Source organism: Schistosoma haematobium, chromosome 3 (genome assembly GCF_000699445.3).
Source record: "Schistosoma haematobium chromosome 3, whole genome shotgun sequence".
Taxonomy (NCBI): Eukaryota; Metazoa; Platyhelminthes; class Trematoda; order Strigeidida; family Schistosomatidae; genus Schistosoma; species Schistosoma haematobium.
The window spans coordinates 43,403,794-43,679,704 of NC_067198.1; the positions used below are offsets into that span (position 1 = coordinate 43,403,794).

The 275,911-nt window shown below is 35.0% G+C and overlaps 2 protein-coding genes across 4 annotated transcripts; both read left to right on the forward strand.

The window, feature by feature from the left end:
- Positions 1-42,288: 42,288 nt before the first annotated feature.
- MS3_00005834 (uncharacterized protein) lies at positions 42,289-181,188 on the forward strand. Of its 3 annotated transcripts, XM_051213927.1 has the most exons (38): positions 42,289-42,406; positions 42,453-42,584; positions 42,646-42,731; positions 42,779-42,862; positions 42,912-42,961; positions 43,015-43,084; positions 43,126-43,266; positions 43,310-43,367; positions 44,733-44,802; positions 47,770-47,981; positions 50,703-50,837; positions 52,922-52,983; positions 55,952-56,013; positions 56,073-56,136; positions 56,558-56,649; positions 58,316-59,220; positions 65,122-65,523; positions 69,335-69,432; positions 71,208-71,374; positions 72,775-72,824; positions 82,029-82,556; positions 90,909-90,938; positions 93,438-93,597; positions 99,683-99,770; positions 103,921-104,625; positions 137,665-137,750; positions 139,077-139,254; positions 145,704-145,786; positions 148,616-148,772; positions 152,697-153,145; positions 157,091-157,229; positions 161,735-161,951; positions 163,495-164,487; positions 168,712-168,881; positions 173,723-173,978; positions 177,505-177,565; positions 178,960-179,188; positions 180,762-181,188. In XM_051213927.1, exons 1-38 carry the CDS (start codon positions 42,340-42,342, stop codon positions 181,071-181,073), a joined length of 7,848 nt encoding a protein of 2,615 aa, XP_051069944.1. In that variant the 5' UTR covers positions 42,289-42,339; the 3' UTR covers positions 181,074-181,188. The 3 variants fall into 3 exon arrangements, with proteins under 3 accessions (XP_051069944.1, XP_051069945.1, XP_051069946.1); XM_051213928.1 differs by lacking the exons at positions 55,952-56,013; positions 56,073-56,136; positions 56,558-56,649 and having other exon boundaries at positions 52,922-52,945; positions 58,380-59,220; XM_051213929.1 differs by lacking the exons at positions 42,289-42,406; positions 42,453-42,584; positions 42,646-42,731; ... (21 more) ...; positions 103,921-104,625; positions 137,665-137,750 and having other exon boundaries at positions 138,399-139,254; positions 148,609-148,772; positions 178,960-181,188.
- MS3_00005835 (uncharacterized protein) lies at positions 123,300-126,438 on the forward strand. Its single transcript, XM_051213930.1, has one exon. It carries the CDS (start codon positions 123,454-123,456, stop codon positions 126,070-126,072), a length of 2,619 nt encoding a protein of 872 aa, XP_051069947.1. The 5' UTR covers positions 123,300-123,453; the 3' UTR covers positions 126,073-126,438.
- Positions 181,189-275,911: the final 94,723 nt, after the last annotated feature.

Sequence of the window (275,911 nt, forward strand, 5' to 3'; positions counted from 1 at the left end):
TAAGACCTATGTAACTTTGTGTGGGTTTGTGAGGGAATATTGTGCCATCTTTAACCGTTCTGTTTAAATCTTTCAACAATCTCATTCTGTTCTCTAGGTCAGTTCATTTCGTCACATCATACGATAACTTCATACTCAGTGTTGTCCATTCTGACCTTGGAATTTAGGTTTCCCATCAAGATGGTTGGGTCCTTTCATGAACACTTCGTTATGACCGATTACAGCCTCGATTAGAGCTGATGTTCATCGTCGTCATTGCTATCATTGGTAGGTACATGACATTGGATGACATTCATTATGATTCCCTCCTTCCTTGTTTTGAATGATGTTTTAATGATTCTCGATCCATGAGGTTCCCATTCTATATGTGTTTTACGCGGTTCTTTGGACAGCATCACAGCAACTCCCTGAATGTGAGGAGCATTTTCTTCTCCGTGATCAGAGTACAGCATCATCTCTCCCGATTCTAATGTTTTCTTTTCGGCTTGGTTCCAATGGGTTTTGCCGATTCTGAGTACTGACAATTTGTACCTACTCATTTTTGTAGCTGTTCGACCGAACCTTCCGGTCTTCCTCATTGTCCGGACATTCCATGTACCTGCAATAATGGTTGATGTGGTTGTTAGAAGGGGCATTGGCCTTGTGACTTCCAAAGAATCTGGGCTTTCACCATGAGGCACCATAATTCTTCTGGAAGAAGATCCTTCAACTCAGAGTACAGAGTTTAAATGATTTAATATGTTTAATTTAATTATCGTATTTTTGGCGAGGTTATATTCTCTAGGATGAAGTTGCCGACCCTATACCCAACCCTCATCCATTACCCAGTCATGGTACCGGCAGTAACTCTTAAGGAGCTACAGGTGGAGTTAAAATTGTTTATTACCAAAAATATATTAACAAGACAATACGTAAGTGCTTAAACTATTTTAGTCAACGAAGACTCAAGTAAGTTACAACAAATTATTTATCTGTGCAATATCACACAGTGCCTTTTTAAATTACGAATGTACACCATTTGCACACCTTCCTTGAGTTGTCCTATACATATTTCATCATTCTCTGAATTCTGTCTTTATACCAATTGCGCTTTGTTTTACTTCCGATTCTATTCATTTCAATCTTCTTCGGGTGAGCATTCCACTTCCTATTCCTAGTCTGCATACCACTGCTATCTGCCCACGTGAGAAGCGCAAACCATACTACTACTCAAGACTACGCAATTCAGTTTTTCAATTAAATAAAACCATCTTATTGATTTAGTAATTTAAAAGGATATATTCGCCGCTTCAACACCTATTTCGATAATGAATATACACCAGTTTATCATTTATGTCTCTTGTTTCGTAAACGAAAAGCCTCATTTGTTTCTTTATTTACAAATTAAATGGATAAATTATTTTCAATAGTGATATCATCTGCCATTATTTTGATAATCAATATGATGCTGGTAATCGATAATCGATAAACGAAGGACCGATAAGTAAACGACCATTTGAATGATTTTTAGTTTCTCCCAATCTTGTCATTTATTAATTCATCTCTACCAATCAAACTTATACATACATTTCGGAAATCATCAAACAGCATTACCAGGTCAACCTTAATGTGGAATCTTCAAGATAAACAGTAAAGGAGAAAACCAAGGAAAACATTGTGTCGGGAACTGAAAGTAGACATTTAAAAAAATGGATAGTAGTTGGAAATCATTGGAAAAGAGAGTTCATGACAGGGTATATTGGAGAATGCTGTTGTGCTGCCGAATACAAACTTACTTACTCACTTACTTACGCCTGTTATTCCCAATGGAGTATAGGCCACAGATCAGCATTCTACAACCCGATCTGTCCTCAGCCTTCCTCTCTAATTCTAACCAATTGTTGTTCATTCTTCACATGTTTGTCTCCATTTCTCGACGTAATGTGTTCTTTCGTCTTCCTCTTCTCACTTTGTTTAGCCTTGAAGATTCCAAGTGAGTGCTTGCATTGTGAAGTAGTTTGGTGCTTTCCTCAATATGTGTCCCATCCACTTCCATCACTTCTTCATGATTTCTTCCTCCACTAAAATCTGGTTTGTTCTCTCCCATAGTAGGTTGTTGCTGATAATGTCTGACCAACAGATCCGGAGTATTTTGTGTAGACAACTGTTAATAAACACTTGTATCTTCTGGATGATGGCTTTCGTATTTCTCCGAGTTTCCACCACGTACAGTAGAACTGTGTTGACATTTGTATTGAAAATGCTGAATTTGGTGTTCGCTGACATACAGTTGTTTTGAGTTCCAGATGTTCTTCAGTCGTAAATATGCTGCTCTTGCTTTGCCGATCCGCGCCTTCACATCTGCATCAATAATAACAGTATTATTAGAATAGCTTGAGAATCCATTAATTTCAAGGCATCTCTTTAGCTGCTTATAACTTAGAAAGAGCAGTGTTAATCGTTTAGAAAACAACAATTATTATGCATGTTTTGCAGTGAAAAGAGATGGATTAAAGTTGAGTTCGACTTACCTACGCTTAATATCTCTTGTGTCGGTGTAAAGGCCACATATGCACATATGCCAATAAGAGACTGATCAATTGCAGTCTTAAACAACAATGGCAAGATACAAACAAACAACATCAAATGAATTTAATATTGTTCTATGAAAATAATTTGAAATGTAAACAAACGATCAATATGTTCAATGAAACACACATTCACTGTTTCACCAACGTAAAATGTTACCAGCAACTCTTATTATTATTATGATGTCACCCCATGATGGTATAATGAAACGAAACAAAACGTTGTATTCAAACTGAATTATTTCTTCAACAACAGTCATTATGTTTGTTTTCCGTTATTCGACTTAATTGTTATTATATGGTTTATGTCAAATGTTTAACAGAATAGTAAACAAATGAAAATTGTTTTTCTTGTTCTGTTTGTTATATTTTAATGGATATGAATGCATGTGATCGAATGGATCATGAAGATGTCAATGTCTGGGAAGAGGTATGGGATACAGTGGATAGGTAGGATGCAGCTAGACGGTCTAGACTTCGCAGATGATCTGACTCTTCTATCACACACACAACAACAAATGCAGGAGATGACGATCAGTGTGGCCGCAGTTTCAACATACACAAAGGGAAAGGTGGGATTCTCCGATACAACACAACATGCAACAATCGATTCTCACTTGATGGAGACGATTTGGAAGATGTAAAAAACTTTACATATCTGGGAAGCATCAGTGATGAACACGATGGATTTGATGCATATGTGAAGGCGCAGATCGGAAAAGCAAGAGCACCATATTCACAACGGAAAAAACATCTACAACTCATAACAACTGTCCACAAGCTAACACCAAAGTCAGCATTTTCAATACAAATGTCAACACAGTTCTACTGCATGAGGTGGAAACTTGGAGAACTAAGAAAGCCATCTTCCAGAAGATACAAGTGTTTATTAACAGTTGTCTACACAAAATACTCCGGATCTGTTGGCCAGACATTATCAGCAACAACCTACTATGGGAGAGAACAAACCAGATTTTAGTGGAGGAAGAAATCATGAAGAAGTGATGGAAGTGGATGGGACACATATTGAGGAAAGCACCAAACTACTTCACAATGCAAGCACTCACTTGGAATCTTCAAGGCTAAACAAAGTGAGAAGAGGAAGACGAAAGAACACATTACGTCGAGAAATGGAGACAAACATGTGAAGAATGAACAACAATTGGTTAGAATTAGAGAGGAAGGCTGAGGACAGATCGGGTTGTAGAATGCTGATCTGTGGCCTATACTCCATTGGGAATAACAAGCATAGGTAAGTAAGTAAATGCTATCAATAATTTATTCCCATTTATAAATGAGAAAATTCATATGAAATTTCTTAATTCCATTGAATAGTACGTTTTGTGTAAGAAGACTATTAATATCTAAATACAAAAATGGCATTTATTCTTGCTTATTTTGAATTGAATATTTTTTCCACCTCTACAATTCGTATCAGTAAATTTTAAGTAATACCGGATCAGACACTGTTTCTTAATTGTAAATCAACCACTTTAATGCAAATAAAACATAGAAGTACAACTTCTTCGAATATTGATTATCTCGAAAGATTACAAAATACTAGCATCATAACGATTAACAGAGAAATGGCCGGTCATAGTACTGTTGAAAATATGTTTTTATTTGTTCGAGATTTTCTGGAATGTAGCCAGAAATATGAGCATTGACTCTTCATTCGGTTCTACCAATGCATATGATTTAACACTTAACAAGCTATTTATACTCAATAGTTCAAGAAATATTCCTTTGGGTGTTTAAAATTAATGGTATTAGGTTCCAGTCTCACTCTCAATATGAAAAACAACACTAAGATGAATGAATATCTCCATGATGAATGACAGACAGAACGAAAGTGGTAGGACCCGAGAAACATAATGAATGGTAACTTTGGGATCCTTTTATGGACTAATACTAAACGTATATTTCCATTGTATAATTATTAAGCAACTAAGCTATGCATATTCATGTTCCTCTTATTATAAGCTTTATTTTGACCCCATAAACTATTATTATACGTTTTACCATTCTTGAGTTATACCCAGTATATTAATTACTACCTCCCTGATCCACAGCCACATCTGACTAATTCTTGTACAAATGTTTTTTCATATTTTATTGGTACGTTGTGGTCTGTTTGATTGATATATAAACTCAATATGTTTGAAATACAGTGATTCATATCGTAGAGGCTGAGATTAGTGTTCTGAACTTAACTGGCTGGGTTAGACGGAAAGCAGGACTCTAGGCTGCTTGCACGTGTTTTACGCGTCTTTGGTCCGATCGATAAGTCACTGCTCTCTAATCGGCGGTCATAAGTTATAGCAGAAACATTCAGTGTATAGTTCGATTTTTGCCGTAATCTACATATTTTAAATCACATATGATGATATATTTATATAGCAACGATCTCTACAGAATACACATAACTCAACAAAGGTTGATTGAAATTCAATGAAGAAAATGAGCAACAAGATAATCGAAATCCTTTCTAATAATGATATTTCATATTTTTGACTGTAACAAATCAACATAATCATTATTTAATGTAGTTTATTCAAATGAAATAATCTAACCCTATATTTATTACGTCTAATGATCATGTCCAGTAGTAATATGTTTAACCTCATCATTTATCTTAGCTACCTTCTGAACTAATTACATAATGATCATTTTAATGAGGTGAGAACATAATTTGACGATTATATATACAAACTTTAGCATAGTAAGTTCATTATCTAATTCAGGTATATTATTATTATTATTATTATTATTATTATTGAGAGCGTTTTTAGAAGTGTATTCAGCACCCATCCCGATTTATCGATTGTGACCTTTTAGTTGCCCGGGATCTGACTTTAATAAGATCGTTTCTGATCACTATTAACATATACATATTTTCATTCCTCGTATATAATTATTGAATAATTAATTACAAGGTCAACACTTGACTCAAAAAGAATGGATGGATAAATTGGCCTGTCCAGAAGCTAGAATAAGTTATATGGGCTTAACATAATAACCGACACTACAACTTTATTTATGCTATCGATTTAATCTAGACCACTGTCGAAAACCTGGAAGCATTGAACCAACTTTTCGTAAGGCCAAAGATCCTGGGTTCGAGTCATAAGTGTAGGACCGTGGATGCTCAATGCTGAGAAGTTCCACACTAGGACGAAACAGCCGTCCAGCACTTTCAGGTTTTCAACGATGGTCTAACTTAAATCAACTTATGAATTCAACTGTTAAATTACGACAATCTACATAGATCACCATTCTGATAATATCCTATCATATTACGTTGATTCATGACCAAATATTTATTTTGATTTACATTTACATTATTATTTCTCTTACATTATTTGACCTATATTTACAATAGTCATTAATCGCACATATAACACATCAATTCAGTAATAAGAGTTTGATACTATTTTACAAAACTCCGTCTGTAGATTTTCCAGACTTACTACCGGTCCCAAGTCCAGATAAAGGAGGACGGTTGGCTATGCAGTTGGTGACCCCATCCCGTAGAAAACTAACTCGCTAAACGAACACTTATCAGAAAAATATAATTCAAACCATTTAAACTCTGCCCTGAAAGTTAGAATATCTTCATTTAGAAGAATTATAACGCCTCATGGTGAAAAAACCGAGTTCCTTCAGAAGTCACGAGTCCGATGCCGCTTCGAACAATTAGAACAACAATTTTTATAGGTAAATGGAACGTCCGAACAATGTGGGAGACCGGGAAGATCAGTCAAATAGCGAGAGAAATGAGGAGATACAGCTTGGTAGTACTAGGAAACAGCGAAACCTATTACATCCAAGCTGGACAGCAACAAGCGTAAGTAACCGTTTTACAAACAATTTTGAATGAATAATATAGAATTTTAAACGACATATTTACCTAAACCTGGCCATATTTTTGGATTACGTAGATAAATTAATAGTAGAACCTGAAGTAAAGTGAATGAAAAACAATATTCTTTGTTCATATGTCTATGTTTTCAATCCTTAATGAATTTTTTATGAAATAAATACTGTTCATGATGACAATTACATCACAATATAACCATTAACCTTTATCTATCTATCCATCTATCTGTCTATCACCATAGAAACGAATTTTACGCTACATAATTTAGTCTTGATCAAAAAGAAAATAATTCATGTTACTATAGTAATGTAGCCTATTTATGTTGATGTGTAAGTCAATTAAAATTCAACCAGAAGTAGTATTTATTCACCTCTATTCAATAGATATTAATATAGATTATGAAATAGTGTAATATTCATGTGTTAACTTAATAACAATGGATTATTCTTTCATCATAACTAGTAATTACAATGGTAACAATAGGGGAAGTAATAGCTGATAAATGTCAAATTAGTCCGAAAAAAGAAAATACAATTACATACAATTAATTTGCTTTATGAATAGGAATAAAGCCAAAACAACAATTGAGGCAATCAGTTAGGTATAATATAAGAATCTGTACGTGTGTACATCAGTTCAAGTTCCTATACCCTATATCAGGCAATTAAGACAGAATAATGTAAATTCATTTTGCTTCATTCATTTTTTGTTCATCTATGTACGATTGTATTCATAATGATGACAGAAAAAAATTGAGCTGATAATGATGATCAATATATATATATATATATATATATATATATATATATATATATCTTCAGAGAATGTAAGACCATTTGAAGATGGAGCTTAATTTCATAGAATATATGAAATAATAATTGTATGGAGCTGAGAAATTGACAGGATGAATTTAGTTAAAGATTTGAAGAGTTTGCATAAGTTTAAGATCAGTTGAAAGTAGATATGGAAACCATAACACTGGATAACATTCATTGTAATTCCCTCCTTCTTTGTTTTGAATGATGCTTTGATGATTCTGAATCCATGAGATTTTCATCCTACAAGTGCATTTTGTGCTACCTTGGACAGCATTAAAACAACTCCCTGAGTGTGTGGAGCATTCTCCTCTTCGTGACCGGAATGTAGCAGCATCTCTCTCGTATCTAGCCTATGTTATTCAGCTTGGGTCCAATAGGTTTCGCTGGTTCCTAGTACTACCAAGTTGTATCTCCTCATTTCTCTCGCTATTTGACTGATCTTCCCGGTCTCCCACATTGTTCGGACGTTCCATTTACCTATAAAAATTGTTGTTCTAATTGTTCGAAGCGGCATCGGACTCGTGACTTCTGAAGGAACTCGGTTTTTCACCATGAGGCGTTATAATTCTTCTAAATGAAGATATTCTAACTTTCAGGGCAGAGTTTAAATGGTTTGAATTATATTTTTCTGATAAGTGTTCGTTTAGCGAGTTAGTTTTCTACGGGATGGGGTCACCAACTGCATAGCCAACCGTCCTCCTTTATCTGGACTTGGGACCGGTAGTAAGTCTGGAAGACCTACAGATCCAGTTTAATATGATTCAGATGTATAGAAAATTTTTTTAGACTACCATCGTAATTTTAATAAGAAGTCACTGATGGTTTGTATTCACTTAAATTTTGATTGGTAATTAATAGGATGGAAATCTTACTTAAGTAATAGATACAAACCCCCTTCGCTACCGGTGTAGTAGCTTTGTTACTCGACTGATGTTGAGAAGATGACCTAATTTTACTATTTAAAGGAAGTAAAAGTTGTAGCAAGTTTAGCGTAGATGAACTTAAGGAAGGATCATTATCATGACCTAGTAAGTTACTATCTCACAACAGACTCGGTTGAACTCCACTGTTCACATCTTCTAACTAGAACTCCAGGAAACACCTCTTGGAACCAATCACTAGTGAGCACATGATAAGTATTATAGTAATTCCGATAGTTGAGTTCATGAGTCGAATAAAGCTATACAACCATGGAAAACCTGGTCAGTAATCATTATCACTTTGTCATTGAAATAACTCGGCATTATTAATAGAACCTATGAGTTATAACTAATTAGTTAAAATGTATTCCTCTTAATTAAACATATTTAACTATTTATTCCTAATTCCAATATAATTATATTGATGCCGATTTTTCTAAGATCTAAAACGGTAGATTTATTCACAATTGATTGGTCACTGGGTGGTGACCAATGTCATGTGTGTCAAGTCTTTCTTAGTGAAGATCGAATGCTATCGACCAAGTTCCGATGGGGTCACTAGTCTAGGTAACTCGGCATTGCGTGCACTATGTTGAGATAAGATGGTGGTTGTAGGTAGTCAACATGAAACCCTGGGTTTCGTGCTATTTGGTACGCGTCGGCAAGGTGTACCTGTGTATTACGATAGGACGAGTCAGCATAGACAATGACGTGACTTCCACGTAGGATCTTATAGATTAGATAGTTCAGTGGTAACGTCTGTGACTGTGAAGCTGGATGACATGGGGTCAAATCCGTCGGGGAGCATCAGTTCCCTCAAGATTACAGGTACACCTTTCTGACAAGTGCCGAATAGAACGAAACCCGAGTCCAGGGTTTCCTGTTGACTTCCTCCAACCGCCATCGTAAATTTATTCAGTAAATAGTATGATAACATCACTGTTTGGATCATAAGCGTTTATAAGGAAAAAAATTAACGTTCTGTACGCAAACCATAATATTCAGAACTGAATTGATTAGTCACTATTGCTGATACGGGTTCCTTTAACGAATATCTTAATATTCTTTACATTGAGATGTTTATCATCACAGATCCTAATAAGGATCTGTTCAGTCTTAATTAATAATTAAAGAACATCGAATTTATTACGTTTATTGCTAAAGCGGTTATCATAAAAAAACATCGAATTCATGTATCCCAAAAGCTTATCTTATCAATGATAACTTCATTCATAGATGTTTGCTACTCAGTTTATTTTTGTTTCTTTTTTTCTACCATCATCAATTTTCATATCTTATCTGATCTCTACTCAATTAGATCTATTTTATTTGATGTTTTATTGATTACATAACTACAACATGAAAATTTCATTTCTAAATGATCTTGTTTCTATGCTCTTAGTTTTTATTCTAGAATATTCTTATATTCAACTTATAAATATTCCCATTATTTAGGATCTAAATATTTACTTATATTGTGATGTGAGCTACTTATATCCAAATAAGTAGTATATAATGATAGTCAGGAATAGAATGTATTTCAGTTGAAGATAGAGAAGGAAAGAATGGGAAAGGAAAGCAATTGGTATGAAAATGCAGGAATAATGAAATCTGAGACAATGGACTGATATTTGCAAAAGGAACAGTCAAGTTTGAGGCAATGGATTGATATTTTGCAAATTAACTAATTACTGTATTGTTCTCAGATTTTAGTGAGACGTACAGTAACTTTGTGCTCGAATATGTTTGATTGTCCCCACTCATGTTCTTGTTCACTACAATAGTTGTTTTATACATATTGTCTTTTTCATTAATTTCCATCGAAGAGAACTTTTCGAATATTATGGCATAAAGTATATAAACTGGTTTCTTGAGGATTAGTACTATAATAATAATAATAATAATAATAATAATAATAATAATAATAATAATAATAATAATAATAATAATAAGGAATAGACACGCATGACATTGATCACCAACCGGTGATCAATCAATTGCGGCTCGGATGGCTCAGTGGTAACGTCTGTAATCGTGACACGAGGTCGAATCCACCAGGGAGCACCAGTTCACTCAAGATTACAAGCACACCTTGCTGACGAGTACCAAGTAGCACGAAACCCGAGTCCAGGGTTTCCTGTCGACTACCTCCGACCACCATTTAGTAGTGTTATGTTTAGGTTGTAAGTAGGTGATGAGAAATATGTAGTGGGTTCATGTTATTCTGGTAGGTGGATTGTTCTGGCTTTAATCAATGATTTCGTTGTAGTCTTCTACTTTTCATCAAAAGAACTTCATGCGGCACTGATCGCATAATCTTCATGTTTTCAGTCTATTATTATTATTGGCTCTATTCAATATCATTTTTTGATACAACATAGAATTCTCACGCAAAGTATTCCATCAAGTTTCCTTATTTCTTGATCGACCATTGCGATAAATATTGAGTGGTTGGCAGTTAGATGTTAGCAGTTCAGGAATCGAAATCTGATTAATATATATTCTTTCCGATACATATTACCAGCAACCACAATATCTCTGATTGGTCTCTTTTGTAACTTGGACAGCGAAATGTGGTGAACTCTTCACAAACGCACCTCAATAGGTTATGCAACTAATTGCCATAATAATGTGCTAAAACAAACAAGAAAACATATAACTTGTTGAAATATCCGGATGGCAGGAACAGGTAGCCCAGATTTTCAAACAGGCCGCCTTTAATTAGTATAGAAATACTTCTTTGAACTATCATGTCAAAGTTCAATAGTCCATATTTCTAGCTTCAGACACTATAATATGAATCCCGAAGTCTATCTGAAAGCTAATTCACAGCTGAATACTTTATAGAGCCTAGTTCACTTTAAAGAATGTTTCTATTAAAAAATTTATATCAACTGAAAATGAAAATGATAATGTGCTTGATATTTGATCATCATAAAGCCGTTGCCACCTGACCAGTTGGTGACTACAAGCTTATAGTTGAACTATTACTGAGGACAAAATTTGTTGTAGCCCTATCCCTTCATGCAATCAGAGAGGACTGACGATATTATCTTATCCTTCAGTCTCCCTTTATTCCTTTCCTATCTACTATGCACACTTTGTAGATCCAAACATTGATGATTCGTATACTGTCCTTTTATTATTGTTTATTTATTATTCATTATGAATAATTCTGTCATCTACATCATTATTGTCGATAACGAACAAAAAAACGTTTTTAAGTTTATTGTCATTTTATATATTCGAATGTAGACACAAATTTTTTAATGGTTGAGATCATGAGTCAATTGAAGCTAGACTAACATGAAAAATCTGGAAGCAATGGACGGCCGTTTCGTCCTGTTGTGGGACTCTTTAGAGTTTAAGCGTTCACGTACGAGACCGATAGGTCCGGGGTTCGAATCTCGCGAGGTGGGATCGTGGATGCACACTAGTGAGGAATCCCACAACAGGACCGTACAGTGCTTCCAGGTTTCCCATGGTGGTCTAGCTTGAATTGACTCATGATCTCAACTATTAAAATTACCAAAATATTCATGAAAACCTCTTTCTGATAGATACAATTTTATTACTAAGGTAAAATTTAAGTATGATCTAATTTACCCAATAGCGTTTTTCACTATCCTATATAAATAAGCATTTCTAATTACTTTCAGTAAGATATTTTGGATGATCAATGTAAAGCACTTACCCTCACACTACCATTTAAATGGATTATACAATATATCCTGTCATATGTATAAATTTATACAAGAACCGGTGGTTCATAACAACAAAAAAAGAAAAGTATTTAGGAATAGAATAGAAGAAATGTCTAACTGAGGAATCCAGGACGTGCATTTAGCGTTACTTGAGACTCGTTAGTCGGATAGTGATGAATGCCAGAATTGATGTTCAATCAAGGATTCGAACTCAGTAACTTTTGTTTTAATCTCCAACGTATTAGTCACTTAGGTATTAAGTCTAGATAGTCAATCACTTGTGGAACAGTTATAAAATTTTGATATAACTTCCAGTGATTCAAATTATTCCATTGTTGATATTTTCATATGCTTTAGTGACTCGGGATCTGACTCCAATTAGATCGCATGAATGATTGTTATAGAAATACACATCGTGGCTATCCTTGTATATAATCATCAAATTAATCTACATTGGTGAATAACGGAATTAAATAAATCAAATACGAGAATGGATATTTGAATACATATATTTCATACAATCGTTGATCCAGGCAAACGATGGGAGAAATGTAGCGAAAACAAGAGAGAGAAGCGAAGTGATGCTTAGCAGAGAATGCATATGAGCCAACTCCATTTAATCAAGCGGTAATCAATACACTTACAGCCAAATGAAAATAAGTTACAGATATGTGAATAATAGGATAGAAAGTGTACACACATATACATTCATATAAAGACAGTTGAGGTTGATAAGTGAATAATTAATTACAAGGTCAAAACTTGACTCAAGAAGAACGGACGGATGAATTGACTTGTGAAGAATCTAGAATATATGGTATATGGGCATACCATAGCAACCGACACCACAATTCTAATACTTTTCATTATTTCTTTCTAAAGCTATTCGAGGTTATCATATGTATTACTTACTTACTTACGCCTGTTACTCCCAATGGAGCATAGGCCGCTGACCAGCATTCTCCAACCCACTCTGTCCTGGGCCTTCTTTTCTAGTTCCATCCAATTCTTGTTCATTTTTCTCATGTCTATCTCCAATTCTCGGCGTAATGTGTTCTTTGGTCTTCCTCTTCTCCTTTGGCCTTGAGGATTCCATGTGAGGGCTTGTCTTGTGACGCAGTTGGGTGCTTTCCTCAATGTGTGTCCTATCCACTTCCAGCGCTTCTTCCTGATTTCTTCCTCCACTGGGATCTGGTTTGTTCTCTCCCACAGTACGTTGTTGCTAATAGTGTCCGGCCAATGGATCTGAAGTATTTTGCGTAGACAACTGTTAATAAACACCTGTATCTTCTGGATGATGGCTTTTGTAGTTCTCCAGGTTTCTGCCCCATACAGTAGAACTGTCTTGACATTTGTATTGAAAATCCTGACCTTGGTGTTGGTTGCCAGTTGCTTTGAGTTCCAGATGCTCCTCAGTTGTAAATATGCTGCTCTTGCTTTGCCGATCCGCGCCTTCACATCTGCATCAGATCCACCCTGTTCATCAATGATGCTGCCCAAATATGTAAAGGTTTTAACATCTTCCAAATCTTCTCCGTCAATTGTGATTGGATTGATGCATGCTGTGTTGTATCGGAGAATCCTGCTTTTCCCTTTGTGTGTGTTGAGACCTATTGCTGCTGAGGCTGCTGCCACACTGTTCGTCTTCTCCTGCATCTGTTGTTGCGTTTGGGATAGAAGGGCCAGATCGTCTGCGAAGTCTAGATCATCCAACTGCATCTTAGATGTCCATTGTATCCCGAGCTTTCCTTCGGACGTTGACGTTTTCATGATCCAGTCGATCACCAGGAGAAAGAGAAAGGGTGAGAGTAAGCAACCTTGCCTAACACCGGTCTTCACTTTGAACGACTTTGTCAACTGTCCTCCATGCACGATTTTGCAGTGTAATCCATCATATGAGTTCTGTATGATATTGACTATCTTCTGAGGCACGCCGTAGTGTCGAAGAAGTTTCCATAGTGTTGTTCTGTCCACGCTATCAAATGCCTTTTTGTAGTCAATGAAGTTGATGTAGAGTGATGAATTCCATTCAATTGATTGTTCCACAATGATCCGTAGAGTTGCGATTTGGTCTGTACACGATCTATCCTTACGGAATCCTGCCTGTTGGTCACGAAGTTGGGCGTCTACGCAGTCCTTCATCCTGTTTAACAATACCCTGTTGAAGACTTTTCCCGGTATTGAGAGAAGAGTGATGCCCCTGTAGTTATCACACTTGCTGAGATCGCCTTTCTTCGGTATTTTGATCAGAGTCCTTCTTTCCAGTCTGTTGGTACTTGTTCCTCATCCCAAATCTTATTGAAGAGAATGTGGAGTATCCTTGCAGTTGCCGCTACGTCTGCTTTTAGTGCCTCTGCTGGGATGTTGTCCGGTCCTGCTGCTTTGCCACTCTTGATTTGTCTGATGGCCATGCTGATTTCTTCAATTGTTGGTGGGCCAACATTGATTGGGAGGTCCGTGGGTGCTGCTTCAATGTTGGGTGGGTTCAGTGGCGCTGGTCGACTCAAGAGTTCTTTGAAGTGTTCTACCCACCTGTTTTGTTGCTCTTCAATGTTGGTGATTACCTTGCCTTCCTTGCTTTTCACTGATCGTTCTGGTTTGTGGCGATTTCCAGAGAGTTTCTTTGTCGTGTCATACAATTGTCTCATGTTTCCTTCTATTGAAGCCTTTTCCGCCGTCGTTGCTAAATCTTCCACATATTTACGTTTGTCGGTTCTGATGCTCCTCTTCACTTGTTTGTTTATTTCCGTGTATTCAGCTTGTGCCTTGGCTTTTTCTGCTCTTGTTCGGCTGGTATTGATCGCTGCCTTCTTGTTTCTTCTTTCTTGAATCTTATCCAGTGTATCAACAGTGATCCATTCCTTGTGGTGGTGCTTCTTGTGACCCAGGACCTCATGACATGTTGAAGTGATTGCCTCTTTGATCCCCTTCCAGTTGCTCTCCACAGTAGTTCCTTCTCCATTGAGTAGATCATGAAAGGCCTGGAACTTGTTGCTGAGGACTATCTTGAATTTGTTGAGTTTGTTAGTATCCTGGAGAAAGGCCGTATTGAACTTTTGTGATACTGTCTGCCCCGTTGTCCAGTGCTTCTTGAGTTTCAATTTCATCTTGACGACCAGTAAGTGATGATCTGATGCTATATCAGCTCCTCTCTTGGTTCTCACGTCCTCTATAGTCCTCCTGAACGTTTTGTTGATGCAAATATGGTCGATTTGGTTTTGTGTAGAGTGATCCGGTGAAGTCCATGTGATTTTGTGTATGCGTTTATGTGGGAATACGGTGCCGCCTATGACCAGCTTATTGAAGGCACATAGATTTGCAAATCTCTCACCATTTTCGTTTCTTTCTCCCAGTCCGTGTCGTCCCATGATGTCTTCATATCCAGTGTTGTCCGTTCCAACCTTGGCGTTGAAATCTCCCATCAGAATGGTCAGGTCCTTTGTTGAGCACTTCTCGACGATTGACTGCAGCCTATTGTAGAATTGATCTTTAGCGTCTTCATTGTAGTCGTTGGTAGGCGCATAGCATTGGATGATGTTCATTGAAATGCCCTCTTTCTTTATTTTAAACGAGGCTTTGATGATCCTTGGTCCATGAGATTCCCATCCTATAAGTGCATTTTGCGCTTGTTTGGACAGCATCAATGCAACTCCTTGTGTATGTGGTGCATTTTCTTCTTCATGGCCGGAGTATAACAGGAGCTCTCCTGTAGTTAGTCGTTGTTGTCCAACTTGTGTCCAATGTGTTTCACTGATCCCAAGTACCTCTAGGTTGTATCTTCTCATTTCTGCAGCAATCTGGAAGGCTCTTCCGGTGTCCCACATTGTACGACCATTCCATGTACCTAAATAAATGGTCGCTCTGGTTGTCAGAAGGGGCATCGGCCTCGTAACTTCCGAAGGGATTCGGCTTTCATCATGAGGCGTCATAATTCTTCTAAATGAAGACCTTCTGACTCCCAGGGCAGAGTTTAAAAGGTTTGAATAATTTTTTTCTGGTTAGCGTTTTTTTAGCGAGTTAGTTTTCTACGGGATGGGGACGCTAACCCCATGCCCAACCCTCCTCCTTTATCCGGGCTTGGGACCGGCTGTAGCCCTCGGAGGGACTCCAGGCGGAGTTTATCATATGTATAAAAATACTTATAATTGTTAAGTAATTTTGATGAGAATATAATTTATGGACGACCTTTGAGTGACGCCAAAGTGACCTTGAGAGTGTCTACCTACTTACTGAGGCTAAATGAAGGTTATAAAGCAGTTTGAAGAATAAGGATTTACAGTTGATAGTTAAGGTTAGGAATTAGATTTAAGGTTTTCACATCACTAACTGACATCATCTTTAATGCCAAAACTCTATTTAGCCAAATGTATTAATGAATTTCATGCCAAAATCCCAAAGACCTGTTATCTTATACGTGGTTGGTTCGTCCATAAACTATAGTCTCACCCTAATTTTTCTTTAGTTAACTGTTGTGTGAATTTTTTCTGATAATCCCATTTGTAAATCAGACAAGTCTTTTAACTAATCTATAATGGTAATAATATGTTATTCGGAAAAAAATGTATACGAATCTCCATGACATTTCTGTTATATTCGAGCGAAGATTAAATCACGAGTAACGTCTAAGACTTATTAATGGACTATTATCATTTATATATTCTCATGGTATAAATATTCGGTAACTAGATTATATATATCTATGTTCCCCTTGTTATAAGCTTCATTTTGACCTATAACTTATTATAGTACGGTTTACGGTTCTTAAGCTATGTTCAGTTTACTGACTACTACCTCCCACGTTCACAGCCACTTTTTGGCTTTATTGTGTACAAATGTTATTTCCTATTTTATGGTGTGTTGCGGTCTGTTTGGTTGATATATAAACCCATTATGTCTGAAATAAATGATTCGATTTGGTTCGCATTTTGAGACCTGGTATTGATGTTCTGAACTCAAGTGGACGGGCTAGGCGGATATAGGACCAATAAGGACGCTAGGCTACCCATACCGGTCGAAAGTCATTGGTTTGGCACAGTGCTAAGATTGTGTAAGTTGTATTTTGATTGGTCGATAAATCACATGATAAAAAGCCGGACATAAAGTCATAACAATTTCGACTAAGGTGTTTTAAGCAAACTTCCCAAGTTTATATTTATGTATACATATTCCCAGTAGATTGGTAGATTCTTTTCTTGACATAGATTTATGGATACATCATAAAAGAAGACCTTGTGTTCAAAATAATGACACTAACTTTTAATAGTAGCAAGTAAATTATACATTAAAATAAATTCGCATAGTAGTCTGAAAGAAAATATGAACTAGATTCAATTAAAATAAAGATTATAATAAGTATTAGATTTTATTAGTTGAGATCATGAGTCAATTGAAGTTAGACCATCATGGAAAACCGGAAAGTACTGGACGCCCGTTTTGTCCTAATATGGTAATCCACGGCAGTGTGCATCCACGATCCTACCCGGCGAGATTTGAAGCCAGGACTTTCGGTCTCATGCCCGAACGCTTAATCTCAAAACCACTGGGCTGGCCGCAATCCAGCGGTGTTAATGTCTAACTTCGACTAATCCATGAAATTGAGCCACCGTTCACCATTGTCTTCAGTGAGTGATTATCTCACAACAGATCTGGTTGAACTCCAGTGGTCAGTGCCTCTCACTAGTACTCCAGGAAATACCTCTTGAAAACAGTGTTTAGTATCAGAAGGGGGTTTTGTACGTATTATATCAATTTAAATAGTTGTGATTGTTAAATTAATCCATTGAATTACTCGAAATTCATTTCTTCGAAGTTGAACGTTTAAAACACCACAAAAGATCATACTCAAAACTTTCATTATTCTCGATTTCATGATGTTTTTACCGATCATTATTCTAAACCATCAGTTCCTATTTCAAGCTTCAGTCAATTTGTAAAGATGCGATATGTAACTTTAGCTCTTCTGACATAGCTGATTTATTTGACTTTGATTGAGTTCGACTGAATCTTAAATCGTCAGAGTATGTCACAAGCATACTATGTCTTTGAGAGAAAACTTGTGTTAATTCGCCCTTAGTTTTCCAATTGTTTCTTGATGCGATCAATTGAAATAGAACTTTTACGCTCGCTGAATGATAGACAAATAAGTAGTAGAAAAATACGATACTCGTCTAGAGTTACTTCATTTTAATAACTGACTAAGTTTGTTTAAACTTAGACTGAATAAAAGAAACCATGAATAATCATATTGTGGTGAACAAGAACATAGGTGGGGATAACCGAATGTAATTGAACGTAAAATTACAAAATCGCTTAGTAAAATCTGAAGTCTATACAATAAATACTTCAATGGTTAAGATCATGAGTCAGTTGAAGCTAGACCACCATGGAAAACCTGGAAACACTGGACGGCCGTTTCGTCCTATTGTGGGACTCCTCAGCAGTGTGCATTCACGATCTTAACCATTGAAATTACTAAAATCTCCACAAAAAAACCCATCTGATATTAATAAATACTTCATTTGCAAAATGTCAATCAATCATCTCAGATTTGATTGTTCCTTCGTTTTCACACCAATCATTCTCTGTTCTGGTTCTCTTTTCTTTGATCTTCTTAACATTTTGCCTACAGACATTTCACTTTTTTATTGATGATACATACTACTTATATCTGTCGACATCAGTAGCACACACCACGATATGACTATTTGTATAAGTTCTATTTAACTTACTGATAGAGACAATTTACAACATAGATGCATCCTCTTAATGACATCAAATTTTTGCACTAATCGATTTAGTTACGAAGACTTTATTGTCTTTCTGAACAAATCATTAGACCCTACTCTAAGGAGAGTTGGGTTTTTCAGAAACATTAATTTACAAGTTGTGAATCCTTCCATTCTGATGAGTTAATCATGAATCCTCGTCTTTGTAGATTTTTTTTAGATTTAGTTTATCTTCATATTTTCGTTAACTATTTAGCTTAGTCGAAGAATCATGATGTGACTAAATGATTTTGTCGTCTGATTCTATAAATGAGATCTCTGTCGATAAAGTAACACATAAACAAACAACTCTGTTTTCAGTAAGATCTTCATCAGGTTTACTCCAGAATACAGTAAAATTTATATTCATGTATAAGACTGATAAAACCAATCGCGACTACTTATGAGTTCATGTGAATAATCAATTCAATTACCTAATTAAACATAATAAGTAAAGAGTACTGATTGGTAGTGTGATGACAGGGGTACTAGTGTTAATAAGAATGATAAAGGCTTGACTAAACATTTCATAATAGGAGGTAGGTCAAAAAGAACTTGGAAAACTAGACATTGGAATAACATTCAGTAAAGATTATTAAAATTAACTGATTTGATAGATTCAACTAACTAGACAGTGAAGAATACGAAAAACGAAGCCAGGAAAAATAAAGGAAAAAGTGTATAGAAAATGATAATAAGTAAAATCATAGTTTGGAAAAATTTGACAAAAATAATATGTACTCCCATCCTGTCACACTTATTCGGTAGCGATCATACAGTAGACAAAAATAGGTTATTTAATGTAATTGATTGTAAGCCTACTATCTTTCCTAATATGATTCGATTTAGTCTCTTACATATAGTAAAAGCTGTAAGGATTCGAACAGTGGCTAGCAGTGGAATACAGGACGTGCGTCTCGTCCTACTTAGGACTTGAACCCAGTATCATTCGCTTCAAACGCCATCGTGTTATCCGCTTAGCGACTGAGTCCTGATACTTACTTGCTTATACAATGGGATGCATACTGTGCCTAGATATTGCCTTAATTCACAAGCATTATAATTAAAGATGCAGTATGTATATATGCCATTAAGAAACTGATCATTTGCAATGCTAAACATCAATGGGAGGATTCAAGTAAACAATACCAACTGATGGATACTGACTAGCAATTGAATCCAGTTTGACGAGCGTTTCGTCCTATTTGGGACTCGTCAGCCAGATGTACCTGCATCTCAGAGTTCATGTTTACTCTAGAACTCAAACCTAGTACCGTTTACTTCAAACGCTATCGCATTCACCACTTAACTACTGAGTCCTGATAACCACTTGGTTAATCAATTAATGTCCTAAACATTAAATGGGAAGATTCAATTAAGATTACATGGTCGCTGGAGGTAGTCAACAGGAAACCCTGGACTCGGGTTTCGTGCTACTTGGCACTCGTCAGTAAGGTGTGCCTGTAATCTTGAAGGAACTGGTGCTCCCTGACGGATTCTATCCCATGTGGCGCAGCTTCACAATTGGAGACGTTACCACTGAGCTATCCGAGCCTCAACCGACCTCCTGTAGGACTGAGATGTAATCACAATTGATTGATCAGGGTTTCCTGTTGACTACCTCCAACCACCATCTTATCTCAACATAGTGCACGCAATGTCGAGTTACCTAGACTAGTGACCCCATCGCGACTCGGTCGATGGCATTCGATTTTCACTATGAAAGACATGACACACATGACATTGGTCACCACCGAGTGATCAATCAATTTAAGATTTAATTAAAGAATACCAAATGAATTTTACTCTTATCTCTTATATGGCCTAAATAAACTTAACAACTAATTTTACATATCATTATCATTTTCTATAGACTCTTATTTTTCAATTAATAAAATCTATAATATAGATCCCAAGTAAATTATAACTAACTATTTCTATTAAGTATTAGCAGTAGACGCCCAACTTCAAGATCAACAGGCTGGATTCCGTAAGGATCGATCGTGCACAGACCAAATTGAAACACTACGGATCATCGTCGAACAATCAGTTGAGTGGAATTCATCACTCTACATCAATTTCATTGACTACGAAAAGGCATTTGATAGCGTGGACAGAACAACACTATGGAAAGTTCTTCGACACTACGGAGTTCCTGAGAAGATTGTCAATATTATCCAGAACTCATACGACGGACTACAGTGCAAGGTCGTGCATGGGAGACAGTTGACAGATGCATTCCAAGTAAGGATCGGAGTCAGACAAGGCTGTCTACTCTCCCCCTTCCTCTCTCTTCTGGTGGTCGGCCAGATTATGAAGACCTCGACATCTGAGGAAAACACGAAATACAATGGACAGCTCAGAATCAATTAGACGATTTGGACTTCGCAGATGACCTAGCCCTCCTATCGCATACACACGAACAGATGCAGATAAAGACAGCCAGTGTAGCAGCAGTCTCTGCATCAGTAGGCCTCAGCATACACAAAGGGAAAACCAAGGTCCTCAAACTCAAGGTGGAGAACAGCAATCCAATCACTCTTGATGGCGAAACTCTGGAAGATGTAGAATCCTTCACATACCTGGGAAGCATCATCGACGAACAAGGAGGTTCAGATGCAGAAGTAAAGGCGAGGATTGGCAAAGCTAGGACAGCATTCCTACAGTTGAAGAACATATGGAACTCAAAACAACTTCTAACCAATATCAAAGAAAGAATCTTCAATACGAACGTCGAGGCAGTTCTACTGTATGGAGCTGAAACTTGGAGAACTACAACAACCACCATCAAGAAGGTACAAGTATTTATAAATAGTTGTCTACGCAAGATACTCAACATCCATTGGCCGGATACCATCAGCAAGAGCCTTTTGTGGGAGAGAACAAACCAGCTTCCCGCTGAAGAAAAAATTAGGAAAAGACGATAGAAATGGATAGGACATACATTACGGAAATCATCAAACTACATCACGAGGTAAGCCCTAACTTGGAATCTTGAAGGTAAGTGGAAAAGAGAAAGGCTAAATAACACATTACGTCGGGAAATAGAAGGAGATATATAAAGGATGAATAACAACTGGAATGAGCTGGAAAGGATTGGCCAGGACAGGGTTGGATAGAGAGCGCTGGTGGACGGCCTATGGTCCTTCATAAGGAGTGACAGGCGCAAGTAAGTAAGTAAGTATTTCTACTAAGATTAATGTATAACTTTATATTGAAACATTAATAAAGTGTCAATCCATAGTATAATTCAATTTAATGTTTTCATGTTCTTGCATTGATACTAGTCATAGTAATGATAATAATGGTAGTAATAATAGTAATCGTAATAGTAATAATTATAATAATAGTAGTAGTAATGGTAGCAATCGTATTGATAATAACAATGGTAATGGTAACAGTAGTAACAATAGCAGTAATAATAGTAGTATTGGTAAATGTAATAATAACAGTAAGATAAACAACAACAATGGTAATAGTAATAATAATAATAATAACAATAATAATAGTAGTAATAGTAGTAATAATAATAGTAATAATAGTAGTAAAAGTATTAGTAATAATAATAATAACAATAATAATATATTGAAATACTAATATAACTAAAAGAAAATAATAAGATAGGAGAAGATATTGGGGCCCTTTTATTCACCATCATTCAGATCGGACGATGTTCGTTGAAGGGCTCACCATTTTAGTAGCCCGTGGATCTGACTCCATTTAGATCGTATAAATGAGTGTTATCGCCTTTTCTCGTATATCATCGTCGACTTAAATCACGTTAGTCAATAACGGAATAAAATAAGTCGAATAACGAGAATTGACTTGTGAATACATATATTACGTATATGAAGCGAATGAAACAGAGCAGAGCAAAATGACACGCAGGGAAGATGGCTGGGAAGCCAACTCCATTTTAATCAAGCGTTACTCAATATTTATAGTCAGACAAAATAAAGCTACAGACATCTGATAAGAAGTGTACACACACCTACGTGGTCATATAAAAACAGTCAAGATTGATGAGTGAATAATTGACAAGGTCAAAATATGACTCAAGTAGAATGAATAGAATTGAATGTCCGAAAACTAGAATAAGATATATTATGGGCTTAAAATAATGACTGACACCACAAATACTTTTAAGAAATAAATCCAGAACAAAAAAAAAAGAAAAACAAAACAAAAAGAAAAACTTTTTTGAGATAAATTTTTTTATCTCAAAATGAAGTTGATCAGGTCAAAATATTCGGATGGTTATTTGTTTTTTAAAGAAAATTAAAGAATAAAATCAATTTTTAATTGTTTCTTATTAGTTTTTTTTCAGATAATAAACAGTTGTTATGGTTACAGAAAAAAAACAGGGTGATGTTAGAAAAAATAAATCAATAAACATGATCTATAAAAGTAGAAGATATACATGTTGGTTATAGATTTGATCAATGAACAATTTTTCGATGATTCCGGAACAATATTGAGGTTAATGTTGTGATGCGTGCTACTTATATTGATATAAGTAGTATATGACGCGAGTTAGGAATGTAATGTCTGGTACCAAAAGATTGGGAAGATCAAGAAATGAAGAGCGGGAATAGAAAGCAATTAGTATGAAAATGCAAAAACAACTAAGTTCGAGACAATTATTGCAAATATTTCGCAAATTAAGTATTATAGTATGGTTTTTTCTATTTTGCCAAGTAACTCTCTAATGTTGTGCTAAATAGAATTCGGTTGTCCTCACCTGTGCCCTCCTTCACTACAGTGATAAGTCAAATAAATCAAATAGTGGAACAATAGAAATCATGAATTGATATTAATTAAACAACCATTGAAAAATTCGGAATCATTGAAAGACAATTGTTTTCTTAATATAAAACTCCTCAGAAGTGTATATCCTTGTTCTTGAATGAGAGAATCGAACCTAAGACCTTTGGTATCACATGTAAACGTTTAACCTTTAAATCAATGAGCCTATATCTAAGATTAGTTTGTGATTTCATTAGTGGGAATACTACAATCTCCACAAATCCCATATTCAAATAGTTGAACATCATTGAATAAGAAAAAGAGTCTGTTTACAGAGTCAAAGGAACTGGATCGAAGGGGGTTCGAATCAATATTTATGCACCGCAGAGGCATTGGCAATCCACAAACTAAAGCCTGAACTCTGCGTGCAGAAACGATTTGTCCAACCTCTCATCCTACCCTGGCCCTAATTCCCTTAATGGGTATGTTTCTAGGTGTGTTTTTTTTTTGTTTAATGCACTTTTATTATTACTATTTTGCACTTTGAACTCTAATCATTTATTATTATTACCTTTTACAAGTTTTCTTGATTATTATTCAGTCTATTATTATGACCTTTGTTGTTTTGTTGTTTTTCTTCGTATCTGTCAATTGGACTATTATCTGACCCATAAATTTTGTTCTTCCTTACCCCTTGATTAGTACGTTAACCTCATTTGTTATTCATTGTCGAATCCATTTTTGTGATACAATTGTTTCTATCCTTCTATAGACATATATTTTCCATATATAACTATATATACGAATGTACAGCTTAAGTAAATGATTTCGTCGATAAGAAAATTTTCTTCGCTGAATTCTCTTTTTCTTATTCAATGACACTATGGGTTATTTTAATTAGTTGAACATCAGTTATTTAAGTCTCCAGTTTTCATCGATTAGAACGTGTTACGTCCATCTAACTATTACTTACCACGACGGATAAAATTCACCGATATATCAGTTGGTTGATAGATTTTTAAGAGCTCCCAAACTAAAACGTGCTAACAATTCATGAAATGTATTAACTGATGGTCTAAGCCATGTGGTAGATGCACACAAGTTGTTAAGGTTCATGTGATAACCACAATTAGTGGTTACAAACTTTCAGTAACATGGATTAGAATCGTTCATAATGGCTCAAATGCATTCACTTTTTATCATACACCAGATCCTTAATTTCAATATTTCATCATATATACCTACATAATATCATTGCTATAAAAATATAACAATCTCCTCTGTTATTCATCTATTTAATTGTATTTTGTCGTACTAATATGGTGTAGAAACATGATCCAACTTACGTCATTGACAGGCTCTAGATTGATGATCACTGATTAACTTTGTACATAAATACTACTAAACTATAATAGCAAATCACTAAACTCATTTAAAACCTCACTAATATCTAGATTATTTATAAATTTACGTAAGTAGTACATTTAATAATAATAAATCAATCTTATTTCTAATGTACTGAACAATAAATAATTATATTCTATTTTCTTTCTAGTTAGTAATATATTGTCCAAGACAGAGTTGGATAGAGTGTTGGTTGGTGGTCTATGCTCTTCCACGAGGAATAATAAGCGTAAGTAATGTCAGTCAGTAAATATTGTAGGTGAAATCATTAAATTGAACAAATGAATTGTGAATTGATAAATTCGTCAGCAAAATCAAATTTAAATCCTAATCAGATACATTCTAAGACACAATACTATTGAGTAACTAAGGGAATATATATTAAAATAATCAATTGTATTTTTACTGTTATCACTTGTAGTCTTTGTGCTCTGTTAATATATACGTAACGATACCATCAATCAGAGAACAATCAGTTATCGATCCGACCAATGACGCATAAATTCCGTACGAGCAATCTAGAATCCTTATTGATCCTGCTTCCTGACTAGTCCAGCCAGTTAAGTCCAGAACACCAATCACAGCCTCTGTGATATGAATCATGTATTTCAAACAAACTAGGTATATATACAGACCATATCAAACCATAAACTGGAAAATACACATTTGTACTAGATTTAACCAAATGTGGCTGTGAATAAGGAAGATAGTAACTGATAGACAGGGTATAACTCAAGAATGGTAAATTGTATAAAAATAGTTCATAGGTCAAAATAAAGCTCATAATAAGAGGAACATGAATATGAATAGTTTAATTACTTAACAATTACACGGTTCGTGGATGCGCACTGCTGAGGAGTCCCATACTAGGACGAAACGGCCGTCCAGTGCTTCCAGGTTTTCCATGGTGGTCTAGCTTCAATTGATTCATGATCTCAATCAAAATAAAATAATGACATGTTTGTAATGTCTTAATGAATAGAAATTAGAATTTCTATCGTTTTGAGCTTTATCTAAAGTCACTATTCCATAATAAATAAATAGTTGGAATTTAAAGTATCCAGTCTCTTGGATAAATTTCGATAATGTAATAAGAAGACAAAGATTATCAAGACTATGCGATACTTTCGTCAGATTGATGGGGTTTGCTATGGTTAGTCCGTTAGGACCATTATTAACAGATGTGTTCATGGTATATGTTGAAAATCTGACTGATGACCTAATCGAAAATATGTTACTTTGTAAGAGATATGTGGACGATATCTTAGTTGTTTTTTGAAAGAAATGAGCATATGTACTGTTAATTGAATAAACTTAACACTCCCTAAAACCATGTCAGTCTCTCATGTGAAGAGGAGAAGAGCGATCAGCTTCCCTTCCTAGATATACTTCTGAGTAGACGGAAGATGGCTCAGTCAAGCAATGCATTTTTAGAAAACCAACGTGGACAGGTCAATACCTTAGTTATTATAGTTGATGCAATACAAACGGGGTTCGATAAGGTGCCTATTCAATAGGCTTGATCGTATTTGTACAAATGACGTGATTGATGATAATGTTAGGTTGCTAAATAAAATATTACTGAAAAATGGCTATCCTCTGAAATTCATAAATAAATGGAAAGATCATGGTACAATGAGACCTACTGTAACCTTGATAGAAAAAAAGCCTGTCTACATCACCTTACCATTTAAAGGTGATTCTAATAGACCTTTTGTTGAAACAAAGGCTTAAATCAGTCATCAACAAAACATATTGCATGCTTCATACAAAACCTAAAAGACATGAAAACGATTATGTCACATCCCACTGTATTTACCAATTTAAATGTGTGTGTGTTCACACATACATAGAAAGGAACAATCAAGATCTCAAAATTAGGGTGTGTGAACATGTACCAAAATGGTTGCAGAAACAAATAGAATCAAGTGACCCAATAAGAATAGAGGATAAACATCCATCATCCTCTATTGTTAAATATGTAATCGAAACAGGTCATAAGATTGATCTTAACTCGACTTTTGTGGTGTTGTACAAAATTGTATGTTGAATCCGTAGCCATACGAATATTTAAACCCCTCGTTGAGTATTCAAAAAGTTTGTTCTCACCTTAAACCTACCCTGGTAATATTGGCTTACTGTCCAGAGTGATTAGGTTTCAAATTGTGTTCACATTATTATTATTATTTTCCTTGTCTCCTCTTACCCCCATTCCCAGTCTAGTTGACCTTTTATTTTTATTGAGATGGTGGAGAACATTTGTAGCTCAAGTGGATGATTTTGGTGGAGTTTTCTCCTAACACGTTTATGTGTGATCAGATTGTTCGAAATGTATTGCGCTAATACATTATCACATAGTTCTGATAATCTTCGTCTTCTTATTATATTATCAAAATAACTGAAATTAAATCTCAAGTTATGTTTCATCATTCATTGCAAAATCATTGTAATTTGACAAAAAAAGAACTGGTTAGACATTCGGTTTCATTAATCACTCTTCACTTTACTCATAAATAAGTCTCAGACTTTAATATTCTATACACTTTTCAACTTTACTATGATTATTGTTTCTAAGTGTTTTTCGGCTTATTTTACTTTATTATGAAATTATTTATTTATTTATTTATTTCAACACATAAATATTGGTACAAGAGGGCACCAAATATATATGCGCCACACCATATTTGTTTGTGTGTGGGCTGTGATACTGCCCGGATGCCCAAATCAAAGCAGGTAGTTTTCTTAGGGGGCCACACCCCGAGCCTTTGAGCTAAAGGTCTGATCCACAAGGCAGTGGAGCATCGTGAGGAGATGCATTCCCATGGTAGCCGGTGACCAACGGTTGGTTCGTAGGCCATTTGTTCCTTCAGGATACTGGAGCCCATGTACACCATTGGTTTGAGATCCGGTTAAAGCGTCGGACATTCTCTTTTCGTCCTCTCATTTTCGTAAACAACACCCCCGCTACGAGAAGGTAGTGAATAGGACTTCCCTGGCAGAGGCTGTATACGCGTGACCGTGTGAGAGCATTTCGAGAGGGAGGGCGGGCCCACCCGTCTCTCGACCATACCAGGGCATTTGGGGCTCTAAGTTTAGTGTCAGGGGTGGGATTCGAACCCACGCTCACAGAGTGAACAACTATACCAAACAAATGAAAGAAACTAATTGTGAATAGATTAAATCATGACACATAAATAATGAAAAAGATTTGTAATGAATAGAACCGAGAGTCATTGAGTTGTGTATAAGAGAATGAAGCAATATATAAATGAGTGAATTTTTTCTCTGTGAGAAAAACATGAAATGCTAATGTTTTCATGTTCACATAAATTCTAACCCCCTTTATCCCTCCATTGTCAGATTGAGTAATTGAACAATGTGGTTGAAATAATACCTCATTTAAATTTCATGATTTAAAGTATTGAAGATACCACAGGTATTCAGAGTTTGACAACGCTTTAACCAGTAACATCTTCAAATATGAATCGTACTCACCAAGTGATATAATTGATAGGCTATCAATATATCGAGGATCGTCTGATCTAATCTGGCTAGCGACTACAGGGGTTGTTGAGCATGGCGTTCCTACTCGTGATCTGGTGCGGATGCATGACCGAGCGCCTTCAGCTGGCTGAGTCCATTAAAACTAATGTGGTCAGCATTAAATGTCGAAAACTTACAGAGCTATTTATTTTGGGGATTTATTTACCGCTACAGTATCATTTGTTTCAAATTTTCTTGACCTAAAATAGGTTTTAGATGCAAATTGTTTGCAAAGTTTTATACATTCTATTTCTTTATCTATTGTTTAAATGAATATTGGCTACATTTCTATTTTGTACGATGTTTCAGTCTTGTTGAGGTTGCTGAAGCTTTATACAGTGAAACACATTGGTTTTTCTGTTTATGTTACATGTATATTCAGTGATTTTTGTAACGACAAAACAAAAATCATACGTTTCTCTAATTTGTCACATTTTATATGTAACCATATTTATATTCAATATTTATTGTTTCTCTGTATCAATGGTTAAAAAATGGATAATTGTTTGTTTATTGACATACATATATACTACCGCGGTTGTTGAAATATAAACGCTATCTCTGCCATCTGTTCTTCGGCTTTATTGGCCACAGCCTTTGATTGAAGATTAAGATAGTGTTATAACATCGTTTTAGGCCTTCCCACACTATGTTGGAATTTTGGTCCGGATCATTATTAAATAATACTATTGGATTTATTCTTTATCATTACGCTGTTGGTGCCATCACGTGCAGGGGAATCTTTCTTGATCAAGTGAACTCATTTGTGGTTGCTATCTCAGAGAGCAGCTTGCTAGTGACATTCATTTCATAACAACTGTTAGCATTTTGTTCTTTAATATACTATTTGTTACCTTTTGCTTTGCTCACAGAGAGACACCTAGGGTTGTAGTCTTAACTTTTTTTGGTATATTATTGGTAACTTTGCGTATTGTTATATTTTGAATAAGCTCTTTTGCTGGGATCCACCATAGTGTAAATGGTTTCCGTTTAACAAAACTGAAAAACCTAGCCCGTGGATGTGATTTTGTGAGAAAATCATTCCACCGAGGTTTCGGTGCGCGGGTGTTGCATCAGGGATTATATATACGTACCAGTAACATATAGAACTCCACCTGGAGCCCGACTGGGGCTGCTACATGTCCCAAGCCCGAATAAATGAGGTGAGGTGAGCATGGGGTTAGCGACCCCATCCCGTAGAAAACCAACTCGCTAGAAAAACGCTTACCAGAAAAAATCATCCAAACCACTTAAACTTTGCCCTGGGAATCAGAAGGTCTTCATTTAGAAGAACTATGACGCCTCATGATGAAAGCCGAGTTCCTTCAGAAGCCATGAGGTCGATGCTCCTTCTGACAACCAGAGCAACCATTTATTTAGGTACATGGAGTGCTCGTACAATATGGGAGACCGGGAGACTCTTCCAAATTGCTGCAGAAATGAGGAGATACAACCCAAAGTTGCTTGAGATCAGTGAAACACGTTGGACGCAAGTTCGACAACAACGACCAGCTTCAGGGGAGCTTCTGCTATACTCCGGCCATGATGAGGAAAATGCTCCACATACACAAGGAGTTGCATTGATGCTGTCCAAACAAGAACAGAAGGCACTTATAGGATGGGAATCTCATGGACCAAGGATCATCAAAGCCTCCTTTAAAACAAAGAAAGAGGGCATTACAGTGAACCTCATCCAATGCTATGCGCCTACCAACGACCACAATGAAGACGCTAAAGATCACTTCTACAATAGGCTGCAGTCAGTCATCGAGAAGTGTCCAACACAGGGCTTGACTATTCTGATGGGAGACCTAAATGCCAAGGTTGGAATGGACAACACCGGATATGAAAACATCATGGGACGACAAGGACTGGGAGAAAAGAACGAAAATGGTGAGAGATTTGCAAACCTATATGCCTTCAATAAACCTGTTTTCTGCCATCTAATTATTTAAACAAGTTATCTGTTTTTTCATTTCTTTCAACTTATAATTATGTCCATTAATCGCATAACATCGAATATTATTGTGAGCAAATTGCGGGAGTCAAACGACCCTGATCCAAAAATTAGACACGCGCATGACTTAGAAAAGCTAGGAGAATACATTCGTAGTATTTTACTAGATAACTCCAAAGAAGTTCGGGTCCGAAAATTGGTAAGAATAAGCAAGAGGACCGAGGACAATGTTGAACCCCGTTCATGCAGACTCCTTAAGGTAGTCCTAGGATCGGAGAAGCAACGGGATCTCTTGTTAAGTAGCGCTCGTTGTTACGACAATTCTGACATCCGAGTTAGACCTGACATTTCTCTCGAAGATAGAGTAAAAAGGAAGAAAGCACTAGCTGAACTTGAAACCCGTCGGCAAAACGGCGAGGAAAATCTCCGGCTAGTGGGTTTTCGGATAGTCAGGTCTTGAAAGCGAATGCTACCAAGGCCTGTGTGGATAGCTTGTTCTACTTAGGAGTTTTATACGCCAACGCTCGTAGTTTACGAAATAAGTTCTATGAACTAGAAGCACTGGTGGACAGGTTAAAGCCACTCATAGTAGCAGTGACAGAAACTTGGTTAGTCCATGACTTAGACATTATTCCAGAATTATCCGGATACCATTGCATCAGGAGTGATAGACATAGATGTAGAAAAGAAGGCGGCGTCCTGTTATATATAGCCAATAGCATAAATATCCGCTCCTCTACTAGCGAATCCCATGATAGCGGCACTTGTGAAGTCATTAGCTGTAAGTTGGCTATAGGATGTAGTACATTTATGCTAGGTGTCATCTATCGTAGCCCGATCTGCTTAGTTGATGACTTTGTTTTAGAGCACATTCATCTTTGGAGTGAAAATACCAGATGCTTGAGAATAGGAGACTTTAACGCACCTGATATTAGTTGGACTGATATGACCACAGAAGGATCTATAAACTCCTTTGGTAGTAGGTTCCTGATAACAATAATGGAGCATGCACTAGTGCAGCATGTATCCCAACCCACACGTTTTGGTGTTAACCAGGGTTCTTCTCCGCTGCATTTGGTAATTACTCATGAGACTGAGGATATTGTCGACTTAAATATTCTCCCACCGTTAGTGAACAGCGATCACGCTGTTTTGTCATTCGCGTTTCGAAATAGGGACATGTTATATGATCAGGTTACACCGCGCCCAAATGTATGGATAGCTAACATATCAGCCATTCAGGAATGTGCTGCTAAGATAGATTGGTTAGTAGATACTAGCATATCAGTTGAAGAAGCATGGTCTGTATTTAAAGGTAAATTTAGACTAGTTACGTCCCCGTTCATACCATACCTGGTACCGCGAAGACCGAATAATAGTCCACCATGGATAACTCCTTAGAAAAAGGAAGAATCACTGGAATATGTTCATCTCTACTGGCTTAGAACAATATAGATCCAGTTATTGTAAGATTAGGAATGCCTGTAAAGCGTTAATAAGCAAGACTAGACTAACATACGAAAAACAATTGGTTAGGGATTCTAGATATAGTCCGAAACGGTTATTCTCGTATATAAAAAGGCGAATTAAGAGAAGCGATGGAATTCCACCACTTTTGATACGAGATAATCCGTTAATCTTAGCAGAGAATGATGCCGAAAAAGCTGAAGCTTTATCGGAATATTTTAGCAAAGTGTTTTCTATCGGTAATGAGGAACGACCAGTGATTCATCGCGACCGTGACGGCTCGCTGATGGATCCTGTAGTCAATGAGAAAGATACTGTTTTAAGGCTACTTCAGCATCTCAAACCTGATAATTCCAGTGGTCCTGATGATATTCATCCTAGGATTATGAAAGCCATATCAGATGAAATTGCTGAACCATTAGCGATACTATTCTACATGTCTCTGAGACAGTCCAGACATCCTAGAGACTGGAAAGATGCCATAATAAGTCCAGTGTATAAGGCTGGGAGTAGGGATTTAGTTAGTAACTATAGACCCGTTAGCTTAACTAGTGCAGTTGTAAAACTGATGGAGAAAATCATTCGGATAGCTGTTATAAACTACGCTGAAGGGCAAAATCTTTTCTCCAGGGCACAACATGGTTTTCAGAAGGGCCTATCTTGACTGACAAATCTTCTAGTTGCACGAGAAGATTGGGCTGCGGCAAAGGATCGGAATGCTCCTATGGATGTGACTTTCATAGATCTAAGTAAAGCTTTTGATAAGGTTTCCCACTCTGGTCTTAAATTCAAACTGAAACGTTTTGGAATCCATTATACAGTCGTCGATTGGATAAGTAACTTTCTCCATGACAGGAGACAAAGGGTATGGGTTAATGGGGCTCTCTCCTCGTGGGTACCTGTAAAAAGTGGGGTTCCCCAAGGTACAATCCTGGGTCCTCTTCTCTTTTTACTTTATGTAAATGAATTGCCAACTGTAGTAAAATCATCCGTTCTACTCTTTGCTGATGACATAAAGATTTGGAGACCCATACATAGTATGCCGGATAGAATAGTACTACAGGACCATCTTAGCTCATTGGTGGCATGATTAGACAGGTGGTCACTAGAAGTAAATCCTAATAAGAGTGTAGTGATGCAGTTAAACAACCCTGATGAATCGTATGACTATACACTACGTGGATTCGTGCTACCCAAAGCAAGAAACTATAAAGATTTAGGAGTCATATTAAGCAGTGATCTCAAAACCACTAGTCACTGTAAGGCTGCTGCTGCAAAAAGCTATAGGGTATTATGGTCAATTCGTGGGTATTTCCAGTATTTAGATGATGAAATGTTTAGATTACTATATCCGATTTATGTGCGGTCACATTTAGAATACGGGATTCAAGCAGCGTGTCCTTGTTTCAAATATGAAACAGGTGTGCTAGAAAGAGTCCAACGACGAGCTACTAAGACGGTACAAGGTCTATCTGGCCTGTCTTATGAAGACAGACTGAGACACCTTAACTTAATTCGGTTATCTTACCGTAGAATACGGAGTGATCTAATATCGGCCTATCGTATACTGAACGATGACCTTGGTATTAACATGTCTTATCTTTTGCTTCAGTCTAGAACCGATCATTTGAGAGGACATTCGAAGAAAGTTCAAGAACCGAGATCAAACCGCTTACGTCTGGAGTTCCGTTTCTCGCACCGAGTAGTGAATTACTGGAATTCTCTACCGGAATACGCAATATCAGCACCGTCTGTTAATATATTCAAAACGAGATTGGACCTCCACAGTATTACAAACTGCAAGGATTAATATAGGTCGACAGACCTTCTATCCTTATTACTGAAGACTGAAGACTGAACCTATTCAGGCGCTTTTATGAAAAGCCTACGACCTTTCCGTGCACAAGTTATAAAAAAGTACTATAAAAGACATCGTGGTGGTTGGCAATATGCGTTAAAGAGAATGAACATTAATCATATGTCGATTCCTGAGCTGCTAAATTCTAACTGCCGATCGCTAATCAACAAAGTGGACTATCTGCAATTCCTACTAAGTCAAAATACGTATCGTAATTGTGGTGTCATCACAATTCAAGAATCTTGGGTAAATGAGTTACAGGATGACTGCCTAGTATCACTACGTGATTTCAAAATTTATCGTCAGGGTCGATCAAACAATAAAAAGAGGTGTGGTGGCGGTATAGCTACGTTTGTAAACATAAACTGGTGTCGATCATCGTTTGTGTGTTTTAAGTTTTCAAATGACTTTATCGACTGTCTAACTCTAAGATGTCGTCCAAAACACCTGAGCCAATACAAATATGTTTATATTACCAATATCTACATTACTCCAGACTGCACATCATCTACGCTATCTGTTTTCGCTGATGAATTCACTGAGTTCGCTGTTACTGCCTTCAGTGATTCAATTTCAGTTGTATGTGGTGATTTCAATTCATGTGACTGTAGCTTCCTTATGTCGCTAGGTCACCAAAATGTAGTAGATTTTCCTACTCGTTTGAATGCTCATTTAGACTTCGTTTTCATTAATGATGTGTGTATATATGTGACTCGTAAACGTGCTCCATTGTCTAGCTCGGATCACTGTGTAATTCGTGTTCTACCTAAAGTATATGGAAAGCATGGGAAGAGTACACTCTTACATCAAACCAAGAAAGTCAAATATAGGAATTACTCAGACGAAAGCATCCAAAATCTGAAAAATATGTTTCACACGACTAACTGGGAATTACTTACAGATGACTCACTGGAAATCACTACTGATGTTATCACCTGTTACCTTAAATTCTGTTTTGATATTTGTTGTCTCACTGGAACAATTTTTGTGAGTTTTGATCGACTTACATCTTCACAACTAAAACGACTACGGAGGGTGAAAGAAAGAATGTACAAGGAGAAAAACTCTAGTGAAGTTCGTAAGCTAAATGGTCTGATAAACCTAGAGATTAGACGTCCAAACTCTATGTTTACTCAAAAACTCTTGTCTTGCGAAAACTCTCCAAGTATGTGGAAACTCTATAAAGAACTTACAGGTGACAGAGAGTTTAGGAGCGATAACCAGCTAAATGTTTGTGACTTAAATAAGTCTTTTGTACGTCAGTCATCAGATGTGATGCTTCCTTTATCCACAGGTTTAAAGAACAGCTGTATTCCTAGTTTTACTGAAACTGATGTCCGAAGATGTCCCCAGTCGCTTAATTCATCTCGATGTTTGGGACCTGATATTATCCCACACCTCCTTTTCAGAAAATGTGCTGACGTCCGATGTTATACATTCACAACTATCTTTAACAGATCCTTCGCATCTAACCTCATGCCAAAAATGTGGAGAAAGATGATGATTATTCCTGTACCCAAGAAAGTGTCTGGTGATAGGAATGTGAGATATAGACCTATTGCAATAACTTCACCCTTCCTCAAAACAATGGAAAAATTATTAACACTTCCACTTCAGCCTGCGATAGGAGAGCATATGGATCCGTACCAGTTCGCTTACAGATGCAAGAGAAGCACCTTAGATGCTGTTGCTGTTCTGCATCACAATATAGTGTTCAACTTAGAAAAGGGTAAGAAGTATGTTCGATGCGCTTTTCTGGGCTATATTTCAGCTTTTGATTCTATACCAAGACAACGTTTGCTTAACAAGTAAATCAACATCAACACTAACAGCTGGATAACCAACTGGCTATGTTCCTACCTCTGAAAGGGAACAGTACACTGTATTTGGAGGAAAGTGTTCAGAGTCTCTGCTGTCTCATGAAGGTGTACCACAAGGAGCTGTTCTTTCACCCCTTCTTTTCTCTTTTTTCTAAATGATCTGCCATCTCCCACATAAAACACTTTTGTGAAATATGCGGATGATCTCACTGTATGTATGCCTATCTCTTCCTCTTTACTTCCCATAGAAGTGAATGGATTTTTGTCTCATATTGATTGTTGGTCTGTTGGTAATGATCTTATACTTAATCTGTCCGAATGTCAAGCTGTGAACTTTAGCATGAGACATGAACGGCATCTTAACATTATTTTGAGATCCCATAATGCTTGTGCCATCGGAGACTCTTTGATAAACACAGTGTCGAATGTTAATTATCTTGGTGTTGCCTTTTCCTCTGATCTCTCTTGGTCTTCTCACGTTTTATTGTCATCAAAGAAGGTTTTCCGTCTGACTTACTACATAAAGAGACTGCATGCTCTTGAGATTACTCGTCACTTACTCTTACAATTTGACAATTCTTTCATATTACTTATTAGTCTCCACTGTTCTCCATTATTCTTTCCCAGGCTTTTGAGGAAAAACTTTGCTGTATTGCGGAGAGTGCTGGAGGCAGTTAGCAAGATGTGTGGTGAATCTTTCGAGGTCATAATTAATATGGTTGTGGATAGACATCTAAAGTCATGCAAACTCCTGGCAGGTGTTATTTTATCAGATGCTAACCATCCCCTTCACTCTTATCTTTCTTCTGGTAGAACGAGACGTAATTACATTAAAATCCATGTACGCAAGCAAAAGTATAAAAGTTCTATAATACCTTACCTAGCAAATATACTCTGTGACGAACAGGTTGTTAGAGTTAACCTAGTCAATAACCTGCATTCTTAACATGTCTTTAATCTTAAAAGTTGTACAGTTTTTCGGGGTTTTTTTAAAAACCTTTTTTATTTTTTTGTATTTGTTACTGCTTTTTTGTTGTTGCGTAAGTAACTTGTTGAAATACCCTGTGCTGAGAATTCTATATTGTATCAAAATATAATATTGAATAAAGCCATTATTAATAATAATAGTAGTAATATGCGGCACCATATTCCCACATAAACGGGTACACAAAACCATATGGACTTCACCGGATCACACTACGCAAAACCAAGTCGACCATATCTGCATCAACAAAAGGTTCATGAGGACAATAGAGGATGTGAGGAACAAGAGAGGCGATGATATAGCATCAGATCATCACTTTCTGGTCGCCAAGGTGAAATTGAAACTCAAGAAACACCGAACAACGGAGCGGACAATATCACAAAAGTTTAATACGACTTTCCGTCGAGATACTGACAAACTCAACGAATTCGAGACCAATAGGGAGGATTCCGTAGGGATAGATCGTGTGCAGACCAAATCGCAACACTACGGATCATATCAAAAATACAAAACACCTCAAACGGTGCAGCCTGTGCTATACAGTCAGAAGTTTCTCTAACGCAAAGTAGCACACTAAACAATACGAGACACAGTTAATACCAGAGGGTTTGATACCTGCGAATCAATAAAAATGTTCCCAACAAGATGGGATCAAATATCTATCCGTGGGGATTCCAGCAGTCCTCCTAAGCAGACAGACAAAAGGTTAACAGCCATAGACTGAACCAAGCCGTGACCTTGAGCCCAGTCAAACACGACCTTATTATCAATAGCCCAGCAACATGCAACATAAAAATAGGTAACAAAAGATAAGCCTTTAGTCAAAATCGCATAATAAAGACTCAGATGAGGAGGACTGAATAACGAATGGTGTGGTTAAACGAGATATTAACAAAGGTTAAAATAGACAAGAGTGAGAAGAAACCAATAAATGACAGTACTGTCCAACAAAAAAGCTGCGGTGGGATTTTCATCGTTCTCTTTCCGTCACAGAATTCATTGTTTTATGTCAAATTCATTGACTACGAGAAAGCAATTGATAGCGTGGACAGAACAACACTATGGAAGCATCTTCGACACTACGGCGTACCTCAGAAGATAGTCAATACCATACAGAGTTCATATGATGGATTACACTGCAAAATCGCGCATGGAGGACAGTTGACAAAGTCGTTCGAAGTGAAGACCGGTGTTAGGCAAGGTTGCTTACTCTCACCCTTTCTCTTTCTCCTGGTGATCGAATGGATCATGAAGACGTCAACATCTGGGGGTAAGCACGGGATACAATGGACATCTAGGATGCAGCTAGACGATCTAGACTTTGCAGATGATCTGGTTCTTCTATCCCAAACGCAACAACTGATGCAGGAGAAGACGAACAGTGTAGCAGCAGTTTCAGCAGCAGTAGGTTTCAATATAGCCAGAAATCGATGGACAGAGGCTCTAGATAATTGAGTATCAGTAAATGCTGTCTACAAAGACGTCAGGGAAGGATTTAATAAGGTGCCAACTAGCAACTATTCTTGAGGCTGGAAAATCTAGGCACTGCCGAACCGCTCCTAAAATGTATCAAGAATTTCTTCATGGACCATAGACAAAAAGTAAGAATATATTTCAATTGCTCCTCCTGGAAATCACTACTTAGTGAAATTCCTCAAGGCGCATCTACATGCACTTTGGGGATACAAAGGTAAATAGGCGCAGCATAAGAGAACTACCTGTATCCGTAGTTCTGTCCTACAAGAATTTTGGGATGACAGTGTGCTATAATCTTAAGACCACGACGAACTACTAGAGGGTTGAAGCTAATAAGTTGGGAAACATTTTGTGAACCGACAAATGTTGTAATTTATAGACCATGCCTGTAAAAACAGTGTGTACCTGCACATGCAGAAATATATTATTATTATTATTAAAGGGCTTGGAACCCTATGGGTTTTAAGACGGATATTCACCAAGTCAGATTCTACTGTAGCGTGGCGTCCAGTCGTGGTTGACTATGATCACCACTACAGTAAGGTTACGTACCAAAATATAAGAAGGCAATTGAGGGTTGTAGCTGAGTATGTTTGTTGGTGATCTCGTGGTATCGAAAGAATACCGAGATCGTACCAAAGGAGTACAAGCGGATTTACTGAGCAAACGTAGGTTCATACAAGGTCACAACCAACGGAAAAAAGAGTGGAAGAATAATGGATGTTTTTAGTACAGTTAAACAAACAAGTACAGTAAAACAATCACTGGTGCAATTGGTCATAATAATAATAATTGTGTAGCGGTAAATAAATCCCCAAAATAAATAGCACTAAGTTCTCGACATTTTATATTATTTTAAAAAAAAAACAATTTTAATATGCTTATATATTTTTATTTCTATTTAAAAAGACAAAACAAAAAAAACAATTTTTTTAATGCTATTACGTGTTCATGAGTTTATTTTCCATTTTTTTCCGCCGAGATTGTGTTTTTACGCACATACGAGTGTATTTCGACATGCACTTACATTTTCTTTTTTCTTTTCCAGGACGGCTGGAAAAGAACGATGACGTTTATGAGGATCCGAAATTTTCATTGTACATTTTCTTTTTTTACTATGTTGTACCTCCGTCCCATATAGTAAGGAAAGACGACCAGACGCTGCTAAATTTAGTAAGCTATCAGAAGAGTGTTTACCAACGACAAACTCGTTGGGTTTAAACTTCTGGCTGGCCACGTCTTAGGGTCGTCACTGCCCCACTAGGGGGGGAGTGATCTGTAGCGGTAAATAAATCCCCAAAATAAATAGCTCTGTAAGTTTTCGACATTGGATGCTGACCATATGTTTTAGTGGACTCACCTAGCTGAAGGCGCTCGGTCATGCATCCGCACCAGATCACGTGTGGTAACGCCGTGCTCAACATCAACCGCAATCGCTAGCCAGATTAGATCAGAGGATTCCGATATATTGGTCATCGCCAAATATACTCTTCCGGTCTCCTCGGCTCTGTCTTTTGATTTCTCTTGGTGGGAACGAAATATATTAGGAGGTGTTACTGGTAGAAGCGTTGTCAAACACTGAATACCTGTGACATCATCAATTGTTTCTCTTGATAAAAGTAGGTCACTACACTACTATGTTCACTACAGTATACACAATCTTATTGAGATGCAAACTTGAAAACTGCGTTCAAGCTGCAAGCTTCTGTTTAAAAAGTGACTCGGACATCCCAAAAATGTACAGGTGGCAGCCACTTGTGCAATTTTTTGTAACGCTGGTGTTTGTCATACAAAGAGCGGCTCAAAAACCTGGATCTCTTTACTCTGTCCTACCTCAGATTAAGAAGTGATCATATTTTGATGTATAGAGTATCAAGGAATGATTCTGGATGTGATATATCCCCTCCATTTCCTATTGCGCATAGGCATGGAACAAACAAAATACTCGTGGCATACAGGTTTTCACACCGAGTCATCATTTCGTGAAACTTTTTACCCGAAGCAGTGGTGTCTGCACCATTGATTGATTCACTAAAGAGAAGACTAGACACTCACAGAAGGTTAATAGAAACGCTCTAACATAGGCTGTAGGCCCTCTGTCATTACTATACAAGTCTGTATCTAAATCTCAAATCTGAATGCGATTCGCTCATTGACCTCCAATTATATTTGCTATTTGGAATCATAGAACTCAAAGCAGCTCAATGATAGGAATAATCTTATCTGATGTTACCAAATATCTGGCGGAGTACTCTGGCATCAATACGAGAGGACAAATAAATCTGCTGGCATGTTGCCCTGTCACAATTACATTAGATATTGGATACTAACCTTGAAAAAGGCAGTGTAACAAACGTGTACGTTACTTGAGTGTGTAGTTGATCTTCGTTTCCTAGTAGATATTGTCACCAATGTCATTAAATTGGGGTGATAAGTTGTATTCCCTTTGAATATATATAACTTCTTTCTCGACCAGGGTCTCGTTCACTCTTAAAAGCGATTTTACTAGATTTTAACTACGCAATATACATATAATGTTATGTATAATCGATAAATTGACATTTGTTTTGACATTTAGAACAGTTTCAAACACATCTATTTGATTGATGGCCTGAAGGAGTTGTAGACTTTGCTCCTAGTCGAGTCACTTGGTGTATATTATGTATGTACATAATATACACAAACATATTCATAATGTATATTATGTATATGTAGTATTTTGACTCTGAAAATGTTAGTTTAACGCAAAGAACCCTGTTATTTAACTTACTAGAACGCATTTAATTTATTTACAACTATATAGTTTTTCCGAATAGATATAAAGTGGCTCACTGGTGTCGTTCGCCCAAACTATGTAAGATCCTCACACGATAAGTCTTAGTTATGTAATGAATTGTGTTCCACATGTTTCGTGGTATACTAAACCTTTTTATTTGGTTAAAGCAGATAAGTTCTTTGGACTTAGTAGCACCAGGATATGCGTTGAAATGTTCCGAGGTTAGACGTAGGGTTCTACAGGCTCAATTTGGTTATAGGCTGTGAATGTTCACCTACTGAGATAGTCGAGACGTAGGTTTCTCATATTTAACCACCATCTACTTCACCAAACAGTGTTGGCTAGAGTAGATGTTGGTTAGTATAGTTGGTGAGACTATAATTTATGGACGGCCTTTGAGCGATGCTAGACTGACCTTGAGGGTATCCATTTAATAACTAGGACCAAATGTAAAGAAATTATAATTATGATTTGCAGTTGATAGCCGAGGCCAAGAATTAGATCTTGAGTTTTCGCGAACTGACAGCTATAATGGCAAAACTGTTTGAGCAAATGGACAGGTGAATTTCGCACCAAAATCCAAGACCTGTTACCTTATACGTGATTGGTTCGTCCATGGATTATAGTCTCGTCCACAGATTACGTAGTTGGTGTCCGCGTGATGACCGTGATCAGTGGTTGGTGTTGGACGATATAAATTAGGGTCAATCACAGTTGTACAACTCTAATCACTGCTTATCTTTCTTAAATCTCTTTTCAGACCATATTCGTCAGTGTTTAGTCGTTCTCTATAATTACTACTGTTATTTCAACCCCTCACTATTTACAGTGTTGGTGATTCGATATGCATAGGATGCATATGCTTGATGACATGTGATTTGGTAGTTTCTTCCATATAGTAAAACCGAAGTTAGAAATGTTTACATGTTACTTCTAACCCCATTGTAAATTCCAAATGACATTGAAGTGGGTTGTAAAAACAGCTAGATTAGGGCGCGCCAATAGTCATTGATTGTTGTTATGAGCCATATCAGTAAGTGCAAACGTTTTGTTCGGGGTCCTTTTAGCAGTTGTAAGTTGTGACTGAAAATGTTCCTTGATATAGCGCATTATCGATCTTATACCTGTTCTGTTCCTCTAAATCACATATTTTCTTTCGAGGCACACTTCTCATATTTAGGTCTCTATAAAAATTGGTACTATTTCGCATCCTTTACCCCTCCTATTATTGATTTTCTATCTTTATGAAGTAATGTGAGATTTAGCAACGCAATATATATAATCATCGATGTGACATACTGATATCCTAGGTTGGTACCTGTTTATTGATAGTTCCATGCTTTAAAATGTAGTTTACTAGTTTATGTACTCTACTTGTAATCTTTATTCTAACAGTACTCTGTCTGCTACTTTTTCTACAAACATCTGGATGGTGTTATGAGCACCCCATACAATAAATAAGCGTAACTTACAGTTAATAACACAACGTTGTATATTCCTACTTGTTTTTTTTTAATTTCATATTTTCTAACTTTAGTCCAGTATATATTTATCGAAGTGAAGTCATAAGTATGCAGATGTAATCGGCTATCTTATTTTTTTTCCACTTCGTATCTTATGCCAAAAAATGTTATTCTTATTTTAGACTTTATGTATGGTGGTAAAGCAGAAGTTCAAATTACATTATCATTCTCGTAATGATTCACGAGGTTTCGTTACTGGTCAGTGTATTAATTCTTTTTATTAAGTATGGTGTTTTTTGTCCAGAAGATGTAATAATTAGCTCAAGAGGAGGCCATAATATTAATGTTGGAGATGTTATTGAAGTTTACCATCCTGAAGATGCACATCATGCTCTTTTCTTGGTTACAACTTTCAGTGATGATTTGCAAAATCGTGGTAATGCTAATTGCTACTTTTTTTTTACAATCAATCGTTTATATTTATTATTTATTCTTAGATGTCATTAGTGTAGAACAAAGTCTTGCACATACATTTAAATTGCAACAACATAAAAATGTGATTGTAAATGTGATAAATAAAGAAGTTAGTTTCTCCGATTTTCATAGTTCCCATTTATTTTTTCGTAATAGACTATTTCACTGGATTTAGTTGAATTATACTTTCGAGATCAATACTTCAGTCGAAGAGATTTCTGCAATATTACACAGAAATTAGTAATTATTTAGTCTTTCTTTTTTGAAATCCATTTCCTTTTCTACATAGATTGGTACTGTTGTACATGTGAATAAAAAGCTCACTTGTAATGAAACAAGGTATTTACTTGTATTCATATTATATATGTATGAATAATCCTACTATCATATAGAACACAGGTTGGTGATTTATGGCGCCTTGGTGAAAGATATTCTTGTGGATATATAGATTCAAAAACTAAAGTTTGTCAATAATTATTTACAAATATGAATAAAATTAAAAGATTATTTTTCGTTCTTCCACAGCAGTTATACACATTTTCATACAAATGAGTCAAGAAATGTGGTGGTTCGATAATAATGGTGATCTTTACCTAGAGAAAGCTTTCAAATTTTTATCAAAATTGTTTTTAAAATTTTGGCCTGTTAGTTTTCTTTTTTAAAACATATTATTCAACTTTTTTTTAGGAAAATAATTGTAATCATGATACAACTGTTGTATTCTTTACTCGTATCTATATTGACGGTAAGTTGAGTGTAATTTGGTCTCCACTTTTTAAAAAAAAAGATTTCCGTTAGTATTAACTTATATGGCTCAAAATCGTTTGCAATGGCGCAGGTGCATCCACTCTTTGTGTTCTCCCAAATTCTAATCTTCTGAATTCTTCATGTCCCTTATTTTCTTTCCAAATTTATTTCATTGGATTATACTCCTTGAGTAATATCTTCAAACCCTAATGTTTCCGATTACTGCTTATACTCTTACTACCTCTACCACTACGGAATTTGAGTCGACAACTGCATCTCCGTGCTAATGTGTAGCAACTCGAACTGATGTACGTACGTACGAAGTTCTACGTTGTTACTGACTGACTGAGTATTAACTGAAATTCTACTATTTTCTTTTAATTTGTTGTTTTTAGCGTATTATAATTAGTTGCATTTATAGTTGGTAATGAGGTTCTTGTACGTATGCATATATTGTTTAATAGTTGTATGTGGTGTTCATAACGCCATCTAGATGTTTGTGGAAAAAGTACCAGACAGAGTACTGTTAGAATAAAGATTAAAAGTAGAGTACATAAACTAGTAAGCTACATTTTCAAGCATGGAACTATCAATAAACAGGTACCAATTTAGGATATCAGTATGTACGTTCGTCTCTATTTAGGGACCTTAATGCACCTTTTTCAGACGTCACGAACTAAGACACCATTTGTCAATGTGTTTACTAGTTTTCAGTTTCTCTACAACTGATCTCTGCTCGTGGCAAAAATTTAGACAAATATTTTTATTGAATATACGTAAAGTCTTGCTAAGTCAGGTACCAAAAATAGAACGTACCACGCAAATACGGAGGTAAGATTTTGGAGAAATGATGGAGGAAAAGTACCAATCAAACAATTGAGCAAGGATAATTTACATTAACACATGCAATTTATTTAAAATACAATCAAGAAAGACTTTCAGTTGAAGAATTTCATCTCATTTATATAAAAGAATATGGGAAAAACTACATCAGAATTGCTACTGGCTTCTGTTTTGAGGCATTTCTGTTAACGTCTCAAGCCATTGAGTTGCACCATCTCCATAATCCCAACCAAACAGTCGTGATGTATTTACAGCTACCAGTCTTACATAACTTTAATACTACGGTGCCATGTAATAAAGTGACCACTTCTTCACACTTTTCTCCCCCAGTTCCATCGTTGATGCTTACTACATGATATGAAAGCTTGTGGGCTAACATTCGTAAAATATATCCAAGCCATTAAACTCGGTATTTCAAAATGATGATATTAATTGTTTTATACATATATTACATTGTTCTAAGTATGTAGTGCATTCCACTAGTTATCCATAATTCTTAAGTATTTTATTTTTTTTCTAGATGTACCTTCTGAATACTCTCAGTCGTTTAAACAAGATGCCTTAAGTAGATATTATGAAGATTTTTACAGGTAATGCATTAATTTGATTTTGATGTGTTCTTTTCTATTCCTATCGGTGTTTGTTATGACTATTGTTAAATAATTTGTAAATTTTTATTCTTATATCTATTGTGCATCATTACTTTTTTAATGACATATGAGGAACCAGTTTATCTGTTTTAATCGTGGTAATAGATAAATAATGAGGTATGGCAACTTGGACCGATGCATATATGTGCCTGGTCCTACGTTGTAGCTGACTGAATATATAAATAAATCGTTCACAAAGGCAATATGATAATTAGTAGAGTTTAAAAAATATTGATTTCAAACAAATGGTCATTTTTTATAACGTTTTCTTTCCCATGAATTGTTGTTCACTATTCAACTTTATTAATGATTGATAGTTCCGTTAAGTTTTAACACCTAGTTTTGAATTTCACTGCTGTTACTTCGATTTTGGCTGGAAACTGTTTACAGTAGAGTAGAATTGCATTCATTTTTTTCTATTTTTAAAACCTGAGTTGTGAAGTCACTTTCTATCATTTTCTTTTCTTTTTCTACCCGTGATTCTTTCTACCACTATTACCAATGATACCATTCATACTATTCATCACTTTTACTACTCTGGGATTTGTCTTGACGACTTTATCTCACTTTGCTAATGTAGTATGGCAAATTAAACCAATCCACATGTGTCGAATTCTACATTACGTATAACTGACTGATAAAGTTCCATTTAGCCAATCGAATAGTACCATTAGGCCTCACACAAACAGTTCACCTCAAATGTGTAATTGGCAAGTAAGTTATATAGTAACATCAGCAGTATACATCATTCATAGACAGATAACTTTTAAAACAAAGAAAATTACGAAATATGTGTAAGCTAGTTCTGCTAAGCTAATATTATGTAACACAGACCTGATTTATTGACTTGGTTTTGTAGTGTAACAACTCAACAGAAACATGCCATAAATCCTATCAATATAGAAATTATGCACTGATTTAATTGATTCAACTTAAAATAATATGAGAGTTGCATCGCCTGAGTTGATCATAGTCTACGATAACACATGGTACATGTATGAACTGGAAAATTTGATTATATAATCTTTCACTAAAAATTGAAATGAAATTATTTTAACTCTATAGTTTTGAATTAAATATCACAATAGTATTTCTGAAATGATTATGTCACATTAAAAATTTTCACTATGGTTATGAACAACAGAAATTATACTCTGTTATGCATCTTTAACGAACTACATTAAAAATGATAAAAGTATTGTGGATATATGGTGTCAGCCCCCAAATGCCCTGGTACGGCCGAGAATGGGGAGAGTCCGCTCTCCCTCTCGAAATGCTCTCACATCGCCACGCATATATAGCCTCTGCCAGGGAAGTCCTACTCACTACCTTCTCGTGACGGGGGTGTTGTTTACGAAATTGAGAGGACGAAAAGCGAACGTCCGGCGCTTTAACCGGGTTGGTGGACACGAAGAGTCCACTTAGGGGAGTTGGAAAACCCTGATTCCAAACCAATGGTGCACATGGGCTCCAGTATCCTAAGGGAACAAATGGCGTATGGACCAGTCGTTGGTCACCGGCTTCCATGGGACTGCATCTCCTCACGATGCTCCAATGCCTTGTGGATCAGACCTTTAGGTCAAAGGCTCCGGGTGTGGCCCCCTAAGATAACCACCTGCTTCGGTCTGGGCACCCGGGCAGTATTACAGCCCACACACACACAAATATGGTGTGGCGCTTATATATTTGGTGCCCTCTTGTACCAATATTTGTGTTGAAATAAAATAAAATAAATATATGGAAATTAAAATGTCAACTATACAGGTTAAAGGTAAGCCATAACAAAGAAAAAAATATAATATTAAAGTACACAAAAACAAATATGGTTACCACTCTCGATAATAAATCAGTACTACTAGGGTGCGTTTCGGCTCGAGCTACCGCATTGTATCAACACAACGAGGTAAATTTATCAGGGCGAATGCTAACCGCAGAAATAGATGTATTAACATAATCAGTGGTAGTGTAGTGAACGAAAACAAGTGGAAGCAATAGAATGTATTTGAATACAAAATTACAGAACATCTTAGTAAAATCTGACAACCATACAGTAAATACTTCATTTGCAAAATATCAATCAATTGTCTCAAACTTGACTGTTCCTTCTGCAAATATCAATCAATCGTCTCAGACTTCATTGTCATTTCGTTTTCACACCAATCATTCTCTGTTCTTGTTCTCTTTTCTTTGATCTTCTTAACCTTCTGCCTCCAGGCGTTTGACTTTCGATTAGTGATACATACTACTTATATCTGTCGTCATTAAAAGCACACATCACAGTAGTATTAAACATTAGGAATAAACAAGAAAGAATAAAGTTCGTGGGATAAACGTACTAGATAGTTTTAAAACTCTATATATAAACAAACAAAACGTGAGTGTATTCTCACCGGTATGATCGTTTCTGAGCTATGCCACTCAACCTCCCGAACCATTGGTTACGATAATCGCGTGAACACTACAAAGTAGTGTGTATCTACGTACACGGCGTAGTACCACAGTCAATAAATTCATGGACTAATGCCGAGTCTTCGTTTAACCACTCCTATCTTTCTTCAGACCTATTCCTACATCAACAGACATCGCACCTCGACATAGACTGTTAAACATACATATTATATATATATATATATATATATATATATATATATATATATATATATATATATATATATATATATATATATATCCTAACCGCCACATTTAATGAAAATTCACTATCCCATCAATCGATATGCAAATTTAAAGTACTTTTCTATCCTTGAATATCAAGTTACTTGATGAAAAGCATAAGTTGATTTGGCAGTTTGACGATTTCTGTTTTCTATATTTCATTGATTGTATATCATTTATTTGTGTTAAAACATGTCACTATCTATATTTTATGATTATTGTTTTACTATCAAGAGTGATTATACAAAATGAACGTTTTACAACAGATGATTGGAAACGAGAACTTGGTCGAATGCAATATGAAATACTTCAATTTGAAAATAATATTTATTCTTATTTACGCAATACTTATCCATTAATTAATAAGAACTCAAATAAAACAAAGTTAAATATATGTACAGCTATGGATGCTAATCTCTTGGAAGTATTGAATATGGCTATCAATCGTAAGTTTCCTATTGGTAATATTATAGATATCTGTCTTTAGTGGGAATTGTTATTCTCTTATTTATTATGTGTATACTCATATATTTTCATGTATAAGGGCTAATGGTACTATCTAGAGCTGGTTACTAACACTAAACCATATAATGCTGATTATCGTAAGTGGTGTATTAGCCCATAAACAAGCACTGCTTAATTATAAAACAATTAACAATGAAAAACAATAACATCACAGTGGAATTTTTATTTATTTATTTCAACACATAAATATTGGTACAAGAGGGCACCAAATATATAAGCGCCACACCATATTTGTGTGTGTGTGGGCTGTAATACTGCCCGGGTGCCCAGACCGAAGCAGGTGGTTATCTTAGGGGGCCACACCCGGAGCCTTTGACCTAAAGGTCTGATCCACAAGGCATTGGAGCATCGTGAGGAGATGCAGTCCCATGGAAGCCGGTGACCAACGACTGGTCCATACGCCATTTGTTCCCTTAGGATACTGGAGCCCATGTGCACCATTGGTTTGGAATCAGGGTTTTCCAACTCCCTAAGTGGACTCTTCGTGTCCACCAACCCGGTTAAAGCGCCGGACGTTCGCTTTTCGTCCTCTCAATTTCGTAAACAACACCCCCGTCACGAGAAGGTAGTGAGTAGGACTTCCCTGGCAGAGGCTGTATACGCGTGGCCGTGTGAGGGAGAGTTGACTCTCCCCACTCTCAGCCATACCAGTGCATTTGATATAATTAATTTACCCGTACATGTTGAATTATTCGTTATAGTAAAAAAATGATCATGTTGTGTTATCAGTTAATGTTATCACATCATAGAGTTTTCATCACGAACGGACATCAACTTTAGTAACAATGAATCATTGATAGCTTTGTGTGTATGTGCTTAAGAAAGTTAAGGATGAGATTAAGAGTTAGGAATCAGTGTAGGATAATTTTATCCAACCATACAAACACCATTAACATTCCATCTAATCACAACAAATACTCTAACATACAATCTGTATCAGAAGGTATTTCTTGTAATGTGGATTAAATATCATGTTATATTCATCGTTTGGTTGCATACTAAACATCAAACATTTTCAGAACCAAATATTGCCAAATTTCACTTAGTTTCTAATAACATACAAGCTATCCTTCGATATGCTTTCAATACCGCGCAAAAGTATGTTAGATGTCATCTTAATTTTGATTGGTTGGCTTAAAGGTGTCAGTATAGTCTAATTTTACCGTAGATACAATCGGGGTGTGAACTTATAGGATTAATAACTGACCATAGAGTTCTCTATGATCATTACACCCTATCACTCTTCTTTTCCTTCATAGCCCAGTCAATGAATTTCTCTTAATGAGTTCATTTTCAAAGCTGTACAGTCATTGTTACATATCTTTCTTAAACTATAAGTCTAAAATCAATTTTTATGTTTGTCAGCATATGAATATAGTGAAGTGTGGTCGTTGAAATTGAGTACATAGTTACCGCAGGGGAAATTTATGAAACTTAAGAAACAATAATAACTCATTATGATTTGGAGTGATCAAGATAATTGCACGTTCGTGTGCGATTGACTTTGTGTTTATATATAGTTAGCACAACTAATAAAGTTCAACAAAGCTACATTTGGTTGTTTGAGCGAAATCCGAAACGTAATGACTGCTAGCTTTTCTACCTTCTGTAAAGCTTGGCGGAATTTTCCATTATTCATTTCTTAAGATGCTTAAACATGTATTTTATTCAACCGAACATTGGATAAAACGCGTTGTGAAACGTTGGTTACAAGAAATACTAACTACTTCTGATGTGGTTCTATCTGAAGGTAATATAAAAGCTCTCGTAGAAAAATGCTCTATAGCCTGGAAAGTGAGTTTTTACATTGGAGATCTTTTAATCCCACAGAGAATAAACCAGTTCCTAACCTGTAAAACTTCATAAGCTCTATTATAAGTGAATACTGTTTTATAATTAGATGGAAAGTCATTTGAAGTATACTTAGGCCAAAAAACCGTATCAAACAAATACTTTGCCCCATTCTGTTTATACCATATATACTTCATTTGTCTAGTTATTTCAAGTAACTTTTCGATCTACTAATAAGTAGTCTAACGTAATTTATTAAAACAAAATAGACATTTCTGTGGTGTAATTATAAATCCTTGCCATATGAAATTGACGTTGTTAATTTTTACACTGATACCTTGAAACGTATGTTACATTAAAGTAAAGAAAACTGTCTTTATGACATTTGATGGGACAGATAAAGAGCCGAATCTTAGAAAGCTAGGTAAATCTCACATCTTGTTGAATAATGTAGTGTTTTAACGTATCTATACTACTGACAAACAATATTGTGACTAACGTCCTGGTATAAGACTCCTCAGCAGTGCACGTTCATGATCCCGCACACGGAGTTCGAACCCAGGGCCGTCAATCTTCCACGCGGACGCCCAACCTCTAGACCGCTAAACCGTCATTTAACGGTATTAATGTTTAAATTCAACCAATCCACGAAATAGCACGACCATCTTCCATTGTTTTAGGTAGATACCTTTCTCTACTTGACACGAATCTACTCCACTGGTCATGGCTTCATTCATTTATTGAATAGAACAATATTCGATCAAGTTTTTCGTTCTTTTTGTCAACAAAAATTTACCTCTTTTTTTTTACAATACAAATCATTTAATTAAAATATTATTTATTATATATAGTTTATTCGGGATATAATATTGATCGAAATTTTGATCGTACTGGTAAACTTCTATTTGTAATTACACCAGGTTCTGGTGTCTATCATGTCAATGAAAATCTTTTATTGTTAACAAAAAAACGAGTTCTTGATTTAGGTGAGTAGAAAATATTTTTATGTATCTACATTTTTCCCCGTCACCCCCTCCTCCCGTAGTTCTCTTGCCTACCAGAATTTTGACTTGATTAACTCCTAGGTTGAACTAGTGTTATTTGATTTTCCAACTGTTTTGATTGTCAAGTTTCTCTCTAAAAGTGAATTCGTTATCATTGTCTAGGTTTACATCAATTTAATATGTGTTAGTGTACGTCTTATACATACCTCTCAATCGTTGTTACTTACTTATGTACACGTGCTAGCCCTCGTGGAGCATAGGCCGTCTACCAGTGTTCTCAATGTTTAATTCTGTTTCAGCATATAAGTAGGCTAAAAAAAACTAAGAGTAGCTAAATCAAGACGTGGAATTAATCCATGATGTTATTGATTACTGATGTGAGCCATGTTGATTGACATACAATAATCGGTACGCGATAATCATAATTAATGGTGGAAGTGTTGTAACGTGTGAGACTGCAGGTTTTGATATGCAGCGTTTTATCGATCAGAATCAGTGACACAGAAAACACGTAGTAGACGACCTAGTGCCCTGATTGGTCCCGCTTCTCTGTCTAGCCCAGCCAGTTGAGTCTAGAACGCAAGTCACAGCCTCTGAGTTATGAATCATTATATTTCAGCCATACTCTATTTATATACCAAACAAACAAACCACATCGTACCATAAAATAGAAAGCAACATTTACACAATATTTAACAAGTGAAACAAATATCGACCAATAGGGAGTGTATATTTAACGTCCAAGGACACCATTCGACTTAACACGATAATTATTGGTATATTCCTCTGCATACCTAACAGGAAGACACTGAGTAACATAACTCCTATCAAATGTTATCATTTTTCTATCCACTTACTTATTCGGAGCCTTTACGTTATCTTATACTTTCTGTTCCTTTGTTTCATTTCTGTTTTAACCACTTACTTAATATTTAGTTACTTTCTGTTATTAACCCGAACCATCTGTTTTTAGTGGCCCTTATATCTAATTCCAATTAGATCGTATGATGTTTGTTATCGAACTTTACATACCATCAACCCTCGTATATAATTATCGACTTAAATCACGCTAGTGAATAACGGAATTAAATAAATCAAATAGGAGAATGAATTTTGAATACGTATATTTCATACAATCGTTGATCTAGACAGACAGTTAGGGAAACGGACTGAAGGAAGTGAAGAGGAGAGAGCGAAACGACACGACGTTTATTTATTTGTTTTGTTTTAACACATAAATATTGGTATAAAAGGGTCACCGAATACATATGTGCCATATAAGTCACTTGATTTGTGTGAGGGTTGTGATACTGCCCGGGTGCCCAAACCAAACCAGACGGTTTTCTTAGGGGGCCACACCCGGAGCCTTCGATCTGAAGGTCTGATCCACAAGGCAGTGGAGCAACGTCAGAAAATGCATTCCCATGGTGGCCGGTGACCAATGATTGGTTCATAGGCCATTTGTTCATTCAGAATACTGGAGCCCATGTGCACCATTGGTTTGGAATCAGAGTTTTCGAACTCCCCTAGGTGGAATCTCCATATCTATCAACCTAGTTAAAGCACCGGACATTCTCTTTTCTTCCTCTCAATTTCGTAAACAACACCTCCGCCACGAGAAGACAGTGAGTAGGACTTCTCTGGCAGAGGCTATATACGCGTGGCCATGTGAGAACATTTCTAGAGGGAGAGCGGATTCTGCCCATTCTCGGCCATACTAGGTCATTTGGGGAAGCGACACGACATTAGGCTCAATGGAGCAGGTAATTGAGCCAACTCATTTTGATTAATTATGAATCGATATTTATATTTAGACAAAAATAAATTACAAACACATAATGATGAAAATAGGGTAATTAATTAGTTAATGAACTTCTTCAACTAATTCTATATGAATGAAAATTTACTTTGTCATTAAGTAATCAAATTTCGTATTATGAAATAATTAATTTTTCACTATTTCATTATTACTTTCACGTAAATAATTTAAATAAATTAACATTCCATATCTTGTTTATCATGAATCTCCATGTATATTATTATTATTCTTCATTTCTGGAGTGTAGGTGTTGGAGTAGATTTAATCTGTTTGGCAGAACAACCTCTTCATGCAGTTCCATTGTTTAAAGTATGTTTATCATAAATTTATATTCAATAAAATATGTATATAAATTAATAAATGTTTATAGTTTCCATTTGTTCCTATTAAGAGTTGTCATTGATCAGTCTCTATTTTCACGTATATGCATCATGTGCAGATTGCTTCGCTAGAACATGCATCTTGATTTTCATCATTATTTGTAATGTTCAATATTCTAAATGCATGAATATTTTGACAGAATGTTTTTCTTCATGGACTGATATCGGATGTAAAAAGGATTCTTCAATTAGAGAGCATCATATAATTTCTTTGTTTCAATTTCAAAACTCCTCATCAGTATAAACACATAACCTCACATGAATATTGAACCAGGGATTTTTAAATTTTAGTGGTTAGCAAAATAGCATTACCGTCAAGTCAGAATATTCATTCACAATATAGTGCGAAATAATGTTCTCTCAAGATTGTAGGTATTCCTAGTTCACAGTTGGCAGGTAGGACGAAACTGAGATCCAGTGTCTTTTGTTAACTTCCTCCGATCACCACTTAGCATTAAGATGTAGTATGTTCATACTATGTCGAATCACCTAATGTTTACGGTTTTATTTGGTAGATAGAATCCAAAATGTACCAAAGTAATATGATATTTTATGATGTTTTTTCATCATCTTAGGTGATGTAAGTTGGCAAAAGCCAAGCGAGCTCTTCGAATCCGTGCTGAGATTTCGTCAGACACCAACCTTTTAGGGCTGATCAGACTTCCAAGATAAGTGAAGTTGTCAACGAGTTCGACTACTTCACTCCTTATCCTTAGTCCAAGTGTTGACGCAGACCAGTCCTGAAGCAACAACTTGCATTTAGAATGAGAGAAGCGCATTCCGAACATTCTGGCATTGTTGCTCAGTGTTACCAAATGACTGCATTTTATCAGCGTCTTGACCAAACAGGACTATGTCATCTGCGTATTGTAAGTCGATAAGTGGACCTCCTGGAAGGAGATCAATGCCCGATAATTCAGTCGACGAGAACGTTATTTCCATCAGTGTGTCTATAATAAAGTTGAACAAAAGTGGTGAAAGTGGACTGAGATGGTTGGGCCACGTGTTGCGTATACCTGAACATCGATTACCACGACGCGTAATGCTGATTAGTGTTGGGGATGGTTGGAAGAAAGTTAGGGGCGGCCGAACCAAAACGTGGCATCTGCTTGAAGTCACCTACTTCTAGTCTGAGCCATATTGGGAGATGCAGACTACTTGGTTGGGGTCGGCGTGACTATCGTAACCAATAGTTGGAGACTCTTGGTGACATGGCTCAGAGTCGATCACAATGGCGTCGGTGTATACACTCTCTGTCTTCCCTTAAACGAAGAGATTAAAATCGCCTCATATCTTTCTTTCTACGAACTAATTCTTTCTTCCTGTACTGTATCCTTATATACAATCTTTCCTTTATATATAAAACCACTGAATTAACTGCGTCTATGAATTCGGTGTTCATCCTGCTATGCTAATGATGTGTGGCAACTGGGACCGATGCATATATGTGCCTGGCACTACGTTGTAGCTGACTGACTGACTTTTCATCATCATTTAGTAGTTAATCAATGTAAAGTTGTTCTCACTATGTGGCTAGTAGACTGATGTTTGAAAAATATAGATCACTCTTAGACCTAGAGATGGTTAGTACGATTTCTTACAGGTTCATATCTGTACACTCTTATGGCGTTCCGAATTGAAACGTACGGAAGTAACTTATTCACTTAGTGTTGATCCATGTACTCACTTTTAACCACGCTCTCTGTCTGAGGGCTAGTAATATTAGCAGGTTGCTCAAACTAAAGTAGGTGGAACGGTACTAAAGCCTTAAAACCTAGTGGTTGAAAGCCAAACACCTTAACCACTAATTCATTAAAGCGTAGTAACTATGCATTGTTTTTTGGCTTTTAATGGCTTCACAATATCAATGCATGACAAAGGTAATTTTCTAATTGAATCATCGCTACAGATCACTGAAATAAGTAAATGGGTTATTGTATTATTTGGTACTATGCACTACATAGCATTCAGAAAGTTAATTTGGTTTATTAGATTAATAAAAACACATCATCTATTAAGCTACAGTGTGTATTCCCCTCTCTGATTTTTATTACAAAGGCTGATTGACGATATTCAAGTCATAGCTTTTGTGACATGCGAAAATAATAAGCTGAAGATATAGCTACTTGGTTTGCAGTTACTTTCATCTCAAATACCATCGAGTTGTGTGCAGTGATTTATCCCTGGACAAAATCGCGATCGTAAACGAAATCATTTAGCATTATGAAAGTTTGTGGAGATATTTGAATATTACTGAGATCACGAATCCGCCTGTTGGTTTATTAAAAACCTTGAAGTTTAACATGCACACAACTTGATTTCGGTTCAATAGTCTAAAGGTTCGACGATAGCTTGAGACACTGAAGATCCTGAACCCTGAATTAACACAATTCTAAAGTCGTACATTAGGATAAACAGCTGTTCAGTGTTTTCAAATTTTCATGGTTGTCAAGTTTTTTCGTGATCCCAGAAAAGCATTCAGATTTATCTGTAAACAGATTATGCAAAAGATTTTCGAAGTCTATTTTTATGACCATTCATTTGATTCATAAGGCAACATTTAAGTTAGACTGCAATCAGTCTTTTATTTATTGATTTATTTGAACATATAAACATTGGTACAAGGGGGTACTAAATACATATGTGCCACACAGTAACAATGAAACTAGTATCAGTCATCATTGATTTGTATGAGGTTTATAATACTGTCCGGGTGCCCAAACCGAAGCACGAGTTGTACCATTTTATAAACAAATGCTCTGTTTTGAGTTTGAATATTTACCTTGACTCTGGACCCTTGAATTTATTTCAAAAGTTAGTTTATCTTTATCTGGATTATTATATTATGATACCTAGTTTTAACAATGATTTTTTCTCTTCCTCGTTTTTCTCTTTAGATTTTATCTGAATCTTTTATAAATCCAGAAGAATATGTTGCACCTCATTGGATTAATTGCAGGTAAGGTTACTTTTCACTGAAAGAAATCAATAATCTTTTGTTTTATTAATCTACAATAGCTATTTTAAATCAGCACAAGAATTGAAATATATTGAAATGGGCAAACCATTTCCACGGGTTAAAGTAAGTAGTCTTTTTGTGTATACCTATTTTGTCTATTATCAGTAGTATATCTTTTAATGTTAAATAATTCATGTTAACTTGACCACGATATACATTCTAATCCATTTAGAATTTATATTTCTTGTTATATAAATTTAGTGGGCTTCAGATAACTTAAGCAGTTACTTACTTGTTTTCTGAAAATTATTCTTGATGAATAGATGCCAGCATTTCCTTACCGGTGGGATTTTAACTAAGTTTCACTTTTTTTTCTTGTTTAAGGCTTACTGACACTATATAACCGTCGAGTTCGAATCTCTAATCTCTTCCAGTTTAACTTTGAAAATTTATTACTCTACATAGTGAATAGGTGTTTGAACTTTTATTTTTAACTCACTGACTTCAATATCATGTTTCTTAATGTATGCTTAACTTTTTATAGGTTGTTTCTTTTAAACATTCAAATGAGGTACCCATTTCGGCATTTATCAATAATCTACCAAGAGATGATCATGAACCTGGTAATCAGCAAAAGTATGTCATATTAAAATCTTTTTTTTCAAAAATTTATTCTAAAAGTAATTTATGATCGCTAAACTGCTTACTTGGTAAATTTATGTATGTCATGTAAAGGATATATTTTTATTTATAATGTATTTAACACAGTTTATTGAAAATAGGTCAGTCAGTCAGTCAGTAACAACGTAGAACTTCGTACGTACGTACATCAGTTCAAGTTGCCATACCATATTAGCACATAGATACAATTGTCGATTCAAATCCCATAGTCATACAGGTAGTAAAAAGTATAGGCAGTAATCGAAAACATTAGGGTTTGAAGATGTTATTTAAGGAGTATAATCCAATGAAATAAATTTGGAAAGAGAAAAAAGGGACATGAAGAATTCAGAAGATTAGAATTTGGGAGAACACAAAGAGTGGATGCACTTAAACCATTGTAAACGATTTCGAGCCATGTCATTCAAGGTCTCTAACCATCGGTTGCTATCGTCTCACTGATCTCAACCAGGTAGTCTACACCTATCAACATTGAAAATAGGTGATATGATTCATTTTATAGGTATAGATAGAATGGTATCTCAATAAAAATGATCCCATTACTCGATTAAGATTTTTTATACATAAATCTTGTTTGAAAGTATACATATTATCAAGTTAACGGTTTATAATGATGAACATATCTTGGATGATTATTTAAGTATTTAAGAGAATGCAGATAGATAAATAGGTAGATAGATGGTGCATGGTAATACGATACATGATAAGTCTTGCTTGACCCGATTTCTTAGCTGTTTCTAATAAATTCAGTCTAAATCTACACGGCAACTTGAATACAAAAGACTAGGCGTGAAGTGCAAAAAGAACGTTCAATTCTAGATTTATTTAAATGCAGAAAGACTAGAGTGTTAATAGAATTACTTTAGGTTTTGGAAGTCTCTAAAACCATAATAAATATAGTAGCAGTGTAGGTAAATGCCCAGTCGATAACATGACATATGACTCCCCACCTTCCAGATGTTTCTGTGAAGCATTTACTCAACATTGATTGAACAAAATGTTTCCTAACATTTTTGGACCTCTATAGACTTTTCCGAGCAATAGTTTGGAACATCGCAATATTTGAATCGGCTGATCACCGCTCAAAACATTGATTTATTGATGCAAGCCTTCTGAATCGTCTAACTGTTAGTGCTTACTCTTGTTCTTTATATCATTTACTCGGTCAATTAGATCTTAGGACAGCTATGTATGGTTCTAAGTTGCTACATTTTACGTCAGTACATTAAATGAGGAAATGAACAAGGCAACAAAACTAAGTGCTCTAAATAATATTAATTATAGGAGAAGTTAATCATGGAGCATGTAGTTTTAAAAAACGAATGTATGAACAACGGACTTATTCTATTGTCGCTTATTCACAAACAACTTTCTATTGTATTCAATAACGATTCAAATGTGGTACTTCTTTGAAAGCTCACTTACCATAGTTTATATCAAAATGTTTTGTCTATTATAATATCTAAGCTTTTTCAGCCTAAACTATCATTCACATGTCTCCATTCTTGGTTCTTTTGCCATTCTAATTTGTGTCCTTGTGGTTCCGTTGAATCAATACACTCCAGTTATATTCTAATTTTTTTCAGTCAAGTTATAGCTATTATTTTCTCATATCATATAGGAACGTCTCAAAGGAAAATTTTGATGATACTATTCCTACGACTACATTTATTACTATCACTAAGTCATCTCTTCCTATCTACCGTATCGCCTATCCACCATATCAATCACCATCTAACCAAAACAAACGTAAAAAATCACATCAACTACCGAATGAAGTAATCAGTGGGAATATAACAAAATCTCACGATTCCATAACAAGTGATTATTGTTCACCATCAACTGTTCGACATCAGCTGGATGATAATCCTTCACATATGATATCATCTATAACAGATCAGTCATCTTCCGTAGAATCAAATCTTATACCTATTTGTTGCTTGAATTATACAACACAAATTTCAAAGAATGCAATAACAGCTATTTGCAAATCTAAACAAATTGTTTCAACATCATCATCATCATATAGGAATTTATCACGAAGTTATGATTCGTATATCACGTCTAATGGTTCTATAACTCCTCTAGTTAGTTCAACTAATGTTAGCGGTATCGGCTTTGGTATTACCAGTCATAGTCAGATTGTTAATATAGATAAATACCAACCAACTAATCACATACATACGTCATTGTCACGTGTCTCATCTATTGGTGGTAGTAATAACAGTGGTAGCGGTAGTATTAGTGGTTATACAACAATTACCTCGCTCCCATCGGTTCGTGAACGCTGTATAGAAAATAGTCAATTAATAACTGATAAAAATCAGATTTTATCAATTCCAGTGACATTACGGAATGCAAGAAATCGAACACAAAGTTTTAATGGAGAACAAAGAACAAAATTATCATATATCGATAATCATGCCAATTTCAGAGAGATTCCTAGTTCTGTGAATGAGGCTAATTATAATGTAAATAGTGCTGAAGTTGCATATCTACATGAAAATGCTATTTCTCGTTGTCGAAGTAAGTAGTTTCTATGAATGTATGCATGTTTGTTTAGCTGGTCCATTTTATCTGAACTGTTATCCTACCATCATTATTCATTTCTTGCATATTAGTTATATGGAAGTACATAAACCTTGTAAAGGCCCTTCACTTGAACACTACCAGTCGGGTCAGAGCTTATGGGGAATTGTCATCTGATTTCGCGGCCTCAAGTGGTGTTCTGCAAGGCTGTCCACTATCTCCATTTTTGTTCAACTTTATCGTAGACACACTGATGGAAATAACGTTCGCGTCGACTGAATTTTCAGGAATCGATTTCCTTCCAGGAGGTCCACTTATCAACTTAGAATACATAGATGACATAGTCCTGTTTGGTGAAAATGGTGATAAAATGCAGTTATTTGGTAACACTGAGCAACAATGCCAGAATGTTTGGAATGCGCTTCTCTCCCTCTAAATGGAAGTTGTTGCTTCAAAACTGACCTGCATCAACACCTGAACTAAGGGAATGAAGGTAAATCAGTTGATGAAGTTGTGAATCTTCATCGACTAAAATGGTTGGGCCACGGGTTACATATGCCTGAACACCAATTGCCACGACACGTAACGCTGACTAGTGTTGGGGATGGTTGCACGAAAGTTAGAGGCGGCCAAACGAAAACGTGTCATCAATGCTCGAAGTCACTAACTTCTAGTTTGAGTCATGTTGGTAGATGCAGACTACTTGGTTGGGGTAGCGTGACTTTCGTGACCAATGGTTGGAGACTTTGGGTGACATGACGATACATTGCTCATATATGTTAGAACCATGGAGTTAACAATTCTGAGGTTCGACACAGGGTAGTAGATAAGGATGGCAAATCGGTTGGTGAGGTTTCGAATATTTATCAAATGAAGTAGTAGCGATTTATAGTACGTATGCTCATCCACTAACTACCTTGATCGGGAATAATGGTTGATGTAGGAGTAGGTTGGAGTAAAACTTGGGGTGGCTAACCTAAGACGTGATCTGACCATGAATGCACTGACTGTTGGACTGAGTCATCTAAGTAGGTGCAGACTACCTAGTTTGGGCCCACGTGATGATCATATTCAGCGGTTGTCGGTGTTGGATGACAATGTTCAGAACAGGTAGCAATGGCGTAGCTGCATTTACTCTCTATGTTCCCTTAGAACCTCTGGTTCTAGGTGTCATAAATTTTTTTATTCCATTAATCCACACTTTATAATGGGGTGTGACCAGGTGAACCGATGTGCATATGTGCCAGGTTCTATCTTGCATACTACTGACTAACCCACCCCGGATTAACCCCCCTCTTTTGACCTCTGACCTGTTTCTAGCATATATATATAGTTATTATTGTAATCAAGTTATTTACACTCATTTATGTCAATTGTTTCACACTATCTCCATGTAAAAATTCTATCACAATTTCGGTTTGTAAACAGCTGACGAGAAACCTCGAAATAATATGAATTCATACTATTCTGCATCAATGTTTGTTCTTGCTCTATTTAAATGATTTTTTCTAGCTTTCTCAAAGTGATAAAGTCTGTTACTAAATTTTGATTGATTGGCTAAGAATATAATTAGTATTAAAGCGTTGACTTAGTATTTAGGACAATCATCCAGATACTAACCAGGTCTAATGTTGTTTAACTTGGGTGATTAGATGATAATCGTTATTTTTGATGTACTATGGTTGCTGACAGACATACTAGAAATAGGAGAGCTAATGATACTATGAGATTGCCCAGATCGAAGTAAGTGAAGTCGGGTTTAAATCTATAACTCAGCGACTGAATGCCTAAGTCACTGAGTTATTGCTCCACTTCGAATGTAATTTTTAGTTATTTACGTGGATTCCTACCTGGTAATGAGTTATGGATTCACTTCTTCTTTTCTTCTTCTTCTTTCGCCTGTTACTCCCAATGGAGCATAGGCCGCTGACCAGCATTCTCCAACCCACTCTGTCCTGGACCTTCTTTTCTAGTTCCATCCAATTCTTGTTCATTTTTCTCATGTCTATCTCCAATTCTCGGCGTAATGTGTTCTTTGGTCTTCCTCTTCTCCTTTGGCCTTGAGGATTCCATGTGAGGGCTTGTCTTGTGACGCAGTTGGGTGCTTTCCTCAATGTGTGTCCTATCCACTTCCAGCGCTTCTTCCTGATTTCTTCCTCCACTGGGATCTGGTTTGTTCTCTCCCACAGTACGTTGTTGCTAATAGTGTCCGGCCAATGGATCTGAAGTATTTTGCGTAGACAACTGTTAATAAACACCTGTATTTTCTGGGTGATGGCTTTTGTAGTTCTCCAGGTTTCTGCCCCATACAGTAGAACTGTCTTGACATTTGTATTAAAAATCCTGACCTTGGTGTTGGTTGCCAGTTGCTTTGAGTTCCAGATGCTCCTCAGTTGTAAATATGCTGCTCTTGCTTTGCCGATCCGCGCCTTCACATCTGCATCAGATCCACCCTGTTCATCAATGATGCTGCCCAAATATGTAAAGGTTTTAACATCTTCCAAATCTTCTCCGTCAATTGTGATTGGATTGATGCATGCTGTGTTGTATCGGAGAATCCTGCTTTTCCCTTTGTGTGTGTTGAGACCTATTGCTGCTGAGGCTGCTGCCACACTGTTCGTCTTCTCCTGCATCTGTTGTTGCGTTTGGGATAGAAGGGCCAGATCGTCTGCGAAGTCTAGATCATCCAACTGCATCTTAGATGTCCATTGTATCCCGAGCTTTCCTTCGGACGTTGACGTTTTCATGATCCAGTCGATCACCAGGAGAAAGAGAAAGGGTGAGAGTAAGCAACCTTGCCTAACACCGGTCTTCACTTTGAACGACTTTGTCAACTGTCCTCCATGCACGATTTTGCAGTGTAATCCATCATATGAGTTCTGTATGATATTGACTATCTTCTGAGGCACGCCGTAGTATCGAAGAAGTTTCCATAGTGTTGTTCTGTCCACGCTATCAAATGCCTTTTTGTAGTCAATGAAGTTGATGTAGAGTGATGAATTCCATTCAATTGATTGTTCCACAATGATCCGTAGAGTTGCGATTTGGTCTGTACACGATCTATCCTTACGGAATCCTGCCTGTTGGTCACGAAGTTGGGCGTCTACGCAGTCCTTCATCCTGTTTAACAATACCCTGTTGAAGACTTTTCCCGGTATTGAGAGAAGAGTGATGCCCCTGTAGTTATCACACTTGCTGAGATCGCCTTTCTTCGGTATTTTGATTAGAGGTCCTTCTTTCCAGTCTGTTGGTACTTGTTCCTCATCCCAAATCTTATTGAAGAGAATGTGGAGTATCCTTGCAGTTGCCGCTACGTCTGCTTTTAGTGCCTCTGCTGGGATGTTGTCCGGTCCTGCTGCTTTGCCACTCTTGATTTGTCTGATGGCCATGCTGATTTCTTCAATTGTTGGTGGGCCAACATTGATTGGGAGGTCCGTGGGTGCTGCTTCAATGTTGGGTGGGTTCAGTGGCGCTGGTCGATTCAACAGTTCTTTGAAGTGTTCTACCCACCTGTTTTGTTGCTCTTCAATGTTGGTGATTACCTTGCCTTCCTTGCTTTTCACTGGTCGTTCTGGTTTGTGGCGATTTCCAGAGAGTTTCTTTGTCGTGTCATACAATTGTCTCATGTTTCCTTCTCTTGCAGCCTTTTCCGCCGTCGTTGCTAAATCTTCCACATATTTACGTTTGTCGGTTCTGATGCTCCTCTTCACTTGTTTGTTTATTTCCGTGTATTCAGCTTGTGCCTTGGCTTTTTCTGCTCTTGTTCGGCTGGTATTGATCGCTGCCTTCTTGTTTCTTCTTTCTTGAATCTTATCCAGTGTATCAACAGTGATCCATTCCTTGTGGTGGTGCTTCTTGTGACCCAGGACCTCATGACATGTTGAAGTGATTGCCTCTTTGATCCCCTTCCAGTTGCTCTCCACAGTAGTTCCTTCTCCATTGAGTAGATCATGAAAGGCCTGGAACTTGTTGCTGAGGACTATCTTGAATTTGTTGAGTTTGTTAGTATCCTGGAGAAAGGCCGTATTGAACTTTTGTGATACTGTCTGCCCCGTTGTCCAGTGCTTCTTGAGTTTCAATTTCATCTTGACGACCAGTAAGTGATGATCTGATGCTATATCAGCTCCTCTCTTGGTTCTCACGTCCTCTATAGTCCTCCTGAACGTTTTGTTGATGCAAATATGGTCGATTTGGTTTTGTGTAGAGTGATCCGGTGAAGTCCATGTGATTTTGTGTATGCGTTTATGTGGGAATACGGTGCCGCCTATGACCAGCTTATTGAAGGCACATAGATTTGCAAATCTCTCACCATTTTCGTTTCTTTCTCCCAGTCCGTGTCGTCCCATGATGTCTTCATATCCAGTGTTGTCCGTTCCAACCTTGGCGTTGAAATCTCCCATCAGAATGGTCAGGTCCTTTGTTGAGCACTTCTCGACGATTGACTGCAGCCTATTGTAGAATTGATCTTTAGCGTCTTCATTGTAGTCGTTGGTAGGCGCATAGCATTGGATGATGTTCATTGAAATGCCCTCTTTCTTTATTTTAAACGAGGCTTTGATGATCCTTGGTCCATGAGATTCCCATCCTATAAGTGCCTTCTGTTCTTGTTTGGACAGCATCAATGCAACTCCTTGTGTATGTGGTGCATTTTCTTCTTCATGGCCGGAGTATAACAGGAGCTCTCCTGTAGTTAGTCGTTGTTGTCCAACTTGCGTACAATGTGTTTCACTGATCCCAAGTACCTCTAGGTTGTATCTTCTCATTTCTGCAGCAATCTGGAAGGCTCTTCCGGTGTCCCACATTGTACGACCATTCCATGTACCTAAATAAATGGTCGCTCTGGTTGTCAGAAGGAGCATCGGCCTCGTAACTTCCGAAGGGATTCGGCTTTCATCATGAGGCGTCATAATTCTTTTAGATGAAGATCTTCTGACTCCCAGGGCAGAGTTTAAAAGGTTTGAATAATTTTTTCTGGTTAGCGTTTTTTTAGCGAGTTAGTTTTCTACGGGATGGGGACGCTAACCCCATGCCCAACCCTCCTCCTTTATCCGGGCTTGGGACCGGCAGTAGCCCCCGGAGGGACTCCAGGCGGATTCACACTCTCATATAATTGAGTAATTTTATCGCTAATCTTGAAGCAAAATGCACAGATCATCGAAAGTTGTACTGTTTTTGCATATAAAGTTATTTGTTCATTAACTTTTAGTATCGGTTATTATGTTAAGCCCATATACCTTGCTCTAGCTTTCGGGCAGGCCAATCTATTCATTGTGCTTGTTAATTATTCGCTTATCAATCTTCACTGTTTTTATATGAGCGCATATGTGTGTGTACATTTCTTATCCCATTCATCACATGTCTGTAACTTATTTTTGTGTGCCTATAAATATTGATTAAAGCTTGGCTATAGGAGTTGGCTTACCCGCCATCTCTACCGCGCGTCATTTATGCTTCGCTCTCTTCTCTTAGCGTCGTTTCCTCGTTCGTTTGTCTGGATCAACGATTATACAAAACATATGTATTCAAAAGTCAATTCTCTTTATTTGACTTATTTAATTCCGTTATTCACGCAACACGGATTAAGTCGATAAAGACATACGAGGATAGGCGACATAAACGATTCAATAACAGTCATTCATACGATCTACTTGGAGTCAGAACTCGGGTCACTAAAGTGGAGAGCCCGTCAACAAACATCGTCCGATCTAAATGACGACAAAATAAAGGGCCCCACAAACTTAAGCTTTTGATGTGGTTGCAGCGTAACCGTTGCAGTATTGTATTCCTCTAAGTAATATATATAGAATATTAGTATATTGTCAACATTTTTTTCTCCAAAATTTTACTCCATTTATTCAATAACATATAATTCTTACTTTTATAAATTTTTCTTTTCAGCAATGGATGTTATTTTATCAGATGGACAACCATCTCCAAGTTCATGGAATAGCATCACTCCTCAACATTTTACACTACGTAGTTGTAATTCAATAGATCGTCGTACTAATGGTACCCTATCATTATCTGGATTAAATTCTCATACTTTACCATTTATTCGTAGAAAATCAACGATTACATTATATTCAGCAATAACAACCACTACTACTAATAATACTACTAATACTAATACTCCAATACATTGTGGAAAATTTAATTCAACTACATATTCACGTAATTTAACAAATTATGCAACTAGTTCACTTATATCAGGAGCATATTTTCCATTTGGTTTAAGTAAAAATCCATATAGAATGCCAATATCTGCTGGTCAACGTAGATGGGCACTTGTTCGTCCTTCAGGTTTGTTATAGTAATAATAATAATAATACTATTATTTTGATGTAATTAAATGCAAAAATTTAAGGGGAATAATGTGAATTTATTTTATTTCGTTGTGTTCTCATCAGGTAAACAGATATCTTCAACATGGTATCTGGTCCAAACTGCCATATCTGATTAGCATGATGAGATTAAAATAATGTAGGAGCAATGATAAAAAGACCACATGTTAGAAGTATGCTTTGAAAGGACGGAATGGAAAGATATTTGTGAAGGAATATTGAAGTTCAAAATCGATAGAAAGATAAAGAGTGAATATATTTGTTCTTCTGTGAATGATTCTGAGTCATTTTATCAAAAATCTAACCACTGATTATGGCTGTCGAGTTTACCCCCAACCAAGTAGTCTGCATCTATCAACAAACCAAGCATTACTCTTCGAAGTAGTCAGTAGGTGAGCTTACATAATATATGTCCTAACCACCTCCGTCGATGAAGATCCATCACCTCATCAACCGACTTGTCACATCTGTCTAACTTCAAACTTACTCTTTTGGTCGTTCTTTAAAACACGAGCAATGCTTCGAAGACAGCGGTTATCAAAGACCTTCCAGCTTAAGCCTATCTTCTACTTTCATAGTCTATGTTTCGCATACAGAAAGTCGAACAGATTCATGCAACCTATTTTTAAATCAAAATTATACATAGAATTTAACATACTCCTTGAATAACATCTTCAAACCCTAATGTTTCCGATTACTGCTTATACTCTTACTACCTCTATCACTACGGAATTTGAATAGACAAATGCATTTCTGTGCTAGTGTGATATGGCAAATCGAACTGATGTACGTACGTACGAAGTTCTACGTTGTTACTGACTCACATACTTATATAAGAAAAGTTGGCTAGCACTGAAGTTATATCACCCGAATGTCACAAAGATTTCAATGAAACTTAATAAGATTATCAGAACAATATGTTGTAAGTAAAATTTACAATACGTACGAATAAATTCCAGATCATCAAAAATAATAACTGAAGCTCATAATGCTATAAAAAAACTTGAAATGTATTTCAATATATCTTCAGAATTGAATATACTTTTGATGGAGTTTTGTTATCTGAGCTAGATGGATTGGTCGTAGAGCTTTCATTGTTCTTCTGAACGACATCATCAGCACAAACTTTAAAAAGGAAGTAAAGTGTTCGAATTTCTCCACATATGATTTAGAGCTTGTCCTGTACACCTCGATCTAGATTGGTTTTTGTTGACCTTAAACCTGTCATTGTTTACTTCCTTGCTTTGATTTTATCTCCCATAAAAAAGTAAACAATCATACATTATCAGAAGGGGTTTTGTGGGGATTTTAGAAATTTCACTGATTGAAATCATGAGTCAATCGAAGCTAGAGCACCATGGAAAACCTGGAGGCACTTGACCGCCGTTTCGTCATAGTATGGGACTCCTCAGCAGTGCGCGTACACGATTCCTCACGCCACGATATTCGACCCAGATGCTCTTGGAATTCTAGTGAGAAGCCGTTACAAGTGGAGTTCAACCAGGTCTGTTGTGAGATATCAACTCACCAAAGACAATGGAGTACGGTGGCGCAACTTCGTGGATTGGTTGAAGTTAGACATTAACACCGATAGACGCCGGCTTACTGGTCTAGTTGGTTAAGCGCCTAGCGCGAAACTGTTAGGTCCTGGGTTCGAATCTCGCTGGGGTGCGGGATCGTGGATGCGCACTGCTGAAGAGTCCCATACTTTGATGAAACGGCCGTCCAGTGCCTCCAGGTTTTCCATGGTGGTCTAGCTTCAATCGACTCATCATTTCAATCAGTGAAATGATACATTAGAAGTCAACAATAACCAATCAACATCGAGGTCTACAGGACAAGCTGTGAACCACATATGGTGGGATTCGAACACTTCATTTATACCTAAATTTTGTGTTGATGATGTCGTTCAGAAGAATAATGAAAGCTCTACAACCAAACCATCCAGCTCAGAGAACAAATCTCCATCAAAATCATCCACCTGAGCTACAAATCTTCTCCGCCATCTTGAAATGTATAAATTCTGTGTTGAAATATAAGAATCGAGCAGGACAAAACTACAATCTATGATTTACAAGAACATGACAAATAAGAATGATACAAAAAGTTAACTGAAAAAGAAAATTAGTCATAAATGTATGATTCTTTCTAAAATTGTATTCTTCTATCCCTTTAATCAGAAACAAAAAAAAGGGAAGAAACATACAACATTAACAGAAACAGGAATTACAAAAAGAAAAAAGTCATTAATTATTACTAAGCTTTAACAATAATTAAATAATAACATAGAAAGTAAACAAGTATTCATTATACAAACTATTCTACAATTAGATTGTATCATTACGTAAATATCATTTATAATATATAAACATTATTGAAACAACTCCTTGTACTTTATATATATATAATTATTTAATAAGACAAAATACATTTGTATTAATGGTACCGTTTTACCATAGCTAACAACTGCTATTTAAATCCAATGTTCATGTTGTTGTGCTAATGAAATATGCCAACTTGAAAACGATGCGTATATGTGCCTAGTCCTACGTTTTAGCTGACTGACTACTATTTAAAGTGTATTTTTTTGTTGAAAAATACAATATGAGAAAAACAAATGAATGAATAATAAAATCCTTTTTTTTTGTTTTAAAATTTTACATCTATTTATTAAATACTCTCATAATGAATAAGAGTTTATTCTCTTTTTTTTAAATGCTTGTTATTATTTTACAATATTCAATGTTATATTTTAATATTTTAAACAATTCGAGAGATAAGAAGAAGAAGAAGAAGTAAAGATGGATAGTGGCTAACATTGGAATCCAGGATGCGCGTTTCTTCCTATTTGAGACTCGTCAGCTGGATGTACCTGCATCCCGAAGTGAACATCAACTCTGTGATGCAGGTACATCCATTTGATGTGTGTCAAATAGGACGAAACGCGCATCCTGTACCCTACTGCTAGCGTTGGTGATTATCTAAAAGTATCCTGCTCTTTCTGAGACCAAGAAAGTTACTAATTCAATTTTATTTGGATTTGTAAGTATTGTTGGGGACGTTAAATCCCCAGAACTCACTTGGAAAAAGACCTGATTTTATTTAGAAAATTTGAATTTCTTTGTTTCCGCGCCAAAAGCGCTCTTTTCACCTTCATGTATTTCCCACTTGGGAGAATCTTAAGTGCCATTGGTCCATCGTATATTTTAGTATGCTATTTTGTAACTTTCCCCAAGGACGGTTTTGTGCTGTATATATATGTTTTGATTTGTGTCGGTTGTTATCGCTCGTTTTCTAGCTTTTGTGGAATATATTTCCCCATTTCAAGCTTTGGCTTCTTCCTCTAATTAGCGAGGCTGGGAAGTATCGGGTCTTTGTTCCGTTCGCAGATTAAGTGAACTCGTGACCGCTTCAAACCTAACAAGTATATGCCTAACAAAGCTCTTCAAAGTAAAACAAAAAGTCTGTATACAGCGTTCCTTGTTTTCCAATGGTTCTACATGTGATATTAATTGATAGAGTTGTGGCCCAATAGTTAAGGCGTTCTATTTGCAACTTCGAATCCGTTTCTTTCTACTTAAACTAGGTTGTATCACTTTCTCGCACCCTCGAAGTGTATCTTGAAGCATAATAAAATGGGTTAATAATAATTATTATAAAGTTCATAATCAAGTTATCTTTTAAGAAAATTAAATAGTTACAAGTAACAATCACCTATCTAAATATAAAGATCTGCTTTTTTTCTCTGAAAAATATTGTTGTATTTACAGATGAACATGGAGGTACAATAACACCACATTGTATCATTACATCTAAAGACGATATCGATTTTATGTATCCTGCACCGTTACCTTATAATCTTTGTCAAGTGAGTGCACAATAAAAAATTTTTCATTGGTTATCTGAACTATAATGTTTATTTATTCTGTTTATATCAATGTAGTGGATGTTTGTTTTTGGTTTTTTACAAAATAATATGGCTTATACTCACCTTATGTAGAATAAAAGTTAGTTATTTAGAAATATATCAGTATTATTATAGGATAAGAAGGATCTCTCGACTGATGATATATATTCATTGCAGTAAACGTTTGTGCTTAGTAGTAGCTGCTTGTGCTACGTGACAGTCAGTCAGTTAGCTACAACGTAAGACCAGGCACATATATGCATCGGTCCAAGTTGAAATACCTCATTAGCACAACAAGATGAACACAAAATTCATAGAAGTAGTTACTTTAATAGTAGTAAAAAGACATTTCATTTAAGGATATAATACAGGGAGAAAGTGTTAGTTCGTAGAAAGAATAGTATAATGTAATTTTAATCTCAAGATTTAAGAGAAGACAAAGAGTGTATACACTAATGTCGTTGTGATCGATTTTGGGCCATGTCACCCACAGTCTCCAAACATTGGTTACGATAGTCACGCGGACTCCAACCAAGTAGTCTTCATCTACGTGAAAATGTCATTTCAATCTTAATATTCCACAGTGTAGAAATAAGAGAGAAGAAAAGTTAGACCTTGTTGAGAAACTTATTGCTGTATCTCAAACTTAGAAAAGGTGCCACAATAAATATGTTTATATGATAACGATTTTGATTTTAAGGGTGGTTGTGTTAGTCAATTTTCAGCCACTATCTACCACAACACCGATAGTTCAGTAGAATAGGTGAGGTTGAACGAAAAACAATAGAATTGACAACAGGAATATACCATATGTTTTCATAAAGTCACTGAATACTGTTTTCCTCTACGTTGTTATCCAAGTTTGGAAGTCATTAAAAAGTATGGTTTTATGTATTTAAAGTGAATTGATATTCATACCGTTGATAAGGACTTCTAGCTCCTTATTACTTCTCCAGAATTCTTCTACCGTAGAACATTGAACAAAGGAGAAAATGTAGGAGGTATGATAAGGAGCTTTATTTCCATAGTTATTTTGGATAAAGAAAACTATTTAATGCTTGTTAAATTACTTTGATATTCTGCAAGCTTATGTGAACATGTTAAATATACCAACAAAACCTATAATTCTCCAATCCAAGACATTAAGAACAACTAATTCATTGTTGAAAGTATTTTCAATCTTCCAGCTTCCAAAGATCTTTCCTAGGAATTTTTGAGGTCCCTCAAAAAGTGTTGTAAGTTAGATCTGAATTATGTATTTCATGTAAGGGTATCGTTTTTTTGTTTTGTTTTTGGTTTACAGAAAAATTATGACTATTGTGTTAAATATAGTTTTCTTCTGTTATGATATCTAGCTGTTAGTTGTAGTGTAATGAACAGAACACAGGTGGAGACAATCGAATTGTATTTTTACCTCAAAATTACAGAGTTACTTGGTAAAATAGAAAAAACCATACTATAATACTTAATTTGCGAAATATTTGCAATAATTGTCTCGAACTTCGTTGTTCTTGCATTTCCATACTAATTGCTTTCTATTCCCGCTCTTTCTTTCTTGATCTTTCCAATCTTCTGCTGCCAAACATTACATTCCTAACTCGCGTCATATACTACTTATGTCAATATAAGTAGCACGCACCACAGTAGTACTTCTGTGATATTCAAGTTATTTATTTATTCACTGCCAATATTTATCGATTTCACTTCTATTGTTCTCATTTGTTAAAAATATATAGATTTGGACAGCATATTTTGACTTTTTACGTGCACGTTTTTTGGATAAAAGAGAATCAAATCAGAATAGCGTTAAAGATAACAATAATAATAATGATAATATCAACTGTGTTAATCGTCCAATTGCTGATATTCAACATTCCAGTTTCAATAAAGCCAATGCTTACATGTAAGTATCCTTACAAAGGATTAACTTGATAATTTCAAATAAATTGAACATTTGGGTATATTATTATAAATAGAAACAATATATTTGTAATATTTCAATGAGTCGATTTTCTGATGTTTCGTGACTTAGTGTAAACCACTTCATCAGAGAATAAATGATATCTTTATTGATTAGAAAACAATAAGTTAGTTATTAAAGAAGTCAGTCTTTCATATCATGAATGGTTAAAATTACTTACTTAAATAATTGAGTATCCTATTTTCGAATTATGTAACTAGTACATATAGTTTTTTTTGTATTATATAATCATTTGAACTAAACAATTATAAATGTACTCGTGGTCTGTTTTTAAAAGAAATTTGCAAATTGTTACTAGGTTAAATACTAGAAAACAGAAACGGATACATGGCAACTAGATGACATATTTTCCTTTTTTTTTAATGTTGAGTTGAGGAAAGATAAATATAATGGAATATATATCTGATACATGATAAATGGGAGAAAAAAAAGTAGTTTTGACAACTGATGTATGAGTACAGAAGTTTCGTGATTGAAGATATAGATAGTAGAAACTGACTATTAGAAGTATATATGAAACATAATTTTTAATATAATATAATATATAGTGAAACTTACTATAGATTTGTCAAAAGAATCCTTCCTTCTTCAACTTACCATTCAGTAATGTGTCAAATAACCTTTTATGGAAAGAGGTTTAAATCACTTATTAACAAAACGTAGTACATAGCAAAGATCATTATCAAAGAAAGAACAAAATCTGTGCTTCAGTATAAACTTAAAAGGCATGGAAACAATTGCATCACATCCCACTGTGTTTACCACTTTAGATGTGTGTGTGTGTGTGGTCACACATACATAGGGAGAAGTGATCGTGATTGCCAAATTAGAGTGTTTGCATATCTACCTGAATGTTTATCAAAACAAATACACTTTTACAAGTATTTATGTGATCAAATCGTTCGAAATGTATTGCACCGAAGGGACCCAGCTAATCAGAGTATGATGGAACGTTCTGGAATTCCAACGTGGCGTGCTACTATTGGTCGGTAGCATAATATGTCGTTAACGGATTGGCTGAAATATGTTGATTTAACAGACGCCAACATCTATAAATACCTATGATTTTCTGTACAAAAGTGAACCTTGGGATAAAGTATTTTCTTTCATACTTATGTCTTCTCTCTGGTGTTCAAGTCGCTGTGTAGTTCTAGACTGCGGGTTACCGGAATAGCTTAGGAAACTAATATTGCGTTTAATCCACACGACGTATCAATTTTTAACAGTAATATTGCATTTACTATTATTATCATTATCGTACTATGACTGCTATTCTAAATAGCATTTGTTAATCCTTTCTTTTTTATATTATGCTTGTTCAGATCTTCAAAACATTTATCAGCCTATGATGAACGTGCCACTGAAAAGGAGAGTAAGTTGTGTTTTGTTTCACTTCCTGTTTTTTTTAGTATGACGGCTTTGTGTAGATTATCAAATTATCCCAGTTTAAATCATGAACTTATCTTAACAAGACTATCATTGGAAATCTGCAAATACTGGACGGGCGTTTTATCCTTGTATATGACTTCTCAGTAGTAGATATTCATAACCTTACCGGCTGTGTTGTTTGTAGGTTAAGGGTTCGCATACAAAACCGACGATTCTGGGTTTGACTAAGTTATGTTTAAAAAATTGTTCACATCTGTTTCAACTGCCTTCAACTAAATATTAGGAAGTGGAGTTCTTAATATTAGTGGATCTACATATTAAGTTTTTTTTATGATCGTTCTTCTTTCATTTGATACAATCAATTTATTTAACGAACATGTGAACAGTGTATTTAATTACTTACTTACTTACTGCTGTTACTCGCGATGGAGCATAGGCCACCGACCAGTATTCTCCAACCTACTCTGTCATGGGCCTTCCTTTCCAGTTCTATCAAATTTTTTTTCATTTTTCTCATGTCTATCTCTACTTCCCGGTGTAATGTGTTCTTTGGTCTTCCTTTTTTCCTTTGGCCTTGAGGATTTCATGTGAATGATTGCCTTGTGATGCATTTGGGTGCTTTCCTCAATGTGTTTCCCATCCACTTCCAGCGCTTCATCCTGATGCGAAGGATTCAATTACAAATCCCTATTTCTTATCCAGTTATTCTAATTGTAAACTGGGTTAATAAAATATGTAGATCAATATCTAAGTATATATTGTTGGGAGTCCTCGATAATTTCTCGAAATATTCTTTTCAGAATTCAAGAACATTCCATAATTTCATTTCTCTAGTCACATATACTCTTATAAATAAGTAATATCACTGATGCTTACACCATGAACACTGTAGCTCTAAAGTGAAAGCGTCAATTTATTTTGACTCAGTAAATGTGTTCCATTCTACATTGCATAATTAGTTTTCATGATTTGTGTACACTAAAATGAACGGGGTTTTCTTTTTACTTACATTTGAATATAAAAATCTAAACTGTCTCTTTCATCATGTACTCGGATATGAACATTAATAATACTATTCGGTTTTTCAAACTAAATAAATTGAAAGCAATTAGTCTCTTTGATAAATTTCGGTAATATAATAAGAAGACAAAGATTATCAGAACTATGTGATAATGTATTAGCACAATACATTTCGAACAATCTGATCATACATACTTGTTAGGAGAAAATGGCCGGTCGGACAATATTATTCAAAATCATCCACTTGAGCTACAAATGTTCTCCACCATCTCAATAAAAATAAAAGGTCAACTAGACTGGGAATGGGGGTAAGAGGAGACAAGGATAATAATAATAATGTGAACACAATTTGAAAGCTAATCACTCTGGATAGTAAGCCAATATTACCAGGGTAGGTTTAAGGTGAGAACAAACTTTTTGAATGCTCAACGAGGGGTTTGAATATTCGTATGGTTACGGATTCAACAAACCTTAGTATACAATTTTGTAAGACACCACAAAAGTCGAGTTAAGATCAAGCTTATGGCGTGTTTCGATTACATATTTGACAATAGAGGATGATGGGTGTCTATCCTCTATTCTTATTGGGTCACTTGATTCTATTTGTTTCTGCAACCATTTTGGTATATGTTCACACACCCTAATTTTGAGATCTTGATTGTTCCTCTCTATGTATGTGTGAACACACACACATTTAAATTGGTAAATACAGTGGGATGTGACATAATCGTTTTCATGTCTTTTAGGTTTTGGATGAAGCATGCAATATGTTTTGTTGATGACTGATTTAAGCCTTTGTTTCAATAAAAGTCTTTTAGAATCACCTCTAAATGGTAAGGTGATGTAGACAGGCTTTTTTTCTATCAAGGTTACAGTAGGTCTCATTGTACCATGAACTTTCCATCTATTTATGAATTTCAGAGGATAGCCATTTTCTATCAATATTTTATTTAGCCCCTAAATGCCCTGGTACGGCCGAGAGTGAGGAGAGTCAGCTCTCCCTCTAAAAATGCTCTCACATGACCACGTGCATACAACCACTCACAGGGGGAGTCCTACTCACTGCCTTCTCGTGGCAGGGGTGTTGTTTACGAAATTGAGAGGACGCAAAGCGAATGTCCAGCAATTTAACCTGGCTGGTTGACATGGAGAGTCCACTTAGGGGGCTTGGAAAACCCTGATTCCAAACCAGTGGTGCATATGGGCTCCAGTATCCTAAAGGAACAAATGGCTTATGAACCAATTGTTGGTCACTGGCTACCATGTGACTGCATCTCCTTACGTTGCTCCACTGCTTTGTGGATCAGACCTTTAATCGAAAGCTCCGGGTGTGACCCCCTAAGAATACCATCTGCTTCGATTTGGGCACCCGGGCAGTATCACAACCCTCACACATATCGAATGAGATTTGTGTGGCGCATATGTATTTGGTGCCTTCACGTACCAATATCTATGTGTTAAAATAAATAATTATGTAGCAACCTACTATTATCGTCAATGACGTCATTTGTACAAATACAATCAAGCTTGTTGAATTCATTAAGGTGGGTTTCAAACCCAAGACTTAATGACTGAAAGTTAAATTCTTTAACCAATAATTCATTACTTTAACATTTCAATTCATTATCTTGTTGATTCCGTAAGAATTCATTTCATATTGAGATTAAAATGAAAAATTCATTATTATTATTATTTCCAAGTTTAATTAACTTTTCATAAATCAACTTCATTTTTTAAGTGGTTAATAAACATGTATTAATGATTTATAAGTAGTCTTATTACTACAGTTCATATGTGTAGTGTAGTGTATGAGTGCCGTTGTGTATTTGGTTTAGTTTACATGTAAATCTGTCCTAGTTTTTGAAATTCCAATTGTGTTTTTGTTTTCTTTTTGAAAATAATTCACTCTATATTTTCTTTTCTTTATTCTTAAACACAAATTCATATTTGTTACTTAGTGTTTATATATGTAAATCTCTAGAATAAGGAGAATTAGTATTTCCTCTCTCTCTTTTTTCTCCTCTACGTTGTTTTCTCTTTCTTTTTTTCTTTCCTTTTCCCCTCTCTCTCTCTCTCCTTCTCAATCTATTACCGAAATGTATACAAAAGTGCATAAATTTAATTACATTTAACATCTCTTTTTATATATTTTCCATCATTCAATATGTACTGTTTGTACATGGGTTTCTTTTTTTTTTCTTCAATTTGTTTTATTCACGTTTATATTACAATAAATATGCTTTTCTACATTATACTATTTGATGTTAGACAGATTTATTTTCTTCTTTTTTTTCAAGAAAAAACAAGACATTACCCACGGTGTATACGATAAAGCGCTTCATTCATTTTCTACTTGAAGTACTTTGTTGTGATCTCTTCTCCCTCTCTCTCTCTCTTTTCTTTCTGTTTCGTTTTAATGAATTTATCAATGCTTCACTTTCTCTATGTTGTTGACTTTATTTTATGAAAATATGGTAAATGGCCTAATGTCCTAGGTTATCAGTATACAAATTGCTAAAGAATTTTCAACAGTTGAGATGATGAACCAATTGAAGCTAGACCACCATGAAAAACTTGGAAGCATTGGATGGCTATTTCGTCCTATTGTGGGACTCCTCAGCAGTGCGCATCCACGACCCCGCCTCGCGGGGTTCAAACCCAGGACCTATCAGTCTCGTGCCAGGCGCTTAACCAACTAGAAAATAAGAAAGATGCTCAATGTTTTGTTTAGTTTTCAGTAGTTCATTAGTTAAAAAATTAGTCCATGATGTGTAAAATATCCTAAACATTATGTGAAACGAGGATACACAAAAAGAAACATAAATCAATCTATACAAAATCACTTCAACTAAACATTAGTTGTTAGTTAACTAGAGACTTATTTTAAAGTACTCCCGAAGTTGTAATGGTAAATGATGATTGATGGGGACTGCATAATGAAATCGTTATCAACAGTGACATTGTATGATAGTCACGCTGTATCGCAAATTGATCGAAGTTGGGATTTTACCATTAGGTGCCAACTTATTAGTAATCTTAATATTTATAAGTTCTCTATGAATCTTGAAGTTTTTTGGTTCAATGCATATGGTGTGGCTGTGCGTGTGCATTTCTGAGGAGTTCAACATGAAGAGAAAGTAGCTGTCCAGCGCTCTCTAGTTTTTAACGGTACCCTAACTGAGATCACTTTGTGATGAATAGGACTTGCAAACTTGAGTTTTTTAGTAGCGCTTGAAATCTACCGTTGCGATAACTCAGTAAAATTATGGTTTTCGTGATATTTAAAAATTTTGAATTCTATTGTTTGTGTAGTAATAAATCTAGAGTCTTTTGAGGAGTTTCAACTTGAGACAAAAAATCATTCAATTCTTTATGTTATGAATTTCATACTACATATGTGTTATAATTAAGTGATTTTATGAGAGTTTTAATTTCATTGTGCAATAAATTACTAATCCAGTCAATTTGTATAATATCACATTACGTTTCACACAAATCACTCGAGTTCTTGAAATTACTGGTCATGTGAATAAAATACTTGTCTGCTTTTATTACATTCTACCACTTAGTCTCTTGTTTGTCTCATATTTCAGCCAATATTCCAAATTGAATATGAAAACTTCTACTTTCCACTATATAGCTGTCTGTAGATTCTTATCCAAATCGCATTACTTATCATTGCTTTTCTGAATAAATCATCTGTGGGTGGTAGTTATACTACTTGTAATTATTTTCAAGGTATATGAATGATCATAGTTTAAATCCTATGTTGATCTTAGTTAGAATACCATTAAAAACTTGGAAACTCTGAACAATCATTTTGTTTTTAGATGTGCTCATCCACGACTTCGCATTTGGAAACTGAACCCGAAACCTTCAATCTCGTTCACGAATGCTTAATTTTTAGAGCACTGACCCGGCATCCAACGGCCTTAACGTTTAAATTTAATCAATCCGCGATATTGTGCAACCCTCATTCATTTCCTGCAGTCTTATTTCTAACATGGTTGAACTGTATTAGTCACGGTTTCTCACTAGAACTCCAGGAGTTGCATCTTGAAGGCAGTCATTAGTGAGCACATGATTATTATGTATGAATGAGTTATGAAGTTTGGTGAATATTTTTCCTGTTAGTAAAATGAATGAATAGAATGAGATTGATAAATATATACGCCATGATATGGTGTAACTGAGTGCTGGTTGCTTACCAGACGAAATAATCATCAAGTGTGATTGGGTTGGTGTTCTCCATGTTGTATTTGAGGACCTTGGTTTTCCCCTTGTGTATGTTGAGGCCTACTGATGCATAGGTTGCTGCTACACTAGCTGACTTCCTCTGCGATTGTTCGTGCGTATAGGATGGGAGGACTAGGTCATCTGCAAAGTACAAATTGTTTCTGAGCTGTCCATTGTATTCCGTGCTTCTTCTCAGATGTCGAGGTCTTCATAATCCAGTCGACCATCAGAAGAAAGAGGAAGATATGTTCTATTCGGGAACCATTAAAACAATTTATATCACGGACTGATTTTAGTATGACAAGCATCTGAAACCAGGAAACTCTTTCGTCCCAGTACGAATTAGTTGCTCACCGCAAAGCCTGGGTCTAACCCCCAGTGTGATTGTGGATACACACTATTGGTGAGCCACACACTAGAATGAAACAGCTGTTTAATGTTTCTTGATTATCGATGATTGCCTCTCTAAAATCAATCCTTGATTTATACTATGAAAACTCAACATTTCCCACAAACTTCCCTATTAAGATTAATCAGTTATTTAGAAAATTTCGATTAGAATGTTTGGACATCTCTACGCTTGTGAAATTAACTGTCCATTACTTCACTAAACAGTCACAGAAAAGGTGTTTACTTGTGATTAGTGATCAAATATGCTTTGGTAGAAGCTGTCGTACCACATTAGCACGACATGAAAAATATTAAAGTAATATGGTAGCAACAGTGATACCGAAGGCTAAGAAACTGAGAATATGATTCAAAAAGGCAGAATAAAATGTTTGTTTAAAAGAACACTGGAACCCAGGTTGTTAAACATGGTAGAGAACAAATATAACTGCCGAATTGTGACTAATTCAAAGCCATATCTTCAAACGTCTACACTTTACTAGTGAATAATAATCAATTAAAAATTCATTTTGTCAGTCAGCTCCAAAAATATTCATTCTCTTTTTCTCTCTTCCATATTACCATAATTATTTGGACTTTTTCTCACAAAAGCTTAGGTACAATTGATATAAAATAAATGGAATATAGCTAGCAGTAGGATCCAAGATGCTCATTTTGTCCTGTTTTAGGGCTCGTCCCCTGGATGTGCCTACATCCCATACTTGATGCTCACCCCATAGCAACTACCGTTTGCTTTGAACGCCATCGCGTCATACACCTAGCTGTTGAGTTCGGATAGCCATTCAAGATGTTTTTATGCCAACCTAGACTGATCAAATTTCTGTCAAAAATATCAACAACGGGATTATCCAAACCATTCCAAATTAAATCAAAATATTATCCTTTCGTTTGATTCTATCATTATTATTCATATAAGCTAAACATCAGATTTAGATCTATATCTTTCTAGTCAAGTGGGTGAAACTAATTTAATTTATCAGATCGACTCTAGAATATGATTCCTCTCTCTCTCTCTCTGTACATATATATACTTAGTTTCTCTTTTACTCTTCTAAACAAAGTTTACTTAAAAATTGGGCTTGCTAAACTTCTTTTTTTAAGCAAAACAATGATATGACTACAAACATTTTCAGTCAATGATTTATCTTCGTACAAATCTTCAAATTAATTGCTCCACACCCCCTCATTATTTATCTCGGTTTTCGCCACGATTGCTATGGTTAGTGGTAGTAGTACTAGTGGTAATCTCAATAATGATCATAATAAATGTCTGATTTAAATGTGTAGATTAGCATAAATGATCTTAATACTCTACTTTTTATTTTCTATTCTCTTCTTTCTCAGCTCCTTATCCCCCTCATAGACACTTATTGTGATTGTATTTTTGTTCTCATCTAATCCATCATTGTTTATTTTCATTCTGATTTTTCAATGTGATCATATAACTTGTAATAGATGATGATAGACAAGTAGATATCAGAAGGGGTTTTATGGAGATTGTAGTAATTTCAACAGTTGAGATCATAAGTCAATTGAAGCTAGACCACAATTAGATATATTTGCTGTTTAACTTTAAACTAAGTGTTTTGGTTGTAATCACTGCTTGGGGACATTAGATGACATGGATCAAAATTAGTACCAAAGATGTAGATGGATTCATTCTGTCTTCGAAATTATTCCATGTTTTTTTATTTATTCTGGTAATTTATTCTTTTCGATCAATTCATACTAACTCTATTTGATCTTTTTGACTGTTACTGCTTTTATTACTCTGACAATTTTCTTGATAATTTCATCTCGCTTTTCTAATGTGGTGCAGCATATACTGGGTTCTACATTATACATGACTGACTAATTGAGTTAAACATTTATTTGTATCCAATACTTATAAGGGTGGTTAACATATTGTAGACCAATATTTTCAGCAAGTAGCACTAATCCCAATAAATAATGGTGGTCACTGACTGAAGTTCGTTCCAACTACGTATTCTAAGTATAACACATTAGACCTGGAAGTTCTGTTGTGCGTATTGACAAAAAGTCAAAAATTATAAAACATTCACTAATTTAGATAGAATAGGTGAAATATGAGTAGCGATGGGATCTAGAACGCATGTTTCATCCTGCTTTTGACTCGTCAGCTGGATTGACCTGTATTCCAGAGTTGATATTCGATCCGGAACTCAAACTAATTACCTTTTGTTTTAAACATCAAAGCGTTATTCAATGAGTTACTGAATTCAGTTAACACCAGCTCTAGGAAGCAGGTAAATCTGACTGATGTATTCCAAGCAGATGGTGAAACCCTTATCTTGAATTTCACTACTGACCATATTTAATCTATTTTATATAAACTTATGTAATAATACTCATCGAAGCAATATACTCGGACTACAAATCAATGATAACTACTAATGGCCTCATTGTAATTGTATGGGGCATATGTATTTGATGCCCTCTTGTACCGATGTTTATGTGTTCAAACAAATAAAAGTATGAAATAAGAAATAAATATACGTTCAGTACTCTGACCAATTTCATGAACTGTTACTTAGCGTTGATTTTCTTATTATACTCTTCATTCACCCTTCACCTGTACTAGTCAGTTAAGCATAATTTAATAGACAAAGGCTGAATATACATCATACATATCTCATTCGTCTAAATGTATTAAAGTTTGTAGATATTTAAATCTATTAATTACCTTTCATCATATCTAAACAGTATATTATAATACTACCCCTAACTCGGTCTGAAAAGTCGGAAAAATGAAAATTTCGCAAATGCGATAAAAATGATCTTGGTGGTCTAGTTATAGTATTTCGGCATCAGACAGTGGGTTTTAGGCGTTATTTAAGCCCTGACGCTCCAGGCTTGGCTATTTCGCTTACTACCCTACATATGTGTTGTATGCAGTATAAGTTATATGGCTATGTAGAGCTGGTCTCATATGAGGCTGGAGGTTCGCCATTGTTATTATGGATGGTTCGGCATTGCTTTGGCAAGTTTTGCTGGCTGTTCATGCAAAAAATTGGTTTGCTGGTTAACCGATTTCATTCATTTGACTGTCGTGTAAGCGAAATAGATCAACTTTGGCCTGTTCGTGCTGTGCATAATTGATTCACGCGATCATTGATCGGAATAACTATACATGTGATGTAAATGTGTATATGAATGGTGCGAATGGTCCACCAGGGTGCTTGGTATCTGTGTGGTTGCGCTACAGGATTGAGCTGTACTATTCAGATTGTAGCGTTAAAGCCTATACGGTATCTGGTTCCCCTGTTAAACGGGGTTGAGCTGTACTGTTTTGGTTTTTACGTGAAAGTCCGGATGATGTCTGGTTCTTCTGAAAACCAATGTGAAATTACCCTGGCCCACAAGGGTATATTATATAACTATAACATTCCTCGTACTTTACAATCAGATGATTATGTATCCATCATTGTAGAAATTTCTATTTGGTCATGCAAAAACTTTTTTTATATTATATGTATATATATTTCTTTCTATTAAATTTCAGGTATTTCAAGCGATCGTTTACCAATGACACTTCCTTCAACATCTATTAGCACTAATCATATTTCCCAACTTCAATTCAATGATAAAACTACATCAGAATATAATCCATCCAGCAGTAATAATCACCCATCAACTTTATCAAATTCAGTAACATTAGAAACAGAACAACATAATCAGCCTAGAAATAATGACAATAATAATACTAATAGTTTAATACAAACATCTGAGAATTCAAGGAAAGCTTTAGAAAATTTATTAGAAGCTGCTAGACATGCAATGTTCTCTTACTCCATTCAATCATCGTCATTGTCAGCTCCCTATTTGTCATCAATGCCATCATTGTCATCAACATTTTGGCATCAAAATCAACATATTACTACTACTACAACTACTACTACCACCACTACTAGTAATAATATTAATAATAATCCTATTAATAACAGTAGTGATGATCAAAAGTTGTTCAGTGTACAAATGAATAATTTCAATATATTAACTAATTATAAGCAGATGATACCAAAACGTGTCGGTAAGATTTTATCTAATCTATTTTGATATGTAAGCATTTCTTGACAAAGGATTATGGTAGTAGTAGTAATAATAATAGTAATATTTTATTTATTTAAAAATACAGACATAGGTACAAGAAGGTACCAAATATATATATGCCACACAAATCGAATGATTTGTGTAAGGGTTGGGATACTACGCGAGTGCCCAAATCGAAGCACGCGATGTTATTAGGGGGCCAGACCTGCAACCTTTGACCTGAAGGTCTAATCCACATGGCAGTGGAGCGACGTTAGGAGATACAGTCCTATGGTAGCTGATGACCAACAATAGGTTCATACACTATTTGTCCCCTCAGGATTTTAAAGCCCATGTGCACCATTGGTTTAGAACCAGGGTTTTTCAACTCCTGTTGATAGATCATCCATATCCATCAACCCGGTTGAAGCACCAGACATTCGTTTTTCGTCCTCTCAATTTCATAAACAACACCCCCATCATGGGAAGACAGTGAGTATGACTTCCTTTCAGTGGCTGTATACGCGTGGCCATGTGAGAGCATTTGAAGAGGGAGAACGGACTCTCCCCCTGCTTACATATTCAGTTATTGTTAGCGTCGTTAGTGTTTGTCTATTCTTTCCTTTTGTATATTCTAGTAAGATTTCCCACTCCATTTCCCTTCAACGCTTTTTTTTCTGGTGGATAATTAACTGATCTCTATCTCTCTTCCTCTCTTGTTTTTCTCACTAAGAAATCTGTTATTCATATTTGTTTTTTTTTAATTATTTAAAATGTCAAACTGTAATATTTGATGAGACCATATCACATGTAATACATTGTACTATCTACTTATCTTTTTATATCGATCTATGTTTTTTTACTTAACATCAATAAGCAATAGGCGTTAGGACCTTGTATAAATGTGTATTAGTTCAGTTTTCTAAACTTTACACATTAGAATATCTACAACCATGGTTAACAAGATGATAAGAATTAATTTCAACTATTATACAAGCATAAATAGGTGAAATATAGTTCAATAGGAAAAACTGAACAATGGATATCTCTCCTTATTATTTAACTTATCAGCAGTATGCATCCACCGCTTCATCTGGGATTCAATACAATTGCGTAACCTTTAGACTACTAAGTTGGTATCCAATAGTTTATATTCCTTACTTTGGTCAATGTTATTCAACCCAAGATTTATGAGAAGATGGAGAATGAATGCAACTATATCATTGTTCTCGATTTTGTGCTATGTTATCAAACCTTTCCAACTGTTGGACAACAATACAAAGATTTTACGGATGCCAACCAAGATATCTGCACTTGCGGACGCATGATTCAAACTTACAATCACTGACTTTATGCACTGAAGACAACTCGTAATCTTTTCTCCTGGGATTCTTTTTTCAAATCTACTGCTTTTTCAAGCTTCAGTCAATGTCAAGTTAGGCGATCATTAGTAGTAATTCAGGTTAGATTTCAAAATTACGTTAATTTCTGCAAATAAGATAGTGAGTGCTGGATTGTCAGTCGGTTGGTCCATTTTATTACAACAAATAAAGTTCAAATTGGCTGCTTGCATATAAATCAACACCATTTTTATTCTGTATTATGGATCTAAAATGTTTTCCTTGACATGGGAAAAAAATACATTTATATCAATGAGCTATTCTTATTCTATGTTGAAAATTGATTCAGACACAACTACTGTATGAGGTCGTGTTTTCCTCGAAAGAGATACCGGAAGTAAACTGTCTCATGTATCTGAAACATATATTATTTAAAATTATAAGTACTGATGTTAGATGTTCAGCACTAGTAGGCAGGAATTCATCCTTAGGCGAGATTTTATACTAGTTGGTGCCCATCAACAAAATATACCTACAGTTTTCAAAAAAAAAAACTAATACTCACTTAATTTAATCAAATTTGAAGTCATTGAATATTCATCTGATTCATATTGATAGATGTAGACAATTTAGTTTGCTTCCATGTCATAACTGAAGACTTCACATGATATGTCGGCTATAATGACAAAGATAAGTTTACTCTTTATCTTATTTCTAGAACCTCAATTCCAATATTCTTTTATACATACTTTTACATTCCATCTTTGTTTTTTGGAACCATATACTCAATGTTTAATCTTTCTCATCATTATTAATCCCTATATTATTATTATTATTATTTCGAATTCTTTGATTATAACTGACTGAAATCATATTTCCACTAGACATAGTTATTCATTGTATCCTGTTCTAGTAAACGTTTAAATAGAATCAAACAAACAAACACAATTACCAACTGTTATCATTCGACGGTTGTTTTTTTTCTCCCCTCCCCCCTCTCTCCCTCTGCCACATACACCTTCCCTACCTGTTGTATTGTATGTCGTAAATTTGCGGCATTTTTATCTTACTTAATAATAAAAAAAATTTTCTACAGTCACTGTTGTTCTCGTTTTATTATTATTCTTATTTGTTGTTGTCGTTGTTATTATTTTCTCTCTGTGTTCACTCCACTGTCTTTGTTAATCAAATGTCCAGACAATTTCCTCTTTTTTCTTCTTTTTTTTTCTTCTAATGAGAACAAATTCACTTTACTCCTAGTTGTAATTTGTTTGAAGTTTTATTTAATTTTAGAGATTCCATTTTGAAACTGCAGAAAAGCAAACCATCTCTTATTCATTATTTATCTATTGCTTTTTGTCATCATTTTTTTCTTGTTTTGTTTTTCTTTTCTTTCTTTTTTCATTGAACTGAATCACAATGTTTTCTCTTTAAATTTCTTTATGTTGATGGTTTTATTATTTATTTGTATGAATTTGAATCTATCTGTTGTTAATGTTATTGACAGAATGGAGAAGATTTGTAACTTAGGTGGATGGTTTTGATGAAGTTTTGTTCTCTGAGTTGAACGATTTGATTATGAAGGTTTCATCGTTTTTCTAAACAACATCATCAGCACAAACTTCAAAGTGAAGTGAAGTGTTCGAATTTCTTCAAATATGGTTCATAGCTTGTTAAACTAATGGGTGATATAACCAAAAACAAACAAGTAAACAATGGCAAGTTTCAAGTCAATAATAACCAATCAACATTGAGGTCTACAGGACAAGCTGTAAGTCATATGTGGAGAAATTCGAACACTCGACTTCTACCTGAAATTTGTGCTGATGATATCGTTCAGAAGAACGATGAAAGCTCTACGACCAAACCATCTAGCTCAGAGAACAAAACTCCATCAAAAGTTCTTAATGTTAAAATATCAAATTTTAATCAGTCTCTTTTGGCATATATTCATTCTGTTTGTATGTGTATCTAAGGTATATACAAGTGACGATTCTCAAATAGGACAGAACGCATTTTCTGGATTCGATTACTAGTTATTATTCAACTTTACTTCAAAACTTTTGACTTAATGATTATGTTAAATGAATCCTCCTAGGATGCACATATGTGAATAGAAATTGATCGAAATTCACTCCTTAATGTAAACAGCAGAAAGTTTCCGCACTGCACAAATTGGTGGCTACCGGAACTTTATATTTCAATAAACAACGAATTAGGTGTTTAAAGAGAAAGTTACTGGGTTCTAATCGTGAGATGGACATCAACACTAGAAAACAGATACATCCAACTGATAAATCGCAAAGAAGAACGTTCTGTGTCAATCTGTCATTTATAGACAATGTAGAAGTTCGAGTGGAAGTTCATCTATCCAGATTTTCATAACTCAAAACAGCAAATCCCGAGAGGAAATCTATAATATGACAATCCAAAGGTGGAAGAATATTAACTCTAATGGGATGCTAAAGATCTTTAATTGAGTTTGAAATTAACAATTGAGATAGAAATATGAATTTCAATAGTTGAGATCATGATTCAGTTGAAGCTAGACCACCATGGAAAACCTGGAATCACCGGACTGACCTTTTCGTCTTATTGTTGTACTCCTCAGCAGTGCGCTTCCACGACCCTGCCTCGCAGGATTCGAATTATTAGATATACTGTTAAATTGAAGAGGAAAACAGCAAATATGTTTGTGAAAATAGAGTATCGAAATAACATATTAAAACACTACTAAGCTATTCAAAACATATAACCAGTAAAAACGAAGAGTATAGAATACAAACAAATCAATCTGAAAAAAACTTCAATGATGATAGAATATTCGAAGAAAATCACTCACAGAACAATTCATCAGAACATATTGATTTAATTCTTTTTTGTTGTTGGATAACTTATCAGCTGATTTTGACACCAAATAAACATTGATGATGTTGTCCAGAATATCAATGAAGATTTTTTACTTAACCTATCGAATTCAATTAATTCAATTCTTCATGGATTTCACTTCGTTAAATCATTCAATATTAACTTCTAATCAACATTTATATTACAATCAATAATCATCATATGGTTAACTAACTACTTTTCATTTACATTTAATTACACTGTAATAACAATAACATCTATATGATTGAATGGTTTTATTAATGTTACAGTGATAATGAACAATAATGCCAAATTTACATTTAGGTTTTCTAGACCAGATTCAGTTCTTATTGGAGACAGTGATTATTTTTAACAAATACTCACTAAATGTTACTACTTATATAATTATATATATTATTGAATAGTAACAAATGTAATACTGTTCTATGTCTATTAATCAGTAAATCTTATCATCAGTTACATTTATGTTATAAAACAAGACAATAGGCAGGAGGTATGTATATTTGTTACGAGAAGTTACAAAGAATTTACATTATATATATATACAACTTTTAATCGTCCATTTACATGTTCCGATGTGTTCTGCAATCTGGATTATCTTCCCGATTGGTTAACGATGTGCTTTAAGTGCACTGGAACTAACTCTTCACTCTGTTTGACAATTGTTGCAAGTTTGACACTACGTTCCTATACACACTGCTTGTGTGAGTAGCATCCACTACAATATTATATCACAGATATGTAAAAGTGAACGATGAAAGGTGAACTAAATTTCTACAAAAACGATATAAGTTTTTGTATGCAAAGATGGACAGTGGAATCCAGGATGCGGTACTCGTCAGCTGGATGTACCTGCAACCCAGAGTTGATGTTCACTCCTAGATTACACTGCTAGACACTATCTTTGCTTTAAAAAAAGCTTGTGACTTAAGGCTATATCGAGGCAATCTGTACAGGATGTACAAATGTCAACATAAAACTGATCCATTGCAGTCCTAAATAACAATAGGAAGATACAAGTAAAACAACACCAAGTGAATATAAGTTTTCATTATGATAATCACAATTTGATTTTCATCGTCACAGATTTATTTCATTTAGAGTAAAATTAAAAATCCGACAATGCATTATAGATAGATATTTCCTTGAAGTTAATAGTCTTCTTAGTACATCCACTACAAAGTCCACTTGAACATTATTAGTATTATTCATATTGTTAAGTTTGAAGAGACTACATTATCACCCGAAACCGGCGAATGGAACAAAGGTCAGCAACACAATAACAAGACAAACTAAGCTATTCCACCACACTCCTGTCCTGCTAACTAGAGGAAGAAGAATATACATATTCAAAAATATATATTCCACAAGCAATATAAAAAATGATCGAACGAGCATACAAATCATGTTTATATATACAGTACAAACATGTCCTTAGAAAACGTCACAAAATGGCTCACTAAAAGGGGAAACAAAGCACCAAACGCTGGAAGGGCAGTTTGCGTATCAGTAGTTCAGTCGACTTTTGGTAACGACGAATCTCACATAGGGCAACTGTACCAGGACGATAACGATGAGGTTTCTTAACACCACCTGTAGCTGGCGCACTTTTACGTGCTGCTTTGGTAGCTAATTGCTTTCTTGGAGCCTTCCCTCCTGTACTCTTACGGGCAGTTTGTTTCGTACGTGCCATGACTGTTGGAAATACAAACTAAGGGTAAACGTTAGGGAAAAATTGAGAAATTCGAATTTTCATAATGAAATTACAAAAAATAGGACGTTTACCAAATGATTTCTAGTGATCTAGCATCCCCAACACATAAGGATCCATGTTCTCGAAGTACTAAACACCTTTCCTCTCATTCCACCTATGCTGTGTGTTTTTTAATCCTCAAATTATTAATTTATTATTGTTTCTTATTTATATAACACCAAATGGTTTCAGTAACGTTATTTCTCGTATCAACGTTAAAAATTGGAAATTACCATTATCCTACACACATTGTAACAAAAAAAACTTTGATAAACTGATGTATTTTCTATTCTGTAATCAGTCTTCACTTTATTATTATTATTATTAACTTTATTCAATACTTTTGGTACAATATAGAATTCTCAGCACAAAGTATTTCAACAAGTTTCCGTTTCTTTCTTCTTGGTCGGTCCTAGCGATCGCCAGTTAGATGTTAGCCGTTCAGTAAATCGACATCTAAATAATATTCATTCTTTTCGATGAATAGTGTCAGCTATCACAATATCTCTGATTGTATTTGTTCCTAACTTTTACAGTGAAAGGTCATAAATGTGCTTGAATAAGTTATGCGATTAATAGTCATAATGATGTGTTATAACAAACAGACAAACAAGAAAATAGATAACTTGTTGAAATATCTAAATGGTAACAACAGGTAGATCAGATATTCAAACAAACCACCAATAATAGTTTACTTATTTTTGAAGCTTAAATTTTTAATTGATACTTTCTTTGCTTAATTCTTTTCAAAATTCAATTTGTATTTTTCAACTATGAAACTATTTGAATTCATTTGGTGTTGTTTTACTTGTATCTTCTCATTGTTATTTAGGACTGCAATTGATCGGTCTTATGTTGGCATATGTACACCCTGTACAGATTGCCTTGATATAGCCTTAAGTCACAAGCTTTTTTTAAAGCAAAGATAGATAGTGTCTAGCAATGTAATCTAGGAGTGGACATCAACTCTGGGTTGCAGGTACATTCGGCTGACGAGTACAAAACAGGACGAAATGTGTGTCAAACTGAATTCCATTGATAGTTACTATCCATCTTTGCTTATGAAACTTTTTATTACCTCTGCCTAATAATATAGGAAGTCGCTCGTGTGTGTGTGTGTGTATGCATGTGTCGGTTCATGAAATATTCTAAACTTGTACAAATCTTGATTAATTTTAGTTTTTAATTTCAATTTCTTCATGGAAACTTTTACATTTTAATTAAAGGTATTAATGATTATTGATTCATAGGATTCTAATTGATTGAAAAACATTATTTGAGAGAAAAAAACACTGTTATAATCAAAAAGAAACCTGCCATTTTTTGGAATTTAATTGCTTATTTTATTTCAGTATAATTATTTGTATATTTCCCTATTTGTAAGCTTATATATTTAGCATTCTTGAATGCTTCTATCTTTCTTAAATTATTGTTTAGTAATTATGGATTGATTACCTAGTTTCCTTTCATTTATATTCGGTTTATATAATCTATGATCAGTAAATTACTTTATATTATTATATAAATCGTTTGACTGAACAAATTCAACAATAAGCCTTATATTGTCTGTCAATTCTGACCACTATATCATTCAGTGAGTCAACAACGTAGAACTTCGTGCGTATGCGCATCAGTTCAAGTTGCCATACCATATTAGCACACAGATACAATTGGCGATTCAAATCCCATAGTCGTACAGGTAGTAAAAAGTATAAGCAGTAATCGAAAACATTAGGGTTTGAAAATGTTATTTAAGGAGTATAATCCAGTGTAATAAATTTGGAAGGAGAAAAGAAGGGATATGAAGAATTGAGAAGATTAGAATTTGGGAGATTACAAAGAGTAAATGCACCTGCGCGATGGTAAACGATTCTGAGCCATGTCATTCAAGGTCTCTAACCATCGGTTGCTATCATCTCACGGATCACAACCACATAGTCTACACCTACGAACATGGCTCACTACACTTCTCTGTCAATTCATCGATTTGTGCCATATCTCCGTCTGGCCACCCCCTCCCTAGCTTTCTTCCAACCTTACACTATCTTACACCATAAAACATCGCACTTCGGGGTAGTCGGTGGTTGGGCATAAGTAACACATGTCCCAGTATCATTAATAAATTAGAAAGTTATCGATCCTACAAACGAAATATGTAGTAAGTAGTCATACTTCTATAGTTATTAACCTGACCACATGAGGACAAAATAAAAAAGATTTCATCTTTTTGAAAGATATAACAAATACTTTGGATAATAAAATATATTGTTTTCGGTAAGTTATGTCAAATTGTCTCTGTATATATATATACTCTTAATTGCACTATAACTCTTAGTTTCATGTATGCATTATATCGCTGATTTATTTTCAGATGCCCTGCGGAAAATGTTACGACTTATCGGTAATTACCTTATATCTCCCTACTTTCCCCCATCTCATTTCACCCCAGAGGTTTCCCCTTGTTTTGTTTTGTTTTTATTGTTATCTCTGTAGCTGTGTATTAGATGTGATTATTTTCTTGTCCTATTGTATATTTCTTGTTCAGTTTATTTATTTATTTATTTCATAAATGTTCATTTTTGTTTTATATCTAACTCACCAGTATTGTATACAGTAATGTTATTAGTTTAATGGTGATTAGTTTACATATATTCGTACATATATATGTATATGTATGTGTCAATGTTTGTCTATGAATGCAATTCATTGAATTGATTATGTAATCATTTCAAATTATTATCAACTTATTTTCTATGTCTATGTATGTCTACATGATTTTCGTGTTGATATACTAGTGTAATTGTTTCGTCCTCTTCCTCCTCATCTTGTGAGTGTTTTATTTTAACTTCTTTCTGTATATTTTCTCGGTTAATTTATTTAAGTTTATTTGTGTTAGAGAATGTCTATTGTTTGTGTTGAATAATAATAATAATAGTTATGATTATTATTGAAGTGTAAATGTCAGTCAAATTCTCTTTGACAGACAACATACTGGTAATATTGTCAGGATCAAAATGCTTTTAGTTATAACAGATTTAGAATTATAAACGAAATTATTTCTGACATGTTAGATGCCACCATTATTATTATTATTATTATTATTATTATTATTATTATTATTATTATTATTATTATTATTATTATTATTGTCACTATAGGTTCCTGATATTTATTTACGATTCGTCACATGTTCATCGAGCAATGTGAATATCTTTTATTTTAAGCAAAGATGGATAGTGGTTAGCAGTGGAATCCGGGACGCACGTTTCGTCCTATTTGGGACTCGTTTTTCGGGATGAATATCATATCATATCTAGTAGTTAACGTTTTATGACTTCAATGAATTAATTAGTTGTAGAATTCCTTCTCTCAACTGGTTTCACAACTTCTCACTAATACTACATGAAGGTTATCTAGAAGTAATTTCGTGTTGAACACACAACTTTATAGCTTTTTCTTAACATTATTTGATCTCGAAAAAGTACCTTGTTATTCTTATTGTTGTATGATTAAAGCGTCCGGATTCAGTGGCTTTAGTGGATTGATGCCATTATCTTGTCCTGATCGCTCGTAGCCTTTTTATTTACTCGCGAGTATAGAATGTAAGTGAAGGTAACGGATGATCATGAATAAAGAAATCGATCATAATGAGACGATTGAATTTCGAAACCTGACTATTAGACGTTCCTGAATCATTCAGTCATTGAAATTTTTACCTTCCATCGATCACTAATTCAAGATGTCATATATTTTCAAGTTATACTATAGTTTCCTATTTAAGATTGTATTCACTAGTTACTACTTAATAACTAATGGTCGTAATTATTTCAGCCCTACGAAAGACCAATCACAGCCTGAATAGCTCTGTATTTTCATCGCTAACTGCAACACTGAGTGATTAAACTTCCTATAGGAGATTCATTTCCCTCAAGATTGCAAACTTGCTTTATTGATGTATACCAGCTAACATGAAATCTAGTTCAAACTAGGTTTCTTGACAGTTGCCTTCCATTCATTTAAACATATCGGATCTCACATATAATAACTGATTTCATATTACATTCACCTCCAATAGATAGTACTGCAAATTGATCGATAGGGCTTCATCAACACTAATGAACTAGATACATATGCATTCGGCCACTACTCAATAATCAGTCAGTCGTAAATATCACAATTCTGTAATTAGTCAGTGGAGGTTTGAGTAGTTCGTTAGTAACATTTCAGACTTCGAAACTGGATGATACATGATCAAATTCATCAAAGAGCATTAATTCCTTGAAAATTGCATGTACGCGTTGATAATAAGTGCTGACTACCATGAAACATAGACTCTTACTAGTTACATCTATCCATCTAAAATCTTAGCATAGAGCACACAATATCAAGTCCCTTAAATTGGTAACTATGTAAGTTATTCTTGTTAATAAAATTGCTGTTACACCTAGGATTAGTATTCAATTGTAATTATTATCTAGTTTAAATTTAATCCATTTTTGAAGGAAAATATACAATGACTATTATTCAGACGTTGCAGCTTTAATACGTTCTTAATGTTCAATAAGACGTGTTCTTTTTTTTTACATTGTTACGTTCCTCATTCTTATCTCCCCTCTACCACCAGAAATCCACGTTTTCTTTTCCTTCCTTGGATATTTCAGTGTACTACATGTGCATAAATTGGATGTAGTAATTTAGTTACTGAATGTATGTGAATGTTTTCTGTTCTTTTATTTAATCTCATGAAGTCGTGAAGTATTTTATTTGGTATTTCTTTTTACCAAAGATAAATGGTGTATACTTATTTTTCTATTTGGGTTAGCAAAACAAACTTTAGCGTATGCTTGTGTGTGTATGCGTGTTTAGACGTTGATTTTTCGTTTATTTTTATACATTTTAGGTGTTGACTGGAAGTCATTGATAGTTCCGGCATGTTTACCAGTGGATACAGATTATTTTCCAGATACTTGTCGTCTTCGTAGTGAATGGTACACACTACATGATTATCGTGTTGTACCAAGTGGTATGTCACCAGATGAATGGGATTCTATGAATAACACGTAAGTTTGTGTATATCTCATTTTAATGTATTAAAAAACTGTTAATGTATTGTGGAATTATGATTAATACTGAAGTTGAGGATTTTCATTTCGTCTTATTTTTAACTTGTCAGTGCTCAAATCTCAGTATTGATGCTTACACTGAGATCTGAATTCAGTACTTATCTTTCTAAACTTCATCTTGTTATCCACGGATTTCTTAAGTATATATATCCACTAGCGTATTTTACTGATACAACGCTTATTATTAGTATTCATGAGTTGCAGTCACATCTGGCTGATAAATTTAAAATTGCATGAAACTCCTCTCCTGTATTCCATTGCTAATCATAATTCAAATAGAGAATATTTTTAATATTATTTCAGATTATTTTATTTTTATCTCTTTCAATTCCATTACCTCCGTTTCTGTGTTGATACTGAACTATAATAAGTAAGTGAACACAATCAGTTCCATGAAACCAATGTGTTATGATTGTGCGAATTAATTTTCATATAATGAAGATTAATGCAATTTGAAGATGAATTTTCGTCACCGACTGATCTTAGTTACGGCATTATTAAACAGTAAGGTAGCTATTTCATCTCAGGTTGGGATTTCCTAGCTATAATCACTAATTTTTCTATTAAAAAAATGGACCAGGGATCTCGATGCCTTATGGTACATACAATAATTTTGACCACTGATTCAAGTATTCTAGTATCTATGAGATTTGTAGATTCTTTATTTATTACTTGGCGGAATCGTAGCTCCTCGTTACTAAATAATCTCTAATCAGAATGGAATTATTGTTAGTTTCTTGTCGAGTTTCCTTTTTAATTGAATTCAGTTCATCAATAGTAATTGTCATTAAGAGTTTTATAAACTAACTATATTATGAAATCAATTTTGATAAATATTAAGCGATAGAACATGGTTAAATTTATGTCTTTTTTGCATCAAGAACTGATCTTATTTGAACAGCTATTGAAAGAGAGGACAGCTGTTCCATCCAAGTAAGGGACTTCTCAAGGATGTTCATCTCTGAACTCATGTGGGATCGAACTCAAAACCACCGACTCTCTAGGTAAACCTTTAGATCACTCAGTTGGTATCTACCAGACTACATGTCTAATTTCAACTATCTTCCGATATCATTAATGGGTAACTGATTCACACTGACATAAATGAACACTATTAATTTCAGCTTTTCATTATAACTTCAGGAATCGCCTCTTGAAATAAGTCATTAATGAACACAGAACAACTCAGTCAGTCAGCTACGACGTAGGACCAGGCACATATATGTATCGGTCCAAGTTGCTACAAGTTGCCTCATTAGCACAACAAGATGAACACCAAATTCATAGAAGTAGTCACTTCAATCATAATAATATATAAAAGAAATGTTGCATATAAGGATATAGTACAGGAAGAAAGAATTAGTTTGTAGAAAGAAAGATATGAAGTGATTTCAATCTAATAGTTTAAGGGAAGACAAAGAGTGTATACATCTATGCCATTGTGATCGAGTCAGAGCCATGTCACCCACAGTCTCCAACCATTGGTTACGATGGTCACGCGGACCCCAACCAAGTAGTCTGCATCTACTAACTAGTCTAAGACTAGAAGTTACTGACTTCGAGAACTGAGGCAACGTTTTGGTTTGGCTGCCCCTAATATTTTTTTGACCATCCCCAAGACAAGCCAACATTGCGCCGCGTTTTGCAACCCATTGGTCATGATAATCACAATGCTCCCAACCAAATAAGTGAAAAGTCAACAAAAAGACATAGACAAATAATCATTGACTTCATGAAATGATACCGAATCTTGATTTAACCACCCATAGCTTTCTTTTAACATACATTAAAGACAACCAATATATTATCATAATATTAATATTATTAGCTTTATTCAATATTATACTTCAGGTAGAATATAGAATTCTCAGCACAAAGTATTGCAACAAGTTTCCTTTACTTATTTCTTGATTGATCCTGACGATGAATATTGAGTGATCGTCGATTAAATGTTAATAGTTCAATAAATCGACATCTAAATGATGTTCATTCTTTTCGATGAATAGTGTCAGCTATCACAATATCTCTGATTGTACTTGTTTGTAACTTTTACGGTGAAAGGTCATAAATGTGCCTGAATAGGTTATGTGAATAACAGCCATAATGATGTATTAAAACAAACAAAATTAGATAAGTTTTTAGAATATCTAGATGGCAGGAATAGGTAGCCCAAATGTTCAAGCATGCCACCATTACTGCCATTACACACCTTGTTACATATCCTTTGAGCATACGTTGTAATGCATGTTTCAACTATCTGAATGAACCAAGATTCATTACCTCAACAATCGATTTGTCATTTTTTTTTACCTACTAATCTGAGTTTAACTTCACGATTGTTCACTTAACAGTTTCTTATCATATATAGCTGATATTTCGAAGACGTCTAAAGTCAAATACTAGTAAATTATGAATATATTCTCTACTTTTCAACTTCATGCTTCGAAGCCATAAAGTAAAGTAGAATTTCGGTCAAAAGTTCATTATCATTATAAGGTTGTGGAGATCTTGGATGAGCACTGCTGAGGAGTCTCACAATAGGAAGAAACGGGCATCCAGTGCTTCCACGTTTTCAATAGTGGTCTAACACCAATCGGTTCATGATCTCAATCAATAAAAGTTCATTAAACTGAATATCAAAAATATATATATATATATATATATATATATATATATATATATATATATATATATCTTATATAATATGCGTGATCAAAACAATTCCATTGATTACAATATATCTCCCGGTCAAATTATTAAATAAACACAAGATGACTATTTAAAATATCGGGTTCATTAAGTAAATTATTGTTATCAATAATTAATTAATTTTTTCAACTAACCTAACAACAACAACAACAAAAAGCAAACATATTTTAAGCATAGAAATTAAATAAGCAGTTTATAAGTACAAATGATTTCTAATTAAACGAAAAATTCAGGAGATCAATGTTCAATGTATGTGGAAATAAGCAAAACCAATCTATCACGGAACGGTAAATACGTCATATATATGTTTATATATGAAAGACCATATTGAATAACCATTAATACAGATGTGTGTAAAAGTTTTTCTGAAGTTATTTCATTCTATAATTTGCACCGTAATCTAATCTTATTTAGATAAGCATTAAAAAGCAGAAAATAACAATCAATAAAATTTAACAAGTGATAATCCTACCCACCAATATTAATAGTTGTTTTGTGCTTGCAGTCACTAATTTCTAGTCTTAGCCAAGTTAGTAGATGCAGACTACTTGGTTGGGGTCCGCGTGACCATCGTAACCAATGGTTGGAGACTGTGGGTGACATGGCTCTGACTCGATCACAATGGCATAGATGTATACACTCTTTGTCTTCCCTTAAACTATTAGATTGAAATCACTTCATATCTTTCTTTCTACAAACTAATTCTTTCTTCCTGTACTATATCCTTATATGCAATATTTCTTTTATATATTATTATGATTGAAGTGACTACTTCTATGAATTTGGTGTTCATCTTGTTGTACTAATGAGGCAACTTGGACCGATACATATATGTGCCTGGTCCTACGTTGTAGCTAACTGACTGAATGTATTGAAGGAATTAAGTGATACAATTCAAAATTAAGATACAATCTTTGTTCACTTTTTATCCTGTTAATTTTAAATCAACATATTAATTCAATGTAGCAACTTATTCTCCACACATTTATGTTATGGTCCTATATTGTTTACATTAGTTCGAAATGTCCTAAAGTATCATCATTTGATTTAATTACTAAATAGGTTACTGTTATATCCCGATAAGGATAATTAATGGTAACTGTTGGAATCTATTTCTGGACTAACACTATATATATATATATATATATATATATATATATATATATATATATATATATATATATATATATATATATATATATATATATATATATATTATATTTTAACTAACTAAAATATCCATATTCATGTTCTTCTTATCATAAGCTTTATTTTGACGTAGGAACTTATATTATACGATTTACCATTCTTGAGTTATGCCCAGTCTATTAATTACTATCTCCCTTACTCACAGACACATTTGACTGAATCTTGTGCAAATGTTATTTCCCATTTTATGGTGTGATGTGGTCTGTTTGGTTTGTATATAAACCCAGTATGTTCGAAATACATGATTCATATCACAGAGTCTGAGATTGGTGTTCTAAATTCAACGAGCTGATCTAGGCAAAAAGTAGAACTGATGAGGACTCTAAACTGCTCGTACTTGTTTTATGCGTTATTGATCCAATCGATAAATCATTGTTCTCTAATTGGTGTTATCATCACGTTCTACATTAACAGGGTACAAGTTAATAACAATTGCTTACTTTTCATTTTATCGACTTCATAACTCATAACAATCAATTATCATTTGTTAACTCATTTAATCAGAACAAAATGTATGTTGTTTTTCTTTCTTTTTTTTTTCATTTTTTCAACAACAACAACGAACAATAAAAAAGAGGTTTATCTCTCCATGTAAATTTTTACAAACTAACATGCATATAGAGATCAGTTTTTTTTGAAAAAATTTTTTACTAGTTTAGTTCAAAGTATCATTTTCAATTGGATCATGATTGTTTGTATTATGAACAACAACAACAACAACAACAACAGCAACAACAAAAAACGTATTTTGTCATGAGTTACATTTTTTTGGTTATTAAATGGTAAAGTACATACATCACCACCAACAACAACACCAACCATAGCAACAAGAAAAAAGAGAGAAATAATCAGGAATGATTTATATAATTAATTGAAATTTTACTAAATAAATAATCGTGTTACATTTCAAAATAGCGAATATTTTTAAGACAATTATTTATTTGTATTTATGCTCATTTGAGTTAGGTATTTTTGTTTAGTTGTTTGTTGCATGGTTACACATTAAATCTATGCTAGTTTTAATTGTGTAAAATGTATGTAAGTTTTTTTTGTTGTTGTTGTTTTGTTTTAATGATTCTCTAAACTACGAAATTCTGTGGGAAACAAACTTGAAAAATATTTTATTAGATATAAATATCAGAAGGGGAGTTTTTTGTTTTGTTTGGATTTTATAATCATTTGAATAGTTGAGATCATGAATCAATTGAAGGTAGACTATCATGAAAAATCTAGAAGCACCGGATGACTGTTTTGTTCTATTTTGGGAGTCTTGTTGTGAGAGAGTAATTCATTGATAACAGTGGTGGATGTATCGCTCAATTTTGTGGATTAGTCGAAGTTAGTACATTAATACCATTGTATGCCGGCTCAGTGGTCTTAGTGGTTAAGCGCTTGCGCGCGACACTGATATGTCCTAGGTTTGGATCTCGCGACACGGGATCGTGGATACTCACTGTTAAGAAGTTTCACAATAGGACGAAACGGTCGTTCAGTGCTTCCAAGTTTTCCATGGTGGTCTATCTTCAATTGACTCATGATCTCAACCATTAAGATATAAATATGTTTATAATATAATCCTGGTGTTTAGAGAGGTCTAGAAAAGGCTACTTTTGAAAAATTACATCCTTCATCTTTCACTAAGGATCTCGTTTGCCGACTGTAAACCTTTCTAATTGTAAAACGAACACATTAAAAAAAAGATTTTTGTGTACCTGCTCTCAAGTAGTTTTTCCCCCTTGAGCTCTATGATCATGTTCTGATGGCACTGAAATCACTATTAATTCAGTTTTTGTTTAACATGCCTTAAAATGAATTATCATTTCACGGTTAGTGCAACTAGGAACTGATTCATACAAAACTCTTTGTTGTCTCTTCATATTTCTTCCATCTACATTGACGTTACTACTTATGAGTAGTATTATATCAGCTAATGAATTTCGGGCTACTGATCCGTCCAGTTGGCACATCTTTTCATCTAAATATTGAAATAGATTGTTGTAATTTCATAATTTTCCTTCTCCAATTCCAAATCTTGTGTTAAATGCTAGTTCATTACTTCTGTTTATATATTAATTATTATTATTATTTTGGTCTTATATTCCAGTTTTTCGGAACCCGGCGCTTTATACAACCGTCGCCAATTGACAGCTCGTGAAGTATTTCAAGAGATGGTACTTCAACGAATAAGTCAGGTATGTTGTTTATTGTAAATTTCAAAGTATTTTTCTCTGTGCTATCGAAAAGGTAAAGTACTACGTTAATAGAGCTGTATAACTTTTAGACTTATCACAACGCGTAGTTTGAGTATAAATTATGCTCGGGTATACAACTGAGTGAAACCGGAACGAACTGTCAGGGATCGTCAGTTCCCTTAAGATTACAGGTACACCTTGATGACAGGTATCAAACAGCATAAAACCTAGGTCCAGGGTTTCATGTCGTCTACCTTCAGTCACTATCTCATCTCAACATAGTGAACGCGATATTGAATCACCTAGACTAGTTGACCACATTGCAACTTGGTCGATAGAATTCTATCTGCACTAAGAAGGATCTGACATATATGGCATTGGTCACTGATCAGTTATCAACTAATTTTACATAGGTGTACAAAGATGTGGTATGGCAAGACATCCAATTAAATATATTTTAGTCGCAATGCCTTTATCATCAATATTTAAGATTAAATCATTGCTATTTTCTCAGTGAACACTTAGGTTGGTTTACTCACAGTCGATACTTAATTTAAATCTTAGACTACTATTATAGTTCATTCGCTTGTTATATGTGATGAGATTTTTTTAAGACTCTGTTCCCTGTTCTCCTGTTTTATTTATGTAATATTTTAAAGTGTACCTTTGGTCTTTATTACGCAAATGTTAAATGTTTATAAACAAATGTTAGTGTTGTATAAACATAATTAATATTGATTATATAAAGCCTCAGTGTTTTAGATAAATGTCGGTTAACGACTATCAAAATCTAGGGATATAGACAAACGCTTAGGTAAAACATCTGTTTACTTATCAAGCGGTGAGTATACTGACCAACAATTCCCTCTGTATTATTTAAGTTTTAGGACAGTAGTTTTTTTGAAAGCAGAAGGATTATGTAATCTATAAGTCTTCGAAATATTATTCGTGAATAGTGGAACGAATGTGTGATACATTTTGTGGTTAAATGTATGAAGGATACTTGACAAAATACTAAGTTTTATCGTGATGCTATAAACTTTCATTAATGGACGTGGTTAGGATACATACTATGTTGGACTGGCCACAATCGTTTATCCCAACACACAGTGCTAACTGATATAGACCTGTGTTGGGAGAATGTTAATGGTGAAGATTAGCAAGACACGGCACCAATCCCTGAAGTGTTCGGGTTTTAAACTGGCTTATGTCAGGAGGTAGATTTCCTGGTTGTTGTATGAAAAATACCAATAACTGGTTTGCATACATCTACTCGTTATTCTTTCAGTTGAACCGTCATTTTCGAACTATATTTGTCATATTAACCTTAATTACTTACGTCTGTTACCCCTCATCGAGGAACAGGCTACCCACCAGCATTCTCTATCCAACTATATCTGGAGCAATCCTTTCCAGTTGTCTCCAATTGCTATTCGTGTCTGCTTCTAATTCTCGAAGCAGAGTCGAATAACTGTCCATAATGTTCTCCTATGTACACTGTCAAGTGCTCATAGTCAATGAAGTTGATGTATAGTGACGAACTTCATTCAACTGATTGTTCAACGATGATCCGTAGTGTCATGATTCGGTCTGTGCACGACTGATCCTTACGAAATCCGGTCTGTTGATCTGGAAGCTGGACGTTTAGTGAGTCTATCAGCCGGTTCAGCAACACTTTGTTAAAAAAAACATTCCTGCTACTGACAGTAATGTGATGACTCTGTAGTTTTCGCATTTGTTTAGATCTCCTTTCTTTGGTATCTTGATGAGTTATCCTTCATTTCATTCTGTCGGCACTTGTTCTTCTTCCCAAATCTTCCTGAATAAAACGTGGAGTATGTTTGTAGTTGCTTCTATTTCTGACTTCATTGCTTCAGCTGGTATGTTATCAGATACTGTTGCTTTCCCACACTTGATTTGTCTGATGGCCATCCTGATTTCTTCGACCGTTGGTAGTGTCATCTATAGGAAGGTCTGTGTGTGCAGCTTCGATGTCCGGTACATTCAATGGGGCTGGTCTATTTAATAGTTCCTCGAAGTACTCTACCCATCTGTTCCTCTGTGATTGTTTTTCCTTCTTTGTCCTTGACTGGTCTCTCTGGTTCATTATATTTTCCTGTCAGTTTCTTCGTCGTGTCATATAGTTGTTTGGAACAACACATATAAGCGAACAATTGTTTTCAATTAGATCGTCATCAGGCTTTACTCTAATATACATGAATATTTCCTTCTCTTGCAGCTTTTTCCACGTATTTCTGTTGGTCAGCCCTAATGTTATTCTTCACTTGCTTGTTTGCTTCTGTGTATTCAGTTTGTGCTTTGACTTTCTCTGCTCTTGTTCGGCTGTTGTTAATTTCTGTCTTCTTGTTCTTCCTTTCTTTGATCTTTTCTAGTGTTTCCATGGAGATCCATTTCTTATGATGACGCTTCTTACTGCTTAGTATCTACTGACACGTTGAAGCTAATACTTCATTGATCCCTTTCCAGTTGTCCTCCATATTAATTTCATCTTCTTTAATCAGATCCTGTAAGGCTTGGAACCTATTGTTGAGAGCTATCTTGAATTGATTGAGTTTGTTAGTATCTTGTAGGAAGGCTGTATTGAACCTTTGTAGTGCTGTTTGTCCAGTTGTCCAGTGTTTCCTTGGCTTCAGTTTCATCTTGGCAACCTTCGGATGGTGATGATCTGAAGCTGTGTCATCTCCTCTTCTGGTTCCCATATCTTCCATTTTCCTTCTAAGTTTTTTATCGATACAAATATAATTGATCTGGTTTTGTGTAGTGTGATCCGGTGAGACCCATGTAGCTTTGTGTGTACATTTGTGTGGGAATATTGTGCCACCTATAACCATTTCATTGAGTACACATATATTTGGACATCTCTCGTCATTTTCATTCCTTTCTTCCAGTCCAGTGGGTTTCACTGATTCGGGGAACCATCAAGTCGTTTCTCCTCATTTCCGTAGCTATTTTACTAGTCCTTCCGGTCTTCCACCTTGTCCGGACGTTCCATGTACCTATAAAAAATTTTGTTGTGGTTGTTAAAAGGGATATCGGCCTCGTGACTTTGAAAAATCTTGGATTTCATCACGAGACGTCATAATTCTTCCTTGAACTAGGAGGATAGAGTTCATTGAATAAGAAAAAGAGAATTCAGAGAGAAAAATTTTCTTTTCGACGAAATCATTTACTTAAGCTTTACATTCGTATATATCGTTATATGGAAAATGTACGTCTATAGAAGGATAGAATGGATTGTATCACAAAAATGGATTCGACAATGAATAACAAATGAGGTTAACGTACTAATCAAGGGGTAAGGAAGAACAAAATTTAAGGGTCAGATAATAGTCCAATTGACAGATACGAAGAAAAACGACAAAACAACAAAGGTCATAATAATAGACTGAATAATAATCAAGAAAACTTGTAAAAGGTAATAATAATAAATGATTAGAGTTTAAAGTGCAAAATAGTAATAATAAAGGTGCATTTTAAAAAAACACCTGGAAACATAGAGTTCAATTTGTTTATTCTGGTTAGCGTTTTTTTAAGCGAGGTTTTTTTCCACGGGATGGGGTTGCCGACACCATGCCTAACCCTCCTCTTTTAACCGGTTTTTGGACCGGCAGTAGGCCTGTGGTTCTCTAACTAGCATCAGTTTTTGTGAAAAATAGTTGTTCAAGTAAACTATTTAATTGTTCCTGAAAGCTACAATGCTTCATTCTGACAACAGTGTAAGGTTAAATGTTATTAGACTAACTCATTTTGAAAAATCTTCAGAATAATGATGTATAATCTGCTCAACAAATACATGTAAACGAGGGCTGAAAGGTTCTGAACACTGCAGGAGTAGAGAAAACCCCACTCATGATTCCAGTTTCGTTAAAAAGTATCAATGATCATAAATTATTTTTTATTAAGTATAACTTCAAGAGTAAACTCTAAGAGATGTTATCATTAATAGTAATGGGTTGGGGAGAATCGTGTTCTCATGAAGAGAGAACTGTTGAAAGTTTAACCACATGTGCCCTAAACTTTGTAGGATAAACTTTCATAACCCCAGTTTGTGTATTTATTGGGCACATTACATATGGTCTATATTTATCTTCCAATTCCTTATCAGAATTTTTCTAATCTTTAATTTCAGGGCTTTCAATTATGTCATGAAGTTGTAGCACATAATCCGACTAATTCTAACAATGTCGAACATCATTCTGTTACCAGTATTAATACATCTCCTACCACCATTATACAAAATGACAATCTTCCAAATTGTTCAAACAATAAACCTAAAACTTTGTCTGTAATAAAACAAAACAATGATCGACATACTGCATCGAATTCTCCACATACAACATATCATTCACGAAGAATCTCAAATATTTCTACTACTGTTATAGATGCTACTATTAATAACAATATTAACAGTAGTTCTAGTTATTTTCCAACTAGTAGAAATACTACTAATACTACTCAATTTGCAAAATCAACAAATCGATGTTTACCCACTCGTTTATCATCAAAATTTCCTACAATCAATAATACTGCTCAACCATCGAGGGGATCGAATGTATCATCATCCATATATAATGGACGTGTTCTAGGTGTTGGTCTAACTATAAATCCATCGAATAGAAGTGGAAATCAATCGAATTGTCACAATGGTAGTCGTACTAGTAATAATAATAGTAATAATAATAATAATCATAATAATGGTAATAATAGAAATGTTACCACAACCATTAAATCTATAAATCGTTATACAATGAAAAAATCTGATAATAATACTACTACAAATACAATGTTTAACTCATCATTATCAAAATTCGGTGATACTGATCAATTATTGAAGGTAATTCTTTTTTTTAAACTTTTTAATGTGTTAGATGTTCAGTTTCTTTCATTTAATACACATAAATTCTGTTACAATACCAACTCTAGTCACAAAACCCCTTCTGCTACTAATCAACATATGCTCATTAGTGACTGGCTTCAAGATGTATATTCTGGAGTTCTAGTGAGAAGCAGTGATCAGTGGAGTTCAATCGAGTCTGTTGTGAGATAGTAACTCACTGATGACAATGGTAGATGTGTCGCTCAATTTCGTGGATTAGTTGAAGTTAGACATTAACACCGTTGGATGCTGGCTCAGTGGTTTAGAGGTTAAGTGTTTGCGCGCGAGACTGATAGTTCCTGGGTCCGAATCTCGCGGGGTGCGGAATCGTGGATGCGCACTGCTGAGGAATCCCACAATAGGGCGAAACGGCCGTCCAATGCTTTCAGGTTTTCCCTGGTTGTCTATCTTCAATTGACTCATGTTCTCAACTATTGAGATAAAATATCACCATGGAAAAAAAGAGAAACGGGGAAGTATAATCAATCTTTAACTGGCTGCTATTCTGAGTTATATGCGATAATGTCTCAAACTTTTAAATTCCATCATGTCTATGATTCCAACTTGAAAGTTATGGTAAATGTTATATCTAGAACTTATATTTTTCTTGCTATGCCATGTCCAACACTCAAACACGAGAATCCTACAAGTCACAAGTTAAAAGACAGAAGATGAGAAGGAAGGATTGTTATTCTAAAAACACAGTGTCAATTATGGTACGAAACACTTAGGTATTTATAGTTTTTAGTAAAAACTAAATCATCATTACAGTCGTTCAATCCCCGTGCAGTAGTTTATAATATATTTTCCAATCGGGAAGCTATATGTCAATATTCGGGAATGTCTTTTCAAAAGATGATTTGATGGAATGTTTTCAACTCTTTCAGAGATTCATTGAGTTCGCCGAAGACCGTCCCTACAATAGACTAAGAGATTCTAGTCCTAAACAGCTTTCTTATTATTAAACTGACTAAGTTTATATTGAATGACTTTTATAATTCATATAATTTTCTTTATTCCTCTTCATAAATACTACTTACTAGAACGAAATAACTACATTTCAATGTAATGAGATAGTTTCTTAGTGTTTTAAACAATGAATTTTTCAGTCTTTTTTTTTACAGTCATTTTGTACTATGCTCTAAGTACTTCATTTTAAGTATAATTATGTAGTTGTATATTACTTAATGAATACAGAGGTGAAGAGGAAACGAACGGATGTTAATACACGATGATACTATTAATAATAATGGTAGTAATAATAATGGAGGGTAGTTAAGATCATGATATGTTATGGGGTAGAACAGGTCATTTTGAAACATAGTGATTAGACCTCAATTGATAAACCCACTAATGTGCACAAGTTTAGGCTAGTTTATTTAAATTTGTAGATGGTTTTGAAGGATACTTTTGGCGAGGAGACTTTGCCATAGTTAACGAAGTGTTTAAGTATATAGTATCATACATTCATGTTTTAGCAACCATTCAGTTTAATACTCGTAAATACGTTTACAAAAAAAAGTGATTTGTACGGTCAATATAATCTGCTCTATATCAAGTAAACTGATGGATGAAGTGACCTTAGAGTGGTATATCATCTTTTGTACGTACCCGACTCTGTTGTCGACTAGAAAAGACTATTCAAGGCTCAGTCAAATTAATTAATTTTCTCTAATCTATATTTCAACCAATCATAGTATTATGGGGTGAATTGTTTCAACTTCCTCACCATGATTTATAATCGTTATATGTAAATTTACTGGGCTTTTTGAATTCCATACTCGATTTTACCAGAAACCATTCCTCTAGGGTTAACAAGACTTCCAAGAGAAGTGAAATAGTCAACTTATCCAACTACTTCACTCCTTATTGTTAGTTCAGGCATTGAAGCAAATCGGTTCTAAATACACCATTTTGCATTGAAAAGGTGAGAAACATCCCTAATATGCTTGTGCTGTCATTCAAAACAATCAGAATGCTTCCATTTTGTCAACGTTTATACCAAACAAAACTATATCATCTGCTTATTCTAACTGGAATGTCTTTGGTAGTTAGATCAACCTTTAGAAAAGAATGATTTGTAGGCGAACATCTGTAACGTATTCGATTATATTTTGACTACATTTCATATTTTATTTAATAACAACATTACTCACTACTTAATAAGTTAATTTTCAAAAGGAAACATCAATTTCATATAGCGTAAAAACTATGAAATGGTTAAATTCACTTGGTATTATTTGGCTTGTATCTTCCCATTGAGGTTTAAGACTGCAATTGGATCAGTCTGTTATCGGCATATGTGCATACTGTGCGTATGCAGTTTATTTAAAAATTGCCTTAGTATATTCATCATCTCTTTTGTTTGTTTTTCCTCTTGAAATATTACATACACCAATCCTACTTTTTAAGACCTCAATTCAGTAGTCTAGACATATTTGATAAATTTTAAGATTTTCTCTTTTATAAAAAATAGTAATCAATCATAATGTATATTTTTCATGTTGGTGAAAAAGTTGACAAAGATACTAATGAAAAAAGAAAACTTTCAAGTTTTGTTTTCCCTCTTCTTTTTTTTATCACAATTTTTAGCAAACATGTTTGTGTCTTGAATAATAATGATGCATCATTACTTACTTACTTCCGCCTGTTACTCCCAATGGAGCATAGGCCGCCGACCAGCATTCTCCTTCCCACTCTGTCCTGAGCATTCCTTTCTAGTTTTGTCCATTTTTTGTTCATTTTTCTTATGTCTGTCTCCATTTCTCGACGTAATGCGTTCTTTGATCGTCCTCTTTTCATTTGGCTTTGAGGATTCCGAGTAAGGGCTTGTCTCGTGACGTATTCGGGTGCTTTCCTCAATGTGTGTCCTATCCACTTCCAGCACTTCTTCCTGATTTCTTCCTCTGCTGAGATCTGGTTTGTTCTCTCCCATAGTAGTTTGTTGCTGATAATGTCTGGCCAACGGACCCGAAGTATTTTGCGTAGACAACCGTTAATAAACACTTATATTTTCTGGATGATAGCTTTCGTAGTTCTCCAAGTTTCCACCTCATTCAGTAGAACTGTGTTGACATTTGTATTGAAAATGTTGACTTTGGTGTTGGCTTGTGGACAGTTGTTTTGAGTTGTAGATGTTTTTTCCGTTGTGAATATGGTGCTCATGCTTTCCGATCTGCGCCTTCACATATGCATCAATAATAACAATATCAGTAGGATAACGTGAGAATCCATTAATTTCAAGGCATCTCTTAAGCTGCTTATAACTTAGAAAAAGCAGTGTTAATCTTTTAGAATATAACAATAATTGTGAATGTTTTGTAGTGAAAAACGATGGATTAAAGTTGAGTTCGACTTACCTACGCCTAATACCTCTTGTGGAAGAGTATAGGCCACATATGCACATATGTGAATAAGAGACTGATCAATTACAGTCTTAAACAACAATAGCAAGATACAAACAAACAACATCAAGTGAATTTAATATTGTTTTATATGAATAATTTGAAATGTAAACAAAAGATCAATATGTTCAATGAAACACATATTTATTGTTCAACTAACGTAAAATGTTACCAGGATCATTGAACAGCTATTACGTTTTAGTAGCCCTAATTTGGAATCTTGAAGGCATAAGGAAAAGAGGAAGACACAAGAACACATTGCGTAAGGAATTAAAGGTGGACATCAAAAGAATGAATAGCAATTAGAAATAATTAGAAAGGAGAGCTCAGGATAAAGTTGGTTGGAAGACTCCTAGGGGTGGTCTATGCTCCTCCACGAAGGGTAACAGATGTAAGTAAGTGAGCAAATATGGAATTCCTCATTGCTGCGTACTAACGAACCCACTGGGTATGAAACCTAAGACTGTCAAGCTTCACGGTGGGCGCCTAACTTTCAGGCTAATCAATTGTTGTTCAACAGTTCACGTTCCTAAATTTGGTTAGTTGTCGACACTGTGTGAATATCATTTATTCTCATTGGTGATATATATCCCACGCCCGATATGATTGTACACCAATAATCACATATCATGAGAATTTAGGTAATTAACTCTGTCATTTGAATCCTCCAGGTAGATTGACTAAAATTCACATCTATGATAGTCAAGTTCTCAAGTAATTCTGAGCCCTAAAGTTGGCAATTTTTTTCCATTACGAGAATCTACCGATTAAAAAATGTCTGAAAAAAGGTAGTCATATATAATGTAAAACCTGGCACATATATACATCGGTTCAAGTTGCTATGCCATATTAGCACAGAAAGATGAAATTATTTCAAGATAAATCCTAGTGTAGTAAAGTTGTAATAGTATTATTAGTAGTAGAAAGAAATCATAAAGAAATTTCGGGATTTAGGAACTATCACACGAACCTTAACCAAGTGGTGTACATCTATAACATGACAGTCTAGTTGTCAGTAGCATCATGGACTAATGCCACTTACTGGTTTGGTTGCTCGTATCTGTCTTTCAACCTACTCCTACACCAACCATTATTGCCCGTTGAAATAATCGTTTATTGGGCATATATAAGTTATGAAACAATGTTATATGATGACCATTTTTCAATATTTCTAGAAATATAAAGTAATCGTGTTTAGTAGGAACAGTGATTATCAACTAACCAGTGGAGTTCAACCAGGTCTGTTGTGGGATAGTAACTCACTGAAGACAATGGTGGATGTGTCGCTCAATTTCGTGGATTAGTTGAAGTTAGACATTAACACCGTTGGATGCTGGCTCAGTGGTCTAGTGGTTAAGTGCTCGGGCACGAAACCAGTAGGTGCTGGGTTCGAATCTCACAGGGGGCGGGATCGTGGATGCGCACTGCTGAGGAGTCCCACAATAGGACGAAACGGCCGTCCAATGCTTCCAGGTTTTCCATAATGGTCTAGCTCCAACTGACTCATGATCTTAACCATTGAAGCTAATTATATGTTCAAACATTGCTCTATTCATTCTGGTTGTTGGAATAACCGGATAATAATATTCAATCTCATCATAAAGAATGGTACGAATCAGGATTGACTACTTAATGTTAATAAGGGTGTAACTATTTTCATTATCATTTTTATCGTGATCCTAGCTTGAATTTCCCTTTCACTTATCTTTTCTTTCAACGTATTCAATGTTCATTGTGAAAGATTTAATTTTTTTCTTTCTTAATTCGTTAAGTAGGCATACTTGTTGTAGCCACTTATCTCCTCTATTTACTTCATCTCAATTATTTGTTGTTATCGTAATCAGCTTGTTTACTCATTTATGTTTTAAATCGGTAACTTGATTGTAACTAAACGTTTTAACAGAATTTTCTTTGTGTTTATCATCAATATATTATTTTTCTTCTCTGCAAATAGTTCCTTTCATTTGATATGGAGTATTTTCTTTTAGTATAGAATATGATCAATGAGTTTGTAATTGTATCTTAATTAACTTCAATGTAAGCTTATTATTTATGAATTTTATAATAGTTTCCATGTTCAATTCATTTTGTATCATTCGTTTGAATCTGAAATTGATCAGTCTCTTATTGGCATACGTGTATCCTGTATAGATTGCCTCGATATTGACTTAAGTCACACGTATTATAAGCAAAGATGGACGGTGGTTTAGCAGTGGAATCCAGTTTGACGCGCGTTTTGTTTTATTTGGGACTCGTCAGTTTGATGTACCTGCATCCCAGAGTTCATGTTCACTGATGAACTCAAACCCAATATCGTTCACTTCAAACCTCACCGCGTTATCCATTTAGGACGAAACATGCGTACTGGATTCCACTGTTAACCATTATCCATCTTTGCTTATAGTTTCCGTATTATTTTAATTAATGGGATTTAATGGAGATTTATTTACATTTGTAAATTGTATTCGTTACATGTTGATCTCATATGAAGTACTATTGTAAACTAGGTTTACACTGGACAGCTGTACCATCTTATCATGCAACTTCTCCAGCAGTAAGCACCTATGACTGTGTTATGGTTCAAACCTCGAGATCTTCAAAACTCATTATACCTGAATAGTCGAAATAAAGAAAATTAATTTTGTAAATACTGTATTGATTCCAAACCATAAATATCTTTTATTAACAGTTTACTTAGGTTGGAATTTACTCTGTACTCTACATCGCAATTAGATTAAAGTTGAAATTTTACCATTAGACCCCGACTCAGTTATAATGGTTAAGCGTTCACCACATGGTCTGAAAACTCTGGTTTTGGTTTCTGGAGGGGACGCGGGTGCGCACAACTGAGGAGTTTGGTACTCGGACGAAGCAGATGTCTAATACTGCCTCATTTCCAATGCTACCTCAACTGAGATCAACTTGAGACGAATACAAAACCCAAAGTTATGTAATAAATTCTTATTTTAGTTCATTTGCAAGTTACTGTATGCTAAATTCTCATTTAAATTTAATATTTCAAATAAATCCTGTTCTTATAAGACATTGTAATCTTTTTGTGAAACAATGGCTTATTGATTAATACATCTGACTTTCCGCCACTAAGTCACAGGTTCAAACCCTACCTTACCTACTTCGATCTGAGTAACTAAATGATACTATTCAGCGTCACACTTAGAGTATGATTCATATCCAATTACCTAATGCTTAAGTTTATTTATTGATTATTTACTGATGATGTTGGTTGATCATCTCATTACATAATGAATTAATTTCATTTAGAATTTCATTGAATTTTGCACAAATTGTGGATATGGAAATAATGAAGTTGAATTTGGTTAATTGTAAACATTTTTATTTTTTTACTATTTATCAAATAAAAGCAAGTAAATGGCATTTATTTATTTAAACACATAGATATTGGTACAAGGAGGCACCAAATATAGATGCGCCACATAAATCATTCGATTTGTGTGAGGGCTGGGATACTGTCCGGGTACCCAAACTGAAGCAAGTGGTTTTCTTAGGGGGCCACACCTAGAGTCTTTGACCTAAAGGTCTAATTCACAAGGCAATGGAGCAACGTCAGGAGATTCAGTCCCATGTTATCATCTTAAACAGATTATTTTGATGATATAGCGTTATAGCAAACTCTGTAGTACGTAATGTGTTCAACAATGTAACTCAATATATTTATAATTCATCATTTAAGTGTACTTAAGTCTCAGTGTTGATGTTTACAATGAAATATTTATCTTCAAACCGCTAATCCATTATCCACTGATCTACTGGGTTTAAATTGCTTAAATTGGTAAGGATAAGTTCCTATCATTGATATTAAGAATTCCAATCAAGATTGCTGAATTAAACAGTAATTCAAGTTTACATTAATTTACTCACTTTCCTATAATTGACTATTTGTTTGTTTGTTTTTTTGTAATTGTACTTGTCATTTCTTGTATAGAACTCCCATTTCTGTTAATTAACTTTTTCATTTATAAACTATACTGTCTCGTTAGAATATGTGATAGGTAAATTATGTTCATTAATTTGTTCTATTTAGTGTGTAGAGGTATATGTGTCTCCCTCTGTTTGTATTTACATGTCGTCAATTAATCTGACATATGTCAGTAAAAACAACTCAGAATAATACTAGTAATGACTATTATTATTATTATTATTATTATTATTATTATTATTGTTTATGTAAATCAGTCAGTCAGTAATAACGTAGAACTTCGTACGTACGTACATCAGTTCGAGTTGCCACACCACCTTAGCACAGAGATGCAGTTGTCGATTCAAATCCCGTAGTGGTAGAGGTAGCAAGATTATAAGCAGTAATCGGGAAGATTAGGGTTTGGAGATGTTATTTAAAGAGTATAATCCAGTGAAATAAATTTGGAAAGAGGAAAAGAAAGGGACATGAAGAATTCAGAAAATTAGAATTTGGGAGAACACAGGGAGTGGATGCACCTGCGCCATTGCAAACGATTTTGAGCCATGTCATTCAGGGTCTCTAACCATCGGTTGCTATCATCTCGCGGTCCCCAACCAGGTAGTCTACACCTACCAACATGACTCAGTCCACTTGTCAGTGACTTTATGGACTTGTGCCATGTTTTGGTTTGGCCGCCCCTAACTTTCTTCCAACCTACTCCTATACCACTGAACATAGCACGTCGAGGTAGTCGGTCGTTGGGCATACGTGTTTATGTAAATAAGTAGTGTTGGTCTCTTCATTCGATATTTTTTCCATAGAAACTATATATCTATCCATGAATCAAATATGACGTCAGTTTATGTTTGTTGTATTTATTAAATAAACAAAATGTAACATATATTTGTGCAAATGTTTTTCTCCAATATATTACTTATACAAACATACCTTTGATATCTTGCAAACAAAATAATTATTTTAAAGTATAAGTGAATTTGTAGAGATTGTAGAATTTTCATAGTTTAAATCATGAACTGATTTTAATAAGTTCACTATTGAAAAGTTGAAAGTTAAACATGAACTCTATTGAGTACTGGATCACTGCTCTAGAGATAGAGTATTGATGTGTAATCTGAAAGTCCCAGATGACATTCTTAGATGCAGTGCCGTGGATGTGTACTGTTAAGGGGATTATTATTAGGTAGAAACGACAGTCAAATGCTTCTCGGTGTTCAGTGACTCTAAGTAAGATCAGTTCGTGATTTAAACCATGGAAATTATGTTAAAATCAAGCGGTATGGTCTTTTGTACAGACATTTTTAACATTAATTTTTATTCATGAATATTTACGTTAGATGGAAAATTCACCGACTATTATTGTCTGTATGTTTTATGCTAGTTTCAGAGTTTTTTTAGCAACCCATGGATCCATGTGGATTCAAACCCTAGTACCCTCACACCTCTGAAGAAGTGATGAGTCTATGAATTCGTTGACTGTTGAACTGAATGTATTGATTAGTACGAACTACTTGGTTGGAGTCATTTAGATAACAGCGATCAGTGGGTGAATATATTGGTTCACATGGTTGAGTATCAAACTCAATGGTACATATGAATTTACTCTTTAACGTTTTTCCGATCTCTTCACATGGCATTAACCTATTAATGGGTAGCCCAACCATATTGAAAAAATGTTCATATTATCTTTGTGTATGTTTACTATTTGTTCCCACTTTCATTTTGGTTATTAGTATTATCAGTCTCAACTTTAAAATTATTCACATCTTAATTTATCCATTTCATCGTCCACCGCCTGTCGGTACTACCGATTGAATGGTTTAGTGAAGTCTTTGGATTGATTTCGTTGTAGTGGCTTTGCCGCTCGACTGATGCTGAGAAGATGACCTAATTTAACTATTTAGAGGAAGTAAAAGTTGTAACAAGGTTTCCATGGGTGAACTTGCAGAAGAATCATTATCATAACCCAAAAATATATAATGAAGCATGCATCTGGCTTCGTGCTGGACTGCATGTACCCTGGCTTAGTTGTATTTTCCCATAGGCTTCAGCGGTTGAATGAATGAATTTCATTGTCCTTACAACAGGAACCATTCCTTCCATCCCTCATTCTACACATTGACAAAATATCCAACCACTTAAAAGATCCATATAAATACTTGCATTATTTGAATATAACTAATATCACAATCGTTTAGCTTCCCATAAGTTACATACGTTTAACTACTCTCATTTTACTATGCACATAGTAGTTCAAATGTTCTAAATAAATATTTTTATCAGTTATTTTAAGGTCTGATTTGAAATTACCAGGAAGACAAAAACGTTTATTTGCCTTATATCTTTCTTTTAAGTAACTCTTATTATTATATAATCGATTGGTTTAGGGTTATCAATGAAGTTGTATTTGGCAGTTATTAGCTAAATGTATTAATATTGATACCTGGTATTTGAACCCCAAGTACTAGTCATTTTAAACGCTTAATGAGCTATTCACTGATAAGTGAGTTAGTTAATAATTTGTTCAATACGCATGATATATATAAGTTGTATTTGTTACATATTGATCTCGATTGATTAACCATCAAGAACTATGAACACTTGACAGCTATTTCGTCTTAGTTTGAGACGGCTTAGCATCACTCATTCAATACCCTATCAAGGTCAAACCCATGACCTTCAAATCTCACGACGGATGTTAAACTATTAGAACTAATCACTTGATGTCAACTGATACAATTTCAACGACAGTCAATTTACCCCATAGGAAAACGGTTATTTTTTTAAGATTGGAGATAACCATTTCACTCCCTACATGTCTGAACTCAAGTCGTAACTCCTCACTAAGTTACACGAAAATCATAAAGTTAGTCAACTAGTGCTCTGATTATTATGGTTCATTAATATTGAACGACCATTGAAAACCTGGAAGCACTGAATGGTTGTTTCGTCCTATTATGAGACTCCTCACCAGTGTGTATCTACGATCCTACACACGAGAATCGAACTTATGGTCTTTGATCTTACCTGTGAACACTTAATCTCTAAGCCACTGACCCGTATCCAACAGTATTAATGCTAAACTTCAATCAATCTACGATATTGCGCGACTATCTTCCTCACACCCGCCACGATTTATTATCATTTATTTAATGTTTTGTGACGAATCCTACATAAAACTTAAATTAATCGCAAACAAAACAAAAAACTTTTTACCTGTATAGCTTGTTCACATTTTCATTTTAAAAGTACATAATCATTATGAATAGTACAATTTATAATCATTTAAAAGATTTCATTTGTCACGTATTCTTTGATAAGTAAAACATTCTAACTCTGATTAAATTCATGCTTTAAAAAGTGATCACACACACACACACAGAGAGAGAAACAGAAAGAGAGAGATTTTTCAAAGGTTAACTGATGTATTTCTCATATCGTTTTTTATCGTTATGGTGTCGGTGGTGAGCGAAGTTCTTATTAAATAGGTTCATTTTTCGATGATAAATCAAGTAAACATTATTCATAATATACTCGTTATAGATACATATTAAGATTAATTGGGCTTTATTGTTATACCAATATTTATATAGGCTTAACCTTCTTTTTTATAAAAAAAAAATAGACTATTAATACTGAATTCATTTGTGTTATAGTGAATGACCTTTGTACAAGTACAGTTTTACAATATATACTCTTAATCAGTTTAGGGGTTGTGGAAATTGTTAGGTTTTTGATTGAGATCATAAACCGATTGATGTTAGACCACCATTGAAAACCTGGAAACACTGGACAGCCGTTTCGTCCTGTTGTGGGACACCTCAGCAATGCACACCCACGATCCCGTTTCGCGAGATTCGAACCCATGACCTATCAGCCTCTCACTCGTGAGCTTAACCTCTAGACCACTGAGCTGGTCGGCATCCAACAGTGTCTAATTTCAACTGATCCACGAAATTGGATACCGGTTCAGTGGTCTAGAGGTTAAGCGCTCGTGCGCTGGACTGATAGGTCCTGGGTTCGAATCATGGATGCACACTGCTGAGGTGTCCCACAATAGGACGAAACAGCCATCCAACGCTTCTAGGTTATCCATAGTGATCTAGCTTCGACTGACTCATGATCTCAACTATTACAATTGCTATAATATCCGCAAAAACCCTTCTAATATTAATTAAATTTCATATCAATGAAATTGTACATTTTATTTGGTTGTGAAATTTATAGATTGATTCCAAATAAGGAATTATTGATTTTATCCTAATACGAGATCATGAACTATGCTTGGGATAGAATCTAAACACTTCAAGTCTTTTGAATAGTCCTTTATCTTTAGACTAAATAATTGAGATACAACAACTATCCACTAACATTGGTGGGTAACTGCCTCATTATTCCTGACATACAGGTTAAACTCTGCTAGTCATGCTTTCTTACTTACTAGCTTATTGTTTTCCATATTAAGGCAACAGTTTACCAACGGATGTATTTCAGTAATTAAACTGTCTTGGATAGCTTATTTTCTGTAAATGTGTGCTTGTTTGTGCTTTTAAGTATATGCGAGCGAAACTATGTTTATACATTACACGTTACTCCATAAGTTCATCTTATTCTAAGTTGGAGATACTTGAACATTTTAAATGAGGAATGTAGTTATTAGAATCATATACATTCCAATTTATGATTATTAATTATTTAATCAAATTATTAGCTAATTAATTAAAAGAATCAATTATTCATTCATTATTATCCACATTGAAATAATGATCATTCTATAGTACACACAATTAGTTAAAAGTAATTTTACTAAAATTAACAGTTTTAAAAATGATTATATGCTTCATTGAATTGACTAAAACAAAAATACTCAGTGTTGAAATACATCGAGAATTGATTTCTTAAAAATTTTTTTATTTTAATGTTATGCTTATGATTATATGAATACAGTGGTCTTGAGTGCTGTTAAGAGTATGAGGGTGGTTATCCCTTCCCGGTTGCTCACATCGTGGAAGGGTTCTTCTAGAGGTACCTGATAAGGAAATTGAATTAAAGGTGTTCTTAGTGACATGTGAGCGTGACCAAAGTGCCCAAGGGACAACTGTATGAGGTCGGTCAGGCACGACCTTTTTGTGTTAGCTCCGTATTTGTTGAGACCTTACCGCCGGAGACGGATATCTGTGGGGTAAGGCGAGGTGTGTATTTTCAAGGTCGACCTTTTCTAATTCCATCCCTTCTTGTGGGAAGACAGTATCGCTGTTATGCTGGTTGTCTGAAGGAAACACCTTACTGCCGTCAAACCTCCGTACAATCAGCAATACGACTTTGCCTTCGGACCTTGGGTTTGTTGCTTTTAGTCTTATCGCTCTTCGACTGACCTGTCTGGCATGGTAGGACCTTGAGGAACGGTTGTTCTAGCCAGTATAGCTCGATTGATTCATCACGATAGGCAAGCCCGACCACCACGTCAAAGTAGCAACAACGGTTGGGTTAATGTTAGGTAATGAATGTTCTTTTTCGTTAATTTGTATCGCTTAGTAAATAATTTTGTATATAGTACCGTTTAAAGACAATCTTCTTCACAAATCGAAGTTCAATGAAGTTAGCCGTCATGTTCTCACTAGTGACTAGCTTCGGGAGGAAATTTTCAGAGTTCTAGTGCGAAGTCGTGATCAGTGAAACTAAACCATATTGGATGTGAAGCCCTTATACAACGAGGACTATGGAAAATGGTCGCACACTATTAAGGATTGATTAATGTTAGAAATCAATCTTTAATTGCATTGTTCATATATATGTTACGGGATCTCAAGATGTGAATTTACTCCCACGATATTTTTTTAAATGAAGAAAGAGTTAAGGATAACATTTCTTTGACCTTTTTCTGCAATCATTTTATAAGAATAACAGCGGTACTACAGTTTGAACATGTAATAACTTATCATCGCAATCATAACACATGTTTGCGAACAGTAATCTTCAATCCACTGAGTAATTTTGTACATCTCAGTTGTAACGTCGCAGATCATGAAGTTAAATAATACGGGATTCAGTCCATCAGAGAGCATCAATTCCCTCCAGATTCCGGATATGTTTTGGTAAACAGTACCGACTAGCACGAACTTTAAGTCAGATAAGGTTTCCATACAACTAACTCTAATCTCCCTAACGTCAAACATAATACTCACTATGTCTAATCATGTAGATCATTAAATACATTGCAACTTGATTAGTAAAATTCAATTAGCACTAAACAACCAAACAACACATGATATTAGCCAGTGGTTAGTTCTTGATTTTATGGTTTGGTTTTCTTGGAATTATTACAGTCGAGTTTGAGCCCTACTCCATCTAATTCAATTAGAACAAATGAATGGTAACAGTATTACTAACTTTTATGCATATAAATTGTAGTTCAAAGTCGACTCAATCAATGTGACGACCGAAATGCCAATATTTGGATTGAACTCAGAACTAACGAACCAAAATTTATTCGATTAGTTCAGACTTCGTTCTTCTGTATAGCGTACGAAGCGTTTTTGACTTACTCGTATAAAATTATATCAAAACACAAACTATGTACTCAGTTTAAACGGTTCTAACTTAAGGACAAATATCAAAAATACAAAATACCTCAAACGGTACAGCCTGTGCTATACAGTCAAGAGTTTCTCTAACACAAATTAGCGTACTAAACAACAAAAGAATTCAATACCTGAGAATCAGTAAAAATATTCCTAACAAGATGGGATCAGATATCTATCTGCAGAGATTCCAGAAATCATACCAAACAGATAGTCAAATGTTAATAGTCACACACTGAGCCACGTCGTGAACGTGGGCTTAGTCAAACATGACCTTATTGTCAATAGTCCGGACACATACAACAAAAATTAAGTAACAAAACATAAGTTTTTAATCAAAATCACATAATAAAAGTTCAGGCCTGGAAGACTGAAGAACATAAAGTGTGGTTAAAAGATATCTGAATAAAGGTTAAGATAAACAGCAGGGTGAAGAAACAAATAAACGATAATACTGTCCAACAAAATTACTGTGGAAAGATTTTCAGCGATTTCTTTCTATTACAACCAATTTCAAATTGGAACCTGTGTGTATATACATCGGTTCAAGTTATCATATCCCATTATCACAGAGCGATGAAGTTTCTTAGACCAAAGCAAATTCGACTACATAAAGTTTATATTTTTGGCAAATAAAAGATCAATTCTATACTGGATGTGGCTGCATAGACCAGATATTCACACTACGTCAGGTCCTAGAACATAGACACATATTCAAACACCCCACAATAGTAGTAATTCTAGACCTTAAGACGATATTTGTGTCTGTTGGTCGTGATGTCCTATGGCAGCATTTGTCACTGAAAAGAGTACTTTAAACAGGCTCCCTACTAGAACACAATTGGCCGAGTGAGAGCTCATGACGAACTTTTATCAAAATTGATTACCTCAAGAGGTGTTTGTCATGTTTACTGCTCAGCAATTCGTTCCGTCCTAGTTTATGGCAGTAAAATATAGTCGGTAAGAGTAGAGGATATTCGTAGGTTACTAATATTTGATCATAGGTATCTTCGAAGCATTGCTCATATATCGTGGGACAACCGAGTAAGTAATGCAGTTGTTAGGAAAGGGGTACTAACTAGTTAAGGATTTCAAATCAATTGATGAAGTAGTGGAACTTGATCAGTTGAGATGGCTGGGACACGTGTAACTTATGCCCAACCACCGACTACCTCGACGTGCAATATTTTATGGTATAGAATAGTGTAGGATGGAAAGAAGCTAGGGAAGGGATGTGGTCAGAGCGAAAGATGGCACAAATCCATGAACTGACTGAGAAGTGTAGTGAGCGATGTAGACTATGTGGTTGGTATCCGTGAGATGATAGCAACCGATGGTTAGAGACTTTGAATGATATGGCTCAAAATCGTTTGCAGTGGCTTAAGTGTATCCACTCTTTGTGTTCTCCCAAATTCTAATATTGTGAATTCTTCATATGTTTTTTTTCTCTTTCTAAATTTATTTCACTGGATTATACTTCTTGAATAACATCTCCAAACTTTAATCTTTCCGATTAGTGCTTCTACTTTTATTACCTGTACGACTATGTGATTTGAATCGATAATTGTATGTATGTGCTAATGTGGTATAATAATTTGAACTGATGTACGTACGTACGAATTCCTACGTAGTCGCTGACTGACTATACTGGATTATCTTTTTAAACAATAGTAACAAGTTAGGTTCAATGAAAATGTAATTATAATTTTGAATAGAATATTTTATTTTAAAATGACAAGCTACGTTAATATATATGACATATATACAATATAATCTTGATGGAGTTTTGTTCTATGAGCTAGATGATTTGGTCGACCAAAATCATCCACCTAAACTACAAATCTTCACCATATAATACAATCAAATATGTCTCACTCTTTTTTTATTTATTCATGGTTGATTAAGTTAAAATGGGTGAATAAAATGAACTGTGTTTTTTAACATACAAAATATAATTTACTTTTTATGTTGTCACTTATTTTTATTAAAATAATAATATTTCCCTCAATTCCTTTGAAAATCACATGAAACTATATTTGTATAAATTTACTGTACTATGAATTTTTATTAAATGTATGGTTACAATAGGGAATGTCGAAGAGGAAATGGAGTGGGTATTCCTGGAGTTTTATTGAGAAGCTATGACTATAGGAGTTCAATCATGTTAGATATGAAATAGTTATTCACTGATGGTGTTAGTTAGTATAGATCATTAGATGGTGACTCAGTTATTTAAAGGTTAAGGACTCTTTACAATACTTGAATGTCCTGGTTTCGACTACCTGGTCGTGGATGCCAACTCTTGATGAGTCCAAAAGTACCAAAACGTGGCATCAATACTTGTGAAGTCAGTAATTTCTAATCTGAGCCACATTGGTAAATGCAGATTACATGATTGGGGTCCGCGTGACCATCGTAACCAATGGTTGGACACTGTAGGTGACATGGCTCAGAATCGATCACAATGGCATAAGTGTATGCACTCTTTGTCTTCCCTTAAAGAGTGAGATTAAAATAGCGTCATATCTTTCTTTCTACTAACTAAATCTTTCTTTTATATATATTATTATCCTTGAAGTGACTACTCCTATGAATTTGGTGCTCATCTTGTTGTGCTAGTGAGGTGTGTTAACTTGGACCGATGTATATATGTGCCTGGTCCTACGTTGTAGCTGACTGACCCACAGCACGATGAAATAAGGTTACCTTTAAGTCTGAACAATGCTTTGGAGACAACACTAATCAGGTGAATGTAGTACCCTAACATTGTCTGGTCTGAGACACAATGTTTCATGAGTGTAAAACAGAACTACTCTCATTGGAAACTTGTTCATTATACATTTTACGTTCTCACTAACATTTTTAATCCGGGTTAACTGGTACTTTTAAGCATTAGTTAAAGTGAAATTAGTCAAAAAGAGTTGAAATCTCAATTCAAATATATATATATATATATATATATATATATATATATATATATATATATATATAAGTTAATGAGATTATATACAGGGTCCCAATAGTTCAGTGATAACATCGCTAACCGTGAAATTAAGAGATGTGAAATTTAATCCTTAATGAAATATCAAGATTGTTGACGAATTTGTTATAGTGTAAAACCTAGGTACAATAATTTCCATTGATTGTCTCTAACGTAACTGTAATGTCAACTTCATCTTCAGACCAGATCGATTTCTAATTATATTTAAATCCTAGTTGAATATCTTCTTGTGTGATGAAGAACTATTATACCTGAAAAAAGGTAGAGTTTTCAGTGTTATGATTTTCTATTTGCTTACACTGGCTTTTTCTAATAAAGCTCTATTGAATTGACTCTTTTTCACTCACGAATCCCATAAGCATACATATAGGTATATTCACCCACCTGGGAGAGTAGAATGTATTTGATACTGACTGTTTCTCATGCATTATGTAATTACCACTCGTATAAATGTCACCCTGGCACTTGGCATACCCACAAATATAAGCACTCTTTCAGGGAAGCTTGATGACTATCTCTCCTTAGTATTCCTTACCATCATTTTTTTGTCATACCTGGGACCTGTTGTTTTAGGCTACCGATTTTATTAGACATAGGATAGATATTCAGCTTACTTTCCTTGTGCTAACCCACGTGTTTACCCTTTGCATATACCTATCTAAACAAATTACACAAACCAAAACTCATGCAATTGACATATATAAGCATACACAGCTCGGAGCCTGCAGGATTTAGTGATACCGAGGTTTAGAACGTAGTTAATCCGGTTTTACAACCGAGTAACGGGTTAGTTCAATCTCTGCCGACCTCCCTAATTAACTAGGTTTCCCCTCACTACCTAGCAGCGCGACATAGAGGCTTTGAGTCAGATATTTCTTCACAACAGTCAATTGTAAGCCTCTTAATTCTACAAGAGATTACCCGCTTACTCAACAGCTTTGGGTAACATCTCAGGTTGTAGAGTTAAGTGTGACACGACCTCGAACCATAGACGAAGTATGGATTCTTTAAAGATTGCAGGCACATCAAATAACACGACGTCGAGACTTAGTATATTCCGTCGACTACTTCCACCTAACACCATTAGTCTTGTTTACATGTTCCTATTCATATAACCTGTTATGATGTCATGATCTATGTCGAGATGATCTATTATTACTATTATTATTCATGTAAACATCATCACATGTTATAAACATGTATTTATTTTATCCCTAATAATTTAAGGGTCATGACCTAAAGCACATATATTATCTTCTCTATTTATTGGTGTTAATCCGAATTTTATTTTTCCTTCTCAATTTGACCTGTCCTGTAACAAAACAAAGGGCCTATAATGTTGACGGTAGTATTTGATGAAAACTTCTACCCATATATATGTTTTACATTGATAACAATGGCACATAGAATAGAATAATAACTAATTGACTGGTTATTTAGATTTTCATCGTTAAAATTAAAATGTTTATGTATATATGTATGTGTGTGTGGGTGGGTGGAGTTTCTTACCTCTCATATGATTGGTTGATTTTTGTGAAGTGTTGTTATAAGTGTTCCTTTTTGTTTTTTCTCTCTCTCTCTCTTCTTTTTATGTTTTTGGTTGTTACAATCAAACGTGTCTCACTTACGATCTAATTTAAAACACACGGTGATTAATGAATAAATATGTTGTTGTCGTTGTCGTTGTCGTAGGATAACAGTTGTCTCAAACATTTTTGATATAAGACTATTTTATTGTTAATTGACAAAAGTTACTTCTATCCATTCATCCATCCATCAATCAATCAATCAATCAATGGTGATTAATCAGTTATGTAATCATATTATTCCTTTATTACTATTATGTGGTCATTTTTTATACAGTTAATAAAAATTCTTCCATTTAATGGATCTATTTTATGTTTAATATTTATTCCATGGATAATTGCTCAATCTTCAAATTGTTTATCAGGATGTAAATGTTCCATTAATACTAATAGTGAGAATACTAATGATAGTAATGAATTGAATACAGTAGCAGTAATTTGTTGTCTTATAAATCAAACTAGATTGTCACAATTCATCACAAATGATTATCCATCTGATATTAAACATTGTGGATTTGATATAATAAATGATTATACTACTACTAATAATAATGATGGAATTGTATGGCCTAATCATATATTATGCTTACCATTATGGCGTCAATTAAAAATTCAACTTACTGAAAATTCATGGCCAAATTTATTATTATTATCATCAAATCATATTAAACAACGTATTCAATCAAAATGTATATTAGAATTAGAAAGATTGGCTATTGTTGGTCAATCTAATGTATATGATGGTTTAATTCAATTGGATTCTAATGAATTTCGTCATCATTTTTTCACCATTCCCACTACTACTTCTACCACTAGTACTATATCTAATCATTATACTTTAAAATTACTACGTTTCACTATTGAACAAACTAGTTTACGTATAATAAGTCAAGGATTTTTTGATGAAATTCATGCTAACAATTTAATACATTTAGAAATACGTCGTAATTATAATCTTACTGATTATGGTTTACATATTGGTTGGTTAGCTAATTTAAATCAATTACAATCCTTAGATCTTAGTTTAAATCAATTCTATCAAATTAATTTAGCTAGTTGGGGTATACCGAAACACTATAAAACATTATCAAATTTAGATTTAAGCGGGAATCATTTAATTCATTTAAATGATTATACATTTATACGTTTAACAAATTTAATTTATTTAAATTTAGCTAATAATTATTTAATTTCATTATCATCTAATGTATTCTATGGTTTATCTTATTTAAAAGTATTAAATTTACAAGGGAATCAATTAAGAATGCATAGTTTAATATTAACTGTACCAAATTTTAATACAATATTACCTAGTTTAAAACAATTAATTTTATCAAGAAATCCATTAGCTATACCTTTATCATTAAATAATACTAGTCAGTCGTCGTCGTCGTCGTCATCGGTGTCATCTTCGCCGCCGTCGTCGTCGTCTATATGGTGGTTTACAAATTCTTGTCCTAAATTATTAACGACTATTTATTTAGAAAATATTGACTCTATATCATATCATAGAAATCAATCAACATTATTAAAATTACCTCTATTTGATTGGAATTATTGTGTTAGTTTAACCGATATTTATTTAAATCATAATGAGAATTGGTTAAAATGTATAGATCATAATTGGTTAAATAATAATCGATTTCGTATTCATCCATCAACATTACAATTATGTCCGATACCAATTGATAATAATAATAATAATAATTCTCAATCGAAATTGATTACAAATCATGATGTTGTTACTAAGTCTAATCGATTAACGGATACGATCAACAGTACTACTAGTACTAGTACCAGTGGTGGTGGTGGTAGTAGTGATCCATCATTACTTGGTACAACACATGTACGAACTACATCAATATCAATTAATTCGGTTTATTGGCCTGTTTCCAATCAAGATAGTATACATGCTATGAATATACATAATCATAATCAAAAGAATAATATGATTAGTAGTAGTAATAGTATAATAAACCCTTCAATTAATTCATGGATTATTCTTTGCATAATAGTCTTTCTTGTATGTGTAGTATTTTTTACAATTGTATTTGCTATTATCTATTGTATACGTTATTTAAATAATCGTCTAAATAAACAAATATCTTACACATCTGATATGATGACTAATGAATTCCATCATCATCATAATCATGGTGAACAAATACAACAACAATTTCAAAAAGCTCACCTAACACCAGATTTTAATACTTATAAACCTGCTATGAATATAGATGGTTCTTCACGAATACTTTCTCCTTATTCATTTAATTGTATGGATTTAAATAAAGGTAATCAATTATTTCAATATGCCGATTTTCATCCAATGTGTAATTCATGTTTCAGTTTAAAACGTCATGCTGTTACTCAACCTGTTAGTCCTGCAGACAGTGGTCTTGAAGATAGTACACCATTAACATTACAACAAACAAGACATATTTTCCCATCACTTGATCGACGATCAGTACGTTCATCACGACGTTCTCGTCATCAGTATAATCATAATCATCGTACATTTCTTGATACAAAATTTACAAGATGTCCATCGACATCTGTATCATCATCATTATTATTATTGCAACATTCACCAAATCATCATATACCAGAAATATCATATGGTTGGCCAGTACCAATTAATTTATCATCAAATCGTGTAAATGCTGCTACTTCAACGGATGATGTTTCTATTGGACCAGCATCAACATCTGTTGATACCGGAGAGGATGCACGTAGCAGTACACCTAGCGATAAAGCGATAATTACGAATTTATGTCAAGAATCGATGCAGCTAAATACTACTACTACTACTACTACTACTACTACTACTAATAATAATAATAATAATAATAATAATAATAATAATAATAACGAATAATGAACACTGAATTTAATCAAATTCACCTTCATATTTATGCATGTGTGTGTGTGTGTGTATGTGCTGACTGTAAATACTATTTTTAAGGGATTCAACTACAAGCCATGTATTTATCCCTTTATTTCCAAAGGTCATTATGTCAATCATTTTTTTGGTCGGCTAAAAACCAAAGTTTTTAACGGATATATATATATATATGACAGATATGTTCCATATACTTATACTACTAATATTTAAACAAGATGAAAATTACACTGCTGTTAGTACTACTCCTACTCATACTAGTACTCCTCTTCTTTTGTTTTTTTTCTAGAATATAAAGATGATTCTTTTTTTTTCTACAAATAAACATGATTTCATTTGTTATTTCTGATATTACGGAGATAAGTTTGGGAAAGCGTCAAACTGTTGTAAATCAGCTAAGTTTCGATATTATTAATGATAATAATTATCACTAAGTCACTTAGTAAGCGAAGTGATTTCAGATGCATAACATTCAGTCAGTAGATTAAGCAAACTTGAACGTCACTCCTCCTACACGTAAGTTTGTATAACCAAGTTGCTACACTATTGTAGATTATTTAAAAGTATGTAGAAATTGTGTTACTAAGTCCACTGATAGTACCATTCTATGTAACATGTATACATTTTCAAAACTTTGGTATTAATTAAGTGACGAACGTTACCCATTGTACCTACTTTGTATTAGCTAAGATGTTCTGCATTGTTCACATTTTTACAGTAACCTGTAACTATTTATTCCCAATTTTTTAACTTTTTTTTAAAGAAAATAAAAAAAAAGACTCTGTCTATTAAGAATCATGGATCATCACTGAAAACTTGGAAGCACTGGATGTCTCTTTCGTCTGTGTATGGGACTCCTCATCAGTGCTAATCCACGATCCCCATGGGGGACTCAGACCCAATAGCTTCAGTCTCGAGCGAACGCTTAGCTTCTAGACTACTGGGCTGACTTCCATTCTATTTAAATGTGTGTATGTGGTGTTTTTCTGATGTACTGTACTGAACGTACGTTTATATTCAGATTATCTACTAAGATGCATTAGGAATTTATTCGAATGTACATCTTTAATAAATAATAATATGATTGGAATTAGAACTTAACTGGAAATGGCTTTAAATCTTTTTTTCTCTACGAGATGGTGTTCAAATGGAAAGTATTAACCGCTATTCTCATTCTTTCTTAACTATTAATAATATTCTACACAGATGTTCTGAATATACTGCATTTGTCTAGTTGTATATTAGGCGTCATTTGAAATGTAAAGTGGTAGTTGTATTGTTTATACCCTAAATCACTATGTGTGATAGTATTTATTCAACTTATTTAATGTGACTTATTCACAAATATTGACTGATAATCACGTAGTCCATGGTAGAATACTTAAATCTATTATTGTGTGGCTCATTATTAGTGATATATATATCATGTTAACCATATATGTGTACCTATTAAAACCCTTATGCTTTTATATTGAGTGCTCTATTTACATTTTGTATCTGTAGTGTTCATAAATACTTTTAAGTCGTCTGAATTGAAATAACAGACATAATCTAATGCAGAAAGGTGGTTTGGTGATGATGATAGGTTAGCTTTTTTTATTTAAAATATAGAGATCATAGTTATCACATCAAACTGAATCTAAGGAAAGTTGTACATTATATTGGTTGAGATTATTCGCAACTTTTCCAATTTTTATTATGTGTGTTGTTGTTGTTGTCATTCCTGCATTATCTTATCGTTCCAGTTATTACAACTTATGATGTTATTTTCAGCAAGCATTTCATTTCTAACTCCAACCTCTATTATAATTCGTTTTTCTTTCAATATGTCAACCTATGCTTCGCTAACATGTCAATATCAGTTAGTAACGGTTAGTTCTTTTACTCGTGAATTTTGTTCTATATTATTTAGGTTTTTAATTCAATATGATGATTGCTCTATGTAATATTTGTTTTATCTTTAGTGCGTTATTGTATTCAGTATTACATTTCATTTTATTTCTACTTGTTGACTTAGTATATACCGATGACATAGTTCTATTTGATGAAGATGCTGACAAAATGCAGAGTCTTCTGATCACTCTAAACAACAATGAAAGCATGTTGGAGATGCGATTCTTCCCCTCGAAATGCAAAATGTTACTTCAGCATTGGGTTGCTTTGACACCCGAACTAATGATAGGAAGTGAAGTAGTTCAGCGTTTCACCCACTTCACTGATCTTGTGAATCTCATCAGCCCGTGTGTTCTGGTATGTGACGAAATCTGAACACGGATAGAGAAGGCTCGACTAGCTTTTGCCAACTTGCGTGATTTATGGTGTATGCGAGATATCCCTCTACCAACGAAAGGATGTGTTTACTGTTCATCAGTTCGTTCCATCCTACTTAGTGGCAGTGAAACATGGTCGGTAAGAGTAGAGGATATTCGTAGGTTACCAGTATTCCATCATAGGTATCTTCGAAACATTGCTCATATATCGTGGGACAACCGAGTAAGTAATGCAGTTGTTAGGAAAGGGGTACTAACTAGTTAAGGATTTCAAATCAATTGATGAAGTAGTGGAACTTGATCAGTTGAGATGGCTGGGACACGTGTAACTTATGCCCAACCACCGACTACCTCGACGTGCAATATTTTATGGTATAGAATAGTGTAGGATGGAAAGAAGCTAGGGAAGGGATGTGGTCAGAGCGAAAGATGGCACAAATCCATGAAGTGACTGAGAAGTGTAGTGAGCGATGTAAACTATGTGGTTGGTATCCGTGAGATGATAGCAACCGATGGTTAGAGACGTTGAATGATATGGCTCAAAATCGTTTGCAGTGGCTTAAGTGTATCCACTCTTTGTGTTCTCCCAAATTCTAATATTGTGAATTCTTCATATGTTTTTTTTCTCTTTCCAAATTTATTTCACTGGATTATACTTCTTGAATAACATCTCCAAACTTTAATCTTTCCGATTAGTGCTTCTACTTTTACTACCTGTACGACTATGTGATTTGAATCGATAATTGTATGTATGTGCTAATGTGGTATAATAATTTGAACTGATGTACGTACGTACGAATTTCTACGTTGTCGCTGACTGATTATGATGTTTATACAGAAAGTATTATTTTAAGAATTGAGTGTGAATTTCATTTGGGGTAATATGTAGCTTGGGCTTTTGTATTTATTATATATATTTATCTGATATATGACAATTATTAACTTACGGAAATGAGTTTACTAGTGTACCATTATCGGCTTTGTTTTTTACGTACATCATCTGATTCTCCGTTTCCAAATACCAAGTTATCTGTACATTCTGTAAACAACTAAATTAGTGATAAATTGACCGCATATCTCATATTTAGCAAATTTAATAAATGTTGAAAACATTGGGGATAATCTCAGCCTAGATATCTTTGTTTTAAAAAAGCTAAGCGAAATCTTAAATCAAAGCATAATCTTTCACTTTGTAATTGTGTCTTTAACCTCAAGTCTTGTCTATTTATTAAAAAAAGTACTTTTAAATCTGTGTAATGATGATTCACTGGTTATTCTATTGTACTGATCAGTATGAAAACTGTGTACTGCACGAAATCTAGTCATTTGCATGTTTGTTAGCCAACAAACGGGCAAATTTGTTCGTCATGTTAATATGATTTCATGGGAAGCCATGATTGTAAAATTTTCGATAATGACTATGTACAGGGGGATTTGTGAAGATTGTAGAAATTCTTTGTTCGAACTTACATTAACAGTGGTCCATAGGTTAAGCGTTGACGCATGAGACAGGATATGGGGTCGCGGATGTACTGTAGTGTCTGGTACGATGTCAAGTTCGCATGGGTTGTTCTAGCTTCCGGAAAGACCAGTTTATTCATTCTTCTTGACCCACATGTTGACCTTGTGAGTTATTCGTTTATTAACCTTGACTGTTTTTATGTGTGCTTGTATTGCGTATCCTACTCATCACAAGTCTATAGATTATTTTTGTCTGGTTATAAATATTGAGCCACACTTGATGAGACTGAATTGGCTAAATCACCTCCGCTTCATTTCGCTTTCCCTCTTTTTATTCTAAATGTCTGTCTGGATAAAAGTGTACTTGAAATAAATTCATCCAACGTAACCCGTATTGGGCTTTTCATTACCGTCCTCACACAAACTGGGTTAGCTTAGTTAATAAATAGAGGATTTATGTTCATAGTACGTTCATACATCCATCCAAATCGTAGACAGATCTCGCAACACAGTACATTGTTGAAGAAACATATTCCAGGACAAATGGCTACCTAATACTTCTAGATTTTCAGTGGTGATATACCTAATGTCAGTTTGTGATTCAAACTATGAATTCAGTTTATTGATTTGTATATTATAAATAAATGAAACTGAACCGATACATTTATCTACCAGGTTCTACTTTTCTTTGATTGATTGACTTTTAATAGTGAGACTGGATAACATTTAACCTATCTCCTTTAGACGCCTGTAATCTACAAAAAAGGGCTTCAACTTCAATTTTGGCCCATTTTTTATCTCAAGTTCTCCTCTCTCTCTCTCGTTGTTTTTTCTTAACCATTAATAGTATTCTACACAGATGTTCTGAATATACTGCATTTGTCTAGTTGTATATTAGGCGTCATTTGAAATGTAAAGTGGTAGTTGTATTGTTTATACCCCAAATCACTATGTGTGATAGTATTTATTCAACTTATTCATAAATATTGACTGATAATTATGTTGTACATCTTATATTGTATACTTCAATTGTTTTGTGGCTCACTACTAATGATATATGAATCTATACATATACATATTCGTTCTGGATTTTTTCCCAGATGTATTGTTCATAAGTACTTTCAATTATTGTTTATTAAAGTTACAGGTGTAGGAGTTTATTCAATACAGAATGGTAAACTATTAATCGTGTCACCTTGCTTTTAACTTATTTATTTATTTGGTCATAAAATATTGGTACAAAGAGGTACCGAATACATATGCGCCACACGAGTCACTTGATTTGTGTGTGGGCTATAATACTACTTGGGTGGCTAAACCGATCCAGGTGGTTTTCTTAGGAGGCCACAACCAGACGGAGCCTTTGATATAAAGGTCTAATCCACAAGGCAGTGGAGCAACGTAGGGAGATGCAGTCCCATGGTAGCCATTTGTTCCCTCAGGATACTGGAGCCCATGCACACCATTGGTTTGGAATCAGGGTTTTCCATGTCCCCTAGGTGGGTCTTCTATATCCACCGACTCGATTAAAGGGCCGGACATTCGCTTTTCGTTCTCTCAATTTCATAAACAACTCCTCTACTATGAGAAGGCAGTGAGTAGAACTTCCCCTGTGAGTGGTTGTATGCACGTGGCCATGTGAGAGCATTTCGAGAGGGAGAGCTGACTTTCTCCAATCTCGGCCGTACCAGAGCATTGTAGTGGCTTTTAATTATTAATTCCTAAGTCCTTACCTTCCTCTGTATACTTTGGCTAGTGTATTCTATTATTATCTGTGCTGTTAGTTAAGAATATTTTTTACTTTAATCCGAGTAAACCATACTTGTAATTAGTAAATGAAATAGATTACTGTTAATTCATACAGTAACTTAATTTAAAATTATCTCTCAACTATTCTTATATACTTGAATTATCAGTTCGTGATTTTCTTAAATGGAACATCTATATAGATAAAGACTTTGATAAGGATTAAATGTTCTATCTGCTAAGATAAAGAATAATACGAATAAATTAATATACACAATAAATTATCAAATACCTTTAATGCTTGATCGTTTTTCTTCAGTTACTTATTTACTTATGCCTGTTACTCCTCGTGGAGGAGCATAGGCTACCTACCAGCATTCTCCATACAACCCTGTTCTGGACAATCCTTTTCATGTCTGATTCCAATTCTCGACGCACTGTGTTCTTTGGCCTTACACCTTTCGGTTTCCCTTCATGATTTCAAGTTAGCGCTTGCCTAGTGATGCAATTTGATGATTTCCGTAATGTATCTCCTTTCCACTTCCATCGTCGTTCCCTAATTTCCTCCTCAGATGGAAGTTGGTTTGTTCTCTCCTATAGTGGATTGACGTTGATAGTATCCAGTCAATGGGACATTCAGTATCTCGTGTAGACAATTGTTTATAAATACTTTTACCTTTTTGATGATGGTTGTAGTAGTTCTCCACGTTTCAACTCCGTACAGTAGAACTGTCTTCACGTTCGTATTGAAAATTCTAACTTTGATGATCTAAATATTATTATTTTATCCATTATTTTGAAAATAAATATCTCAAATGATTGTGTTTAACAATAGTTCTTAATTGAAGTATCTGTATGTATGTTTAGGTGTAATTAGTTTGAAATTGAAATTTGAAACTACTTTCAACTTTCATAGTTATCAATGGTGTACTAAGCACACAAATACACATTATTCTAATCACTGCATTCTGATCACTGTGGTTTCCATTTTTGTTGTAGTTGTCGTTGTTGTTGAAAAATCAATGTTTTGTTACTACCTAAATTTTTTTTTATCTAACTGAATTACAAAGTTCATATTGACAAACGAAACAGGAATATATCTGTTTCTGTGTAATTAATAAGTTATGATTAATAGTAATGGAATACTCTTAGTTTTGTGTAATGAAATAGTTATCAACACTAGGATTGAATAATCGTCATTCTGTATCTTAATTTGGTTGAGTTTGAAATGGTAAAATTGAAGGCCAATCACATTATTCGAATAGTTAAGCATTGCTCGTGGGACATAAAGGTCATGAATTGGGTCCCTGCCAAAGTCTTGGATGTTCATTGCTGATAAGTCTCATATTAGGACGAAATAGGTTTTCAATCATTCCTGATTTTCGATAGTACTCAGAATGAGATCAATCCGTAATGAATCCAACTTACAAATTAAACCAAAGTCCTTAACATCACTTTAACTAATTTATTGAAATAAATTCTCAGTATTCATTGGTAAATTACCTTAAGATTCCAATGAGAAGTCATGAATATAGTATGTTAAGTTATTTGCTTTACAGCAGTAGTAACATCAACTTTGGGATGTAGGTACATCCAGCTAACGAGTCCCAAACAGGAAGAAATGCGCGTCCTGGATTTTATTGCTAGCCACCATCCATCCATCCATCTCTGCTGATATTGCTTGTGATTTAGAGCAATATCGAGACAATCCTCACAGGATACACATGTGCCAATAAGAGACTGACCGATTTCAGTCCTAAACATTAATGGGAAGATTTAATCAACCAATACAAAAATGAAATAGTAACATGTGTTAAAAAAACGAAAAAAGTTATCAGGCGTGTGGTAAGGTGTTAGTTAGTGAATTATAAAATCATTAGTTATAACCGTTACACCAATCATGAGTTCAATCTTCTGAAAATCTTCATGAAGACAAATATTTATGGAATTTTTCTACTCTCATCAGATTTCCATCAACATCGTAGCAGTTCTTTCTAACTTATTTATCTAATTTACACATGATTATAAGTTTATCACATCACATGTTTATTGTATAGTAGGATGTGTTTGAATGATCCAAATAGTTTACTTGGAGCAGTATCTCAGTGGTTAGGGTGTTCAACTTTCAACCATTCAATCAAAGTTTTGAACCCACGTGCTATCTTCTTTGGCCAAATTACCCGTATGGTATCACTAGCCTTTACACTTGATGCGTGACTCAGAGACAAATATATGAATCTCAGGGTAATTTTTAAGCTTTCATAGAAACTGGTATATTTTTTCGAATCTCATTAAGTGCACAGAGTCGTTGTACGTTGTAGTCACTAATGTATACTCGATAAATGATAAAGTTTATGGATTTCATTCCATATTAAATATACAAGAGAACAGTTGCATATAAACGTCGACTAAGTCTAGTTTGTTTATTTCTATTGATTCATTCAAAAATGAAACTACTTGAGTTCTTGTGCGTTATTTAATGATAATGATCTAAGTAACTGAGTTTTATCACATAGTTCATCCCTTGCTTATCAATAAGGAATTATGTGCGATGATACATATAAGCAGTGGTTTTTTCAGTACTAAGTTCAAGTATTTTCTTTAGTCTCGCATCACGGACTAACTTTATTTAGGGTACCACTGAGAACTAGTAAGCACTTAATGGCTATTTCGTCCTAGTATGAAAATTCTCAGAAACTCACATCCACGATCCGATTTAGAGGTCGGACCTAGGACCTTTAGGCTTCTGGACGAATGCTTGACTTTAAGACCATCAAATTTACGTCCAGCATTCTACATTTCTAACTTCAGTGATCTGAGCGAAACTTGGCTTGTGTTTCACCATACAGTTTCCTGTTGATCTTACAAGATCTGTACAATGTAATAGCTAGTAATCTTTGACATAAAATAACAATAAAAATAAGCGAAAAATATTGTTCCTAATGAGATCCTCATTAAGTTGATATACGCGATTAATAATATACATAAATATTGATATGGGTATATGAAAATATTAAAGCAATCGAAACAATTAGCGAATCAGATGGGTTTTTTTGTGGAGATTGTAGTAATTTCAATGGTTAAGATCATGAGTCAGTTGAAGCTAGACCACCATGGAGTTCTAGTGAGAAGTAGTGACCAGTGGAGTTCAACCAGGTCTGTTGTGAGATAGTAACTCACTGAAGACAATAGTGAATGTGTCGCTCAATTTCGTGGATTAGTTGAAGTTAGACATTAACACCGTTGGATGCCGGCTCAGTGGTCTAGTGGTTAAGTGCTCGGGCACGAAACCAGTAGGTGCTGGGTTCGAATCTCACAGGGGGCGGGATCGTGGATGCGCACTGCTGAGGAGTCCCACAATAGGACGAAACGGCCGTCCAGTGTTTCCAGGTTTTCCATGGTGGTCTAGCTTCAACTGACTCATGATCTTAACCATTGAAATTAGCGAATCATTGATAATGACGAAATAGAGTAACTAAACCCTAGTAGTGAAAAGTACATATCGATAATGTGATGACCGTTAATGTTATTATTGACTCATCGATTACCTTGATTGGTTCAGTATTGGTTCATGCATTTGTATAACTATTCATATATATTTAAGTATGATGAGGATCTAATTGAAAATAACATTTCTCATATATTTTTTTTATGTGAATCAGTATGAATCATACAGGTCATCTCGATATACAACAACACGCAATCTACCACTTTACATTTTGATCATAATTTCATCTTTATCATTGTAATAGACAAAGTACTATTTGCATTCAATGAAAATTCATACAAATTCTATTATTCATTTATTTATAATTAATGAAATGCCTCCAACAATAAGCTCTGATCAAATACTGATTTATTTTCACTGTATGAGTTTCGTAATATGACATCCATTCCATGTTATCTAGTTGTTTGATAGGTGCTATGCTAACTAGGTATTCAATTAAGATTATTGAATTACTATTACTGTCCATCATTGGTCATAATTCGACATTTTCATGTTTGTAGTATCAAATGCCCTGGTACGGCCGAGAGTGGTGAGAGTCCGCTCTCCCTCTCGAAATGCTCCCACATGGCCAAGCGTATATAGCCTCTGCCAGGGAAGTCCTGCTCATTGCCTTCTCGTGGCGCATGTGTTGTTTACGAAATTGAGAGGACGAAAAGCGAATGTCCGGCGCTTTAACTGGGTTCGTGGGCATAGAAAGTCCACCTAGGAGAGTTAGAAAACCCTGATTCCAATCCAATGGTACACATGGACTCCAGTATCCTGAAGTAACAAATGGTATATGAACCTATTGTTGGTCACCGGTTACGATGGGACTGTATTTTCTCACGTTGCTCCACTGCTTTGTGGATCATACCTTCAGGTCGAAGGCTCCGGGTGTGGCCCCCTAAGAAAACCACCTGCCTCGGATTGTCCACCCGGGCAGTATCACAGCCCTCACACATATCAAATGAGACTTGTGTGACGCATATGTATTCGGTGCCTCCTTGTACCAATATCTATGTGTTAAAATAAATAAGTATCAAATTTACTCTGTGTACTAAACAAGATGAGGATCAATTGAATCGTTTTATCCACCCCCACAATTGACTTTTAGCCCATAGTCGACCATCTCCTATATACATTTGATTAGTCGTACTTCAGGAAATTGTTGTTGGTCGTCTATAATTCCTTGAAAAGTTCTCCAGAAGCTAGGCGAAATGTCATTAATTCTTTGAGTAATCAACATCCTTTGAAAGCTTCCGTAAAAAGTTTAATGTATAACTCAAATCTGGTTGAGAAATCTCCAAACGTGTTATTAATTTCAATCTATGTTCTCCAAGTACCCTACAATTTGAGGATTGCCTATATATACCATTGTTTTCCCTATAAAAATGATCTTTTGAAGGAGAAACTTTTTTGAATATTTTTCACTCTTACGATTTCCATTCAAAGGTTAAATATCGAAGATTATCCTTTTTAAGTGCCTAAACTAGTGATAGAGAATGAAGTAATTGACCACGTCGGATGCTTTGCTTATCATCGACCTTAACAGGATAATATCTGACAAAATATCAGCACGAATTATAACTGATCAAAGACTGTTACAGTCTAAGGATCAGCTAAGAAATCAATCCATAATAAGAAGAGGTTAATGTATCCCAGATGTATTTTGGACACTAAATGTTGTAATATCAGATCATATAAACGTTAAAAAAATAAATAAAATGGCAAACCATTTCCCATATTTCACTGTATATTAATCATTTAAGCAAAAATCTCAATGGATATTTATCATCATTATCAGTAGCAGCATCAGTATCCTCATATATAGTAATGTAGGTAATTGTAATTTGTATAAGTAACTACTGTATCGTCAAATTGGTTTAATTTTTTGAAATCTATTTATCGTATATATTATTTTGTATGGTATATCTTTTCTCTTCCTGTCCTCTATGGAATTACATCGTTAGTTGTATGCACATAGTCTTCCTATCATCTACGTTTGATGTTGTTAAGCTTATTAGTCTATTACTACTATTATTACTATTATTATTATTATTATTATTATTATTATTATTATTATTTCACTGGTTGAAATCATGAGTCAATTGAAGCTAGACCACCATGGAAAACCTAGAAGTACTGGACGGCCGTTTCGTCCTAGTATGGGACTCCCCGGCAGTGCGCATCCACGATCCCGCCCCCACGAGATCCGAACCCAGGGCCTGTCAGTCTCGCGCCAGGCGCCTAACCAACTAGACCACTGAGCCGGCATCCAACGGTATTAATGTCTAACTTCAACTAATCCACGAAGTTGCGCCACCGTACACCATTGTCTTCAGTGATCTGATATCTCACAACAGACCTGGTTGAACTCCACTGGTAACGAATTATTATTATTATTATTATTATTATTATTATTATTATTATGTATACCCCTAAATTTATTTACGGTTCTTGTTTACAACTTTTTCTATGTTGTTTTGTGTTATTACATAGAGGAGTTAATTATTTCTGTTTTAAATAAAGTATTTTCATCAGTTTCTCCCCTCATTTTTTTCTCATTCACCTACCCTCTCTCTCTCTCTTTCCCTTTCTATTTAGACAACAAATACTCGTAAATTAAGTATTGGTCATTTATTTCATTTAATTTCATTGGATGAAGATTCAATTGGTGTGACAAGTTATCGGTTCGTTGAGGATAATTGTTTTTTGTTGTTGTTGTTGTTTATTTCTTTCTTATTATATCATACCTATTCCCTTTTGTTTACTACTACTAATAATTATTACCATTTGGTTAGTATCTTTTCCACTGTTCATGTAACTTATTAGCTAGTGGTATTATTATATTTATCTGGTTGTTATTAGTAAAGGTAACTTTACCCATCTGACTAACAGTAGTTATAGTGGTTAGTAGGATAGGTAATAGGTTTGAATCCCCAAATCAGCTAATTTGGTTCAAGTAACTGGGTAAGTTGGATAGTTTTACTGATAAATCTTTCATTGTCTTTCTAGACACCATCATCAATACAATCTGCCAAGGAGTCCCACAATAGGACGAAAGGGCCGTTCAGTGCTTCCAGGTTTTCCATGGTGGTCTAGCTTCAATTGACTCATGATCTCAACTATTGAAACTGCTATCATATCCACAAAAACCCCTTCTGATATTAATCAACATTTGCTCACTAGTAGCTGGCTTCAAGAGGTATTTTCCCAGAGTTCTAGTGACAAGTAGTGACCAGTGGAGTTCAACCAGTTCTGTTGTGAGATAGTAACTCACTGGAGACAATGGTGGATGTGTCGCTGAATTTAGTGGATTAGTTGAAGCTTGACATTAACACCGTTGAATTCCGGCTCAGTGGTCTGGAGGTTAAGCCTTAGCAGGAGAAGTCGAAGGTACTGGGTTGGAATCTCGCGAGGCGGGATCGTGGATGGAAACTGCTGAGGAGTCCTACAATAGAACGAAACGGCCGTCCAGTGCTTCCAGACTTTCCATGGTGGTCTAGCTTGAATTGACTCATGATGCCAACTATTGAAATTATAATCTTTTGTGTTTAAGGAACACAATTTTATCAAAAACCACCCTTTTGGACTACAGATCTTTATCATTTCCATATATATATATATACTACAAATTGACCTGTGAAATAGTGGCTTAGTGATCAAAGTGTTTGACTTTCAACTCTTAGTCCGTGATTTCTAGTCCTTTTACACCTAATCAGTTTAGGCAGCCGGACGATATCACTATTCCTCATACATGAAGTGTGGTCCAACTAGTAAATAAGTTATATGTACAGATTGGCTATAGTTAAACATGTCGACTATTATATATCGTTTTAATGGTATCATAGATTGACTTCATAGTTTGACCCTATATGTCATTGTAACCTCCGATCCATCCATGTTGCCTTAGTCTGGAATGAAAGAACTGTCCAATATTCTCTGCATCTTACTGTTGATTTGAATCAAAAAATATATAGTAAATATCTTGTTTGTTTTGTTCATCTTTGTTTTAGGGAAATAGATAAACTTATTAAAATCACTTATTCATATGCATTACAAGTTCCAGATGCAAAATCTTATGTTTCATTACACACTAATTTTACAAGTGATTCAACAGTTATCTTGAATTGGAATTATCTGGATAATTATTTATGTAATCGTGGAATTAGTGATTCATTTCGATTACTCCCGGTAACTAATATGCATTATATCTTGCTTGTCTATGTATATTTCCATTATAATTTGTTATTATTTCTTCTTGTTTATTTTCATGATTTGAGAATCACGTGAATTTTACTTTAAGTGAATTTATACAAAGAACAAGAAAGTGCATAGTTTCAATGAATATTTCCTGTTGTTATCGTCTTGTTTGAGGATGATGTTATCAGCACTTAATTCAAACAGAACTAAACCGACTTGTCTCTCATATAACAGTAGCTTACTGGCTGATATACCTAGCTTTTGATCAGATAGTTAAATGTTTGAGTTTTGCTCCACTTCAGTTTTACTACCCGGCTTGTATCATCAGTCAACAGATATGATGTTTGGTCTAAAACGATGTATACACAACCCTCGTACTGAGGTTCGTCCATTTTATTAAACAGATATTATTAGTGTAAGATCGAATAATAGTTCTGTAATATGGGAAGAGTGATGAATGTTGAAAATATGAACTACTGGATTCCATCAGATGCGATAATATAAATTTAACATGCTTTCCACTCTCAAGTGTGAAGGCGGTTAGGCTTGATTCTGAGTTGATTGACACTTGCTCCAACACTTATCCAAATGATGTCAGTTCGTGATATGATAGCTAACTTTAAACAGAACATTCTCTATGAGTCCAGTATTACACTAATAATGATAATAATACAATGATATACTTGGTATTAGTGTTTAATTATATATAGGATGACTTTCGTTTCCTTGATCTTTATACTTCCTGCTATTTAATACAATATAAGATTCATCTATAATAACTAATGTAAAAAAATGCTGCAGTTAATTATAACATTCCTAATACAATAGTATGGTTTATAGTCTATGAACAGATACGTTACGAAAATGCTAATTTTATAGAACATATCAATCGATAATATTATCGAAGCACATAAGTCTCAAATGTCTATCCATTAGCTACTTCAACTTATTATACTGTTAAGAATATCATTAGGTGAAAAAAGTAGTGGTGAGAGTGATCAGATCAAAACAGTTCAGAAAATCACGTTGATTATTTATTTGAGCTATGCAAACATTTAAAGACATCCTAACCCCGTAGCCTATGAATCTTCTGAATTCTTCATGTCCCTTCTTTTTTCTCTTTCTAAATTTATTTCACTGTATTATACTCCTTGAATAACATCTTCAAACCCTAATCTTTCCTATCACAGCTTATACCTTTACTACCTCTACCACTATGGGATTTGAATCGACAATTGTATGTGTGTGCTAATGTGGTATGGCAACTCGAACTGATGTATGTACGTACGAAGTTCTACGTTGTTACTGACTGACTGATGAATAACTTTACTTGAATGCTCTTCTGTCTTCTAAGGTTCAATCTTATTCTTTATCTTAAAATCTAATAGTCCTTCATCTCATATCTTTTTATTTTACCTTTTCAAACCATATTCTCCCTGGTTATTCTCGATTATTGATCATTGCTCCTAGATTATTTTGATTTCTTTATTATTCACCTTTTTAAATCCATTTTATCATGCTAATGATCATTTGTACCATTATAAATTCATACTAAGTTGTATGTTGATCATGAATTGAGTTTTTGTCTCATCCATATTTTAATCAACCATTATTATTATTATCAGAAGGGGTTTTGTGGAGATTGAATCCAACGGTGTTAATGTCTGGCTCCAACTAACCCACGAAATTCGGCGACACATCCACCATTGTCTCCAGTGAGTTACTATCTCACAACAGAACTGGTTGAACTCCACTGGTCACTACTTGTCACTAGAACTCTGGGAAAATACCTCTTGAAGCCAGCTACTAGTGAGCAAATGTTGATTAATATCAGAAGGGGTTTTTGTGGATATGATAGCAGTTTCAATAGTTGAGATCATGAGTCAGTTGAAACTAAACCACGACCCCGCCTCGTGGGATTCGAACCCAGGACCTATATATATATATATATATATATATATATATATATATATATATATATATATATATATATATATATATATATATATACAGAACGCACTCTAATTTGCTGGTATTGCTAGGTTAATACAGAAAGGAGAGAGTATTTAAAACCATTATTGGTGTATATCATATGAACAAATGTTATTCATAAATTATTTTTTGGCGAACATTTATGACATCACTGTTAATAATGTGGAAGTATACGATATATACAAATTATATAATTAGAGGAGGTAGCATCATTTTAAGGTGAAGTGTTATTCATTAATTATACATACCGTAATAATCATAAATCTTTTATTACAAGTTATTTTACAATATGTCCACTATAAAATAAACTTGAAAACAGCAAAACTTGTTCACATTACAAGCTGACATCGGTTGAAAAGCCACTTCAAATTATTATAAGGGCATCGAACAACTGTTTTCTTTTTGTTGTTGTTATTGTTAGAAGACCTGATAACTTATCGAACATGTTTTCGGAGACACCAGACGGATCGAACCCGTCAGAGAGCACCAGTTCCCTGAAGATTACAAATACATCTTGCTGACGAGTGGCAAGTAGCACGAAACCCATGTGCAGGACTTCCTGTTGACTACCTCCAACCACCATCTAATCTCACAATAGTGCACGTAGTGTCGAGTCACCAAGACTGGTGGCCACATTGCAACATGGTCGATAGCATTCGATCTTTACACACATGACATTGATCACCACCCAGTGATCAATCAATTGTGACACCAGGAAAATGTTGTAAATGCGTCTACAACTTAGTATTCATTCGAAAGTTCGTGGAGAATTTTAGAAAACTACTGATTGTGTTCCCACTATCTTGATCGGAAATTTATTGATTATCTTACCAATTTTAGAATGTTTCCAGAAGCTTCTATTATTTCAAAGTCATAATCGGTCCTATAAATCCTTTTTGCTTTCTGTACATAAACTAACTTTGAACGTAATGCTTCTTTCCATATTATCGTTCAGGTTTAAAGTGTATGTGATTCTAGGGGACTAGTAGGCAACTAAAAAGTTATTAAATAAAGAAAGATCGATTCAGTGAAAAGTTCTCTTGTTCGGCGAATTCATTTTCAAAGCTGTACAATTGCAAATATCTATACTCATTAATTCAAGATGATAATAATTACAATTTTAGTGACAATAAGATTCTGGTAACAGTGAGGTAAAACAAACAAAGGCATTAAAACGCTATTTTTTGTCAGGGAAAATAATAATAACCAACTGGACCACTGAGCCGGCATCCAATCGTGATAGTGTCTAACATCAACCAATCCACGAAATTGCGCGACCAACTTCCGTTGTACTGAGGTAGATACCTGTCTCTACCCGACATGGATTAGCTACACTGGTCACGGCTTCTCACTAGAACTCCGAGAATTCCCTCACGAAGCTAGTCACTAGTGAGCGCATGTTGATTACTAGTACAGGGTTTGTAGAGATTATTAAGTGGGTTCCCTGTAGATAGATCTTACAGTTCCGTCATATTTTCTAATCATTTCTACATCAAGGAAGTGAATATTTTGTTTGTTTACAACTTCAACTGTGAAATTTATTGATAGATGACTTATTAAATGCCTTTAAAAGATGACTCAAATCATATTTGTTGTCACGAATGATAAAAATATCATCAACGTACCTTTTATACATGTGGAAATTGTCGATAGTCATTTGAAGTTGGTTATTTTCTAGACTGGTCATGAAGCAATCTGCTAGTAAAGGACCCATAGGGGATCTCATTGCCATATCTTTAACAATAAAACTATTATTAGTTTCTCTGACTAAAAATTATTGTTTTTAATACCTTTGTTTGTTCTACCTCACTGTTACCATGTTTAACAGAATTCTGTTATCACTATCACTGTACTTATCATCATTCTGAAAAGAAAAATAAGTATATATATTTGCAATTGTACAGCTTTGAAAATGAATTTGCCGAAAAGAGAATTCTTCGCCATACGATTGAGTATATTCCATTTACTTAAATATTTCTTATCAAGCAACTGAAATTAGCACAGATAGAGCTGTGAATCATGATCTTGGGAATGAAGTGATGAAGCCATTCACTTCGAAGAAACATTTGATATCACAGTTTCATATAAGAAAACGAAGACATCAGGTTTATATTCCATTTATTTATCTCAATATGCAGAACCTATATACATTACTCATTCGGATCGACGTTTCTCAGTTCTTTTAGAGTTGATCCTTATTATTCACATTTTGGGTTAAGCTTTGAATGTCTACTTTTGCGTGAGCTTCGTTTGAAACCTACTTCTCATATACAGGAAGTAGAATAATCTGACTTTTTTTTAGTAAGAACTAATGATACCTCTTGAATACCTCAACTGAATTTTTTGTGAAGAGCTTCAGATCTCCTACTTATTAATTGAAAAATAAGTCTTGAAACCACTATACTATCATGTCATAATATGTCTATAAAATAGATTGACCACTTTCTTTTCTGACTGAAATAAAATGTTAACGTTTATATGGAGAGAAAGTCCAATTCAGTTAAACCAATGTATCATAAGGGGAAGCACGGAATATAATGGATAGCTTGGATGTAACTAGACTATTTGGACTTCACAGATGACCTAGCTCTTCTATCCCATGCACACCAACAAATGCAGGTCAAAACAACCAGTGTATCAGTAGTTCTTAGAGAAGTAGGTCTCAACATACACAAGGGAAAAACCAAGATCCTCGAATACAACATGGAGAACACCAACCCAATCTCACTTGATGAAGAAGCTCTGGAAGATGCGGAATCTTTCACGTACCTGGTCAGCATCATCGATTAACAAGGAGGATCTGATGCAGACGTAAAGGTGAGGATTGGCAATACATCGACAGTATTCCTACAGTTGAAGAACATATGGAATTCGAAACAACTGTCCTCAAACGAACATAAAAATGAGAATCTTCAATACAAATGTCAAGACAGTTCTACTGTACGGAATTGAAACGTGGAGAACTACTACAACCATCGTCAAAAAGGTAAAATTATTTATAAACGGTTGTCTACACGAGATACTGAATGTCCCATTGACTGGATACCATCAACAACAATCTACTATAGGAGAGAACAAACCAACTTCCATCTGAGGAGGAAATTAGGAAAGGACGATAGAAGTGTAAAGGAGATACATTACGGAAATCATCAAATTGCATCACTAGGCAAGCGCTAACTTGAAATCATGAAGGGAAACCGAAAGGTGTAAGGCCAAAGAACACAGAGAGTCGAGAATTGGAATCAGACATGAAAAGGATTGTCCAGGACATAGTTCGACGGAAAATACTGTTATGTGGCCTATTGTCCTCCACAAGATGTAGCAGGCGTAAGTGATAGATAATAACTTTATCCACTAGTAGACTCCACAATAATCAGATTATTCTGAAGTGTACTATTTCTACATTTAGTTCATGTGCTTCAACAAGGATGTAACTCAGTTTCTGGATTCCATTCCTAACTAAAATCCATATATTCTATAAAAAATATTGATTGTATCGTTTATAACATTTTTTCTCTTTTATTCCATTTAATCTCTTATTGTTATTCTAGCTGCATTTAACTTCACTGGGTTTTTATTTGATAATAGTAAATTGTAAATATTTTCATCTATTTCGACATCAGTTGAACCTTTATCGTTATTTCAATGAATCAGCTTATATTTTATCATTGTACTAAATATGTTTTGTCTATGTACAAGCTTTATTTATATCTTCCGTTTTTTGTTGTTGTTCTGAATGTTCAATATAATAGTAATAATCATCATATTGTTGTTAGTGATAATATGTATACTTATTACCAGATTCAAATTACTTGTGATCAATATTTGATTTCTATTTCACCTAATGTATAAGTATAAAATTAGGAGAGTACACTTGGATACACACAATGGAACTGTTCAATACTGTTGCTGGTATTTTATTTTGTTTTTGGTTTACGATGAAAATTTCAGACGAACAAGGTATTTGTATATATATGCGTAAGAGAGAGAGAGAGAGAGGAAGTGTGTGCACTTTTTCATTTACTTTCTGTTCTCACTGTAAATCGGTTTCAGATGATCCATCAAAATGCGAGAACAGTCTAGAGTTAAATATTGCACGTTGATAATGAGACATAAGAGGTTCACATTTTCTTCCTGAAGATGTTTATATTATCTTTGTTTTATTGGATTATCGTCACATTACATGGCTAATTATGATTAAATTGAAATGTGTAATTTTTTATACCAAATCACTAGTCTAACCCTTAAGTATTTACCACTTGATGTAAAGGTCTTTGGTCCGATTCCTGACGGAGTTGTGCTTGGACGCTTATGAAGAATCATATACCAGGATGAAATAATTGTTGAATGCTCTCTAGTCCCCAATGATTTTCGAAATAAACTCAGTTCGTGATGTGAACTATCAATTTTTATTTACTGTTTCTATCCTAAATTTATTTTGTTTTTAGAATCTCAAATTTTGGCGAAGTCGTTTCTTTGTAATACCGATTTTCAGCAATGAAACTCGGCGTTTAGCTGAAGCTATCCGTGAGTAAGTATTCAATAAAGCTAGAACCTATCTCTTAAAAATAAATCTATCAGTATTCAATAATATATTATGAGATGTAAGAAAGTTTTTGAATTTACTAAATTTAGAGGCTTGTTTAAGTTGTTCATCTGAATCTGGAGAACCATTAAAAATGAAGGGATATTGGACAGATGTTTCAACTTTGTATAGGAATTCCTTCTGGTGCCGACCGAAGGCTCCATAAAGACTAAACACAGAACCTCTGGGCTTCTTGGTGAATACATTACATCCGAACATCTAGTAGTCTATATTTCTAACTTCGATCAGTGGATTACTATCACCCATTATCACCAGTAATAATTGTCATTATGATTGTCATTATGATTGAACCCTCCTGTCAGGTCTTGTCACTAGAACTTCAGCAATATGTCTCAAAGTTTCTTACCAGTCAACACGTGACTTTTATTAAAGAACATAGTTACCGTAAACCCATTAGGTCTTGGACACGGTTCTTGGAGAGGTCGTGGGATAAATATCTTTCCCATAATCCCCTGTTTTCAGTGGTTTCTTTGTTTTCTAAAGTCGATCAGTAATGTGAACTATCTTCAAATCGAATACCTTTCAAATTCAACCGTGTTTTTGTCTCATCCAAGTCCTGTAAGTTTTGAAAATATACCCAAATAGAATCGTCTATGAAAAAATAGATTCATTGTAAGTTAAATGTAAATTCTGTTTGATAAAAATGATTTGAAGATAGATAGATATTGGGTGAAGAATAATTAAAATCCATGAAGCATTAGATATCTATTTGATCCTGGCTTTCAGCATCAATGGTATAAACGCTTAACACTCCTACACAGAATCGGTGATACTATTTAGACATTAAGTTCCAATCGAATAGTCTATATTTTCCAATTTCGATCAACTTGAGGATTAGTACGATCATCATACTGTTAATAGTCTCCGATTATTATTCATATTAGTGAATGGGTAGCGATTGACAATCGATAATGAAAATAGAATGGTACCCTTTACGGCTTTTCTTAAAAGCTTTATTAAGTATTCTCAATTCAAGATGAAAAGTATGTTCAAGTTAAACACTTATTTTTATAACCATCATGTTTAAATATAATCTGTACTTGATTAAATCTTAAAAAACATGATAAATTAGCTCATTTACTAGGTACTTTGATATAAACCACAATCTTGGTATGAGGACTAGGGATACTCCCTGGTCGCTGGGGCGTAGCGGCTGCAAGTTGGACGTTTTAACCAGTAAACCACAGCTTCAACGTCTTTAAATATACATTCATGCTTCTAGTTTACTAGATTTGATTTTAAGGTTAAAGTTAACGTTACACTTTACATTGAAACTACTATATGTAACAATTTCCAGTTGGTCGAAATCATTGTGATCGATGTTAGTTGATTTCATTACGTAATGAAAATATCGATCACCAATGGGAAAGGAGATTACTTATGTTAAGAAAGAAAATGATGATGTCATAATCCTTGATATGATCTAACTAGCTTAAAGTACAAAAGGCTGTTTACACATTAGTACTTGTTTATTAAGCTATTCTTTTTCTTTCACATATATAACAACAAATTGTAATAAGTCAGTTAAAAACTCTGGGTTCATCTTGAGAAAATCGTGAGATTTTTGTATGACTGGTCAAATTATTTGGAATAAGCCAGGTTTATCATATGACCAGTAATTTCCAGTTTATAATGTGCTATTTCTAAATGACAGAAAAGATTTTCAGCTTCAATAGATACCTCTGGTTGTGTTATGTTCTCTGAGTGAAGTTTTCATTGTCGTTTTCAACAGCAGCTTTTTCGCCTGTTTGAATGTCATTCAACATATTGTAGAAAGTAATACTTAAAATAGAGTGCTGTATTAATAGCTAAAGCATTTAGTTTTTAGTCAGTTAGTCCTAGGTTTGAACTCTTCTTCGCCTATTCCGGTTTAGGAAACTGGGCAATATTATTAGCTCTTATACAAGCCATCTCTCGAAAGCTAATTAGGTAAATCTGTACTCTGTTTAATCTGTGCTCTATTAAATGAAATACTTATTCATATTTCATTAGGCTTCTCGCTTAATCTTGTATATTCCAATAATGCGATTTGTGTTATGCAGTTATATTAGTTTTAGAAAGTTATGTAATCATCATGCAGATGAGTCATCCAAATGATTTCTTAGAGGGTCGCACCCGGAGCCTTTGACCTAAAGGTCTAATCCACAAGGCAGTGGAGCAACGTTAGGAGATACAGTCTTATGGTGGCCGGTGACGAACAATAGGTTCAAACACCACTTGTTCCTTCAGGAGACTGGAGCCCATGTGCACCATTTGTTTGGAGTCGGGATTTTCCAACTGTCCTAGGTGGACTCTCCTTATCCATCGACCCGGTTAAATTGCCGGATATTTGCTTTTCGTCCTCTCAATTTCGTAAGCAACACCCTCTCTACGAGAAAGCAGTGAGTAGGACTTGCCTATCAGTGATTGTATTCGCGCGGCCATGTGAGAGCATGTCGAAAGAGAGAGAGCTGACTCTCTCCACTTTCGGCCTTACCAGATCATTTGGGGTTTAATGTTTTGTTTTAAATGTTTTTGAAGAAGACAATCAAAGTTTCACGATTAAATCACCCAATTCTAAGAACAAAATATTTTATAAAACTGATTGAAAGAAAAGGAAATAACATTCAATTCACAAAAATTCATTTTATCATCTTTTTTAACACTTATATACTACTACTAATACTACTCATTTGATTTGTTGAATGTTTCTCTCTTTTTTTTCCTTCTTTTTCTTTGCCCTTCTTCTTTCTCATTTAATATGAATGATTAAAGTAATCATATCACTGGTCAACGAATTCAATGTGATGTTTATGAATCCGATTATGTAAATATAAATCGTGAAAAAACTTGTGAAAAATTTGTTCATTTTATTGAATCAATTAATCGGATACGACGTACACCCATAACAAGTCGAAAGTTAAATCGTCAAGTAAGTTGTCTATTCATGATTCATTATACTATAATTAAGTTTTTTTTCTTTGGATAATTATAAATTTCTATTAATTAATGAAATCAAACAATCACTGAGAAGAATAGTATTGCAACAACAAAAAAAAACACAACAGAAAACAAACATGAGGTGGTGGAGAAGATTTGTAGCTCAATTGGTCGACTTTGGTGGTTTGGTTCTCTGAGCTAGATACTTTAGTCGTGAAGCTTTCATCGTTATTCTGAACGACATCATCATCACAAACTTTAGGTCGAAGTAAAGTGTTCGAATTTCTCCACATTTGGTTCACAGCTTGCCTTGTAGAACTCAATGTTGTTATTGTTGTTGTTTAGTTCTTTATTTTAGTTGTATCTCCCATAAAAAGTAAACAATAACAGTCTAAAGGTCAACAATAACCAATCAAGGTGAACAGGATAGGCTGTGAGTGATATGTGGAGAAATTCGAACACTTGACTTCTGCCTGAAGTTTGTGCTGATTATGTCGTTCAGAAAAATGATGAAAGCTCCACGACCAAACCATCTAGCTCAGAGGACAAAACTCCACCAAAAATAATAGATGAATTATTTATGTAATCGAAAAAAATGACGAAACATAATAACGTATGCAGTTTATATAATAGAGTTCTGTGCTAATCAGTATTTATCAGGGATAATCACTAGGACTGAGTACCTGTATCAACTCTAGGATTCTGGCACATCCGGCTGATGAGTCACAAATAAGACGAAACATACATCCTGGATTGCATTGATAACCACCATCATTCTCTACTTATAATGGTTGTGACTTAAGGTGATATCGAGGCAATCCTCACAGAATGCACATGTACTAAAAGAGATTGATCAATACAAAAATGTATTTTAATTGATGTTTAACAAGGATAGAAACTTTGCTTTTTCAATTTAAGTTTGTTCTTGATTTTGTTATTTGACATTTCATAGTTTGATCTTTCATTCAGAGATTTAACTTTAATATCAGAAGGGGTTTTTGTGGATATTGTAGTAATTTTGATAGTTGAGATCATGAGTCCTGGGTTCGAATCTCGCGAGGCAGGATCGTGGATGCACACTGCTGAGGAGTCCCACAGTAGGACAAAACGGCTGTCCGGTGCTTCCAGATTTTCTATGGTGGTCTACCTTCAATTTAATTTTAACTTAGAATACTCAGATAAAATGAATCTATTTTTGGAAGATATTGAAAATACTATATATAAAGGTTTCTGAATGGTTTTTAATCAATACGAAAATATTGAGCATTCGTTTCTCTACTTCTGAATGTGAAATATTGGTGATAAGGTTTAACCAACCGATAGAAGTAAGCAATAAATGTGAAATATCGCGGTTCCACTGAAGTTAGAAATATAAGCCATTAGCTACCGGTTAAGTGATCCACAGGTTAATCTTTCATGGTCAAGCCTGAAGTTCCTGCGTTCGCTCACTGATGGGTTGTGAATATGAGTTTCTGAAGTGTACTTCATACTGTAACGAAACAGCTGTATACTGCTCCCTGATTTTTCATAGCTATCTAACTGAAGTCAGCTCGTAATATAAATTATACAATTACCACGCTTGACTTCTGTCATTCTAGTAGTCTAGATTGCCCCCAAATGCCTTGGTACGACCGAGAGTGGGAAGAGTCAGATCTCCCTTCCCAAATTCTCTCACATGGCTACGTGCATACAACCACTTCCAGAGAAATCATATTCACTGCCTTCTCGCGGCACTATTGTTGTTTACGAAATTGAGAGAACGAAAAGCGAATGTCCGACGCTTTAACCGGGTTGGTGAACACGGAGAGTCCATCTAGGGGAGTTGGGAAACCCTAGTTCCAAACAAGTGGTTCACATGGGCTCCAGGATCCAGAGGAAGCAAATGGAGTATAAAACTATTGTTGGTCACCAGCTACCATGAGACTGTATCTCCTAACGTTGCTCCACTGCCTTGTGGATCAGACCCTTAGGTCAAAGGCTCCAATTGTGGCCTCCTAAGCAAACTACCTGCTTCAGTTTAGGAAGCCGGGCAGTATCCTAGCCCTTACACAAATCGAATGATTTATGTGGCACATATCTATTCGTTGCCTCCTTGTACCAATGTTTATGTGTTTAAATAATGCCACCTATAGCCTAGACTTGATCTCACACAGTGTCTATGATAGTAAACTTGATATCATTGACTAACTTATTATCGTGAATAATCTATCATCTTAAGACTTCTACTAACCCCTAATAAATAAATTGTTCCCTGTATCAGTAAACTACCTATTTCTAATTCTTCGAAGTTGGCCTTAATAAAACTGTTTAGTTATTTACTAATAGGAACTATTATATATATATATATATATATATATATATATATATATATATATAGTCATCAATAAGAAATACCCTACAGAGTGTTGGAGATATCTATATAAATAAACCGACAACTAATATTGTTTACTGCCAACTATTGTTATTGAATAGTTCAGTTAATTATTAAGTACAATAATCGATTTATGTTTTAGTCTATTGTTTATTGTTTTATTTAAAAAGAAGAATATGGACTAGAATTGAACATACAGGTTCAGTTTTGTATACATTTCCTCTGACTTGGTTGCTTCAATATTCGGTTATCATATATATGGTATATAGAAAAACAAATCAATTTTATTAGTTGTATTGGGGATTAATTCCCCTTTTTTCTTTAACGTCAGATAATTTACTTTACGAATTGTTTTTAGTTAGACAATTAGTGAAAACTAGAAAGCATTGAATAGCTATTTCACTCTAGTTTAAAACTCTTTACCAGTATGTACACTTCCGACTTAGCTAAAGATGAAACGTTTAAGTTCTATGTGATGAGCTTCTCATCTTTAGATTAATAAATTGAAATTTGATCCTGTACACATACTTCAGTCTGTTTATGATAAAATAAAATGTTTAAATAATTGAAATCATGAGTCGATTTAAGCTAGACTACCATTAAAAACTTGAAGTCATTGAACGGTTGTTTAGTCTTAGTATGGAACTTCTCAGCAGTGCGCATCCACGATCCTGCACTCGGGGTTCGAACATAGAACCTTCGGTCTCGCGCACGAACGCTTAACCTCTAGACCACTGAACCGGCTTTCAACGTCATGGGTTCGAGTCGCACGTGCGGGATCGTGGATGAGCATTGCTAAGAAGTACCATACTAGGACTAAACGGCCGTCCAGTGCTTTCAAGTTTTCAATGGCAGTCTAGTTTAAATCTCCACAAACCCCCATTCTGATAGTGTTTTAATCATTCAGTGTGTCATCAGTACTAAGCATCCTACTGCATAGAGCTAATTAAATTCATCTCTTAATCACTAGTTCTTACTAGAAATTATATAATTTATCTCAAAGTTAGTCAACAGTATAAGTATATGATTAAAGTTTTCGGTTGATTTCTTGGTGAATTTTTATTAAAAATTATCATGAGTGACTATCAGGCCTCCGTAGCTAAGTTGATAACGCGATGGCGTTTGAAGCGAATGGTACTGGGTTCGAGTCCCAGAGCGAACATCAACTCTGAGATGCAGGTACATCCAGCTGGCGAGTCCCAAATAGGACGAAACGCGCGTCCTGGATTCCACTGCCATCCACCATTGCTTACAGAAAGCCTGTGAATTAAGGCAATATCGAGGCATACGCATAGTATGCACATATGCCGATAACAGACTGATCAATTGCAGTCTTAAACCTCAAGCCAAATAATACCAAGTGAATTATCATGAGTTGCTTATAATTGATGAGCTATTGAGTTAAATCCTTATAACTGACTGTTGTTATATCCTCCTACTATTGTATAATTAACATCCATGTCTTTTCTGTTTTCAATTATACCAGTCTTAATTCGATTCTATTAGAAATTTTATTCTTTCCATTTATTTATATATTTCTTATAGTCTACTATAGAAAAACCTGATCTTCATCGTGGTGCTACGACAACAACAACAACCAGTTTTAATGCAACTATTTTAAGTGATACAACTATAAATTCTTGTTGTAAATCTAAAACTAATCTATTGACTACAGTCACTCATACACGACCATCGATTATTACATCAATTAACACAACTGGTTCTTTGAATGAAACCAGTGACTATAATATACAACTAATTAATCGAGGAAGTGCAATCAACAACTCATCAAATATTGTTCATATAGATAGTTTTTATTCTACTACTTCATTGCCTAATATCCCAGGAATATCATATCAAAATACTGAAGATCAATCATTTTCTACAAATCCTGGTCAAGTAACACAAAATACTTCAATTTTTAATTCAAGTTTATTTAATTCTAATACTAATATCACTTATTATTTAGCAGCTTTAATGATGGTTGATAATGAGTAAGTTATTTATTTTAATTATCATTCATTATAAAGCAATTTTGTACTGTAAAAATTAGGTCACTCATTAAAAACTGAAGTTATTATGAGGTATTTAAGTCAAGCTGTCAAGCAGTGCGTATCGACGATCCCACACGACGAACGTAAATCTAGGACCTGTGGTCTTGCGCGCGACCGCCTAACCTTTAGATCACTGAGCCGGCATTCAACGGTGTTCATGTATAATTCAAATCAATTCATGATCTGGCGCAATCCTTCATCCATTGTCTCAAGCGGATATCTGAATATCTAGAAGCGTTCGCGCGCGAGACCAAAGGTCCCTGGTTTAAGTCCCGCGCAGGGAATCGTGGGTTCCCATACCAGAACGAAACGGCCGTTCAGTGCTCGCAGCTTTTTAATGATAGTCCATCTTGGATCGACTTGTAATTTCAGATATGAAAATTAAAATACCATCAACTGACGGTGCAGTAGTAGTAGGATTTTGGTGGAGTTTTGTTCTCTGAGCTGGATGGTTTGGTCGTGGAGCTTTCATCGTTCTTCTGAACGACATCATCAGCACAAACTTCAGATAGAAGTGAAGTGTTCGAATTTCTCCATATGTGTTTCACAGCTTGTTCTGTGCACCTCGATGTTGATTGGTTCTTGTTGACCTTAAATTTATCATTGTTTACTTCTTTGTTTTGGTTATGTCTCCCATTGGTTTGATTTTTGTTCCTATATTTATGCATGATTTTCCTGATTGGTTGATAAATTGGATTGATTTCAATATGTTTGTTGATTGCTGATTGACCTGAGTGCCAAGCTTCTAAAAATTCTCTGGTGTTTTTAGAGTTTCCTCTGTCTAAGATTTCTACATTTTCCCAATCGAATGAATGTCCGTAGTTATCCACGTGTATTGATATAAGCGAAGAGATATCATGGCGTTTGACTGCTAATTGATGTTCATGTAGGCGTAGGTGGAGGGGGCGTCCGCTTTGTCCGATGTAGTGTTTGTCGCAGTTGGTACAATTTATTTTGTAGATGATGTTTGATTTGTTTTCCTTTGTTATTTCATCTTTTGGTTTGCATAGGATTGATTGTAATGATTTTGTTGGTTTGTGTGCCACACCTATCCCGAAGGTTTTCAGCAGTCTCGTTGCGGTTTCTGATATTCCTTGTATGTACGGTAGGGTGATCCTTTTGTTGATTTTTGTGCTTGATTTGGGTTCTGATGCTGTGTGCCGTTGGTGCTTTTTGATGAAGTTGATTGGGTAGCCGTTCTTTTGAAATATGTCCTTCAGGTATTTCTCTTCATTTTTTCGTGCTGCCAGTGTGCTGCAGTGTGTCCTCGCCCTCTTGAACAATGTGTGTACGCAGTTGATTTTGTGAGCTCTTGGGTTGTTGCTGTTGTAATTGAGGATTTGATCTGTATGGGTCGGTTTCCTATATACTTGAGTTTCCAGTTTTCCTGTATCGGTTCTAGTGATCAATATATCCAAGAATGCTAGTTGGTTGTTTGACTCCTGTTCCATTGTAAACTTGATGTCGTTGAAAACGTTGTTGATCAGTTTGTATGTGTTTTCCAGTTCATCCTTTTTGACGATGACAAAGGTGTCGTCTACGTAGCGAATCCAAACTTTTGGCTTGATCACTGGTAATATCGTGGCTTCTAGTCTTTGCATCACTGCTTCTGCGATCAGTCCTGATATTGGTGATCCCATTGGTGTCCCTTTTGTTTGTTCGTAGATTTTGTTGTTGAATTGAAAATATGTTGTTAGGCATAAATCGATGAGTTCCAGTAGACTTTTAATTTGAAGTGTCGTGTATTTGGTGAGATTTGTGTCGTTGTTGAGTAGCAGGGATATAGTTTCTTTTGCTAGCTGTGGTTCAATTGAGGTGAACAGTGCTGTTACGTCGAAGGATATCATGAGTTCGTCGTTGTTGATTTGAATATCCTTAATTTGGTCCAGGAATTGTGTTGGGGATTTGATGGAGTGTTTGGCTGAATCTACTAGATGTCTCAGTATTCGTGAAATTTCTTTTGACAAATTGTATGTTGGCGTTCCGGGGAGTGCTACTATTGGACGTAGTGGAATGTTTGGTTTGTGTATTTTGGGTCTACCGTAGAATCGAGGGAGTACTGGTCCACTGGATTTCATTCTCCATTGGTCTTGTTTTGTTATTTCTCCTGCTTTGACTAGCTTGTTTAAAGTCTTTGAGATTTGATTGTCTAATTTTTTGACGGGATTTGTGTCCGTCAGTTTGTATGTGCTCTTATCTTCGAGTAGTTCTTCGGCTTTGTTGATGTATTCTTCTTTGTCCATGATTACTGTGGTGCGTCCCTTGTCCGCTGGTATTATGATAATATCTTTTCTATTTCTGAGTTCTTTCAAGGCCTTTTGTTCTTGTGGAGTCAGTTGGTTGTTTTCTTTCACCTGTTGAGTTATCGGTACTATAGTTTGCCTTATTTCCTGTTGTGTTTCTTCACTGATTCCGGAAGTTTTGAGTGATGACTCTAGTGCTGCGAAGAACTGTAGTTTTGAGGCGTCGCTTGTATTGTAGTTTAATCCTTTTTGGAGCAGGTGTTCTTCCGTATTTGTCAGTGGTTGTTTTGACAGATTGATCACGCAGTTGTTTGTGATTTCTTCCATGGGTGGTTTTGAGATCTTGATTAGTTTTTTCTTTAAGGTGTTTCTTCTTTGTTCTCTATGTCGTTTGCATGATATCTCGATGGCTGTTGTCACGATTTCCAAATGTTCTGATGTGAGCATCCTTTGTAGCTTTATCTTTTGGTCTTCTATGACGTGTTGGTATTTGCAGATCCTGTAGTGTGCATCCGTTATCACTAGGTGTACCATTTTTCTTCCACTTTGCTCGGCAATTCTCCATCCTAATGGGCAGTTGATTGGATTAGAAGTGCTTGGTTGAGTGTTAGGCCTAAGTTTTGTATCGGCTAACATCTGCATAAGTTTTAGCTGCTGCTCGAGCAATAATTCCACTTTTGAAGGATTCATGTTTGCGCCAACCTCGTTGCCAAATTTGCTGATGAATTTTCATAGGGAATGAATAATGTTCAATAAATTAATCAATCATCATGGTACATTTATTGGAGTTCGAGTGTACTTATCTCAGCAGTTGATGTTCAAGCTAATCTCATCATTTATCCATTCATATTGTATAAACTTATATGCAGTGAATAAGTTACATTTGTATAATTAGAAATAAATCGTTTTAGTAATTAACTTGAATAAATCATCTGTGTTTAATTGTGATTGAAATTGTTACGTTTGACCTCGATATCATGAAATAAGACTACACTAGATGATAAATGAATGAATAAGCCTGAAATTCTTGTTTTCAATACGTGGTAAAGTTATATGTGTCTGATGTTGGTGAATCTTTTATGAGAATAAAACAGCTGTGTTCAGTGTACCCCAATTTAAAAAAATCATTTAGTTAAGGTCAATTCATGAAGTGAACTATTTTCGAATAGAACGTTTACGTAAACTATATGTACCAGCAAGTCCCGAGATGTTAATTAGTTAGTGGTCGTTGGTAGGAAACTATAACTGACCAAGGTTTCATGAGCAGTGTTTATCTGCAATCTCATTTTCACACTCTGAGGAGTTATCACTGAAATACTCTGTATAACCCAGACAAGCTTTTCTAACGAACGCTAACAAAGACAAAACCTTGATCAAGCAGTGTTTCTTCTCAAATACCTCTGACTACCTAAGATCTTAGTGCACACTATACTGAGACACTTATTCTAGTGGTCACATTGCAATTTGAACGATAGAATTTAGTCAACACTAAAAGACTTGACAAATATAAGATTATTCTCTATTCAGTGTTTAAATAATTGTAACTAACACATGTTTTTTGTGCTTGTGTATACTTATAACTCGTTTTTCCTCGAATTAATACCTTTCCTTTTCTCTCTGTGGTTTTGTATGTTTCCGGTAGCAATGGCCTACCATTCATTTCAGCAACTACAACTGATGCATTTCCTAATTATACTTTTATCTCTATTGATGCAGTCAATTGGATAATTAAATGGTTTCCTGATATTACAACTATTGAACAAGCTATTTTCTATCTACAAGTAGTTTCTTATTTTTAATGAAGATTGTTAACTTAATGCAAATGAGTTAATTAGAATTTTAAAATCTGTATATGATATACAATGTATATTATGTTTAAATTCGTATTGAGTTCACTAATTAATTAGAACACTGAAATTTTATTATAAGGTCATTTTTATTGTTTGTTTTACTATTCTGTTTTATTTCAATGGTTAAGATCATGAGTCAGTTGAAGCTAGACCACTATGGAAAACCTGGAAGCACTGGACGGCCGTTTCGTTCTATTGTGGGGCTCCTCAGCAGTGCGCATCCATGACCTCGCCCCCTGTGAGATTCGAACCCAGAACCTACTCGTTTCGCGCGCGAGCACTTATGATCCTAACCATTGAAATTACTCTCTCCCTCTAAATGCAAGTTGTTGCTTCAGGACTGGTCTGCGTCAACACCTGAACTAAGGATAGGGAGTGAAGTAATCGAACGCGTTGACAACTTCACTTATCTTGGAAGTCTGACCAGCCCTAATGGGTTGGTGTCTGACGAAATCTCAGCACGGATTCGAAAAGCTCGTTTGGCTTTCGCCAACTTATATGACCTATGGCGAAGGCGAGATATCCGTCTATCAATAAAAGGACGAATATACTGCACGGCAGTCCGTTCTGTTTTACTTTACGTCTGCGAAACATGGCCATTAAGAGTAGAAGACACTCGTAAGCTACTAGTATTTGACCACAAATGCCTCAGAAATATTGCCGGCGTCTGCTGGGATCACCGGGTAAGTAATAATGAGGTTAGACACAGGGCATTAGGGAATGATGGTAAATCAGTCGATGAGGTTGTGAATCTTCATCGACTGAGATGGTTGGGCTACGTGTCACGTATGCCCGAACACCGATTACCACGACATGCAATGCTAACCGGCGTTCGGGATGGTTATGAATCCGGTGTCCATCTTGTTGTGTTAATGAGGTATGGCAACTTGGACCGATGCATATATGTGCCTGGTTCTACGTTGTAGCTGACTGACTGATTGAAATTACTATAATATCCATAGAACCAATCTGATATTAATCAACATATGCTCACTAGTGACTGGCTTCACGAGGTTTATCCTGAAGTTCTAGTGAGAAGTAGTGACCAGTGGAGTTCAACCAGGTCTGTTGTGTGATAGTAACTCACTGAAGACAATGGTGGATGTGTCGCTGAATTTCATGGATTAGTTGAAGCTAGACATTAACACTGTTGGATTCCGGCTCAGTGGTCTGGAGGTTAAGCCTTAGCAGGAGAAGTCGAAGGTACTGGGTTGGAATCTCGCGAGGCGGGATCGTGGATAGAAACTGCTGAGGAGTCCTACAATAGAACGAAACGGCCGTCCAGTGCTTCCAGACTTTCCATGGTGGTCTAGCTTCAACTGACTCATGATCTTAACCATTGAAATTACTATAATATCCACAAAACCCGTGTGATATTATTCTGTTTTATATTGAGGACTGCAATTGATCAGTTTCTTTTAGTATATTTACATCTTGTGAGGATTGCTTCGATATCATCTAAAGTCACAAATATTATAAGTAGAGATGGGTGTTGGTTGTCAATGGAATTCAGGATGCGCGTTTCGTGCCATTTTTTTACTCATCAACTGAATGTACCATCCATCCCAGAGTTGCTGTTCACTTAGTAGCTAAATGGACAACTCAATGGTGTTTGAAGCAAATGGTACTGGGTCTGAATTCTGGATTGAACAGAACATCAACTCTGGGATGTATGATACATCTAGCTGACAAGTCACAAATAAAACGAAACGCACATTCTGAATTCCACTATTAGCCACCATCCATCCATCTCTGCTTATAATTGTTGTAGGGTGTTGTGAAAATTGTTGAATTTGAAGTTTAATCACCCAGACTACCCTTACACTAACACTCATATGCTTAAAAGTGACCAAGTTTGCAAGATTATTCCTAGAGTTCTAATAAGAAGCAGTGACCGATGGAGTTCAGTCCTATCAGTCATGACAGTGGGCTATGGTTGTGCAAAACCATGACTTAACTGAAGTTAAAAATGTAGACTATTAGATTTTAACTCAAAATTCAGTCATTATTATGGTTACAGATGCTCAGTCTTGAGAATTTCTATATGAGGACGAAACGACCGTTCAATATTTACTGTCTTTCAGTGGTTCAGTAACTAAAACCATTTGGTAGTATGAAATTTCAAATTGTAATCTTAATTATGTTATCTTTATTTATTTATTTAAACATAAATATTGGTACAAGGAGCCACCAAATACTTATGTACCACATAAACCATTCGATTTGTGTGAGGGCTAGGATACTGCCCGGGTGCCCAAACTGAAGCAGGTGGTTTTATTAGGGGGCCACACCCAGAGCCTCCGGCTTAAAGGTCTGATCTACAATGCAGTGGCGCATCGTAAGGAGATGCAGTCCCATGGTAGCCGTTGACCAACAATGTGTTCATACGCTATTTGTTCCTTCAAGAGGCTGGAGATCATGTGCACCATTTGTTTGTAGTTAGGGTTTCCAAACTCCTCTAGGTGAACTCTCCGTGTCCACCAACCCGGTCAAAGCGTCGGACATTCGCTTTCCGTTCTCTCAATTTCGTAAACAACATTAATGCCACGAGAAAGCAGTAAGTAGGACTTCCCTGTGAGGGGTTGTATGAACGTGGCCACGTGAGAGGATTTGGAGAGGGAGATCTGACTTCCCCCCCCTCGGTCGTACCAGAGCATTTGGGTGCTGTTATTTTAAAACTTAAGTTATTATCAGTTTTTTTCAATATAATAATTTTCTGTAAATCACTAAGCGTTTATATCTGTCTATTTTATCCTTGACCAATCATGAAAATAGCTTTTATTCTGAATTGACACTAAATAGACGAATCATTTGTAGAACATAAGGACCCATCACTAGTGGCTGTTTTGTTTTATTTCAGTTGCTTAATAAATACTTTAATATAAACCGAAATTGGACATATTTAACAGTCGTAGGTTGTATTTACCACAAATTGATCTTGTAAGGGCTGGTACTGGCCTACATAGGTTATTCTAGCCTCTGGACAAATCGATCTATTTATTCTTCTCAGGACACATTTTTACCCTGTCACTTATTCGCTTATTAACTCTGACTGTTTTCTGTGAGATCGTGTATGTTAATTACTTACCCCATTCATCATGTATCTGTAACTTCTTTTTGTTGGACTATAAATATTGACCCACGCTTGATTAATAAAACGAGTTAGCTCACTCGGTTTCCCCACCGTGCATCATTTTGTTTCCTTGATTGTCTGTCCAGATAAACGATTGTGTAAAGTATGCGTATACGAAATTCATTCTCATATTTGAATTATTTAATTTCGTTATTCATTAACGCGAGCTAAGTCGTTGATTATATACGAGGGTACCCGAGATGTATATTTCGGTAACAATCATTCATACGATCGAACTGGAGTCAAATACAGGGTCACTAACATCTTACTTGATGTGTCATTGAAAACCAAGCAGTAATAAATAACAGTTTCGCTTAGTAAGAGATTGGACCCTCGACTTTCAAGTCTCAAGGCGAATACTTAGTCATTAGAACCACTTAACCGGTTTTCTTTTATCAGATTTCAAATTCAATCAGTTTCCAATATTATGCTACGATCAGCAAATGTAGTCAATGAAAACTATTCCACACCCGACATTTCCGAGCTCACTAAAATTTCAAGAATGTCTAGAAGTAATTCATCGTAATTTGATACATGTAATATCCGATCGACCGAAAATTAAAAGAAAATACTTTTGCGAAACAAATGTTACTAAAATTAATGCGACTGTTGTTAATGTATCATTTAAAGTTGATATTGAAACACAGAGTAAACAGGTAAATAATAAATTTTCGTAGTTATATTAGAGAATGAATTTACATTGATACTTACAATTTTGAAACCTTTCCATCTCAGATTATGTATCGAATAATTCTTGTATATTCTAAATGATAATTTTATAATTGAGATCATAAATTGATCTATATTAGACCACCAATGAAAACATGGAAACACTGGACAGCCGTTTCGTCCTAGTATAAAACTCCCCATCAGTGCACATCCACGAAACCGCATGTGGAACTCGAACCTAGGACGACCGTTCAGTGCTTTTAGGTTTTCAATGATGGTCTAACATTGATCAGTTCATGATCTCAATTACAACTCAACTATCTCTACAACCCTACACTAATAATTTTATAAGTATCAATGATACATAAGCTAAGGAAAAATCAGTTGAATAACATAATGACGTATTTTCAGATGACCTTCTTCGAACTACTTCAACATAAATAAAGTAGTGGTTACTTATCAAAATATGAATAGCATAAATTTTTTTCTTGAATCTAATTCAATGAAGATTTCTACAGTTTCATGAAGCAATCTTTTAATACCTGTACACTTAAAGTTTACTATAAAATCATTCTTTTTATAATGATTCGTTTTATAAAGTTATCATTGTGTATATTTTCCTTATATTATTTAGCAAATGCTAGAAGCTGGTTGGATATGTCATACTTCAGGGAATTCAAAACATGTATTTATTTATGGAACATATTTTTATACATTACTTATTCCTGATATAAAACAATTAACAAATACACAAATTGATACTTCACTTAATCTATCTACATTAGATAATAGTGAAATGAATATTCAATCTGCTCCAGTTACACCGATTCAGTTGAATATACCAAATACAAGTGAGTTTAATTCATTTTATATTGTTTGTTTGAATCTCCTCATTGATGTTTAGGAGTGTAATTGATCAGCTTCTTATTAGCATATGTGTCTCCTGTGAGATACTGCCGTAAGTCATAAGCATTGTAAGCAAAGATGGATGGTGGCTATTAGTGTAATCCAATTTGATGCGCGTTTCTTCCTGTTTGGGACTCGTAAGCTGGATGTAGTTACATCCCAGAGTTGATGTTCACTCCGGGACTCGAACCCAGTGCGTTCGTTTAAACGCCATTGCGTTATCCACTTAGCTCTATGATGGACGCCACATTCAGCTGACGAGTCCCAAATAGGAGACGAACCGCGCGTCATGGATTCCACTGAGAGCCAACATCCATCTTTGTCTATAATACAAGTGAGTTTAATTAAATTTTCAAATAAATAGTTTGTTTAATGTTCAATATGTGTAACATTCGATTTTCAAGTCTTTGTCTTATGAAATTAAGCTTTGCCTATAAATATGTGTTAGTTAAAGCTGTTATGCTTTTCGAAGCTAGGATAATAATAATTGCCCACTGCTAGAGTAGTGATCTTGAAACAAACATACTAAGTGCTTCAAAAATTTTAATCATTCTCCTGTCGACTTAAATCATTGCCGAAAATAATTTTCAAACCAGAAATCTGCACAAAATTAATTATCCTCGTTTTATTTAACAATTAATTGATTAATTAGTAGGCTTTTGTGGAGATTATTTCGTCACGGACTAATCTCAGTCAGAGTACTATTGTAGGTCAGAAGGTACTTGAAACTATTTCGTCGTAGAACTTCTTCCTACTAAATGAGTTCCTCAAATTTTAGTGACAGTTCGTTAGTGGTGTGGTCTGGAAATATTTCAAGGGAAATAGTCCTTACTAGCATCTTTATATGATCGTCACACTATATCGTGAACTGTCCTACCTCCAACCACGAAACTTGAAGGTTTTGTGCTTGATCCCTGACAGGGTCGTCCCTGTGCACTTCTGATGAGTCTCATGAAACTGTTCCGTACTCCCTGGTTTTCAAGGACATCTCAACTAATATCAATCTCAGTCAGTCAGCTACAACGTAGGACCAGGCATATATATACATCAGTCCAAGTTGCCATACCTCATTAGCACAACAAGATGAACACCAAATTCATAGAAGTAGTCACTTCAATAGTAGTAATATATAAAAGAAAGATTGTGTATAAGGATATAGTACAGGAAGAAGGAATTAGTTAGTAGAAAAGAAGGAAGGTATAAAGCTATTTTAATCTCACTGTTTAAGGGAAGACAAAGAGTGTATACACCTATGCCATTGTGATCGATTCTGAGCCATGTCACCAAGAGTCTCCAACTATTCGTTACGATAGTCACGCCGACCCCAACCAAGTATCACTCAAGTATCAACTATCAATCTAATGAAATATACAACCCATAAATGAATTGGTTGAACATTTGATCTTTCTTATCGTATTTACAATTGTTTATAACTGATTAATTATTCGTATTTAATTGTACTAATTTAACATATTTGTTCTTGATCAGATTGTACTAGTTCACCTTCTTCCAACACTTCACAATCAATATCTGGTTTATCATCATCTTCAATATTTCCATTGACGACAACCACATTAACAACAACATCATTAAGTACATCAAATAATTTAATTATATCTTGTTACTCTTCTACAAACAATACAATATCAATAACAAATTTACCGTATACTAATTCTTTGAATGCTAATTCGAACCTATTGAATAATTTATCTGCTTCTGCTATTTCTACTATCACTACTAATACTAATACTACCACTACTACTACTAATACTAATAGTATTAGTACTACTACCACTACTACTACTACTACTACTACTACTGCTACTACCTCGACTATTATAAGCAATCCTATCAATACTATTGTATCACTAACTTCAATTACATCATCTAATTATACAAATACAATTACTAATACTTCATTATTATCTCATATGAATATATCAAATCATTTATTTAAAACATTATCTAATATAGATTTGAATTTATTACAACAATTACCTATACAATTTCCTAAAGATTATTTACCAAAACTTTTAAATGATACAACAAAATGGACTAGTGTATTTCAAAATGAATGGGCTGAAATATCAATTGTTCATTATGGTTCAAATGAATATCAGATGAAACAACCACAGCACCACCACCAGCAACAACAACAACGACAACAGATTCTTGATTCAAAGTATATGAATAGTAATATTGATACTAATGATACATTGAATGAAATGAATGATACTTCAACTATATCATCTTCCTCTTTTTCTACTCCAACTACAACAACACCAACAGCAACTACTACTACTACTACCACTAATACTACTACTATTCCTATTACTACAAATAATTCTTGTCCATCTTTATCTACATCAGAAATAAAATTTGAACATGTGAATGAATTGAATAGTTTTTTTAATGATGGTCTGTTAACATATTCATCAATTTCTACATTATTTGGAATACCGGATAAAACTGGATTTCAAGGTAAGTATTGATTATATTATTTACACTTCTGGTAGTGATGTATACTTTCAATTAGACAATTTAATTAAGAAGCTATCATTGTCAGTTTTGTTGAGTCGGCTTTCGGAGAATTTCAACGGAACCTCCAGAGGCCCAAAAGGAGCCGAAGAGTTCTAGCCAATCAGAGCATGATGGAGCATTCTAGAATTCCAACGTTGCGTGCTACTACTGGTCAGTAGCATAATATGCCGTTAACGGATTGGCTGAAATATGATGTTGATTTAACAGACGCCAACATCTATAAATACCTATGATTTTCTGTACAAAAATGAACCTTGGAGTAAAGTGTTTCTCTCATACTTCGCGTCTTCTTCCTGGTGTTCAGGTCGCTGTATGGTACTAGCTTGCGGGTTATCAGAATAGCTTAGGAACGAATATTACGTCCAATCAGCAAGTTATAACAAGTTTGGACAACATCTTTAGTTAGCTTTTCAGTTATTCCACAAGTACAATGTTATTTCATTTAGATGAACTTGCTTGTAATTGATTGTCTTTGTAGGTTACGTTGTTTTCATTGATCTTTGTAGTCATATTCACTGTCTTTGCCAACTGATCAATGGTCTTATGATTGGTCAACCTGTTCTGTATGGATTGATAGTTTGGTGTTAATTAGTTATCAATTCTTCTTAATCCTATACTTCCCTATTTTAGAATCTTGATATTTCTTTTCCATTGTTGTCTGCATGTAGTGATATCAGTGATAACATATCATGTCGTCATATAGTTAATTTATGTTCATTTTGGCTTAGACGAAGGTGCCATCCATTTTGTTCAATATAATATTTCTTGGAGTTGGTACAGGTGATTTTATAGATTATGTTAGAACACTGACATAGACCGAATCTATGGAAAGATTCCATCAATCATAAGGTCAGTGGTCAACCATCAAAGACAGCCAACGTGAACAAAAGGATAAATGAAGTCAACAAAGACAGCCAATTACAAGCTAGTTCATTCAAAAGAACTAACGTAATACTTGTGTAATAACTAAAGTACTCACTTCTACGTGAATTAAGAAATGACGATGTTGTCCAAAGTGACAACTGCGGAACTACATCATCAAGCTCAAAAAATACATGACCAATAAATGCATCCAACTGAGCTGCAAATCTTCTGCATCACTTTTTTTTTCTCTTTCATGGCATTGTTTATACAGGGCAAGTTACAACTTAGTAGTTAGAGCGTTTGACTTTCAACCATTGAGTTTCAAATTCATACTCCGTTCCATTTACTGTATGTCAGTCACCTGGTCAGTTTCCTTACTCTCCTCAAAATCTAGTGCTTAAACCTGTACTTGATTAATAAGTTTTCGTAAACATTCCTACAGTAGACTAATGACAGTCGAATAATCATTAATACTGTTGTTAAACTCTGTATTAAGTCTATGAACCAGTGGACAGTAGCCTCAATTATTCTTATATAGCTAGTAAAATGGTTATGATCAGTGTTAATGGTATTTAATTAGTAAAACTGTACAGAATTATGTTTTTCTAATTCCAAGTTACTACGATTCATAAAATAAAATCAGAGAGCTCTTCCATACTTTCCTCCAAATGTCACTTATCAACTAGAGTGAATAGTAAATGATGATAATTAATCTCACGTATATTGCACATTGTAGTTTTAGATGATGAAAAGTACTTATTTTAATCTATTTATTCAGCTTTTTATGTGCGACCTAGTGACATTATTTGATTGGCATAAAAAAAAAACAAAATTAAATCAGTAAGACAAGATTTGAATCTACAATTTACTAATTGAAAATCGAATGCTTTTCAATCATTCATCTATCGTATCAAATTATTACCTTGAATTACTATTCGAAATGAAGGAAAATTAATCATGGGTCGATTGAACTTAGACATTAACACCGTTAGATGCCGGTTCAATAGTTTAGAGGTTAAGTGTTCGCACTCGTAACCCAAGGTCATGAATTCAAGTCCCGCGTTCGGGATCATAGATACTCATTGCTGAAGAGTCCCAAACTATGACGAAACGGTCGGTCAATAATTCTAGGTTTTCACTAGTGGTCTAGCTTAGATCGACTCATGAATTCAATGATTAAAGATTTATCAACCAAATCAAGGGAATAACTTTTGATATCTTACTAATTTTAACTACTTAATGATACTTTGTAATTTGAGTTCATTTTGTGGTTTATTGTGAGCTGCTACATTTTAAAGAAAATTGATATTCCTGTATGGGATATTGTTTCTTTTTCCTCTTTTTTCCTCTTTTTTTCTTTTTTTCCTTTCTTTTTTTTCTATGTCCACTTTATCTAAGAAAATGTAATGAGAATGTAAATAAAGTGGGAATTTCTTTCTTTCTTCCGTTAATGTCTGAAAAATTTATTCACAGTACATCAGGACATAATTTGTTGCTTAACATGACTTTACTTCAAAGAGAAAAAAATATGAAATCGTAATTCATCATGTGATATTTCATGAGGATAATTTTTCAACTCAAGTTAACATTATTCTTTTTGGAGGAAAGAGGGGGATTTTTGTACATTGTAATATGTTTGTTGTTGTTGTTGTTGTTGTTGTTGATAGTTGAATTCATGAATCTATCTATGGTAGATCATTATTGAATATATGGAAGCACTAAACGGCTATTTTATCCTAGTTTGGGACTCCTAAGTAGTGTATATCTACGATCACACACGCAGGACTCGGACCCAGAATTGTTGTTAATCTCTTATCCTTCATTTTGGGTAACTTTTAACATGTGAAAAATGTGTTTGCTCTGTGCTATTAACACATTTTTCATGTGGTTTTTGTTTTATCAACTAGATTACCTTAACCATATAAAAACATATCACAAATATTCATCCTCTATGACTAAGCATATTGTTAAAGTGAGCTATAGAATCGAACTATACTGCAGTCTTTTCAATGTTGTATAAAACTGGTTAAGGGGCTAACGAATTCTCTGGTGTATTTATTGTCGATCTCGGAGAAAGACGACAATCTTATCTACTCTCAGCCCAGACATTTAGAACGATGGGTGGATCACTTTAAGGAGCAGTTCAGCTGGCCTTCAGCTACTTTACATTGAAGTAGGTTCTTCAACTCTAGCTGAAGTTCAAAAGGCTAATCTGAAACGAGGGAGAGCTGCTGGTTCAGATGGATGAACTCTAGAGGTCTTTAAGCACGATGGTTCAATTTTAGTGATTAGGTTGACTAATATTTTAGCTAAAATCTGGGAGTTGGACGTAATCTCATCTGACTGGTTGCAATCTCCGATTGTCTAAATATATAAGAAGGGGTTAAAATCATCCTGTGATAACCATAGAGTGTTTAGTTGAACTATTATAGCATCTAAAATACTAGCCTCAATAATTATCGAGCACCTAACTGAGACTCATGAACTGTAAATACGAGAAAATCAGGCTGGCTTCAGACCTGGTCATGGCTGCATCGACCACATATTCACCATTCGTCAGGTTCTGGAACATAGGGATACTTATCGGCGTCCGATAATCGTGGTCTTTTTTGACTTAAAGGCAGCATTTGACTCTGTAGACTGAGAGGTTCTGTGGCAGTGTTTGTCATTGAAAGGTGTACCTCAGAAGTACATAAACCTTGTGAAGGCTCTTTACTCGAACACTACTAGTCGAGTCAGAGCTTATGGCGAACTGTCATCTGCTTTTGCAACATCAAGTGGTGTCCGTCAAGGACTGTCCACTTTCTCCATTTTTGTTTAACTTCATCGTACACCTATTGACAGAAATAACATTCTCGTCGACTGAGTTCTCGGGTATTGATCTCCTTCCAGGAGGTCCACTTATCAACTTAGAATGCTCAGATGACATAGTCCTGTTTGGTGAAGACGCTGATAAAATGCATAGTCTTCTGGTAACACTAAACAATGGTTGAGATTCATGTATTTCTTACTTTGCTTTAGATCTTGACTCCCAGTAGTCCTTCATAAATACGTTTTTTATTGATCTTCTTGAATTATATTCTCAGTGTTTGGTTTTTCTCGGAATAATAGTCACTGCATTATTTTGATTCATTTTCTTAACATGTTAATTTCATCTCTTTGCGCTAATTTGATGCTACGTTGATCATGACCAGCTGATTGACATTATTATTATTATTATTATTATTATTATTATTATTATTATTATTATTATGCCTTGAAGTATCTTCTGTAATTTCAGTGCAATATATTGTATTTTAGAAATTGACCAAGTTCTTCGTAAAACTTGTTTATGTGATTTGGATGGACCAAATAATGATGGACCAGTTGAATGGGCTCATTGTGTATATGATGCAAATTATCATCCAACTTGTGCTTTTTCTATAGAACTTCAATGGCTTGTAGTTACAGGCGGACGAATGGCTGAACTGGTCAGTCTATTTTTTCGTGTATCTATCTCAATATTTGTGATTTTCAGTTTTGATGGAAGACTATCAGTGATTAATTCGTGCGTACAGTTGATTGTTGTTGGTTGTCATTTAGTGATTTATGTCAAGAATTGTAGTACAATGAGACGTCAAAAGAATTTACTACACTTTTGTATGGGCCGGGATATTAATTATGTGCTCAAATAATCGATTAGCGTTAAGGATCACACGGGTCCTTTGATTTAAAGGTCTAATCAACGATGCATTAATATAGTTTAGGAAGATCTTGTTCGATAGTAGTTATTGACCGAATTGTCTTCGCATCATTCGATATGATCATGGTACTCTCTTGCACCACCAGTTTAGAATCAAGATCTCGTAATTACATTAGATTGATCCTCCGTTCCAGCAACTCGGTTTAGGCACCAGACGTCTGCTTCATTCTCTTGATTTTGTAAAACCACTCCCGACTCGGGAAGGAGATAAATAAAACTTCCCTAGAGGGTCGCGTCCACATGAGACAGAACATACATTTAAGGATGTTTTAAAATTAACTATCTAAAGGTTTATTACACCTAAATACTGGTCTGAAAATGAAAATTATTATGAACAATCAATTGCAAACACATTTCATTCCTATAAAAAGTCATTTCCAACCCTAATATCTCAATCATGATGTCTGGCACTATGAAGCTGAGTGGCATGGTATTAAATCCTCCAAACATTATCAATCCCCTTTAGATTACAGGTACATCTTAGTGATAAGTGCCAAACAACACGTAACTTAGTCCTAGGGATTCTTGTCGAATATCTCTAATTGTTACTTTCAAAAATCAGTTTATGTTGTATATTATGAAATTTAACATTCACCATAAACTCCCTATTTTGTTGGAGTTTTGTTCTCTGAGCTGAATGGTTTGGTCGTGGAGCTTTCATCGTTCTTCTAAACGACATCATCAGCACAAACTTCAAGTAGAAGTCCCTATAGTCCTTATAGCTAACTATGTAATATTTGCTATTTTTTATTATTATTAAAAATGCTATTATTTTCCGTTTACCAAAAAAATGTACTCACTTTCAAATAAAGTGGATCTTGTTTTTTTACGACGATTGGCTAGTTAATTTGTTTAGTCAACATTCTAAATTAGTTTCTCATTAGTAACATTAATATATTATTATTATTGTTTTCTATGGTATAAATTTCATATTATATTTTGAATTTCATAAACTAAAATACTACAATCTCCAGAAATCCCCATACTGATAATAATCCTTTACTCACTGGTGATTAGCTTCAAGATGGATTTCCTGAAGTTCTAATGAGAAGTCGCAACCACCGGAGTCCAACCGGTGTCAGGTGTGAGACAGTTATCCATCTCAAACAGTGGATAAAGGTTTGCGCAAAGTCATAGATCGTTCGAAGTTAGACATTAACACCGTTGGATGCCGGCTCGGTAGTCTAGAGATTAAGTGTTCGCGTGCGAGACCGAAGATTCTGGATTCGTGGATGTACACTTTCTAGGAGTATTAAACTATGACGAAACAGCTGTTCAATGTTTTCAGATTTTTACTGGTGGTCTGGCTTAGATTGACTCATAAATTTAACTATTCAAATACTACAATCTCCAAAAATCCCCATACTGATAATAATAATACTGAATTGTTAATCAGTTTAAACAGGAATGTATGTATCATCAAAAAACGAGTAAGTATTGAACAGTTATTTCGTCTTATTTTGTGTTTCAATCTTAACATGTCTGAACTTCAACCATTGACGGCATTTTATTAGAACTCTAGAAACTTATTCAAGCATTGAATTTTAAGTGCAGAAAATGAAATGGTGTTACATAATTTAACAACGTAATTAAAGATTACCAAGAGATTCTAAGTATTGAATCAAATGGTTGTTGCATCATTAAGGAAATTAATCAACAACGAACAAGAAATGAATTTAAGTTGTAGTACTTCATTGAAATTATGAACCGATCTAAGTTAGACCAATGTTAAAAACCTGGACGCACTTAACGATCATTTTATCCTCGTATGAGATGCCTCAGCAGTGCGCATCCACGACCCTCAACGCTTAATTCGAACCCAGCACCTTCAGTCTCGTCCACGAACGTTTAACCTTCAGACCACTGAGACGGCATCCAACTATATTAATGTTTATCTTCAATTAACCCACAACATCGCTTTACCATTTTCCATCGTATTCAGGGAATGGGCCTCACACCCGACACGGATTAGCTTCACTAGTCACGGCTTCTCATTAGAACTCCAGGAATTTCCTATCGAAGCTACTCATTACTAAGCACATGATTAGGGTCAGGAATTATGGATCTGTCAGACAGAATTATTCATTTGATGCATTTAACATTATCATATTCAGTCTATGACCGCAAAACATAATTTTTCACTATCATTTTAAATATTTTGAACAGTATAGAAAAGTATTTCCAGAATGGGTTTTGTAGAGATTTTTAGAAATTTCACTGGTTGAAATCATAATAGTAACTCACTGAAGACATTGGTGTACGGTGGCGCAACTTCGTGGATTGGCTGAAGTTAGACACTAACACCGTTGAATGCCGGCTCAGTGGTCTAGTTGGTTAAGCGCTCGTGCGCGAAGCTGATAGGTCCTGGGTTCGAATCTCGCGAGGGGCGGGATCATGGGTGCACAATGCTGAGGAGTCCCATCCTAGGACGAGACGGCCGTCCGGTGCTTCCATGTTTTCCATCGTGGTCTAGCTTCAATTGACTCATGATTTCAACCAGTGAAAAGTATTCCCATTAATCATCATATATAATATTTGAATTTTGCGCAAAAACCACTCTACATGTCATATCCTCTATTCTGATTAGTTCATCCTTAATGTATACTTTTACCGAGTTCTATATAGATTATTTTCATGTATAGATTGTGTTCGTGATGGATACTTCTTTTAGAGAATCATGTTATTCATTTGTTTTTTGTTTTGTTTCAATTTTAAAAGGCTTTTGATACTGTCAAGCTTCAGTGAATCTTAATGTTAACCTTAAAAAAAACAACAAAAAAAGGAATACATTTCATTTATTTATGTTGGCTTTATTAAAATGTCTTGCTAAGTTCCTAAATAATGACCATGTTTTTTTTTTTAGTTTTGTTTGTTGCTAACTCTGTTTAATGTATTACATGACCTTTCAATATATGAATTTACATTAAAATTTAGTTATGGTCGAATAAATTTCATTGTTTTAATGCATATATTAATGATTTTCCTCTCTCTCTCTCTCTCTCTCACACACACACACACACAGTCACTCACACACACACACACACTGTTCATATTCTTAACGATGAATACCTTGATAATTGTTTATGTCTTTTTATGTACCTGACTTATTTACTTTGATATGGTGTCATGAGGATTGTAAATTAAATTGTATCTGATCCAGTTTTAATAACTTCAAGATTGTCTTATCTAAAAGGAAAAAAACAAAAGTTAAGAGACAGTGAATGTGTTAATATTAATATAGATAATAATTGCTGATTGTAGGCAATTAATTTAAGGTTGATATGTAAACTATTGGATTCATTACAAGATTTAAAGGTAATGGATTCAACGCCTAGTGAAGTTATAGATGCTAACTCTTAAACAGTTTCATATTATTCAGTGTTTCCTGATTTTTAGTAGTTTTCTAACTACAACCACTTCGTTATGTAAACTATGAAGTTTAGGTTGATCATTGAAAAATAACCATTGCTACATTTGTCTAGTTTTTTAGTACTGACTGAATTTTATTGGTTAAGTCGTAATGTGACTGCTAGCTTGAGTGATTAGTTGTCCTATGAACTGTTTTGATTTAAGGTGTTTACAAATAATCCATAGGAAACTTTGAATCTAGTTTTTATGATGTGTAGGAGAAGAAACCAGGGGGGTATCAATAGTATCCTCTTTATATTAGCATCTCACTACTTTATGTATGGTTCGTCACGGCCCGGATATTTCAGGCGTGTAATGTCTCAAACTATCACACTCATGTGCGCTATGTCCAGCTTCCATCGACACACCACTCCCCTGAATGTTATGGATATTTCTTGGTACTGTGTGCCAGCTAACAAAAGGCCTAAGTTCACGGTTTCCTCTTGACTACCTACAATCACCGAACTAAGAGGATTATAAATGTCTAATAATCTAATCCTTCATCAATCAAAAACAATGTCACTGTTCTATTCCATCTTCATTATTATTATTATTATTATTATCATTATTATTATTATTATTAGCTTTATTCAATATTATATTTTTGGTACAATATAGAATTCTCAGCGCAAAGTATTTCAACAAGTTTCCGTTTCTTTCTTCTTGGTCGGTCTTGACGATAAATATTGAGTGATCGCCAGTTAGATGTTAGCAGTCCAGTAAATGAACATTTGAATAATGTATATTCTTTTCTCTGCATATTGCCAGCAACCACATTGTCTCTTATAGAGTTTTTTGTAATTTTGACAACGAAAGGTTGTACACTTTTCAGAAACGCAGCAGAATAGGTTATGCGAATAATAAACATAACGATATATTAAAACAAACAAAAATAGATAACTTGTTGAAATATCTAGATGGCAGGAACAGGTAGCCCAAATGCTCAAGCAGGCCGCCCTTTACTGAGTCTCTACTAACTATATTGCTTCGGTAACGATCACATTCAAAGTCTCTTCTCTACTTCTATAATGAAATTTAGTTTCAAAATAACCGTTTTCTTAGGACAATCGACTTTATTATCGTTACTATTGCCACTAGTTTTATCGCCTCATCTATCTTTCTCATTAAAACTACTGATTTTGTTGTTTTCTTATCTTACAGGTATCATTATGGTATCAAAAAGCTGGTACAGCTAATTTACACTTTTTCCCAGTTCCATGTTATCCTTTTGGTCAGTCAAATGATGATTTATCTGATAAAGATCCGCTACGTAAACCAATATTTTTACCTATTAATGTCAATGTATTAATTGAAGTAGCTAAAAAATTTTATAATCAATCACAACATGAGAATAGTTCATTGATATATGAAAATTCTCTTTTGAATATGACAGATTTATTGAATTATTTATTTCCTGGTAAGTATTACTTATTATTGTTCTTCTTCTTCTTCTTCTTCTTCTTCTTCTTCAGTGAATGTTTCATGATTACTATCCGTTTAAATGTTAGCTAATATGTAAGAGTTAGTTGAAAGGATGCTAAGGATGGTGGAGAAGATTTGTAGCTCAGGTGGATGATTGTGATCAAGTTTTGTTCTCTAAGCTGTATGGTTTGATCGTGGAGCTTTTATCGTTCTTCTGAAAGACATCATCAACACAAACTTCAGGTAGAAGGTCCACAACCAAACCATCCAGCTCAGAGAAAAAAAACTCCATCAAGATGCTAGGGAAACACAGCCAAATCAAAATGTGATATCAGTTCATACAATCATTATCTGTTAATCTGAATCATGTTAATAGATGCCAACTACCTGGTTGAGACCCGCATAATAACCTTAATCAGCGATTGGTGACATTAGATAATATAACTTAGAAACTAGTTACAATGGTACAAGTTCATGTACTCTAGTTCCGTTATTTCTTTATATACACCTCTTTACACAGTTTTTTTCCCTTATACACGCTCTCTACTTGAACACAACTGGCCGAGTGAGAGCTTATGGTGAACTTTCATCAAGATTGATTATCTCAAGAGGTGTTTATCATGGCTGTCCACTCTCTCCATTCTTGTTTAACTTTGTCGTCGACGTGCTTTTAGAGATAACACTTTCCTCATATAAATTTCCAGGAGTTGAACTTTTACGGGAGATTCACTCGTCGACCTAGAATATAACGATGACATAGTTCTATTTGGTGAAGACGCTGACAAAATGCAGTCTTCTGACCACTCTAAACAACAATGCAAGCATGTTCGGGATGCGGTTCTCTCCCTCGAAATGCAAAATGTTACTTCAGGATTGAGTTGCATCGACACCCGAACTAATGATAGGAAGTGAAGTAGTTGAGCGTGTCAACCACTTCACTTGTGAATCTCATCAGCCCATGTGGTCTGGTGTGTGACGAATCCCCAACGCGGATAGAGAAGGCTCGACTAGCTTTTTCCAACATGCGTGATTTACGGCGTATGCGAGATATCCTTCTACCAACGAAAGGACGTGTTTACTGCTCGTCAGTTCGTTCCATCCTACATGATGGTAGTGAAACATGATCGGTAAGAGTAGAGGATATTCGTAAGTTACTAGTATTTGATCATAGGTGTCTTCGAAGCGTTGTTCGTATATCATGGGACGACCGAGTAAGTAATGCAGTTGTTAGGAGACGGGTAGTATTTATGTAAGGATGGCAAATCAATTGATGAAGTAGTGAAATTTTGTCATTTAAGATGAGTGGGACACGTGTTACTTATCCCCAACCACCGACTACCCCGACGTGCAATATTTTATGGTATAGAATAGTGTAGGTTGAAAGAAAGCTAGGTAAGGGGGTGGCCAGACGGAAATATGGCACAGATCCATGAACTGACTGAGAAGTGTAGTGAGCGATGTAGACTATGTAGATGTAGACTATGTGGTTGTGATCCGTGAGATGATAGCAACCGATGGTTAGAGACTTTGAATGATATGGTTCAATATCGTTTGCAATGGCTCAGGCTCAGGTGTATCCACTCTTTGTGTTCTCCCAAATTCTAATATTGTGAATTCTTCATATCTGTTTTTTTTTCTCTTTCTAAATTTATTTCACTGGATTATACTACTTGAATAACATCTCCAAACCCTAATGTTTCCGATTAGTGCTTGTACTTTTACTACCTGTACGACTATGTGATTTGAATCGATAATTGTATGTGTGTGCTAATGTGGTATGACAACTTGAACTAATGTACGTACGTACGAATTCCTACGTTGTTGCTGCCTGACGGACACAGTTTTTTTTTCAGGCCATATTTTCAATATTTACACTTTCTGATTATTACAGTATTGTGAGGATCTTGCTAATCCTTATTTATTTTAGGCATCTAAATTTATTCGTGACTATCTAATCTGCTTTAATGAAAAAAAGTACTCATTTATTTAATTCTATTTTCGAATTGAAATTTTTATATTCTAAATGGAGAACAAATTGTTTGTTTATTTATTATTTGGTTAATTATTATCAATTTTGGCAGAAAAATCTGAATTCAGTGATATGAAGCATTTAATTTATCTTAAAATTTACATTGAATACATTCTGTTGTAATTTAATAATTGAATTCATGTATGAATTGAAGCTAGGCCATCATGAAAAACCTGGAAGCAGTGGACAACCGTTTCGTTTTATTGTGTGAGACTTCTCAGCAGTGTGTATCCACAATCCCGCCCTCCGCGAGATTCGAACACAGGACTTATTGATCTCGCGCACGAACGCTTAACTTCTAGACCATTGAGCTGGTCGGTATCCAACGGTGTTTATGTCTAACTTCAACTAATTCTACTATGTTGATGCTGTCCAGTCTGAAAACAACATTTTACATTCATATAAAGAGAATCGGATCCCAAATATCCTTGGGTGTGTTATTCATAATGTTCAAAAGACTACATCTTATTAACATCTCCGTCAAACAGAATTTTATCATCTCTATAAGTTAGGTTGATATCTATATTTTATGGTAAGAAATTAATTCTTGAAAATTTAAAGATATGAATTATTACTTATAGAATGTCATCTATGATGAGATGAAATCAAATGAAAGCAGCAATCAGCTCTGATGAAACCCTATTTAATATATTCACAGTTGAGATGACGGTTTGTCATAATCTCTGGTTCAGTCATTAGTGTTTTAATAAAAGTCCTTCATTAAATTTACATACCTTTTTGCTTCATATCTGACTACAAACACTACTATTATGACCTATCAATCAGCTAAGTTGATAGTTTAGAGCATTATTCTCCGAAATACATAAAATTGCTTCAACCTTTTCTTAATAATTTTCGTCAAGACTTTTGTCTACAAGAAATAAAGTGTTTGTTTATATGTATATTTGTCTGTATGTGTTTTTCATATCTGCTAAAACTTCACTTATTTTGATTGACCAATCTGATAATTGGATCATAGAATTCGAGTTTCTTTTTACGAACTTCTCAATATTGTTTCGAATGTTTCCTTCTTTCTTTTAATTGTTTGTTTCGCTATCTCGCATAAGTGATTGACTGTTAAGATTACTTTAATTGTTAGTATAGACTACTTTTAACTTGACAAGAAGTTATATTCGCTTAGTTTGAGACTTCTGTTCACCTGCAACCCCGCCAGTAATCGGATCGCCAAAATTTTCAAGCCAATGAGTTATAATTCTATAAACCCAATCAGTTTGTGAAGTACCATGACAATTAATGAGTATCATCAGTGATATCTGTCTTAATCCAGATGTGATTGATCTTCATCAGTTATTCATCTAACTAGAGCATTGATCATACGTTTACCTTAGTATGCTATTAGAGTAGTCCATCTAAAACACATTTAACTCTATTGAAATAACAAATAGTTATTACCTGAAAATACTAATAATCAATAATATCATCACAAAAAGTGGACTTATATTTCTTTTCGTACTTTCAAAATGTATTACAGATATTCCACATTCAGAACGCCTAACCTGCATTCGATTCTTTCAAGATTCCATACTTAGAAGGTTAGTGTATATTGGTCTTTTTAATTTGTGTGTTTCCTTAATAATTTTTTCATGGTTACACTTAAACGGAGAACTTATTCATATGTTGATATGTTACGCTGTTTAAAGTACTCGACATTAGATAAATAGGTCGAATGTTCGGATCCTGTTCCACAGAATTCGGTTTAAACAGCTTGGTAATAATACTGTCCATCACACAATACTGCTCAAAGATGAGTATATACACTTATGTTTTTTTTTGATTAGCTAGATTGATTTATTTTACACTTTGGCAGGATATTCAGTCACTTGAAAATGGATCTTTCAGGATTCTTCTTTATCAGAGCTATGATAAAATTACATTACCTTTTATTAACCAACCCGATATGTGTTCACAAACACGTAGGCCTATGGAACTAAATTTATAGGAGAAGTTAAATTAATAAATATTCGTAGATAACCTCATCACTAATGAATTATCTCATCGTGTTGATCTAATAAATAGAAACTTCAGATAACATACATTTGCGCCATGATCTACATTCATTATGACTGATTGACAACGACAGTTTGTATACATATCGACTAAGTACATTTACCACTCATCTGAAATCCATAAAAAGTGACAATTACATGATGCGTAGAGTTGACATGTATCATAGTTCAAATAGTTGTCATTTCATTTTGAATTTATTACATTAGTAAATATAGTAATTGATGCTGAAAAAAAAACAACGGAAAATCTTGAATATCGATCTTAACTATGATCTTTATTATTATTTATTATTTAAACACATAAACACCGGTACAAGAAGGCACCAAATATAGATGCACCACATAAATCATTCGATTTATGTGAGGGTTAGGATACTGTCCGGGTGCTCAGACCGAAGCAGGTGGTTTCCTTAGGAGGCCACACCTCGGAGCCTTCGACTTAAAGTTCTTAACCACAAGGCAGTGGAGTAACGTCAGGAGATGCAGTCTCATGGTAGCCAGTGACCAACAATAGGTTCAAACACCATTTGTTCCCTCAGGATACTGGATCCCACGTGTACCATTGGATTGGAATTAGGGTTTTCCAACTCCCCTAGATGAACTCTTCGTGTCCACCAACCCGGTTAAACTGCCGGGAGAGATGACTCTTCCCACTATCAGCCGTACTAGGGCATTTGGGGGCAACTGTGATCCGTAAAATTGAATTCAATACAAGTCTCATTGAAAGCATTAGTTTCCTTAAGATTGATGTTTTGATGACGAGTGGTACAAATCACGAAACCTAGATTCAGGACGTCCCTACTGATTGCTTCCAACTATCGAAAATTAGCTATAGTGTAGCTTATTGTCATATCATTTAGTTCATTTTATTATCAAAACATATCCACTGTTTTAATATGTTTCCATCTTTATATTCATAGATTTGGCTTTATTAATGACAGCTGTGTTAAAGATCGTTTAGACTATGAATTACATGGTCGATTGGCTTTCGGTTCGTCTTGTTTTTCACAAAAACAATGGATTTATGTACATTGCAGTGGAGGTATATTTACCATGATACCTTCATATGAAAGTGGAGAAGTTCAAGGAGAAGATACTACAAGAAACTTCTCTGTCATTACTGAGTCTTCAGGAAGTCGAAAATCTGAAGTAAAAAAATGTTATGAGTTTTTTTTTTCAAGAATTACCATTCATAATAGCTACTTTCTAATTTATTTAGTGTTATTTTAATCTGTCGCATCACACTTCATCAATTACTCATTTATTATAGTGGTTAGCGTTTTTTTAGCGAGTTAGTTTTCTACGGGATGGGGTCACTAACCCCATGCCCAACCCTCCTCCTTTATTCGGGCTTGGGACCGGCAGTAGCTCCAGAGGGGCTCCAGGTGGAGTTCATTTAATATACTAGTTAGGGTGTAATACTTGAAGTATACGTTGTGATTCCAGACCCTTAATTTACTTCGAACTAATGACAATACTGTCGACATTGTTTCAATAATTGAATAGAAATGTAGGCCAGAATGTGTTAACTGACATTGACAGTACCCATCTGTAAGATGTCTACTTGCAAATCAGTGATACGATGTACAAAAATATTTCGACTACAGTACTGTACAATATGTGAAAATAAATTTGAATAGTGTAAAAACAAATACCTAAGATTAATCAACTTATGTAATATTACCAGGTTGTATTGAGTACTGGTAAATTAAGGACTTTAATATTAGACCCAGAATTCTTAATGCAGATTAGTTAAGGCATTCTGTTATATCCTAAATGATTCGTTCTATATCTTTTTCTTTTGATATGGATCTTGTAAATCACGGAGTACCTTTTTTCATGAAATTCAACGGATTGTGAACAGAAAATAAGATAGTGGTGTAATAAAGAGTATTAGTTTATAGTGAATCAGATTTGTCCAAGTTTAGTACTGTTTATCTATTAACCATTCATTGGAAATCATTTTTTTCCTGGCTGTTTTTAATTTAACACTTAGTTTTTCTCATGATTAAGATAACGTATGGGATCGTGGAGATTGTTAAGTTGTTGATTGAGATCATGAATCGATTGATGTTAGACCACAATTGAAAACCTGAAATCACTAGACGGCTGTTTCGTCCCAATATCGGACTCCTCAGCAGTGCGTATCCACGATCTCGCCACGTGAGATTAGGACTGATAGGTCCAGGGTTCCAATCTCGCGAGGCGAGATCGTGGATGTGCAATGCTGAAGAGTCCCACAGTGGGACGAAACGGGCGTCCAGTGCTCCCAAGTTTTCCATGGCAGTCTAGCTTCAGTTGTCTCATGATCTCAACTATTAAAATTAAAATAAAATCCTCATTGAAAATTACATCCTTATATACAACATCAATACACTAAATGAAGAGAAGAAAGAGATGCTTGGAAATAGTAGATATCGCACTTATATTAAACATTGGTTACCCTCATTTTTTTCCCAAGATTATGTTATAGATTAATAAGTAATATTGTTAAACATCTTGTAAAATTTTTCTGGTTAGCATGTTTTTATCAAGTTAGTTTTCTATGGAACGGGGTCTCTAACCCCATGCCCAACCCTCCTCCTTTACCCGGGATTAGGACCGGCAGTAACTCTAGAAGAGAACTACAGGCAGATTTTTATAAAGTTTTACAATCTAATAATTACTTTAATTAATAATAATTGAAAGCTGTTGTATTTTTATGTGTGTTCTAATTTCATAGGAAACTGATCATAATATTGATCATTTAAAAGATGATTATAAACGTACAATAAATATGGATACATCATGCATATCATCAGATTGTACTGCTAATTGTTTTACAATACAAAAATCGATAGGTTATTTTTGGACATGGAATCATATGTTACCAAAACGTTGGCGTGGTCATCTTACAGGTGATGAATTATTTCAAGATGGTATGTTAGCTGATTTTAGAATATTTCTTAATGGAGAAGATGATCGTTTATTTGAATTATTCAATCGGTTTTTGGAAACTTTATTCACCAATAATAATAATAATCAATCTATGTAAATGAAATCAGTGCAATATGTAATTCGGATTGATATGTAGAGATTATTTTTCTTAGGCAATAAAGAGGCAATCATGATTTGATCTCGATATGTTTTATTATATTTTACAAATAAAGAATATTTCATATAAATATCTTGTCTTGTTTTCTTATGAAAAGATTATCGATAAGTAGGTAATGCTTAAATAAGAAATTGGCAGTTTAGACTATTAGTGTCAGTAAGGTCTGAATAGCCACGTGCATACAACCACTTCCAAAGAGAAGTCCTACTCACTGCCTTCTCGCGGCATTATTGTTGTTTACGAAATTAAAAAGACGAAATGCGAATGCCCGGCGCTTTAACCGTGTTGGTGGACACAGAAAGTCCATCTAGGGGAGTTAGAAAACTCTGATTCCAAATCAATCATGCACATGGACCTCAGCATCCTGAAGGAACAAATGTTGTTTGAACCTGTTGTTGGTCACTGGCTACCATGAGACTGCATCTCCTGACGTTGCTCCACTGCCTTGTGGATTAGACCTTTAGGTCAAAGGCTCTGGATGTGGCCCTCTTAGAAAATCAACTGCTTCGATCTGAGCACCTAGGCCGTATCTTGGCTCTCACACAAATCAAATGATTTATGTGGTGCATCTATATTTGGTGCCTTCTTGCACCAGTGTTTATATGTTTATATAAATAAATAAAAATAAATCTGAATGTTCAGATTTCTTTTCGTACTGCTACGTAGTATGAATAACCTTATTTGGGCAATTATTTCTATTGTTTAAATCAATCAGCATAAATCATCCAGTCATTATCTCTTTGTATTATGGTTAATGAAAATTTCATCTATGAAGTTGTGTTTCCAATCAACCATAATTCTTCGCAAATACAGGTTGTGTTCCTCAGAGATGTAAAGTACAAAAGGAAGAAGTTATCGTATGCTTCGATTATCACCTACTTCATGCCATGATAAATTGGGAATAGACTAGGAATGATCAAATGAAGAGATAACTTTAATACATGAGATTATCGTGTATTGGAATAAGTTGTATCAAAGCATTCGAACTTTTAACGTAGAATCTTTTGGTGAAGTTGAGTGATGACAAAAATCAATTGTGATGTTTTAACTGCTTTCATTTTATATCATTATCATAAATCATGAGTTTAGTATCATCCCAGTTCAGTGTTCCACCATAACTGACATTATTAGTATTATTATTATTACTACCTATTCTATGCTTCTTGTTAATTTCCTATTCATTTGTACTGAATTGAATTGTAACGACTTGCAGCGATATATATATATATATATATATATATATATATATATATATATATATTCGTTCCAAATTCAAGTTATTGGTAACTGATCGGGTGTTAGTTATCATTTATAGATCTTGAAATAACTTGTTATGCAATCTGTGCGTCTATCAAGCTGAAAACTAAACAAAATTACAAGGTTAGACATTAACACCATCGGATGCCGGCCCAGAGGTCCAGTAGGTTAAGCGTTTGCGCGCGAGACTGAATGCCCTGGGTTGGGATCCCACGAGCGGGATCGTGGAGGCGCACTGCTGAGGAGTCTCACAAAAGGACGAAACGGCCGTCCAATGCTTCCAGGTTTTCAATGGTGGTCGAACATCAATCGGTTCATGATCTCAATAGAAAAATTACAAGATTAAAACCCAAAGTGTTGTGAACTTAAAGTGCGTGAAAAAAACAATAAGCAATTATATCATTCAACCAGAACATTGCGTAATACATTATAAAATGACATTAATAAAACAATAGACATTAACACTGTTGAGTGGCGGCTTAGTGGTCTAGAGGTTAGGCATTCATGCGCAAGGTCATGGCTTCAAATCCCGTACGCGGCATCGTGGGTGCGCACGACTGAGACTCCTGTACTAGGGCGAAAGGGCCGTCCAGTGCTTCTAGGTTCTCAATGGTGGTTTCACTATTGATCCATTCATGATATCAATCTAAACTAAACAATCTCCACAACCCTTTACTAATGGCCATTTATTCCTTTTATTGAACCCTTCGACAATATAACCCCACTTCTCTACCAACGATCAAACCCAAATCATTCAAGTTTGCAACAAACTAGTTACATGTAGGCCACTAACTTCCCGTTTACTAATTTGTATATTGACTTTAATTCACTCTCTGGTATAACGCGATCATTCATTACCAGTGAAGTCATAAATGAAACCTACTTGGTGCGAACGTGATGGTGTAAAAGTAGCAAAGTCTACGAGAGACCTGATGAGCATGTGTTCGATCATAAGAAAAAATGTTCCCAGCATTCTTCTAATTGAAGTTAGACATTAACACCGTTGGATGCTAGCTCAATGATCTAGAGGTTAAGCTTTGCGTGAGAGACCGAACGTCCGGGATTCAATTCCAGCGCGCGAGGTTGTGAACGCGCACTGCTGAGGAGTCCCATAATAACACGGAACGGTTGTTAAGTACTTCCAGGTTTTCAATAGTGGTCTAACATCTATCGGTTCATGATCTCAATAAAAACATAGAGTAAATATTATTTTAAATCATTCTTCAATTAATGTGAATACAGGTGGGGGCAACCAACATATTTTAATACACACAGAACCGTTAAAATATGAGAACCATGCATTGAATACTTCATTTGCAAGTTCCATCGTTTGTCCTCCATATTCTGTATGATTCTTCCAAGTCGAAATCCCTTTCTATTTCCGTTTCTGTCTTCTCTCCAACTTGATCTTCTTGGCCTTCTGCTGCCCGGTTTCCCACTTCCGGTTGGTGTTGCATACTACCTATATCTGTCGACATAAGTAGCGTATACCAGAATTCATGTTTTAACATATAAGAACAAAAATAGTTAAGTCAAATAAATTTAAGATAAGGGTATATTTTTATGACTCGTTTATCTGATTCCAATTAAATCAAATGATGATGTCAACGAAATATACATGCCGTCAACCCTCGTATATAATTAGCGATTTGATTCGCGTTAGCGAATAATGGACTAATTCAAATACGAGAACGAATTTTTGGATACGTATATTTCATGCACTCGTTGATCCAAATACACAATCAGAGAAATAAAGCGGTGAAGCAGAGCAGAATAAGCAAATGTGCCAACTTCATTTAGTCGAGCGTGACTGAATATTTACGGTCAGACGAAAATAAGCTAAAGACAAGTGATTAAATTAAATGATGGACACATATACGTTCAAATAAAAACGATCAAGATTATAAGCGAATAATTGACAAGGTCAAAATGTAAGTCATAATGAACAAATAAATCAATCTTCCTGGAAGCTAGAATAACCCATATAAGCTTGACATACTACTAAACACTATAATATAAATGGAAAAGCCTGAGTAGTAGTATTAGATCACCTTATTTGTTTACTGAATATCACTTCTTTATTATCATAATACCTAATGACCCAAAACATTGTTATTCTATTGGTTATCAAATTAAAATTAATAACAGAAGGTGAAGCTTCTTTTAAAGGGAATTTGATTTATGGTTAGAATGTAGTTCATAATAGAAGAAATTCAATGAATTATCAATCAACAGAAAACATACATCTTCAATACTAATGTTAAATACATAAATCTACATAAAATACACCTCCCACATAGTTAATAAACCTATTTTACATGACTTAAAATAGTTCGAGTTCATTTTGCTCTGTCTTAATTAATCATAATCAAACATATTTCTTTTACTTCCATAAAGATTTGATGGAGTTTTGTTCTCTGAGCTGGATAATTTAGTCGTGGAGCTTTCATCGTTCTTCTGAACGACATCATCAACACAAACTTCTGGTAGAAATGAAGTGTTGTCTTATAGACCTCGATCTTAAGTGGTTATTGTTGACCTCTAATCTGTTATTGGCAGATACAACAAAAAGAAAGAAGTAAACAATGACAGGTTTAAGGTCAACAAGAACCAATCAACATCAAGGTCTAAAGGACAAGCTGTGAATCACATGTGAAGAAATTCGAAAACTTCACTCTTATCTGAAGTTTGTACTGATGATGTCGTTCAGAAGAACGATGAAAGCCCCACGACCAAACCATCCAGCTCAAAGAAAAAAGTGCATTAAAACCATCCACCTGAGCTACAAATCTTCTCTACCATTTCATAAAGATCGTCAACAAAATGTGGTCTTTGTTCATACTGATATTTTAAGCAGTACAAAGTTAAGAGTGAATAGAATATTGAAAAAATGATATGAAAATACAATCAATAATCAAACTATATAGAGTTCTAATTGTAGGTTGTATTTATCACAGATTAGTTTCACTTGGTCTAACATTGGAAGCTAGGAAGAATTGAACAGTTATTTCATTATAAGATCAATCAACCTATAAATGAACTCAGTCACCACGAACTCCTTTCATCTAAACTATAATAGTTAGCTCACTAGTAACTTATTTCAAGATTTTCCTGAAGCTGTAATGAAAGGTAGTAAGAAGTGGATTTCAAACATATCAATAGTAAAACATCTATCATCAGTAGCATTGAATTATATACATGCTACATCTTAAACTAAATGAATTCGAAACTGTACCATTGGTCTCCAACCTATTTTTATAATGGTTATATCTTCACCTTAAGATATGAGGGCTCTGAGTTCAATTTATGGTTGAGTATTGGGTGAAATCTGCTGTAGAGTTCAATAACAGGGCAAAACATATATCCAGTCTTCACTAGAACTCTAACTACAAGATTTTTACAAAATGATAACAGTCGAAGAATTCCCTGAAAAACAGATACGGTAATAAATGACTATTCCATTCTAATTCTGAACTCTATACGATTATAAATCTGTAATTTTTGGCATTAAACAAGTTGAGAGTTAGACACTGATTTACTAAATAACAATAAGCATTGATCGTGCTGTATGAATGAATGAATGGGTTTTTAATTCCAACCTATTGAATATGTAACATTTCACTGTTCATGAGATCTAAAAGTTCTACTTGTTTAGTTTGTAGATACACATTGCTCATAGCTTCTAAACTATGATAAAACAAATGTTCAGTTCTATATATTTTTTTCATTGATCATCTAATTGTTATCAGTTCTTAAGCAAATTTTTGAAATGTAAATTCATTCGGCATAACCAGGTATTCTAGTTTAGAAAGCATACGTTTCTTCCTATTCTGAATTCGTCTGCTGGATGTACGTGTATTCCAGGATTGATGTTCACGTTTGAACTTGAACCTAGTATCTTGTGCTATAAATATCAAAGGGGAGTGGCTACTCAGACGCAACACCTAAGTAGATAGGGGGGGTAAGAGTTTGAAATGAAAAGTAGTGGGTTTGAGCCCTGGAGTCAACATCAACTCTGACGCGTCCCAAATGCGCATTCCATATTACACTGTTGAGTGCGACCCATCTCTTCTATAGAAATTGCGACAGAACGGACATGTCGAAGCAATCCTCACAATATACACTTATGCCAACTAAAACTGATTAGATTTTGGTCGGAATACCAATAACTGGATAATCCAAACCATTGTAAATCTAATTATTATTACAGAATATTTTGTATAACCTTAGTGTTTGTTGTCTTAGTTCGTTGGTTGGTTGTAAACTACATGAATTGTAAACTTCTACATATCTCATAACAAAAATACAACAGCTTGTATAGCCTGTCTATTGAAAGCATTTTCATATAAGATATGTAACTGATCTTCTAGTTAGTGATTTTGGGGCAGTTTGTTTAAGCTGCATATATCAACAGAGACAAATCAATATTAATCCCTAAAATGGTGACAATAGGATAATTCAGACGCTCAATAATATAATGATCATATAAGTATGATATCCATCGAACACTTCAGTGACCATCTGAGTTGAATCAGTCAGTCAATCAGTAACAACGTTGAACGTCGTACGTATGTACATCAGTTCGAGTTGCCATACCATATTAGCACACACATATAATTATCGATTCAAATCACATAGTCGTACAGGTAGTAAAAGTAGAAGCAGTAATCGGGAATATTAGGGTATGGAGATGTTATTCAAGTAGTATAATCCAGTGAAATAAATTTAGAAAGAGAAAAAAACATATGAAGAATTCACAATATTAGAATTTGGGAGAACACAAAGAGTGGATACACTTAAGCCACTGCAAACGATTTTGAGCCATATCATTCAAAGTCTCTAACCATCGGTTGCTATCATCTCACGGATCACAACCACATAGTCTACACCTACATAGTCTACATCGCTCACTACACTTCTCAGTCACTTCATGGATCTGTGCCATATTTCCGTCTGGCCACCCCCTTACCTAGCTTTCTTTCAACCTACACTATTCTATACCATAAAATATTGCACGTCGGGGTAGTCGGTGGTTGGGGATAAGTAACACGTGTCCCACTCATCTTAAATGACAAAATTTCACTACTTCATCAATTGATTTGCCATCCTTACATAAATACTACCCGTCTCCTAACAACTGCATTACTTACTCGGTCGTCCCATGATATACGAACAACGCTTCGAAGACACCTATGATCAAATACTAGTAACTTACGAATATCCTCTACTCTTACCGATCATGTTTCACTACCATCATGTAGGATGGAACGAACTGACGAGCAGTAAACACGTCCTTTCGTTGGTAGAAGGATATCTCGTCACACACCAGACCACATGGGCTGATGAGATTCACAAGATAAGTGAAGTGGTTGACACGCTCAACTACTTCACTTCCTATCATTAGTTCGGGTGTCGATGCAACTCAATCCTGAAGTAACATTTTGCATTTCGAGGGAGAGAACCGCATCCCGAACATGCTTGCATTGTTGTTTAGAGTGATCAGAAGACTCTGCATTTTGTCAGCGTCTTCACCAAATAGAACTATGTCATCGTTATATTCTAGGTCGACGAGTGAATCTCCCGTAAAAGTTCAACTCCTGGAAATTTATATGAGGAAAGTGTTATCTCTAAAAGCACGTCGACGACAAAGTTAAACAAGAATGGAGAGAGTGGACAGCCATGATAAACACCTCTTGAGGTAATCAATTCTAATGACAGCTCGCCATAAGTTGAGTATCTCAATGGGTCACGTGATCACATTCCCAGCGAAAACTACTTGGTTCGAGTTTCATGATGAAAATCAATATTGGAATGTAAACACTTTCACTTGTGAGTTTTAAATAGGACAGAAAATGTATTTTGGCTTCCACTGATTAAACATAATCCATCTACACTATAAAATATTTTGTAAAATATTTTCATGAATAGTTACTCAGCGTTACTAAATCATAAAACATCATTTTATTCCTTATGAAATTTTTAACGATAGGCTAAAGTACTGAAAGTCTGTTTCGTCCTATTGTGGGACTCCTCACCAGTGCGTATCCGCGATCTCGTCTCTTGAGATTCGAACTCGCACGGTGTCACCATCAAGTTGTCCATAGTGATCTAGCTTCAATGAACTCATAATCTCAACCATTGAAATGACTATAAGATCTATATAAAAGCCCCCTTCTGATAGATGAAAGATTCATATTTCTCTCTATTTCTTTTTTTTAACAGTTATCTCATTTTTCCTAAATTTATATCCACATCAATCTTTATAATCCTTTCTATGGATTACATTACTCTCATTAATGTAAGTACGCCAGCGGAAATAAAATTAATTATCAAATCATACCTTAACAGAAAAGAAAATAAAATGTTATCCATTTAATGCTTATCAATCATTTAATCCCAAATTGTTGTACATTTGTCACAGTTAAAATTGGTATTTGATGGTATGTTTCTTTTTATTATTTTTGTTGACGATGTTGTTGCTATTGATGTTGCTGTTGCTGCTGCTGACGATGACAATAATAATAATAATAATAATAATAATAATAGTAATAATAATGAATACCTGGTCATTTGATCATTTCCATCACTCTCATCATTTATTGTATACTTCTTTATACCGATGTAAATATTGGTGTGTGTGTGTGTGTACGTGTGTGCAACTATGTGTTTATTTTAAACTTTATTTTTTTCTCTTTTCTATTCTGATTGTTTATTTTTATCGTTGGTTCTTTTCTTCTTTTTGTTTTTTCTTCCTTTTTTTCTACTTTTTCTATTTCTTTTTCATTTGTATGTGTTCGTCTACCTTTTTGTTTGTTTGTTTATTGTTCAATTTTTGATGTTGAATAACGAACTCATTTTGAAATGAATAAATGAACACGTTTGTTAAAGTGATTAGAATCAACAAAGATATAAAGATTTAATACACATAATAAAATCTAATTGTTTATTTGTGTTTCTTTTTTCTTTTCTTTTTTTTTGTTGTTGTTGAAACAATCAATTTGTTGTTGTTGTTTATCTGTTAATTATTTATTCTATCTGGATGAAATACCTCCACTCTTTTTTTTTTTGATGATTGGTAAAATAACATTGGAATTGTGATTAGATATATTGAGGTTTTTATCTATAGTGTAGCTCTATGGTCATTTTATTAGTGTTATATCTCGATGAGAATAATGAATGGTAAGTGTTGGGATCTATTTATGAACCAATAAGATACGTATAGTTTTATTGTATCATTGTTAAATAACTAAACTATTCATATTCATGTTCCACTTATTATGAATTTTATTTTGACCTATGAACTAGTATTCTACGATTTTCCATTCTTGAATTATGCCCTGTCTATTAATTACTACCTCACCACATTCACAGCTATATTTGGTTAACTCCTGTACAAATGTTGTTTCCTATTTTATGGTACAATGTGGTCTGTTTGATTGGGACATAAACCCAGTATGCTTGAAATAAACGATTCATATTTCAGGGGCTGATATTGATGTTCTGGACTTAACAGGCAGGACTAGGCGAGAAGCAGGACCGATAAGTACTCTAGACTCCTCACATGGGTTTTATGCGTCATTGATGCGGTCGATAATTCACTGTCGTCTAATTGGTGGTGTCATTACGCTATACATTGATAGGGGCACAAATCCACAAGTTATAGCCATTATTATTATTATTATTATTATTATTATTATTATTATTATTATTATTATTAGTCAGTCGCATTCCTAAACATCAGTGGGTAGAACCAAAAGAAACCAACGCGTCAATTAGAAATCGCCTCATTGCACAAGCTTGTGGCTATCTTCACTCATTAGCAAAAGTGGAAGATATGATAGTGTTTGAAGCAAAAGGCATTAAGTTCAAGCTGCGGAGAGAACTTCAACATTAAAATGTTTAGTACATCCACCTAATGAATCCTAAATATGAAGAATTACTCATCCTGTACAGTACACATTATCGTCTGTAATATAGACAATTATTATGTGTTTATTCAAAATAACATATATAGTTATATGTCTTAATATTAACATCTATAAAGGATATATCCGGAGCTAGAAAGATTTGAGTGAGTTTATCATTCGTACACAAGAATTGTTTTCTTCACTAGTTGAAATCATGAGTCAATTGAAGCTAGATCACCATGGAAAACCTAGAAGCACTGGACAGCCGTTTTGTCCTAGTATGAGACTCCTCAACAGTGCGCATCCACGATCTTGCCCCCACGAGATTCTAACCCAGGACCTATCGGTCTCATGCGTGAACTCTTAGCCACTAGAGTATTGAGCCAGCATGAAATGGTGTCTAATTTCTAACCAGTGGAGCTCAACCAGGTCTGTTATGAGATAGTAACTCACTAAAGACAATGGTGGATGTGTCGCTAAATTTCGTGGATTATTTGAAATTACAAATTAACGCCATTGGATGCTGGCTCCCTGGTCTTGTGATTAAGCGTTAGCGCGCGAGACTGATAGGTCCTATATTCAAATCTCGCGGGGAGACTGATCATGAATGCTCACTGCTGAGGAATCCTACAATAGGATGAAATAGCCACCCATTGTTTTCAAGTTTTCCATAGTGATTTAACTTTAATTAACTCATGAGTTCAACTATAAAACGTCTATATCTTACAAAACTATATTAGATGAGTTTCTAATTAGATCCTATAAAGTAAATGAGCTTTTATTTTATAGTGACATATATTCAATGATTTTTGTAATGACAAAAACCACATTTTCTCTAATTTGTCACACTTAATATCTAACAATATGTTTATTCAATATCTATTGTTTTTCTGTATCACTTGTTAAAAAACGATTCTAATTGTTTGGATATACTTATATACGAATATTCTACCGCGTTGGTTGAAATATAAAACGCTATCTCCGCTGTCTATTCTTCTTCTTTATTGGCCACGGCCTTTTATTGAAGACTGTAATAGTGTTATAACATCTTTGTAGGCCATCCGACACTACGTAGGACTTTGGATCCAATAGTATTATTTAATAATAATCCGGGCCAAGTCTTTCTCATTACGTCGTTGATGCCATCTCGTGCAAAGGAATCTTCGTTAATCAAGTGAACTCATTTGTGGTTGCAGCTTACAAGTAACATTCATTTCATAATAACTGTTATTACCTTGTTGTTTAATATACCATTTGTATTCTAACTGTAATTTGTTAACTTTTGGTTTTACTCATAGACAGATACCTAGGATTTTGGTATTAACTCTTTTAGTATATTATTAATAACCTTGCGTATTGATATATCTTAAATAAGCTCTTTTGCTGGGCTCCACTACAATTTACTTAACTGATCATGCTATCATTGCTTTCTATTGAATATATTCATTTCAAGTGTCATTATCTTATTTTCTAGTTTCACTAATCAATAATAAAGATTCAATCAGCTAACTTATCTAAGTTCTCTTTTTTTCCTCTTTTTTTTTAGTTTTTTTTCATCAAAATAGGTATTCTTTCTTAGCATCTATATATTGGATGCGTGCCTAGTAACAATTTATTGATTTAGGTACATGATTATGATCATTTGTATACATTACGTGAATAACATATGAATATATTTATATTCTATCCCAATAATGAACTACATTTGTATGTTTATATAATTTGAATTAATCATGCATAAAATCTGTTATTTTATATCTTAATTATCTAGTCTATAGGAGATATAGAATTGTTATTTGTTTTATCACTGGTTTTCTTTTTCTTTTTTTTTTTTGTGGACTTATATTCTATCTGAATGTAGAAAGATGATTATAACTAAGCTGAATGTCATTATAGAGATCTACTAGTTGAAATGTTAAACACTGACTATGTTTAATAGTTGAATTCATGAGTTAATTCAAGTTAGATCAACATGGAAAACCTAAAAGAATTAGATGATTGTTTCGCCCTATTGTAGGACTCCTCAACAGTGCTCATCCACGATCCTGCTTGCGGGATTTGAGCCTAGGATTTATCGGTCTCATGCGTGAACGCTTAACCTTTAGACCACTGAGTTAGCCGGTATCTAACGCTGTGTAGTATCGGTTGATGTGTTAAGCACATATACTTTATTCTAGTTTTTGGACAGGCCAATCTATTCATTCTACTTGAGTCACATTTTAATTTTGTTAATTATTCGCTCATCAATCTTGACGGTTTTTATATGAGTGTATATATGTGTGTACATTTCTTATCCTATTCATAACATGTCTGTAGCTTATTTTTGTGTGCCTATAAATATTGATTAAATGGAGTTGGATCACACGCCTTCTCCACTGAGTATCATTTCGCTTCGTCCTTCTGATTGCCTGCCCAGATCAATGAGTGTACAAAATATATATATTCGAAATCCATTCTCATATTTGACTTATTTAATTCCGTTATACACTAACGTGAATTAAGTCGGTAATTCTATACGAGAATCGGAAACATGTATATTTTAATAGCAATCAGAAATGATCAAACTGGAGTCAGATACTGGGCTACTAAAAGGGTTCTTGTCTAACTTCAACTAATCCAGGTTTTCCATGGTGGTCTAGCTTTAATTGACTCATGAATTTAACTATTAAATTACTTAAATCTCTACAAAACCCCTTACTGACTATACTATTAATTGATCTGTCGGTCTAATGATTGAGGTTTAAAGAACATATTATGTCGAGAAATGGAGACAGACATGAGAAAAATGAACAAAAACTGGACAGAACTGGAAAGAAAGCCTCAGGGAAGAGTGGGTTGGCGAATGCTGGTCGGTGGCCTACGCTCCATTGGGAATAATAGGTGTAAGTAAGTAAAGTAATTTTCATCTACAGGTTTTATTTGTCAAAGATTGATCTCATTTGGGGACAATTGTCTCATTTTAGCATAAGATTCTTTACCTTATAACAAATTCATGAAGTTTTCGATGGAAATCTATTTCTGATGTAATTTAGAGCATGTTCAGAGTGAAGCATGATACGGATGATCATTGTTCTTTATGAAGTTCGAAGTTGGAAATGTATATAGTTGAAACCAAGATATTACAAATTAAATTCAACAATAATAAAACTGAGAAGGCTCAGAAGGCAAATGATCTAAAATAGATTGATCAATCGTAGTTCTGAATGTCGACTAAGGGATAAATCATTAACTCTTGCTGATAACTTCATATTGCTTTGAATAAGTTAATGACCGTCCGCATTCAATATTATCAATTCGTAATGCCTTGGTATTTAAGGAGAAAAGTACTGGGTTCCAGTTCCATTATGAACATCAACACTGAGGTCTAGTTAATTCTAGTTGAAGAGTCCTAATTAAGACAAAACATACTTCTTTAGTTCAAATATCATTTGTAAAACAACTTTACCACACTCAATGATATTAACATGTCTAAAAAGGAATTTTGAAATCACATGAATTTATAATTATGTATGTAAGCTCGTTTTTTGTGGCTAACTCACATGTTTGTCTGTCAATACAAAACTATATTCATACTACCTAGATATTTGATAGTTAAATTCATCAGTCAATTAAAGCTAGACCACCATTGAACATCTTCAAACAATAGACAACTATTTCATTTTAGTATGAGACACTTCAGCAGTACGCATCTACGATCCTGTTAGCGGGTAGTGAACCCTGAACATATCATTTTCACACGTGAACGCTTAACCTTTAGACCATTGAGACTACATCCAAAAGTGTCCCATAATAGGACAAAACAATCATCCAATTCTTCCAGGTTTTCCATGTTGATCTACCTTTAATTAACTCATCAATTCAACTATTAAATTACTAACATCTCTAAAAAAACCCCCTTTCTGATCTAGGCATTTGTTAATTAGGGTCAAATGTCTGTTAATTCACCTTAATTACTACGATAAATAACTATAAAGTTATGTTTTCCTCTCTTTCCTTTTTGGTTACTACGCTTGGATTAGAATGTGTTGTTTACCATTTATATTCTGTTTTTTTTTGGTTTTAAATTAGCAATGCAAATTTGTGGATAATTTTTTTTTCATTCTATTGAATCCGTAACTTGATATTAAGTAGGTATAATATCATAACAATTAGTTGGAAGTCATGTGTTATAACACTTTTTTAGCGAAACTGTAATCTATGAACCAACCAATCAGGTATAAGACAACAGATCTCTGGGATTTTGGCGCGAAATTCATTCATTTGGAATTATAACTGATATCAGTTCGTGATGAAAACTCTAAATTTTAATTCCTAACCTGAATCATCAACTGTAAATTATAATGATCATTCCTCACACAGGTTCATAACCCTCATTTGATCCTAATTATTAGGTGGACACTTTCAAGATCAGTTTAACGTCGATTAAAGGTAGTTCATAAATTATGGTCTCACCCACTTTTCTTTTGAATTCACGGAATATGAAATTCATGGTGTAAAGTTTTTGTACAAGAAAATGTATGCAATACTGAATTTCGCAGTTTTACATCATTGACTGACTATAAATAGACAACAAACGAAGATTAGGAAGTAATGGATAGGTGTTTCACTCTAATATGATACTGTCCAACAATATTCAACCCAGAACGTAGAATCTTTAGTGTAGAACTTTTAGATTTCTTTATGAACACTGTAACACAAATCAATACAACATTATCCCTAACTCTTCACTTTACTGAGTTTAGCCGAATTGTCAACATTTATTGTTATCAGTATAGAAGATTACTAGGTTTTTGACTGAGATCATGAATCCATTGATGTTGGACCACTATTAAAAATCTGAAATTACTGGACAGCTGTTTCCTCTGATTGTGGGACTCATCAGCAGTGCTCATCCACAATCTCGCTTGTGGGATTCGAAACCAGGGCCTTCGGTCTCGCGCTCGAACGCTCAACCTCTAGACCACTGAGCCGGCATGCAACGGTGTTCATGTCTAACTTCAACCAATCCACGAAATGGCACAACCATCTTCCATTGTACCGAGGTAGGTACCTGTCTCTACCCAACACGGATTAGCTCCACTGATCACGGCTTCTCACTAGAACTCCGAGAATTCTCTCACGAAGCTAGTCACTAGTGAGCACATGGTAATTATCGGTATAGGATTGTGGAGATTATTAAGCTTTTGATTGAGATCAATGGTGGTCCACTACCCATCGGTTCATGATCTCAATCAAAAATAGCTATTGTGTTCACTGAAACCGATTCAACATTCAAGAAACGTTAATGTTTTATGTTATTAATGTTCAATATTGATAATTTCAAATTCAAGATGAAGTATTAATCCAATCCTCTTCTTTGATTTTCACTAGTGCCTTCAGTTGATTTTATGTTACTGTTCAGTTACATCATCGTTTACTGCTTTATCACAGTGGAAAACTGATAATTCAAACGGGAAAAAACTGGGATCCTTAAAATTTAAGAAAGAAGATAAAAACTGATGATAAGTGATTTTTATGTTCACTTTCCAAAAACACGATAGCAACTATTTAAACTGAATACTGTCATTTATAAACAGATCTTAATGTCATATGATGACCAGTCAATGAATATAATGCATAAATTAAAATATTAGAAATTACTTACTTACTTACTCTTGTTACTCCTGATGGAGCATTCCACAACCCACTCTATCACCAGCCTTCCTTTCTAGTTCTATCCAATTCTTGGTTATTCTTCTCATGTCTGTCTCCATCTCTCGGCACAATGTGTTCTTTGGTCTTTCTCTTTTCCTATGGCCTTCAGGATTCCAAGTGAGGACTTGTCTTGTGAAGCACTTGGGTGCTTTCCACAATGTGTGTCCTATACACTTCCAGCGGTTCTTCCTCCTCTGGAATCTCCTTTGTCAAATTATTTTGAGTTCCATATCTTCTTCAGTTGTAGATATGTTGCTCTTGCTTTGCCGATCCACACCCTCACGTTTGCATCCGATCCACCGTGTTCATCAATGATGCTGCCAAGATAGTAGAAATACATGAATAAACTACACACTAAATTCGTTTAGAAAGAATTATGCGTGTTATATTTTAAAAAAAATGAATTACAACGTAATCTCATGTATGCGATGGTAGAGAAGATTTTCAGCTTAGATGGATGAAGTTTTGCTCTTTGAACAACTTCAGATAGAAGTTTGTGCTGATGATACTTGTTCAGAAGAACAATGGTAGAGAGAGAGCTTCACGATCAAACTATTCAGCTCAGAGAACAAAATTCCACCTAAGTAATCCCATGTTTCATTCTATTCTAATATCGAAGGATACTGTAAAATATGATTCTTTATGATTAATTGTTGAATATTTCTCATTGTTAACTTTGTAGTGGCTAGTCTTATATCGAGCCCACAGAGCTTATTCTAGCTTCTGGACAAACCAACTTATCCATTCTCCTTCAAGCTATATTTTGACTTTGTCAATGATTCACTTGTCAATCTTGACTGTTTTTATATGATCTTATATGTGTTGATTGCTTATCCTATTCATCACATGTCTAGAATTTATTTTTATTTGGCTATAAATATTGATTAACGCTTGATTAAATCGAGTTGGCTCACAGGCCTTTTCCATTGTGTATTATTTCGTTTCACTCTCTCTTCTCTTCGTTTTGTTTCTCCGCTCGTTTGTCTGGATCAACGATTGTATGAAGTATATTTATTCGAAATTGATTCTCTTTATTTGACTTATTTAATTCCATTATTTATTAATGCAATTTAAGTCGATAATTATATACGAGGATTGATGATGTGAATATATTAATAGCACTCAGAAACGATATAACTGGAGTCAGACATCAGGTCACTAAAACTTAACACAACACCAGTTGATGATTTGTTTTGCAATTTCTTAAATGAGTTCAAATGTTTCTTTTTCTTTTTGTTGCGCAATTTCGTGGATTGGTCGAAGTTAGACATTAACACCGTTTTATGTCGGCCAGCTCATTGGTCTATAGGTTAAGCGTTCTCGTGCGATACCGAAGGCCCTGGTTTTGAATCCCACGAGCGGGATCATGAATATGCACTGCTGAAGAGTCCCATACTAGAACGAAACAGTCGTCCAATGATTCCAGGTTTCCAATAGTGGTTCATGATTTCAACCGAAAACATAATAATCTTCACAACCCCATGCTGATGATTGAAAAAATTGACAGATTTTTTTCTTGTAAATTTATCAGGTTTACTAACCGATTTTACTCTCAATTGTTTTCTTTCTCTTTTTTATTTACAGTGAACATCACTATAATGATTATGAATGACAGATTAGTTAAAAAGAAAATATACAAAAGTCAATAAAGTTCATCTTGATTGATAATTGAACTATTCAAATGAAGTAATATTAATAATAGTAATACAAATGATTCTATTTGAAAATGTAAACTAGAAATGATGTACTGAAATGGGATTAGATTGAAGAATAGAAACACACACACGGAGAGAGAGTGTGTTGATTAGATTGACAGTACAAATTGATTATCATCTTAAGAATAGAATAAGTAAGTATATTTAAAATGATTCTGTAATATAGTATAACTAAAATAAGCAAAGATGGATAGTGGATAGCAGTGGAATCCAGTTTGGCATGTGTTTCATCCTATTTTTGACACATCAGTTGGATGCACTTGCATTTCAGAGTTGATTTTCACTCTGGGACTCGAAATCAGTACCGTTCGCTTCTAAAGCTATCGCCTTATCTACTTAGCTACTGAGTCCTGATAGCCACTTACTTGTGCGATGGGGTGAAGTTTAAATGCACTGATTTATTACAGTTCTAAACATCAATGGGAAGATTCAAGTAAACAATACCAAGTGAATTTAATAGTTAAAATAGTTTAGGTTTTTCCATTAAATTATTTTTTCTGGTTAGGGTTTTTTAGCGAGTTAGTTTTCTACGAGATGGGGTCACTAACCCCATGCCCAACCCTCCTCCTTTACCCGGGCTTGGAACCGGCAGTAACTCTAGAAGAGCTACATGCGGAGTTAATAGGAATGGTTGATCAAGAATTCTTCTACTTATTAAGTCATTGGTCAGACAGACAGTATCTTCATTGAATTACATTCCGAAACATGTAAAAATTTATTGAGTTACCATTAGCTGTTTATCATTGTTATTTATTAGGTCTGTTACAATCAGCCTTACCCTTGTTTTTTTCGGTCGTTAAATTGAAAGAAATATAAGTTTGAAAAAGTGATATCCAAGAAGATCGGAGAAGATTGCCAATAACTGGATATTATACAATTGTCGGCTACTATCTGATCACTACCCAAGGTGAGTGCAGGATCAGGGTCCTGCCAGTCTTGTAAAAGTACTTTGCACTTGGAAGGTGCAAAGCACATACCATACTTACGAACACTAATAGCCAACTGATAAAACGTGGATTGCATGGCTTGAGTATCATTGCGCAGTAATACCATATCACCCACATACCTGAGGTCGAGAAGTCTTTCTCCAGGCGATAGGTCCATACCGCCATTCCCTACATCCATCAGAGCTGTTTCCATAACGTTGTCGATTGCAAAGTTGGGTAGGAATGGTGTATAAACGCATTTCTTGAATGGAACAACGGAGAGAGGTGGTTCTATGTTAGTATGTTAGTATATAGAGCTTTTAAGATGTTAATGATTCTTCTATTTTACCAAGTAACTCTGTAATTTTGTGCTAAATATAATTCGGTCGTCCTCACCTGTGTTTTCCTACACCACAGAGGGTGACTATATGATCAATACAATCTTGATCAGAATCAAAACCAGCCTCCTGCTTTTCAATCAATCCTTCTCGAGTTTGAACAATGCACGAAGTATGATGGAAGTCTATAGTTTGGACGCAATCGGAAGTAGACGTATGCCCCGATAGTTGTTTTAGAGACCACCTGAACCCTTTTTAAAGATAGGGACAACTATCGACTCATTTCACAATGTTGGGACACACCCTAATTGAAAAACCTTTGCAAACAACTCGGTTCCACAACCGGAAAGTTGCTGCTATCTTTAAAAAGGGCTGAAGGTATTTCATCTGGGCCTAGTGATCTGTAACGCCTCCAGAGTCGGAGTTCCTTGGAAACTTCTACCTCGTTAGGTGGATCAGTCGTCGCATGCCATGGAGAGCAGGAATATGTGACCAATGTTGCCAGAGAAGCAAATCAGTTGAACTGCTCCTCAAAAACTCTGCCCATCGTCCAAGACGTCGATTGATGTTAGTGACTGACATCCCATCATCTTCAGAGGTTGTTTCACTCGAACCAATAACTCGGATGAGTTGAGAGACCTCTCGATAGTTATCAGTTGAAGCTGCTGTTTCTAACTCGTCGGGTTACTTTGACCACCAGGTTTCTCTGTTCCTACGCGGTCACCCGGAGTAGACCAACGTGCTTCAGTGAGTTGTAAGGAACCTAAAGAAACCTAGTGCGTATAAGCGGGACATTTATAGAGATTGTAAAGTTTTATGGCGTATATCTTGATTTGATAACAATTAGACAACTTTAATATTTGAGGTCATGAGTCCATTGGAGCCGTACCACTATGGAATACCTGGAAGCACTGAACGGTTTTTCGTCCTATTGTGGAACTTCTCAACAGTGCTCATCCATGATCCCGCCTTACGAGATCTGAACCCAGGACCTATCACCCTCACGCACAAGTATTTAACCATCAGACCACTGAGCCACTAGACAACTTTTGCAAGTCAAGTAGAACTTGTTAACTATTTCATCCTAATTTGTGACTCTTCAACAATGTACATTCATTCACAATTGATTAATCACTGGGTAGTGATCAGTGTCATGTTTGTCGAGTTCTTCTTAGTGCAGATCGAATGCTATCAACCATGTTGCAATGTGGCTACAAGTCTAGGTGACTCGACATTGTGTGCACTATTTTGAGATAGAATGGTGGTTGAAGGTAGTCAACAGGAAAACATGGACACGGGTTTCGTGCTATTTGGCACTCATCATCAAGGTGTACGTGTAATCTTACGGGGACTGATTTTACGATAGGACGAATCAGTATAGACAATGATGCGACTTCTAAGTAATATCTTATAGATTAGATAGTCTAGTGGTAACGTCTCTGACTGTGAAGCTAGGCGGAACGGGATCGAATCCGTCAGGGGCATCATTACAGGTACACCTTGCTGACAAGTGTTAAGTAGTACATTCATATCCACATAACAGATCGAACTCAACTGTACTACTAAGAGTCTATAGACTATTTAAAATAGAATAAAATCACTTTAAAACAATTTAATTTACCAATGAGTACATGACAACAAAAAACACAACAACAACAACAATAACAACAGGAAATTCTTACCTTATTTTATTCAATAAAAGTACAAAAAAAAAAGAAAGAGAAGAAATTACATACATTAACAAATACATTGACCTTATTAAATACTTAATATTCAATAAATAGTTTCACACTAATTTTACTATTGTTTCAATAAAGTCACTTCTTTTTCTTCTTCTTTTTCTTCTTCTTCTTCTTCTTGCTTCTTTTGTTTTATTCATGTGGAAATCAGTTCAATTTAATATTCTCAAGAGGAGGATAAAACATTTTCATGGATTATAGAGGGTGAGGGCGGGGGGGGGGAGGAGATAGGCAATTGTTAACTATACATATCATGTCATGAATTGAGATAAATTTTTTTGTTTTTAATATTAGATGTCAAGTTATTTACTCTTAATTTTCTTTATCTTTTTTAAGAACAAAAAAATAATAAAGAAAAATAGTAGAAGAAAATAAAAGAAAAAAGAAAGGAGAAAAAGAAAAAGAAAGGAAAAGAAAGAAAATTTTTTATACAGTTCATTAATTACTATGAAATTTATTGTTCATTTTCATTAATTTAGTTCATACTTACATACTTACTTAAGCTGATAAAAAAAGTATGCTTTCCCTTTTATTTATATCGTCACCTTACTAATATTTCATTATATATATATGTGTATACTTATTTGTTATCAATGAACTGGAAAAGCAAAGAAAGAATCTGTGCTTGAATATGCTTCAGATCAGGATACTATTGTTGTTGTTCAATAAGAATTGTCATCTAAATTTGATTGAATAGTTTCATAGTATTTTTGTATACTGGTACTAAACTACTGTATCTTGGAATGTGTATAATTACATGATCCGCAAATACTGACATGTTATAGAGGAACAAAAAGATGAAGTTATAAAGGATACTCATGTTAGAACATTTGAAAATCTTTACAACAGTCATCGAAATATCATAAAAACCACACAGAGAACAAAGAAGAAACATTTCAAAACCATCTGTAGTGACTTACTTTTATCAAGAGAACGAGATTGGTTTAATGGGAACAATTAGTATTATAATCATTTGTACCAGGAATATTTTTACCGTACTTGTTTGTTTAACTGTATTAAAGACATTCTTCCTTCCGTTGATTGTGACCTTGCACGAATTCGGTTACGCTCAGTAACCACACCTGTAACTTGGCACGATCTCGGTATTCTTTCGATACCACGAGATCGCCAACAAATACATCTTGACTACAGCCATCAACTGCCTTCTGAGATTTGGCTTACATGGGAACTTATCGATTAGCTGGCACGTAGTCTTCCTGTAGTGGTGATCATTGTCAACCGCGACAAGACGCCACACTACACATCCATGGAAGAAAACATAAACAATTGAGTGGTCAAGTTGTCGAAGTAATCATTAATAAACATAGAAGTACACCTACTACAAAAGGGATTAATATACAAAACAAGTATCACCTTAATACCGGAATTCTTCGCAGCACTAAACTAATATGTACTCATCCATTCCAATGTCATACACAAATGTACATTCATTTCGACATACACATTTATTACATCAGGACCTGATACTTATACTTTTTCATCAAAACTCTTGAAAAAATAAAAGCAATAATAGTAAATTAGAAAGGGAGGAAGAATGTATTTGTGAAAATCTCAGTGAATGAATTTGAAGTGAATTCAACACTTTGCTTGATAATCTAGTCCAAGCTTTTTCAAAGAAATATAATCAAATATCAAAATTATTGAATATAAGTAGGGGTATATGGTTCTCCGGTTAACTGTATACTGAATAGGTCATTTAATCAACGTTAACAAAGTTTAAAGTGGGTATTTACATTATTGTGTAAGATACGTGTGATGTGAAACAAAAAGTGTTAAGATAACATACTGTGTGTTTATACGAAAACTCGAGAATCTACAACTGTAAATTGATATGACCTTATCAGAGACCATGTCATTATTAGAGGAATTATTATTGATTAAAAATCTGATCAGACAACTTTGTATCTAAGTAACACCCAATATTAGATTGATTTGAAATTTTTTTTAGTTAACCAAAGTCAACCATGAGATTACAATAACTAAATCCCTGAAATAAATACACTTGATGTTGTTTTACTTGTATCTTCAAAATGAATTTAAACTTCACCCCAATGCACAAGCAGGTGGCTATATATTGTCTTTGGTCCATGAATATTAAGAAAGCATACAAATATGTCACAGCATGCATAAAATGAACATAGATAAACAAGATAAATGAAGGAATTCAAAGAGGAAGAATGTATTTGTAACTGAAAGTTCGTGTTATTTTAATGTTCCAGTCAATTGTTTAACATATCCAGTAGTTTGTGCTAATGATGTCGTCCAGAAAAACAATGAAACCTCCACGACCAAACCATCCAGCTTAGAGAACAAAACTCCATCAAATAAAATATTCAGATAGGATAACTGATTAGAACGGTTGAACGTACTATCTGTTAATTAGTTAAATACAATATAGATAGAATAGAATAAGGAGTTCAATTTTACTTATTAATCATTAGTTGCCATGAGACAACTAATTGTATTCCATCCTATTAATACTGTTTGGATTTGCCCATATATGTAGAGCTTCGTCTGTTAGTCTCTCCTTATAAGAATAAAAGCCTTTCCGGAGGATTCTTGTGCCATTGAAATCAATTGTGTGACCCAATTCTATCAAGTGTAATGCTATCTCTGATTTCTTCTTTAAAATGGAAATAAATATTAAATCTTGTATTACCATGAGGGTCATTTCACTGTATGAAATCTTCGATATATATATATATATTGTATTAAGGTTAACAATATATGGTAGCTAATTGTTGCATATCTTATCAAACTATTTATGATTGACTGACATTCAGTTTACTTATAATCTAATGACATTTTATTGAAATCATCTTTAGAATTTAACTGTTGTTATCAGATTTCTATTATGTTTGTATGAAAATATCATCTTTACCGAGAATTCTAAAGATCGCTTAAACTTAACCAAGTTTCTTATAGGTTATCTGAGCTTAGTTACTAATTTTATTGGTTTGATGAGATTATATGTTATGGATAACCTTTGAGAGATGTTCAAATGACCTTGAGAATCCCCATCTACTAACTGGGACTAAAAGAGGGTTATAAACCAGTATGAGGGATTAGAATTATGATTTACAATTGATGATTAAGGTTAGGAATTAGATTTAGGGTTTTTATCAGTTATAATATCAAAACTCTATTTAACCAAATATATATCAATCAACTTTGCGCCAAAAGTCCAAGACTCGTTATCTTATATCTGATTGGTTCGTCCGTAAATTATAGTTTTGCCATCGGTTTTTCACGATCATGTAAATATCATATTTATCTAGCTTGAGACTTGAAAACTCTTATGAAGATCAGTCTTCTCTATTTATTTCAATGTTGCTATTTATTTTTCTACTGTAGATATGTAATCGCCGTTTGTTTGGCAGTAATCGTGGTAAAGCAGTCCTAGAATTATTATTACTAGTTGGCCATGTCATCCATTTTACGGAACACAACACAACACGATATTTTTTGATAGTTATCTGTGTATTGAACAAAACATTAAGCAGCTCACAGTATACTTTTACTATTATGTTCCTTTTTGTTTGATAAGATTTTTAGAGTATGCCTTCTCCAAAACAGTAAATTTTTTCTTTCTCTGATGTGAAACCATAGTGCTATTATTTTAATTGACCATATATTCATCATTATTTTGTTCTACTTAACTCTAAGGTTTTGTTTTGGGCTTAACTTACTTTCAGTTTGCTTTGCGCGCAAGATCAAATGACTTACGTTCGATTTCCAGTTGCGGGGTTGTGGATAGGCACTGATAAAGAGTTCCATACTGGGATGAAAAAGCCTTTCCAGTGCATCCAGGTTTATAATGGTTGTCTAACTTAGATAGGTCCACCATCTCAATAAAACTCAACAGTCTCCACAACCTCATACTGATAAACGTGGTTTCGTTGGCTTACTTGACTGTTAAACTGAAATAACTTTCTGTTTGGAAAGTATTTCATCCAGTGTATTTTAATTCCCTTGTGGCGCCTAGTGATATTTCAAACCCATATGGGTTATTCTAGCTTCCGGATAGACCGGTTTATTCATCCCTTTCAAGTCAAATTTTTGAACTTGTCAATTGTTCGCTTAATACCCTCGACTGTTTTAATATAGGCGTATGTGTATATGTTGCCTACTCTATTCATTACATGTCTGTAGCTTATTTTTGTCTGACTATAAATATTGAGTAACGCTTTACGGAATCTGAGTTGGTTTATTTGCTATCTCTACTTTGCTTCGTTTTCCATATTTCGGACTGTACTCTCCGCTTTGCGCTGCTCTCCCATATTTATGTATGCGCTTGAATCTTATTAATTCATTCAACTCTTAATTAGCCCCTGTATTCGCTCACTCGTGCACATTAGCTTTTCTGCTTGGATTCGCTTGATGTGTATGTGGCTTACTGATCTTTGCTAACTAATGATATACTGTAGTCTGCGCTTCGTGTTGCCTTCTGAATTCAAACACGATTGAGATTTATTTAATAACGGTTACCAGGGCGATTGATATTCGAAGGCTAAGGGATGGTCTCGAAACTAGATCACCACGCCCTGTTCATCTTTGTTTTATAGATTTGATTGAAAATATTCTCAATAACATATTGCTATCTTACTTATGTACACCACCATACCATTGCTTTTGATTATCTTTTGGTGCTGATACCGAGTTACTAACATAACCGTTAATACTATGTACAAAAGGTGGATAGGTTACGTGTCCATGGATTAATTGTTCATCTCTCACTCATTGTACAATATGTGTTCAGTATTTAGTACATTTTCATTCATTTGATGAGTGAACGATGCATATAAAAGAATGATTTCACTGGGGCTTTCATTACAAACCCGCTTCAATTTATTTGCTTTATCCTCCGACAAATTGTATTCCGCTTCAGTGTCTTGTTCATAAAAGCCATATAGATAGCTTCTAAAATGAAATTCCCAGTGAAAAGTACACTCTTACATACAGTACTGATTCACTTAATACAAGTAAAACAGTGCTCAAAAGTGCTAGACATTTCGCTTTTACTAAAGAGTGAAAAAAAGATGGTTTACATTACGCTAAGTGGCCTAGTCATTTGATTAGAATTCATATTGTTATCCTACATCAACTACACTTAGAGACTAAAGTTTTTTGATCACTTTGATTGCTACACATGTTTTATACATATTTTTATTGACTGTAAATGATGAATAATTACAAAAACCCATAAAAAGACTGACGACTCCTTTCTTTTATCCTTATAGGATTTTTGAGGAATTATTTTGATTATTACCATAGATACTTTTTGATTGAGATCATGAACCGATTGATGTGAGACCACCATTGAAAACCTGAAGGCACTAGATGGCCGTTTCGCCCTATTGTGGGACTCCTCAACAGTGCGTGTCCACGATCCCGCTTTGCGGGATTCGAGCTCAGGGCCTTTGGTCTTGCGTGTGAACGTTCAACCTCTAGAACACTGAGCCGGCCGGCATCCAACGGTGTTAATATCCAACTTCAGCTAATCCACGAAATTGCCCGACTATTTCCATACATATGTACTAAAGTTAACTACTGATTATATATTGAAAATATAAAAAAATGTATTGACATATACAGATTTAAAAAACTAATAGCCTTAAGGTGTATATACAACGAACAGAATGTTTATTAACAACAACTAATCCATGTTGCTATAAGAGGTTATTAATCGATTGAGAAATTTTAAGCGTTAGCTTGTCAAGATGATCCTCTTCAGATATACATGAAAAAACTTCATGAACAAACTACACAACTCAGAAAATTCAACTGCACCGTAAAGATTTAAGTTATATTAATTCTAGGAGATTGGTGAAATATGAAGGTTTGTCATTCTAAATGAAAAAAACTTCGTAATACTGTGGTGTGTGCTACTTATATCGACATAAGTAGTATGTAACTCTAATCAGGAATAGAATGTCTAGCAGCAAAAGGTCAAGAAGATCAATGAAGAAAGAACAGGAACAGAAGGTAATTGATATGATCATGGAGGAACAATGAAGTTTGAGTTGATTGGTCGATATTTACAAAAGAAACATTCAAGTTTGAGATAATTGATTGACATTTTGCAAATGAAGTATTTACTGTATGGTTCTCAGATTTTACTAAGATGTTCTGTTATGTTGTATTCAAATACACTGAATTGCCCCCGGTTGTGTTCTCGTCCATTACAATACCTGACATAGTAAATTGATCAATGTAAATTTACAGCCTTTAATTAATCCAATTAGTTATGTGAAACTATGATTAACATTAAACAAGCTGGTGAGATTAAAATTCAATGTAGATCATGATTTACAAAATAAAGTTTTGTATTGTGTATATTATTTGTCAAAATAATTTAAATAAGGATACTAGAGTATATGATTCAGCTTGAGATCAATAGAGGCTCAAATAATTCAGTGGTAATGCCTCGGATGAGGAAATTAGTTCAAAATCACCAAGGTGGAATCAATTACCCAAGATTACAGGTATTGTAGTGAATGTGAACACAAATAGGGACACCTATTAGCATTGGGCCACAATGTTACAGAATCTCGTGGTTAAATCTGAAAACCATATAGTAAATACTTCATTCGCAAAATGTCTATCAGACTTGATTGTTCCTTCTTTTCCACACCAATCATCCTTTGTTCTCATGCTCATCTATTTGATCTTTTCAACCTTCTGTTTCCAAGCATCCCATTTTCGATCGTTAATACATACTACTTTTATCTATCGACATCAGTAGTACACACCACCATATTCCCTACTGATGAGTGTGAACTAACATAAAACGACTTTTCTAAAATGTTAAATTTCAAATAAATTGTAGTGATATCAATCGGTTAGTAACATTCATTGTAGTTGTCATTAGTTATCAAATTACGATAAAGTATAATTCATAAATGGGTGGGTAATTTCTTCTTTATCCAAAGTCTATTTCAATTATAATTCACTTTGGAAGTAATTCACAAGTGATTTCGGGTTAAGTGTTGAAAGAAGTGGGATATTCATTTTGAGTCAATTGAAGCTAGAACATCATGGAAAACCTGAAAGCGCTGGATGGCCGTTTCGTCCTAGTATTGGACTCCTCAGCAGTGCGCATCAACGATCCCGCACCCCGCGAGATTCGAACACAGGACCTATCAGTCTCGCGCGCGAGTGCTTAACCATTGGACCAGTGAGCGGGCATCCAACGGTGTTAATGTCTAACATCAACCAATCCACGAAATTGCGCAACCATCTTCCATTGTACTGAGGTAGACACCTGTTTCTACCCGACACGGATTAGCTCCACTGGTCACGGCTTCTCACTAGAACTCCGAGAATTTTCTCACGAAGCTAGTCACTAGTGAGCACATGGTAATTATCAGTTTAGGTGTTGTGGAGACTGTTAAGTTTTTGATTGAAATCATAAGTCAATTGAGGAGTCCCATACTAGGACGAAACGGCCGTCCAGTGCTTCTAGGTTTTCCTTGGTGGTCTAGCTTCAATTGACTCATGATTTCCATCAATAATCTTATTGACCATGAATTACTAATGTTAAGAGTAAAATAAGTTGAATTAGTTGTTCTATCTTGAAGTGCCAGTTATAGATAAATGTCCTTAGTCATCTATATATGATCTTTTCTAATTGGAATATTCCTAAATAAAGGATTGTTATTTATTTATTTATTTATTCATTTGACAACTAAGATTGGAGATTGATATCATGAATGGATCAATGTTAGACCATCATTGAAAACCTGGAATCACTGGACAACCAGTATGAGTCTCAGTATGGGAATCCACAACAATGCGCATCCACACAGGATTCGAGCCCAGGACTTTTAGTTCATAGAGAAATGAACAAATGTCTTACCATAGTTTAGAACATATCACCAGTACATATCAACTATTTAGTCAGCCAGCACATGACCTCAACCAAAAATCATTTGAAATTATTATGGATACTTTCTTTATTACTGACCTGATTAGACACCATCAATCACCAGTGTGTAATAAGAACTAAGTGAAATTCAATTTCTTGTATATGAATATTTTCATTAAGGTTACTATGTTATGTCAACTCATATTTCATGTTTTAATCTTACCATTTCTATGTTCCTCATTATAATTGAAATATTTCAATTAAATGTCATTGTAATGATTGCTTATGAAAAACTGTTTTGTCATTGATTATTATTATTATGATAATGATCATTACGATTTCTACCCTCTACCATTATAAGATTTTATTACCTTGATTGATTAATCAACAACTAGTACTCATTCCAATTCGTGCTAAATACTACTTATCGGTGTGAAGTGTTGAAAATTATTAAGTTTTGATTGATTGATTAAAGTTAGTTTTTGATTGGAATCATGAGTCGATTGAAGTTAGACCACCATGAAAAACCTGGAAGCGCTGAACGGCCGTTTCGTCCTAGTATGGGACTCTTCAGCAGTGCCCATCCACGATCCTGCACCCTGCGAGAGTTAGTTTTATTTGTTATAGCAGCTCAATTATCACATTTTGTATAAAATCCTCCTGTGAACAGATCATATCTTAGTATTAAGCACTAAAGTTGATGCCGTGACCTTGAAACCTCTCAAATCCTTCTGATTGGTTAGTCGATAAATTATAATCTCGCCATCTTAGTCCATAATACACAATGAATGAGATGGGGTATGTAGATATATATACACAAAAGAGATATCTAAGACGAGTGCTTATAATATTATTGTTAATACAAATGATTGGATAAAGTAAAGGTTAACCTCAAATTAGTAGATGATATACAATTTTCCTTATTCACACTAGATTCTTCTTATCATTATTGTTATTATTATCAATACGCTTATAGTGAAAAATATCAGAAGAGTTTTTGTGGATATTATGGACCACCTGAAGACAATGGAGGATGTGTTGCTCAATTTTGTAGATTGGTTGAATTTAGACATTAACACCGTTGGATACCGGTTCAGTGGTCTAGAGGTTGAGCGTTCGTTCAGGAGGTGGGATCACCATAGAAAACCTGGAATCACTGGACAGCTGTTTATCTTTGTCGAATGAATAATAATGAATATAAGTGAAATGAATTTTCCGTATGTATGTTTTAAACTAACCATTTTTTTAATCATTACCCGAGCTCCCAACTTTGGGGAAATTTTGGGGATTTCCCCAGGTCTGGGGAAATTTCGGGGTTTTTGTGCCATTTCCCCAAAATTTCCCCATAATATGCCAAATTCTCCCCGAAATTAGCAGCTTGGGTAGGGCGAAGGTTTTATAAAGATAGTTCAATTTTTTTTAATTTTCGACAAACAACACAACAATTGTAGAACCATTGAAAACTAAAAAGCAAAAAAACACAAGTGTGTGTGTGTGTTTTTCTCTTGTAGTCTGAAACATCCCAATAGGGAATTATCATAATCCTATTGGGAAAGTAAACTCATGAATTTCAGATAATGCTTTCAGCAAATGATCTTACCTTTCACCGACTAAACAATGTCACTGGTAATATCTGTCCGTCCCAACAATCACAGCTGCTTGTTGAAATCTGTCTTAAAGATAAATATTAGTAAGTATACGTTCATCAATATTAAAATGAAAGAGGCTGTTGAAATTAAAGAATTTTGAAACAGCTGTTCAGTTTATTTTATGTTTTAACGATTCTATAATTCATATCAGAAGGGGTTTTGTGGAGATTTAAGTAATTTCAATAATTGAGATCTTGAGTCAATTGAAGCTAGACAACCATGGAAAACCTGAAAGCACTGGACAACTGTTTCGTTCTATTATGGGACTCCGCAGCAGTGCTCATCCACGACCCCGCCTCGCGTAATTCGAACCCAAGACCTATAATTTATATGAGAGCTAGAAATATACGGTAGAATGATTTAAAAAAAATACTAAATGATAACAAGAAACGAAGATGTTATGATTTCACATTCTATTTACCGTAAGACTTTATGCATGGAGCAACAGTTTCACACTACAAGAACTTTTGTTCAATCTTATATCAAGGAAGCCCGGTCAGAAATTAGTTATTGAAACTAAACAGATTATGATACTATCTATAACTAATAAGAAACTATTTTGTGAATTTAAGTCATAAATGGTTATGTCTTGAAGGTTATAAATAAGAATTCTTAGTCAATAGATGGGATGCGACAACAGGCCACTATCTCGAAAGATAATATATTCGTCATATTTCGATTCAGATTGGCAATCGACAGTACATTAAATAGACATCAACTAAAATTATTCTGTAGATCACCAACGTAGATGATCTATGTCCTCCCAGGTGAGAAATATAAACTGAGGGTAAGAGTGGGTGCTTTTTGTGTGAAAGTTTATCAAGTGACCTCTGGGGATCTAGCATCCCCAACAAGTAATCAAGTTGTGTGAATATGTTATTTGATGAGGGAAATGTCGTCAGGTTAGTTATGGTCATAATGATGAGAAATTTGTGTGAATGTGCAAACTAACGATGAGGCAGGGCAGAGGAAAACATAAAAGGTGTATTTATGGTGTGATCCAATAGAAGGTCATCATAAACAGAGAGGCTGAATATGTCTCTTTCGGATAAACAGGTTTGGTTTGATGGAGTTGATCTCTATTAAAGAAGCATAATCTTACTATTTTAAGTAGATTTTTCACAACTTGTTATTTATTGAGGAGGGTCCTTCTTTTTTAATGTAACTTTCACTGTCTACCAAGTGAGAATGGATAGTTGCGTCGATAGATTTAGTGACTCCCTTTCTTTAATATTTGGATACATGTTCACGAGCACTCAAGGATAAGATTCCCTGAGTAACTATCTCCATGGAAGCTGTTGACTTGGCAAACACGTAGAAGAGTACATCACCAGTATCTTATCCTCGACCCGTTATGAGAAGATGACATACAACTTATTAACGTTAAGTTTACCTTCAATAGATGCAAGTCGAAGTTTTGAAATATCTGTTGCCTACCATGACAATTTTACAATCAGTGCCTAGATAAAAGAGTACCTCAGCCACAGTCCTAGTATTTGTCCTATTTTCCTGTTCGATCGAATACTTTGTGATAAAGTATGGTTGGATATTATCTATTTAACAATGTGCTATTTAGTTTATACATTTCTTAATTCACACTATCTTCATAATATAGTAATCTGATTCTATAATTGAGAAATTTAACCTGATGTATTTTCTACTAAAACAATATAAAGCTATGGAAATTGATATTACCAATAAGTCTGTATATTCTTTCAAAAATGATTCCAATTTATAGATTGATTAATCGTTACGGAAGAGGAAAGTACCAAGAAAAGGTATACCATTTTCATGTTTTTCTCTATATGATGAATTTATTAGCAAAATAAATATCACTGAAACAATTCAATAATCATGAGCTGGTTGAAGCTAGACCACCATGGAAAACCTGGAAGCACTGGACGGCTGTTTCGTCCTATTGTGGGACTCTTCAGCAGTATGCATCCACGATCCCGCCGCCCCGCGAGATTCGAACCCAGGACCTATCAGTCTCGCGCCAGGCGCTTAACCAACTAGACTAGTGGGCCGGCATCCAACGGTGTTAATGTCTAATTTCAATGGTCTAGCTTCAATTGAATCATAATTTCAATCAGTGAAATTTCTAAAATCTCCACAAAACCCCTTTTGACAATAGATAATTATAAAGAAAATAATCTAACACTTGAAATAACCAAATAGTTAAAGTAAATAATAAATAAATAAACTGAAATAATAGTGAATAGAGATTCAAATGAAAATGTTTAAATTCCTATCTTACTACTTATTTGATTCAATTAGTTATATGTATTTATTTATGTTTACAATGTTTGAGTTTTCCCAAGTCTAAGAAATGTACATGGATACTATCTAGCTCTCTCTCTCTCTCTCTCTCTCTCTTTCTCCGTTACTCTCTCTTCATTTCACACGTTCGCTTATTCGCTAGCTTACTCTCATACACACACACACACGTACACACAAACATTCAAGAATGTATTTGTTATGTAAATAAAAATAAATTTATCTCAAGTATTAGTTAAGTACTTCGGATAAACGATTTACTATTTACTTGTTTACTCTTTCTTTTTTTCTATTTCTTTACTTTCTTTTTTCCTCTTCATTTTTCAATCTTTTCAAATCTAGTTGAATTCAAGAATCAAAATTCTCTATAAAATGGAATTCAACTAATAAAATTGAATTTTGTAATTTGAGTTAACTATCTTAATGTATGAATTGGTTTGTCACTGTTCAATTCTTCAAGAATAAATAACATACGTGAATGGATATATATGTATATCTAATAAGCAGAGTTCGGGGAAAAGTTACTTAATTACTTACGCCTGTTACTCCTCATGAAAGAGCATAGACCGCCCATCAGCACTCGCCATCCAATTCTATCTTGGGCAATCGTTTCCAGTTCCTTCCAGTTGTTATTCATTCTTTTCATATCTGATTCTATTTCACGATGTAATGTGTTCATTGGCCTTCCGCTTTTCCGCTTCAATTAAGGATTCCAAGTTATCGCTTGCCTCGTGTTGCAGTTAGGTGATTTCCGTAATGTATGTTCTATCCACTTACATTGTCTTTTTCTAATTTCCTGCTCAGTTAGAAGTTGGTTTGTCCTCTCCCACAGTAGGTTGTTGCTGATGATATCCGATAGATATGGTAGAAACGTCTGGACGTTCGTATTGAAGAATCTGACTTCGATGTTGGCTTGCAAACAGTTGTTTTGAGTTCCATATATTGTTTAATTGTAGGAATACTGTCCTTCTTTTAACCATTCTTGTCTTTACGTCTGCATCTGATCCTCCACGTTTATCGATGATGCTGCTGATCAGCTACGTGAATGATTTCACATCCTTCAAACATCTATCAAATAATAATCTTTTCATTGAACAAAAATTTCTAATTTCAATAGACTTTTATAACTATGAGGTATTTAACAAGCAAACTAGCAACAATGAAGAAATCATGTCTGATCAATTTAGTCAGAGCAAAATTGTGAGTTCGAGGATTGTCCACACGAATGTCGTCAGTGTGGAAATGAGAATTATCCATCTATCTATCTATCTATCTATCTATCTATCTATCTATCTATCTATCTATCTATCTATCTATCTATCTATCTATCTATCTATCTATCTATCTATCTATCTATCTATCTATCTATCTATCTATCTATCTATCTATCTATCTATCTATCTATCTATCTTCTGTCTGTCTATCTATCTATCTATCTATCTATCTATCTATCTATCTATCTATCTATCTATCTATCTATCTATCTATCTTCTTTAGTCTTAGTGATTGATAGACATTTATAAAATGTTCTCCATTATTTGACATTAAATTTCTGATAACATATCACTGTACTTATAATGATTTTTTTCTGTTTCTATTTAAATTTTATAGTTGTCAACATATATATTAACGTATAGTCTAATAGCCAAATAAGCATAATGAAAACAATCATAATACTGTTTGCTTTCAGACATTTAATGTACAATTTACATCAAGTACATAAATAGTGAAAACAAAACAAAAAAAGGAATCTAATTGATTGATGATTGAACTAGGACATATATATATATATATATATTTTTCGTATTTGACTGAAGATTATTCTGATGAATTATAATGTTGATTTGTTCTTTTTTCTCTTTTCTCTTTTTATTTTTTCTCTTTTTCTCTCTCCTTTTTGTTTTCTTCGACGCATTATGTTATCATTAGGTTGAAATTTATTTTGTTCTATTTTTGATAGATTACTTAAAATTAGATTTAAACTTTAGAGAAAACAAACAAACAAACAAAATAAACAAATAAATAGTCACTTCAAACGACAAATTAAGTTTCATTGTCTAATATTGAACTAAATTGACAAATGTCATTAGAAATGGTATATTTATTATCAATATAGACTATTAAGTCTGATATTTATATTACAATGACTACAAAATTTGTATTTGAGTTATAGATCTGGATGTAAAGAAGAGAATTGGCAAAGGAAGGATAATATTTCTACAATGAAACAATAGATGGAATTGAAAACAATTGTCTGTAAGTCAATATCAAAGTGAGAATCTTCAATATGAACATCGAGATAGTTCTATTGTATGGAGATGAAATGTGGTGAACTATCACAACAATCATCATCAAGAAGGTAAAAGTATTTATCAACAATTTTCTACACAAGATATTCAATATCCTTTAATCGGATGGAATCAGTAACAACCTACTATGGTGGGAGAGAAGAAAATTAGGAAAAGACGATATAAGTGGATAGGACATACATTATGGAAGTCATCAAACTGCATCACGAAGTAAGCTGATTGGAAATAGAGAAATGAAAGACCAAGGAACATATTGTGTCGGTAATTGGAATCAGACATGAAAAGTATTAATAGCAACTGGAAATAACTGGAAAAGATTGTCTAGGACAAAGTTGGATGGATATTGCTGGTGGATAGCCTGTACTCCTACATGAAGGGTAACATGTGTAAGTAAGTAAAAGTATAGTCGAAAATCAAGGTATACTCTTGGAGTGCATAGATTTTAAAAAGCAGTAACAAATGTCAACCAAGAAAAACTACAAACATTTACTAAACAATTTTAACTCTTTTCAAATTTACCCCACTTAATTATTTGGACCGTAAAGGATTCAATATATTTAGTCCGCTGAATACCATTATGAAATTTCTATAACGTATTGAGAAGACTGAGTGTAGATAAAATATGGTGTAATTAGAAGACGAAGATTATCAGACCTATGTCATATATTAACGCAATAAATTTCGAACAATCTGTGTGTGGTCACATATACATAGGGAGGAGTAATAGTGATCTCAAAATGTGAACATGTGTGAACATGATTGCAGGAACAAATAAAATCAAACGATCTAATAAGAGTAGAAGATAAACATTCATGATACTCTATTGTCAAACACATAGTTGAAACAGGACATAAGATTGATCTTAACTCAACTCTTGTGATGTTGTACAAAAGTGTAAAAGGGCGTATACCAAGGTTTATTGAAGCCGTAGTCATACGAAAATTCAAACAGTTTGTTCTCAGCTTAAACCTACCCTGGGAATATTAACTTAATATACACAGTGATGAGGTTTCAAATTGTTTTCACATTATTATTTACTTCATTATCCTTAACTTCTCTTACCCTCCATTTCTAGTTTAGTTGACCTTTTATTTTTATATACAGATGTTTTTGACATGTGTACGTTTGATCAGATTGTTCAAAGTGTATTGAGCTAATATATCACATGGTTCTGACAATGTTCGTCTTCTAACCATACTATCGAAATTCATTAAAACGAGGCTAATTGCATGAAATTATTGGTTTTAATATGGTAATTATTGGTTACTGATTTCTGAAAGGTGATATAACGTGTAAATATTTTTCGGCTAATCATCTTTTTCCCAAACTTTGAACGTTGTCAAGGACAATAACAACGTTTTCCTGAGTACGTTAAATCTGGTAGCGTTCCAATCGCAACAGTGTTCCTTAACACATGAGCACATATTTTCAAAAACAAGTTAACCAATCACTTTCAAACCATTTTTAACCACACCCAAGAAGTCTTCATTGCTAGCGGTCAGGAATCACAATAGACATGCAATAAATGTCAGCCAAACCTACAAATCCACCAACGATAGTGGAAAGGACCATAAAGATCAATCTTATAATAGGTCGAAAACTCTCGTAAGAAAGTGCACGAGGAAAGACTTGTTTCCTCTTACCCTCCCTTTCTAATCTAGTTGACCTTTTATTTTTATATATCAATGTTCTAAACAAGTATATGTGTGACCGGATTGTTCGAAATGTATTGCGCTAATAAATTATCTCATAGTATTGATCATCTTCATCTTCTTATTACACTATCGAAATTTATCAAAATATGGTATGCCTATGAAACATTTCGAACAGTCTGATCAGACATCTACTTTTCACTGGCAACCAGAAAAAATGTCTGTCAAGTATTTCTTTCAGTTAATTCATATAATATCAGAAGGGTTTTTGTGGATATTATAGTTGAGATCATGATTTAATTAAAGCTAGACTACCATGGAAAACCTGAAAGCATTGGATAGCTGTTTCGTCCTCCTATTATGGGACTCATGAATTCAACCATTGAAATTATTATAATATCCACTATAACCCTTCTTTGATATAGAAGTTACTCATCCAAATATGAATAGTGTAATGGTAATGGAATAATACAAATCATTGTTATTCAATGAATCTTTCTTATATATATGTAATTAATAGATTTGAGTAATTATTTACACAGGATAAAAACGTTTGACATACATGATAACTCCTAACTAGTTCTGACATGATATATCTTGTCAATTGAACACTACTCCTTAATATCTAGTCGTCAATGATGGTAATGTCGGAATCGATTATCACTTATACTTGTAAAACAAGGGATCACTACAATTCCCACGACGTGAAAGTAAGAACACAGAGACTGATATAACTGATGATTTATTAACCCCAAAACACGACAACAACGACTGTAATTAAAAATAAATTCATTTATTTATTGATTCGTATACACATTTTGATTAATAATTAGAATATAATCACATATATGAAAAATGCCCACAGTTATAACAATCAACGTAGAATCAAGGTAGATTGTGGAAATGGTGTGTGTTCTAAATGCGACTCACCAACTTTATAGAGAACACTTTTTCCTATATCTAACTCCAATAAAATAGTATCCCGTTAACTGAGTATTTAAGGCAGGCTGAATCCCCTAGTAGAATTCTAGATTTACTCGAGATTATTCAAAAGCCTGAATACCAATTACAGAGATAGTTTATTGTTAAGGATTGATAAAATCTGCAAAGCGTACAAGAAGCAAGCACACAGGGGAACCAAGAGTGTGTGTTTGTGTCAGTGTTAAAAATCCATATCTATATTTATATGTGTTAATCAAGTATGGATAAATTATTGATTATCTGTGTATTACAACCAATGGGAGAATAGATTGAAAATGGACATGTGCTCAATCATACTCACACAAAAATTTACATGGTGGATCAAGTGTCTAAACTACAGTGAGCAGATAAATAATACAACAGTTGAATGGGCTTAGTACAACATAATTAGTGAAACCATAGTAAGATAAATAGATTATTAAATAATTAAAACAAAAACTCTAATCATCCATTTAAATGATAAAACGCCATAGTAACTTAATTTAATTTACAGTTACTAACCATTATAGAAACATTAAAACAAACTATAGGGTTAGGTAACACAAAACAAACAGAGAAATCTGAAATCATTCATAGTTGATCACTTTGGGACTTGAATTCAGTACCGTTCACTTGAAACGGTATCACGTTGTCTATTTAGCCATTGAGTCCTGATAGCCACTTACAGTCTTAAACATCAATGAGAAGATTTAAGTAAACAATACCAATTAAATTTAAGCTTCACCATATTGCACAAACAAGTGGTTATTTGAACTCAGTAGCTAAGTGAATAATGTAATGGTGTTTGAAGTAGACGGTACTGGGTTCGAGTCTGGGAGTGAACATCAACTCAGTTGATGAGGCCCGAAATAGGTTGAAACGCATATTCTGGATTCTACTGTTAGCCACCGTTACTCATATTTGCTTATTTCTGAAAGAGTTACTTTACTATAATCATAACACTATAATTAATAAAAATGTAGCGTAATTTTCAAACACTTTTTTTATCTGACACAATGACTTTAAATACCATAGATAAGGAATAACTGTATTACATTCCTTTTTATTGAAATCATGAGTCAATTGAAGCTAGATCATCATGGAAAACCTGGAAGCGCTGGATGGCCGTTTCGTCCTAGTATGGGACTCCTCAGTAGTGCGCATCCATGTTCCCGCACCCCTCGAGATTCGAACACAGGACCTATCAGCCCCGCGCCAGGTGCTTAACAAACTAGACCACTGAGCTGGCATCCAACGGTGTTATTGTCTAACATTAACCAATCCATGAAATTGCGCGACCATCTTCCATTGTACTGAGGTAGACACCTTTTTCTACCCGACACGGATTAGCTCAACTGGTCACGGTTTCTGACCAGAACTCCGAGAATTTTCTCACGAAGCTAGTCACTAGTGAGCACATGGTTTCAATCAAAAACTTAACAATCTCCACAACACCTAAACTGTATTACATTTATTTATTTCTTCATCGTCCTATAGTTGTACTATCTCTGCATTCATTCTCTATCATATTAGTACAGACATAAATACAAAAGAATAATGTGTGTAAAGTTCATATGTTATTAGTGTTATCAAACCACTTCATAAAGACCCTTTGAATTTTGAAACAAGATATATTAATGTCAGTCAGATACAATTAAGTTAAAGCCTGGTAAGAATACATATAAAGGTTTGAGTTGTCATAACATGAGAACATAGATGAAATTCATCGAAATAATAACAACAATAATAATGAGGTAGATTAAACACTGAGAATATTATTTAGTAAATGAGAATATTGAAATTCAATGTCTGTTGTACAATGAAGGATTAGTGCATTTTAGCCAATGTCCATAGCTTCAACTACTGACTGCATTTAATTACTCTGAGATCAACTGCGGATTTTGTATCTAAGATCATAGATCAATTTGTAGTGAATGAACATTCACACGGAGATGATCAGTTTATTGTTTTATGCAAAATTACAGAGAGAGCTTCAATCAAATATGAAAACTATATATGAAATAGATAATTTACACATCTTTCATCAGTTATTCTTTACATGCTTTATGCTTCTTACAGTTCCGTTTTTATTACAATTACTTTTCGTTTGGCTTTCTGTTTTCTTCAATTGACTATTCTCAATCTCCTGCAGGTAAACATTACACTTCCAATCAGTGTTACATGCTACTTATATCTCCAAACATAAGTAGCATACATCAGAATTTCAATAGTTAGATATTTCATGGACTGATTCAAATAAACCATTGTTTCACAATGTAAACAACACTCGCTCTACATCTTTACTGACTACATAGTTATCATTTCTTTTACAATATCTCTACATGTTCGATGACTCCTGTTTATATCAGTAAGGAATTCATTAATTCGAATATAAATGTAATACGACTGGTGAAATAATGTAATTCAGTGTTATTTAATTTCGTTCCCATTGAAGAAAATTGTTATATTTAGAGCTTTGTTTGTTAATATACTGCTTACGACTTCAGCACTCGAACACTAGAACCCACCCTAGTCACAAATGAGAAGACAGAAGACAAGTGGAAGGAATGCTCTTCCAAACATAGCCATTTATGGTACAGCAGTGTCAAGTATTGATAGTTTTTAGTAAAAATAAAATCATTATTGTAGTCCGCAGACGGGAGGGGGTATCGACATTTGTCCAATAGGGAATTTACATGTAAAGATTCTGGAATATTCTTCTAAAAGATGATTGGATGGAATATCTTCAGCTCTTTCTGAGCTGAGCACCATCCTCACAAAAAGGGTTTTGTAGATGTCAAGTTTAAACGAGTTTTGAGCAAGATATTAACATCAGCTATATAATTACAAACCATCAGTAAGAATTAGTCTATTGTTTTGATCTAGGTTGAGATTGATTACAAATAAGATTAAACTAAGGACATTCAAATGTCACACCTAATACAATATCTTTAAACCATTTAGTTGACATATAATCATCATAATAGAAAGGATTATTATCCAAATCGTTTATTTAGTAAATTTTGAGATTTAAAATAATTCTTGTTTCATTCACATTGCAGTGTGTGCTACTGATGTCAACTGATATAAGTAGTATGTATCACCAATTAAAAGTCAAATGTCTGACAGTAGAAGGTTAAAAAGGTTATTGAGAAGAGAACGAGAACAGTGATTGATTGGTGTGGAAACGAACAAACAACAAAGTCTGAGACAATTGATGAATAAAGTATTTACTGTATGATTCTCAAATTTGACTAAGATGTTCTGTAATTTTCTATTCAATTACATTTAGTTGTTCCGTTTGTGTTGTTCTTGTTCACCACAACTTGACTATGTGATCAATGAATAGTTGAATTTTTACTTTCAATCATTCAAAATGAATATAATTTACTTGACTAAAACTAACTGAAGTCACTGAAGGTTCAATAGATGTTTGATTAAAATAAACGTGTGTAATATTTAATTTCACTTGTATCTTCTCAGAGTGAACATCAACTCTGCGCTTCAGGTACATCAAGCTGACGAGTCCCGAATAGGACAAAACGCGCGTTTCAGATTCCATTGCTAGCTACTATCTATCTTCGCTTAAAATGCTTGTAAATAAAAGCTATATCGAGGCAATTCGTACAGGATGCACATATGCCAACAAGTGACTAATTAATTACAGTCCTAAATAACAATAAGAAGATACAAATAAACCAACATCAAGTGAATTTAAACTTCACCACATTGCATAAACAAATGGCTATCAAGACTCAGTGGATAACGTGATATCATTTAAAGCGAATAGTACTTGAGTTCGAGTTCAACAGTAAAACATCAACTCTGAATTGTAAGTACATCTAGCTGACAAGTCTCAAATAGGACGAAACTCATATCCTGTATTCCATTGTTTAAAAATCATCTTTAAATGTTTGATTTAAAAACAAACAACTAAACATATACTTCTGTATTGCATTATTATTATTATTATCATTAAAATATACTACTGATAAATATAATCAGATTTAAATTGACAATAATATAATTATGCATGAATGATTTTTCTATTCATTGAATTCATGATAAGTCAATTGTTTTAAGAATATTGAATATGATTATAATAACAAATTATTCATCTGTCAATAAATTTCAATCATTGAATAATGAAATGGACAATATTACCATTTAGTATTTAATAAACATTAAGAAATATGAAAGAATCCTAATAATAGGTACATTCTAAATGACTGATTATTGTCAAGATCACTGAACAAACTAATCACTTTATAATACATTATTATTCTTTCATCTATTCTCTAGGTAGAGTTTGAACAGTTTATTGTGGTTAGAGTTTTTTCTTCCTCTTCTTCTTCTTCTTCCTCCTCCTCTTCTTCTTCTTCTCCTTCGTCTTCTCCTTCTTCTCCTTCTTCTTCTCCCTCTTCTCCTTCTTCTTCTCCCTCTTCTCCTTCTTCTTCACCTTCTTCTTCTCCTTCTTCTTCATATTATTATTATTTAGTAATGCTGTCTTCTATGAGATAAGGTTGCCGACCTCTTGTCCAACTCTCCTTCTTAACTCAGGTTCAGGATTGGTAAATACACCTAAAACTTTGAATACTAATAGGATTTCTTAATTCATAATCAATTAATTAGTTTAATTAATTAATTAGTTAATTAATTAATTCATTCAATTCACCGTAGTTTATCTTCAGACAACCTTGATTACTTAAATATGTCGTCTGAATTACTAATATGACAATCCTATTTTTAGTATTACTTTATAAACAATAAAATTTGTAAAAGTTTTTCACACACTTTCGGTGTTATTCATATATATATATATATATATATATATTATTATTATTATTATTATTATTATTATTATTACTATTACTATTACTGCTACTATGCTCTGGGCTACTTATATAACGGTGGTCAGGCATAGAATGTATTTCAGTAGAAGATCGATAAAGAAAGAACGGAACTGGAACGCAATTGGTATGAAAATGTATGAACAATGAAATCTGAGACAATCGACTGATATCTGCAAAACGAACAATGAAGTTTGAGACTATGGATTGATACTTTGCAAATTAACTATTTACTTTATGGTTCTCAAATTTTAGTGAGATGCTTTGTAATTCGATTGTTCTCACTAGTGTTCTGTTTACCACACTACTACTGTTACTATTATTATTATTACTATTATTATTACTAAGAAGATGAAAACGAATAGGATAATTGGCAAAACATGAAATACTAGATACCAGAGAGAATTTATTATTGTTAAAATATCCAAAAGAAAATTGTCAAAAACTAATTAATCAATTAATTATTACACAATTTGGATAGTTTATTGCAAACCATGTAATAATTGATAATGAGAAATTAAGTAAATTATGTTCTGTCTAGGTTAGTGCATTTAACATTATATTATTATTTGAACACATAAACATTGGTACAAGAAGGCACCGAATAGATATGGGCTATATAAATCATTTGATTTGTATGAGAGTTGGAATACTGTCCGGATGCCCAAATCGAAGAAGGTAGTTTTCTTAGGGGGTCATTCTCTGAGACTTTGATTCTGACGTCTAATCCATAAGTCAGTGGAGCAACGTAAGGATATGCGATCCCATGGTAGCTGGTGACCAATAATTGGTTCATACACAATTTGTTCCCTCAGGATCCTGGAGTCTATATGCATCATAGGTATAGAATAATGGTTTTCCTAATAACTGCCCTAGGTGGATCGTCCATATCTGTCAAACCGGTTGAAGTGCAGGAGATTTGCTTTTCATCCTCTCAATTTCACAAATAACACTCTGGCGATGAAAAGGCAGTGAGTAGGACTTCCCCAAATGTGGTTGTATACGCGTGGCTATGTGAGAGCATTTCGAGGGGAAGAGTTAACTCTCCCGACGGTCGTTCGTACTAGAGCACTTAGGGACTACAATTCTGTAAGGTCGGTGAAATATCAATGAACCCTAACCAAGCGGGACCGTTTCTATATTTAACGAGGAATCACTGAGTATTTAATAGCTTACTGAATCTCGTTACGTTCAAACAAATTTGATAAATTAGTTTCACATCTTAAACCGTCCCACGGGACGGTGTCTAACTCAGCAGTGATATAAACGACTGTTCTGCTAATATTCTACCTGTTGTATGCATTCACCAAAAACGAAATAGTACCTGGATACCCCACAATTCAGATGAAGGACTACAGTGCAAAGTGGCACATGGTGGACATCTGACAGATCCATTCCAAGTAAGGACCAGTGTCAGACGTACCTAATTACTCTCACTCTTTCTCTTTCTTCTGGTGGTTGACTGGATTATGAAGACCTTAACATCTGAAGGAAAGCATGGGATACAATGAACAGCTCAGAATCAATTAGAAGATTTGGACTCCGTAGATGACCTGTCCATTCTATCCCATACACACAAACATATGCAGATGAAGACAACAAGTGTGACAGCAGTCTCTGTCTGCATCAGTAGGCTTCAACACACACAAGGCAACAAACAAGATCCTCAAATACAACGCGGAGAACTCCGACCCAATCACACTTGATGGCGAAACTGTAGAGGATGTGAAATCATTCACGTAGCTGGTCAGCAGCATCATCTATGAACGTGGAGGATGAGATGCAGACGTGAAGACAAGAATGGTTAAAAGAAGGACAGCATGCTTACAGTTGACCAACGTATGGAACTCCCAACAGTTGTCTGCAAGCCAACATCGAAGTCAGATTCTTCAATACGAACGTCAAGACAGTTCTATTATATCGTGCTGAAACGTAGAGAACTACCACAACCATAATCAAAGAAGGTACAAGTAAACAGATGTCTGTACATGATACTCAATGTTCATTAACCGGATAACATCAGCAACAGTCTACTATGAGAGAGGACAAACCAGCTTCCAGCTTAGGAGGAAATTAGGAAAAGACGATGGAAATGGATAGGATGCACATTGAGGAAATCATGGGACTACATCACAAGGAAATCGGTAGCGTGGAATCCTGAGTAGAAACAGAAGATTGGGAGACTAAAGAACACAAAGTGATGAGAATTGGAATCAGATATGAAAAGGATGAATAACAACAGGAAATAACTTAAAAGGATTGTCTAGGACAGATTTTGATGGAGAATTCTGATGGTTGGCCTGTTCTCCTCTATAAGAGGTAACAGGTTTAAGTAATTAAGTGTTTGTTTATTATTTACAATGCAATGGTCATTGAACATACTTATTTTGAATTAGGGAAATATCTAAGACTAGTCTTAACGAATGACTGATATAATCAAATCATGTAGTAAAACTGATTGACAATATGAGTACTTACCTTCACTCAATACAAACAAATTTAAAGACTTCACAAAGCCTAACCATTGAATTAATTCATAATGTTTGCGTGTTTATTAAGTATGTTGTACTCAGTGTTTCCTGTCATTTATGTAGTGAGTAGACCTTTCAGGGTGTTATTTTCATAAAAATTGTAACTTCAACCCTCTATCGTTGACTTGTTCAAAGTGTAAACAAGAGATTTTTTCCAGTATTTACCATTGTAGTAGGGTATAAGGGTTTTACAAAAATTTAAGGGTGAATGTTGGAACTAACACATATCTACAGTTAATGAAAGTAAATATATATCAGAGAAGTTAGTTAAAAACTCATACTACTGAAAACTATGTTGCTCAGATACTTTGAATCTGGTAGCATAATTTTCTTCCCGACTCTTGACACATTTCGGTGCTGAATGTCATCAATTGAGAGAAGAATTGGTTGAACAGTACGAACAGTTACTTATACTAGTGGCTACAGTACCAGTGTCAAATGCCGTCATACAGATCTCCATCTAGTATTTAATTGTTATTTAAGTCGTTGTCATCTCATCAGAGGGCAGTCACTACCTAAATATTTCAGTGGTAATGTGACCTACTGTATTACTACCGTCCACAGGTTCGAATCCTACTTGATAATATCAATCTGCTCAAAATCGTAGGCAGGTCTTATTGACAAGAACTAATCACCTCTAAACGTAATTGCATAACATATTGCTAATTGCCCTCAGTAACTAGTTTTTCACAATTAAAAGTCTCCATTCATTTCCGAGGTTCCATATCAGCTTACTTGAGTAACTAATGCGCAGCGACCAAAGTTGCAGATAAATAAGTGTAACGGTCTTTATTTAGCCACGAAACCTTTTCTGAAAAACTTCAATTATAAGTTTAACTGAAAGACCAATATTTAAACGGTGAATATTCTTTTCGGTAAATTCTCTTCGGATTCTGTAATTATATATCTAAATTAATAATCCGAAAAAATGACCAGGTTAAAGTCAAACTGAATCGTTTAAAGTTATAGTATGTGAATTTAGGATTGTCAAACAAAATAGAGTAAATTCACTTGGTTTTGTTTTACTTGTATCTTCCCATTGTTATTTATAACCGCGATTGATCGGTCTGTTGCTGGCATATGTGCGTCCTATGCGGACTGCCTCTATATGACCTTAAGTCATAAGCTTTTCAAGCAAAGATGGATAGTGGCTAACAGTGAAATCCAGGACGCGCGAGTCCCAAATAGGACGAAACACACATCGTGGATTCCACTGATAATCACTATCCATCTTTGCTTAAAATAGAATAAACTTGTTAGTGTTGATATGACTCATATAGAATGTTAACTTGTATCAACCTATATGTTAAGTGAGAGTTTTGTGATCCATGATCAGAATAAATATGGGTCAGATGGGTGAGAAAAATAGTAGTGAGATTACAATTCGATGAAATGCTTAGTGTAAGACCATAGTGTGTGAAAAATTAGTAAGATATAATAAGGTGGGATGAATGTGAAGTGAATAAATCATTTACTGGGGAGATTAATAATGGTGGTCAACCAATAGTAATATCTGAAGAGCTGCAACGATCCTGTGACAGTAAGGGAACTTGATGGGTTTCTTAGGTTTTCTATCAAGCTTGCTATAGCAAATTCCAGAATCAATGTTCTGAAAAGCCCCATAGACAAACGTGAATATCCGAAACCATTTTTCGAGCCATTACGCCGAAAAAAAATCCATCCAAATCATTGTTCTTTAAAATATCCCACCTTGAATTATGTCGATGAAATTAAGTCTAGAATACCAGAATTGGAATGGAATATTTCATTACGAACACATGCATTACATGGTTTGTCAGAAGATCAACGTTTCAAGCTCAAAGATTCCATTGATATTGTTGGCAGAAATCATTCAGAAGATGTGATTTTAAAATTAATAAAAAGCTTAAAACCGACCAGGACTCAAGATTTTTTTCCGGAAACGCCAGAGAAACATGCTCTCATGTACAACATTATCGACTATTCAGCTACAAGCATTATCTCTTGCTCCTAAATTTCATAGTAAGTTAGCTAATGTTAGTGAACTCAACGCTAAAATCCAATTTGAAAGCCTCATTTGTCAGACAAGTGACCTTATTCCAGTATCCAATAAAGATTATGAGCATTTCAAAAAACCTCTTGTAGATTTTTGTAATCAATATGTAAACACAATACCTACAATTAGTCGATTGCACACAAATGAGCATAAATCTCAATTATCTGAACTTTGGAGAGATCAGGACTTTGTGTTTTGTCTCCCTGACAAGGGTGCAGGAACTGTCCTTATGGATCTTCTTGACTATGTCACCAAAATATCTTCGATATTATCTGTCAAATTCTCCAAAGAAACCATTCAAAAAGACGTAACTGCGAAAAACCGAATAGATGTTAATTAAAGTTCTAAAGAAGATGAAAGATGAGTTTATTACCAATTGTGACTTCTATGAACATCTTTAACCATCGAGTTCCGTTATACCAAGACTATATGGACTCCCAAATGTTCATAAGAATAATGTCCCTCTTCATCCTATACTTGATATGAACAACCCTCCGTAACACGCGTTGGATGATACAGATGAATGGAGTTGCAATGGGTTCTCTGTAGGTTCCCCTTTGGGCTGATTGTTTTATGGCCAACATAGAAAATATGGTACTTCGACCAATAATTGAGAGATTTAGTTTCTATAAGAGATATATGGATGACACTTTCATTATTTGAGAATAAGATACGAACCTCAATGAAATTTTGAATAGTTTCAATAATTGTCAGCCCTCAATTCAATTCACTTTGGAAGAAGAAGTAAACGAGGAGTTTTATTTTCTTTATACCCGTTTGAAAAGAAGGTCAGATCATTTTTCACAGACATCTATATATAGAAAGCTGACCTGGAATAGGCAGTACACGAATTTCAATAGTTGATTTCGATTGATTAGAAAGAGGAACCTAATTCACTCTTTATTCTCAAGGATCAGGCGAATATGTTCTACTGACACAATAGATGGGAAACTACTTCAAGTTCGTCAGACTCACATTAAGAATGGTTATCCACCTATATTCGTCGATAGACGTCATTCGTAAAGAGCACCGACAGTACAAAAGAAAACTCTTTTCATGTATGTAGAATTTAACTAAGATACGGCTGCTGAAATCTTGAATAAAGGGATTTCAAATTCGTTGGATAAAACGTTCTACTCAGCTAAGCTCCAAATTGTTTTCTCAAGACAGCCTACAATTCATGGATATGTTAAGGATTAACATCTGCTTTGGGCCATATCAATGTGCATCTATGAATCGACTTGCTCATGTGGGACAGGTTACATTGGCCGCACAAAAACTGTCACTTTCCAAATACATCTCAGAACACTATTCAGCTTGGCTTTTAAAAGAAGATTAGATGGTGGTTGGAGGTAATTGACAGGAAACCTTGGACCCAGGTTTCGTGCTACTTGGCACTCGTCAGCAAGGTGTACCTGTAATCTTGAGGGAACTGGTGCTCCCTGGCGGATTCGATCTCGTGTCACCCAGTTTCACAGTCAGAGACGCTACCACTGTCGACTACCTCCAACCACCATCTAATCTCAATATATAGTGCCCGCAGTGTCAAGTCACCTAGACTGGTGGCCAAATTGCAACATGATCGATAGCATTCGATCTGCACTAAATAAGGAATTGACACACATGACATTGATCACCACCCAGTGATCAATCAATTGTGATTTAAAAGAAGAATATATAACAATGACTAGTTCAATACATGAACATTTAATCAACTATGGACACATAGCTCCAAAGAAGTCTTCTTTCAAAGTAATCTACACAGTCAAAGAAACTAGATCGAACAGAATTCGAATCAAAATCTTATGCACTGTTGAGGCATTGCCAATCTACCAAATCAAATCCAAAATTTGAGTTCAAAAAACGATTTGTCCAATCTCTCAACCTTCCTTGATTCTGAGTACCTTTAGTAGTATGTTTCGGTTTTTTCATTTTAAACTGTAATCAGTTATTATTATTATTGCCCTTTAAACAAGTTATCTTGATGTTTATTCAGTTTTTATTATTATGACCTTTATGTTTGTTGTTTTTTCTTCATATCTGTCAGTTGGATGTTTTTTTTAATGAGATCATGAACCGATTGATGTTCGACCATCATTGAAAACCTGGAAGCACTGGACGGCCGTTCCATCATATTGTGGGACTCCTCAGCAGTGCTCATCCAGGATCCTCCTCGCGGGATTCGAACCCATGGCCTTCAGTCTCGCATGCGAACGCTTAACCTACTGGACCACTGACCCGGCACCCAATTGTGTTAATGTCTAACCTCAACCAATCCAAGAAGTTACGCGACCAGTGCTTCCAGGTTTTCAATGGTGGTCTAACATCAATCGGTTCATGATCTCAATCAAAAAAAAACCTAACAATCTTCACAACCCCTAAACTGATAATTAGATAAGTATCTGACCCGTAAATTATTTTCATCTTCATATTCATTTCTTACCCGTTGATTATTGCGTAACCTCATTTGATAATAAAAATCTCAAATCAATGTATGACTCAATGTTTTCTATCCTTCTATAGGCATATGTTATCCATGTAACTATAAATGAATGATTTCGTCTAAAAGAAAAGAAATATCTTCAAATGCATCTCCACCTCTGACCAATTAATCAAGGCCAATTAAACATTAGTAACCTTAGCTATTGACTTACGACCTTTCGAAGTCAAATGTAATTGTCTCCATTAACCTTATTCACAATGATTATTATTATTATTATTATTGCAATAACCCATTGTGTCATTGAAAGAAAATAGAATTCAGCGAAGAAAATTTTCCCATCGACGAAATCATTTACTTAAGATGTACATTTGTATTTACAGTTTTATGGGAAATATATGTCTATAGAAGAATAGAGAAGATTGGATTATAAAATGATTCGACACTCTAAATACCAAATGACGTTGAGTAATAATCAGGGGTGAGAGAACAATATGAGGATGAAATTAACTTACAAGTGAGAATTACAGAAGATAATTATCTACTTGTCAGATATAAAGAAAAATGAAAATGGATTAGTTGAAGTTAAACATTAACACTATTGCAGGCCGGCCCAGTGGTTTAATGGCTAAGTGTTCACATGCAAAACCGATAGGTCCTGTGTTTGAACTCAGCGAGCGGTATCGTGGATGTGCACTACTGAGGAGTCCCATACTAGGTAGAAATAGCCGTTCAGTGCTTTCATATTTTCCATAGTAATTTAGCTGTAATTGACTCATGAATTCAACTATTAAAAAACATAACGGTCATAATAACAACTGAATAATCATCATGAAGGATTTTTAAAAGACAGTAATGACTATAGACTTGGCCTACATTGATTTCAGTAAAGCTTTTGACAAAGTTCTACACAACCGGCTGTTATATAAGCTAAGGAATGTCGGAATTGGAAGCAATCTATTGATATGGATAAAAGACTTCCTAGTTGGGATCCAGCAAAGAGTACGGGTGAACTCAAAGTCATCTAGCTGGGAAACTGTGTTTAGTGTAGTGCCCTAGGGTACAGTTTTGGGGCCAGTGCTATTCCTCTTTTATGTAAATGGCCTTACTCGTCTCCTATCAACATCGGTCTTGCTATGTGCTGACGACGTCAAGATATGGAGAACGATACGATATAAGAGTGATAGCTTAGAACTTCGAAATGACCTGAAGAAGTTATCTGAATGGTCTCAAACATGGCAGTTGCCGATAGATACTTCCAAGTGTGTTGTGATGCATATCAGTCATCAAGGCACAGATACATACACGATGAATAACACTGAGCTACATGTCGTCCAGACATATAATGACTTAGGAGTCATCGTTAGCCAAGACTTAAAGACTACTGCACACTGCCGTGCAATATCCGCCAAAGGTTTTAGAACGTTATGGTCAATACGTAGAGCTTTTAGTCATGTCGACGCCAAAACGTTTTTGACTCTGTATACAGTGTTCGTTCGTCCTAAACTTGAGTACTGAATACAAGCGGCTAGCCCCTGCTTAAAAAAAGACAGTGAGCTTCTGGAAAAGGTTCAGAGAACGGCGACTAAGCTGGTTCCCGGAATAACGAAGCTTCCGTATGAATCTCGACTGGCCAAGCTGAACCTTTTCCCGTTGTCATATCGCAGAACTAGAGGCAACTTGATTACAGTCTACAAATTGCTTAGTGATAAATTTGCACCTGATATGCCCTCATTTTTCTTGTCTTCCAAAACAGAGAATTTACGAGGACACTCCAAAAAAGTTCACAAGCCGAGAACAAATTACTTGTCAGCTGACTATTGACTTTCCCATCGAATCATCAACGAGTGGAATTCATTACTTCAGCACGTGGTTGAGGCTCCATCCGTTGACCCTTTCAAAAGAAAGTTAGGTCAACTGAGAGACCACCATTGCCAGGACTAACACAGGCCATCAAGCCTCCTGTCCTTTCCAAACTGAAACTTAGAATAAATTACATAACATTAATTCAAAATAAAAAACTAGACCAAAATATACTACAGAAGGGAATTAGAGCCAAGGAACAATGATAGGTTGAACGTATCGTTTTCTCACGCGGAGTTCGGCTTCAGTTCGAGAACTTTTCTTCGTTGAGTAGTTATTTTCAAAACATTAGTAAGTTTACGTTATACCCTAATGGTTTGAAGCAAGATTATCTGTGCATTTGTAACCTTAACGCCTTTGCTGCTTAATATCTAATATATCAACTCCTCAACAGTGCTGATTCACGACCTCGAACGCTGGAATCGAACCTGGGACCATTGGTGATGTGTGGGCGAGAATGACAATGATTAGTTGTTTGGTTGGTCAGACTAGCAGATAGTCTGACAGGTAATAGATGATTTACATATTCTCCTATCTTTATTACTATTATTATTGATTGATTATCAATTGCTAATGTAGTGTCGGATTGTTGTCGGTTTTTTGTGCGGAAATATATTTACGTTCTAGTCAGGCTAACCACGTGTTCTTGATCTGAGTTGTGTTGAAGTCTTATAAAATAGACGCTAAGAAGGTATCTACTGTAGATATTTGTCTAACGTAAATTAACGTCTCAATCGAGCAGACGAAGAACTCCGAGCGTTATAACAATTAGTTTCGCGCGTAATCACTTAACCTCTTGACCACTTAGATTGATTCATGGTTCCAATGAAATATAAAATAAACGTAGATAAATTTCGTCACTATTATTTATATACTACTTCATTCGTTTACAGTGAATAGAAAACCTATGTCATTAAATCATTCAGGTGATATGATCAAATCTTTAAGAAATTTTCATTAGGTAACAGTAAAATCAAAACATTTTTCAATATAGATCATAAAAACTGAGTTCATTCTAAGTACAAACCTTTTCTCCCCTTAAATCCACTTGGTGTTGTTTTACTTGTGTCTTCCCATTGTTATTTACAACTGCGATTGATCAGTCTCATGTTGGCATATGTATAAAATATTAAAGAAAGTTATTAATACTAATCAACACATGCTCACTAGTGACTGGTTACAAGAGGTATTTCCAAGAGTTCTATTCAGAAACAGTGACCAGTGAAGTTCAATCGGGTCAGTTGTGAGATAGTAACTCACTAATGACAATGGTAGATGTGTCACTCAATTTTGTGGATGAGTTGAAGTTAGACATGAACACCGTTGGATGGCGACTCAGTGGTCTAGTTGGTTAAGCGCCTGGCGCGAGACTGATAGGTCCTGAGTTCGAGGCGGGGTCACGGATGCGCATTGCTGAGGAGTCCTACAATAGGACGAAACGGCCATCTAGTGCCTCCAGGTTTTCCATGGTGATCTAGCTTCAATTGACTCATGATCTCAACTGTTGAAATTATTAATAAAAAGACACTTTTTTCACTATCATTTTGAGATTGTCATCTAAGCGAATAACTATGTTTAATCAATCAGCCTGGTAAAGGTAGTTGTCACATATTGATCTAAATCAACATACTCTGGTGTGTGCTACTAATATCGACAGATATAAGTAGAATGTATCATCAGTCAAAAGCGAAACGCCTGGATACAGAACGTTAAGATAATAGGAGGGAAGGGAACGAGAGCAGAGAATGATTAGTGTGGAAACGAAGGAACAATGAAATCTGAGACGATTGACGGATATTTTGCAAATGAAGTATTTACTTTATGGTTCTCAGATTTTAATAAGAAATTCTGCAATTTTGTATTCAAATACATTCGATTGTTCCCATTTGTGTTCTTGTTCACTAAAATATAACTGTTTATCTGGAATATGATAAATACCATAAAAACACCAAATATTCCACAACACGGAATTTTAGACTGATCATCTATTTAGTTTCCTCCTTTAGTTCTGATATGTCGGGATTAAAATAGCGGTATTACGTTGTTTTTCTTTATTCATCGTGATGTTTATTCAATATCACTTTTATTTTTAATTCAACGTGATGATTACACAGTGAAGTATTTGTTTTGTATTTCCAGTGTGATATTCTTTTTTGATTGAGATCATCAACCAATTGATGTTAGATCCCCATTGAAAACCTGGAAGCACTGGACGGCCAACTCATCCTGTTGTCGGACTCCGCAGCTGTGCACATCGACGACCCACTCAGGAAGTTCGATGCCAGGGCCTTCAGTTTCACGCGCGAACGCTTGACCTCTAGATCACTGAATAGGCAGGCATTCAACTGTGTTAATGTTTAACGTCAACCAATCCAAGGAATTGCGCGACCATTTTGCATTGTACTTAGGAAGATAGCTGTCTCTACCCGACACGGATTAGCTCTATTGGTCACGGCTTCACACTAGAACTCCGAGAATTCCCTCACGAAGCTAGTCACTAGTGAGCACATGGTAATTATCAGTATAGGGTTGTGATTATTCTGTTTTTGATTGAGTTTATGAATGCGCACTGCTGAGGAGTCCCACAATAGGATGAAACGGCCGTCCAATGCTTCCAGGTTTTCAACGGTGGTCGAACATCAATCGGTTCATGATCTCAATCAAAAACTTAATAATCTCCACAACCTTATACTGATAATATTTTATTCTGTATAACATACGATATTCTTGTATTTAATTTACATGAACTAGGCTCAGAGTGATATGCGACGTGATATGTGACGTGTTATAACTCTGGGTGTTTTTCATAAGTGTAATTTCATCCTTATAATTAATCAAAATAGGTGTACAATCAATATATAAATGAGTGTGAATTTTCGACTAACGTTGTCTTCATGTTTTGGGTTTAATAAATCCTCACTTGTATCAGTCTTATTGTTTTTACTTCGGTTCGTGGGGAATTGGTTTAGTTTCTCGTTTTACAAGTATGAGTGATAAGCGATTCCAACTTTACTACTCCGCTAATATAGATAAGTTGATCCCATGAAAATATGTTTATCAGTAAAAAGAAACGTTTGCATTGTAAGTATATACGACTATGAATTAAATGGGTGTATAAAAAATTAAACTATGTGGTAACATTAGTGTATGTGATTAAAACAAAATACTAATCAATTACTAGACCGTAAAATTTGACAGAGTATCACGCTCATATTATTAGTACTTATTTTCCACTGAAATAATGAACCGATCAGTGTTAGACTACCACTAAAAACCCGGAAGTACTGGACAACCATTTTGTCGCAGTACAAGACTCCTCACCAGTGCACATCCGCAACCCGCACACGGGACTCAAACCCAGGATCTTTGGTTTCCCCAGCAAACGTTTAATTTCTAAATTTCTGGAACGGGACCCAACCGTGTTAATGTTTAACTTCAATCAATTCAAGATATTGCACGACCATATCCAATTGCCTTCGGTGGGTAACATCCTCATGTCTGACACAGTTAAATTCCACTGGTCATGACTTCCCACTAGAACTCCGAGAATTCCCTCTCAAAGCTAGTCATTAATGAGTATGAAAGTTGTAAGTATAGAATCGTAGAGATTTTCACGTTCCATCGGAATCATGAACCTGATCAATGTTAGACTACCAATGACAACCTGGAAGCATTGGACGACGATTTCATTCTAGTATGAAATCCCTTAACAATGTACATCCACGAACATGCCTACTGAAATCAAACCACTAATGAATGAAAGATGACAGATTTAACTTTACGGGGAGAATTTCAAATTCAGCTTATATAAATTTCATTCTCTGGTTGATTTTAGTTTCAGAATTCACAAAATTATTAAATAATGTTCATTAGCAGAGTATTAACTCATTAACTATGATTCATTTCAATTTCCACGATTAACTAAGTTAAGTAATTGACTTTGTAAAGAATATATCCTAAGTCAATATGTGAGGTATAGAACACTTAACAATAACAATTATAACTATAACCTTCATATTAATTTACAAATAAAAATCTTATCCATATACACCTATATCTACAAACTGATTTAGACAAATGTTCCATATCACCGTAGTTACCGATATTTCTACAAATTGTAGAGACTATGGTTAAATAGTATGATTGTTAAGTTGGAAAAAATCTTACATTATAAGGCGTCAACAAGTATCATTGTTATGTCCCGATAAACATAATGAATGGTAACTTTTGGGATCCATTTATGGACCAATACTATGAGTATATTTTTATTGTATATTTGTTAAATAACTGGACTATTCATATTCATGTTCCTCTTATTATGAGCTTTATATTGACCTATGAACTATTATTATACGATTTACCATTCTCGAGTTATGCTCGGTCTATCAATTACTATCTCCCTTATTCACAGCCAAATTTTGCTGAATCTTGTACAAACGTAGTTTCCTATTTTATGGTACAATGCGGTCTGATTGATTGGTATACAAACCCAGTATGCTTGAAATAAATGATTCATATCTCAGAGGTTGATATTGGTGTTTTGGACTGGGCTAGGCGGTAAGCAGGACCAATAAGGACTCTAGACTCCTCACATGGGTTTTATGCGTCATTAATTCGATCGATAATTCACTGCTCTTTAATTAGCGGTATCATTACGTTATACATTAGCAGGAAACTCACGCCACAAATTATAACACTTATATATTTGATTGTCACCAGAAATTTATCAAACATGTCTTGTCCTAATAGATTCTTGGAATATATAATATGTTTTGCTACTTTATTTAATAAGCGGATGCATTAATACAAAGAATTTAGAACAAAAGTTTAAACCCTAATTAATTCTGTAATTCAGTCATCAACAATTTAGAAAATTAAAAACTTCAGGTAGTTTACTATAACTTTAACAAATGTTGATACAGTGTAAAATGTATAGGTACTAATGTGGTGCATAGAATGTATTTCAATAGATCGATAAGGAAAGAACGGAAATGGAACGCAATTGGTATGAAAATATATGAACAATGAAATCTCAGACAATTGACTGATATTTGCAAAACGAACAATCAATTTTGAGACGATGGATTGATATTTTGCAAATTTACTATTGATTATATGGTTATGAGATCTTAATGAGATGCTTTGTAATTTCATGCAAAATACATTCGGTTGTCCCCACCCGCGTTCTCGTTCGCAACGTTTAGTGTCGTTATCAACCAGGACAGGGGAAGGCTGGTGTTCTGTGAACGCCGTTGCAGGCCTGGTGCTAGTTAGGGCAGTGTGATGAGGAGAAGTGACGTCGAGTGAAGTGTTCTGGTGGAGTGGCGTTGACTGTAGCGCTTGCTGTCGACAGGGAGGAGCGGTGGGACGCGAGGATGCTAGGCGGACATCAGATGTAGATGGGTCAGCAGGTCGCTGGAGCGCAAGCGTTGAAGGTCCAAGGTGCCGGGAGGATGTCGGATGTTGATTCTCTGGGATGTCGACGGAGCTATGAAGGCCAGTGCTCTGCAGACTCGAAATTTCGACGGAGAGCGTAGCACAGACTGGAGAGAAGAAGAAGGTGGCACGGTGAGCAGAAACATCGCTAGAACGAATGCTTTAAATGGGGGACGAATATGGTGCATAGAATGTATTTCAGTAGAAGATTGATAAGGAAAGAACGGAAATGGAAAGCGATTTGTATGAAAATATATGAACAATGAAATCTCAGACAATTGACTGATATTTGCAAAACGAACAATCAATTTTGAGACGATGGATTGATACTTTGCAAATTAAGTATTTACTATATGGTTATGAGATTTTAATGAGATGCTTTGTAATTTCATGCAAAATACATTCGATTGTCCCCACTCGTGTTCGTGTTTGCTACACTAATAGAAAGCCACAAAGAATAAATGATTTAAGATGTTAAAGTCAACTCTACCAGAAGAATATCAAAATTTCATACCTTTTTTTGAATGATTCTGGACGAAATAAACATGAAAATGTAGAACATTGCATCCGAACTCATCGATTTAAAAGTTATGTTTACCCCATGATATCTATTGTTCTCTTGTAGGTTTATGGATGCTACTTGAGAATTATGATTGATTCTTTCAATGTCAGAAATCAATTGAGAAGGAAGCCAATGATGTAATCCGATCAAAGATATTAATTACCTTAAACATGAGTGTAAGACATTTAATGATCTAAGATTTTAATTCTAAACAGAGTGTTCCTTTTGAATAACTTCAATTCATCCCATTTCTGGCAGCTTTTCAAGATATTTCTAAATAATTTCATGAGATGTATGCGGTCCATTAATAGTAATTGGGATATTTCTAGTATATTCGATAGCAAATTTACAAAATAGTATAGTGTACCATATTTAAAACGTTTCATATATAATTATTGTAGGCTACAAAAAGATATGTTAATCAGAGAAGGGTTTTTGTGGATATTATAGTAAATCAATAGTTGAATTCATCAGATAATTGAAGCTAGACCACCATCGAAAACATGAAAGCACTGAATCATCGTTTCGTCCTATTGTCAGACTTATCACCAATGCACAACCATGATCCCGCCTCGTTGTTAAATTCGAATCTACAACTCATCAGTCTCTCATGCAAGCGTTTAACCACTAGACCACTGAGCTGACCAGCATCCAACGGTGTTCACGTCCAACTTCAACTCATCCACGAAATTGAGTGCAACATCTACCATTGTCATTAGTGAGTTACTATCTCACAACTGCCCCGGTTGAACCTCACTGGTCACTGCTTCTCACTAGAACTCTTGGAAATACCTCTTGAAACCAGTCACTGGTGAGAATATATCGATTATAATCAGAGAAGGGTTTTCGTGGATATTAAAGTAATTTAATAGTTCAATTCATATGTCAATTGACTTATGAAGAGTGCTAAACTAGGACGAAACGGCCGTCCAGTGCTTCCAGGTTTTCCATGGTGGTTTAGCTTCAATTTACTCATGAATTCAACTACTAAAAAATATTTGCTGATTATCAATAGTACTTGGACAGGAAGTTGCCCAAATGATCTGTACAAAAATATAAATAATAATAATAATAAGAAGAAGATAAAGAAATCTAAAACAGGACGTAAACTATTTATTGATGCACTGAATTTCGTAGACTTTATGAACAGTCTAAATTCACTTAGTATTGTTGAATTGAATCCTCCGATTGATGTTTAGGATTACAGTTGATCAGTCTCTTATTGGCATATGTGCATACTATGAGTATTGCCTCGATATTGCCTTAATCCACAAACATTCTAAGCAAAGAAAGATAGTAGCTAGCAATGGAATCCAGAATGCACGTTTCGTCCTATTTGGGATTTGTCAACCAGATTTGCATGTATCTCAGAGTTTTCGTTCATTCTTAGACTCAAAACCAGTACCGTTTACTTCAAACGGCCTCACATTATCCACTTGGCGATCAGAACTCAATCTCTCAGTGGATAATGCGATAGCATTTGAAGTAGACAGTACTGGGTTCAAATCCCAGAGTGAACATCAACGCTGAGATGTAGGTATATCCAGTTGACGAGTTCTAAATAGGATGAAACGCACATCCTGAATTCCATAGTTGGACACTATCCATCTTTACTTTCATGTATAGTGTTTAATAGTTATCTATTGAATAAACTTCAACTTGACAACAATCATCACTGATTAATTAACAGCTTATTCTTACACAATCCATTTAGAAATGTTATAAAAGATTAAAATACTACAACCAATATACATTTATATAAACTACTTAATTAAGTTACTTATTTAATATAAATAGAGTATTCTATTATTCATTATAGAATATCGTACAAGTCTTAGTTATAAAGTTAGTGAATGAATTTAAGAAATCAAAACATTGAATGTATCTAAGTAGGAAATTGTCTTCATCTATTAGACAATCAATCATGTAGGGTAAATCATGTGTTTATATATGAACAACGGAAACCATATATTCTATAAGAAACTTTACTCAACAACAAAAATACACCCAACTAAATTTAGATACATAAACTGAATTGTAGAAAAGAACAATAAACATAATGAAAAAAAAACTTTCCCTTTTTTAATTATTTCTCATTATCATTATTCACTTAAGGTTTACTCTATCGAAATAGATGATTTTCATGGAAAATCCATTAAAACTTTAATTCAGTGGTGAATATCAGAGTCTCGGCATCATAAGATAAGTCTTAATTTGAAATCTTGAAGGGAAGCCGAAAAGAGGCTTAATGATGTAGACAGAGGGAGCTGTTACATTGTTTGTCTTCATCTACATTTGTTCGTGTGTATGGGATAGATGGGACAGGTCATCTACGAAGTTCAAATCTTCTAATTGATTTTGAACTGTCCATTGTATTAAATGCTTTCCTCTCAGCTGTCAAGGTCTATATAATCCAGTCAACCACCGGAAGAAAGAGGGAGTAGGGGTAGTAGTGTTGAGAAATTCATCACTTTCCAAAATTTAAATCTAAATAGTTCTTTTAAAACTTGTATTAGTTTGAGTTCGGTTATTTATTCACTGTGAATAAGTGGTATACATTAACTCACAAAACATAAAAAAAACAATTTTTCTACTGATTAGGATATAAAAAAAATATAATATTATCATGTGCTCACTAGTGAGTGGTTTCAAGAGGTATTTCCTGGAGTTCTAGTGAGAAACAGTGACCAGTGGGGTTCAACCGGGGCAGTTGTGAGATAGTAACTCACTAATGACAATGGTAGATGTGTCACTCAATTTTGTGGATGAGTTGAAATTAGACATGAACACCGTTGGATGCCTGTTCAGTGGTCTAGAGGTTAAACGCTTGCGTGCGAGACTGATGAGTTGTAGATTCGAATTTAACAACGAGGCGGGATCATGGTTGTGCATTGGTGATAAGTCTGACAATAGGACGAAACGGTGATTCAGTGCTTCCATGTTTTCGATGGTGGTCTAGCTTCAATTATCTGATGAATTCAACTATTGATTTACTATAATATCCACAAAACCCCTTCTCATATTAAATACAGATAAATGAAGAAAGGTGCAAAACTGAATAGAAACTAGTTATATTGAATGAATGATATATGTCTAAGTTTACTGTACAATTTTGACATTAATTTGAAGTGATTTGTATACAACTTACTTACTTACTTACTTACGTACTTACTTGTCTCATGATGTAATTTGGTGATGTCCGTAATGTACATCCTATCCACCTCCAATGTCTTTTTCTAATTTCCTCCTCAGCTGGAAGTTGATTCATTCTTTCCGATGGTAGTTTATTGTTGATGGTATCCGGTCAACCGAAATTGAGTATCATGTGTAGACAATTGTTTATAAGTACTTGTACATTTTTCATTATGGTCGTAGTAGTTCTTGAAGTTTCAGCCCCGTACATTACAAAGTGAAAATCAATTTATGCTTTGGGAAAAGTTGTAATCATCTATGTTTGCTTTCATTTCTTATTATCAAGGGTTAAGTAGCTCTAATCAGTGAAATTCCAACAATCTCAGTCTCTTTGATAAAATTTTCTTTTTGAAGTAAAGCTGAAGTGAACGAGAGCATCAGTGAGGATAACCAAATACGCTTTAACACACTACAGAATGTCTTGGTAAAATCTGAGAACAATACAGTGAATACCTCATTCCCAAAATATCTATCAATTGTCTTAGACTTTGTTGTTCCTTCGTTTCCGCACCAATCTATCTCCGTTCTCATTCTCTTCGATTTTCTTAACCTTCTGCTGCCAGGCCTTTCACTCTCGATTGATGATACATACTACTTATATCTATCGATATTAGTAGCACACACCACAAAGTAATAAAAGATGAATGAAAACTGTAGAATCAACAAAACCACCCATCTAGTACATAGATGTGTGTAAATGAAAAACATACAGTAAATTGAAACTGTATTTCCTTCATTCAACTGTCAAACAATAATACTACTTCTATAATATAAATGAAAATCAAACTAAAGGTCTATGTTCTTCCTCGTTAATAGCTTGAACTAAAACTAGGCAGTTCAACAAATTACTGACGAATCCGATTTCACAGCTTAACAGATAACACTTTGGATTATCATACCGATTACGAGTCTGAGTATGAATATCATCAGTAGGATGACCAATCGTTGGTCACTGGCTTTCATGGGACTGCATCTCCTTACGATGCTCCACTGCCTTGTGGGTCAGACCTTCAGGTCGAAGGCTCGGGGTGTGGCCTCCTAAGAAAACCACCTGCTTCGTTTTGGGCACCCGGGCAGTATCACAGCCCTTACACATATCGAATGAGATTTGTGTGGCGCATATGTATTTGCTGCCTCCTTGTACCAATATCTATGTGTTAAAAGAAAGAAGAAGAAGTAGGATGTAAGTGTATGTAGCTCACGAGCTATAAATTCGATCCGATGGATCCTACATTTCACTTCTATCCCCTATTCATAAACATAATCATTATATGATTATATTTTTACAATCTTTTAACAATGAGCAACTGACGTTAGGTAAATAGACTGATTAGTCACAATTTACAGTCAGACGTTATTTATGAAACTGAATTTGAATTTGAAGTCCCAGTTAAAAGAAACAATATGAAAATAAGTTAATAAAAATATAACCATCTGGTGAATAAAATGACCCAATTACTATTACGGTATTTAGATGGAGAGTTGGTTTACATGTGTAGTTTTCATTGTTCTTCTAAATGACATCATCAGGACAAACTTCTACACATATGACTCACAGCTTGTCCTATCGACCTGGATTTTATTCAGAAACATAATCAAGGCTGAATGATCAAATCATTCTGCTCAGAGAAGAAAACTCCACCTGCGCTACAAATCTTCACCATGACTATTTCAATGGAATATTTAATGAACTGTTATTGTTTTAGGTACACATCAATCTGTCTTAGTTTCATGGCACAATCAAATCACAGAGTATATATTCGTATATACTATGTCTATGGATAAATGAAAAAAGTTGAACGTTTGTACATAGAAAAACATGTACAATGCAATTATTGCATCATTATTATTCTAGTGTAAACTACAATTCAGAGGCCTGTCGAATTCGATTCGTTAATAAGTCGAAAATCACATTATTGAAAAGAGCAAAATGATAAAGGGAACTATGTGTATCAAATTACGTTATTATTTGTTGGGAAAGCTTTTAAGAATTACAACGGAACATTCAGAGGACTTAAAGGAGCCGAATAGTTTCCATCCAATTAGGTGATGGAGCTATCTAGAATATCAAAGTGACATGTTATGATTAGAGAGTAACATAACTTGCCTCTTTGTGGATTGTTGTTATGGATGCAGAATAATGTGCCAATCATTATCATGTTAAGTCTAATGATGTCCTTGGACGTTAAATGGACATTTCCTATTGGCCATTATTTATTTCATTCGTTAAATATTGTACAGATGTTGTTTTCTATTTTTATGGTACGATGTGGTCTGTTTGGTTAGTATATAAATAGAGCATGTCTGAAACACAATGATTCATATCTCTGAGGCTGTGACTTGTGTTCTGGACTCAACTGACTGGGCTAGACAGGGAAGCGGGACCAATCGGAACTCGAGGCCGTCCGTACGTGTTTATGTGTCGTCGTAATCGATCGGTAAATACGCTGCTCTCTGATCTTTTCAGTCAAGGACACAACAATTAGCACAGGGTAAAAGTCGACCCAAACTTAGTCACAACAATTGCCTGAATTATGATGATGTTATAACAAACGCTAATATTTATAAATACCCATGATTTTCTGTATATTTTGATTTGTACCCAACAAACTTTCTTCAGATTTATTCTGATTTGCAACTGTGGGGTTCTATACGTTCGAATGCCGTAGTTGTATACCGTAATCTGCGTTAATTACTTAGCGAATATAGCAATATTAACATGAGAGGCTTATGGTAATTACACGTTTTGATTATAAACTGACTTCAATCGTTAACTACTGAAAATCATAAGGCAGTGAATGACTGCTTTATCCTAGTCCACTACTACTTAGTAGTACATACTTGTAGTGACTCACTTTTATCACGAGAACACGATTGGTTTACTGAAAAGAATTATTATTATAACCAATTGTACCAGTGATTGTTTGATGTGATCTTTGTTTAACTGTGCTGAAAAAAACATCCATTATTCTTACACTTTGACGGTGACCTCGCGCGAATTCGGTTACGCTCTGTAACCAAGCTTGTATCCTGGCACGATCTCGGTATTCTTTAGATACCACGAGATCACTAGCAAATATATCTCGACTTGGTTCATTAACTGCCTTCTGATATTTCGCTTCTGGGGGATTTTATGGATTTATTTGGCACGCGTTCCTTTGTAGCGGTGTTCATAGTCAATTTCGACTCGACGCCACACTACATACTCATAACACTGAACTCGATCGAATAAATCGCTATCAATTCAAGCGAATGTTAATATTTTTAAGCCGACTAGTAATAGTTGAACAGCTTATATTTCCAACTTCAATCAGTCAATAATAATAATTATATGAAACAGTCATTCAGTGTTAATGAGCTGAAGGAACTTTTCCATTTAGAGGTAATTGACTGATGATAGAAAATTAGACAATTGATACTCAACTCAGTGGTTTGAAGAAATCATGATCACTGTCAGACTTAAAAGTTGTGATTTTATATTGTTTAGAATTTATTTATTTATTTATTTCAACGTATAAATATTGGTACAAAGGGGCACCAAATACATATGCGTCATATAAGTCACTTGATTTGTGTATGGGTTGTTATATTGGGTCGTTGCAATTGTTGTGCCGGAAAATCGCTGATCACTTATATGAAGAACGAGGGACCCCTGCAATTCCCACGATGCGAGGTAAGAACACAAGACTGGTATAATTGAAGATTTATTAGCCCCAAACAATATGACAACGACGAATCAAAATAGTTTAAAATACACTGGTTTATATATTGATTGTACACCCATTTTGATTAATAATTAGGATGAAATCACATACTCAGTTATAACAACTGACATACTGAGCATAGTTCATGCCAATGGAATACAAGAATATCGTATATTATACAGAAGAAAATATCATACGACAAAAGAAAACAAATACTACATTGAGTAATTGTTACGTTGAATTAGAAGGGAAGTAATGTTGAACAAAACTCATAATAATTAAATCAATCGAAAATTGATTTTGCTTTCCATCATATCAAGGTTGTGTTGCTGACCGGGTGCTCAGACCGAAGCAGGTGGTTTTCTTAGAGAGCTACACCCGAAGCCTTCGACCTGAAGGTTTAACCCACAAGGCAGTGGAGCATCGTAAGCAGATGCAATCATATGATATCCGGTGACCAATAATTGGTTCATACGCCATTTGTTCCTTCAGGATCCTGTAGCCCATGTGCACCATTGGTTTGGAATAAGAGTCCTCCAAATCCCCTAGGTGGATCCTTCATAGCTACCAACCCAGTTACATCGTCAGACATTCCCTTTTCGTCCTCTCAATTTCGTGAACAACACCCCCAACACAAAAATGCAGTGAGTAGGACGTCCCTCTTAGTAGCTGTATGCACGTGGCCATATGAGAGCATCTCTAGAGAGAGAGGGCTGACTCTTCCCACCCTTGGCATCATGATCCTTGATTTTCAAGATACTTATGAGAGATAATGACATTTCAGAAACTTAATACACCGTGATATTAATAAGTGTAGTATTTGTTTTGTTCTTTGAATTTACCTCAACTTGTCATTTTTAATAATTTGTTCATAAATCTATTTTAATTCGTTAGAAAAGGTCGTAGCATCATTCACATGATGGGGATGAGAAGAAATGTTAATGACAATAAAACTTAAGAAAAATAAATGAAGTGAAACAATCGAACTTATTCCAATAGTTGAGGTCATGAGTCAATTGAAGCACACAACTGCGTCACAAGACAAACACTCACATGGAATCTTCAAGGCTAAACAAAGGAGGAGAGAAAAACTAAGAACACATTACGCCGAGAAATCGAGGCAGACATGTGAACAATGAACAATAATTCGATAGAACTAGGAAGGAAACCACAGAACACTGTGGATTGGAGAATGCTGGTCGGCGACCTGTGCTCCACTACAAGTAACAGGTGTAACGAAGTAAGTATTCAAAGTTTCACACATAAAATTCCCATTTATCTAATATCAATTATTCTTTGATATCAACCTGATCATGGTGTTGAAAATGGATCGACATGGATTCTGTAGTCATTATCAATACAATCAACAATATTAGCCGTAAGTTAAAATGTTTAACTCGTCAAATTTATCAATGTTAAGCTTAACACTAACATACCGTATATCATACATCATACAGACTACTTATGTAAATGAAAGTTTAATTTTATTCAATCAGTTTAATTGTTCATAGTGAATGTGTATAAATCACATGGTTTTTATTAAAGTAAAATTTAAAATGGAAGTAATTAACCTTGTCATATTGTGTATAAAAGAGATAATAGTCGTTAATAGAGTATATAACAAGGTAGTATTCAGTCAAATGATTAATAACTCTGTAGAACTTGTTACTTTGGAGTATTTGTGTGTATGTGTGTGTGTGAGAGAGAGAGAGAGATTGTGGTGTGTACTACTGATGTTGATGGATATAAGCAGTATGTATCATCAATCGAAAATGAAATGTGTGGAGGTAGAAGGTTAAGAAAACCGAAGAAAATAGAATGAGAACAGAGAATGAATTGTATGGAAACGAAGGAACAATGAAGTGTGAGTCGATTGATCAGCCTTTTGTAAATGAAATATTTGACTATATGTTTCTCATATTTGACTAAGTTATTCTGTAATACATTTGATTTTCCCCAGTTTGTTCGCGTTCATCATAATATATGCGATTAGCCAAGTATATTGTATGGAAATATCACAAATTAGAATGATAATTTTAGTGATAGTCCAAAGCCGCCAATCAGATGCCGCGAATTATTGATCGGACCAAGGACGCGTAAAACACGTGCGAGCAGTCTATAGTCCTGATTGATCCTGCTTACCGCCTAGCCCAGCCAGTTAAGTCCAGAACACCAATCCGAGCCTCTGCGATATGAATCATTCTATTTCAAACATACTGAGTTTATATACCAATCAAACAGATCACAACGTACCAATAAAATATGAAACAACATTTGTACAAGAATTAGTCAGATGTGGCTGTGAATGAGGGAGGTAGTAATTAATATACTGGGTATAACTCAAGAATAGTTAAACGTATAATAATAGTTCATGGGTTAAAATAAAGCTTATAATAAGAGGAATATGAATCTGCATAGTTTAGTTACTTAATAATTATACAATAGAAATATACGTTTAGTATTGGTCCATCAATAGATACCAAAAGTTACCATTCATTATTCTTATCGGGACATAACACAATGTGAAAAGTATGATAACAACAAGTATTTCATTATTCAAAGTAGGGTAAACTTTTAGAGAAGTTATAATTTATATGATTAAAGAGTCTAAACACAAATAGTATTATTTTTTTAATGCAATTAGGAATCAGAACTAATATGTTTCTGAAGCTATAATGTATTACATCAATAACCCGCTTCATGAACTTTCCATTGAAGAAAGGTTATTAATACTTTTATCTTTTCTATGGACAAAGAAGACTAACGACAACAACAACAAGAGCAACAAAATCCACCACCTTTTTTTCTATTACTTGTTACTTATATGAAATAATGTCACTAGACAATAAAAACAGGATATTTCACGATTGAATCTCTCCCTGATGAATCTGTAGGGCCAGCGAAATGTCACTAAGCCCTAGCTAAATCATCCGGCAGTTGGGTCATTGAATATCGAGCAAATCATCGATCCTAGTCATGGTCAAGGACAACCAACGCGCATCAGTTAATCGTGTGCCATGGACTGGCCCATGCGGCAGTGGTTTTACTTTCGCTTGTATTTACTCTAATCAATATATTTCTGTAATAACGTCCTCTGTGTTGTACAGTCTTCAAAGCACCTATGGTACGTTGAAACGTCTATAGGGTAGTCCACGTAAGGTGCTGACCACGAGTTGTGACTTCAACGTTAGCTAGTTTGTCACACCATTCACGTCTAATTCGAGTAGGCCCCCAATCATTTGGACATAGATCATCTACGTTGGTGATCTACAAATCTGTTATTAAAAAAATAGGTTTTCATATATTCATAGCTTAGGTTACCAACTGATCTTAGCTAAACTATTACTGAACAAGAACAAACTGGGGAAAATCAAATGTATTACAGAATAACTTAGTCAAATATGAGAAACATATAGTCAAATATTTCATTTACAAAAGGCTGATCAATCGACTCACACTTCATTGTTCCTTCGTTTCCATACAATTCATTCTCTGTTCTCATTCTATTTTCTTCGGTTTTCTTAACCTTCTACCTCCACACATTTCATTTTCGATTGATGATACATACTGCTTATATCCATCAACATCAGTAGTACACACCACAATCTCTCTCTCTCTCTCACACACACATACACACAAATACTCCAAAGTAACAAGTTCTACAGAGTTATTAATCATTTGACTGAATACTACCTTGTTATATACTCTATTAACGACTATTATCTCTTTTATACACAATATGACAAGGTTAATTACTTCCATTTTAAATTTTACTTTAATAAAAACCATGTGATTTATACACATTCACTATGAACAATTAAACTGATTGAATAAAATTAAACTTTCATTTACATAAGTAGTCTGTATGATGTATGATATACGGTATGTTAGTGTTAAGCTTAACATTGATAAATTTGACGAGTTAAACATTTTAACTTACGGCTAATATTGTTGATTGTATTGATAATGACTACAGAATCCATGTCGATCCATTTTCAACACCATGATCAGGTTGATATCAAAGAATAATTGATATTAGATAAATGGGAATTTTATGTGTGAAACTTTGAATACTTACTTCGTTACACCTGTTACTTGTAGTGGAGCACAGGTCGCCGACCAGCATTCTCCAATCCACAGTGTTCTGTGGTTTCCTTCCTAGTTCTATCGAATTATTGTTCATTGTTCACATGTCTGCCTCGATTTCTCGGCGTAATGTGTTCTTAGTTTTTTCTCTCCTCCTTTGTTTAGCCTTGAAGATTCCATGTGAGTGTTTGTCTTTTGACTCAGTTCTGTGCATTCCTCAATTTGTGTTCAATTCATTGTGCAGGGGGTTACAAACCACATCTCGTAGAAAACTAACTCACGAAAAAAACGCTCATCAGAAAACTTAGAATAAACATAAGCCAAGTGTAGCTGAGTATTTCAGTTCAAGGTGGATTGTAATTTCCATTTGCTCAATGAAAGAATGATACCAACAACAACCAAAATTATTTATAATTTACTGTGTGATGAATGTTTAAAAGAATCATTGGAGAAATTCTCATTTTAGGAGTTGCTCAAAGAATTCATTTTGAGTTAGTCTTTGTTAGCAAACTTTTGAAAGACTTCATAAAGAATTTCTTGTCTTTTAATTAATTGTCAAGTTTTATGATTGAAGATTGTATTTTGAGTATTGTAAAGAAATAGTAATTCGAAGAATTAATCAGTTCATAGGGAGATATTCAATTGATCACAGGATCAAAAGTTAACGAAACGGAACAATTTGTGTGACTAGAATGATAAATGAAAAAAATAAAATCTATAAAGACACCTCTTAGAAACAAGGCCGCCACAAAGAAACGATGTAACAGTTGTGAGGTGATTAATAAACTGGTCTGTATATTCAACAGTAGCGGGTGATTTTTTCATGAACGATAATGCCAAGCTTCACAGTTAGACAGTCCAGCTTATATAATTCACCTTCAATACAAATTTCCATGATTACAAAGAAGCAATCTTTTGCTCAAAACTGTCATATTTTTTTAAAAAAGATGATGGTTACTTCCAATATCAAACAGAACTTATGGTAGACCATTCGTCAGAAATAAGTTCAATTCTTTTAACATTCCTCTGTCATCAACGAAAAAAGTGTTAGTTGGGCCTAATCAAACTAATTTCATATTGTATTCATCAAAAATCCTCATGTTAAATGGTTTATGTTGTCAATTTATTAAGAGGAATTTAATTTATCCATTCAATCATATTATGGTATCTGCTACTGATGTCGACAGATATAAGTAGTATGTGTCATCAATCGAAAGTGAAATGCCTGGATACAGAACGTTAAGATGATTGAAAGGATGGGAGCTAGAACAGAGAATGATTGGTGTGGAAACGAAGGAACAATGAAGTCTGAGACAATTGATGGATATTTTGCAAATGAAGTATTTACTGAATGATTCTCATATTTGACTATGTTATTCTGTAATTTTGTATTCAAATACAATTGATCATCCCCACTTGTTTGTCCTGGTTCACTACACTATTATCTATTTTCATCCTGAACTCAATTTGTTTAATGACTGATTGTCATTTCCTTGTCAATAATCATTTATTAACTTATCAAACATCTTCACAAATCAACATTAATCCTCAACAACATAAAAATCAAACTATCATTGGATCGTACATATCCTATTCAAATCAAAATGTTATCTTTTAAGCCTAACTAGCTTACTTACATAGCCTTCTTATATAATGGAAACAAGATAATAAAATCGACACCAGACACCATTTAGACTTTCACATGACAACCCAAACAGTACAGCTCAATCCCTTTTAACAGGATGGCCAGATACCGCTCATGCTTAACAGTTTTAGCCCAAATAGTACGGTTCAATCCTGTTTCCAAGAGAACCAGACACCATACAGGCTTAAACATTATAACCCGAGTTAGTACATCTCAGTCCCGCTACATAAACACCATAAAGGCTTTAGCGCTACAATCTGAATAGTACAGCTCAATCCTGTGGCGCAATCGCACAGGTACCAAGCACCCTGGTGGACCATTAAGAAATATATTATTTAAAATAAAAACAATTATTGTATCAATAATTTACTTTCATTTTGAACTTAAATAAACAAATCAATCCAATCCGTGACAGGTGAAGACGATTATCCACTTTCAGATAATAAATGAAAGGTTATGCAAGATCATGGATTGATTGAAGTTAGACATTAACACCGTTGGATACCAAGGTGGTGGTCTAGACTTTAAGTGTTCAGGCGCGAGATCACAGGTTTGAGACGATGGATTGATATTTTGCAAATTAATGATTTACTGTATGGTTCTCAGATTTTATCGAGATACTCTGTAATTTTGTGTCAGATACATTCGATTGTCCACACTCATGTTCTTGTTCACTACATCATTATCAATCAATTTTTATGTCGTTAAAAAGTAGATGATTTGAGAACATCTGTGATGCTTATGTGTAATACATTGGAAACAGTTGTATTACGTAACTCAACTTACCACTACAGATTAAGTTGAGTCTGAAAGTATTATGTGAACAGATAATAAGTTAATTAGAGAATATTGTCTAACTAGCTAAGATTTCATTCAGAAATTTAATTAATGAGAGTAAATAAGATAAACGATTCTACAAATAAGTGCAACAATTTGGAAGACTCTCACGGTCTCCCACATTGTAAGAGCATTCTATGTAGTTAAACTAATGATTGCGCTGATTATCAGAAGGGGCATTAGCCTCGTAACTTCCGAAGGAAATCGTCATTCACCATGAGGTATCATAACTCTTCTAAATGAAGACCTTCTAACTCCCAGAGCAAAGTTTAAATGATTTAAATTATTTTTTCTGGTTAGCGTTTTTTTAACGAGTTAGTTTTTGACGGGATAGGGTTGCTAACCCCATGCCCAAACCTCCTCCTTTATCCGGACTTGGAACTGGCAGTATCCCCAGGAGGGAGCTCCAGGTGGAGTGGCTTCTGCAAATCACCATAAATGTTTTATGGTTTAATTTGCTGCTTACATCAATATCACTACGTAATCTTCATCGTTGGTGCATATAATCTAACATGACAGTAGATAATATCACAATAAAAACATATATCAATGTAAATCTACTGTGAATTCAGTGATAATAATATTTAACACAGAATTAAGTTTTGACATTTAACTAGAAAGAGATAAATGGAATTAGACATTTAAATCACTTTTAATCTTTAAAAGAAAGAAAACCTACTCAAAAAGGAAGAAATTTCTGTTATGATACATGATTGGATGGGAATATGTTTCCAATTACTACTTCATGATAATCTACTGAATTTGAACTCGTGAATATGAATTGGCCTTATTAAAGACTAGTAAGCTAGATGCTTCTGCATCCTAAAGTTGATATTCACTGCAAGACTCGAGCTTAGTACTGTTAGCTAAGTGAATAATGTGATAGTGATTGAAGTGAACGGTACTGGGTCCGAGTCCCAGAATGAACATCAACTCTGAGATGAAGGTGCATCCAACCAATGAGTCCATAATAAGACAAAACATGCATCCTGAGTTTCACTGGTTAGCTATCAATATCCTCTGGTTATAGTGCTTATGACTTAAGACAATATTGAGGTGATCCGCACAAGATGCATATTTTTCAATAAGAGATATCAATGGGAAGATTCAAGAAACCAATAAAAAAATGAATCAAGGTTTTGGTGCTTCATCAAGAACTACTTATTCAATAATGCAAACTGTCCAGTTGAATAATTAAATACTTTTTTCGAAAAGAGGAGAATAGATTTGGAAAAAGAAAAATATTTACCTAAATTATATTCACTAAAGAAATAAAGATTGGAAATAAATTTCACTATGAGCCAATGCGTAAAAATCAGTTCTTACAGCCTTCCTCTGAGATACTGACAAACCCAATGAATTCAAGATAGCTCTCAACAACAGGTTCCAAGCCTTACAAGATCTACTGAAGGAAGAAGAAACTACTATGGAGGACAACTGGAAAGGCATCAAGGAAGCATTAACTTCAACGTGTCAAGAGGTTCTGGGCCTAAAGAAACACCATCATAAGGAATGGATCTCTATAGAAACACTGGACAAGATCAAAGAAAAGAAGAACAAGAAGACAGCAATTAACAACAGCCGAACACAAGCAGAGAAAGTCCAAGCACAAGCTGAATACATAGAAGCAAACAAAAAAGTGAAGAGGAGCATTAGAGCCGACAAGAAGAAATACGTTGAAGAACTAGCAACGACGGCAGAAAAAGCTGCTAGAGAAGGAAATATGAAACAGCTTCACGATACAACGAAGAAACTAGCAGGGAAATACAGTAAACCAGAGAGGCCGGTCAAAGACAAAGAAGGCAAGCCAATCACCGAAATTCAACAACAGGGTAACAGATGGGTAGAATACTTCGAGGAACTCCTGAATAGGCCGGCTCCAATGAATCCACCGAACATCGAAGCAGCACACATAGATCTTCCTATAGATGTCAATCCACCAACTACGGAGGAAATTAGAATGGCCGTCAGACAAATCAAGAACGGGAAAGCAGCAGGACCCGACAACATACCAGCTGAAGCACTGAAATCAGACATCGAAGCAACCATAAGCATGCTTTATCTTCTATTCAAAAAGATTTGGGAGGAGGAACAAGTGCCGATGGACTGGAAAGAAGGACACCTCATCAAGATTCCAAAGAAAGGAGATCTGAGCAAATGTGAAAACTACAGAGGCATTACACTACTGTCAATACCAGGGAAAGTCTTCAACAGAGTGTTGCTGAACCGGATGAAAGATGCAGTAGACGCCCAACTTCGAGATCAACAAGCTGGATTCCGTAAGGATCGGTCGTGCACAGACCAATTTGCAACACTACGGATCATCGTCAAACAATCAGTTGAGTGGAACTCGTCACTATACATCAACTTCATTGATTATGAAAAGGCATTCGACAGTGTAGATAGGAAGACATTATGGAAACTTCTTCGACACTACGGAGTTCCTGAGAAGATTGTCAATATTATCCGGAACTCATACGACGGACTACAGTGCAAAGTAGTGCATGGAGGACAGCTGACAGATGCATTCCAAGTAAGGACCGGAGTCAGACAAGGCTGTTTACTCTCTCCCTTCCTCTTTCTTATGGTTGTCGACTGGATTATGAAGACCTCAACATCTGAAGGAAAACACGGAATACAATGGACAGCTCAGAACCAATTAGACGATTTGGACTTCGCAGACGACCTAGCCCTCCTATCACGTACACACGAACAGATGCAGATGAAGACAGCCAGTGTAGCAGCAGTCTCTGCATCAGTAGGCCTCAGAATACACAAAGGGAAAACTAAGGTCCTCAAATTCAAAGCAGAGAACAGCAATCCAATCACACTTGATGGCGAAACTCTGGAAGATGTAGAATCCTTCAAATACCTGGGAAGCATCATCGATGAACAAGGAGGATCCGATGCAGACGTAAAGGCGAGGATCGGCAAAGCAAGGGTCGCATTCCTACAATTGAAGAACATATGGAACTCAGAACAACTTTCAACCAATATCAAAGTGAGAATCTTCAATACGAACGTCAAGGCAGTTCTACTGTATGGTGCTGAAACTTGGAGAACTACAACAACCACAATCAAGAAAGTACAAGTATTTATAAATAGCTGTCTACGCAAGATACTCAACATCCATTGGCCGGATACCATCAGCAATAGCCTTCTGTGGGAGAGAACAAACCAACTTCCAGCTGAAGAAGAAATTAGGAAAAGACGATGGAAATGGATAGGACATACATTACGCGAATCGTCAAACTGCATCACGAGGCAAGCCCTAACTTGGAATCCTGAAGGAAAGCGAAAAAGAGGAAGGCCAAAGAACACATTGCGTCGGATAATAGAAGCAGATATGAAAACGATGAATTACAACTGGACGGAGCTAGAAAGGATTGCCCAGGACAGGGTTGTATGGAGAATGCTGGTGAGTGGCCTATGCTCCTTCACGAGGAGTAACAGACGTAAGTAAGTAAGTAAGTAAGAGGCTACTGCCGGTCCCAAACCCAGATAAAGGAGCAGGGTTGATGATGTATTTAGCGACCACATAGAAAACTAACTCACTACAAAAAACATCAGTTGACTGCCATTGAAAATTGTAAAGATAATCCGTCACTGAGTAATTATTGATGTCATACCGTTTAATCTGCAGTATATCATTTCCCTTTAACCTCTTTATATTCCTGACCGACAAGCGTCAATTATCACAAAACTTAGATTCAGAATGCCTTGTTAATGGCCTTAAACAAATTAAAATCAAGTATAAACAGCTTACTGGAAGATATTTCTTCGAGTAAATCTTTTAAGAAGAAATATTTCATGATATCGCTATAACTAAATGAATGATTGAATGAAGATGACTTCGAGAACGAGTGTCAGTCAATTGTATGTAACAATGAACCTATTCAATATGTGCAACTGTCTAAGTTGTCACACCACCTCAGACCACGTAGATCGAATTATCAATATAAATCCTAGGGTAGAAGTAGGAATACTATCAGCTGTTGTAGAAACGATTAGATATAAAAAGAAGAAAAACATGTATTACTAGGAGATTTGGAGATCAAGAAACTAAGAGATAATATCGATATACTGCACACTTCATGAGAGAATATCTGTCTCCTTAATTTACTTATTGAAAAGAGCAAGGACAACCATTCTAGCAGAATAGCATGAATTCATTTTTATTTCGTTGGTTCTCGTCAGTTGCTTACAACCTGTGCTATTCAAGAGTCATAATTACATAATGGGTTTAAATTACTTACATGAAAGTGTTTGGTCGGTAATTATATTGAAGACACATTAGTATAGTATAGCAAAGGTGTAAATAAATTGAATAGACTGAATATTGTAAATATATACCTAATGTGAAAGAATATTCTACAGCATTAATTGTGACAACAGTTCAACAGGGGGTTAGAAACAATCGATGACATAGTGAATAAACATTGATCGGAATATAGTGAGTAGAGTTCAGTTGAAAGATTATTAATTTGAAAGATAGTTGAAAAAATAAAATCAATGATGTAATAAATACAAAGGAAAAAAATTTTTTAAGGTGCAGCGAAAGAATATTTGTCACCAAAGCAAAGAAAGATTAACCACTGTCTCCTTTTGAATACATAGGTCAGGTTTTTGACGCCTGATGGCAATGGCTTCAGCAAACTTCAGAAGACTGAAGTTTGGCTGCTTACTAATCACCCTAAAGTATTGTACCTGATGTCCCTTATCAAGTAGATGTTTGGTAATTGCACTATTCAGAGTCTTTTTTCCCTTGTTCTAAGACTTTTTGGAACATGTTCAAAAATCTTTCAGTTCGGCCGATGTAGCTGCTTTGACAGGTACACGTAAATTTATAAATACAGTTGGCGGTAACCTGAAAGGGTTGCTTGTCGATCTTTGATTGGGTTATTGAACATGTTGTTTTATAGAGAATTAAAAGTTTAGCAGCCGGATAAGTTTTGGCTGGAGCAGTGTTCAGTCTCCTGTTGATTATTTGTGCGACGTTATCACCTTATAAGAGAATATCTGTCTCCTCAATTTACTTATTACTTGAACTTAGTAATTTGTATGAACTTCTTTGCAATCAAACATTAATATTTAAATTTCACTGAGATCGGAACTGATCAATGTTAGACCACTAGTGAAAACATGGAAGCTCAAGACTGCTGTTTCGTTCAAGTATGAGAATTCTCATAAGTGCACATCAACGATCTTACATGATGGAATCAAATCCATGACTTTCAGTCTCATTCACAATCACTCAACCTCCTAACCAGTGGATCAGGATCTGATGTGAGAACGATGGTGCTGTGTTTGATCCCAGTTTATGGGATCGTGGATACACACTAGTAACCGATTTAGATCCATCCATTTCTTCCAGATTTTCCATGTTGATCTAACTTAGATCAGTTCATGATTTTAATACAAACTTAACAATCTCTACAATCCTATACTAAGAAATATTTCAAATATTTTACATAATTTAATGCTGATCACATTTGTATAGTATAAAATGTATTAGATAAAATCCAATAGAAAGTTATAATATAAAAAAAAAGAAAAGAAAAGAAAGAAGAAACTGATATGAGCGCCCTTTTTAGTTAAAAAAAAAAAACTTTTTTAAAAACGAAAAAAAAAAGAAAAGAAACTAGTTTTCTTGCTAAGTATGTCACATTGAATGGATTCAATTTTTCATTGAACGATTTAGTCAATTAGCATATTTAAATTATATACCAACTGTGAATTGTAACTCAATGAGCTGTAAAACAGACCAAAACGACACTTCATTCATTCATTCATTCATTCATTCATTCATTCAAATTCTTATGCATTGATTAAAACGACTACTTTTTTTCAAATGAAGAGCAAACATTTGATCAAGTTCAATAATCCGATTTGATAAAATATACATGTTCATTAAACTAAAATGTGAAAATTATCAGTATAAGGGTTATAGAGATGATTAAGTTATTGATTAAGATCATGAATCGATCAATGTTAGACCATCATTGAATACCTGGAAAACATGGAGCTAATCTGTGTCGAGTAGCCCCCAAATGCTCTGGTACGGCCAACAATGGGGAGAGTTATCTCTCTCTTTCTCGAAATGCTCTCACGTAGCTACACGTATATAGCCTCTGCTAGGGAAGTCCTACTAACTGCCTTTTCGTGGCGAGGATGTTGTTTACGGAATTAAGAAGACGAAAAGCGAATGCCCGACGCTTTAACCGGGTTGGTGGACACAGAGAGTTCACTTAGGGGAGTTAGAAATCTCTGATTTCAAACCAATGGAGCACATGGACTCCAGTATCCTGAAGGAACAAATGGCGTATGAAACAATCGGCTACCATAGGATTGTATCTAATTATGATGCTCCACTGCCTTGTGGATCAGACCTTTAGGCCGAAGGCTCTGGGTGTGACCCCCTAAGAAAACCACCTGTTTCGGTTTGGGCACTCGGGCAGTATCATAGCCCTCAAACAAATCAAATGAGATTTGTGTGTCGCATATGTATCTGGTGCCCTCTTGTACCAGTATTTATGTGTTCAAAAAAACAAACAAAAAATCCGTGTCGGGTAGCGACAGGTATCTACCTCAGTACAATGGAAGGTGATCGCGTAATTTTGTGGAATCGTTGAGGTTAGACATTGTCACTGTTGGATGCCGACCAGCTCAAAGGTCTAGATGTTAAGCGTTTGCACGTGACATTGAAGGCCCTGGCATCGAATCCTGCCAGCGGGATCATGAATGCGCACTGCTGAGAAGTTTCACAATGGGACGAAACGGTCATCCAGTGCTTTCAGGTTTTCAATGATGGTGATCTAGCTTCAATTGACTCATGATTTCAACTATTAAAATTACTATGCTATCCACAAAAACTCCTTCTGATACGAACCTGTTTTTAGTTTTAGATAATGGCTTGTATTGAAATCCAGATGATGTTTGATGTAACATCACTCAACTCATATCCATTTGATGGTGAGACGATCTTCAAGTGACGCTACATTGATCTTAAAAGAATCCATCTAATAGCTAGGACTAAATAAGGATTATAAAACTAGTGTAAGGAATTCGAATTATGATTTACAGTTAATGGTTAAAGTTAAGAATTTCATTTAGGGTTTCCATTACAAACTAACTTCCCAGACCTTGTTTTCTTATATCTAATTGGTTTGTTCATAAAATAAAAGAAATAAAGAAAGTATATAGTTGTATAATTGGTTACAGAAATAACTAAATTAATGATAATCACTATGTATGTTAATTGAGCATAATGAAATCTGTTCTAATAGGCATAATCACGTGTAGATATTAATAACAGGAATTACAGTCTAGTTGATCATTTTTATATGACTGTTCTCTTTCCTTTTCTTTTTCTCCCTACTCTTAAATGAAAGAAAATGTAATCAATGAACCAGAAATAACGAAAACATAACAATTAGTGTCGGGTAGCCCCCAAGTGCCCTGGTATGGCCAAGAGTGGGGGGAGTTAGCTCTCCCTCTCGAAATGCTCTCACATGACCACGGGTATATAGCCTCTGCTAGGGAAGTCCTACTTACTGTCTAATTGATCATTTTTATATTACTGTTATCTTTCTTTTTCTTTTTCTCTCTACTCTTAAATGAAAAAAAATGTAATCAATGAACCAGAAATAATGAAAATATATCAATCAGTATATGATATCCTTATTCGAAGTTTAGTAAAGTGAGGTTGTTTTTTAGGGAAAATAATAGGAAACCAAATCATAAAACAAAGAATATATCATATGCAGAGATGGATGGTGATTAGTAGTGAAATCCAAAATGCATGTTTCGTCCATTTTGGCACTTGTCATCTGGATGTACCAGCATCTTAAAGTTCATGTTCATCACGAGACTCTGACCCAGAATTGTTCGCTTTAAACGCTATCATGATATCCACTTAGCTACCGAGTCCAGATAGCCATTAGGTTGTACAAAAAGAATATATCATTGTTGATAATGAGAGCCAATCAGATGTGACAACTGGTCAGTTGATAGTAATCAAAATTGACCTGAAGAATAGATCTATTTCATTGAGGCCCATCGGTCACTTTTCTGAGGATAGACCGGTATATATAAATATATGAATGAGTATATGTGCATTTTATTTGGTAGCCCGATATGTTTTCTCGCTCACTCCTTTGTTCTCACTCAAGTAGTCATTTGGGGGGTTAGCGCGCAGCACACCGTGTATCAGTATCAGATTCCGGACACCGCACATCACGACAGATAATAATAACCAATATTTAAGGAAATCCTTTAAACGCTTTTATATATTGGTGAAAGAAGTCAGCATTGTTTCACGGACTAAAATCAGGATGACTTTCAGTTTGGGGAGAGTAAGAGACAGAATATCTTGTAGTTATTCCAGAGATGTAGAGGGATTCGCTCAGTTGATCCAACCGTCTTTTGAATACATCGACAGATGCAACTTTAACCACGTGTTGATACAAGGAGTCTCACTACTTGACAATTCAATAAAAAAATTAGTAGTCAGCTGATAAGTTATTGGTTCTGGGTTCGTGAACTTTTTAAGTGTCATAGAAGACGAGAACAACGAGAGAATATCAGATGCAAAACAATTATTAGGTAATTTTGAAGTTCGTGATGAAGTCATCTATAGTATTCCTACAAAACAACAGGGATGGGTTTAGTTTAATCACTCTCTCATCATACATGAACTTAAAAATTCCAGGAATTAACTTAGCTGTGTTCCTTTGAATCTTAAAAAACAGCTCCTTATCTTTTTTTTTAGAAAAACTCTCAGAACAGTTGGGTTTTTTTTTATCTATGGAGTATCTAGAATCAAAACAATGGATCTTTAAATCGTTTGACAATCATGATGTCATTCAAATGCTGAATTAGAATGTAATGCATCATACTATTCTGACTTCTGTCAATTATACTTTAGAATAAGAAAACATATAATGTTAAACTAGTTGTCCAATTCTCTAAACATCTGCTTCTACTATTATTATTATTTAGAAATCCATTTAAATATTTTAGATAACTAGAAAGATATAAACATGTGAGGTTCATAGCAACAATGTTTACTTCATTTATAAGGTTTGTTTGAATCTTACCGTTATTAAAACTAATGAATGTAATTGATCAATCTCTATTAGCAAATATACATCTTGTCTCGATACACGCACTTTAAGTAGAGTTAAAACCCAACAAATTTTACAGGCCATTAGTTAGTTGGATTGAATAATTAACTAAGTGACCTGTAAGGCATTTCAAATCAAAAGTGTCGAATTCAGGTACCTGTGTAAAAAGCAACGCGGTTTTGGGTATGTAGTAAACATCTCCCCTTTAAGCAGTTGTTCTTGCGATGGTTCTGCTTGCTGTGCCATTTTCTCCTTCTTTGTAGTCTGTGGCACATTCTCTGCCTCAGTGTTGAGTCTGCAGCGCGCTGACCTTCATAGGTCTGTCGACCCGCCGGGTCATCAAAACCCGATGTCCACCCGGCACGTACAACACACGCTCTCCAGCGACCTACCGAGTCATCTATATCCAAGATCCGCCCATCAGCCACACGTCTCACTGCTCCTGTCCATTGATGGCACCCACCAGAACACTCCACTCGACGCCGCCTCCCCGCACCAGACCACCCTAGTTAGCATCCCAGCTCTAGGTCCGCAACGGTGTCTGCAGAACGGCACCCTTCCCGCATCCTGGTTGGCAGCGACATCAAATCTATTGAATGAGAACACATGTGAGGACAAGTGATTATATCTAACATGAAATTACAGAGTTAGTTGATAAAATAGAAAAACCATACCCCAATACTTTATTTGCAAAATGTTCATTGATCGTTTCAGACTTCATTATTCCTGCATTTCTATACCAATTTCTTTCTGTTCTTGTTCTTTTCTCTTCTATCTTCTTAACATTCTACTGTCAGATATTCTATTCCTGACTAGTGTTATATACTACTACTTATGTCGACATAAGTAGCACACACCACAGATATATCAAGCTGAAGATTCCTAAATTGAACTAAACATCCATCCTCTATTCTATTGCTAGCCTATGATGTTTAATATCATATTTGATATCTTCTAATCTCTTATTCTATTTCAAACATCCATCTTAGTATCGTTCATTAAAAAAAGGTTATATTTTAAACTATCCGTAGTTGATTTTGTCATTTATTACTTGAATAAAATTGATCAGAGGAAGCAGATATACAAAATCTTATTATTATATTTACTCTTTTTAATTATTGTTTTTTTACAGGCAAAGAAATACATGAATGTCACTGCCAGGGAAGTCCTACTCATTGCCTTCTCGTAGCGGGAGTGTTCTTTACGAAATTGAGTTGGTAGACATGGTGAGTCCACTTACGGGAGTTAGAAAACCATGACTCCAAACCAATGATGCACATGGGCTCCAGTATCCTGAAAGAAAAAATGGCATAGGAGCCAATTATTGGTCACTGGCTACCGTGGGAATGCATCCCCTTATGATGCTCCATTACTTAATGGATCAGACCTTTAGGTCTAAAGCTCCGGATGTGGCCTCCTAAGAAAACCATCTACGTCGATTTGGGCACCTGGGCAGTATCCCAACCCTCACACAAATCGAATGACTTATTTGATGCATATGTATTTGGTGCCTCCTTATACCAATGTTTATATGTTCCAATAAAAAAAGTAATGCCACTTAAATACGCAAATCTGCCTAGAGCACCTCTGGGGCTACTGCCGGTCTCAAGCCCGGATAAACGAGGAAGGTTGGGCATGGGGTTAGCGACCCTATCCCGTAGAAAACTAACTCGCTAAAAAACATAGCTAACCAGAAAAAAAAATTATATGATAAACTTAAATACGCACAAATGTTACATCATCTAATAGAGACTTGTCTCAAGTACTTTGATACCAAATTCCTTATTTAGATAATTTAACTTTACTCTTTTTTCCATATTAAAGTTAATTCAATAAAGGAAAAGGATAACAAACAACAAACAACTGAAGGTAGTTTAAAGATACACAGAGAAAACATTAACCAATATGGAGATATCTTAAAACAGTACATTGTATTCGCTTTTTTTTCTTTTCTTAAACTGAATAATGAATAGATGGGATAAATCATAGGTAACATTATCTTGGTAACTAAAATATCCAAATTGAATGAAGCATAAAACTTTGAAGATTTTTCTATTGAAGAAGTAAAACAAAACTAGTCTATATTAGATAGATTCATTTAAATAAATGATTTATATCGAATTATCAAAAGGGGTTTTGTGAAGATTTGAGTAATTTCAATAGTTGAAATCATGAGTCAATTGAAACTAGACCACTATGGAAAACCTGAAAGCACTAGAAGGACGTTTTGTTCTAGTAAGGGGCTCCTCACCAGTGAGAAGTCGTGACCAGTGGAGTTCAACCAGGTCTGTTGTGAGATATCAGCTCACTGAAGACAATGGTGACGGTGGTGCGACCTCGTGGATTGGTTGAAGTTAGACATTAACACCGTTAAATGACGGCTCAGTGGTCTAATGGTTAAGCGCTCGTGCGCAAGACTGATAGGTCCTGTGTTCGAATCTCTGAGGGGGCGGGATCGTGGATGCGCACTGCTGAGGAGTCCCATATTAGGACGAAACGACTATCCAGCGCTTCCAGGTTTTCCATGGTGATCTAGCTTCAATTGACTCATGATTTCAACTATTGAAATTATATCGAATTGTAAAATATTAGAAATCAAGACTTGAATGTTATCACTTATGATCCCTATGCCTCTATCAATATATGACGTAATGATAGTGATAATTAGAGAATAGTGACTTATCAACTGGACCAATAACGCATGAAACATGTACGAGTAGTCTAGATTACTTATCGGTCATTCTTCCTGCATTGCTCTGCTTGTTAAGTCTATAACACTAATCTCAACCTCTGAGATATGAATCATGTATTTCAATACAGACTGGGTTTATATACAAATCAAACAGACCACATCACATCATAAAATAGAAAATACACATTTATACATGATTTAGTCAAATGTGGCTGTAAATGTGGGAGGTAGTAATTGATAGACTGAGTATAACTTAAGAATGGTAAATCTGTATTGTCGGTTACTACTTTAAACCTATATAACTTATTCTACCTTCTGGATAGGCCAATTTATCCCCTCTTCTTGAGTCACGTTTTGACCTTGTTAATTATTCACTTATCAACACTGATTGTTTTTATATGGGCGTATGTGTGGACACTTCTTATCTTAGTCATCACATGTCTGTAGCTTAACTTTGTGTGAATATAAATATTGATTAACGCTTGAATAAATGGAGTTGGCTCACGCACCTTCTCCACTGACCGTCATTTGGCTTCGCTCTCTTCTCTGATTGCTTGCCCAGATCAATGATTGTATGAAATATATGTATTTAAAACTCTGTTCTCGTATTCGACTTACTTAATTCCGTTATCCACTAACGCGATCTAAGTTAATAATTATATACGAGGATAGATTATATATATATTTCAATAGCAATCAGAAACGATCAAATTGGAGTCAGATATTCGAGGACTACAAAAGTGGTGAGACTATCGACAACATCTTACTTACTTGCGCCTGTTACTCCTCGTGAAGGAGCATAGGCCGCTCACCAGCATTCTCCATCCAACGATGTTTATCGACAACATCGTCCGATCCAATTGATGTCTAAATCTATGGCCTCATTAAAAATCGTATTATAATAGTCTATAGATCAAAATAAAGTTTATAATAAGAGGAATCTGATCATACATAATCTAGTCACTCAACCGTTATAGAATAAGTATATATATGTATAGTATTAGTTCATAATTAGATCCCAACAGTTACCATTCATTATTCTCGTCGGGATATAACTTGTAATTTATAAATATAATTTTAGTGAAATTGTATTCTTACAGCCTAAAGGTTTATTATTTAAGCAACAATTGTTTTCCTGAATAATACTTGTCAAATTCTCACTATAAAGATGACTGTGGACATCGCTTACTTACTTACTTACTTACGCCTGTTACTCCCAATGGAGCATAGGCCGCCAATGTGGACATTGCATCAAATGAGGAAATACTACAATCATGAATTGGGTTTCAGTTAAAAATATATCACTTGATAATTAATCAACCGACAAATTAAAGTAAACCTGATGAGCTAATGATTATGAAATAGAAGAAAAGAGATAAGACCATACAGGATAAGCGTACAAATAATAACAGTAACTATTCACGTTCTATCCGTGTAAAACAAGGTATTTGTTATTGATTGAGATCATGAACCGATTGATGTTAGATCACTGTTGGAAACCTGGAAGCACTGGACGGCCGTTTCGTCTTATTGTGGGATTCCTCAGCAGTGCGCATTGACGATCCCGCTCACGGGATTCGGACCCAGGGCCTTCAGTTTCGCGCGCGAACGCTTAACCTACTGGACCACTGAGCCGGCATCCAATGATGTTAATGTCAAATCTTAACTAATCCACGATTATTATTATTTTTATTGATTAATCACTGAGTAGTGACCGATATTATCTGTTTCTGATCAGCATTATTGATCAAGCTCAATTAATTAAGGTTTAATGTAACCATTAATTTAAATAAATCAATGTGATATTTATTTTTAGATTGCTCGTATATCCTGGGACCATCGATTAAGTAGTGCAGTTGTTAGGAAACGGGTGCTAGGTAAGGATGGCAAATCAATTGATGAAGTAGTGGAACTTCATCAGTTGAGATGGCTGGGACACGTGTTACGTATGCCCAACTACCGACTACCTCGACGTGCTATGTTCAGTGGTATAGGAGTAGGTTGGAAGAAAGCTAGGGGCGGCCAAACCAAAACATGGCACAAGTCTATGAAGTCACTGACAAGTGGACTGAGTCATGTTGGTAGGTGTAGACTACCTGGTTGGGGACCACGAGATGATAGCAACCGATGGTTAGAGACCCTGAATGACATGGCTCAAAATCGTTTGCAATGGCGCAGGTGCATACACTCTTTGTGTCCTCCCAAATCTTGATCTCCTTATTCATCCTCGTCTCTTTTTTTCTCTTCCCAAATTTATTTCACTGGATTATACTCTTTAAATAACATCTCCAAACACTAATTTTCCTGATTACTGCTTATACTCTTATCGCCTCTACCACTACGGGGTTTGAATTGACAATTGTATCTGTGTACTGATGTGGTGTGGCAACTCGAACTGATGTACATACGTACGAAGTTCTACGTTGTTACTGACTGACTGACTGATTTTTAGATGTTAGCTAATAGTTTACCAAAATCATGATTACGAATGTACATCGCTAGTCTTCTGAAGGTAGTTAACATGAACTTCTTGTTCTCACTTATCAGCTACTGCGTTAATAAAACTCTAATATAGTTGCTATATAAGTTTACAGATCATATTTTAATGAATGAAAACACAAGTGTGGATAATCGAATGTGTTTAAATACAAAATTACAGAACATCTTAGTAAAATCTGAGAATCATACAGTAAATACTTCATTTGTTAAATGTCAATCACTTGTATCAGACTTCATTATTCCTTCATTTACACACCAATTATTCTCTATTCTCATTCTCTTCTCGTCGATGTTCTTAACCTTCTGCATCTAAACATTTCACTTTCGATTGATGATACAGACTACTTATATCTGTCGACATTAATAGTACACATCACAATATTGCTTTATTATTCTGGATACACATTATATTGAATTATGTCAATCATGTTCTTATAGTCATGCATTACGAAACCAAACTAGAACATATCTCTTATTGATAGTTGAAGTGAGGTCCCATATTTTCATTGTGTATATTCATATTTCTGTAATATTATCAACTGTCTTAAAACTTTTTACAATATCTACTATTATTATTATTATTTTGATGTCGATATACTTAGTTGTTATATCTAGAGCTTATATTCTTGATATACCGCGTATAACTTGAGTACTAGAACGCTAGAACCCTTCCAAGTTATAATGATAAAACAGAAGATTAGTGAATGTTATTCCAGACAGTGTCAAATTACAGTACAAAACTGCCAGGTATTTATAGTTTTTTTTAACAAAAACGAAATCATCATTATAACTATCCAATCCGTATACAGGGGGGTTATTAGCATTGTCCAATCGGAAAGCTACATATAGAGATTTTAGAATATTCTTCCAAAAGATGATTGGATGGAATATCTTCTGTTCTTCCTGAGCTTCTTACAACTTTCTCAAGTTCACCCATGGTCAGTCCTCACATTAGTCATCTACATTCTCTAGTAAATAAATACTTCTTGTAGAGTTTGAATCTATGTTGCTTAGTTAGGAACTTTACAATTGAAATATTCCAATCTCAATTGATTTCTTGTAAGACTAAGTGTTATATCCCGATGAGAATAATGAATGGTAACTTTAGGGATCCATTTATGGACCAATACTATACGTATATTTTTATTGCATAGTTACTAAGTAGATAAACTATACATATTCATGTTCCTCTTATCATAAGCTTTATTTTGACCTATGAACTATTATTATACGATTTACTATTCACGAGTTATACCTTAGTTTATTAAGTACAGTCTCCCACATTCACAGCCACTTCTGAATAGATCTTGTACAAATGTTGTTTTCCATCTTATTGTGTGATGTGGTCTGTTTGATTTGTATATAAACCCAGTCTATGTTGATATACTTGATTCATATCGTGGAGGCTAAGATTAGTGTTCTGGACTCAACGGACAGGGCTAAGCAGGAAGAAACACCTATAAGGAATCTAGACTGTTCGTACAGGTTTTGTGTGTCATTCATTGGTCCAGGCTACAAGGCTACAAGTAATAACACTAATGTATTTGATAAGTCAAATTTACATAACCCTCCAAAAGCAAAATAGATTGAATCAAAATGCAATGCAGCTTTTTTCCTCAGAAAAGAAAAACTACAGCTTCCTCATTTTGATCTCCTTTCGAGAATGAATTTTCAACTAGACACAACAAAATGATAAAAGAAAAATTAAAAAAAGAAAGATAAATCACCAAACATTCTAACAAGCATAAACTATCTTCATTTATTTCTATATTTATATTTATATTCTTATGACTGTCATCAAGGTATCTTATATGATGTTATTAATTAGTACATGAGATTTATTGGATGGAGAATCTTGGTAAGTTACCTATGCTCCTCTATGAAGGGAAACAGGTGTTAGTAAGTCAGTAAGTAAGTAGGTAGGTAGGTAATTAAATAAGTAAGCAAGTAGGTAAGTAAGTAAGTACAAGTAAGTTAGTAAGTAAGTAGGTAAGGGATTTGTATGGAAAAAAGGGGTATCAAAAAAGCAATGAAAACAATACAGCAACAAGAAAGATATAAATTATCTTTCCATACAAAGCAATGAATAGAAAAATGATTCATGAAGAGAGAGAGAAAAACAAAAAAAAGGAAAATATTGATGTTTAAAAATGTCATTTTCTGTATGATATAAAAACAGGTGAATTAGGGAAAATTTTAATAATAAATCTATTGTGATGGTCGGTATTCCATATAATCCTTAAACTTCGTATATAGCTCGTCTTGATAACTGTCACTAGATAACGTCCCAACGGTATATTAATCAGAAGGCGAATACGAAGTGTTGATTATGTTTATTATGGGACCACACACAGCAGCAGCAGTCTCTGCATCAGTAGGCCTCAGCATACAGAAGGGGAAAACCAAGGTCCTCAAATTCAAAGCGGAGAACAGCAATCCAATCACTCTTGATGGCGTAACTCTGGAAGATGTAGAATCCTTCACATACCTGGGAAGCAACATCGATGAACAAGGAGGTTCAGATGCAGACGTAAAGGCGAGGATTGGCAAAGCGAGGGCCGCATTCCTACAATTGAAGAACATATGGAACTCAGAACAACTTTCAATCAATATCAAAGTCACGATCTTCAATACGAACACAAGGCAGTCTGTTCTACTGTATGGAGTTGAAATTTGGAGAACTACTACAACCACAATCAAGAAGGTACAAGTATTTATAAATAGCTTTCTATGCAAGATATTCAACATCCATTGTCTGGATGCCATCAGCAATAGCCTTCTGTGGGAGAGAACAAACCAACTTCCAGCTGAAGAAGAAATTAGGAAAAGACGATGGAAATGGATAGGACATACATCACGCAAATCATCAAACTGCATCACGATGCAAGCCCTAACTTGGAATCCTGAAGGGAAGCGGAAAAGAGGAAGGCCAAAGAACACATTACGCCGGATAATAGCAGATATGAAAAGGATGAATAGGAACTGGACGGAGCTGGAAAGGATTGCCCAGGACAGGGTTGGATGGAGAATGCTGGTGAGCGGCCTATGCTCCTTCACGAGGAGTAACAGACGTAAGTAAGTAAGTAAGTAAGTAACACACAGACAACCAAAATCACAGGTGCGTCAAACAAGCATGAAAGAGTTTTGCCGAAAGGTAAGCAGGCATGTGAGCGAGCGACTGAGTCAGTCAGCGAATATGAGTACGAGTAAGCGAGTACAATTAAGCTAGCGAGAGCAGCGAACATGAATAACATGGACATATATGTACATAGTGAAATGAATGAATGATCGAATCAATTAAGCGGTTAGTAGTAAGGCTAGCAGTGTGAATAAATGCGTAGGCAGTAAGCAATGCTCAAGCCTATATGTTCATACATTCGCAACAATAATAAAAATACAATGATATAGATAAGTTTTTGTTGTACGGATGACTCAGTTCGTTAATAAGTTAACAAAATGACTTAACCGAATTAAATGTGAACCAACTCAATTGCGCGAGTCGCTATACTATATAAGGAAATAACTGTTCTTTGTTAATTAGTCATTAACTTTAAACTACCATGTCAAGATTATATGCAAAGATGGATAGTGACTAGCAGTAGAATCCAGTTTGATGAGTGTTTCGTCCTATTTGGGACTCATCAACTAGATATACCTGTATCGTAAAGTTGATGTTCACTTTGGGACTTGAACTTAGTACTGTTCGCTTCAAACGCGGTTGTCCATAAATTATAGTCTCACTCAATCATTTCTATTTTACTATGACAGAAACTAATTTCTTATTATCACGTTGAATGCTTTGAGTAGCATAAAAACATATCTCCACGTAACATTTAATTTTCGCGCTAGATCATAAGCGCTGAATTCTCGATTCTGCTTGGTTCCTTCTTATTATGCTAATAATACTACTAATTATAAGATTAAATGGTAATTCATTGATATAAAAACCTTCAATCTTAGAGTTCTGGATAACATTTGAAATATGATAATAATAAATAGGCATTATGAAGGAGTTATAAATAGAATAAAATAGCAACATGACGTTCTTCAGTTGTCTTTAATTATCCAACTGATGTTTGATTATAATAAAAACTATATTCTTTCCAATTAATTGTTCTTTGATACTGTTAAATCTATCAAAGCATTTAACTGCATGATTGAGATATACGCAAAACTGAAGAACATAAAAAAGGTGATGTCTAAAGAGTGGTTCTATAATGAGGAATAGATGTAAAGTAGTTACAAATCTCAACTTGTGAAGTATCTGTGGCGGTTAACACGTCTATAGGTCTAAAATAGAAAGGCATTACTGCAACAACAACATAAAGATTAATTATGGCATATGATATTACAAATGACAGCTGATAGCTGTGTGTAATCGTTTTTCAACAAGTAAGAACAGAACCAAGAGCAAATGAATATGGAAACCGTTTAGTTTAAACGAAGATTAAATGACTATAGAAAACTGAGAATAACCGCTACAGGGATTGAGAGAAAGTATAATTATAATGATAAATACAATAAATGTTATAAGTATATGTAAATACTTTAAAATATTGCACGATAAACTTGTGCAACAACATATGCCTAGAAATTGCTAGGAATACGACTGTTTACTGAATAATAGTAATAAGTAGTATCGAACAATGTACAAAAAAGAATTGACAGGAAGATAGTAAGGACAGAGAATGTAAACCAACTTAACAGATATTTGGAGTACATCTTAAATCAAATGAAATCAGTGTACTGATTGTTTTGAGTTTTAAAAAGTAATTCATGTTTATGTTTATAGAATCTGCTGTTTGATATTTATATCGTCTTCAATAAGTATCTTCTTTCAATTACAAAATAACACATTGCTTCCAGAGATTTTGAAGTCAAGCATGGTCATAATGATGTATTAAAACAAAGAAGACCAGAAAAATCTAAACTAGAACAGTAGTGTTGACCAATTGGATGTATGATCGTATGGTATGTTTTACTAATCATGATATTACTACAAACTTATTGAGAAAAACCTGAGTCATTCTAGTTACATGAAAGTGCATTTGTTGAACTGAGTTTCCTAAATAGTTCGTCTTCTATCTATGTTCAGTCGAATTATTCAAGCGCTAAATGAATAAGTTTATAACTTAATCGCAGTGGAAATCATATACTGATAATTACTAACTATACTAATTGTTGTTGCACAAGTTTATCGTGTAATATTCTAAAGTATTCACATATTACTTACTTACTTACGCTTGTTACTCCCAATGGAGCATAGGCCGCCGTCCAGCATTCTCCATCCCACCCTGTCCTAAGCCTTCCTTTCTAGTTCCATCTAATTGTTCTTCATTCTTCTCATGTCTGTCTCCATTTCTCGGAGAAATATGTCCTTTGGTCTTCCTCTCCTCCTTTGACCATGAGAATTCCAAGTGAGAGCTTGCCTTGTGACGTATTTGGGTGCTTTCTTCAATGTGTATCCTATCCACTTCCAGTGCTTCTTCATGATTTCTTCCTCCACTTGAATCTCCTTTGTTCTCTCACACAGCAGGTTGTTGCTGATAGTGTCTGACTAACAAATCCGAAGTATTTTGCGTAGATAACTGTTAATAAACTATTGTATCTTCTGGATGATGACTTTCGTAGTTCAGGAAGGAAGAACCCACTTTTTATGAAGAAAGCAAAAGAAGGTTACAGCAGGATCGCCATTGGCTTCTATTCTGAGCCATATCTGATAACGTCTCTAACCACTGTGTAGCACCATCTCTCAGACCCCAACCAGGGAGTCGTGAAGGACCGACGGAAGCCAGTCCTTTGCAGCTTTCTTTCATGCCACGACACCATGTCATGCACTGACCACCTCTCCGCTTCTTCCAACCAGTCCCAGAGTCGGCAAATAATGCACGACGTGGAATTCTCTGGGACGACATTCGGAGAACATGTCCAAGCCACCGAAGTCGGTGTTTCAAGATGGTGACACCAATTGAATTATCATCTCTGTGCCCGAACACACGATGCCGAACCTCTGCATTACTGACATGGTGTTGCCACTGAATGTCAGCAATCCTTCGGAGACAGCGATGATCGAGCACAGAGAGTCGTCTAACGTCCTCAACTCGGAGAGACCAGGTTTCACAAGCATAGAGCAAAACTGCTCTCACCGACGCGTTGTAGATCCGACCTTTTACAGCCAGACTGACATCACGAAGGCGCCAAAGATGGCCCAGATTTGCATAAGCCGCTCTGGCTTTCACTATACGTGCATTGATCTCATCACTCCCGCTACCACCAGCACTTATACAGCTACCCAGATACACTACTACACTGCCCCCCGAATGCCCTGGTACGGCCGAGAGTGGGGAGAGTCCGCTCTCCCTCTCGAAATACTCTCACACGGCCACGCGTATACAGCCTCTGCCAGGGAAGTTCTACTCATTGCCTTCTCGTGGCGGGGGTGTTGTTTACGAAAATGAGAGGACGAAAAGCGAATGTCGTGCGCTTAAACCGGATTCCAAACCAATGGTGCACATGGGCTCCAGTATCCTGTGGGAACAAATGGCGTATGAACCAATCGTTGGTCACCGGCTACCATGGGACTGCATCTCCTCACGATGCTCCACTGCCTTGTGAGTTAGACCTTTAGGTCAAGGGCTCGGGAGTGGCCCCTAAGATAACCACCTGCTTCGGTTTGGGCACCCGGGCAGTATCACAACCCACACACAAATGATGAACTCTCTATGTCTATGGAAATTACTTTTCTCGCTTCGAAAAACAATCAATTGATTCAAATTATTATCATTACAATTATTATCATTATTAATACCATTAATATTATTATTATTGTCATTATAATAATAATAATTATTATTATTATCATTATTATTTTCCACATTATTCACCCTCTTTTATACTTATACAGCGGCTCGTCTTTGGTGGAAATTCGACTGTATCTAAACGTTCTCGTGTCACTGTCCGGTTGAAAATTGTATGTTACCACCGAATATTAGTACTGAAGCAGTTTTTCTGAAACCACGTGCGCCATTCAAACTGGCTGCCTTCAACGTTCGCACACTTATGCAGGTCGGACAACAGATAGGGCTGGCTATGTCTTTGGAAGGTCTTCATATCGATATCTACTGTCTATCCGAGACCCGTATTCAAGACTCTGGTGAAGTACTACAAATTCGCTCTACATCTGTCACTTCAAAAAGCTTGTTTTACGTGCGATTATCCGGGAACCCTGTGGCATCTTCGTCTGGTCTCGCTGGCGTTGGTGTCGCACTAAGCGCTAGAGCTGAGGCAGCACTAGTCGATTGGATCCCCATTAACAGTCGGTTATGTGCTGTTAGATTAGAAAGTTCCATCAAAGTGAGAAGAAATCGGCGTGAGAAACGATGTCTTTTCGTCATCTCCGCCTATGCCCCGACAGATTGCAGCCCGGATGCAATCAAGGATGAGTTTTACCACCAGTTATCTGTTCTTCTCCAGAAAGTGCGTTCGACAGATATTGTAGTACTAGCCGGAGACTTGAATGCTCAGGTCGGGCGTCTAGGCACAGAAGAGAGTCGTTTAGGTGGCCGATGGGGACTCGTTGGTCGCAGGTCAGATAACGGGGACCGTCTACTGCAACTTTGCACATACCACAACCTGTTTCTGGCTAGCACTAACTTTCGGCACATTCATCGCCGATGTGCCACCTGGCGTCCTCCCTCTCCATCTCAAGCCTGGACTCAGATTGATCACATCGCGATCAGCTACCGCTGGCGTGGTTGTGTACAAGACTGCCGCTCCTTTTGGAGTACCTATCTGGACTCTGACCATGCCTTGGTCTGCGCCAATCTTGCCTTACTTTTCAGTGGACAACGAAGTGACCGCCATCAACGGATTGATATTAGCAAGCTGGTCGCAACTTCTGTTGCAAGTAAGTATCGAACCGAGCTAGCCTCTAGGCTAGCTACCACTCCACCGAAAAGTATAGATGAGCATTGGTTGCAATTGCATGACGCCATGAAAATGGCGGGTACAGTCAGTTGTGGGTTCGCGAAGCGTCCCGCTTATAAGCACTGGGTTTCTTCAGGCTCCTTACAACTCATTGAAGCCCATCGGTCTACTCTGGGTGACCGTGAGTTTGACCATAAACGAAGGATGTTACGTAAGGAAATTGGGCAAAGCTTGCGTAAGGACCGAGAAGCCTGGTGGTCGAAGCGTGCTAATGAGCTGGAAGCAGCAGCTGCATCTGGTAACTACCGGAAGCTCTTCCAACTCATCCGAGCCACTGGCAGCAAGAAGTCTGGTGTGAGTGAAACAATCTGCGAGAATGATGGGATGCCAATCACTAACATCCATCGACGTCTTGGACAATTGGCAGAATTTTTCGAAGGGCAGTCCAACTGGCCTGCTGCTCCGGCAACATCGGTCAGACTGTCCTGGCCTCCATGGCCGGTGACGACTGATCCACCAAACGAGGAGGAAGTCCGCAAGGAACTCCAACTCTTGAAGCGCTACAAATCACCTGGCCCAGATGACTTACCTCCGGCTCTTTTTAAAGATGGTGGTGACTTTTTGACTAAGGAATTGACGACGTTGTTTACAAAGGTTTGGGAGCTAGAGAGTGTACCAACGTCATGGAATGAGTCGATAGTTGTCCCTATCTTTAAAAAGGGTTCACGTCGTTCCTGTAACAACTATCGGGGGATAAGTCTACTTCCGATTGCGTCCAAGCTATTGGCTTCCGTCATACTTCGTAAGTTGTTCAAAACCCGAGAAAGATTGACTCGCGAGTAGCAGGCTGATTTCCGTTCCGGTTGAGGATGTTTTGATCATATCTTCACCCTCCGCCAAATGTTAGAACACCGCCATACTTTTCAAAGGCCAACAATCGTAGTGTTTCTTAACATCAGGGCTGCCTTCGATTCGTTGGACAGGACTGTTCTCTGGGATTGTCTATTGAAGAAGGGTGTGCCTGAGAAGTTTATTAACATCCTAAAAGCCCTATATAAAAACACCTCAGGCAGAGTGAGGGCATACAACCACCTCTCTCCATTGTTCCATTCGAGCAGTGGGGTTAGGCAGGGTCGCCCAATCTCACCATTCCTCTTCAACTTTGCCATCGATGACATTCTGGAAACAGCTCTGATGAATGTAAGTAATGGCGGTGTGGATCTGTTGCCTGGAGAAAGACTTCTCGACCTTGAGTATGCGGACGATATTGTCTTACTGTGCGATAATGCCCAAGCCATGCAATCCGCATTTAATCAGTTGGCAATCAGTGTCCGTAGGTATGGTTTGTGCTTTGCACCTTCGAAGTGCAAAGTACTTCTACAAGACTGGCAGGATTCCAATCCTGTACTCACCCTGGATGGTGAGCAGATAGACGTAGTTGAGAAGTTCGTGTATCTGGGTAGCTGCATAAGTGCTGGTTGGGGTGTGAGTGATGAGATCAATGCACGTATAGTGAAAGCCAGAGCGGCTTATGCAAATCTGGGCCATCTTTGGCGCCTTCGTGATGTCAGTCTGGCTGTAAAAGGTCGGATCTACAACGCGTCGGTGAGAGCAGTTTTGCTCTATGCTTGTGAAACCTGGTCTCTCCGAGTTGAGGACGTTAGACGACTCTCTGTGCTCGATCATCGCTGTCTCCGAAGGATTGCTGACATTCAGTGGCAACACCATGTCAGTAATGCAGAGGTTCGGCATCGTGTGTTCGGGCACAGAGATGATAATTCAATTGGTGTCACCATCTTGAAACACCGACTTCGGTGGCTTGGACATGTTCTCCGAATGTCGTCCCAGAGAATTCCACGTCGTGCATTATTTGCCGACTCTGGGACTGGTTGGAAGAAGCGGAGAGGTGGTCAGTGCATGACATGGTGTCGTGGCATGAAAGAAAGCTGCAAAGGACTGGCTTCCGTCGGTCCTTCACGACTCCCTGGTTGGGGTCTGAGAGATGGTGCTACACAGTGGTTAGAGACGTTATCAGATATGGCTCAGAATAGAAGCCAATGGCGATCCTGCTGTAACCTTCTTTTGCTTTCTTCATAAAAAGTGGTTGTGTCTCCCTACCTGAAAGATTTCTTCTGATTGTACCTTTCCGTTCCCTCGTTACTACCACACTACCTTACACCAATCTCTTCGTTATTGTTCTTTTTTTCTTTTGCGCTCCTTAGCTTTTTTTGTTTCTATTTCTCTTCGAATTCTCATTGTTTTGTGTGGCACATATATATTGGCGCTCCCTTGTACCAATATCCATATGTTCAAATAAATAAATAAATAAAAGAGATTTAAAATATTTTCAACAACTCATTGAGTTACTCAAATATTATTTAAGTAGTCTCATGCTTTGAGAGGATGATGGCTAGCAGTGGAATCCAGGACGCGAGTTTCATCCTATTTTGGGCTTGTCAGCTAGATGCACCTACGTCTGAAAGTTGGTGTCCACTCCGAGACTCGAGCCTGGTGCCGATAGCTAGGTGTACAATATGATGACATCCTAAGCAAACGACACTGAGTCCGAGTCCCTAATAGGATGAAACGCGCGTCCTGGATCTCGCTGCTAGGCATCATCATCTCTGATTACAATGCTTGTGATATAAGGCAATCCTCAAATAATGCGCGTTTTTCAATAAAAGTGATCTATTGCAGTCCTAAACATCAATCGGAAGATAAAAACAGCCAATACAAAGCTAAACTAAGTCCCATACTTAATTACAATAACCTAGGTAGTTCGAAAAAGTGCAAATTCCTGCCTGAAGACTTTTATCTGTAAACAACATGCACTATGCTACTGGGTAACCTAACTTGGTAGTCATGATACAAACTAAATAACCGGGATTCAATCATCAATAATCTTCAGTTCGCTATGTTAGCATCTAATAACTGATATTTCCATTTTCAGTCAATTACAGATATCGCTTACAACCACATTATTTTCTGAAGTAAACAAATCATTTTAATGTGGATTTGGTAGTTGGTTCTTAGCTGTATCTACT

Excerpts from the sequence above, each read along its gene's own strand:
- MS3_00005834 (XM_051213927.1), top strand. The coding sequence starts at position 42,340 with ATGGTGGTAAAGCAGAAGTTCAAATTACATTATCATTCTCGTAATGAT. Across the intron at positions 52,984-55,951 it reads ATGCAGTTCCATTGTTTAAA|ATTTTATCTGAATCTTTTAT; the intron begins GTATGTTTATCA and ends TTTTCTCTTTAG. Across the intron at positions 173,979-177,504 it reads ATTGAATTATTTATTTCCTG|ATATTCCACATTCAGAACGC; the intron begins GTAAGTATTACT and ends AATGTATTACAG.
- MS3_00005835 (XM_051213930.1), top strand. The coding sequence starts at position 123,454 with ATGTGGTCATTTTTTATACAGTTAATAAAAATTCTTCCATTTAATGGA.